The 232,211-nt window shown below is 48.2% G+C and overlaps 5 protein-coding genes and 1 pseudogene across 24 annotated transcripts; 3 read left to right on the forward strand and 3 right to left on the reverse strand.

The window, feature by feature from the left end:
* The first annotated feature begins 7,281 nt into the window (after positions 1 to 7,281).
* Positions 7,282 to 35,056, forward strand: LOC105467802 (methyltransferase 22, Kin17 lysine). Of its 8 annotated transcripts, XR_011616297.1 has the most exons (13): positions 7,282 to 7,386; positions 11,421 to 11,723; positions 14,372 to 14,752; positions 20,949 to 20,989; positions 21,077 to 21,221; positions 25,314 to 25,385; positions 27,390 to 27,443; positions 28,379 to 28,459; positions 29,043 to 29,145; positions 31,128 to 31,296; positions 32,682 to 32,734; positions 33,296 to 33,376; positions 33,828 to 34,908. XR_011616297.1 is itself a non-coding variant. In XM_071084092.1 (12 exons), the coding sequence occupies exons 2-11, from the start codon at positions 11,591 to 11,593 to the stop codon at positions 32,715 to 32,717; spliced, it is 1,215 nt and encodes a 404-aa protein (XP_070940193.1). In that variant the 5' UTR covers positions 7,282 to 7,386; positions 11,421 to 11,590; the 3' UTR covers positions 32,718 to 32,734; positions 33,296 to 35,049. The 8 variants fall into 8 exon arrangements, 7 of the variants coding, with proteins under 7 accessions (XP_070940193.1, XP_070940198.1, XP_070940192.1 ...); XM_071084092.1 differs by having other exon boundaries at positions 33,296 to 35,049; XM_071084093.1 differs by lacking the exons at positions 33,296 to 33,376; positions 33,828 to 34,908 and adding an exon at positions 7,537 to 7,874 and having other exon boundaries at positions 7,333 to 7,386; positions 32,682 to 32,796.
* A 16,106-nt stretch (positions 35,057 to 51,162) lies between these two features.
* Positions 51,163 to 153,863, forward strand: LOC105467801 (4-aminobutyrate aminotransferase). Of its 6 annotated transcripts, none has more exons than XM_071084104.1 (16): positions 51,163 to 51,310; positions 108,524 to 108,634; positions 119,037 to 119,134; positions 120,985 to 121,014; positions 123,312 to 123,429; positions 129,215 to 129,264; positions 135,809 to 135,889; positions 136,477 to 136,569; positions 137,572 to 137,634; positions 142,047 to 142,110; positions 142,713 to 142,861; positions 144,923 to 145,060; positions 147,378 to 147,545; positions 148,804 to 148,950; positions 151,497 to 151,608; positions 153,640 to 153,863. In XM_071084104.1, exons 2-16 carry the CDS (start codon positions 108,565 to 108,567, stop codon positions 153,759 to 153,761), a joined length of 1,503 nt encoding a protein of 500 aa, XP_070940205.1. In that variant the 5' UTR covers positions 51,163 to 51,310; positions 108,524 to 108,564; the 3' UTR covers positions 153,762 to 153,863. The 6 variants fall into 6 exon arrangements, with proteins under 6 accessions (XP_070940205.1, XP_070940204.1, XP_070940201.1 ...); XM_071084100.1 differs by lacking the exon at positions 51,163 to 51,310 and adding an exon at positions 85,866 to 86,385; XM_071084102.1 differs by lacking the exon at positions 51,163 to 51,310 and adding an exon at positions 90,784 to 90,802.
* LOC112424286 (U7 small nuclear RNA) lies at positions 77,796 to 77,848 on the reverse strand (annotated as a pseudogene).
* A 4,043-nt stretch (positions 153,864 to 157,906) lies between the features above and the next one.
* LOC105467799 (phosphomannomutase 2) lies at positions 157,907 to 203,305 on the forward strand. 6 transcript variants are annotated; one of them, XM_011717521.2, is made up of 9 exons: positions 167,610 to 167,761; positions 169,034 to 169,148; positions 171,878 to 171,989; positions 174,805 to 174,881; positions 176,674 to 176,765; positions 181,676 to 181,775; positions 182,231 to 182,306; positions 183,573 to 183,688; positions 201,802 to 203,305. In XM_011717521.2, exons 3-9 carry the CDS (start codon positions 171,893 to 171,895, stop codon positions 201,901 to 201,903), a joined length of 660 nt encoding a protein of 219 aa, XP_011715823.1. In that variant the 5' UTR covers positions 167,610 to 167,761; positions 169,034 to 169,148; positions 171,878 to 171,892; the 3' UTR covers positions 201,904 to 203,305. The 6 variants fall into 6 exon arrangements, with proteins under 6 accessions (XP_011715825.1, XP_011715823.1, XP_011715821.1 ...); XM_011717519.2 differs by lacking the exon at positions 169,034 to 169,148 and having other exon boundaries at positions 167,612 to 167,761; positions 201,802 to 201,918; positions 202,030 to 203,305; XM_011717522.3 differs by lacking the exon at positions 167,610 to 167,761 and adding an exon at positions 168,172 to 168,320.
* On the reverse strand, positions 164,993 to 167,552 carry LOC105467798 (transmembrane protein 186). Its single transcript, XM_011717517.2, has 2 exons — positions 167,425 to 167,552; positions 164,993 to 166,398 (listed from the first exon to the last, which is right to left on the reverse strand). The coding sequence occupies exons 1-2, from the start codon at positions 167,425 to 167,427 to the stop codon at positions 165,760 to 165,762; spliced, it is 642 nt and encodes a 213-aa protein (XP_011715819.2). The 5' UTR covers positions 167,428 to 167,552; the 3' UTR covers positions 164,993 to 165,759.
* A 4,081-nt stretch (positions 203,306 to 207,386) lies between the features above and the next one.
* On the reverse strand, positions 207,387 to 223,639 carry LOC105467796 (calcium regulated heat stable protein 1). 3 transcript variants are annotated; one of them, XM_011717514.3, is made up of 4 exons: positions 223,574 to 223,639; positions 213,568 to 213,732; positions 212,737 to 212,859; positions 207,387 to 209,854 (listed from the first exon to the last, which is right to left on the reverse strand). In XM_011717514.3, exons 2-4 carry the CDS (start codon positions 213,723 to 213,725, stop codon positions 209,692 to 209,694), a joined length of 444 nt encoding a protein of 147 aa, XP_011715816.1. In that variant the 5' UTR covers positions 213,726 to 213,732; positions 223,574 to 223,639; the 3' UTR covers positions 207,387 to 209,691. The 3 variants fall into 3 exon arrangements, with proteins under 3 accessions (XP_011715816.1, XP_011715818.1, XP_011715815.1); XM_011717516.3 differs by lacking the exon at positions 223,574 to 223,639 and adding an exon at positions 222,653 to 222,873; XM_011717513.3 differs by lacking the exon at positions 223,574 to 223,639 and adding an exon at positions 216,071 to 216,220.
* Between the last annotated feature and the right edge of the window lie 8,572 nt (positions 223,640 to 232,211).

The raw sequence follows: 232,211 nt of genomic DNA on the forward strand, positions 1-232,211 counted from the left end.
ACCTACAGAAGGTACAACACCAAGAGTGAGCCCTAATGTAAACTATGGACTTGGGTGATAGATGATTGACATGGTTTGGCTGCATCCCCAACCAACTCTTACCCTGAATTATAATAATCCCCATGTGTCAAAAGCAGGGTCAGGTAGAGATAATTGAATCATGGGGGCAGTTTCTCCCATACTGTTCTCGTGGTAGTGAGTAAGTCTCATGAGATCTGATGGTTTTATAAATGGGAGTTCCCTTGCACAAGCTCTCTTGCCTGCCGCCATGTAAGATGTGACTTTGCTCCTCATGTGCCTTCCACCATGATCATGAGGCCTCCCCAGCCATGTGGAACTGAGTCAACTAAACCTCTTTCCTTTATAAACTACCCAGTCTCAGGTATGTCTTTATTCACAGTGTGAGAACAGACCACTACAATGATCATGTATTAATGTAGGTTCACAGATTGTAACCCATGCACCACTTTTGGGGGGTAGGGAGGAAGGATGTTGCTAGTGAGGGAGGTTAAGGGCAGGGGTCAGGGAGAATATGGTCCACGCACAAGGAATCTCTGTATTTTCCACTCAGTTTTGCTGTGAACGTAAAACTACTCTAAAAATAAGGTTTATTATTATTTTTAAGTTTTAAGAAATAAAGAAAAGGCAAAGGAAGTAAAGAAAAGGGAAAGGGATCTTGGGCACATAACTTACTCTCGGCACCTCGTCTATAAAATAGGAAAAAACAACACCTCACTCACAGACTTGTGAGGACAAAAAGTGAGAAAATGTGTAAGCTGTCGAGCGTATCTTCCATTCATCTGGGAGTTACTGACCAGGACACGAGTTCATATTCCTGAGCCACTGCCCCCTTACCAGCTAGAAAAAAACCAACTGGCCAGGAGCAGTGGCTCAGGCCTATAATCCTAGCACTTTGGAAGGCCACAGCAGGAGGATCACTTGAGCCCAGGAATTTGAGATCAACCTTGGGAACATAGTAAGACCTCATTTCAGTGGCACATGCCTTTAATCCAGCTACTCAGGAGGCTGAGGCGGGAGGATGGCTTGAGCCCTGGAGATCCAGACTGCAGTGAGCTATGATCTTGCCATGCAATCCAGCCTGGGTGATGGGATCTAACCAAATGCCCACTAACTTGAAGGAAACAGATGTAGTTTGTTCATTCGTTCGTTCGTTCGTTTGTTTATTTATTTATTGAGACAGGGTCTCACTCTGTCACCCAGGCTGGAGTGCAGTGGCATAATTGCAGCTCACTACGCATTTATCTCCCAGGCTCAAGTGATCCTCCCACTTCACCCTCCCCAGTAGCTAGGACTACAGGTGCACGCCACCACGCTCAGCTAATTTTTTTAATTTTTGTAGAGAGAGGATCTCACTATGTTGCCCAGGCTGGTCTCAAACTCCTGGCCTCATGAAATCCTCCCACCTTGGCTTTCCAAAGTGCTGGGATTGCAGGAGTGAGCCACTGCGCCTGGACAAGATGTAGTTTAAATAAAATAGGATAAATAATTAATTAAATAGAAACAGAAATAAAATGACAGACCCAAAGGCTGTCGGACAGTGACATGTTGAAAAGTGGCTAGTCCTTCCCTGGGGGCAAAGGTGCCTGAGCCTCCCCACCCCTCATCTCACACTCTGGTTGCTCTGTATATTTGAGGCTGAGGACTGCAGTCTGCTGGGATTCTACAGTCAGTGCTAGGTATCGGGGAGGAGAGACTGGTCAGGAACAGACACTGCCCACAATCCTCTACCACATTTGTGGCCTCCCCAGGGTCCTGGGGGTAACCTAGAAAGAAGATAAACAGAGCGGGCTTGTAACAATTGAAAATATCTATTTTTCTCCCAAAGCCAGACACAAGAAGGAACAGGGTGACTTCTTCAGCTCATCTCAAGGGAACACTTTGATCCGGGTCTAATGGATCACTAAACTCTCCTCTCCCTGCTGAGTGGGTGGAATGTCAACAGCCCAGAGCAACAGTGCCCCCAGCAGTGTTCCAAATGTCTTCAGTCTCTCATTCATTCTGCAAATAACCCCAACCTCCAGCTCCAGCCCCTGTGATGTGCCAGGTGCTGGCATTATAGCAGCCAGGCAAGGCTCTGCTCTCAAGCAGCTAACATCGTAGCTCAAATAAAATACAACAAATAGGCCAGGCGCGGTGGCTCACGTCTGTAATCCCAGCACTTTGGGAAGCCGAGGCAGGTGGATCATGAGGTCAGGAGATCAAGACCATCCTGGCTAACATGGTGAAACCCTGTCTCTACTAAAAACGAAAAAAATTAACCAGGCATGGTAGCATGCACCTGTAATCCCAGCTACTCGGGAGGCTGAGGCAGGAGAATCGCTTGAACCCAGGAGGCAGAGGTTGCAGTGAGCTGAGATCACACCACTGCACTCCAGCCTGGGCGACAGAGAGACACCATCTCTAAATAAATAAATAAATAAATAAATAATAGGTCATTCCAGAGAGTGACAGACCTAAAAAGAAAATATAAGTTGCCAGTTGCAGTGGCTCATGCCTGTCATCCCAGAAACTTGGGAGGCCAAGGTGGGAGGATTGACTGAACCCAGGAGTTCGAGACCAGCTTGGACAACACAGCAAGACTTCATTTCTACTTTAAAAAAAAAAAAAGGAAATAAGAAAGAAAATTAAAGGGTGTGTAAAGGAGAGCTACTTGGGCAGATAGTAGGGGGCAACACATGATGGGATGGGCAGGGAAGGGCCAACTGAGCAGATAATATTTAAGCTATGGGTCGGGCACAGTGGCTCACGCCTGTAATCCCAGTACTCTGGGAGGCCAAGGTAGGTGGATCACCTGAGGTCAGGAGTCAGAGACCACCCTGGCCAACATAGCGAAACCCCATTTCTACTAAAAATACAAAAATTAGCCAGGCATGGTGGCGGGCACCTGTAATCCCAGCTACTTGGGAGGCTGAGGCAGGAGAATTGTTTGAATCCAGGAGGGAGAGGTTGCAGTAAGCCACGATCGTGTCACTGCACTCCAGCCTGGGTGACAGTGAGACTCTCACAAAATTAAAAAAAAAAAAAAAATTATAAAATTAAAAATAAAAATAATTTAAGCTATGTTGGACGAGAAGGAGCCAGTTGTAACGATGGAAACTGGGCTGAGGGTGGGCTTTCTGAGCCAAGGGAAAGGCAAATAAAAAGACCTTAGGCACAAATTAGCCAAAACCTTGTATTAGTCTCTCAACTATATACAAACGGGGTGACTTCAACTAATAGACCTGCATTCCCGCACAGTTCTGGAGGCCATGAGTCCAAAATCAAAGTGCCAGCATGGCTGGGTCCTTCTGGAGGCTCTGAGGGAGAATCTGTTCTGCGCCTGGGTCCTGCCACCTGGAGACTGCCGGCAATCCTGGGCGATCCTTGGCTCTTACATGCCTCACCCCAATCTCTGCCTGTCTCCACATTGTCTTCTTTCTGAGTCCTCTCCTCTTCTGATAAGGACAGCCATCACTGGACTGAGGGCCTGCCCTAAATCCAGGATGATTTCATTTCAAGATCCTTAACTACTTGCATCTACAATGGCCCTATTTCTTTTCCTTTTTTCTTTTCTTTTTTTTTTTTTTAAATACAGGGTCTCTCTGTCGCCCAGGCTGGAGTGCAGTGACGCAAACACCACTCAGTGCAACCTCAACCTCCTGGGCTCAAGTGATCTTCCCTCCTCTGTCTCCCAAGTAACTGGGAACACAGGCACGCACTACCATCCCCAGCTAATTTTTTAAAGCTTTTTTGTTTATTTTGCTTCATTCCTTTTATGGCTGAATAACAATACAATGGTATGGATAGACCACATTCTGTCTAGCTTGAGAAAACATATAATTGTGAGGGTTTTTTTAAATTCATAATTGATCTCATACAATATGAATGGCACTGTAATTTACTTCGTTTTTTGTTGGTTTTTTTTTTTTTTCATCTATCAGTGCGACTTGGTGAAGTGAGTAAAATTGGTGGGTTCTTTAAAATATAACAGACGCTGTCAGATCATGTCAAGAAATGGAAGCGAGTTATTGTGCGGAACGCTCCACGGGTGATACGCCACTCATTCTCACAACACGCCAGGAAAGGTATTATCAGTATTCGAGACACTAGGAAATTAAGTTTCAAAGAAGTAAAGCAATTGGCTGAGTACCAAGCATATGAAAAGCTCTTCAAAATTAGGTATTGAATGGATGAATATAATTATCAGTGGCCAAGCTGGGGATTTGAATTCAGCTCTGTGCACTTACTTGAAGGTCAACCTCCTGCCTCTGCACACAGAACCAGGAAACAGACCACTGTGCATTTAAAGCAGTTGCTGTTATATGCTGATGGGAGGCGGGGGCAGAATTATAATCACCCACTTTCAGTAGTCCTGGAGGACAAGCTCTCTCTCCAGGAGGACAAAATTTTCTAGGGCTGACTGAGAAAACACATCAAACATTTGGTAAATGCACGACCTTTGGAGAAAGGACTGTTCTGAATAACTAAGCTAATAATAATCACCCGACAGCAATTTCCTGCAAGCTGGTTTCTTAACACACATCTGGCAGTTCATCCGCCTTCCCCTCTGCTGCACACGTGGTTTGTCATCAGTCCAGGTGGCGGGAGTGATGGACACTCCAGCGTGTGTGAGCATGCACTTTAACCCTTGCTTCGCTAAGTCTGGGGGAGATTCTCACAGCAAAAGACCTGCCTGGGACACCAGGAAGGGCATTTAACCCTAAGGCTCCACTCAACGGGCTCACTGGGACATTTTGAAAATGTGATTCTGAGGCCGGGTGCGGTGGCTCATACCTGTAATCCCAGCACTTTGGGAGGCCAAAGAGGGCAGATCACGTGAGGTCAGGAGTTTGAGACCAGCCTGGCCAACACGGTGAAACTCCGTCTCTACTAAAAATACAAAAATTAGCTGGGTGTGGTGGCGGGTGCCTGTAATCCCAGCTACTCAGGAGGCTGAGGCAGGAGAATTGCTTGAACCCGGGAGGCAGAGGTAGCAGTGAGCTGAGATGATGTCACTGCACTTCAGCCTCGGTGCCAAAGGGAGACTCTGTCAAAAGAAGGAAGGAAGGAAGGGAGGGAGGGAGGGAGGCAGGGAGGCAGGGAGGGAAAGAAAATGTGAGTCTGCATCTCACTAGCTAGGTAACGCTGAGCAAGGCATTTCGCCTCTCTGAGCTTCGGAGTGGGTGTGAGAATGAAGGAAAACCACAAGATGAATGGGCCAGCAGTGTGCCTTGTTCATAACTGAGGCTTAGGAACAGAGGGCCCCCTCCCACACTCCCCCAGCTACCATCTCTTTGCAGCCCTGCCAAGAAGGGCTGGCTTTCTTTCCCCTTATCTAGTGACCTATTACTGTGTTGCAAACCACCTCAAAATTTGTGGCACAAATAATAACCCTTTGGGGCCATCTGGGCTGCTATAACAGAATACCATAGGGTGGCTGATAAACAAACACATTCATTTCTCATGGTTCTAGGGGCTGGAAAGTCCAAAATCAAGGCACTGGCAGGTTCTGTGTCCAATTCTTGGTCATAGATGGCTGTCTTTCTGCTCTGTCCTCACGTGATAGAAGGGGTGAGGCAGCTCTTTGGGGCCTGTTCTGTAGGGGCACTAATGCCCTATAAAATATTATAGGTTTGACAAGAGAAGGGATGCAATCTGACTTTTTATTTTAAAGGGTCATTCCCCCTGGTTTAAATTTGAAGACAAAACTCCCAAGGGTGAGAACAATGCCTTCCTAGTGCCCTCCCCACCACCCAACATCCTCTGGGCATAACTGAGAGAACCCTCAGTGAACTAGAGAGAAAACTATGAATAGAATCTGGTCCCAAGACACCCAACTGACTCTCTGTATACTGTCCTGGGGGATTGCAGGAAACATAATCTGTGTCTTAAAAGAAAAAAAAAAAAGTCTTATTTGTGTTGCTTAGTCACCCTATCAACTCTCCACGTTTTATTATCAGTAACCGTGAAATTGATGTTGATTTAATTCTGTTTTGCAAAGACAAAAAAAAAGTAATTTAGACAAAGGTTGCCAGCTGAGGCCATGTGTGTGCATGTGTGTACACATGAGCACACAGGGATATAGATTTTACATATGTGGACTTTACACACGTTCCTGTGTATTTGTGTGCTCACTGACATGTCTGAGAATGGACACCACTGTGTGTGTCTGGGCACGTCTGTGAACACATCAGTGTGGTGTATACCCCTGGCAGCTCCCCATCTCACGCACAATAAAATCCGAAGTTCTTACAATGTCACAAAAGTTCTAACCCTGGCTACCTATGTATCGTTTCCTACGGCCCATCCCCTGGCTTACTCCATTGTGGCCAGGCTGACTTCCATGATGTCACTGAACACACAGGTTGAGAAAAGGGCCAATATCACTGACTGTACTTTTTCTAAAAATGCAGTGACTCAGGCAAGAGATGTGAGAACCTGTGCTCTCTCCTGCTCATCCTCTTCAGGGCATTCTTCGGAGAGCTGTGCTCAGTCACCAACTCAGAGGCTTTGTGAAATTCTGCAGGCAAGAAAAAACGAGCAAACATGGATTCTTATGTTTGCCACTTTGTCCCACCCCCTTGGTGTTGGAAACTTGATAAGCGTATGAATTAATGAAATCACTACCACCTATTAATAACAACGAGTACTGGCTGGGCGTGGTGGCTCATGCCTGTAATTTATGAGCTTTGGGAGGCCGATGCAGGAGGACTGCTTGAAGCCAGGAGTTCGAGGCCAGCTTGGGCAACATAACAAGACACAGTCTCTACCAGAAAAAAAAAAAAAAGGTGCCACGCAACTGTAGTCCCAGCTACTAGAGAGGCTGAAACAGAAGGATTCCTTGAGCCCAGGCGTTCAAGGCCGCAGTGAGCTAAAACTGCGCCACTGCACTCCAGCCTGGGTGACAGAGCAAGACCATCTTAGAAAAATAAACAAACAAACAAACAAATGGGTACTAAGAGCATGGATAACGATTACACTCGTGATAATAAATGCAGTAGCATGCTGGTTAAATAGCACAGGCTCTGGATCCCACACCCCGGGTGAATCCAGGCTTTACCATTTAGTAGCTGGGCGAGTTATTTAACTCCTATTTAACTCCTTTAGAGGAATGAGTTTGGCCACACATGTGAGGAGATGTTCCCACCTAGGCGGGTCCCCTCAGCAAACACGTCTCACCTGCGACCAGAGTGAAGCCTACACTGCCGGCAACCCCCGCACGCATGCGCGGCCCGGGCAGGTAGGTGGAGCCACGGTGCGCTGCGGTCAGATGGTTGCACGCGGGGGCGGGGCTGCGCCTGCGCAGACCGCCTGTTATGGCGGCCGCCTGAGTCCCACCGACCGACAGCAGGGTCGGATGGGACCCCAGGCTGAGCCCCGCGGCGGGTAAGTGACTGGGAGAAGAGGCGGGACAGGGTAGGGTGCAGGGAACCTCCTGGCGCCGAGCCTACTTTGAAATCCGAGCTCCCACGAATCTGAGGCCCAGATCCCTGAGGCCCGACCCCACTCTTAGCCTGTTTCCCCTTCTGAACACAGGTGTTGGGGGAAGAAGTCCACGTCCTCACCTGAGTTTCCGTCCTGGGTCCAGGCACCTCTCCTTCGGTTCAAGATTAGGAAGGGAGGGCAGTGCCCGACCTGTGACTGTCTTTTGAGAGGGCAATAGTTAACCCACAAGGGTGGCGTTAGGACGGCGACAAGACAAAGAGGACGAGGAGCCCCACGAGGGACGTCCCCGGAGCCCCTCACTACGACTCTGCGCGCCGTGGCCAGGCTACGTTTTACCCACCCCCAACACAGGCGTTCACACCCTACCCTCCGTTGTCCAGCTCCTGGCCTAAATCGTTATGGGATCGCGCCAAATTCCTGATTGTTGAGTGAGTTGCACTTATCAGAAAGAAAGAGGAGGGAAGTTATTTCAACACCGTGATCCCAGCAAACTGCTTATTTGGGACAACTGACTGGGGACCTATAGGAGAGGAAGGCTGACAGCGTCTCAGTCTAGGCAGCGTCTCAGTCCAGTCCCCAGAGCCTTAGAAGAGCCAAGAACACGTTAGCTCCTGCTGCAGGGATGAGCTTGCAGCCCTATGGAGAGGTGGCGGGGCGGGTCCCCATCTGCAACCTGGGGCTCCTTTCTCAGCTCTGCCCAGTGAAGAGAGGAGCCCCAAATGCATACAGACCCTGCATTCCTGGAGGGAGACTTTTCCTGACTAGAGAAACTGTTACCTTTTTTCTTTCTTCCCAGCATTCACTTTAATCATCATATTGCTATAATGATAGTACTTACTATTGTTGCTTATTGAACGTTTACTATATGTCGTGAGCCCTAAAAGTGATCATTGTCTCATTTACTCCTCACACAGGCCCTGAGGTAGGTTCAAGAGGGCCTTCTTATTCCCACAGAGCTGATTCTAGGGAAAACCACTTAAAGGGAGTCTCCTTCACCTGGGACTTACATTGCAGTGTGCATTTCTTGGGAAGCCCGGTTGGATTGAATTTAAAAATGGAAAATTCAATTAGAGATTAAGAATTTGAGTTTCTTTTTTGTCTATACTTAAAATTTAGTGTGTAGGCCGGGCGCGGTGGCTCACGCCTGTAATCCCAGCACTTTGGGAGGCCGAGGCGGGCGGATCACAAGGTCAGGAGATCGAGACCACGGTGAAACCCCGTCTCTACTAAAAATACAAAAAATTAGCCAGGCGCGGTTGTGGGCGCCTGTAGTCCCAGCTACTGGGGAGGCTGAGGCAGGAGAATGGCGTGAACCCGGGAGGCGGAGCTTGCAGTGAGCCGAGATCGCGCCACTGCACTCCAGCCTGGGCGACAGAGCGAGACTCCGTCTCAAAAAAAAAAAAAAAAAAAAAAAAAAAATTTAGTGTGTAATGTTATGCTCACTTTTGGAAAAAGCAAAGAACAGTGATTTTTCTGGGATGTAAGTTTTCCAACAAAATTGCACTATAGGCCATGTGTGGTGGCTCATGCCTGTGATCCCAGCACTTTGGGAGGCCAAGGTAGATAGATCACCTGAGGTCAGGAGTTCAAGACTAGCCTGGCCAACGTGGCAAAACCCTATCTCTACTAAAAATACAAAAATTAGCTGGGCATGGTGATGTGTGCCTGTAGTCCCAGTTACTCGGGACACTGAGGTAGGATCACTTGAGCCCAGGGGGCGGAGGTTGTAGTGAGCTGAGATGGCACCACTGCACTCTAACGTGAGCAACAGAGTGAGACTCTGTCTCGGGAAAAAAAAAATGCACTGTGGCGAAAAAAGAAATAGCATCCTTTGGTTCCATTTTCAAAGAAATGGCTTTTGATTTTTTATTTTTACAGCAATATTAAAAACAGAAACTATATGTGAAAGTTCTCAGTTTTCCCCCAGGACATCTCTAAGTCCTGAGAGAGCTTGATCTGCCTTTGAAATAAGTGGTAGGTATAAGCTGTATTTTCTCTTCCGGAATCTGATCTAATTTTGCCAGTCCCATTGATTAACAGTGTTTGCCTGAAGGTCCAGCACTTTCAATGACACCATGAAATTCTGCATTGATTTGCCAGATTCACAGACTTTCTTCACAACCCACTTGCATTTTGATGGCTTTATAGTGTTGAGTGGGAAAGCTAGCATGGAGACCAATAAGGAATCATCTTTTTCCTAAAACATTTTTTGTTGGTACAGCTTTTGCTACTCCACAGCAAGCACTTAAATGTAGGAACTCCGGCAGTGTACTGGGATAGTCAGGACACCCTGAGTCATGATGACCTCTTTTTGCAGTTGAAGAAACGGGGGCCTGGCGAGATTTCATGACATGCCTAGGGAACACATCTACCCAGGTAGGAACAGCTTCTGTAGGCAGTCAGGGGTTACAGGCAGGTTTGGGTCAAATACCTGAAACCAACCCCAGGACAAGGAGGTTGCTGGTGTTTTATTAACACCTACTGTGAGCCCAGGACTCTGCTCAGCACTTTACCCACCCAGTAACACTGCATGAGATTGTGGCTGAAGAAACAGATGCAGAGAGGTGAAGTAGTTTCTTGAGATCACATGGCTAGGAGGTGAGAGACCAGGGATCCCCACCTGGTCTGTCCAATTTGAAAGCCCATCAGACTACTGCTGTTTGATGATACTTTTCCACGAGATGAAACATGTGTTTGGAGGGAGATCCCCCCTGTTTTTGACAACTTTGCCTCAACCATGGTTTTCCAAGTTTTAGTTATTAATGTATCACCTGCATAATTTTTCTGTATCTGTGTATCACCTGTGTAGTGATTCCCTTAATTACTTTTCCTTTAAATCCTCTCACTTTTTTTTTTTTTTTTTTAGTTTGTTTTTGAGAGAGGGTCTTGCTCTGTCACCCTGGCTGGACTACAGACTGCAGTGGCGCATTCTCGGCTCACTGCAACGCCCGCCTTTTGGACTCAGGTGATCCTCCCACCTCAGCCCACCAAGTAGCTGGGACTACCGGCGTTCTCCACTGCACCCAGCTAATTCTATTCACCTTTTTAAATTCAGTAGCAGAGCTTTAGGCCAGACATGATAGCTCACGCCTGTAACCCCAGGACTTTGGGAAGCTGAGGTGAGAGGATTGCTTGAGTCCAAGGATTTGAGACCAGCCTGGGAAACATAGTGAGACCCTCGTCTCTCCAAAAAAAAAAAATTTAATGCCAAGCATGGTGGCATAGCTGCCATCCTAACTACTGGGGAGGTTGAGGTAGGAGGATCGTGTGAACCCAGAAGTTTGAGACTGCAGTGAGCCGCGATTGCACACCGTGCTCCAGCCTGGGCAACAGAGCAAGCCCCCGTCTCTAAAAAGAAATGTTTAAAAATAAAACATAGTTTAAAATAGGAAAGCTTTATAACAACAAATGATATGGGGACAGAAGATAACAGCTTCTAGAATTAAAAAGAAAGAGTAAAGGGCCATAACAACTAAATGCAAAGTGTAAATTGTGATTGGATACTAGTTTGGGGGTGGGGAAAGCCTCAAAGACCTTTGGGAGACAGGTGGAGGAAATTGACTTTAAATGCTATTAGGGAATTATTAATTAGATTTGTTAATGGTCTTATGGTTATATAGGGAAATGCTCTTAGGGGACAGACATTAAAGAATTTAGGGAGAAAATGTCATGATGTCTGCAGTGTACTCTCAGCTCAAGGAGAAGAAACCAGAGAGGGCAGGCACATGTGGCAAAATGGTGACGATCACTGAATCTAAGCAGTAGTTCTATGGTTATGATATTCCCCTATATCTTTACTGTTTGAAATTTTTTGTAAAAGTTGAAAAAAATAAGAAGGGAAAGGAAACTTTATAAATGGAAATGCATGTCCCTTGCTGTAAATAAAAGGTTACTATGAAAATGAATATATGAATGAATATAATGAGTGAAATGAATATAATGAATATAAACAAAATAACACAATTAATTTCCAGCTGGATTCTCTTCCCTGGCCAAGCCTCTGAGACCTTCTCCCAGGGTGATGTAAAACTGCTAGCTGCCAGCTTGAGCCTGTCTGCAGTATCTTCTCTGGGACCTGCCATGCTAAGGACCCGTTCTCACCTCTGAGGGGCTCCTGTCCTAGGACTAAGGTGGAGCCTGGGCCATGGTGCAGCTGGCTCCTGCTGTAGCCATGGACGAGGTCACCTTTAGAAGCGACACTGTACTGTCAGACGTCCACCTCTACACCCCAAATCATAGACACCTCATGGTACGGCTGAACAGCGTGGGGCAGCCAGGTAAGGTCCTGGGCCCAGGTGCCCTGCGGATCCTATTTTGTTTTCTGCTTTCTCATACTCATCTTTTTGGGGAAAACACTGGGAAGACTGGATTATGTAACTGTTAGACCACTTCTTAAGTGCCTTTTTTTTCTTTATTATAATTTTTTTTTAAACCTTGTACTCTGCAATTTTTGTGGGGGGGGGTTGTTTTGCTTTGTTTTGTTTGTTTTTTTTTAAAGACGGTCTCACTCTGTCACCCAGTCTGGAGTGCAGTGGCACAGTCATGGCTCACTGCAGCCTCAAACTCCTGTACTCAAGTGATCCTCCTTCCCCTGTCTCTGGAGTAGCTGGGACTACAGGCTCACATCACCACACCTGGCTGATTTTTATTTTGTAGAGATGGAGTCTTGCTATGTTGCCCAGGCTGGTTTTGAGCTCCAGGCCTGAAGCAACCCTTCCACCTTAGCCTCTTGAGTCCCTGGGATTACAGGCAAGCTGCTGCCCCCCCACTTTCATTAAGCAAACTGCTGTGCTTTCCTGAGCACCTATTGTGCGCCTGGCCCAGGACTTGATGCTACGAATGCAGATAGGATGAGCCAAACTTTGCCGTCAGCAAGCCCAGGGTCCAGTGGGGGGACAGAGTGCTGGGGCTCCATCTGTCCCCTCTGCTCTTTTTTTTTGAGATGGAATCTCGCTCTGTCGCCCAGTGGGGAGTGCAGGGGTGCGACCTCGGCTCACTACAACCTCCATCTCCTGGATTCGAGCAACTCTCCTGCCTCGGCCTCCCAAGTAGCTGGGATTACAGGCACCTGCCACCACACCCAGCGAATTCTTGTATTTTTAGTACAGACAGGGTTTCACCATGTTGGTCAGGCTGGTCTCTAACTTCTAACCTCAGGTGATCCTCCCACCCCGGCCTCCCAGAGTGCTGGGATTACAGGTGTGAGCCACTGCATCCAGCCCTGTCCTCTACTTTTTATCCCCACTCCCTTTACCCTAGTCCAGCCACCTCTGTTGCTTGCCTGGCTGCCTCTGTCTTCTCTCACTGAGTTCACTGCTGCACACCCTCCCCACTTAATCTCTGCAGCAGCCAAGGACATCTTTTGAAAATGCAGATCAAATCACAGCGCTTCCTGAGTTAGACCTCCAGTGGCTTTGCATTGCTCTCAGAATAATATCCAGGCTCCTCAACTTGGTCTGAGAGGTCAGCCTGGCCCAGCCTCTGCTTGTGTGCCTACCCTTATGTCACTCTCCCTTGCTCTTCTGTAGCCACTGTCAGTTTCTTTCTGTCCCTCAAACACAGGGAGGGGAGGGAAGCAACCATAAGATACAAGGCCAGGGAGGAAACACCTGCTTTCCTCCCCTCCCTGGCTCCTCAAGTATCATCTCCTCCGACAACCCATCCCTGGCCACCATCCCTAACTCCAACTACCCTGTATTAGCTTGCTAAGGTGTGATTATTAATAATTCTCATTGCCCTCCTGCCCTAATTTGGATGGTACATTATACCAGAGGTATACAAACTGCAGCCTGTGAGCCAAATCTGGCCTGCAGCTATTTTTATAAATAGTTTTATGAAGCCACAGCTATGCCCATTCATTTACGTGTTTTTACAGCTGCTTTTGTGCTATAAGGGCAGAGTTGAGGAGTTGCAACAAAGATCATGGGGCCCACAAAGCTTGAAAATAGATACATTTTATGAGACAGGGTCTCATTCTGTCACCCAAGCTGGAGTGCAGTGGTGCAGTCTTGACTCACTATAGCCTCGACCTCCCCAGGCTCAGGTGATCCTCCCACCTCAGCCTCCTAAGTAGCTGGGACTATAGGCACATGCCACCACACCCAGATCATTTTTTTGTAGAGAAGGGGTTTTACCATGTTGCCCAGGCTGGTCTTGAATTCCTAGGCTCAAGAAATCTGCCTGTCTCGGCCTCCCAAAGTGCTGGAATTACAGGTGTGAGCCACCATGCCCAGCCGAAAAACTTTTTCATCTAACCTGTTACGGGCAAAGTGTGCTCACCCCTGCCTTATATGTTTGCCACATCTGTGTCACACAGAATTCACTCTTACTATATCCCTGGTAATTAACACAGCCTGTAATTATCTTGTTTACTTGCTTAATGTTTGCTCCCCGACTTCACTCCTAAAATGTAAGGCCCTAACATATCAAATTCTGCTTTGTACCCCCAGCACCTAGCATGGTACTTGGCACATAGTGAGTGTTCAGTGATGAATGGATGGATGATGGAACAGATCCAAAAACTGGCATAAGCCCGGGCCGCTGTGGGAGCTTAGAGGAGAGGCCCCTGAGCTCATTCCTGAAAGTTGTGTGCCCTGGGTCAGCTCACTCCTCTAAGCCTCAGTTTCTGGGTCTGTAAGATGAAGCTGATCATGCTGTCTTCACAGCGACTGTGGAGATAGAATGAGATGATACGAGCCGAGTGCCTCATAGGTTCTCAGGAAATGGGGGCTGCTCTTGGTGGTGGCCCCCGCCTCCCAGCTAGTGGTGGTCCCATCTGAATCAAGTGGCCCTTTTCTGCTGGCATTAGTATATCTCTACCTGGCCTTTACAAATCTTTCCTGTTGGTAAACTGCTATTCTCGAAGAAGAAGGTAGAAAAGAAAACATCTTGGAATTCTCATTTTGCGTTTTGTCTTGCCTTTCAGTTTTCCTGTCCCAATTCAAGCTTCTATGGAGCCAAGACTCTTGGACAGATTCAGGGGCCAAGGGTGGCGATCACGGAGATGTTCACACCAAGGAGCCTCCTTCTGCCGAGACAGGCAGCACAGGGTCCCCTCCAGGAAGTGGCCACAGTAATGAGGGTTTCTCCCTCCAGGCCGGGGCTGACACCACCGGCCGGGAAGAGGCTGAAGCTCAGCTGGATGAGGATGGGGATTTAGACGTGGTGAGAAGACCACGAGCCGCCTCTGATCCCAACCCAGCAGGGCCTCCGAGAGACAAGGTACATCCCATGATTCTAGCACAGGAAGAAGACGACATCCTGGGAGAGGAAGCACAAGGCAGCCCCCACGATATCATCAGAATAGGTAAATAGAGGTGTGGTGTGGCCCACCTGTCACCAAGGTGACTCCACAGTGTCGCTGCTCAGGGCTCAGTATGATCTGCGTGTTGACTCTGCAGGGCCAGGCAGCACAGGTTATGAGAACCAGCTCGGGTGAGACTGGGGAAGCTCTCTACAACCCCAGTCACTCCTACGGCTCACACCCCCACAGCCTCACCCTGTGCGCTTTCTCCTCTGTACTGTGCCTCCTTCCTAGAGTGCTTGCCCCCAGCCTCTGCTCCCTTAACATGTTCCCCATTGCCGTACAGTTTCCAGCTCAGCCACACCTTCTCCAGGAAGCCTCCCTGCTGCTGCCTCCCGCATCTGTGCTCCGCTCTAACTCAGCATGTTGAGGGTGTGGGACAGGCTTGGCCTGGCTGGGCTGGCAGTAGGGAGCTATGGGAGGTTCTGGAGCTGGAGTGTGGCAGAGGGAGAGGGATGTAAATGAAAATGAATGGGGCATGGACCAGTCAGATGGACTGGGAGCTGGGAGCTAGAAGCCAGGCAAGAAAGAGGAGGTGATGAAGTGGCGGGAAAAGTGGGACAGGGGAGAGGTTTGGACAGATACTCAGAGGTGGGATGAAAGAGGAACTGCTACCCAGGTATTGGGGCAGAGCAGAGGGGTTTGGTGACTCTAGGATTTGAAATCTAGGGACCTGGCACTATAGAAACACCAGGACCGGTAGGGAACTAGGCCAGGAATCGGTGCTGGTTAAGCACCTATTGTGTTTTGGATATCTTCACTAGTTTCGAGTGGCTTAGTCTGTACAGCCCCGCCTGAGCGGGTGCACGGATGAGGAAGTGACAGGCCTAGTGCCATGCAGCTTGGTGGTGGTGAGCGAGCTTCAGATCCATGCCGTGTCCACACCAGGGCTTTGCCTCCCCCTGGTGCTGCTCATTTGGGGAGCAGATCTGTGATTTGAAGCTGTTCATTGAGATCCAGAGTCCCTGGTGGTGTCTGAGTTCCCAGGGAAGGGCCTCCCCCAGCACTGGCCTTGGTCAGAGAATGGGGGTCAGTGGGTCACTCTGAAAAACAGACAGAACAGCAGCTCTGTATCTATCTGCTCAGCAAACGTTACTGAGCGCCTGCACAGTGGTACCAGGCAGCCTCTGTTCTAGACTGTCCCACAGAGGGCAACATGGAACTCACGCCAGAACCCTGCTCCATGTATCCCATGGGTGACCTCTGCCCTCATGGCCTCTGCAGGTAGGGATAAGTATTCCCATTTCACAGAGGAAGAGACTGAGGCTCAGCAAGGTTGAGGAACTTGCCTAGGGTCACACAGCTCGTCAGTGGCAGAGCTGAGACTTGTACCCAGGTCTGTCTGACGCCACAGCCTGTGCTCTCATTCCACACCATTAGGACGGAGCATTCGAAAGAGGCTTGGAAAGTCCTGCTTCTCAGGGCGGCCGATGATGGCTCATTTCCCTCTGAGCGCTCACTGTTATTAGCCTCCCCGAGCTGGGGAGCAAACCTGTCAGTTACTCCACAGTCAATGTTGTGTCTCTAGTGAATGTTCTGGAAATTTACCATCATGTGAGCTAAGAACAAAGTCCCTCAAGAAGGGGCCAGCCTATGACCAGCTTCCCCGCCTGCCCTGTTCCGGTGACCTCATGGTGAGGCCCCCTTGTCTGTACACCTGGATGTTCACATTTTCAGCTGTCAGTAGCTCCCTACCTGCCCTGAGGGAGGAGAGTGGAAAGGTAGCTAACGCATGAACGTAGGTGGTAACTCGTGATTATTTCAAACTGGCTAGATCGCTTTCATCTGCAAAACTCGATCTAATCCTGCAGGGCTGGATTTTGAGCCCAGCTCCATCTTCACAAGCCAGGTGACCAGAGACAAGTGTCTTACCCACTCAGAACCACATGGGGTCAGGGGGACCACTCTCCCTGGATTTTAGTGATAATTTAGTCAAACATGCCCCGTGAGCGCCAGGAGCAGGGCCTGGGCAGAGCAGATGGTAAACAGACGTCGTTCTCCTCACTACCCTCTTCCTCTGACCCATAAATCAGCCCATTTTCTTCACGTTAGAGACCCATTTGAGGAACTGGTTTTTCTTTTTTTTTTTTTTTTTTTTTTTTTTGAGACAGAGTCTCACGCTGTTGCCCAGGCTGGAGTGCAGTGGCGCGATCTCGGCTTACTGCAAGCTCCACCTCCCGGGTTCCTGCCATTCTCCTGCCTCAGCCTCCTGAGTAGCTGGGACTACAGGCGCCCGCCACCGCGCCCGGCTAATTTTTTGTATTTTTAGTAGAGACGGGGTTTCACTGTGGTCTCGATCTCCTGACCTTGTGATCCGCCCGCCTCGGCCTCCCAAAGTGCTGGGATTACAGGCTTGAGCCACCGCGCCCGGCCAGAGGAACTGGTTTTTCTAAAGAAAAAGAAAAACGTGTTTTCTTAACTATTCCAAGGGATTGACAAAACCTTAAAAAGTTTATCCAGGGATCTGGTAGGAATCCACAGACCCCGGATTCTAAGGAAATTATGTTCACTTCCCCCATTGTAGAGATAAACTGAGACCCCAAGAGAACTCGAGAGAGGCAGGGCTAGAACTCAGGCCATCAGATTCTGAGTCCCATGCCTTCCTGCTGGAGAATTGGGCAAGTCGCTTAGCCTCTCTGAGCTCAGTTTTCTTGTCTGTACAACGGGTACAACCTCCTTGAGTTGTGAGGAATTAAGAGATGGCACATACAAAGCTCTTGGCATAGTGCCTAGCACGGATTCAGTGTTCCATAAATGTGAGCCTCGTCCTGGGGATTGGCCCAAGCTGGGAGGAGGAAGACTGGCTGATGAAGAGTCTAGGTTCCTGCAGGTCTCAGGACCCAGTTTGCAAATGAGGTAAAGTGTAATTCTAGAATCTGATAAGGACAGGTGAGATTCTAACACTGTCTCATCCCATTGCTAGCCCTAGAGTTTCTCATGGGGATAGTTCCTCAGGCTGGCCTTTTATGTTCTCATGATACCTTTGGAATTATTTAAATATATATAAACTCTGACTTTTCATGGGAGTGGGAGCCACAAGATGGCCCTGGATAGGGAGGTCCCTAAGTCACCTGGGCTTCCACCCCTGGACTGAATCCTCCTTCCTTACCCCTACGCAGCTGCCTGGACTGGACTGGGCCCAGCCCAGGGCAGGCGTACTGGGTATTTGTTGTGATCTCTGACTATCCAGTGAGTCATGAAGAAGCGTATTTACCCGTTCAAACACTAGCAATAGCCTGAAACAGGGCAGGGGTCAGGTAGACCTCGGAATCGCTGCACTCCAGACTCGAGGATGTCAGACACAAGAAAGGAGAGTGCCCTTGAGGATGACCACACTCGGCTTCCTGGGGAATTCATTCTGGCTTTTTACTTCTGGTCCCGGGGAATCACACGGCATCCGCTTCTTCCTTTGATCCGTCCCTGAGCCTTTCGTTCTCCCCCTTGTTAATTTGCCCTGGTGTTTTCTCGTGTCATCAACATCAGCAGAAAGCACATCTTAGGTCAGTTTTTGGTCAGACTCCCAAATGACTTCATTTTAAATCCTCTTTTATTTCTATTTGGCTTTAGAAAAACATGGGTCTCACTTTGTTACCCAGGCTGGTCTCAAACTCCTGGCTTCAGGCGATCTCCCACCTTAGCCTCCCAAAGTATTGGGATTATAGATGTGAGCCACTGTACCCAGCCATCTCGACACATTTTGATCTAATTAGATGTTTTTTTCTCGGACTATGACCTTGGGCTGGTCATGTCCGCCTCTGGGCTTCAGTGACCTCCACCTGTGCAAGGGCTAGGGGCCTTGACCGCCTCAGTGGTTTTCAGATGTTTGCCGAGCCTGCGCTCTCTCAGAAGCGCTATCTGGTTAAACCCTGTTACAGCCTTAGAAATGAGGGATGAGGCTACTTGTACATTTCGCAGAAGAGGAAACTGGCTCTGTCTCCAAGAAGTTAAGTGACTCGTCACCTAACTAGGAGATGACAAAACTGTCTTCTCATGCAGGTCTCTGACCTCAGAGTCCTCATTCTCCCTCAAGGGAAGCTGGCCACCCCTTGAGGACAGCTGGGAGGCAGAACTTATGTCCACGAGACCCCTGGGAGGAAGTGACCAATCACGTAGGACCGAGATCGCTCTGGGAGGGTTCCCCTGGCAGCAGGAACCCTTAGGACAGCTGGGGTTAGGGAGCAGACGGCGAGGAGGAAGCTTTTCCAGGCCAATGGAGGGAGAGGAGAGGAGAGGAGGCTACGAGCCACACCCAGGAGATGGCATGGGTGGGACTGGGGAAGAGGAACTGGGCAGGTGTGCTGACACAGAGAGCCTGGGGCGGGGGTGTAGACCACAGACACCCCTTCCCCTCCACGCACAAGCACACAAGCCTTCAGCCTGCCTAGCAAGTCCCTGTGCCTTTCATCCTGGAGGCTCTGCCCCGAGCTTTTAAACCACGTCCCTAGCATGGTTCAGATTCTACGTCTCCCTTCCCCAAGCAAGCTGAAGAGCCAGAAAAGGCCAGGCACGGTGGCTCACACCTATGATCCCCCTTCGGGAGGCCAAAGCAGTGGATCCCTTGAGCCCAGGGGTTTGAGACCAGCCATGGCAACATGATGAGACCCTACCTCTACAAAAACTACAAAAACTAAAAGAATTTAGCCTGGCATGGAGGCACGCACCTGTAGCCCCAGCTACTCAACAGGCTTAGGTGGCAGGGTCACTTGAGCCTGGGAGGTGGAGGCTGCAGTAAGCCTTGGCCGTGCCGCCACACTTCAGCCTAGGTGACAGAGCGAGACTCTGTCTCAAAACAGAGAGAGCCAGAAAACTGCAGACGACCTGACTTGGAACCCTGCATCTGCCACTCACCCCCTCTGTGACCTACACAGCCTGCTAACCTCCTCCAGCCACCTTTTCTTCATCTTTAAGATAACACTCGAACCTGTCATTGGGCGATTTTGAGGATTAATTGAGAAAGCATTTAGCCCAGTGCCTCATGCAGAGAAGGTGCTTTTTTTTTCTATTAACTTTACAAACAGTAATGCTGAGCCTCAGTCGGTGTCTTTCTCTGTAAAATAGGTGTGAGCCAATCAAGTAGAATCTCAATGGCCCCAGGGCTGGCTCACAGAACGTATCTGTCTAATGAACGTTGGTTCAGTGAAGGAACTTGGCATCAGGTGGCTCGGCAGGTATATTTCTGTTCCAGTTTCAAACCAGGGGACTCCATGTTAGGCCATAGCAATCTGAAGCCATTCTGAAAGGAACATGTTTTATTAAAAGTGCCTTATAAGCCACTATGTCAAATCTAGCCAAGATGCTGGTGGACGATCCATTAGTCACTTTATTCAGAGTTGAGATTCTAACTGTACATAGGACCGAAATCTTTGGCCAGATTTTCCCAGGAGGAACCCTCAGAGAACAGTGGTCCGGGTGCCCAAGAGGACCCTACACAGTAGGTTTCTCTGCTGGTTTGGGGACAGACAGAGCAATTGGCGATAGCCATTACCATCTCACTTAAAAATACTTGAAGCAAGTTCTTACTTAACAACAAAAAATGTTTTGCTTCATTCCTTTTCTTCTTGATCTTATATTTCCATTCTCTTCACCCATCCACCAGAATTTGATCCTGTTAGGATGTATTATAAATACAAAATATATTGTATTTTGCACTTGAGAATACTTATACTAACTTATACTTCTTTTCAACTTTTTTAAAAAGGATGTAAATTTAAACTTATTTTGTTAACTTCTAATGTAGAAGTATATTTCTAAGTATAGGAAAAAAATGAAGTATGTTTCTCAGTATAAGAAATTACTTTTGAATGAGTTGTGATTATTAGTAGTATATAAATAAATATATTATGAGTGTAAATTTGCAATTATTGGTCATTAAAAAAGTAGTGCACTGCATGTGTGTGTGATTAAATTGGGTGAAAACCTAATTGTGACCCTCCCTAGCCTTGAGCTGTAGGGCAGAGATACCCAGTTACATGAAAGAGTGTGAGCCCCATTGCAAAAAGCTCCTGGCCTCTGAGTGGTGCTCAAAAGTCGCCTCTCAACCAGTAGCACAGCCTGTGTTTCTGCTGCTCTCTAGAACCCCTGATTTCAACCTCTGGCGCACGTCTGACCATGCTGGCGGTTGCCGTGCAGTCCTGTCTTGTGGTTTTCTGTCCATCCCCATTTCACAGTGGGCATTTCTCTTGGTTTCTGTCCCATCCAGAGCACACCATGGCCACGCCCCTGGAGGATGTTGGCAAGCAGGTGGGTAGGTCCTGTCCGCTTCCCGTAATCCTGACGGTCTCTACAGAGCCTCACGCTGTGTGTTGCTCTTTGTCCTCTTCCCTCCAGGTATGGCGGGGCGCCCTGCTCCTGGCGGACTACATCCTGTTCCGACAGGACCTCTTCCGAGGATGCACGGCGCTGGAGCTCGGGGCCGGCACGGGGCTTGCTAGCATCATCGCAGCCACTGCGGCACGGACCGTTTATTGTACAGGTAATGAGGTGACATCTCAGGCTGCAGGGAAGTAGTCACCTTCACAAAGCATGCACTGAGTGTATAAAAAAAGAGGCAGAGGCACTGGAAATTGGATGTTAGCTGCTGTTGATTTTGCCATTTTGGTCCCCTGGCCCTCTCCACTCTCCGTTTTTTCTCAGTGATATCAGAATGACCCAGCAATACCGACTCCGTGGCAGCAGCATCACCCAATGGCTATCAGGCTGATGGCACCTTCAGGAGGTGCCTAGTGCCTCTGCTAGTACCTCTCTCCCCACCCCTGAGAAAGAGCAAATATCTCCAAAAACAGGAGGAATATACCCTGTTAGAAGGCTTTGAAAACAAGTTTATTATTTTGTTCCTGGTTATAGAAGCCTTGCCCATTCTTTGTAGGAGATTTTTAAAACAGCAAATAAAAATTACTCATCATTTTACAGTGCCTAGATTGAATCAACAATATGCAACTTATGGGGCACCTGCCGTGTGCCACTCATTTCTAGATGCAGGAGGCCCTGCAGTGAGTGGAGCTGACTAGGCACTGCCCGCAGGGAGCTTACGTTGTAAGAATCTCCTCCAAATGATAGCTGAAATCAAGCTGCAGCAGCACTGTATTCTGCTGAAAATGTTGAAAAACATTTTTTAAGGGCATTTTCTTTTTTAAATTTGTATATATTTAGGGGGTACAAATGCAAATTTCTGTATTACACAGCGATGACATCTGGGCTTTTAGTGGACCCACCACTCAAATAGCAAACATTGTACCCAATAGGGAAGTTTTAATCCCCAACCCCTCCCACCCTGTCACCTTCTGGAGTCCCCAGTGTCTGTGATTCCACTCAGTATGTCCATGTTTACCCATTGTTTAGCTCCCACTCATAAGTGAGAACATTTTAACAGCATTTTCTCATGGCATTAAAAAATGATTATATAGGCCAGGTATGGTGGCTCACGTCTGTAATCCCAGCACTTTGGGAGACTGAGGCAGGCAGATCACCTGCGGTCAGGAGTTTGAGAACAGCCAGGCCAACATGGTGAAACCCTGTCTGCACTAAAAATACAAAAATCAACCGGGCGTGGTGGTGGCGGGTGCCTGTAATCCCAGATACTCGGGAGGCTTGAACCTGGGAGGCAGAGGTTGCAATGAGCTGAGATTGCACCACTGCACTCTAGCCTGGGCAACAGAGTGAGACTCCATCTCAAAAACAAACAAAAAAAATTGTATATGACTTGTAATGACCAGGTAATGTTTCATCTTTTTTATAACCCTTCTCCTGCTGCTGAGCATTTTGGCCATTCCTATGGGGATTTTTGTTTTGTTTTTTTGTATTTGTCAAAGATGTGATGAACATCTTTGTATATTGTCTAATGATCTGTCACCTAGGTTCCTAGGAGTGGGCGGTGTTAGTTACATTGCAATGAACATCTTTGTGTATCATTGTCTAATAACCTGTCACTGGGTTCCTAGAAGTGGGTGAGACTATTCTTAATGAACGTTGCCAACTAATTTCTTTTTTAGTATTTAATTTTGAAATAATTTCAGATTCATAAAGGAGTTGTTAAAATAATCCAGCAAGTGCCATGTGCCCTTCCTCCAGCTCCCCAATGGTGATGTCACACACGACCATAGTACAGTGATCAAAACCGGCCAGTGAAGTTAACCAGACTCCTGACGTGCCGGAGTGCTTTCTTTAGAGCTAATATACCGGTTTACAAGAGAGTAGTGATCTCATCAAGTGAGCATTGTTGTTATATTTTAAATCTTTAATATCTGCTGGACAGAAAGAGGTATCCGCTGATGTGGTTTACATGTCATTGCTTCCTAGTGAACGTTTCCTGGCACACGCTGTTGTTTCTGAGATAGGAAGGAAGAAGCTAGAGATCACCAGTCCCTGAGGCACAGTTTTCAAATATGCTGAGTTAACCACTGGTCAGGAGTCCACAGTGCAGCCACGCTATTGGCTGCTTCTTGACAATGTCATGTAAATTATCAGTGAGCGCTTCTCAGAGACAAGGCGTCCAAGAGCTTTGCTTTGTGCCTGGTGCCTAATAGCAGGATATAAAGAAGTCTTATCCCCGAGAGAGATTTACCAGCATGGGGAAGAAAGCTTGCATTTAGATGCCACGTTCCAGTTGGAAAAGTCCTTTCAGATGCATCAGTGCCTAGCTGTAACTTCACAGTGATGCTGGGCAGAGCCCAGGGTTCCTATCTTTGTTGTCCACATGGGCAGATTGAGGCTGGCCCAAGGTCACCCAGAGCTGCTGACGAGACCCAAGGCCCGTGGACCTGCTGGCTCACAGGGCAACGCCCTTGTCACATGGTGGGGTTTCAGATTGTGTTGCATGGAGCAGAGCTCGCAGGAGCTGGCCGAGGGATGCTGGGGAGAACGCACTCAGGGCACCAGGGCTCCTTCCCCACTCACACAGAGCTGCTTCTCTCTTACCTGTTTTATGGGTTAAAAGCTTTTGACAGAAACTATCATAAAAGTTTAAAAACTGCTGAGCCTGGCCAGGCGTGGTGGCTAATGCGTGTAATCCCAGCACTTTGAGAGGCCGAGGCAGGTGGATCACCTGAGGTCAGGAGTTTGAGACCAGTTTGGCCAACATGGTGAAACCCCCGTCTGTACTAAAAATACCAAAAAAAAAAAAAAAAAAAAAATTAGCCAGGCATGGTGGCATGAGCCTATAATCCCAGCTACTTGGGAGGCTGAGGCAGGAGAATTGCTTAAACCCAGGAGGTGGAGGTTGCAGTGAGCCAAGATTGCACCACAGTACTTCAGCTTGGGCAACAAGTGTGAAACTCTGTTTAAAAAAAAAAAAACACACACACACACACAAAAAAGGCTAAGCCCATCATGTGCTGTCAGGCACGTGTCAGTATTCTCTTGGCCCAGGAGACAGGGCAGATCCCTCCCTTCTGCGAGCAGGGAGTTCCTCCCTGTGACCCCTGGGGTGCAGATGCCAGTCCCGGCGAGTTTGCAGTTGATGGGGGAGTCCACGCCCACAGGGGACCAAGCAAATGTCATTAACAAGACATCCTGTACTTTCTACACGCACTTTCTTCTAATCAGAAATTTATTTTTGGTAAAACACTACTTCCCCCAGTGAGGATTCACTGTACCACAAGTCAGTTCTTGAAATGATGAGAAATCCCACTTGTCAGAGTAGCAGGAGTCTGGGAGGGAGATCTGGGTAGGAGCAAAGTGAATCGCGCCTGAGAGAGTGGGCTCAGCCTGTTTGAATCTGTTCTGTGTTCTGACGAATCGTAAGAAAACCTTTCTGACCGGAAAACTGGTCCAGTCGGTTTTCCTAGGGTGTCAAAGAACAAGCCTAAATTTGGAGTTAGAAAAATCTGGATTCAGGCCGGGCGTGGTGGCTCAAGCCTGTAATCCCAGCACTTTGGGAGGCCGAGACGGGCGGATCACGAGGTCAGGAGTTCGAGACCATCCTGGCTAACACGGTGAAACCCTGTCTCTACTAAAAAATACAAAAAAACTAGCCGGGCGAGGTGGCGGGCGCCTTTAGTCCCAGCTACTTGGGAGGCTGAGGCAGGAGAATGGCCTGAACTCGGGAGGCGGAGCTTGCAGTGAGCTGAGATCGGGCCACTGCACTCCAGCCTGGGCGACAGAGCAAGACTCCATCTCAAAAATAAAAAGAAAAAAGAAAAAAAGAAAAATCTGGATTCAAATCCCAACTCTTGCTCTCACTAGCTACGTGACGTTGCTCAAGTCACTTAATTCGTGCAATGGGATTCATGATCCCGGCTCCTGGATGGTTATAAACATGAAAAGGATGATCTAAGGAAGTGCGTGCGTGGTCCATATGCTCGGATGATGTTGGGAGCTCATACTCCTTCCCTCTGGAATGCACACTGTCTCTCCCCATCAGGATGAGAATCTCTTATTTAGGGAACAAGACAATGAAAAGAGCCTTAAGGTGAGCGTATTTAATTTTGGCAGTAAGACACACAGGAGAAATGTTTCTCTAATTTCTGCAGTTGTGCTGCTGATAACAAACGGCTCTCTCTAGGCAAAAACGTGGAGATAAAAGCGTCGTAACGGCCGCCGCTTTATGGCTTGCCCTCTGTCATTCCAGATGTCGGTGCAGATCTCTTGGCCATGTGCCAGCGAAACATTGCCCTCAACAGCCACCTGGCTGCCGTTGGAGGTGAGGCCCAGAGTGTCTTCTGCCAGGGAGGGAGGTTTCTCTGTTTAGCAGGTAGGACAGACACCCAAGACCATGACATTGGGAGGCAGGGCTCCGCCTGTGTCCCTTGCAACAGGTGAGTAAAGGGAGCAGGCATCTTATGGGCATCAGAGAGCTTCAGAGCACTGAGGACGCTCCTTGGGTCACCTCCTCATTCCCAGATCCACCGCCTCATCCTACTCCAGCTCTTTCTCTCCCGGACACTGGCAGCGGCCCCCGAGCTGGTCTCCCCAGCTCCTTAGTTGACCAGTCCAGGCTGTCCTCATGAAACATCCGGAGTGCCCTTTCTTAGATGCAGGCCTGTCCCCTTCACCTGCTGCTGAAAACCTTCCAGGGGCATCATCACCTGAGGGGTGAAGTCTCAGCTCCTTGAATGGCCAGGCCTCCCTGGCCCAGCCCCGGCCTGCTCTCCCTGCCTCCGCCTGACAGTCTCGTTTTCAGCCCTGCATCCAGCACACCAGGACTCACTCACAGGCCAGTCCCTCTGCCCGGATGGGCCCCACCCCCATCTGCCTGGCTGTCTGTTCCCTGCACAGCCTGCAGGGATGGGTGTGTGTGATGGGTGACACAATTACGTCCTAACGGGGCTGTCTGTCAGTGCAGCCTTTCCTCCTCCGGTGCAGCCCCCCAGGCTTCAGGCCCTTCAGTGGTTTCCTGTTGCTTGTCTCATCTTCTGGGGGATCTGGCCCCTGCCTGTCTGCAGTCCCCACCCCGCCAGCCCAGCCGTCCTCATTTTCAAATCACTTTCCCTTGAGTCCTTTGCCCTTGCTCTTCCCTCCGCCTGAGTGCTCTGCCCTCCCTCCTCCCGGCAAGTCCTCATCACGCTCAGGGCTCCAGACCTCCAGATTTGAGGCTAGAGCCCCCAACAGACTCCAGGAACACCTTGCACGATTGCATTTTACCATCTGCTGGTGTGACTAGTTATTGGTGTTTTCCATTCCCCCCTGGACTACAAGCTCTGTGGGTGCAGGTAGCCTGTCTGCATTTGCTCTCCACTGTCACAATATTTGTTGAGTGCTCAGGGTACAGTAGGCAGTCAGCAGAGCTGGGAGGAAGGAGGGAGCTCGCTGGTGGAAGCCCTTGCCGGAAAACCGCCATCTGACATGAGTTCCTCTCTCTCCTCCTGTGCATTTGCCTCATCCTTCTGAACCACTCAGCCACAGTCTTGCCGTTGTCGGTTAACCTGCCAGTCTCCTCTGGGGGCTGGTCTGCAAGGATGGGGAGATGACTCTTAAATCTTTATTTTCCCTATGTCTGGCACAGTCCCTGACACGTAGCACTCAAAAAATGCTGGAAGAATGGACGGATGGATGGAGGGAAGGGACAGAGGGTGGATGATGGATGAGAAGGAGGATAACAAGGATGGGTGGGTGGATGGGTGGGAGGGTAGAAGGATGGATAGATGGGTCAGATGAATGGAGGGAAGGGACAGAGGGTGGATGATGGATGAGAAGGAGGGAAGGAGGATAACAAGGATGGGTGGGTGGATGGGTGGGAGGGTAGAAGAATGGATAGATGGGCAGATGAGAGGATGGATGGATGGGAGGGAGGGAGGGAAGGAAAATGGGTAGGTGGATGGATGGAAGGATAGATGGAAGGGCTGGAAGGTGGGTGGGTGGGTGGATGGAGGGATGGATGGGTAGAAGGAAGGGCAAGAAGATGGGTGGGCGGATGTATGGATGGATGGATGGATAGAAGGAAGGATGAGAAGATGGATGGGAGAGGGAGGGAAGGAAGATGGGTGGGTGGGTGGATGGATGGATGGATAGAAGGAAGGGCTGGAAGATGGGCGGGTGGGTGGATGGATGGATGGATGGATGGCTGTAAAGATGGAAGGGCTGTAAAGATGGATGGGTGAGAGGAAGGGTGGATGGGTGGATAGATGGATCTTGGTATATAGTGTAAAAGTTTATCTTTTTTTCCTGATTAGAGTTTGGAAGGTTCTCTTTTTGTTTGTTTTTGCAGGTGGTGTAGTTAAGGTCAAAGAACTGGACTGGCTGAAGGACGACCTCTGCACAGGTGTGTGTTTCTCTCAGACGTCCCCCAGAATGATTCAGTGATTTGTTTGTAGTACCTCAGTGCCAGGGTACAGTAGCCTTGATGGAGCTGTAGCCCCAGCTGCTGCCACTGTCCCACCCACACATGGCAGGTTCTCTGCATTGGCCGATGAGCATCAGCGGTCATTCTCCAAGCGCCTGCTGCCTGCTGGGCACATGTTCATTTTGTTCTTCAGGTGTTGTGGTTTCCCTGTGTGGTAGCATGATAATCCCTGAATTGTGAGTGCAGACTGTCTGTGGGCACAGCTGGTACACAGCAGGGTAGGGGCATGGACCCAAGTCTGCCAGACTCCTGGGCACAAACCATTTCCCAACAAACAGTGGTGCCAGGAAGCCCTCCGGGTAGGACAGTTTCCCGTATTTCTTACACAGACTACTTCAGACCTGGGTGCTTGCTCCTTCTTTGTATAAAGATGTCTTTTTTTTCCCGTCACATGGCAGATGGGGAAAGTCATTCCTTAAGTACCGGTCACCTGCCTAGCACTTTGCGCACTGTAGGCCTTTCGACCCTCCCCGTAGTCCTGTGAGGAAGTAGTACTGTACCCTTTCTGTGAGTGCGAAACTGAAGCCGTTTTCCTGGGCCACCCAGCAGGCAGATGAGGCACATCACGTCCTGTACTGGGCCACAGGCTAAGGCGGCGGGTGAGGCTGAAATCCGCCTGCTACTCGCTGGCTAGAGCAGACGCTCAGCAGAAAAGGCACCTCTTCCACCGTGACTCTGCACGTGGGCAGCAGTGGGCCTGAAGCAGGGAATCTGGTCTGCCTGGCGGTGCCCACTGCACCCAGCTACCCCCAGCCCTGTTTCTTCTCCTGAAGTGCCTTTCAGTGAGTCCCAGTGAGAGTTGGTAGCCAGGAGAGAAGGCAATGGGCACAAAGCATGCTTTTGTTCTTTCTTAGATCCCGAGGTCCCCTTCAGTTGGTCACAAGAGGAAATTTCTGACTTGTACAATCACACCACCATCCTGTTTGCAGCCGAAGGTAAGAAAATTTCTCCTTCACCATACACATCCTTTGTCACAGCATGAAGTCAAGTGCAGTCTCTCCTCACCTCCCCCCGGAGTTCAGTTTTAGAGGTGACTTTCCGGGATGTGCCACCACGTCTGCAGTTTTCTTTTTTTTTTTTTTTTTTTTTTTTTTTTTTTGAGACGGAGTCTTGCTCTGTCACCCAGGCTGGAGTGCAGTGGCCGGATCTCAGTTCACTGCAAGCTCCGCCTCCCAGGTTCACGCCATTCTCCTGCCTCAGCCTCCCGAGTAGCTGGGACTACAGGCGCCCGCCACCTCACCTGGCTAGTTTTTTGTATTTTTTAGTAGAGACGGGGTTTCACCGTGTTAGCCAGGATGGTCTCGAACTCCTGACCTCATGATCCGCCCATGTCGGCCTCCCAAAGTTCTGGGATTACAGGCTTGAGCCACCGCGCCCGGCCACGTCTGCAGTTTTCATTCTGGGAGCTGCTGCTTTTCCGTGGTGATAAGCATTCTCTCTGTGCGGATTGCTCTGAAAAGTCGATTTCTCTAATATTTGCGTGTTTTCCCCTAATGCCAGCCTTTTTGCTTCCCACAGTGTTTTACGACGACGACTTGACGGATGCTGTATTTAAAACCCTCTCCCGACTCGCCCACAGATTGAAAAATGCCTGCACGGCCATTCTGTCAGTGGAGAAGAGGTGAGCTTTGCATCACGGGGACCATGCTGGTGTCCCGAGTGTGGGCAGAAGTCTCACCTCCTAATTGTGTCCTTGTCAGTGTCATCATGACTGTTACTCAGCACCACTTATTGAGCACCTGCTGTGTGCCAGGCGTGTGCTCATCCGTTGTGTATGTTACTGCACTGAGTCCGCATGCGAGCTCCATGTGCAGGCACTGCTGTCCCATCTTACCAATGAAGAGGGGAAGGCTGGGAAACACCAGGGGCCTTGCCCAGGGCACAGCTAGCTAGTGATAGACAAGGCCTTGAATGTCCGCTGTACTGGAGCCTCAACGCTTGTCCAGCACACACTGTCGAGAGCTTCTCTTCCTGAATGTTCTCTCTGTGGTGCGGTCTGGTCTGTCTCTTCAGTTCCCCCAGGTCTCTTTCTCTTGCTGAATCGGACAGCTCCTCACCCAACAGCCTCTCCCAGACATTTCCACTTGAATATCCTAAAATGTTAGGTTCCACGTATTGAGTGCCCACCTTGTGATAGCTACACACATTCTCCTGCAATACTTAACAATATGCCACAGTTTTCTGAAGATCATTTGGAATCCACAGCAAAAGCTATAAAACTGAACAGACTTCCTCACCCCGCAATTCAGCATCTGGAAATTCACGCTCATGGTTGTGTACAAAGCTCTATGTATCTGCGAATTGACTGCAGCGTTACCGATACCAGTAATCCTGAGGCTTGCTTTGAGGCACACACTGAGCAATAGCAGTGTACAGACCTCATTTGGATCGTGATTTCATCAACTGTAAAGGAAAAACATCAGGACAGTTGAGAAAAGTTGAATACTGAATATTTGACGTTAAAGGGTGATTGTTAAACTTTAGTTGAAAAGGTCTCCATCTTTTGAGACACACACTGACATTTTCAGCTTCACAGAGGAGGTTGGGGGCCCCAGGAAGAGCCAAGGTGGCAGAGTGGCTGAAAGTGGACAGTGGCTGAAGCTGGTAATGGGTTCATTAGACTGTTTTGTTTTGTTTTTTGAGGCGGAGTCTCACCCTGTCGCCCAGGCTGGAGTGCGGTGGTGCAATCTCGGCTCAGCACAAGCTCCGCCTCCCAAGTTCAAGCAATTCTCCTGTCTCAGCCTCCCAAGTAGCTGGGATTACAGGTGCCCACCACCACGCCTGGCTAATTTTTGTATTTTTAGTAGAAACAGGGTTTCACCATGTTGGCCAGGCTGGTCTCAAACCCCTGACCTCGTGATCTGCCCACCTCGGCCTCCCAAAGTGCTGGGATTACAGGCAGGAGCCACCATGCCCAGCATAGACTGTTCTTACTCCTTTTGCGTGTCTGGAATTTTTCTTAATAAAAAAAAATTGGAAAGAAAAGGGAAAAAGGCAAAGAGCTTGAATTTCAAGTGAAACCATCTTGTAGACTGAGTTTTTGAAAGGCAAGTGGCAGGGCTGGGAGACCTGTTTCTGAAGGCGCTCACTCTCTGAAATCTCTCAGACCCCCGCTTCCCAGCAGTTTTCTGTCTGTCCTCTGCGCTCTCAGAGTCCTCTGCACCGCCCCCTGCCACTGCCTCTTGTTCATTCATTTCACAGATAGTTACGCGCAGCTCCAGCCACCAGAGTCTGTGCTGGGTGCAGGCAGGACCTGCAGGGCCATCCTCAAGTGTTGATCTGCATCTGCCTCTTATACCAGTTCTAGCTTCTCAGAGGCAAGGACTGTCTTGATCTTTCCAGCGGTGTCATTGTGGGCACGTGACTTCAGCTTTCTGAGCCTCAGTTTCCACATCTGTAAAGTGCTAGCTGTTTCCACCCCCCAGGCTATTGTGCAGATGTAGGAAGGAATTGCGCTCAGACACTCAGCATGAGACAGGTGCTCCGTAAAAGCCCATCCAGGGGATATGAGATCAGTGAGGGGCAGGAAAGCAAGATGGGCGGAAACAGCAAAACCCTTCCCAGTGATGATGGCCATGTGTGTGTCGGCTGGCTGGTTTGCAGGCTCAACTTCACACTGAGACACTTGGACGTCACATGTGAAGCCTACGATCATTTCCGCTCCTGCCTGCGTGCGCTGGAGCAGCTCGCAGATGGCAAGCTGCGCTTCGTGGTGGAGCCCGTGGAGGCCTCCTTCCCGCAGCTCCTGGTTTACGAGCGCATCCAGCAGCTGGTAGGTCCAGGCCCCGAAGTGGGCCGTTAGTTGCTTTATTGTGAAGTGGGTGACTCCGGGGCAAAGAAGTGATGAAGCAAGCCCTCCAGGCACAGGCTCCACCCTAGGTCCTGCAGGGGGTGAAGCCTGCGTGCCGGGCACCATCTGTAGTGGAACCTGTTGGGGGAGCTACATCATGGGGGAACCTGTTGGGGGAGCAGCCACCATGTCTGGAGAGGGGCCTTCGGGTGAACCTTATCTTCTACTTTAGAGCACGTTTTTCCCGCATGGACAGTTCAGACTCCAGAGGAGGCAAGACTGAGGCAGACGTTGTTTGGGGAACAGGAAGTCAGTGGAGGGAAGTTTGTGGGTAGCAGACCTTGGTGCAGGGGCCCCGCTGTGGTGGCCGCTGGTCACGTCTTCACTGTGGAAGTGCACCGGCTTCTCGGACTGAACAGGCTTTTCTGTGAACTGGAGTCCAAAGACTGAGAATTAACTTCTTTTGTTCTGTTTGCCTTTTGGCTGTGGCCTCCCTTTCTCTGTGTCTTCGGAGACCCGGGCCTAGTTCTAAGGAATAAGGGAGGAAGAGGGAGTCATGAGGAGCTGCCGCCCTCGCGCTTTCTCTCGTGTCCTCAGCAAGGGCAGCGTGGAATTCGTGTGGTTTTGTGTGCGAGGAGGATCTTGTATTTATTGCTCTGCCACTTCTGGGCAACATTAAGAGTAGTGTCACGTGACCAAGAACACGCACTTCTTACTAATCAGTAGACCCAGTACATGATGCCTAAGACGTCCCAAAAAGGCCAAGTGTGGTGGCTCCCACCTGTAATTCCAGCACTCTGAGAGGCCAAGGTCGGAGGGTTGCTTGAGGCTAGGAGTTCGAGACCAGCCTGAGCAACATAGACCCGATCTCTACAAAAATTTTTAAAAAAAAATTAGCCACGCATGGTGGTGCACACCTGTGGTCCCAGCTACTCTGGAGGCTGAGGTGGGAGGATTGCTTGAGCCCAGAAGTTCAAGGGTGCAGCGAGCTGTGATGGTGCCACTGCACTCCAGCCTGGGCAACAGCGTGAGATCCTGTCTCTAAAATAAAACTGTATATAAAGCTCTTCCCAAAAATGGAGAGATTGTGGCGACTCACTGCTATTCTGGTCTCTTCTGATTGTGTGACATCCTCTGATGCCCCTTCCGTTAATGCTGGGACTTCATCCATCCAGCCTCTGCCACAGTAAACAGAACAAGCCAGAGCAACAAAGAGAGGAGGAAGCCGCCCGCCCGCTCCTGCCCCAGCTCGCCTGCTCCATGGCTGGCGTGTTGTTTAACTGCTCTCCTTGGCGAATCACTTTCCTTCATGAAATTGTGATGCTCTTGTATGTGCGCTTCAGAAACCTTTTCTCTGTTTGCTGCAGGAGCTCTGGAAGATCATCGCAGAACCAGTAACATGACCCATCGCCTCCACAAGGCGCGGCGTCTCGACTGTTCTTAGAGTATATTTCTAATAAAATCAGAAGCTCACCAAAGCAACGTGCTCGAGATTTTGTCATTTTAAAAGTATGGTTGCATGTACCTTAGACGACCCAAGATGGTTTTCTGGGGTCTGTCCCTGCCGCCCAGTTGCAGCCAGAGAAGGTTGTTGGCGTGGGCTGGGGGCCACTTTAGTGACCTGTTTCTCATGGTTGTGATACGTGCTCCAGGGTCAAGGCAAGTCACGTTCCTTCTCAGCTCAGTTCCACCCAGGTCAGTCATTTCAGCTGTGCGCTTCACTTGGGGTTGCAGCCCTGGCTGTGAGGTGGATTCTTGTACTGCCCTGTGTCAGCTGTTCACGGATGGGTTGACTACCATTGCCACTATTGCCATCGTATCTCCGCTCGGCACAAAAGCCTCATTTCCTCGCAGGGTTGGGTATGCTCCACCCCGTCCCTCTGGCGAGGGCCCCCTGAGAAGGAAGGGGCAGGAGCTGGCGCCAGGAATGGCCTGGCAGCGGCCTTTGTATTTAATTTTAACTCTTTCTCACCCCAATCAGGTACGTTTGGAATAAACCTAAGAGCCACTCTTCGGGGTCACATGCAGCCGACCGGGGTTTGTGCAGTGATCTTCCTCGGAGGTATTCCCTTCAGCCTGGGCTCATTTTCCCTCCGCCCCTTGTTCTCTCCATCTTATCACGTGTGCTCGTGTCTGTCTATCTGGTTTTTTTTATCTTCTCCATCTGTGCCTCTCCTCCCATCTCTACCACCCCTTCCTGTCATTCTCTATGTCCCACTGTCTCTCCTTCTCTCTAGTTTCGGTCCCATCTTCCTGCTACCCTTGGCCCTCCCTGCAGCCCCTTCCCCTGTCTTGCTACTGCTGCACACTTTGCACCAGGGCCTGGCATGGCCCCTTTCTGCCTCCCTCGCAGCTCAGGTTTGCTGGCTTCTCCATGCACTGTCCCTGCCCACACTCGCTTCTCCCCAAGCACCCAGGTTCCATCCCCAGGCCCATCATACCCCTGGCACTGGCTAATCCCTGATGCCAGGGGCCAGGCACTTCCAAGTCTAACTTCATTTCATCTTCCCAAGAAATTTAGGAGGTCCACAGCCTTGTGATACCCACATTACAGCAGAGAAGACTGAGGTCCAAAAAGGAAAAAGTCTCCATGAGGTCAGGGACCTTGTTTGTCTTAAATATCACTACATCCCTGGTGTATGGTCTGGCAAACAGATGCTCAACATGTATTGTTGAATGATTTGCTAATATAAGTTACTAATTAGGGCATTGTTTCTTATTTGTGAGTGATTTTTCCTCCAGGAACATTTGGCAGTGTGGGGAGACATTTTTGGTGGTCACAGGTAGAGGAGACGTGCCACCAGTATCCAGTGGGTGAGGCCAGGGATGCTGCTGAACATCCTATAATGTGCTAATGCACAGAACAGCCCCCACGACACAAAAGGATCAGCCCAAAATGTGAGTCGCACCGAGGCAGAGAAATCCTGACTTGGAAGAAGAAAGCCGAGTACTTTAGGGAAGAACACATGGGTCTCGGCTGAACCTGTAGTGCAGAGCATGCAGGAGAGTGACCTCGTCCTGCCCCTCTGGGAGCAAGAAGAAAACCTACGCATGTATGTTATTACACATCTTCAAAGAACCTAAAAGGCAGAAGTGATGCCTATTTTACATATGAGAAATCCAAAATTCAGAGAGGTTAAGCAACTTGCCCAACATCACACAGCCACCCAGGGCAGAGTCAGGTTTAGAGCTCATGTCCACCCATGTCCATCTGACTCCCGAGCCTTTGCTCTTCCCATGTTCCCACTGTGTAGTCCCTAGACCAGTAGCAGCATCTGTGGCATCACCTGGATGCTGGTTAGAAATGCAATATCAGGCTAAGTGTATTGGCTCGCTCCTGCAATCCCAGTAATTTGGGAGGCCAAGCCAAGAGGATCAGTTGAGGCCAGGAGTTCAACCAGACTGGATAACACAGCAAGACTCCATCTCTACTAAAAATTAAACAGCCAATTAGCCTGGCGTGGTGGTGTGTACCTGCGATTTCAGCTACTTGGGAGGCCAAGGCAGGAGAATCATTTGAACCCAGGAGGCGAAGATTGCAGTGAGCCAAGATCATGCCACTGCCCTCCAGCCTGGATAACAGAGCGAGCCTCTGTCTCAAAAAAAAAAATTAGGCCGGGCGCGGTGGCTCAAGCCTGTAATCCCAGCACTTTGGGAGGCCGAGACGGGCGGATCACGAGGTCAGGAGATTGAGACCATCCTGGGTAACACAGTGAAACCCCGTCTCTACTAAAAATACAAAAACTTAGCCGGGCGAGGTGGCAGGCGCCTGTAGTCCCAGCTACTTGGGAGGCTGAGGCAGGAGAATGGTGTGAATCCGGGAGGCGGAGCTTGCAGTGAGCTGAGATCCGGCCACTGCACTCCAGCCTGGGTGACAGAGCGAGACTCTGTCTCAAAAAAAAAAAAAAAAAAAAAAAAATAACCAGGCAAGAGACCAGGCGTGGTGGCTCACACCTCTCATCCCAGCACTTTGGGAGGCCAAGGCAGGTGGATCACCTGAAGTCAGGAGTTCAAGACTAGCCTGGCCAACATGGTGAAACCCTGCCTCTACTAAAAATACAAAATTAGCCGGGTGTGGCAGCTCATGCCTGTAATCCCAGCTACTTGGGAGGCTAAGGCAGGAGAATCACTTGAACCCGGGAGGCAGAGGTTGCAGGAGCCGAGATCACGCCATTGCACTCCAGCCTGGGCAAAAAGAGCAAAACTCTGTCTCAAAAAAAAAAAAAAGCCGGGCGTAGTGGCTCACACCTGTAGTCCCAGCTGCTTGGGAGGCAAGGGGAAAGGATTGCTTGAGCCTAAGAACTTCAGGCTGCAGTGAGCCGTGACTGCACCATTGCACTCTGGCCTGGGCAACAGAGAGAGATCCTATCTCCAAAAAAGAAAAAAAGTATCAGGCCTCAGCTCAGGACCTGATTCTGAATCTGCATCTCGACAAGACACCAGGTGATTTGTGTGCACAGTAGTTGAAGCTCTGGGGCCTACCGCATAGCCCTCAACCTATTGCTGTTTTCTAAAATGCCTGCACACACTCCTTTCCTGACAAACTTGCCATCATGGAGCAGAGTTGCAGATCACGACGGGGAATATTAATAATGAGTCTTCAAATCAGAACCCCACTAGACGGAGCCACCAGCTGGCAATACGTCAGCACTAACGGTGACAATTTCCTAGCACTCCTGGGGACAAGCCCATAAATGTAATTGGCACCAAGCAATAGAGTTGTCACGGCTTTCACCTGCCGTATTAGGGCAAACTGCTTTTATGTCTAAACCACTCGGCCTGAAAGCTTCCTCTAAGTAGAGCCTGGAATTAATCTTGATCCACTGTAATTCAGAGTATCATCAGATTTTCATTTCCCAGAGTGCAAGCACGCCCCCATTGCCATGTTTTATGGCCTTGTTTGCGCCTCTACAAGTGTTTGTTTGGCAGCGATACTTCAGAATCACCAAACCATGGGGATGTTCTGCTAGGTAATTAGCCCAGGCCAGTGGACTCAATTTTTTTTTTTTTTTTTTTTGACACATTCTAACATTTTCAGAAAAATATATGGCACGAGGAGGGGACTTGGCTGTTCAGCTGCAGCCTGCTTGGGAAAGAACTGTTAAAACCAACAAGGCCAGCACGGTGGCTCACACCTGTAATCCCAGCCTTTGGGAGGCCGAGGTGGGCCGATCACTTGAGGTCAGGAATTTGAGACCAGCCTGGCCAACATGGTGAAACCCTGTCTCTACTAAAAATGCAACAATTAGCTGGGCACAGTGGTGCGCCCCTGTAGTCCCAGCTACTTGGGAGGCTGAGACAGGAGAATCGCTTGAACCTGGGAGGCGGAGGAGGTTGCAGTGAGCCAAGATCACACCACTGCACTCCAGCCTGGGCAACAGACTGAGGGAGAAAAAAAAAAACTTGGTACGATAATTATCCATCCTTCACCAGATCATGAGTTCCGGGATGACAGGGCTGGCATCATATTCATTGCCCAGCCTGACCCTCTCAGCCATTCTGCAAATAACTACCAAGCACTTTCCATATGCTGGATATTTATAAGGTATTAGGGAGGCAGCAGGGAGCCAGGCATTCCACCTGTCTGCCCTCAAAGAGCCTACATTCTAGAGGAGGCAACCTGCAATAAACAAATAAACGCAAAATATAATGTCAGGTAGTGTAAAGAACCACAGTCCAAAAGCTAGAAGTGAGGCAAAAAGGTGACTGTGTGCTACAGCCCTTAGGACAGTGCAGCACTTGTGAACACAGTTGATTAGGGTGCAAGGATTTTTTTTTTCTTTTTTTTTTTTTGGTTTTTTGTTTTTGTTTTTTGGGGGTTTTTTTTTGTTTGTTTTTGTTTTTTTAAGACAGCGTCTTACCTTGTTACCCAGGCTGTGGAGTGCAGTGGCGTGATCTTGGCTCACTGCAGCCTTGACCTCCTGGGCTCAAGCGATCCTCCCACCTCAGCCCCCCAGGTAGCTGGGATTACAGGCACATGACACCATACCTAGCCAACTTTTTGGTATTTTTTTTTGTAGAGACAGGGTCTCACTATGTTGCCCAGGCTGGTCTCGAACTCCTGAGCACAAGCCATCCTCCCACCTCAGCCTCCCAAAGTGCTAGGATTATAAGTGTGAGCCACCACACCTGGCCACATTTTTCATTTCTATCGAACTGAAACCATGTGATGCTATTCTTTTCTATCTAGTAGGAAGATCACCCCCAGGGGTACAGTGATTTTGCCCTGTAGCACATTAACCGACTTTACATGTAACATGGCTTGTTTGTTTGTTTGTTTGTTTTGAGATGGAGTCTCGCTCTGTTGCCCAGGCTGGAGTGCATTGGCGCTATCTTGGCTCACTGCAACCTCTGCCATCTGGATTCAAGCAATTCTCGTGCCTCACCCTCCCAAGCTGGGACTACAAGCTCACACCACCACACCTGGCTAATTTTTGTGTTTTTTTAGTAGAGATGGAGTTTCACCATGTTGGCCAGGCTGGTCTCAAACTCCAGACCTCAAGTGATCCACCTGCTTCGGCCTCCCAAAGTGCTTGGATTACAGGTGTGACCCACCGCACCCAGCATAATATGGCAATTTTATCTCCTCATTTTTCCTGCTTCCTAGAAGAATCCCAGTTTTTCGAATTCTCGTTGGAGCCAGCTTTGTCATTCTGCCTAGGCCCTCATTAGTAAAGTAAATATGAATTTTAATACATAGTCACTATTGACTTTAAGGTAATTATGTTTTAATGGTTTGAAAATTATAGCCTTGGCAGTGTTGGTAAGTACTAGAAAGAACAATAGAGCCATCGGGGGCTGGAAGAGCATGAATGAGGTCAGTAGCTGCTTCAGGTGGAGTGACTGGGCCAGCAAGTGGGCAAGTCGTGGAGGAGGAGAAGGAAGAGCTGTGCTGAGTGGCTGAGCAGATGAGTGAATGGAAACCCAGAGCTACCAGGGCTCTGGACTCTGGCCCAACCAGTGGGGAAGACAGGTGCAGAGTTTGGTCTTGGCTTCAAGTCTCCCAAAGAGTCTGGAGGTCACGTTCTCCTCACCCAAGTTCCACGGCTTGAGGGGAGCAGGGTCCTCAGGCACCTTGCGTCCCTGCTGGCTCCCCGGCAGGATTCTCACCACAAGGTGGTGCCCCAGCCTCATGAATCCAGGGCCAGATGTGCCAGAAAGGAATCTAAGGTAACCATCAGTCCTGGCAGCCATGCCAAAGTGTGGGTGACTTTCAGGGGACCCTAATTAACCTGCTATACAATATACAGCAGCACATGAGTTCTGACGGCCGCCAGTACCCAGCTAGCCCCAAACCCGAATTCAGACAAAATCCACCTTTATTAAGCCCTTACCATTGATCTCATTTATCTGCCCAACAACTTTGTACTCATTTTATTCTACTTTATTTTATCATTATTGTATTTTTGTAGAGACAGGGTCTCACTATATTGACCAGGATGATTTTGAACTCCTGGCCTCAAGCAATCCTTCCACTTCGGCCTCTCAAAATGCTGGAATTACAGGCTTGAGTCACTGTACCCAGCCTCCTGTACCCATTTTAGAGACAAGTAAGTTAAGGCTCGAATCTTTACAGAGGCTGTCCAAGGTCACAGGACTCATAAGTAGCAAGAATGGGCTGGGCATGGTGGCTCACACCTGTAATCCCAACCGTTTGAGAGACAGAGGTGGGAAGATCGCTTGAATCCAGGAGTTCAACACCAGCATGGACAACATACCAAGACTGTCTCTACCAAAAGAAAAACAATCAGCTGGGCATGGTGACAAGTTCCTGTAGTCCCAGCTACTCAGGAGGCCAAGGCAAGAGAATCGTTTGAACCCAAGAGTTTGAGGTTACAGTGAACTATAACCGCACCACTACACTCCAGCCTGGGCAATAGAGCGAGACTCTCTAAAGATAAAAATAGCAAAGAAGTAACAAGAGTGGGATCTAACACCAGTTCTGTCTTTCCATTGGAAACCCAGAGCTCTTTCCATGACCCCCTGCCCAGGGTGAGTATTGTTTGTCTGAAGGAATCCAGGAGCCCTGTGGATTGGAGCTTATGCTGTACCATTGTCTTGGGATGGATCAAAGGGTTTGACGTGCCAGGGCTGGGACACGATCACAGTCTTATTCTGCCTGCCTCAGGCTTCAGGAACCAACTGCTAATAGAGCCATGTGGGAGCATTCCTTGGGGGTGTTTCTGTGGAGCGTTTCTTCTAGACCAGGAAGGTGACAACCTTCACATTGGGAGGCATGGACTGGTGGTGGAGTTTCCAGCTTCAGAGCTCACCAAGAAACAGCGAGAAGCTGATGGTTTGGGTGCTGGAGACAGGGACAAAAGGAACAGAGCCTTCGTCCGGCACCTCTTTCCACTGGAGGTTCCTCAGAGGCGATAAAGCTTGATGGTTAGAACGTGGCGCCTGGCATCTGAACTAAAACCAGCCCCAACACTCACCTCTCTGAGCCTCAGAATCCTGGTCTGTAAAATGCACACACTACTAGTACTTACTTCTCAAAGTTGGACTTGGTAACGTCTATCAAGCACCTAGCATATAACCAGGCAAGGGAGAAAGGTTCAAAAAATGTAGCCATTGCCAGGCGCAGTGGCTCACGCCTGTAACCCCAGCACTTTGGGAAGCTGAGGCAGGTGGATCACCTGAGGTCAGGAGCTCGAGACCAGCCTGGCCAAACATGGTGAAACCCCGTCTCTACTAAAAATACAAAATTTAGCAGGGTGTGGTGGCAAGCGCCTGTAATCAGCTACTTGGGAGGCTGAGGCGGGAGAAGCACTTGAACCTGGGAGGCAGAGGTTACAGTGAGCCAAGATTGTACCACTGCACTCCACCCTGGGCGACAAGAGCAAAACTCTGTCTCAAAAAACAAAACAAAACAAAACAAACATCATCATCATCTCCTTATTATTATTAATCTCTGTTGCATTTCTATTAACTGTCTGTCTCGGGAGAGTGGAAACTCCCCAAGTAGGCGGCCTGCTCAACGTTAATGATGGTAAAACAGTCTCACTTGCCTTACCACTTCGCCTAAGTGTTACTTGACTGACAGGGTGGGTTATTTTAGGGAGAAAAAAAATCAGTCAGGCTCTCGAGTGCACCGTCCCTGAAAGGTTTCTATGACAACACATACCTGGATGTTCCAGGGGGAGGGTCACCTGGGGAAGAGTTCAGAGCTAAAATCAAGAGGCGGCCCCACCAGGGGGCTGAGGGAGGTCCTCCCGCTCCTCCTGTTTTTCTGCTTGCATTTTCCCAGCTCTGACTCTGTATCCCCTTTAAACCTCTTCACAGCCCTGTGGGGTAAGTACTATTATTCTTACATCCATTTTACAGATGAAGCAACTGAGGCTAGGAGAAATTAAAGCTTGCCCACAGTCAGTCTGCTAATCACACCTTGGATCATCTTAGACCTTTCTGGGTTTCATTTGTCAGATTAGAGGAGTTCTACTAGAGTGAGGTTTCTCAACCTCATCACTGCCAACGTGTTGGGCTCAGTAATCCCATGTCATAGGAGACTGTCCTGTGCATTTTAGAGCATTCAGCAGCCCCCTCGGCCTCCACCCACCAGATGCCAGGAGCACCTTCTCATCCCCCATCCCCCACCACAGTCATGACAACCAAAACTGTCTCAGATGTGGCCAGATGGCCCCAGTTAATAAGCATTGGGCTAGGCAATAATCTTTCCTCTCCTTATACTTGTGCATTCTAAGTTTTTTAATTTTTTTTTTTTTTTTTTAAGATGGAGTCTTGCTCTGTTTCCCAGGCTGAAGTGCAGTGGCGTGATCTCGGCCCACTGCATCCTCTGGTTCCTGGACTCAAGCGATTCTCCTGCCTCAGCCTCCCAAGTATCCGAGACCACAGGCATTTTCTATTTCTTTGCAAGTTCACCTGTCTGTTCACCTGCGCCACCATGCCCAGATAATTTTTGTATTTTTAGTAGAGACAGAGTTTCACCATGTTGGCCAGGCTGGTCTCAAACTCCTGACCTCAGGTGATCCACCCGTCTCAGCCTCCCAAAGTGTTGGGATTACAGGCGTGAACCACCACACCCGGCCTAAATTTTATTTATGTATTTATTTTTTTGAGATGGGGTCTTGCTCTGCCACCCAACCTGGAGTACAGTGATGCTATCATGGCTCGCTGCAGCCTCAGCCTCTCAGACTCAAGCAGTGCTCCTCCCTTGGCCTCCCAAGTAGCTAGGACCTAGGCACACACCACCTCACCAGGCTAATTTATTTATTTTTTGTTTTTTTGTGAAGATGGGGTCCCTTATGTTGCCTGGGCTGGTGTCGAACTCCTGGGCTCAAGTGATCTTCCCACCTCAGCCTTCCAAAGTGCTGGGATGACAGGTGTGAGCCACCACGTGTGGTCCACTCTAAAGCTTTTTCCCAGGACCCATCTCACGTGATCCATGTGTGGTCATGTGACACTGAGGTCTTTCCTGCAAAGATCCTTATCCAGGGCCCTAGAGTAGCCCAGCGCCTGAGCCAGGTGCTCAGGAAGTCAGAATGAAAATCATCTCACCTGCTTCGTTGTCCGGCACATCTCGCTGTGTCACCCTGTTTTAAAGGCACAGAAACTGAGGGTCCCTGGGGAGGAGGGACCCCCTAGGGGTCCCACAGCCTGTGAGTGAGAAAGCTGAGTGGGAGCCCTGATGGGCCTGACTCTAGGGCAGAAGTTTCCACGGTAGCCTCTAAGGAGTTTAAGACCAGCATGGGCAACATGGTGAAACCCCGTATCTACTAAAAATACCAAAAAAAAAAAAAAAAAATTCACCAGGCATAGTGGTGCACATCTCTAGACCCAGCTGCTCAAGAGACTGAAGTGGGAGAATCACCTGAGTCAAGGAGATTGAGGCTGCAGTGAGCCAAGATCGAACTCCAGCCTGGGTGATGAGACTGAGGCCCTCTCTCAAAACAACAAAATAAAACAAAAATAGCTGAGGCTCAGAGGCAAATGCCTGAGAAGGAACGGTGGGCCTGATCTTGAACCTTCGTGACTCCAAGTCAGGAGCTGCCTCCAGGACCCAGCATACAGCCTGGCATCTTCCAGGCAAAGCCCCTCCCTCTGCTGCCTCCGAATTCAGCAGGAGAGTGAGCGTTTGCATATACTTCAGGTTTGAAAACTTCCAGGACTCCCAAGATTCATTTCACAAAGACTGTTCCCATAGGACAAGTATTTGAAACATCAGGTTAACAAGTACCCAGCTTGGACGAAGCCTGGATCTTCATAGCATGCTCAGTTTGTAAAAGAGGAAAACCCCACTCTGGGCTCTCATTTACTTCAGCTCCATTAAACACATCCTGAGCCCTGCTGTGTGCCAGATGCTGTGCTGAATACCTGGCACCAAAAGACCAATCGGGCCCAGGACTTCTCCCCAAGGAGCTTCCTGGCCAGGAAGAGGCACCCCTGGAATAGACCATTTAAGAGCCTGAGGCCTGCATGTAGCATTTAGTGAGCAGTTAAGTGTAGAAGTATACGTGAGTGAGGAAATGGATGAATACAGGAAGGTGTGAGTCAGCTAGTGAATTAATGACTGAATGAATCAATGAAGTTGACAAGTGCTATTACAGAAGTGAGCACAGACTATGGTGTGGGGAAAAGAAAGAGAGGTCAGACTGTTACTGTGTCTATATAGAAAGAAGTAGACATAAGAGACTCCATTTTGTTCTGTATTTGAGATGCTGTTAACCTGTGACCCTATCCTTGCAGGAGACATGTGCTGTGGTGACTCAAGGTTTAACGGATTTGAGGCTGTGCAGGGTGTGCTTTGTTAAACAAGTGCCTGAAGGCAGCTTGCTGGTTAAAAGTCATCACCGGCCGGCCTGAGCGGTGGCTCAAGCCTGTAATCCCAGCACTTTGGGAGGCCGAGACGGGCGGATCACGAGGTCAGGAGATCGAGACCATCCTGGCTAACCTGGTGAAACCCCGTCTCTACTAAAAAATACAAAAAACTAGCCGGGCGAAGTGGCGGGCGCCTGTAGTCCCAGCTACTCAGGAGGCTGAGGTAGGAGAATGGCGTAAACCCGGGAGGCAGAGCTTGCAGTGAGCTGAGATCCGGCCATCACCATTCTCTTAATCTCAAGTAACCAGGGACACATACAATGCCAAAGGTCACAGGGACCTCTGCCTAGGAAAGCTAGGTATTGTCCAAGGTTTCTCCCCATGTGATAGTCTGAAATATGGCCTCGTGGGAAGGGAAAGACCTAATCATCCCCCAGCCTGACACCTGTGAAGGATCTGTGCTGAGGAGGACTAGCATAAGAGGAAAGAAGGCCTCTTGGCAGTTGAGATAGAGAAAAGCATCTGTCTCCTGCCCATCCCTGGGCAATGGAACGTCTCAGTGTAAAACCTGATTGTATGTTCTATTTACTGAGATGGGAGAAAACCGCCTTAGGGCTGAAGGTGGGATGTGCTATGCTGCTCTTTATGCACTAAAAAGGTTTATGGAGATGTTTGCATATGCATATCAAGGCACAGCACTTTTCCTTAAACTTGTTCATGTCACAGAGATCTTTATTCATATGTCTTACTGCTGACCTTCTCCCTACGATGATCCTATTATCCTGCCACTTCCCCTTTTCCAAGATGGTCAAGATAATGATCAATAAATACTGAGGAAACTCAGAGACGGGTGCCGGAGTGGGTCCTCTGTATGCTGAGCGCTGGTCCCTGGACCCACTTTTTCTTTCTCTATACTTTGTGTCTCATTTCTTTTCTCAAGTCTCTCGTTCCACCTAACGAGAAACGTCCACAAGTGTGGAGGGGCAGGTCACCCCTTCACTATGATAGCCCAGCAGAGGCATTTAGAACATTAGCTGTGGCCACAGGTGATGGTGCTGGAGGAGAAGCCAATATCTGTGCAGCATTTTCTATTTCTTTGCAAGTTCACCTGTCTCTGTCATCATCTGAGACTTACCCTGAGGGTGTTCCTTGGTCACCTGAGTCTGCTCAACCTGAAAGGGACAGGTGGCCAGAAGTGCTGGGGAGTTGACATCCTGAGCAAGCAGTTCTTGGCCAATGTCAGGGAGTAGTTGGTGTATAAATATCCCAGCTCCCTTGTTCCATGGTGGGATAGTCCTAAAGTGACTGTTCTGTGCCAGCTCCCAGTGTTCCCAAATGGAATGGAGCTCCAGTCACCCACAGTGATTATTTGCTAGATAACCCACCCTTTATTATCGACCCACCAATATCTCTTGGAATCATCCTGAGATCACCTCCCAAATAAAGCACTCAAATATTTGTCTCTGAGTCTATTTCTAGGAGAACCCAAACTACAAGAGTGATGATTATGAAAACGTTTATGGTCATAGCTAATATTTGTTGAGTGCTTACTACATGCCAACCACTCCACTGCCTGCTACGTGCTCTAAGGCACTTCTCCCACTTAACATTCATGAAATCGCTGAGACGCAGGCATTGTGATCATCATCCCCATTTTACAGATGGGACTGAGGTTCAGAACTGAAGTCATCTATGTAAAGTCACATAATTCTTCATTGTCACAGTCAGAATATGAGCCCAACTCTCTTTAACTCCAGAGTTTGAGGATATAACCATTCTGCCATGCTTTTCTCCTGATTTTCTTTTCTTTCTTTCTTTTTTTTTTTTTTTTTTTTTTTGAGATGGAGTTTTGCTCTTGTTGCCTAGGCTGTAATACAATGGCACAATCTCAGCTCACTGCAACCTCTGCCTCCCAGATTCAAGCAACTCTCCTGCCTCCGCCTCCCTAGTAGCTGGGATTACAGGCACCTGCTACCATGCCCAGCTAATTTTTTTTTTTTTTTTTTTTTTTTGTAGTTTTAGTAGAGACAGGGTTTCACTGTGTTGGCCAGGCTGGTCTCAAACTCCTGACCTCAGTTGATCCACCCACCTCAGCCTCCCAAAGTGCTGGGATTACAGGTGTGAGCCACTGCGCCCAAGTCTGTCTCCTGATTTTCATCTTCCATTGTCTGTAGGGAGGAAAGATGAGGATGAGAGGGAGAAAGGATGCCTGGGCTTGCTTTCTCAGTGGGGAGGAGTTCAATCTTAGTTCGGGTTTTCTTTTTTGTTTGTTTTCATCTTAATAAAATTAATAAAGTTGTTTATTTATTTTAAATTTTTATTTTCTTTATTATTTTATTTTAAGTTCTGGGATACATATGCAGAACGTGCAGGCTTGTTACTTAGGTACACATGTGCCATAGTGGTTTGCTGCACCTATCAACCCGTCATCTAAGTCTTAAGCCCCACATGCATTAGATATTTGTCCTAATGCTCTCCCTCCCCTTGCCCCCCACCCCCCGACAGGCCCTGGTGTGTGATGTTTCCCTCCCTGTGTCCATGTATTCTCACTGTTCAACTCCCACTTATGAGTAAGAACACATGGTGTTTGGCTTTCTCTTCCTGTGTTAGTTTGCTGAGAATGATGGCTTCCAGTTTCATCCACGTCCCTGAAAAGGACATGGTCTCATTCTTTTTTATGGCTGCATAGTATTCCGTGGTATATATGTGCCACATTTTTTGAGTTTTCTCCTCCTCTGTGAAGTTTCAGCAGAGAGTTCCTGGACAGCGCCTCAGGGCCAAGAGCTCCCCAAGAGAGCACTGAGATGTCCTCCCTCAGCATCCTGCTGTTCTTTTCATGCAGTGAAATTGATACGTATTGCCAGAACACCTACTGCATGCCAAGCACTGTCAGAAGTCAGGTCATCAAAGATCTCAGAAAAGACGTACATGTTTAGCTATTTTCTCCATCAGTCTCGATGAGGGAGCTACACTCCAACTGACCCTTGGAGATGCCACAGCCATGTATTGTCAAGAAGAATTGGGGTGAATAGGCAGGGCATCTCTAGCCACAGGAGGAAGGGACCCAGGATGTACTAAGCTCCTTCTGTATTCTTGGAACTATATACACATTAACTCAGGCAGGGTTTCTCAAGCTTGGCACCACTGACATCTTGAGCATGAGAATTGTCTGTTGTTCACTTTCTGCCTTTAGGAAGTCCTGCAGAGCATGGGGGTGGCAGTATGTCCCAGCTCCTCTGTCATTTCACTGTGTCTTGAGCCAGAAGGGGGACTGCACTGCCGCGCATCCTTTCAGCTGGCAGTGCTGATGGTCCCAGTCATCACAATGACAGTAGAACAAAGCCCTGACATGTGTGTTACATGTCAGATGCCGCAGCTGCCTGTTGGGCCTGGTTCACTTTCTCATGCTTTCCTCATATTACCTGAGGTGTTCAGAGGAGGAAAGCTGGAGGCAGCCCTTGGGTCTTCTAGGAGCCTAGCACAAGGGTCAAAATGCATGAGAACGAGCACAAGATAATCCCATAGAAGCCTTCCTCTTAGCATTCAGGCCTCAGATTAAATGTCACAGCCTTGCGGACAACTCCCTGAGCTTCATGGCTGGTGTACCCACCCTGATCCCAGGAACATCACCTTATTTTGCATTTCCTTAGAGCACTTGTTACCAGAAATTAGCTTCCTAGGCTGGGCACAGTGGCTCATGCCAGCACTTTGGGAGGCCAAGGTGGGAAGATCACTTGAGACCAGGAGTTCGAGACCAGCCTAGCCAACATGGCAAAACCCCATTTGTACTTAAAATACAAAAACTAGCTGGGCATGGTGGCACACGTCTGTAATCCCACCTTCTCAGGAGGCTGAGGCACAAGAATCGCTTGAACTGGGGAGGCAGAGGTTGCAGTGAGCCGAGATAGTGCCACTGCACTCCAGCCTGGGTGACAGAGCAAGACTCTGTCTCAAAAAGAAAGAAAAAAAAGAAAGAATGAAAGAGAGAGAAAAAGAGAAAGAGAGAGAGAAAGAAAGGAAGAAAGAAAAGAAAGGAAGGAAGGAAAGAAGGAAGGAAGGAAAGAAGGAAGGAAGGAAGGAAGGAAGGAAGGAAGGAAGGAAGGAAGGAAGGAAGGAAGGAAGGAAGGGAGGAAGGAAGGAAGGAGAAAAGAAAAGAAAAAAGAAAAGAGCTTTCTTAGTTACACATTCACCTTCTTATACACTGTCTCCCAGCTGCAGAATGGAAGCTCCGTGGGGGCAGGACCACAATCCCCAATGCCTAGAACAGTTTAGCACCTGGCATACAGTAGGTGCTAAGTGTGTATTTGATGACTGAACAAATTGATGGAAAAATTACTAAATGAATGAATGAGCTCTGGCCCACCTCTCACAATCAAGCAGATAGTCTGGTAAAACCAGTACAGCTACGTACAGCGCCAGTGGACACTGCCCACCAGGGACCAGGAGCAAACTTCCCTTACTTACCCCACCCAATGACCTACTATGGTACATACTTTTTTCCTTATTATGGTAAAATACACATTGCACAAAATTAGCCGGTTTTTTACCATTTTAGAGTGTAAAATTCAATGGCATTAAGTATAATCACAATGCTTTTTTGTTGCTGTTGTTTTTAAGATGGGGTCTTGCTCTGTCACCCAGGCTAGATGGAGTGCAATGGCACAATCTTGGCTCACTGCAACCTCTGCCTCCCAGGCTCAGGCAATCCTCCCACCTCTGCCTCTTAAGTAACTGAGACCACAGTCACACACCACCACAGCTGGTTAATTTTTGTATTTTTTGTAACAGTGGGGTTTTGCCAGGTTTCCCAGACTGATCTCAAATTCCTGGGCTCAAGTGATCTGGCAGCCTTGGCCTCCCAAAGTGCTAGGAATACAGGTGTGAGCCATTGCATCTCTCCCCCCTCCCATATTTTCTTCTAAGAATTTTATAGTGTTAGGTCTTATATTTATTTCGATCTTTAATCCATTGTTTAGTTTTTTATGTGGTGTGAGGTAAGGGTCTATCTTCATTCTTTTACATGTGAAAATGTCGTAGATACTTTATTCAATTTACAGATAAGAGCATAGAGACTGAGAGGAAGTAAATGACATGTCCAGAGTAACATAGCCATTGGGAGTTGGAACTAGAATTCAATATTAGGTCTGACTCCCAAGTTGATCCCCTTTCCACCACATCAAAATGCCCTTTATAGTTTTGGATAGATGATATCTCTTTATTATTTTGTGACCAGGGATGTGGAAATCACAGGCCTAGCCAATAAAATATGTGCTTTAATCTGGCTCTGGACAAGTTCTTCCTCCTCTCTGGGCCTCAGTCTCCTCTTCTGTACAATGGGCTGCTGATCTCTAAGAGTTTCCTGTGCAGGCCACTGGTACCCTTGGAGCCTCATTCACCATTGCCTTCGTTTTCATTTCTCCTCTCCAGAGTGCAGTGGGGGCCCTCCCAGCTAGAGCTGCTCTTCTGGAAGGAGCTTATTGATAGGCACAGAGCATGGGTGAGTCTTCATCCCAGGCCTCAGCCAAACTCTGGGAAACATTCTGCATTCCCCAGCAGACACCTGCAACCCCAAGCAGCTCCATAGGAAAACTGCAGAACGGCAGAAAATGCAAGGGAAGCCAATGTGGAAAGGGCTTTTTCCACACGCTGACAGTTTTCTTCACAAGTATCACAATGAAGCTATTTGAGAATCAGCTTGCGAAGCACCTGGCTCTAAATAGCCTTCTCTCCCCGGTCCTTAAGTAGAGACAAAGCAGCTCCTTTCATCCCCTAGAAATGTTCTTTCCCAGGGCCTGACCTACAAATGGGTGCTCAATACCTAGTTGAATGAATGAATGAACAGATGAATGAAGATGGCTGCACACACCTCTTATTTCCCTTGATTGCCTTAGACTAGGACATGGCAGATTTTTCTGCAAAGAGCCAGAAGGTAAATATTGTTGGCTTTTCAGGCCACACAGTCTCTGTCACAACTACTCAGCTCTGCTGTTGTAGCTCACAGACAATGAATAAATAAATGGGCCTGGCTGTGTTCCCATAAAATTTTATTTATGCACAGTAAAATTTGAATTTTATATAGTTTCTATGTGTCACATAACATTATTATTCTTTTGAATTTTTTTTAACCATCTAATATGTAAAACCAATTCTTAGCTCATGGTCACAGGAAAACAGATGATGAACTACATTTGGTCTATGGGCTATAGTTTGTCAACCTTTGGCTTAGACTCTTAAAAAATATATATTTATAAATAGAAATGGGGTTTCACCATGTTGGCCAGACTGGTCTCGAACTCCTGGCCTCAAGTGATCCACCTGCCTCATCCTCCCAGAGTACTGGCTCCAGGCCCTTTGGTTTAGAATATTCCTTTTTGTTTTTCATTTTAAATATTTTCTTCTTATTACCAGAGTAATATATATTCATTATAGAATAATTAGAAATTAGTGACATTGTAGAGTTTATCCTCTATTAAAAATAAACCAAAGGGGATAAAAAAATTACTGACATGGACATGCAAATAAAGTAATATTAGAATAATCCATAATTTCAATACACAAAAACAACCATTTCTCCTACTGAACATGTAGTTTTTCACTCAGCATTACTAGCTGGCTATATCAGTGCTTTTAATATGATAGCCACTAGCTTCCTGTTACTATTACACCCTAAATTAAAATCAGATACAGGCTGGGTGTGGTGGTTCACACCTGTAATCCCGGCACTTCAGGAGGCCGAGGCAGGCAGATCACTGGAGGCCAGGAGTTTGAGACCAGCCTGGCCAACATGACAAAACCCTGTCTCTACTAAAAATTAAAAAATTAAACAATTAGCCAGGTGTAGTGGCGCACGCTTGTAATCCCAACTATTCAGGAGGCTTAGGCAGGAGAATCACTTGAACCTGGGAGGCGGAGGTTGCAGCGAGCTGAGATCGCACCACTGCACTCCAGCCCGGGTGACAGAGCAAGACTCCGTCTCTAAAAAAATAAATAAATAGATACAGTTAAAATACAGTTATTCGGTTGACTAGTCATTGCTTTTTTAAAAAATTGAAATTTATTTTTCTCTTTTCCTTTTTTACTTATTTTTTCCTTTTTTTTTTTTTTTTTTTTTTTGTAACATCTTGGATACCAAGTGATCAGTGATCAGGCTGAGTGGAGAGAACCAAGCTGAACTCTTTCTCTGCCTTTTAAGGTCTGTAATCTCCATCCATCCATTCATTCATTATGAGCACTTGGTCATCGCCTGTGGTCTTGATGAGCAGTTCTTTGTGTCTTTGATTTTGTCACTGAAAGATTGCATCCTCTTTCCAAATACCTCTAGAAAGCTGTGGGGGCTATCTGTCCGTCACAGCTGAGTATTACCTAGCTTCCACACAGCATTTTATACAATGGTAGAAAGGGACCTTCATCACATCTAGGGTCTCGTTTATACCCACGAAGGAGGTACAATCTCTGTTGTCCCAATTTCAGGAAATTGAGAATCAGGAGGCGCAGTGACCGGCTCCAGGTCATGCAGAAGGAACCCCCTCTGACTCCCAGTGACCTGTTTGTCTTCCGGAGTGCTGGGGCCCGGCGGAGGAAAGTCGCTGGGAGCAAGAAGGGCTGGCAGGGCCCTGAGGGCCGAGATGGGGGTTGAGGTGGGGAGGGCGGGATGCTCCTTCCCTCCTCCGCAAAGGGAACCCTTCTGATTCTGACTCTAGAGCTCCAGAGACCGGATCCGAGACGCGAGTGGAGGTGGAGCTACACTAGCCTGCAGCCCTGAGGGTGTAAAAGGCCCATTAAGATCCAGGTCAAATCAACCTATGGAGTTGCCCCCCAGAGGGTCCAGTGTCCCCACAACTTGACGGGGATACTCAGCCGTCTCCTCCCCAGCTCCAGCACTTCCTCCCAGCCCTCGCGGTCCCTCTTCCCAGCCCCCGGGTCGGTCCCGCCCCAGCCCTCGTCTCCCCCGCCCCCGGAGGCTGGACTCTGCCCCCGCCCCGCCTGCCCCTCCCTCCCGGGGGCGGTGGCCCGTGGCGGGCGCAACCATTGGCTGCGGCGAGAGCGAGGGCCGGGGCTGGCGGCGCTGATTGGCCAGGACGCTCGGCGGAGCCAGGGAGTCCAGCGAGTCGCTGGGGGAAGCCGAGCAGACACACAGCGCGGCCGGAACTCGGGGCGCGCATCCCGCAAGTCGGAACCCGGCGGTTCGGATTCCGCGGAACGGAGCCGGGGCCTGGAGGTGAGCGCGAGGCGCCGGGTGGCTTGGGACGGGCCCTTCCGAGGAGAGCCGAGAGGAGGTCCTTCTGCCCTGCCCCCAGGGAGCAAAACCTGGGCATCTTCTCCTAAGAAACGGAGCCCGCATCTTCCCAAGGCGCGAGGCCCCTCCCCCCAAAAGACAGGAACTCCTACCACCCAGAGAGCAAAATACCTTCCTTTCTCCTTCAGAAATGGGCCCTTCCTCCTGGCTCCAGCTCTAGACAGAAGTCCTCTCCCTCTTACCCCTTGAAATAGAATGTGGCCCCTAAAAGTGGTCCCCAGGTCTCTAGAGCCCCCTCACCTCTTGGGAGACTGATGCCCCTTCCCCTTCCCCATCCTTAAAATACTAAGTTTGGGTGTCTTGCTTCTCCCCTCTCTTTCGGAATAATGGGAGTCTTCTCAGCTCATAAATGACAGTGACCTCCCCCTCCATGAAAAATGGAAGCTCTCCCCCCATCATAAGACAAGGAAATCCCGGAGCAGAGACCTGCAAGTCACCCTCCCACCCCAGATACTGAGCTCTGGAGAGATAGATGATTCACCCTTAGCCCTGCCGGAGACCCCTCCCTACCCGTCAGAGAGGCAGGGTGGCCTCTGATACCACCACATTAAAGGCTTTTGGGGATTTCCCCTGTCCTCCCCAGTAAAGATGTAAAATGAGGGATCTTCATACTCAGGAGCAGGGCAAAGGTCTGGCCACCCCTCCAAGTCATCCACCTCCCTCCACTCCTCCCAAGCCCTTTCACACAAACCCCAGCCTAGTAACGCCCTGCGCCATCTTCCCACTGCTCCCAATCCCATCCTTCTCTACCTCACCCCAGCTCCACTCCCACACCTGGCTGCCCCACCTATTTCACATCCTCTCACCTTTCCTCACCCACCCTGGCCAAGGTAAGACCAGGGCGGGATTCAGTGAGATTTAGTAAGACTGGAGCTCTTGAAACTGGGATCCGGGGCCTAGAGGCCCTTCCAGGAGTCTTCAAACTCTGACAGCAGAGATGGCCTCTGAGGCAGTAGGACCAGCAGAGACCACCCGACACCTCTCCCCCACCCCCCACCCCAACACACACACAAAGGGCTGTGTTCAGTGCATCCTCTCTTACAGTCTGAGAGGACTACTGGCCCTCTTCCAAGAGGACCCCCATTTTCCCCCTAAACTCCTGTGCACCCCCTCAAGCTCCTGTGGGCATTGCCTGGTGGAATTCCTTGGGCATTCAGCCAAGAGAGATGGGTGCTACTGGGCCCATCCAATGGGGAGGAGACAGTGTTGGCTTTGCTGCTTTGATGAAGCTAGACTAAGGGACAGGATGTTGGTGACCTGGGGGTGGGGAGGGGGTGGGAAGAGCTCTTCTCTGGTGGGTCAGGTTGGGGGGTAGAAGAGAGGGAGGCAGTGAGTCGTGTCTTGCTCTTTGGAGCCTGTGCTGCGGCGTGGAGTCATAGAGAAATGTGTTTCCTCGAGGCCCAAAGAGATCAGCCCCAGGGAGAGGTAAATGGTCCAGTCTGGAGTCCTAAGACCTAAAAGGGCTTCTACATTGAAGACGTGGCCCCTTCCTTTGACAGTTAAACACACAGAGGCACAAAAGGGGAAGAGACTTGCTCAAGGTCACCCAGCCTGTGGGTGACAACTGGCCCCAACCCCTCCAGAACCCTTAGGGTGCTAGGATCCCTGACACAAGCCCCAGTCCTCACATTTACAATGGGGACTTGGGGACTGCTGGGTCCCAAGTCCCCACTTGTCAGAGGAAGCGCCAAGGCTCTGCGAAGGTCATGAAGCCAGGAAGGGGCAGAGCTGGAACTCAACGTCTGTTCCCTAGCAGGTTGCCTCGGGGAAAGCATTCCTGGGTGTCGGTGCATCCCTGCTTCCCCGTGTAATCTTTGTATTGAGGCCATTGCCAAATCTAGGCTTGCCAAAATCCAAATTGACCCAGGAGAGCTAATAAGATCAGTTGCGGCTAATGAGAATCAGATACTGGAGTGGAGGCTACTGCAGGAACCTCAGTTGCCTAGCTGGCTTTGCTACAAGAACTTTGGACAGGACCTAAGGATGTCACATCCCTTCCCTCCAAGGTCCCCTCCCTCTTAGCCCCTGCCCATGCCCTCTGGCTTTGAGTTCCCTGCACATTGTCTCATCTCTATTCAGAGCCCTGTGTCTTTTCTCCTGGGGCATTGCATGGGAAAAGAGCTGAAATTCTGGCAGATTCTCTAGGACCGTCCCCCTAGGCAGCAGGGACTGGGTCCCTACAAATGAGAGAGTCTGAAGTAGGGGCTCTCTCTGTTTCTGCCCCCACCCAGTTCCCAGCTAAAGGATTGGTTGTTGTACCCCAACTTTGCCAAGGCGAAGTTCAAAGCATGAGGGGAACCACGGTAGAGAGGCGGAGAGGTTGGTCCCTGGAGACCTTTTATCTGGGTCTGGAGCACAAATCTGCCACTTAGTGTCTGATCTTAACCTCTCTGTGACATATCCTTGGGGTAAAATGAGTTAATTCTCATAAAATGTTTAGCACACAGCAAATGAGCAGAAACAATGATTACACGTGCAAAGTCATAAAATCTCTAATCATGAAGTGGGGAGGTGCTTTTGCCTGAAGGCAAAACTTGTAACCCTTGCTGTAGATAATCTGCCAGGGCTAAGGCGCCTGGGGACTAGGCGATGCCTTCCCAGAGTGACAGTGTAGTATATGGAATGGACCACAGACCCTGAAGCCAGATGGAGCAGAGAGTTGGTCACTGGTAGTGTCTGTCTGTGGAACCTTAGGCAAGTCATTCATGTCTGCGAGCCTCCGTTCCTCATCTTTGAATGAGATTTGTTGGAGTTGGACATCAGAAAAGAGACAGGTCTAGATGACAGGTTCTCATCTCGGGCACTGTTGACATTTGGGTCGGAGGATTCTTTGTTGTGGGACCCCCCTGTGTATTGTAGGATATTCAGCAGCACCTCTGGTCCGTACCCACTAGATGCCAGTGACACTCCCCACCCCATGAGTCATGTCCATCAGAAATGTCTGTAGACATTGCCAGATGTGCCCTGGGGAGCAGAATCATCCTTTTCCTTCCTTATTGAAAACTGCTGGTCTAATACATGGCCTTAAACATAGTTAATACTTAATATAAAACAGCTTCCTAGCTGAGGCGGGTGGTAGGCTTGAGCCCAGGAGTTTGAGACCAGCGTGGGCAACATGGCAAAACCCCATCTCTGTAAAGTACAGGAAAAAAAATTAGCTGGGCAAGGTGACATGCCCCTGTAGTCCTAGCAACCTGGGAGGCTGAGGTGGGGGGATTGCGTGAGCCCGGGGAGGTCGAAGCTGCAGTGAGCCGTGATCACACCACTGCACTCCAGCCTGGGTGACAGAGTGAGACCCTGTCTCCAAAAACATAAAAAACAAAATAAAACCAAAAACAGCTTCTTTCTTGCACAGACTCCTTGTTTTGGTTTCCATGTAATGAGGAGAAGGAGATGTGTCTAGCTGCGGAGCCTTCCAATGTTAATAACAGTTTTTAATGTCTCACATTTACACAGGATTTTCTTGTTTGGTTTTTGTCTTCCTTTTCAGTAGAGACAGAGTCGGGTGGTCTCCAACTCCTAGGCTTAAGTGATCCTCCCACCTTGGCTTCCCAAAGCGCTGGGGTTACAGGTGTGAGTTACAGGAATAAACCACAGTGTCCAGCCTACATAGGACCTTATCATCTCCAAAGCACTCTTGTGTCTATGACACTGTTTCTCACTCTACAGATAAGCAAACTAAGCCTCCCAGAGGTTAAAAGACTTGCCTAAGACCGTCACCCGCTTCTCCACCAAGGATCAAAGAAACATCCATGCCAGAAATTGTTTGAGAAACAACTGAGTTCTGGGACCTGTTCAGATTAGTTATCAGGGTCTTTCGAAACTTCAATGGCATGCCCTTCGGTCCAGCAATCCCACTTTGAAAAATCTCGCATAGAAATGCTCACACTTGCACTGACATAACATAAAAATGTCTATGGCAGAGCCTGCATAGGAATACTGCACCAGTATAGGAATGGGTTACAGCATATGCATTCATGTGGGAGAATGAGCAGTCTTTAGAAGAATGAGGTGGATCCACATTCCTGACCTGGAAAGGTTCCTGAGGCATATGATTTAATGAAAAAGATAAAGTCACAGAATCAATATAGCCAGTATGATCCTATTTTTTTTTTTAAAGTAAATATGCATGAACATAGATAGTTAGGGAAGTGGAGAATTAAAGGGACCTAGATAGTATATATGTATGAGAACATATTCATGGGGGAAGAAGAAGAAAATAAATCTCCACCCGCTTCCCATGCATTAAAAATGAGCAAAGTGAGCTGGCCACCTTGGCTCACATTTGTGATCCCAGCACTTTGGGAGGCTGAGGCAGGAGAATCACTTGAGCCCAGGAGTTTGAGGCTGCAGTGAGTTGTGAACGAGCCACTGCACTCCAGCCTGGGCAACAAAGGGAGACTCTAAATAATTAATCACAAAATAAAAATTAAAATGAGTAGAGCACAACCCACAGAAGTTGAGAGACTTGGTCACACCAGAAGTTGCCAGTGGTGAAATTTAGCTTTGAGTTTGCCAATAGTTTTTGGGGCCAAGAGACAGGAATCTGAGGCTCATCTCAGCAGGCCAGGCCTCCTTCCTTACCATGGGAGAATTCCTTTTCTGAGCACCTAGAGGGATCCTGGTATCAGACTGACCTCACCTGAATCCAGCTTTCACCCACGTGATGACCTCAGGCCAGCCACTTTAACTCTCAGTGCCTCATTTCTCTATCTTTAAAATAGCTAAAAGACAAAGGAAAAAACATGAAAGCCAAAAAAAAAAAAAATGGTAGGAGGAGGAGGCAATAGTAGAACCTCCCTCATTGGGCTGCTGTGAGGATTACATAAAACCATGTGTTCCAACCCCTGGTACTTAGTAGGTGCTTAATTAATACAAGCCCTGGTCTCTCGCACCTTTTTTTTTGGTTTTGGTTTTGGTTTTGGTTTTGTTTTTTTTGAGACGGAGTCTCGCTCTGTCGCCCGGGTTGGAGTGCAGTGGCCGGATCTCAGCTCACTGCAAGCTCCGCCTCCCGGGTTTACGCCATTCTCCTGCCTCAGCCTCCTGAGTAGCTGGGACTACAGGCGCCCGCCACCTCGCCTGGCTAGTTTTTTGTATTTTTTTAGTAGAGACGGGGTTTCACCGTATTAGCCAGGATGGTCTTGATCTCCTGACCTCGTGATCCGCCCGTCTCAGCCTCCCAGAGTGCTGGGATTACAGGCTTGAGCCACCGCGCCCGGCCTCTCGCACCTTTTTGTCTGCTTGCCTGGTCCTTGCCAGGAGGCAGAAGACAAAAGCCTCAGAAAGGACAGTGGGGGCTCCTGAGGCCCCAAGAATGCTTAGCAGGCTAAATCAGTTGTCCTCACTTCTTCACTCTGCCCTCAGATCCACCATGACCACTGCGCTGCAGGAGCTTTTCACAGAAAGCCTGAGGGAGCTCTCTGAGGGGGTCTGTGTTCTAGCTCCTCCTTCCTGGGGTCTAACCATCCTTGCTTTCTCTAGACACTCCACACATTAAACTGTCTTACCCATTGCAGGGATGGGATGCCATCATGTGACCTCTAATTACACATCCCTTCAATAATAAGATTAACTCTCCAAGGGCAAGTTTTCCTCCTCCTTCAAAAGCTATCTCACATTGCTTTTATAGGTAGACTCCCCCGACCCTCCCCCCACCTCCAGCCAGGGAAAACCATTTCTCCTCCCAACTCCTGTCATCTACATCCTAGACTTCCTGGGTCCATCACACCCTAGATTTCTTGGGTCCATCACTGTTTGCTGGATTTCCTCCCAATCTGTAACTGCCTGGAAGCAGCCATCACATCCATCACATCCATCACATTTATTCTTGTGTCTCAAATGCATAGCACACTTCCCTATACACACAGTAGATACTCAAGGAGCATTGATTGAATGCAGAAATGTATTTTTTAAATTGGGGTAAAATACACATAACATGAAATTGACCATTTTCACCATTTTATTTTTATTTACTTTTGGGGGGCCCAGGGGAGTCTTGCTCTGTCACCCAGGCTGGAGTGCAGTGGTGTGATCTCGGTTCACTGCAACCTCCACCTCCTGGGTTCAGGCAATTCTGACTCAGCCTCCCAAGTAACTGGGATTACACGCATGGGCCACCACCACGCCTGGCTACTGTTTTTGTATTTTTAGTAGAGACAGGGTTTCAGCTTGTTGGCCAGGCTGGTCTTGAACTACTGACCTCAAGTGATCCGCCCGCCTTGGCTTCCCAAAGTGCTGGGATGACAGGCATGAGCCACTGCGCCCGACCTCCACTTTTTTTTTTTTTTTTTTTTGAGACGGAGTCTCGCTCTGTCCCCCAGGCTGGAGCATAGTGGCCGGATCTCAGCTCACTGCAAGCTCCGCCTCCCGGGTTTACGCCATGCTCCTGCCTCAGCCTCCCGAGTAGCTGGGACTACAGGCGCCCGCCACCTCGCCCGGCTAGTTTTTGTATTTTTTTTTAGTAGAGACGGGGTTTCACCGTGTTAGCCAGGATGGTCTTGATCTCCTGACCTCGTGATCCACCCGTCTCGGCCTCCCAAAGTGCTGGGATTACAGGCTTGAGCCACCGCGCCCAGCCTGACCTCCACTTTTTGATTATTATTATTGGGGTCATTGTGGCGAGTGTGAAGCAGTACCACATTGTGGTTTTGTTTTGCATTTCCCCAATGACTGATGGCATTGAGCATCTTGTGTGTTTGCTGGTTATTTTTATGTTATCTTTGGGGAAATGTCTACTCAAGTTCTCTGCCCATTTTTGAATTCAGTTGTCTTTTTGTTCTTGAGCTGTAAGAGTTCTTTTTTCTTTTTCTTTTGCTTACTTTCTTTTTTTTTTTTTGAGACAGAGTCTCACCCTGTCACCCAAGCTGGAGTGCAGTGGCATGATCATAGCTTACTGCAGCCTTGACTTCCCAAGTTCAAACGATCCTTCTGCCTCAGTCTTCCAAGCACCTGGAACAACGGGTGCCACCACACCTGGCTAATTTTTTTAAAAGCATTTTTTTGTTGAGATGGAGTCTCCCTATGTAGCCCAGGCTGGTTTTGAACTCCTAGGATCAAGCGATTCTCCCATCTCAGCCTCCCAAAGTGCTGGGATTACAAGTGTGAACCGCCTCGCCTGGCCCAGAGTTCTTTATATAAATGAATGTTTGTTTGTGTCACTATTTCTTCATCCACTTAAATAGTTGCTCAGCTCCTGTAGGTCACACACTGTCTTGTGATCCTGGGAATACCACCAGTTCCTGCCCATCAGGAACTCACAGTCTACTGCAAAGTTTCTCAGCCTCAACACATTTTTTTTTTTTTTTGAGAGGGAGTCTTGTTCTGTTGCCCAGGCTGGAGTGCAGTAGTATGATCATGTTTACCCGGACCTATAAATAGGACCTAGTTTGGAAATAGAGCCTTTGCAGAAATAATTAATTAGGTTAAAATGAGGTCTTCCTGCATTAGAGTGGCCCCTAATCCAATGACTGGTATCTCTCTCTCTCTCTCTTTTTTTTTTTTTTTTTTTTTTGAGATGGAGTCTCGCTCTGTTGCCCAGGCTGGAGTGCAGTGGCACAATCTCAGCTCACTGCAACCTCTGTCTCCCAGGTTCAAGCGATTCTCCTGCCTCACCCTCCCGAGTAGCTAGGATTACAGGCGCCCGCTACCACGCCTGGCTAAATTTTGTATTTTTAGTAGAGATGGGGTTTCACCATGTTGGCCAGGCTGGTCTTGAACTTGTGACCTCGGATGATCCGCCCGCCGCGGCCTTCCAAAGTGCTGGGATTACAGGCGTGAGCCACTGCTCCTGGTCCACCTCTATACTACTGACGTGGAAGCAAGGCCGTCCTGTGCCGGATGTTTAGCAGCATTCTTGGCCTCCACCCACAAGATGCTGGCAACATACTTTCCTCCATGTTGTGACAGCTGGAAATGTCTCCAGGCATTGTGAAGTGTCCCCTGGGGAATCAGATTGCCCCTGGTTGAGAATCACTGGTTAGAGGCTAAGACAGGCGTGTATATCTACAATTTCAATCAGATTGCTTGTGCCTAACAGGATACACACAGACACACACAGACACACACACACACACACACACACACACACACACACGAGGCATTCAGCATGTATTTGTTGGATGTTGGATGGCTGGGGGTGTGGATGGATGCATGGATGGACAGACACAACCCCTTTGTTGGTTGGCTAGATTGATGGATGCATGTGTGAATGAATGGATGAATAAATGAACCCAATTTACAAACTCTACCGTGGGAAAACAGAATGCTGTTCTTCAACCAGAGTAGCCTACCCCTTTATCTCTGTCTAGCACAGTATTTTTCAAACGGCAGCATCAGAATGCCCTCAAGAGCTTGTTAAAACACAGATTGATGCCCCTGCCCACCAGAATTATGATTTAGTAGAATCACTGGCGGGAAGAATGCTCCCAACTCTATTTCCATGTTCTCTAGGAATCCTGGACCAGCCCCCGACCCCTGCCAACCTTGTCCATTCTCAGAGGTCCCGTAACCTTCACTGCCAGCATCTCCCATTTAGGTGCTAACATCTATTACCTTGGACATCGGCAACTTGCCGGCACTCTGTCCCTGGGCTGCACTGAGAATTCCTTCAAAGGTGGGAACCACCGTGTTCTAGTACCTTACTACTAAAAGTGTGGTCCGGCAGCCAGCAGCATTGCATCATCTAGGAGCTAGCTAGAAATGCAGAATCTTGGGCCCCACCCAAAGCTACAGAATGTGAATCTGCATTTTAACAATATCCCCTGGGGTGGTTTATGTGCACTTTTAAGTTTGAGAAGCTATTTTAGACAGATCTGTAACCCCCACACTCAGAGCTAAGCTAGGGATAACTTTGCTGATAAGTTACATTGACAGCATCTGTTACGATGTAAGTGGTGCCTGAGCTGAAGCATCTTTCAGGCATTATTGGCCATTTGTATCTTTGCCTTATGTTATCTGTTGAAATGTCTACACTGGCCTCGCTTTATCTGTGGGAAAACGGAAGCCCGGAGGAGCAGTGCCTTGCCCAAGGTCACACGATGGCCATGAAGCAGAGTGGAGATCACCCTCCACTCCTTAAAGGGAATGGGATCAAGAGCATTGAAATGTTGTATCCACTGAGCAGGGTGGCACATGCCTGTAGTCCCAGCTACTCGGGAGGCTGAGGCAGGAGGATTGCTTGAGCCCAGGAGTTCTGGGCCGTAGTGTACTATGCTAATCAGGGGTCTGCACTAGTTTGGCATCAATATGGTGACCTCCTGGGAGTGGAGGACCACCAGGTTGCCCAAGAAGGGGTGAACCAGCCCAGGTCAGAAACAGAGCGGGTGAAAACGCCTGTGCTGATCGGTAGTGGAATTATGCCTGTAAATAGCTACTGCACACTCCAGCCCTAACATATTATAACTAACCCTGTTTCTAAAGAAAGAGAGAGAGAGAAAAAAAGAACTGAAATGCTGCAATGATAATGAAAATATGGGGTGGAGGGGGAGCATTCTGAAGCTACTTAGGTCTGTCCTCTGAAAGTGGAGAAAGGAGAGATGACTTAAAAGTGATGCAAGAACAGGAACTTAAGTTGTATTTTTTGGTTCATTCAACCAGTGTTTATTGGGTACTTACTAGACTCCAGGCATGGTTGTCTGGTATCTATAGTATTGAACAAGGAAAGCCAGGCCTCCCTTTTGGTGGCTTATCTGGAGTGGACAGATGTAGCCATCTGGCATTCATTCATTTGTCAATGAGTGTGTTCATTTATTGTATGATTTCCATGTGCAGTACAGTAGTAGGGGTATGTGTGTGTGTCTATGTGTCTGTGTGTGTGAGAGAGACAGAGAGAGACGGAGGGAGAGACAAAGACTCAGCTACCACACCAGCGTCTCTTCTAGACTAGCCATGCGGAAACAGGCCCCAAAACAAGGAACGCACAGTGAGGAGAGTGCCAAAGGTGTGTGGGAGTGACTACAGGTTCAAGCTCGAAGCAGAAAGAGGTTACCACTCCCCGTTCCTGGGGATTCTGAGGAAGAAATTTCAGGAGGAAAAGGCAGAGAAGAAGAAAAAGAGACTCTGGGCAGGGAGAGCATCATGAACAGGCCCAGAGAGTTCATAGGAAGCCGTTCCAAGAAAATCGCAGGGAAAAAAAGAATAGGCCGGGCATGGTGGCTCACACCTGCAATCCCAGTGCTTTGGGAGGCTGAGGCAGGCGGATCACTTGAACTCAGGAGTTCAAGACCAGCCTGGCCAACATGGCCAAACCCCGCCTCTACAAAAAATACTAAAATTAGCTAGGCGTGGTGATGCATGCTTGTGGTCCCAGCTACTCACACCTGCAATCCCAGTGCTTTGGGAGGCTGAGGCAGGTGGATCACCTGAACTCAGGAGTTCAAGACCAGCCCAGCCAACATGGCCAAACCCTGCCTCTACAAAAAATACTAAAATTAGCTGGGCATGGTGATGCATGCTTGTAGTCCCAGCTACTCAGGAAGCTGAGGCAGGAGGATTACTTGAGCCCAGGAGTTTGAGACCAGCCTGGGCAACACAGCAAGACCCCTCAAGACCCCTTCTCTACAAAAACTTTTAAAAATTAGCCAGGTGTGGTAACGTGCACCTGTAGTCCCAGCTACTCAGGAGGCTGAGGCAGGAGGGTCACTTGAGTCAAGGAGGCCGAGGCTGCATTGAGCCATAATCATGCCACTGCATTCCAGCCTGGGCAGCAGAGCCAGATCCTGTCTCAAAAAAAAAAAAAAAAAAAAAAGTCAGGGGTAAAATCATGAATCTCATACAGATATAAAAACAAACACTCAACGATTTTATTAGGCTCATTCGGTGAGGGAACCAGGCAGACATTAGAACCAGTTCAAAGGAGCAGCCAAATAAAGTACAAATATGTAAAGAGTAAAGTGACGTCTAAATAGATTCCAAACAGAGGCAAACATGGTTGGACAAGGCAGAATTTGCTTGTCTACCAGTTTTCTACAACTTACAAAGGAGTCAACGAAATAGTTTGAAAATAATGAACAAGGCCAGGCACGTCAGCTCATGCCTGCAATCCTAGCACTTTGGGAGGCCGAGGTGGACAGATTGTTTCAGCTCAGGAGTTCAAGACCACCTTAGGCAACATGGTAAAACCCTGTCTCTACCAAAAATACAAAAAATTAGTCAAGCGTGCCTATAGTCCCAACTACTCGGGAGGCTGAGGCACAAGAATTGCTTGAGCCTAGGAGGTGTAGTTTGCAGTGAGCCAAGATTGCGACCCTGCACTCCAGCTTGGGCAATGGAGACCCTGTCTCAAAATAATAATAATAATAAATAATAATAATAATAATGAACAAGGCTAGAATCAGATAATCCAAAAATTTGTGTTGTAAGCAGGTAGCGCATAACTCTTTTTTCTATAAAACCAATGTTCGGCCGGGTGCGGTGGCTCACGCCTGTAGTCCAGCACTTTGGGAGACTGAGGCAGGTGGATTGCCTGAGCCAGGAGTTCGTGACCAGCCTGGGCAACACAGTGAAACCCTGTCTCTACTAAAAGTACAAAAAAAATTAGCCGGACCTGGCAGTGTGCGCCTGTAGTCCCAGCTACTTGGGAGGCTGAGACAAGAGAATCGCTTGAACCCAGGAGGCGGAGATTGCAGTGAGCCAAGATTGCACCACTGCACTCCAGCCTGAGCAACAGAGCAAAACTGTGTTTCAAAACAACAACAACAAAAAAAGCAAACAAACAACAACAACAACAAAACAGTGTTCAAATGAGGGAGAGGCATGAGTGGATGAGGAGTGGCAAGTGAAGGCTGTAGGAAGAGTAGATCATGTCCCGCCAGGTGACCCATGGTCATGAATTTGGACTTGACTCAGAGACTCATAGGGAACCATGGAAGAGAGTTAAGCAAGGCAGTGATGTGATTTTATTAGCACTTGAGAAAGATCCTCCTGGAAGCTGAATGAAGAGTAGACAGACACCTTCTCCCACTAGCCTTTGAGCTCAGGTTTCATTAGGGAAACAGCCAATCCCAGGGGCAGATTACTGGCCTTCCTGCAAAACGTTTTAGAACCTGGAAGCTCCTTCAGGGCAAGGCTGGCCGAACACCAGCCAAAAGAGCAAGGCACCACCCAAGCAGGACAGGGCTGTTTTGTGCATGGGAACAAAGCCTGCCTCCTCTCTCTGCCCAGAGCTGTAAATAGCACTCTGCTGGCTTCGCAGGCTGAGCGCAGGTCTGGGGACAGTCTGGAAATGCACACACCAAGGAGCATTTGTGCGAATGAATGCCTGCATGCAGATTTGCATGCCTGGCGTCCTGCCCCAGCCCCAAGTGTCCAGTCCTGCAAGGGGCTGGAAGCAGGGCTCAAAGAAGAGCCACACACAGAAGAGTGTGGACATTCTGATCGAGGGACAGGTTCCAGGAGGGATTCAGAGGCAGACTGGCAGGGTGAACGGGAGAAAACATGCAGAGGACCCTGGACAGAGTTTTGGCTCCAGCTTTACCCGTGATAATGACAATGAGCCATGAGTAGTGGCCACTCACATTGGCTGTGTTTGTGTGTACTTGCTCACCTTGTTGCTCACAACAGCCCTATGAGGAAAGGCTGATCAGATTTCAGAGACAGGAAATGGAAGCTCAAAAAGGATGACTGACTCGCCCAGGGTCTCCTACTAAAAGCAGCATTTCTAGTGAGAAACTGAGGCTTGAAGACTGTGGAGCCCTGGTGTCTAGGACTGACCCACAGGGACACTTCTGCATATGCCCACTGTTCTCTCTGGCCTCAGTTTACTCATCCATCAATGGGTACAATAATGTCTTTTCACCTAATGATCACAGCAGAGTTTGGGAAGACCAACTACCACTGCAGATGAGAAAGGCTTGAAAAGTCATAAATGCTCAATATGAACTGGTGGTATATGGAGAAAGTCTGAAAGTGCTTTCCTTAGCCCCCAGAGACAGGGTATGGAGTGCAAGACCAACCTTGTTTGTACTCAGGGGCTTTGGAAGTGCAGAGTGGCCTTGGATAGGTGGAGGTGAAGGCATGCTGAAGCTTGCTGAACCACTCCCAGATCACGGGTGAGCCAGGTTGGGTCTAATCTGTTTTTTTCCCTTGAGAAGGAAGAGATGGTGGGTGCACTGGGGAAAGAGTGGGAAACAGTGACTCTGAGGTGGGGACGCACATCTGGATGCAAAGTGTTTGTTGAGAGCACTTGGTCACCTGCCCTCCCACGGAGCAGGTGCTAGTCTTCAGTCCCGTTCTTCCGGGTTCTTCAGAAGCTGAGCTTTGGTCTGTAATCCCAGCACTTTGGGAGGCCGAGGCGGATGGATCATGAGGTCAGGAGATCGAGACCATCCTGGTTAACATAGTGAAACCCCATCTCTACTAAAAATACAAAAAAAAAAAAAAAAAAAAATAGCTGGGTGTTGTGGCACGTGCCTGTAGTCCCAGCTACTGGGGAGGCTGAGGCAGGAGAATAGCTTGAACCAGGGAGTTGGAGGTTGCAGTGAGCTGAGATCATGCCACTACACTCCAGCCTGGTGACAGAGCTAGACTCTGTTTCAAAAAACAAAAACAAAACAAAAAAAGAAGCTTAGCAGCTTGCTGTTTGTTTGGACTGAGCACTCCTTCCAGCAGCAGCCACCTGCCAACAACTCGGATCATTTGCGGGTCATCCGTCAGGTCCCACACGGTGCATCTCCTGAAAGGCCTGCGGTGGGGCGTGGGGTGAGGCCTGTGTCTTAGACCTGTGAGATCAGGGAAAAGTCCTGCATCTGGAAAGCAGCTGTGCTGCTGGCTCCCTGAGTGCCCGGGAGCCAGTGACTTCTGTCCAGACCTCAGTTTCCTCATCTGTAAAATGGCAACAACAAAACTACCTTTTGAAACATTATATGAATGGTTGTTAAATTGGAAAACCGGATGATAAGATTTGAATGCTTTTTTTTCTTTTCTTTTTTTTTTTTTAGGAGACAGGCGTCTCACTCTGTTGCCCAAGCTGGAGTGCACTGGCACCATTGTGGCTTACTGCAGCCTCGACCTCTGGGCTCAAGGGATCCTCCTGCCTCAGCCTTCTCAGTAGCTGGAACTATAGGCACATTCCCCACCCCGCTATTTTACTTATTTTTTATTTTTTTATAGAGGTGAGGTCTTGCAATGTTGCCAAGGTTGGACTCAAACTCCTGGCCTCAAGCAATCCTCCCACCTTGGGCTCCCAAAGTGCTGGGATAAGAGGCATGAGCCACCGCACCCGGCCCCAAGTTAAATGCTTCCTACCTACAAGACACTGAGTACTACTTGGACTATCTCATTTTTAACCTCTCAATAAGGTGGGAAAGGTCCTCTTCCTTTAAGCTTCTTCACCAAGGTCACAGAGGTAGCAAGAACTTGAAAGAGGACTTGAACTAGGATCTACCTGGCTCCAAAACCTAAGTCTTCAAACATGGGATTATTGGAGGACCTCCAAGAGCCAGGGACTTAGAAGCCTGCCTGCTTCCCTTCCTGTGCCTTTATTCCTCAAGTCTATATAGACTTTGTTTTTTGAATAGGCAATCATGGCACGTGATAAAACATTCAAACAGTGCAACTCAATCTACAGAAAAAAATAAAATTTTCTCCCTCATCCCCATCCTGTGGACCCCTTTGCCTCATGAGAGGCAAATAGTCACCAAGGCCAGGGTCTTACTATGTTGACCAGGCTGGTCTCAAAGTCTTGGCCTCAAGCAATCCTCCTGCCTCAGCCTCCTGAAGTGCTAGGATTACAGGCATGAGCCACCAACCTGGTCTTTTATGGTTAATGCTTTTTGTATCCTATTTAAGAAGTCCGGCTGGATGTGGTGGCTCACGCCTGTAATCCCAGCACTTTGGGAGGCCAAGGCAGGTGGATCACGAGGTCAGGAGTCCGAAACCAACCTGGCCAACATAGTGAAACTTCGTCTCTACTCAAAATACAAAAAAAATTACCCAGGTGTGGCAGGCACCTGTAGTCCCAGCTACTTGGGAGGCTGAAGGAGGAGAATCACTTGAACCCGAGAGGCGGAGGTCGCAGTGAGCGGAGATTGCACCACTGCACTCCAACCTGAGTGACAGAGTGAGACTCTGTCTCAAAAAAAAAAGAAAAAAGTCCAAGGTCAGTTGTATTGTTTCTTCTATTATCTTCTGGAAGCTTTCATGTCTTGCCTTTCATATTTATCTCTAGCATCCACCTGGGGTTGATTTTTATATATTGTATTAGGTAGAATCATGATTAATTTTTTCACATATAGGTAGTTCATTTGGCCCAGTATCACTGCCTCCATTGTCAAAAATCAAGTGTCCATATATGCATGTATGTGTTTCTATTCTCTGTTCAGTTCTGTTAATCAGTGTGTTTAATCTTTGCCCCCATACCACCTCTTGACTGCTGTAGCCTTAGAATACGATAGGCAATTTCTCCTTGCCCTCTAAAGAGACTGCACCAATCAAGACTTACTAACAATTCGACAAAAATGTACTGGGCTTCCAACACAGTACCAGATGGTATCATGATGGGAATTCAAGTTTAATCATATACATAGCTCCTACCTTGAAGTTTATGGTCATGTAAGTGACGAGACATGAACCAAATAATTACACAAATAGAGGTAACATGTGAATGTGATGGGGCCACAAAGGGGAGCCATGTAGGATTCGGTGCTAAGAGAAAGATTTGATCGGTAGGGGAGGTTCAGGGAAGTCTTGTCTGAGAAAGTGAGTCATGAACTGATATCAAAAGTGTGAGTAGAAATGAAGGAATCAGAAGCAAGGGAAAAGCATCTTGGGCGGTGGGAACAGCATCTGCAAAGACTGAGTAGAAGCCTTCCCGGGACAAACACTAGATCCTCGTGGTAAAACCCAGAGTCAGGAAGGTGGTGTGCACAGAAATTGGAACAGTGATAGGGACCAGCCTCAAGGCCTTTAAATTACATTCAAGGGCTGGTTTTTATACCTAGAACAACTATCCTAAGAACAATAACAAAAGTCACCTTGAATATTCCAGATTTAGGGTAGTTCCAAGAGCCTTTTCAGCACAACTAGGGTTGCTTCTTGGCAGGAGAAGAATGTGTATGGCAACCCCTGGAGTGACGCATCAGTTTTATTTAGCTTCATCCCCCAGTTCCTGAATATTTCATTTTTGCTAGCAGTGGAAGCATCAGTTTTACTGTGCAGTCAGCCCGAGTTCTGCCAGCAGCAGCATCTGCCTGGCACCCTCTCAGGTCTAGAACTCTTTTCTCCCCAGCCTGGTGAGGGTCTTGCCTGCCGGAGTGTCCCTTAAGGTGGACCACAGTGTCGTGAACTTGAACCGTTTCTCCTCATTCACCATCATCTCTACTCCTCACCCGTGGAGGCATGATTCTCACTCTGTGGATAAGAACACAGAAGCTTAGAGAGCTTCAGTCACTTGCCTAAGACCACACAGCTTCCAAAGGACAAATATAAAATTCTCCAACTCTATAATTTCCTACATTTTTTGTGGTACTTCTTTCCTTTTCAAAATATAGAGTGAGTCATACTCATCAGGGATTTTACCTACACAATGACAACATTTCTGGGGAGTAGGACAGGATTCTGAGATGTTTCCAATCTGTGCCTCGAGCCGATCCGATGACTTATCCAGACCTAAGACCCTCATCTCATTCTTGGCAGTGCCTTTTAAATTTGGCAGCCAACATGGGGTTTTGGTTCTTTCTGCACCAAGTGGAGTAATTAAGAAGGTTTTCATCAAGGTAAACATCTGCTGGATTTCTATAGAATTGTGGGGAGGGAGTTGAATATACACCAGCACTCAGAATCTCATTAAATGGGTCTGCCCCTTGTTCCAGGACAGGAGAGCCAAACATAGCAGACAGGATTGATGTTGTTTTCATGAATGTAGGTGGCCACTGTGTTCTTTATCGGTTTTCAAGGTGGGAATTTGTTGGCAAAGGAACGAATGAAGAAGCCGGGAGTAACGCTGCTTCAGGAAGGTTTTAGAGCCTGGGGGAAATAATGTAGTTTTAGAATAAGTATTGGCAGTGTGTTAGGGAAAAAAAAAAACAAACCCTGAAAAATAGAATACAGATTTCAGGTAAGCACTCCCTTTGTCAAACCACACTTGCCCATATTGGCACACAGCTTGCTGCTACAGCCACACCTCCTCTGTTTATTGAGTATCTACTTAGTGCTTGGTAATATACTGTGTACTATGAGTACCCTCTCTGGAAACCCCACAATAACCCTTTGATGTGATTTCAAACCCATTTTACAGACGAGGGGCTATTACATAGCTTGCACCAGGTCCTCAGAAACCAAATGAGGGAGTTGGGATTTGAACCCCTTCACCTGAAGGCTTGCACCTGCCTGTGGTTAATACATCGCCTTGGAGCAGATAACCTGCCACATTTCCTGGAGAGCAGGGTTCTCAACTGCTGCAACTGTGCTCCCCAGGGAATTTTTTTTTTCCAAAACAATCTCTCGCTCTGTCACCTAGGCTGGAGGGCAGTGGCGCAATCTCGGCTCACTGCAATCTCTGCCTCCTGGGTTCAGGCGATTCTCCTGCCTCAGCCTCCAGAGTAGCTAGAATTACAGGCGTGCACCACCACATTTGGCTAATTTTTGTATTCTTAATAAAGATGGGGTTTCACCATGTTAGCCAGGCAGATCTCTAAGTCCTGATCCTGCTCTGTCACCCAGACTGGAGTGCAGTGGTGCAATCAACAGCTCACAATGGCCTTGAGCTCCTAGGCTTAAGCAATCCTCCTGAGCAGCTGGGACCACAGGCACCTGCCACCATGCCTGGCTACCTTTTTTATTTTTTGTAGCGATGGGGTCTCACTATATTGCCCAAGCTGGTCTGGAACTCCTGGGCTTAAGCCAACCTCCCACCTCAACCTCCCAAAGTGCCGGGATTACAGGCATGAGCCACCGCGCCTGGGGCCGGCTTAGAAAGATTTTAATTTGAGGTTCGCAGTTGCCATTGCCACTTTTCTGAAAAAGGGCTCAAGTTCCAGTGGAATGTGGAGTTGGTCGTGATGGGTGCATTCCCAAGGCTGAGACATCCCTGGAGTAACTTTAGGCGTCTGTCCTGGGCTGCATCCTGGTGGAGAAGGAAGCACAGGAGAAGGAAGGCAGGCCGCCACATCCTAACACCTGAGTTCCGGTTTGGGACATACAGAGAGCTCTGTGCTCCCGCCTACACTCTGCCTTCCCCAACTTCCTCCCCATTCCCAACGTTTCACTTGATTGTCAGGCCCAGCTGGCAGCATTCAGCTGGAGCCACTGGGCCAGCAAGCCTGAGAGGTGATGACCCATTAGTAACTGGGGACAAGGGTGTTTGTCCTTATCTGACCATTGACTGCGTCCCCATGAGCTCAGTTCTTTGTTCTGGGTCTCGAGTCTGGAGAACCCCAGCTTTGCTTGGGGACGTCCTTTGGAAGTAAGAGCAGCATGTGAAAACTACACAATTTGGGAATAAAGTGCTGAGTCTACAAGACATCTCCCCACTGGAGTTGGCATTGTGGGAGAGAGAGGCGAACTCTTCGGAGATTTCTGTTAAAAGACTGGAATGAGTAGCAGATGGTTCATACTGGTTGAGATAAGAGGCCAGCGCCTTGCTGTAGTTTTAATTTTCCGCAGGAGCCAAATGATTGTAAAGATTGTGTTTCTCCACCTCTGCAGAATCACCCCTAAGCACTGCATTCATGATTCTGCAGAAAAACGAGGCAGCCAGACAGACCTGGTTCAAATCCCAACTGCCACTTACTTGTGGCAAGAATAGAATGAGTTTTGCTGAACCTTATCTCAGCCTCAGCTTCTCAGTCTGCAAACTGGCACTACTCCACTGCCTCACAAGATGTTTAAGAGCATCAGTGATGTCTGGAAATCAGTTAGCATGGCGTGAGTATAGATAAAGCCTGATCCACCAAAGGGCCTTTTGGCTTTCTTTGCCTCCGTGTTCTCATCTGCTAAGTGGAAAGAAATTTTCCTTGCATTGGAGTGATGTTAAGTCTCAAAATGCGTAGCACTCGAAGTCAGTAGAGATACAGAGCAGTTTTCAGTGGTAACTGAACGAGTGGTTTGACTCCAGTACACCAGCTCAATGCCAGTTCTTGGGGTTCAGCAGTTGACCCGAGGGAGTGGACAATTAAACAATGCACAGAACCTTAGAACCTGGGACCATGAGGGATCTCTGAGCAGATCGGGTCCAAACCAAGTCCCTTTGCCGGATGCTTAAAGCCTGTCTCCTGCATCTTAGACAAGAAGGCGTCCAGCCTCCAGAGTGGATCCCACTCCAAGGCAAGGAGCTGTCCTAGTTATTGAGCCAAAATCCGCCTTCCATTTTGTAACTTATTGAAGATTGCAACCATAGTACAGGACAGAGCTGGGACTCAAACCCAGGTCTGAGTGCACAGCCCATGACCCTAACACGTGGGCCTCATTGCCTCTGTAATCCAAGGTTCCTATGGTTGCATTCCATTCTGTCCAGGACTCAGCACAGCACTGGGAACCCAGCAGGATTAAAGAAGGGCTAGGGTGACCGTGCAGGGGGATCTTGGGGAAGAAGGCTGCCCTCTGCTCGGGAGCTCTCAAAAAGTTTGGGATCAGGCCGGGCGTGGTGGCTCACTCCTCTAATCCCAACACTTTGGGAGGCTGAGGCAGACAGATCACTTAAGGTCAGGAGTTCAAGACCAGCATGGCCAACATGGGGAAACCCCGTCTGTACTAAAAATACAAAAATTAGCCGTGTGTGGTGCACGCCTGTAATCCCAGCTACTCAGGAGGCAGAGGTTGCTGTGAGCCGAGATCATGCCACTGTACTCCAGCCTGGGTGACATAGCGAGACTGTCTCAAAAAAATAAACAAAGAGAGAAGTTTGGTATCGACAACTTGACTGTGGTCCCTGAGCTCTGGCCAGCCCTTCTTCTGGCCTATAGATGCTGATGGACCCATGGGACCATCACAGGAGTGAATAGGAAGTGTTCCCAGCAGCCAGGTGCTCTGGGGGCAGATCGGACAAGCCTGGTCTTAGACAGGCCTCTTCAAGCTGACCCCAGGGTGTCCACTTCCCCTGTGGAGGAAGTTCCTCAGGTTGAGCCATCATTCGTTGATTTCAGTTTTTCCTCCTGGAAAACTGGCCTGCTGCTCCCATCCCCAGAGGCGTCCGTGTCCCAGGGAATTACCAACACCCAACATGTAACTTACATTGCGCATTGACTGTGAAATCAAGGAAAACAAGAGACGAGGAGCTTGCGGGCTGGCAGAGAGAGACCGATGAATCATGAACAAATGAGAAAGAGACAGATAAGGGTGACAAAAATAAAATGTGTTGATCTGAAAGCAGTGGGGCTACTTTAAGTTTGGGTCAAGGAAGGCTGTTCTGAGCAGGTGGTATTTGGGCTGAAGAATGAGACAGCCGTTTCGGGCCTGGGGGAAGCTCATTCCAGGCAGGGACACAGCAGATGCATGGCAGGTCCCACGTTGGGAGGCCTTGAGGTCATCATTAGAAGGTTGGGTTTTATTATCTCTGCAATTAGAGATCTTTGGTAGGTTATTAACTAGGGAGTGACATGATGTGTTTCACTTTAAAATAATCCCTCTGGCTGCTCCGTGCAAAGTGGATTGAACAAGACCTCGATGAGATCAGAGCGACCACTTAGGCGGCTGCCACAGCCAATTACAAGTGGAAGTGGCTTGGATTCAGGTGGAGACAGGAAGAGAGGATGACTTGGAAATGCCTGGAACAGTCCAGACACAAGCAATTGAGTCAGTGCCTGGGTTCAGATCCGAGCCCTTGTAATAATGTATGAATTTGAACCTCCCTTTCCTCCTGTGCAAGCTTCTTTTGTTGTTGTTTTTTGTTTTTTTGAGACAGGATCTTGCTCTGTCACCCAGGTTGGAGTACAGTGGGGTGATTGCAGCTCACTGCAACCTCCGCCTCCCAGGTTCAAGCGATTCTCCTGCCTCAGCCTCCCAAGTAGCTGGGATTACAGGTACAAGTGACCACGCCCCGCTAATTTTTTGTAGTTTTAGTAGAGATGGGGTTTCACCATGTTGGCCAGGCTGGTCTCAAACTCCTGACCTCAGGTGATCCACCTGCCTCGGCCTCCCAAAGTGCTGGGATTACAGGCGTGAGCCACCACACCTGCCCTGTGCAAGTTTTAAATCACAGGAGGTGATCCTGTGTAAATTGGAGGTGGTAATAGTAATAACTGACATGATTGGTAAAAATATTCATTGAGATCATACATTCACCTCCTGGAGCTGCTGCAAAAAAAATTGCCACAAACTAAGTGACTCAAAACAATGAAAATTTATTCTCTTATAGTTCTAGAGGCCAGAAGTCCAAAATCCAGAGATCAGTAGGACTGTACTCTCTCTGATGACCCTAGGGTTCCAACCTGGTCTGCTGCCAGAGGAGTGGTTGAGAGTAGCTGAGCGCATGGCCCTCCTTCAGCAATTGCTCTGTTCTGTTGTGTGGAGAAATCACATTTTGTTTATCTCCTCATCTGCTCATGGACCCTTGGGTTAGTTTCCACCGTCTAGCCCTTTTTTTTTTTTTTTTTTGAGATGGAGTTTCACTCTTGTCCCCCAGGCTGGAGAGGAATGGCGCGATCTCAGCTCACCGCAACCTCCAACTCCCGGGTTCAAGCGATTCTCCTGCTTCAGCCTCCTAAGTAGCTGGGATTACAGGCACCTGCCACCATGCCTGGCTAATTTTTGTATTTTTAGTAGAGATGAGGTTTCACCATGTTGTCCAGGCTGGTCTCAAACTCCTGACCTCAAGTGATCCGCCCGCCTCGGCCTCCCAAAGTATTAGGATTACAGGTGTGAGCCCCTGCGCCCGGCCTTCTGGCTCTTATGAATAGTGCCACAATTGGCAGGGCACAGTGGCTCGTGCCTGTAATCCCAGCACTTTGGGAGGCTGAGGTGGGCAGATCACCTTAGGTCAGGAGTTCAAGACCAACCTGGCCAACATGGTGAAACCCCATCTCTACTAAAAAAAATCTGAAAATTAACCAGGCGTGGTGGCACACACCTGTAATCCCAGCTACTGGGGAGGCTGACGCACATGAATCACTTGAACCAAGGAGATGGAGGTTGCAGTGAGCCAAGATTATACCACTGCACTTCAGCCTGAGCAACAGAGGGAAACTCTGTCTCAAAAAGAAAAAACAAACAAACAAACAAAAAACAAGTAGTGCTGCAATGAACAACAGCAGATAAGGATCTGTTTGAGTCCTTGCTCTCAGTCTTTGGGGTATGTACCTAGCAGTGGAATTCCTGGGTCATATGGTGATTCTGTATCTAACTTTTTGAGGAACTGCCTGTTTTCCACTGTGTGCCATATAGTTTTTGTTGAAGTAGTTATAGAACTGCCCCAGATCCAATGTAGGGAGAGATAGATGCCACCTCCCAGTGAGGGGTGACTAGGTCACAGAGGGAAGAGACTGGGGAGGGGAGGTGCTGTTGCAGCCATCTTTGGAATGTGCAAACGGCCCCTTAAGTAGTGATTACTTCATTTATTTATTTTTGCAGCGAACTTTTTTTTAAACAGCCTTGGATCACTTAAGGTCAGGAGTTCAAGACCAGCCTGGCCAACATGGTGAAACCCTATCTCTACAAAAATACAAAAATTAGCCAGGCATGATAGCAGGTGCCCGTAATCCCAGCTACTTAGGAGGCTGAAGTAGGAGAATCACTTGAACTCGGGAATTGGAGGTTGCACTGAGCTGAGATCATGACACTGCACTCCAGCCTGGGCAACTAAGTGAGACTCTGTCTCAAAAATAATAATAATAAAATAAAATAAAACAGGACCTCACTCTGTCACCCAGGCTGGAGTGCAGTGGTGTGATCTCGGCTCACTGCAACTTTGGTCTCCTGGGCTTAAACGATCCTCCCACCTCATCCTCCTGAGTAGCTGGGACTACAGGTGTGCACCAACACACCTGGCTAATATTTTTTATAGAGACAGGGTTTTGCCATGTTGCCCAGGCTGGTGCAGTGAATATTTCCTCTTCTCTTCTCTTCTCTTCTCCTTCTCCTCCTTCTTCTTCTTCTGGCTCTTCTTCTTCTCTCTCTCTCTTTCTTTCTCTCAAGACAGAGCCTCACTCTGTTACCCAGGCTGGAGTGCAGTGGCATGATCTGGCTCACTGCAACCTTGACCTTCTGGGCCCAAGTGATCCTCCCACCTCAGCCTTCCAAGTAGCTGGGACTATAGGTGTGTGCCACCTGGCTAATTTTAGTATTTTTTTGTAATTTTTCTAGAGACTGAGTTACACCATGTTGCCCAGACTGGTCTCAAACTCCTGGGCTCAAGTGATCCACCCACTTCTGCCTCCCAAAGTGCTGGGATTACAGGCATGAACCTCCGCGCCCAGCCTGCAGTGAATACTTCTCCATGCTTGCCCTGTATGTACACTGTGCTGGGTGTAGGATACTGACATGAGTATTGCACGTGTGGTTTTTGCCCTCTCACAGCTTGCAATTACTTGGACAAGAACCATTAACTAAAATTGCAAAATTAATTTTGGGGCAAGGGGGCTGGACTTTCCTGATATTCTCTTCCTCCTTTTATCTTTAAGTTGATGAATAACTTAACACAGCAAACTGCACTGAACTTATATACACACCTCCATGAATTTTCACCTGTGACTACAACCATGTAACAAGCACCTAGATAAAGATCTAGACCATCCCCAGCCCCCAGGAAAGTTCCCTCATGCCCCAGTGGGTAACTGCTATTTAACATGTTCACCATAGATTAGCTGTGCCTATTTTAGAACTTTATACATGGAATCGTACAGTAGATACTCCTTGGTGTCAGGCGTCTCCCTCTACACTGTTTGTGAAATCCCACAATTCGTTTTTTGAAGAGACGTTGACTTGCTGTCACCCAGGCTGGAGTGCAGTGGCTTGATCATAGCTCCCCTGCAGCCTTGAACTCCTGGGATCAAGCAGTCTTCCCACCTCAGTTTCCCAAGTAACTGGAACTACAGGTGTGCACCACTACACCTGGCTAATTTAAAAACTTTTTTTTTTTTTTTTTGTAGAAATGAGGTCTACTGTATTGCTCAGGCTGGTCTTGAACTCCCTGGCTCAAGCAGTCATCCTGCCTCAGCCTCCCAAGTAGCTAGGACTACAGCTGGGATTACAGGCGTGCACCACCATGCCCAGCTAATTTTTATATGTTTCGTAGAGACGGGATTTCACCCTGTTGACCAAGCTGGTCTCGAACTCCAGACCTTAGGTGATCCTCCCACCTTGGCCTCCGAAAGTGCTGGGATTACAGGCGGGAGTCACCACACCTGGCTACACTCTTGTAAACAACCAGATCTCATGAGAACTCAATCACAAGAACAGCACCAAAGGGATGGTGCTAAACTATTCATGAGAAGCATGGGAAGCCCACCCCCATGATCCAGTTCCCTCCCACCAGGCCCCTCCTCCAACATTGGGGATTACATTTCAATGTGAGATTTGGGTGGGGACACAGATCCAAACCATATCAGGGGGCCATTGGAAGGTTGATAAATAATAGAACATTTAGGTGGACGGCAAATGGTGACTTAGGAAAAGCATGCACTTTTTGTGTTGCTGGTATGTTAGCAGAAAAAGGAGACAGTGTCTGAGGGCAAGGTGTGTGTCCGTTCTCTAAAATCTGAACTCTGCTTGAAATTAAGTGAAATGGATCACCAGTTTGATATTAAGAAGATAGGAAAGACCTATAGTTTGAAGGCTCGGAATGCCTACAAGAGGGGTTAGCAAACTGTTCCTGTGAAGAGCCAGACAGTAAATATTTTTGGCATGTGGGCCATGTGGTTTCTCTCGCCAGTATTCAACTCTGCCATTGTAGCCCAAAGCAGCCATGAATGAATGGGTGTAGCTGTGTTTCAATAAAGCTTTATTTAAAAAAGCAGGCCAGTGGCCATAGTTGTGGATCCTTAGGCTACAGTCTGCATCCCACAGCACAGAGCCTCAAGAACATCCTCTTTCCTGGCCTTCCAGAAATTTGAGACTTCTTAACTCCAAGCTTTCCTTTCTTCCACTATCTTGGGATGAGTCGAGAAGTTTCCCTTTGTGTCAACTGCAAGTGCGCTAAACGCCCTGAATGGGTTGACCTACTTTCAACTTTAAGTATTTCCACCTGGGAACTAGAATCCAATTTGGCTGATGCAATGCCAGAAAGCTAATGTCCTTTTTATAGTCTGTTTGGAAGCTCATCTCCTCTTTCCACACCTTCAGAAACCAAACCGAACACAGATCAATTTCCAAGTGCCTCTGGGGCTGTCTGTTAATGCCATGTCGAGTTACTCAATAGTTGTTTTCCTGTAATTAAATATCTGGACACATTGGACTGCCATCCACTGAAGTTACTCTCATGCTCTGGTGAAGTATCTCTGTGGATATTATTTGAAAATGCTAGAGAGGCTTCTTTTCTCCAAACATTTGATAAAATGAATAATACAGGTTGTTAATGAAGAATCAGAAATTACAAAAAGGTGGAAACAAGTAGATGGCCACGCCATAGCCTCATATCCAAAATGCAGTGGTGTTAAACAGAAAACACATTTCTTTCCAGTCTTCCTTTATTGTGTAGGAGTTTATGATTTTTTTTGTGTGCCTGTAAAAAATTATAGCCAAACTGCATATAAAATTTTATGTTCTTTTTTTCTCTCATTACATGGCTTCAAAAATCACTTCCCTGTCTTTTTACACAGTTTTCAGTAAATGTCACATAATCAAGTTGTTCTACCACAACTTATTTGAGCAATCCTCTACCATTGGTCGTTTACATTGTTTTCATCTGAGCACGCTTCTTTTTTTTTTTTTTAAATTTTTTAAATTTTTGTATAAATGGGGTCTCACTATGTTGCCCAGGCTGGTCTCGAACTCTTGGCCTCAAGCAATCCTCCCACCTCAGCCTCCCAAAGTGCTGGGATTATAGGCATAAGACACTGTGCCTGGCTCTTTAAATTACACTGCTCTGAACATCTCTGAGCATAGAACTATTCCTTCATGTAGTATTGCTTGCATTAGCTAAATTTCTAGAGTTGGGATTTTTTTTTTTTTGATAGGGTGCTGTATTAGTCAGTTTTCACACTACTATAAAGATACTACCTGAGACTGGGTAATTTATAAACAAAAGAGGCTTAACTGACTCACAGTTCCACATGCCTGGGGAGGCCTCAGGAAATTTACAATCATGGCAGAAAGTGAAGGGGAAGCAGGCACCTTCTTCACAAGGCGGCAGGAGAGAGAGAGAGCACGCAGGGAAAACTGCCACTTTAAAACCATCAGATCTCGTGAGAACTCACTAGCACGAGAACAGCATGGGGGAAACTGCCCCCATGATCCAGTCACCTCCCACTGGATCCCTCCCTCAACACATGGAGATTACAATTCAAGAAGAGATTTGGGTGGGGACACAGAGCCAAACCATATCAGGGGCTTTCCAGTAAAGACTGCTAGACAAATTCTAAAAGAGCTGTAACACTGAGATGGGATTTCTTGAGGTCAAAATATTTAATATCTCTTTATGTTGTTTTCCAAAAGGGCTGGATTCAGATACTCTCCAGCAGTGTCTGTTGGAAGAGAGAGAGAGCCAGGGGTGATGGTCTGGCTTTCAGACCTGAGATCAGACAGAAGGATAGCTGAACTCCCAGGCGGTGGGTTGGTTTGTGGTTGGTTTGTTGGTTGGTTGGTTGTTTTTTTGTTCTGGATCTCATTTCAAAGAGAACAGATTTGACTCCACACCTGACGCATCTCCTCAGTTTCACAAAGCAGCTAAGAGGGAAGTCAGGTTTCATAGCCCAAATGATGCTATTGCTTGAGTATAATTGTGCACCAGCCATTAGCCCACGTTTCTTGGTAGAGCCTCGGTGTGCTTGGATTATGAATTTGCACACAGTGGAATCGCAATAATTTGTTTTATAGTTCTGTCCTTTTGGGGAATGACGTTTCTTCCAAGGCCTCAGCTCCCTTAATCTGTAAAACGGGAATAACAAGAATTCACTGGACAAATATTCAGTGTGCCTGTTGGGTGTGTTGGGCACTGTGCAGTCCATCTCCAGGGCTAGCATGGAAGGCACACATTGAAAAGATACTCATGCTGGCTGCAGTGGCTCACGCCTGTAATCCCAACACCCTGAAAGGCTGAGGCAGGTGGATCACTTGAGAACAGTCTGGGCAACATGGCTCTGTCAACCCTGTCAATCAGTGATCAGACTTAGCCTGAGTAGGAGGAGAAAGCTGGAACCAGTGGTCTTCCTCAGATGTGATCTCATGAAAGAATGAAGTCCGCCTACGGGTAGCTGCTCTGGAGGGTGGAAGCCTGAACTTGATCATTCCCTCTAATTCTCATCCCATCTAGGCAGAAGGAGACTTGCTGGGAGAGAGAAATTAATTGTTCAGTTTATTATCAGTTCTTAAAAAAAATTATCAACTCAAAAAAAAAAATACACAAAAAATTAGCCAGGCATGGTGGTGCAACACACCAGTCGTCCTAGCCAAGAGGCTGAGGTGGGAGGATCACCTGAACCCTGAATGAAAAGCTGCAGTGAGCTGTGATTGCACCACTGCACTCCAGCCTGGGCAACAGAGTGAGACCCTGTTTCAAAAAAAAAAGAGGCCAGGCATGGTGGCTCATGCCTGTAATCCCAGCACTTTGGGAAGCCGAGGTGGGTGGATCACTTCAGGCCATGAACCTGCCTGGCCAACATGGTAAAACCTCGTCTCTACTAAAAATACAAAAATTAGCTGAGCATGGTGGCATGCTCCTGTAATCCAGCTACTCGGGAGGCTGAGGCACGAGAATCACTTGAACCTGGGAGGTGGAGGCTGCAGTGAGTCATGATCGTGCCACTGCACTCTAGCCTGGGAGACAGAGCAAGACACTGTCTCAAAAAACAAAGATACTCATGCAAACAAATATGTAAGTACTAACTGATGAATGGAAAGAATTACACAAGGAGCTCTAAGAAATTACAGCAAGACAATTGTATTTCCACAAGAAGGTTTATAAATGCTTCTCCGAAGAGATAACATGGAGTGTTTGAGACCTCAGTGATTCCTAGGTTTTGGCTAAGGAGGAGTGAGGGAAGCAGACTTGGCTGCAAGAATGGCGGGAGCAAAGGCCCTGAGGCTGCAGAGCTCTGTGCCCTCCAGGAATCAGAAGGTGGAATGGGTGGGGTGGCATGTCAGGACTCAGGAAAGAGAGGCAGGCAGAAGTGGGTTAGGCAACGTCCCAGATGCTTCATGAAAGGCTGGGTGCCACCGCTGAGCTGAGAAGTGACAGGCTAGGGCAGTGGAGGCTGGAAGATGACTCTCTCCCCATGCTAGTGAGCAATGCCCATGGTGGTCTAGCAGGATAATCACTTTTTTGTTGTTTTTTTTGAGACCAGGTCTCCCTCTGTCACCCAGGCTGGAGTACAGTGGTGCAATCATGGCTCACTGCAGCCTCGACCTCCCAGACTCAAGCCATCCTCCCACCTCAGCCTCCCTAGTAGCTGGGACTACAGGCACACACTACCATGCCAGACTATTTTTTTTATTTTTATTTTTAGTGGAGACGGGGTTTCATTATGTTGCGCAGGTCTCCAGCTCCTAGGCCCAGCAATCCTACCATCTCAGCCTCCCAAAGTGCTGGGATTACAGGCATGAGCCAATGTGCCCAGCCCAGAGTTAGAGACATTTTAGAGGCAAATGAGAGTCCCTTTTCTTCCTCCCTTCCCTAATTTCACCCTCAAGCTGATGACTATGTAATTGTGGTTATGTTCAAGAAGTGAGAGCTAAAATGTGATTTACCTTTATGTCAGTTTGCAAGAGGCAAGAGAGAAGTTTACCTTTCTAAAACAGCAGCCACACTGTGGAACCTAAAAGCTAGCTAGACTTAACTCCAGTGCATCCTAGCCAGGAATTAGGGAACTTTTTTTAAACTTTACTTATTTATTTTGTAGAGACAGGGGCTTTGCTGTGTTGCCCAGGCTGGTCTTGAACTCCTCAGCTCAAGCAAACCTCCAGCCTTGGCCTCCCAAAGTGCCGAGATTATAGGAGTGAGCTACTGCACCCGGGCAGGAGTTAGGGATATTGGCAACCCCAGGTTATCATCCCAGAACCAGTCATGAAACTCACGATCATCACCGCCATCCTCATCTCCAAGAGAATTTTGCCAGTACTTGCATGTCATAATTAAAATCGGTGGTCAAACTTGGCCTGAGTAGGAGGAGAAAGCTGGAACCAGTGGACTTCCTGAGATGTGACCCCATGAAAGAATGAAGTCCGCCTTGTGTTCCTACGGGTAGCTGCTCTGGAGGGTGGAAGCCTGAACTTGATCATTCCCTCTAATTCTCATCCCATCTAGACAAAAGGAGACTTGCTGGGAGAGAGAAATTAATTGTTTGGTTTATTATCAGTTCTTAAGGTCTCACGCTGGTCAGAAGTTCAGAATTAGTTGCATACTTTTTAACTCAAGAGACAGGGTCTTGCCATGTTGCCCAGGCTGGAGTGCAGTGGTATGATCGTAGCTCACTGCAGCCTCAAACTCCCGGGCTCAAAGGATCTTCCTGCCTCAGCCTCCCGTGTAACTGTGACCACAGGTGCACACCACCACACCTAGCTAATGGTTTTTTATTTTCTGTAGAGACAGGGATGGTGGTGGTGGGGTGGCGGAGGTGGGGGGACTCAGGGACAGGGCTGTGTCTCACTTTGTTGCCCAGACTGGTCTTGAACTCCTGGGCTCAAGCAATCTCCCTGCCTCTGCCTCCCAAGGTGCTGGAATTACAAGTGTGAGCCAGTGCACCTGGCCAATCAAATTCTTTAAAATTAACTCCCACAGATTAAATTCTTTTCTTAGGGATTTAAATTTTACAGACACATGACTGACATGTAATAAATATTCGGCATTCATTGGCAAGAACAGGAGAAGCCAGGTTGCTGGATGAGCTTTGGGCTTTGGTTCAAACTGCAGTTCCCCAGGTAAATAGCTCCGAGATCTGGGGCATGTTCTAAACTACCTGCGCTTTATTTTCTCCCTCTGTAGCTTGTAAGAGCACCTACTCCACAGACTCATGAGAATAAACAGAGGTGCTCAATAAACGGTGGCCAGTATTGTTATTTAAGGTTTAGTCTCACTTTAGGTGTATGTCAGTCCCACCTTAGCTACATTTTCCAGTGAGTCACACCTGGCTACCAAGTGCCTGAAATGGGGTTCGTCTGAACGGGGATGTGCTGTAAGCGTAAAACACACATCTAATTCTGAAGACTTGGTGTGCCAAAAAGGATATCAAAATACTAACATTTCACTAATTTGTTTTCATAGTAATTAGTTTTATGCTAATTTATGACATGGTGAAATGATGAGATTTTGAGGACATATCAGGTTAAATAGAATTAATATTAATTTCTTTATTTTTAGTGATTTATTTTTTAATGTATTATTTATCTTTTTTCGATTTTTGCCTTTTTCCATGTGTTCTAAAAAATGAATTTTATCTGTTTCTTTTCTTTTTTGATGTGACCACTAGAAAATTTTAATTGACACACGTGACTCACATTTATATTCTTTTTTTTTTTTTTTTTTTTTTTTGAGATGGAGTCTCACTCTGTCGCCCAGGCTGGAGTGCAGTGGCATGATCTCAGCTCACTGCAACCTCCGCCTCCTGGGTTCAAGCGATTCTCCTGCTTCAACCTCCAGAGTAGCAAGGATTACAGGTGCCTGCCACCGCACCCAGCTAATTTTTGTGTTTTTAGTAGAGACAGGGTTTCACCATGTTAGCCAAGCTGGTCTCGAACCCCTGGCCTCAAATGATCCGCCTGCCTTGGCCTCCCAAAGCGCTGGGATTACAGGCGTGAGCCACCACGCCAGGCCTATATTTATTTTCAATCGTACAGGTCTAAAGGCATGATATAGAAAGTAGCAATGGTTAAGGAATGAGAAAAGCGTGGACGTGGCAATCAGAAAGATGTAGGGGCTTATCAGGGTAGCAGTACTCTCTGTATGCTATTAGAACAGTCAGTTAACCTTTTTTTTGAGACAGGGTCTCACTTTATCACCCAGGCTGGAGCGCAGTGGCACAATCTCAGTTCACTGCAACCTCTGCCTCCTAAGCTCAAGCCATCCTCTCTCCACCACCTGAGTAGCTGGGACTACAGACGTGTGCCGCCACTCTTAGCTGATTTTTGTATGTTTGTATTTTTTTGGTAGACACCTGCTTTCACTATATTGCCCAGGCTGGTCTTGAATTCCTGAGCTCAAGGAATCCGCCCACTTTGGCCTCCGGAAGTGCTGGGATAACAGGGGTGAACCACCAAGCCCAGCCAGTTAACCTCTGTGTGCCTCCACTAATATCTGTGAAATGGAAGCAAAAATCCCTAGCACAAAAGCACTGTTTCAATCAATGAGATAATATATAGAAAGTACTTAGCTCAGTCCTAGCACAAAACAGGTGCTCAAACACAAATAAAGGTTATAGCTTTTGTTACATGTGTTAGGGATGTTTAGTATTCAGAAGGGGGCTAAGTAAACTCTGAAGACAAATGAATAACAGTAACTCTCATTTGTTTAGCAAGATAGACTTTCGCGTGCCATTTTTACCTCCATGTCGACATTTGATCTTCAGAATGACCGTGGGAGGTATGGTCAGCCCCTTAGGGAGATGAGAGGCTGGGCACAGTGGCTCACACCTTTAATCCCAGCACTTTGGGAGGCGAGGTGGGAGGATTGCTTGAGCCCAGGAGTTCATAACCAACCTAGGCAACATAGCGAGACCCCGTCTCTACAAAAATAAAAATAAAAACATTACTCAGGGGTGGTAGTGCATGCCTGTAGTCTCCAAGCTACTCAGGAGGCTGAGATGGAAAGATTGCTTGAGCCCAGGAGGTTGAGGCTGCTGAGAGAGAGAGAGAGAGAGAGAAGGCTGCTCAGAGAGAGAGAGAGAGGGAGAGAGAGAGAAAGAGGGAGAGAGAGAGAGAGAGAGAAAGGAAGTAGGCTCAGGAGCAAGCACCTTTGCATCTGAGCAGGAACTAGAACTAGGCCTTCTTGTACCAACCTTCTGGATTTTCTCAACTTTCCAAGCCTCCAAAGTGTGTTTCTGTGTTTACCTCACTCTCTGGTTAGGTGGTTTCTACAGGAGTCTTTAGAACAAGAGAGAAGACCAACATTTATTACAACCAGCAACCAACATTAATCACTTTCCCACATCAGTATGGAAAGCGCCATCGCATTCTTTTTGTCGAATACAGGTTATTCTGCGTGATGGATGTACCCCAGTTTATTTTAACCAGTTCCCACTGATGGACAATTAGGTGATTTTCAGTTTATATAAATGAGGCAAATTCCTTCAAGTAGAATTATGCTAGGGATAAATGGTCTGTGCACTTACAATTTTACAGATTTTGACAAATTGCTCTCCAAGCCATTTGTATGAATTTCCTCTCCTGCCAGCAATGAATGAAGTGCCAGTTCTCCTGCATCATGAATATGGCCAAATATTTCATGATAAAAAGTCAGTGTGGAGAAAGCAGAGGAAAGGTGAGATGGCAGCTGGGGGGCCGTCAGGAGGTGGGGGCAGCTGTCCAGGTAGGAAACAATGGGTACCCGAACAAGGACAAAGGAAAGAGGGAAAGGGTGGGGCCCAGAGCTACTGCGGAAGTCAAATTCTGTGGTGTGGTGAAGGAAGATAACAGGAAGGAGGAATCAGATTTCTTGAGTTTCTGGTTTAAACAAATGAGTAGGCAGTGGGTCTGTTAATGGAGATGCTCAACATAGGAAATAGGTGTAGTGAGGAGAAGATGATGATAACTGTGAGAACATATTGCACTTGATATGAAGGACATCCTACTGAACCAGGGAGAGAATTTGGGGATAGTGAATCATTTGTGGGAACCATGAGTGTGCATGAGTTCTCCCAGCGATGGGTGGGTGGGTAGATAGATGGATGGATGGATGGATGGGAAGATGGATGGATGGATGGATGGAAAAATGGATGGGTAGGAAGAGAAGATGGTTGGAGAGATGGAGGGAGGGAAGGCTAGATGGATGAAAGATTAGACAGACAAAAAAACAGAAACCTAGACTTTATTGTCTTTAGATTGAACCATATGAAATTATTATTTTTGGCCAGGTGCAGTGGCTCATGCCTGTAATCCCAACACTTTGGGAGGCCGGCGGGGAAGGGTGGATCACTCGAGGTCAGGAGTTCGAGACCAGCCTGGCCAACATGGTGAAACCCCCATCTCTACTGAAAATACAAAAATTAGCTGGGTGTAGTCGCTTGTACCTGTAGTCCCAGCTACTCAGGAGGCTGAGGCAGGAGAATCACTTGAACCCGGGAGACTGAGGTTGCAGTGAGCCACGATGGTGCCACCGCACCCCAGCCTGGATGACAGAGCAAGGCTCCGTCTCATAAAAAAAAAAAGAAAAGAAAGAAATTACTATTTTTGTTTTAAAAATTACCAAGTGCTTAATTTTATACAGGTTGAAATATTTTGGGGGGAAGGATACTGATGTCTACAGTTTACTTTGAAATGCATCAAAAATAGGATGTGATAAAGCACAGGTGGTAATCATGTGAATGGTGGAGGCTAGTGGTGGGTATATAGGGATTTAGTGTAAAATTCTTTTGGCTTTGCTGTGCATTGGAAAGTTTCATTTAAAATCATGGGAAATGGGCCAGGCGCGGTGGCTCACTGGTGAATATTGTCAATTTCATGTGGTTCCCCTCAATTTATGTTTTATTTGGCCAAAAAGATCCTTCCAGTTCCCAATCTGCAGCATCAACAGATCTGCTCTGTGGAGTCCCCTCTGGTCCTTGTTCTGCCCCGATTTGGGGGCTGGGGGCTGACGTTCCTCCCTCTCAGAGCTCAGGTTGAATTGCCCTAACGTGCTGATTACTGCACCGAGGATGCCGGTATCTGGCTTGTAATAATTATAGATTTCCTCTGCGATTTGATCCCATTGGTTGCCTCGGCAACGGCGTAATAGCTCAACCGAAGCGCTGTCACGGTGATTTAGAACCAGTGTGTCTCTCCTGCAGCCTCCATTCTGGGTGCCTCCACCCCCTTGCCGTCGTCATGGTAACTGATGAGCAGCATGTGACCGAGGGCTCTCTGCCCCCCCTCATGCCCCCTCCCCATCTTGTGACCATCCTCGTTTCCTCTTCTGGACCCCCTGTGGACCCGCGTTGACCCAGCATGGGCTACAATGGGGGAGTTGGGTAATTGCTCCCCTAGGTTCCTCCCCAACCCCCCAGACAGGGTCAGGTGGAGCATGGGAGCCAGAGCAGCCCCTCTGCCTTGGGTGTCCTGGAGATGACTTGACGCCCCCCCACCGGAGCCCCGTCATGGCTGTGGCTGCATCTGCAACACCGCAACAGCAGACTTCTGGGAAAACCATTTAGGCATCTGAAGCCCTGGATTTCTGCTTTGTCCCTTCAGGGCTTCCTGAGCCTGTTTAAAAAAAAAAAAAAAAAATCTAGGAAGAGGCCCCTGGAAGGAAAAAGGGGAGGGAGATAGCCTATTTTACAAGGTCTGAAATGATGTGGCTTTTCCTTCTGGCTTAAACCTAGCTGGGTTTAAAACATCTTTTTAAAAATCTGTATTCTATTTTTTTCTCTCTGTTTATCTCTCTCTTGCTGCCTCTGTTAATCTTTGTTTCTGTGTTGTATTTTCTCTGTTTCTGTCTGAAAACCCTTCTCTTTCTGAATCCATCTTTCAGTCCCTCACGTTCTGTCTCTCCCCTCCTCCTTCACCTTCCCTCCATTCCTCTCCCTTGCGCATTTACCGGGTTCCAGCTGAGCGCATCCTTTTCCCAAACCTGCTTTGCTTCCAAGGGGCCCTTTTCTGTCTCCTCTACCTGTGCCCATGTTTTGGGACTGCCTGGAAATCCAGGACACCCTCCTGAGGAGGGAGCTGGTGCCCAACAGCACCTCTTAGGATGAACCCAGCCAGCTGCATTCCTGGCCTCTGCAGAATGACATAGAGAAGGCATTTTAAGCAGGCGAGCTGAGCTCGCCACAGGACTCCGACTACCAGGCACCGTGAGTGCAAATGTATATGTGTGTCTGCGTGTGCATGTGCACATGTGTGCGTGCGTGTGCACGTGTGCACGTGTGCATCCTTACGTGTGTATGTTATGTATCTTCTGGCATGGGGAGGTGGTGGCAGTGTCTGTCAGTGCCTGTTATCTGTGGTGTTGGGGTGTGCAACTGTGTGGGCACACACCCTTGTGCACCTGTGTACCTGTGTGCACATGTGCCTGGCTCTCTGTGTGGACACACAAATGTACATCACAGATTTTTCAAGGACGCTTTGTGAACACAGCAGGAGGAGACCCTTTAAAGTGGGGACAAAATAATGAAAGATGGATATAGAAATGATGAGATAAGGAATTGCTCTCATCAGTAGGCTCGCAACACCACAGTCTTCCTGCATCTGGTCTTAGGAGATGAAGTGAGAGTCACCTTGAAAAGGCATTTTTGTTCAAGCCCCAAAACAAATCCTTTCCCTTCATTCTAAGGACAAGAACAGCACAAACACACACACCCCTTTCTCTTTGAAACTCAGGGGAATGGAAGGCTCAGGGGGCGCTGTCACTGGGCATTTCAGACAGAGTTTGCAGTGAGAATCTCAGTTGACAGCCTGGGCGGCTCACGCCAAGAGTAGATATCAGGAAGCTCTGGACAGCCGCTCTCTTCACATCTTGTGGCTGATTAGAAGTTCATTTTGAATTTTTTTCCCAGAAGCAGCCTATGCCCCAAGAGGCAACCAGAAGAAAGCAATTTTAGAAAATGCAATTTCATTTGCAGGGCAAGATATGGAATCCTGACAGGTTGCCGTTGAAGCTCCTGCGGTTGGTGTGTGCAAGCTGGTAGCCAGGCCGCTGGTGGACGAAGGGGGTCCTCTGTGCTTTGCATGTCCCTGGGTATTTGGGAAACTTGGCAGCCAGTTGCTCTAAGTGAACCCTGACTCTGGGCACCCTGGCAGAGAGGACAGAGCTGGAGACAAGGACTGGCCTCAGGAAGTTTCCAGTTCAAGTAGGAACAGACCTGATCACACGTGATACTCTCACACTCAGACACACTGCTGCTGCCTGCATTTCCTCCGGGCTGCCATCCCCCTTCCCCTGCCCTGGCCTCTGTCTGCCACGACCGCACCTGCTAAGTGCTAATCATCGTTAAACATCCCCTGTCACTGCTTCCCGGAAATCTTTAATTTCCACCCAAGAACAGCTAACACTATACGCCCTCCTCTACCTGCTGAAATCACTTGGAGCCTCTGACATCAAGTGTCCAACCGACCTCTTTCCCCACATTTGCCCGTGAGCTGCACTTCATTTTGCAAGGACATAAAGAAAACTATGCACGCAACTACATGCAAAATGACTGGCTGGGATTCTTAAAATGCCAATGTCTTTTTTTTTTTTTTTTTTTTTTTTTTTGAGACGGAGTCTCGCTCTGTCACCCAGGCTGGAGTGCAGTGGCCGGATCTCAGCTCACTGCAAGCTCCGCCTCCCGGGTTCACGCCATTCTCCTGCCTCAGCCTCCCGAGTAGCTGGGACTACAGGCGCTGCCACCTCGCCCGGCTAGTTTTTTTGTATTTTTTAGTAGAGACGGGGTTTCACCGTGTTAGCCAGGATGGTCTCGATCTCCTGACCTCGTGATCCGCCCGTCTCGGCCTCCCAAAGTGCTGGGATTACAGGCTTGAGCCACCGCGCCCGGCCAAAATGCCAATGTCTTTTAAAAGGCAAAAGGGCTGAGAAATGGTTCCAGGTTAAAAGAAATAAAAGAGCCATGAGCCCAAATGCAATGTCTGATCCTAGGATGAAGCCTGGATCAAGGGAACAGAAAACATTTGTGGGCTGGGCTCAGTGGCTCACACCTGTAATCCCAGTGCTTTGGGAGGCCGAGGAAGGAGGATCACTTGAGGTCAAGAGTTAGAGACTAGCCTCAGGAATATAGCGAGACCCCATCTCTACAAAAAATAAATATAAAAATAAACTAGCCGGACATAGTGGTGTGTGCCTGTGGTCTCAGCTACTCAGGAGGCTGAGGCAAGAGGATTACCTGAGCCCAAGAGTTCGAGGCTGCAGTGAGCCATGAGCCATGATCATGCCACTGCACTCCAGCCTAGGTGATAGAGCGAGACCCTGTCTCAAAAAAAACCAAAAAAAACATTTGAAGACATTTTAGGGATAAGTGGGAATATCTGAATATAGATTATATATTAGATAATAACATTTTAATGTGAATAGGCCAATAATAAATAAAAGACAATAGTATTTTATTAATGATACCTTCATGAGAGTGACTTTGTATCTCAGATCGTTTGTACTAGGTTATATAAGAGAATATTCTCGTTCTTAGAAGGTACAGGCTGAAGGATTTAAGGATGAAATATCACAACATCCACAACTAACTCTCAAATAATTCAGAAGATAGATAATAGAGTGGGTACAAGTGTGGCAAAATGTTAACAGTTTCTAGGATTACAGGCAGTTGTGGAACTACGTTCATAACTCTTATGTGGGTTTGAAGATTTTCCAGTGCCCAGGCTGGACACTGTGCTTAGCTTTGTGCGTGGATTATCTCATTTCATCCTCAGGGCAGCTTGGGGATGGGACAGCTCTATCACACCCACTTTCCAGTGGAGAAAACAGAGGCAGAGCCAGATGTAAGTCCAGGCCACATTATGCCCCAACCCCCTGTTTTGTGAAATTTAGTACTAAAGATACTACATGGCTGTGTGATGTTGGGCAAATCACTTAACCTCTCTGTGATCTGTTTCCTTTTTTTTTTTTTGCTACGAGTGGATAATTATAATATCAGAAGGTTGTTCTGATGGGTATTATGATATCTAAAGAACTTAGAACAGGGTTTGGCCGAAAGTAAGTGTCTGCTGTTGCTGCTGCTAATTGTATTTGTTGCTGCAAATGTGATCCCAGCACCCTCGCCTTGGTCAGTGATGGGTAAACCTGGAGGGTTTTTTTTTTCTTCTGTACCCAAGGCCTGCTTCATGGGTTTGTGATCTATGTGGTCACACAGGGTCCTGTGTTCAGAAGATCCCCCCATGTCACTGGCTTGCAATTTGTAACCATTTTCTAACAAGGGACCTCGAATATTTATTTGATGCACTGGGTCCCACACGTCATGTAGCCAGCCATGTCTGCACTCCCTTTTTATTGGATCCCATTGAGAGCCTCTCCTAGACTAAACTACTTGTTCCTGAGTCATTGCAGCAGACAGGCCCAGGCAGGCCGTGGCATTTCAGCAGATCAGATTGTGTGTTCCTGTGACCACACTCCAATCCTGATGCAATGTCTCAGCCCACACAGGCCAGTACAGTAGCCGTTCATCAGATCTGGTCATTGAACATCTGACACGTGGCTCTTCTAAACTCTGATGTGCTGTGAGTGTGAAATTCACACCAGATTTTGAAGACTTAGCATACACACGAAAAATAAATGCACAAGATCTTATTAATAACTATATTGATAGCCGGGCATGGTAGCTCACGTCTATAAACCCAGTACTTTTGGGAGGCCGAGGCGGGTGGATCACTTGAGGTCAGGAGTTTGAGACCAGCCTGACCAACATGGTGAAACTTTGTCTCTACTAAAAATACAAAAATTAGCCAGGGGTGGTGGCGCACACTTGTAATCCCAGCTACTCGGGAGGCTGAGGCAGAAGAATCGCTTGAACCTGGGAGGTGGAGGTTGCAGTGAGTCGAGATCGTGCCACTGCACTCCAGCCTGGCAACAACAGCAAAACTCCATCCCAATAATAATAATAATAATAATAATAACTATATTGATTATGTATCAAAATTATTACATTTTAGATACAATGGGTTAAATAAGATACATGAATAAAATTGGTTGCCGCTGTTTTTGCTTTTTTCACATGGCTACCAGAAAATGTCAAATTACCTATGTGGTTTGCATTGAAAGCTTGTGTTATATTTCTGTTGGGCAGGACTGCCTTAGATCAAACTACCTGTGCCTTCATTGTGACTCCAAACCAAACCAGACCAGCAGGTGACAGCCCAGTGAATTGATTTCTACGTTACATTAACTACACTCTGACCTGGTGCTCTAGCTTAGACCAAAGTCTCCCAATCAATCCATCAGGCACCTCTTTCTGTCCCTTTTCTATTCCTTTCCCTCTTGGGATAGTCCAAGACACTGATTTTTATACCCAGTGAGTTTGTCAAGTAGCCTAAAGATATTTTTGAGGCAATGTATTGGGTAAAAAGAAACTGAAGTTGGAATCAGAAGAACTAATTTAAGAATTAAATTAAAATCCCAAATCACCTATTTTTTTTTTTTCTTTTAGAGATGGGGTCTCGCTCTGTCACCCAGGCTGATCTCAATCTCCTGGGCTCAAGCGATCCTCTCACCTTGGCCTCCCAAAGTGCTAGGATTACACGTCTGGTCCCGGATCACCTCTTCTCCACGAGGTGAGCTTGGGCGTGTTATTTCTCTGTGCAAGGAAACAGAACAGCACTAGCTTTAAAGCCTCACAGACCCGAGTTTGAAGACTGGCTCTGCCATTGACAAGCTGTGTGACACAGGATAAGCCACAACCCTCTCTGAACCTCAGACTCATCTTCAGTCTTATAGGGTTGGTGATGCATAGTGTGTAATATGGTTGCAAGAATGGAATAAGATGAAGGAGAACAAATGTCCAACCCAGCAACTGGCACATGGCAGGTGTGCGCTTAATCCCTGCATTCTTAGTGGGATCAGTATTCCCAAGAGAGTAAACATTGGTTTATGGGGAAGAAAATAAATCTTACTCTTTATGAATAAAGTACAGGTATAAAATACAATACATAAGCAGATGTACAATTTATCTGTGGAATTAAAATTTCATGGGGTATGTAGCTAATAAAGAATCTTTAGGGGAATGACAATGAAAAAAAGTTTGAGAAACATTGCCTTAATCTGACAGATGGGCCTCAGAGGTTGCTTTTCAGTTCCGTTCCTGCGGTTGTCGGAGTATAGGGCTGAAACTCCATGATTGAATTCAGCAAGTATTTTTGAGCGCCTACAATGGCCAGGCACTATTCTGGACCCTGGAAACGGACGGCACCCTCCAGGTACATGCTTCCCAGAGCTGGTCTCTGAGGTCCCCTGAGCCAGCCCCTGCCTCTGGGAAGATGACCTTAAATGGCAGCCTCAGTCAGGGGGGCAGGGTTTTAGAGGCCTCCTTATACCACCTTGAACAATGGGAATAGAAGTATCTGTCTCCTCAGGAGGAGATAAGATGGTGTATGTGAAACCTTGACATGGTTGGCATTCATTCATAAAATCAGAGCAGATACCTACACACACAGGCATAAATGAAAGATACTTTGAAGGCCGGGCGCGGTGGCTCAAGCCTGTAATCCCAGCACTTTGGGAGGCCGAGACAGGCGGATCACGAGGTCGGGAGATCGAGACCATCCTGGTTAACACGGTGAAACCCCGTCTCTACTAAAAAATACAAAAAACTAGCCGGGCGAGGTGGCGGGCGCCTGTAGTCCCAGCTACTCGGGAGGCTGAGGCAGGAGAATGGCATAAACCCGGGAGGCGGAGCTTGCAGTGAGCTGAGATCCGGCCACTGCACTCCAGCCTGGGTGACAGAGCGAGACTCCGTCTCAAAAAAAAAAAAAAAAAAAAAAAAAAAAAAGAAAGATACTTTGAATTACAGAAAAGTTAAGGTCTTTGCAAGTGAATGTAGGAATGCTGCCAGGCACACAGCGTGACTCTAGCCACAAACAAAGTGTTTCCAAGTCTGGAACTGTGTGGTCCTTGAAGGAGATATAAATGTTTCACTTGTTATATGCTGTGATTTTTGCGTACTTAGCAGTTTCTGGAGTCCATGAAAGTGGTTTGTTTTCTCTGAACGGGAAGTGCGTTTCCTCCAATCAAGTCGACCCGATTTGTTTGTTGCTTGTTGGACTCCCCACGGGAACACAAGGTCCCACAGAACACAGCAGGACGTGTCCTTGTTTTTTGTTTGTTTTGTTTTGTTTTGTTTTTGTTTTTGTTTTTTGTTGAGACAGAGTCTCGCTTTGTCGCCCAGACTGGAGTGCAGTGGCCGGATCTCAGCTCACTGCAAGCTCCGCCTCCCGGGTTCACGCCATTCTCCTGCCTCAGCCTCCCGAGTAGCTGGGACTACAGACGCCTGCCACCTCGCCCGGCTAGGTTTTTGTATTTTTTAGTAGAGACGGGGTTTCACCGTGTTAGCCAGGATGGTCTCGATCTCCTGACCTTGTGATCCGCCCGTCTCGGCCTCCCAAAGTGCTGGGATTATAGGTTTGAGCCACCGCGCCCGGCCGACGTGTCCTTGTTTACTGAGGAATCTCTGGGGCTCAGCACAGGTGTGCAGAAAGCATTTATTGAACTGAACAAACAGATTTTATAAGCCGGACCTTCTGTGGCGTTGGCCCGGGTAGCTACTTCAGCATGGGTACAAGCATCCTTTCTAAGCCAATTCCATTCTTTCACTCCTTCTCCCTTGTAGGATCAGAAATCCAAAACTAGCTTATCCTTTTGCAGATATTTCTTTCCATATTATTTCCTACACCAGAACAAAGGCTCTCTGTGTCTCACATTCGGAGGCTTGGATTTGAAGCCCTGTCTGTTCATTTTTCTCTCCAATTTTGTCACAGGTTGGGTAACTATCTGCTTGCTAGCAATGATGTGTTCATGCTCCCTGGATTCCTGATTGAGGTGGACAGAGAGGACAGGGGCAAGAGGATGAAAGAGGTTGAGGCAGACCAGCTTCTTTCTTATGAAATCTGGATGTTCAGGCTGGTAGCAGGGCCACCGCATGTGCCAATAGTCTTTAGCAGCTCATCAGGCTATAGAAGAAGTGCCTTTACTAACTTCAAGTCCAGCCTGGGAAACACAGTGAGACCTTGTCTCTCTCTGTCTAAAAAGAAGAAGAAGAGGAAGAAGAAGGAAGAGGAGAAGGAGGAGAAGGAGAAGGAGGAGGAGGAGGAGGAAGAGGAGGAGAAGAAGTTGTTCACAATTTTTGTTTATTCATTTACTTATTTTTGAGATGGAGTTTCACTCTTGTTGCCAGATGGGAGTGCAGTGGCATGATCTCGACTCACTGCAACATTTGCTTCCCAGGTTTAAGCAATTCTTCTGCCTCAGCCTCCCGAGTAGCTGGGACTACAGGCACCTGCCACCTCGCTCAGCTGATTTCTGTATTTTTAGTAGAGTTGGGATTTCACCATATTGGCCAGGCTGGTCTCGAACTTTTGACCTCAGGTGATCCGCCTGCCTCGGCCTCCCAAAGTGCTGGGATTACAGGCATGAGCCGTCGCACCCAGCCAAAATGCACAATTTTAAAGAGCTCTTTGGAAACAGAAAATGGCCTGCAACAGGCATCTTTTCTACATCCTATGTACTTTCTTCAATTGACCTTAAGCCAGTTAAGTGCCTCCTGACTTCACAAATAGATTTCATTCTTCGCGTTTTACAGATGCAGAAACTAAGGCCCTGATGAGTTCAGCAACTTGCCTAGATAACATATCCGGCCCAGCCACACTTTAGACCCAATTTCTGGCTCATGTTACTTTCCCAACATCATTCTCAGTCTTTCTCAGGAATAGACACTTGCCTGTTTCCAAGAGCAGTATTCCTGTCTCCCTATACAAGTCACTGATGATTTTATGATGCCCAAGAGGCAGATGATAGGAAGTCATGCCTGCAGGGAGAGAGGGCTGGGGCCCATGCCGAGGGGAAAGTCAGAAGAGGCTGTTGCAGCTGAAGTCTGAGGAGAAAGCTGGATGTGAGATAAAGCGTCTGTCCCTGTGCCACCGCCCCTGAATGGGGCCCTGTTAGCCCCGTCTGCTGAGGCCCAGGGCTCCGGCTTTATGGGTTGCCATGGCGACCCCTGGCCTTGACAACAGAAGTGCACTTGGCTGAGTGTGTCTTTGTGTCCCGGTTGAGTCTGCAGAGAAGCCAGCAGCTGGGGCTGCAGATGGGAAAGAAATGTCCCCAGCATCTGCCAGCACTTTTGTGTTGGTCCTAACGGCTGATAGGAAAATGAGAGGCAGGGTCTTTTCTAGAGAGATCTAGGGGGTCCGTTTCTAACCAATGATGCATGCAAAGAGTTCCTGTTCACAGGACCTGGGAAGCTGCGGAGTAGAAAGGTGAGTCAGACGCCATCTTCGTAGGCTGCTTGTTGAGTATTTACTGTTTATTCAATGATTGTTTGCAGCCAGGCACTGCTGTGGGGCTGGGTAAACAGCAAGGACCTCTGCCAGCCCACGAAATAGTTCCAATTGGTATTACTCCCATTTTACAGATCAGGAAACTGAGGCACAGAAAGGTTAATGTGCCTGAGGTTATATGGCAGGTCAGTGAGAGGCCAGGGATGGCTAGTCTGAGGGTAAGATCATTTTGAAGGATGCAAGATTGGGGAGACGCCGGGAAGAAGCAGTTTCTTTCTTTTTTTTTTTTTTTTTGAGACGGAGTCTCGCTCTGTCGCCCAGGCTGGAGTGCAGTGGCCGGATCTCAGCTCACTGCAAGCTCCGCCTCCCGGGTTTATGCCATTCTCCTGCCTCAGCCTCCCGAGTAGCTGGGACTACAGGCGGCCGCCCCCTCGCCCGGCTAGTTTTTTTTGTATTTTTTAGTAGAGACGGAGTTTCACCATGTTAGCCAGGATGGTCTCGAGCTCCTGACCTCGTGATCCGCCCGTCTCGGCCTCCCAAAGTGCTGGGATTACAGGCTTGAGCCACCGCGCCCAGCCAGAAGCAGTTTCATATCCAGCACCTCGCACTCCGCCTCCACCAGTGGCCACCACAGCCTTTTTTCTCCCTGTATCCCTGGGATGTTTGACCTCCAACTCCAAGGATTTGAGGATCACGCCGACCTGTGGTCGTATGCAGGACCCACCGTCCACCCTTTAAGGTAATTAACAGTAGTTCTCAGCCTCCGAGCCTCCAGAGCTCCCCCAATGCCCAGGTAACACCTGTGAGACTCAGACCTGCTTGGTCTGGGTGGAGCTTTGACACAAGGCTTAGCTTCTGGTGAGCGAGCATCAGGCGCAGTGAAGACTAGAAATTTCTGGCTTTTGAGCTCTAAGACCTTGAACAAGCCTTTTAGGCTTCTGAACCGGTTTTACAAGGCCAATCCTGCAGATCACCCGAAGGACCTATGGAAGGTCTATTGCGTGTAGTAGGTGAACAGTAAGTAAATAAACAGGAGCTGGTACTTTTACTATGATTATTCTTTCTCCAGAGCTAATTGCAAGAATTTGTTTCCACTTTCACCTGAATTCCTCTCACTTTACTGATTTTGACATTGAATTCGGCCTCTTAGCTCATTTAGCCCCTCCCCACAATGCACCAGACACATGAAGGAAGCAGAGAGAGCTAATTAGCATTTTAATCAAAAGAAAAGGGACGAGGAGAAGTGGGTGGGACTGAAGAGCTCACTATCTGGCTAGACCAGGGTTTTGACTTGTTTTGACTGAGACACACAGTAAAGAATAGAACTTACTTCAGGCCCACTGCACGGCTGAAACAAAAATTAGCAGCGTTTGCTACGTACCCTGACAATTCCTATTCTGTTTGATTTACTGATTGATTTAAATTTCTCTTTCAGTTCTGACCATGTCAAGGAAAGGGTCCCCATGCGATACCAGTCTGCCTTTAACACCTGTCTGCTCTCTCCCAGTCTCTAGAGAAAGGAGAGAGACAGGCCTGGGGCTGTAGCCTTGGGCAGTCAACTCTGTCTGGCTTTTAATTGAATAACTTGCTTTAATTTTATTATGTTCTTTTCCCAGTTGCCTTTGTAGCAAATAAAATTTGAGGGGGGAAGGTAGCAATTAGGTTTTTTTAATCTGTTACATTTTTCTTCATAGAGATGGAGTTTCACCATGTTAGCCAGGCTAGTCTCAAACGCCTGGCCTCAGCTGATCCACCTGCCTCGGCCTCCCAAAATTCTGGGATTACAGGCATGAGCCACTGCACCTGGCCAGAAGGTAGCAATTGGAAAGAATTCTAGGAAAATTACTTTTCTAAATTGAAAAAGCAAGTTGATTTCAAGAAAAATGTTAAGTATACACAAGTCATATGAGAAATAAGAGCTCAAAGGAAGGGTAGTGCATGGTTTGGGAAATGCACGGAGGAGATTGGGGGTCTCAGAGACCAGGAGGGCCAGCAGCCAACCTGCTGTCACTTCAGATTTTCAGCTTTCTCCAACCTCCTTGGTCACAACTTCATGGCATGCCAGTGCTCTGAAAGCACCTCCCTTCTCAATCAAGACTCCTTCGCCCGCTTGTTTCCCCAGATGTGCATATCCAGGGTCCAGCGGATTGCAAAGGGCCCGGTAGAATCAAACAGGGAGATATTAATGCCACTTCCAGGTAGGAGCAAGGCTTGGGAAAATGTTGTGGCAAATTCTCAGTAATGTAGAACTCTTAGCACGCTTGTCAGGTTTTTCTCAGAGTCCGAACGGGCCTTAGAAACAATGTGATCCAGCCAGGCAAGGTGGCTCATGCCTGTAATCCCAGCACTCTGGGAGACCAAAGCCAGCAGATCACTTGAGGTCAGGAGTTCAAGACCAGCCTAGCCAACATGGTGAAACCCCGTCTCTACAAAACATACAAAAATTAGCCAGGTGTGGTGGTGTGCACCTGTAATCCCCGCTACTCAGGAAACTGAGGCAGGAGAATCACTTGAACCAGGGAGGCAGAGCTTGCAGTGAGCCAAGATCACACCACTGCACTCCAGCCTGGGCAGCAGAGTAAGACCCCGTCTCTCAAAAAAATAAAATAAGAGCAAGAAAGGAAGCCAAGAGGCCATTTAGGATATCATTGCCTTCATCCAGGAGAAGGATGATGGCAAGAGTGTGTTGGAGACTTGCCCACAAGCAGGGATATACTGGAACCCTGGGCACCCAGCGCCCTTCTATCATCATTGATGCTTCAGACATCTATACTGAGAAGGAGAGCCTTCCCTTGTGGCAGCCTGCATCTGGGGTTTGCAGTGCAAGCCTGCAGGGAAAGTCTGCCTATCTGTGGGGCCTCTTTCCTTGGCAACTCCTGAAATCTCCAGGAATCTCAGACCATGGGGCTCTAGAATCAATGATTACATCTTCAGCAGAAAGTGTAAGACAGGAGCAAGTCAGGGACAGAGTAAATGCAAATGACTTGTGTGCCTATGATTGTCCAGGATGTGTTCATCCGTCTTCCCTAATTCCCAGCACAACCCTGCAGTGAGAGAGGCGCCACTGTCTCCAATCTACGAATCAGGAAACTGAGGCTCAGAGCGTTTTGTTTTTGTTAAACAAGTACCTAAGATAGGGCGGTGGTTTGGACCCAAGCTTTATATTATTATTATTATTTATTTATTTATTTATTTATTTATTTATTTATTTTGAGACAGAGTCTTGCTCTGTCACCCAGGCTGGAGTACAATCGCACAATCTCGGCTCACTGCAACCTCCACCTTGTGGGTTCAAGCAGTTCTCCTGCCTCAGCCTCCCAGTAGCTGGGATTACAGGCACCTGCCACCACGCCCGGCTAATTTTTGTGTTTTTAGTAGAGGCAGGATTTCACTATTTTGGCCAGGCTGGTCTTGAACTCCTGACCTCAGGTGATCCATCCGCCTCAGCCTCCCAAAGTGCTGGGAATCCAGGTGTGAGTCACCGTGCCCAGCCCCTAGCTTTATATTCTAAAACCCAAGCTCAAATGCCACCTCCATGCACAACCCACATATCCTCATTATCTCTTATGGTGCACATAACAGACATCACTAATCTATCACATTTTTTCCCCCTAAAAACCTGAAAGAGTGCTTCCTGCTAACAGGTCAAAAAATAATGAAAAATAAAAAATAAATTAAGTAAACCTAAAAGAGGCTGTAAAGTCTTTTTGTTGACTGCTCCAAATAGGCAATACTCATTGGCCAGCACTGGCATGTGTTGTAACATTTGTTTGCCATTTTAATACTGCACAGAAAATTAACTTCTCTTGACCAGGCATGGTGGTTCACACCTGTCATCCCAGCACTTTGGGAGGCCAAGGTGGGAGGATTGCTTGACCCCAGGAGTTTGAGATCAGCCTGGGCAACATAGGGAAACCCCATCTCTCCAAAAAAGAAATACAAAAATTAGCCAGGTGTGGTGGCATGTGTCTACAGTCCCAGCTACTCAGTAGGCTGAAATGGGAGGATCACTTGAGCCTGGGAGCCAGAGGTTGCCGAGATGGCACCACTGCACTCCAGCTTGGGCAACAGAGCCACACCTTGTCTCAGGAAAAAAAAAAAAAAAAAAAAGGTTGCAAGCTTGGGGTCCCACAACCTGTAGCAGGTGGAAATTCAAGAATAAGTCTGTGTGATCGGAGTGTGTCATTACTCTATGTGCACTTTTTTGCTCCTCTCTCTTCCCATCTATAAAAGAGAGCCAACTCCATAATAATCTTTTTCTTTTTCTTTCTTCCTTTTTTTTTTTTTTTTTTTTTTTTGAGATAGAGTCTTACTCTGTTGCCCAAGCTGGAGTGCAGTGGCACAGTCTCGGCTCACTGCAATCTCCTCCTCCCAGGTCCAAGCGATTCTCCTGTCTCAGCCTCCCAAGTATCTGGGATTACAGGCGCCTGCCACTGCACCCGGCTGATTTTGTATTTTTAGTAAAAATGGGGTTTCTCCACTTTGGTCAGGCTGGTCTCGAACTCCCGACCTCAGGTGATCTGCCCATCTCGGCCTCCCAAAGTGCTAGGATTATAGGTGTGAGCCACTGCACCTGCCTCTTTTTCATTTTTATTAAGATAAACATAATATTAACCTTTTTAAGTGAAAATTCTGACCCTTTTAGATCATTCCCAATGCTAAGCAGCCACCACCATCATCTAATTCCAGATGTTTTTCATCACCCCAGAGACCCTGGTAACCATTAAGCAGTCACCTCTTATTCCTCCCAGGCCCCTGGCAACCACTAATTTATTTTCTGTCTTTATGGATTTACCTACTCTTGAAGGTTCCTATAAATGGATTCATAGACTATAGGGCCTTTTACCTCTGCATTCATTCATATAGCATAAAAAATATTTTGAGATTTATCCATGTTGTAGCATGTGTCAGAACATCATTCCTTTTTATGACTGAATAATAGTCCATTGTAAGGATAGACCACGTTTTGCTTGTTCATTCATCCGTTGAGGGACATCTGGGTTTTTTCCACCGTTCAGTGATTGCGAATAGTGCTGCTATGCCTATTTGTTTGAGTCTCTATTTTTTTTTTTTTTTTTTTGAGACAGAGTCTCGCTCTGCCGCCCAGGCTGGAGTGCAGTGGCGTGATCTTGGCTCACTGCAAGCTCCGCCTCCCGGGTTCACGCCATTCTCCTGCCTCAGCCTCCCGAGTAGCTGGGACTACAGGCGCCCGCCACCTCGCCCGGCTAGTTTTTTTGTATTTTTTAGTAGAGACGGGGTTTCACTGTGTCAGCCAGGATGGTCTCGATCTCCTGACCTCGTGATCCGCCCGTCTCGGCCTCCCAAAGTGCTGGGATTACAGGCTTGAGCCACCGCGCCCGGCCTAGTCTCTATTTTCAATTCTTTGGGTTGATGCAAAGTCATTTACTTTTGCACCAACCTAATACTTAGGGGTGGATTTGCTGGGTCATGTAGTAGTAATTATATGCTTAACTTTTTGAGGAACTCGTAATTCTTAAAAGGCCATGACAACTCTAGGACTGAGGGTTTAGGAGCTAATCCCTGCCTTCTTCTCATCAACTCCCAACCCAGTAGGTGCTCTCCAATATACCTGCCTCGAGAGCCCCTCCCCAGCTCAATGACCCCAGCATCTCATTGACATGCTGAGTGCATGCTTCCTGCCCTCCCTGGGAGCCTGCCTAAACACAGACCCTTCTGTGTATTCTTTCTATTTTCTTTTATCTACCTGGGAGCCTGCCTAAACACAGACCCTTCTATTTATTCTATTTTCTTTTGTCTATCTCCCATTCAACCCCCAACTACCCTTCCCAGCCTCTGGTACCCATCCTTCTACTCTCTATGCCCATGAATTCAATTGATTTGATTTTTAGATCCCACAAATAAGTGAGAATATGCGCTGCTTGTCTTTGAGTGCCCGGCTTTTTTTAACATGATGATCTCCAGTTCCATCCATGTTGTTGCAAATGACTAGATCTCATTCTTCTTTTTTTTTCTTTTCTTTTCTTTTGCTTTTCTTTCTTTCTTCTTTCTTTCTTTCTTTCTTTCCTTTCTTTCTTTTCTTTCTTTCTTTTCTTTCTTTTCCTGAGACGGAGTCTCAATCTGTCACCCAGGCTGGAGTGCAGTGGCGCCATCTCTGCTCACTGCAATCTCTGCCTCCCAGGTTCAAGCAATTCTCCTGCCTCAGCCTCCCTAGTAGCTGGGACTACAGGCATGGGCTACCACACCCAGCTGATTTTTGTTTTTTGTAGAGATGGGGTTTCACCTTATTAGCCAGGCTGGTCTCAAACTCCCGGCCTCAGGTGATCCACCTGCCTCAACCTCCCAAAGTGCTGGGATTACAGGCGTGAACCACCACGCCCAGCCTGGATCTTATTCTTTTTATGGCTGAATCGTACTCTGTTGCGTGTATGAACCACATCTTCTTTATCCATTCATGTGTTATTGGACACTCAAGTTGCTTCCAAATCTTAGCTATTGTAAGCAGTGCTGCAACAAACATAGAAGTGCAGATATCCCTTCAATATACTGAGTTCCTTTCTTTTGTGTATTTACCCAGCATTGGGATTCCTGGATCATATGGTAGCTCAATTTTTAGTTTTTTGAGGAACCTCCAACTGTTCTCCATAGTGGTGGTACTAGTTTACATTCCCACTAACAATGTACAAGGGTGCCCTTTGCTCCACATCCTCCCCAGCATGTGTTATTGCCTGTCTTTTGGATATAAGCCATTTTAACTGGGGTGAGATGATAGCTCTTTGTAGTTTTGATTTGCCTTCTCTGATGATCCGTGATGTCAAGCACCTTTTCATATGCTTGTTTGCCGTTTGTATGTCTTCTTTTGAGAAATGTCTATTCAGATCTTTTGTCCATTTTTTGATCGAATTATGAGGTTTTTTTTTTTCTATAGAGTTGTTTGAGCTCCTTTGTATATTCTGGTTATTAGTCCCTTGTCAGGGGAGAAGTTTGTAAAAATTTTCTCTTGTTCTATGGGTTGCCTCTTCACTTTGTTGACTGTATCCTTTGCTGGAGCACAGACCCTTCTCGATGCACCTAGAGCAGCTGGGCTCCCTCCTCCCTTTGAGAAGGTCTCCAGAGGGTCCTATCAATCAAGATCAGCCTAGAAATTGTTGCCCGCGGTTGGCTCCAGCTGACCGCACCCTCACCTTCCCTCCCAGCGCTCTATGATTTCATACCACAACCACCCTTGCTATGCACCAGGATCCTTAGCTACTCCGTGTCGTCATACACCTCTGAGCACTTGCCTTATCCCTGTTTTCTTCTTTGCCTTCTGAAGTCTCCTAACTTTTGAAGGTGAGCTCAGGCAACAACTCCCTGACATTGTCATCCCAGCCAGAATGAATCTCCCCATGTTCCCTCAGCAGGTCACTCACACCAGCAAACTAGTCATGATTCTGTTCTATCTTACGCAGAATTTGTTGTTGACAGTGAACTGGAAAATTTTTATGTACATATCATGCTGGGTTATTTTAAGAAATTATTCACATGATGGGTAAAGCAGCGTAGTACATTAAATTCTTCCTTTTTTTTCCGCTCATAGTTCTCTGCCTCTAAATTATGAGCTTCAGAAAGAAAGCAATTTATCCATCTTAGTTTCTCCTAAGAGAAGTGATGCATTGGCCGGGAGCAGTGGCTCATGCCTGTAATCCCAACCTATTGGGAGAGTCCAAGATGGGAGGATCACTTGAGCTCAGGAGTTCGAGACCAGCCTGGGCAACATAGCAAGACCTCATCTCTACTAAAAATTTTTAAAATTAGCCAGGCATGATGGCAAATGCCTGTAGTCCCTGCTACTTGGATGGCCGAGATGGGAAGAATTCTAGAGCCCAGGAGATAGAGGCTGCAGTGAGCCCTGATCACCCCACTGCACTCCAGCCTGGGCGACAGAGAGAGACCCTGTCTGAGACAGAGAGAGAGAGATTGATTATATCTAAACGATGTAGTGCCTTGCTGATAACAGGTGCCTAATTAACTTTTGCTGATTGAATTAGTGGGCGGGAGGGAGTGAATGAATGACATTAACTCTTCCAATTGTTTGAAATATATTGTGCTAAGAATTAATGTCTAACAGAGATTAGATTTTGTTATAAGGTCAATTTTCAACTGCAGGCCACCAAAATGTCACCACGGTATACTTTCCAATGTGACATTTTGTGGTTGAAAGCGTGTGGGTTTGGCTCTCACTTTTGCAGAATATTCAAATGTTGAGTTATCTGAGATACTTGGATTTTCAAAAACATGTTTAATGGAAATTGAATTGTGTGTCGCCTCTGTGCTCCCTGTTTGAGACAAGTGGTTTTAAAGGAAAGACATCAACTGCACTTTCTACATAGTTACTGTGTTGCTAAATTAATAGGCTTGCATTGAGTCCTATACGCTGGGATAGAAAAAAAAATTACATAGTTACTGTGTTGCTAAATTAATAGGCTTGCATTGAGTCAGATATCCTAGAATAGAAAAAAAAAAAAATCCATTGAGTTATTAAGAAAAGAGTTCGGGCCATGCGCAGTGGCTCACTCCTGTAATTCCAGCACTTTGGGAGGCTGAGGCGGGTGGATCGCAAGGTCAGGAGACTGAGAACCTCCTGGCCAACATGGTGAAACCCCATTTCTACTAAAAATACAAAAATTAGCTGGGTGTGGTGGTGCGTGCCTGTAATCCCAGCTACTAGGGAGGCTGAGGCAGGAGAATTGCTTGAACCAGGGAGTCAGAGGTTGCAGTGAGCTGACATCACGCCACTGCACTCCAGCCTGGCAACAGAGTGAGACTTCGTCTCAAAAAAAGAGTTTGGTTTCTCAGTTAATTCATGACCACACTTTCCAAGCCCATACTTTCTCAAAAAGTTTCCTCTGATGAAAAGCAATAACATTTATTCTGTGAACTAGGTCATTTTTATTCATGAAGCCTCATATCAACAATAGCTAGGGGCCGGGCACGGTGGATCATGCCTCTAATCTCAGCACCTTGGGAGGCCAAGGCAGGCGGATCACTTGAGCTCAGAAGTTCGAGACCAGCCTGCACAACGTGACAAAAACCTGGCCCTACTGAAAATACCAAAACTAGCTGGGCATGGTGGCTTTTGCCTGTAGTTCCAGGTACTTGGGAGGTGGGAGGATGGCCTGAGCCTGGGAGAGACAGAGGTTGCAGTGAGCCAAGATTACACCACAGCACTCCAGCCTGGGTGACAGAGGCAGACCCTGTCTCAAAAACAAGAACAAAAACAGCTAGGTGTTTTTTTTATTATCTGTATTAACTGATGTTACAATGCATGGAGGCAGGAGCTTTGGGGTCAGACAGTCTCAGGTAAGCCTATGACTGAGGCCACATGGCATAACCTCTCAGAGCCTCCCTTTTATCATCTCTGAACAGGGAGATACCCTACTTCAATAGATGGTTGAGCAAAGTGAGGGGAGTAATGTACCCTTCAGAACGTCTCACACAGACTGGGCACCGTGGCTTATGCCTATAACCCCAGTACTTTAGGAGGCCAAGGTGGGAGGATCACTTGAGCCCAGGCGTTTGAGACCAGCCTGGGCAACATAGCAAGACCCCGTCTCTAAAAAAATATATTTAAAAATTAACTGGGCATGGTGGTGCATGCCTGTAGTCCCAGCTACTTTGCGGGGCTAAGGTGGGAGGATCTCTCGAGCCCAGGAGTTCAAGGCTGCAGTGAGCCATGATCACACCACTGCATCCTAGTCTTTTTTTGGTCTAGCCCTTTTTTGTCTAAAAAAAAAAAAAAAAAAAAAAAGACCCTGTTTGAATGCTGGCTCATCTCAGTGGGTAGAGAGGGTGTTGTCAGGACTCTGGCCCAGCCCCGTCTAGTCACCCACGGCCAGTAGGGCCAGGTCTACACCCCTGTAGAGGAATGGGGAAGTGTCTGAGAATGGGGAGAATGGTGTGCCGAGCAGACACCCCAGAAGATACTTCCAACCCCACCCCACCCGTGATAGCACCTCAGTTGTCTGAAGACAGGATAATGACCTGTCTCTGTCTCCTAGGAGCTACCTCCTAGGGCTCTGCGCATGAAATGAGATGGTCCTACAGCACTAGCTGAGAGCCTGCACATAGCAAGTGCCCAGTACTTGATAATGCTTGGAGGGCAAGGGTGGCCTCTAACTGATCTTTGTGTGCCCTTGTACCCAGTGGAGGGTCCGGCACATGGTAGGTGTACCATGAATGTTCGTAACACAAATGCATCAATGGTAACTACCTCCCTCCTTCATTTACTCTTTCCTTCTAATAATACAGGCAACATTCTATTAGCTCTGTGGGCAGCCAGAGCATGCTGCCAACTCGCCATCCTGGGCTCAGTGCCTGATTCTCCACACTATTCCTGCCCTGTGCTGCTCAGCCCATGCGTTTCCCAGCACCTGCACCTCTACTCTGAATCCAGCCTGTCGTTCCTCCTTGCCCTGTTCTGTCTCCTTGGATTCAGGCCTCCCCTCCAGCTGTGGGATCTCTCTAGGTCTGTATTTATCACCTCTGGTTGGCGCTTCCTGTATGCTGTCATCACAGGAGCATAAGGGTGGGAGAAGCCTCTTGATCTTCATCTGGGTCCAGGATGGAATTTCTGTCCACTGTGGGGCTGGGTAGAGTCGGGCAGCCCAAGCCAGGGCTGCATGAGGAGAGGGCTGTGTCCCCAGGGTCTATCACAGAGTAAGTTTCAGGTCTCATAATTTGCAATAAATCCATGCATTAGGCACAAGCCAGGATTCCTGAGCCAGATATCTCTCAATCCCAATGCTCACTCCACCACCAACTTGCCGTGTCCTGGGTAAATCATATGGCTTCTTTTTAAAAAATAAATTATTTTAATTTGTTTACTATCCAAAGTACTCATTCATTATTTATTTATCAAGAGAAACTATTTGTAATTTTTTTTTGTGTGTGAGATGGAGTCTCACTCTATCGCCCAGGCTGGAGTGCAGTGGTGCGATCTCAGCTCACTGCCATCTCTGCCTCCCAGCTTCAAGTGATTCTTGTGCCTAATTTTTGTATTTTTAGTAAAGACAGGGTTTTACCATGTTGGCCAGGCTGATCTCGAACTCCTGACGTCAAGTGATCCACCTGCCTTGGCCTCCCAAAATTCTGGGATTACAGGAGTGAACCACTTACCGGTCCAAAGAGAAGCTATTTCTTAGCCCACATATTCATGTTTCATAGTTCAGGAACACAGGTCAGTGATAAACTTCTAGGTAATTCAACCCAAAGAAATTCTTTATATTCCAAAATCACTTCGCACTCTGAACAATAACAGTTGTCCTCATCGCCTCTGCATATGCCTTCTTTCTTGGTTCAGCCACAGCAAACTTAGAGAGCTGCAACACTCCAACTCTCTATAAGTCAATAGACTGCTCTGACAATGTGAAATCGCAGATACTGGGCCAGAAGGCCACACACCTGAGTTTTGTCAAAGCACTGGAAATCGAGGTAGTTGTCCTTGATAGGTATGTCAACCTCAACACCAATGTCTTTCCTGGATCACTTTTTTTTTTTAACTGTGATTTAAAAAATCACACACATGGCCGGGCGCGGCAGCTCACGCCTGTAATCCCAGCACTATGGGAGGCCGAGGCGGGTGGATCATGAGGTCAGGAGATCCAGACCATCCTGGCTAACACAGTGAAACCGCGTCTCTACTAAAAATATAAAAAAATTAGCCGGGCGTGGTGGCGGGTGCCTGTAGTCCCAGCTACTCGGGAGGCTGAGGCAGGTGAATGGCGTGAACCCGGGAGGCAGAGCTTGCAGTGAGCCGAGATCGCGCCACTGAACTCCAGCCTGGGCGACAGAGCGAGACTCCGTCTCAAATAAATAAATAAATAAATAAATAAATAAATATCACACACATAACATAAAATTTACCATCTTCACCATTTTTAAGTATCCAGTACGGTAATATAAGCACTTTTTTTTTTTTTTTGAGACGGAGTCTCGCTCTGTCACCCAGGCTGGGGTGCAGTGGTGCAATCTCGGCTCACTGCAAGCTCCACCTCCCGGGTTCACGCTGTTCTCCTGCCTCAGCCTCCCGAGTAGCTGGGACTACAGGCGCCAGCCACCACGCCTGGCTAATTTTTTGTATTTTTAGTAGAGACGGGGTTTCACCATGTTAGCCAGGGTGGTCTCCATCTCCTGACCTTGTGATCTGCCCACCTTCTGTTTCTAGGAGGTTGACTACTTTAGATGTTTCACATGAGAGGAATCATGCAGTATCTGATCTTTTGCAACTGGCTTATTTCACTTAGCATAGTATCTTCCAGGCTCATCCATATTGCAGCATGTGACAGGATTTCCTCCTTTTTTAAGGCTGCATAATATTCCACTGTGTGGATATGGCATATTTTTTCCCATTCATCTGTCAATGGACGTCTAGGTTGCTTCCATCTCTTGGCTATTGTGAATAATGCTACAGTGAACATGGGTTAAAATGCATCACTTCTGGAGCCTCAGTTTCCTCATCCATAAAATGGGGATAATCATGCCTGCCCCATTGTTGCTGGCACATGAAGAAAGCCTGATAAATCATGCTCCTAGCACCTTTCACTTTTCCTTCAAGATGCTTCTCCCCACCATAATGATGCCCTTTTAATGTTATGATTCATTTCACTCTCTTTGTTCCTCATGAGGATGTAAGCTCCAGGCCTGCCTCATTCACCCCTGTATGTCCAGCCTGAGAAACAGTACTTGTTACAAAGTTAGCACTCAATGGACTACTTGTTGCAAAATAAATAGAGGGATTTTGATGGAGTGTTTGGGCTAAGTGTTGTGTAACCGTGAGGTTTGCTGACTCTGGGGTCACACACAACTGAGTTCTGCTTTCAGATCCACCACTTAACCTCTCTGTGCCTCAATTCCCTCCTCTGTAAAAAGACCATGGAGCATAGTTGTGCATGTTAATAATAGTAATAAATATTAATCATACTGTATATAAAGCGTTTTGTGCCGCATGCATCACACAGAAAGGACTCAGGAAACAGGGTCCATGAAGAGGAATGACACATGAATGGTGCTATCGCTGTTCTGAGATACAAGTTTTGTTCTGAGATTCAATACCGTTTATGTAAAAAATACACATGCCAATTAACAAAACAGGTTTTTAGCAGAAAGATCTACAAACAGAAGGATGCACAGAAAACACATTTAAATGATGTTCTGGAGAGAGGGAACAGGGAGCAAGGAGAGATGATAAAAGGAAACAAACTAGGGGATAGGGGGTGCTCCAGGTTCCCAGTAAGAATAGCAATCAGGGCTGGACATGGTGGTTCATACCTGTAATCCCAGCACTTTGGGAGGCCGAGACAGGCAGATTACTTGAGGTCAGAAGTTCGAGACCAACCTAGCCAACATAGTGAAACCCAGTCTCTATTGGAAAAAAAAAAAAAAAAGCTAGGCATGGTGGCATGCTCCTGTAATCCCAGTTACTCAGGAGGCTGAGGTTGCAGTGAACCGAGATTGAGCCACTGCACTCCAGCCTGGGCGATAGAATGAGACTCCATCTCAAAAAAAAAAAAAAGTGAATTAAAGTATGTATTCAGTGTTACATAGTTTTGGGTTTTTTTTTGAAACAGGGTCTCACTTTGTCACCCAGGCCGGAGAGCAGTGGCATGATTATGGCTCACTGCAGCCTCAAATTCCTGGGCTTAGGCGATCCTCCCACCTCAGCCTCCTGAGTAGCTGGGACTATAGGCACGCACCACCACACCCAGCTAATTTTTAAAGTTTTTGTGAAGATGGGATCTTGCTATGCTGCCCAGACTGGTCTAGAACTCCTGGACTCAAGAAATCCTTGGTCTCCCAATGTGCTGAGATGACAGGTGTGAGCCACCATGCCTGGCCTAATATATAAAGTGCATGTTCAGTATAAAACCCAAGCATTTGACAATGTCAGAAGAACCTTCTCCACTAGGTGGGAAGTGGTGGGGATGGGATCTTTGACTGAGAGAGAAGTGGTCTTCGTGGGACTAAGTCTGCATTTCTGGTTTCTTTCAGGGTGGCAGCACGCAAAGAGCATCCCTGTCCCTCAAGGGGTCATGGCCTCCATGTTGCTCGCCCGGCACCTGGCCTGCAGCTTCCAGCACAGCTACCGCCTGCTGGTGCCCGGTAAGCCCCAGGGGTCTTGACAAGAACTGGTCCTAATGGAAGACACCATCCAGACTAGGGATTCCTGGGCTGGAAGAGCCCTTGGGGATAAAGGGACCAGCCAGTGAGTGTTCCTGGGACTGTCCCACTGTATTAGTCTGTTCTCATGCTGCTAACAAAGACATACCCGAGACTGGGTATTTTATAAAGAAAAAGAGGTTTAATGGTCTCACAGTTTCACATGGCTGGGGAGGCCTCACAATCATGACGGAAGGTGAAGGAGGAATAAAGGCACGTCTTACATGGAGACAGGCAAGAGAACGTGTGCAGGGGAACTGCCCTTTATAAAACCATCAGATCGTGTGAGACTTACTCAATTAACTCTCATGAGAACAGCATGGGAAAGACCCAATCTCATGATTCAGTTACCTCGCACTGGGTCCCTCCCACAACACGTGGGAATTATGGGAGCTACAATTCAAGATGAGATTTGAACGAGGACACAGCCAAACCATATCACCCACTATCCATAAAACTATCACCATCGCCACCTCCTTTCCCTCTCCCATCTCTGTCATATGATCCTGTCCCACGTGCCTCAGTGGGACGGGAATGGATCCACCCTGGAGCCACTCTGCCTGCAGATAGGCGATGGCCTCCACAGCCAGACGGTCCCAGGCCATCTCTGCAGGGTCCGCTGGGGAAATCACGCATCTGGGGTTGCTGCTAAGGAACAAAGAAAGCCATAAACAACTCCGAAATTGACCTAAAGGCCAACTGTGTTTCAAAGTCACTGGATCACTGGACGGGAGGCATCATCTTAGGAATGTGTCACCCCCACTCCACCCCACACCCACGGCCACCTGCACAGGCTCCTTCTTCCTTCTGTTTGAACTCTTCGAGACCTCCCTCCCAATAGTCCCACGAGGCAGACCCGAGTGAATCCCATTTTATAGGTAAGAGAACTGAGGCTCAGAGAAGCAAAGCTAGTTGCCCAAGGTCACACAGCCACTCGCATGCAACTCTGTCCAGCTCCGATGCTAAGTACTCCTCCAGGTGCCTCCGTGTGGCTCTGGAGACAGAGCCGCCAGCAGGTGTGAGCCACTGTGCCCAGCTAGTCAGCTAGTTTCTTTCTTTCCCTCCCTTCCTCCCTTCCTCCCCTCCTCCCCTGCTACTCTCCTTCCCTCCTTATCTTTCTCTTTCTTTCTCTCTTTCCCTCTCTCTCTGTCTCTCTCTTTCTTTTCTTGGTCTGTCACCCAGGCTGAAGCACAGTGGCTCAATCTCAGCTTACTGCAACCTCTGCCTTCTGGGTTCAAGTGCTTCTTCTGCCTCAGCCTCCCAAGTAGCTGGGATTACAGGCACCCACCACCACACCCGGCTAATTTTTTTTTGTACTTTTAGTAGAGACGAGGTTTCACCATGTTGGCCAGGCTGGTCTCCAACTCCTGACCTCAAGTGATCCGCCCATCTTGGCCTCCCAAAGTCTTTGGATTACAGGCATGAGCCACTGCACCCAGCCGACATTTTGCTTTATTTATTTATTGATTGATTGATTTATAAGAGAAGCATATTAATGTTTACTCATAATTATGCTAAAATAAATCAGAAAGATGTAGTTTTGGAGGGCTCCAAGTCAGAAAGAGAGTCTGGCACAGATGATCCATTCATTCCATAACTAAGGCTGTTGAGCACCTACTGCATGCCAAGTGCTGTCCTGGGTACTGAGGATGTGGCAGTGAAGAAAGAGATGTGGCTTTTTGGAGCTCTAGCCTGGTGGCACATGTGGCACCATCTTTAAAGGTCATTCTCAAGGACATCTGAGCCTTCTTAAGGAGACACCATGGGAAAAGTACTAGATCAAGATTCATATGATTGGGTTACCGGCTTCACCACACATTAACCAAGTGAGCCTAACCGATAGAGCTTATCCAAGACTCGGTTTTCTCATCAGGACAATGGGTCTAATAATCGTATCCTTCCTATTTCACAAATTTCTTGCATTAGAAGAAATAGTTCATATGAGCCAGGCACAGTGGCTCATGCCTATAATACCAACACTTTGGGAGGCTGAGGCGGGTGGATCACCTGAGGTCAGGAGGTCAGGACCAGCCTGGCCAACATGATGAAACCCCGTCTCTACTAAAAATACAAAAATTAGCTGGGCATGGTGGTGCACACCTGCAATCCCAGCTACTTGGGAGGCTGAGGCAGGAGAATCGCTTAGAACCCAGGAGGCGGAGGTTGCAGTGAGCCGAGATTATACCACTGCACTCCAGCTTGGGCAACAGAGCAAGACTCCGTCCAAAAAAAAAAAAATGGTTCATGTGAAAGCACTTTATTTGTATTTACAGTAAGGTGGGAAGTGTCCTAACTCACATTTTACAAGCATGGAAATACAGGCACAATGCCAAAAAAAAAAAAAAAATAGAAATGGCTAAATCACAGAGTTCCTTACCTTTACCTCTTCTGCATTTACTTGGCTGGAGCTGAATCCTTTTTGGCACATTTATGATTTAGAAAACCATATGGTGAGATTTTGTCTTTTCTTTTGACTTATTGATTTGGGATATCTAGTAAGCCAGAATATGGCTTTTTAAGAATACTAAAACACAGTGTTGGCAAAGATACAGGAATATGTGCACTCTCCTACACTGCTATTAGGCAAGTAGCAACCAGGGGAAGGGTTAAAAAATGATAGGAATTACAGCTTACTTTTAATCCAGTTAGCCTTCACCACCACTCCTTAAGGTAAAAGAAACTGCAAGTCAGGGAAATTAAGTTGCCAGAGTCACAGAGCTGATTAGCAGCTGAGCCATTCTTTTGAGCTAAGCCCAGTTGGCTCCAGGACCCAAGCCACTGTATTAGTTGTCTGCTGCCACATAACTCATACCCCCAAATTTAGCAGCTTGGGATCCTATGTTTATTATCTCACAGTTTCTGTGGTTTGGGAATCCAGGGGTGACTTAGCCAGATCCTCTGGCTCAAGGTCTGTGATGAGGGTGTAGTGAAGCTGTCAGCTGGGGCTGTGGTCTCATCTGATGGCTCAACGTGGCGGTTGGAGGATCCACTGGTAGTCCCACTTATGGGGTTGTGGCTGGATTCAGTTCCTTGGAAGCTGCCAGCCAGAAGCCACTCTCTCAGTTCCTTGATATGTGGACATCTTCACAGAGCTGCTTACAAAGCGGCAGTTGCTCCCTCAAAGCAAGAGAGGGTGCCAAAAATGGAAGCCTCAGCCTGCAACCATACCCACAGTGTTTTCCTGCTTCTCCATGGTATCTCCACCCATCAGGTCACTGTGAGGCCATTAAACATGATGATAGTTAACAATCTGAGGTGGTGTTCCCAATGGCACCATTTTATGCCTCCTCAAAACTAATAATCTTTTATTTTTTTTTTTTGAAGTGGAGTCTCGCTCTGGCGCCCAGGCTGGAGTGCAGTGGCGCGATCTCGGCTTACTGCAAGCTCCGCCTCCCGGGTTCAAGTGATTCTCCTGCCTCAGCCTCCCGAGGAGCTGGGACTACAGGCACCAACCACCACGCCCAGCTAATTTTTTTGTATTTTTAGTAGAGATGGGGTTTCACCGTGTTAGCCAGGATGGTCTCGATCTCCTGACCTCATGATCCACCTGCCTCAGACTCCCAATGTGCTGGGATTACAGGCGTGAGCCACCGCGCCCGGCCAAAACTAATAATCTTTTTTTTTTTTTTTTTTTTTTTTTGAGGCGGAGTCTCACTTTGTCGCCCAGGCTGGAGTGCAGTGGCACCATCTCAGCTCACTGCAAGCTCCACCTCCTAGGTTCACGCCATTCTCCTGCCTCAGCCTCCGAGTAGCTGGGACTACAGGCGCCCGCCACCTCGCCCGGCTAGTTTTTTTGTATTTTTGTAGTAGAGACGGGGTTTCACCGTGTCAACCAGGATAGTCTCGATCTCCTGACCTCGTGATCCGCCCATCTCGGCCTCCCAAAGTGCTGGGATCACAGGTGTGAGCCACTGCGCCCAGCCAAAACTAATAATCTTATGTTGGTAAATAGGATACAGAGAGTGGGAGACCACATCAAAATTGTTATCGCTGGGTAGAAAATTAAATGTGTTTTCTTTTTTCCATGTTGCTTCTTGGTATCTTCCTCAATAAGCATTTTATCACAAAATAAGTCGGGTGGATAGTTGCAGGAGCAGATAAAAAATTTTTTAACAGAAAAGCAGAGCAAATAACTCCAGTAGGGCTTGACCTTCATTCTGGCCAGGCTCACGTACAGAACTTTGGCCGTTTGGGAACATGACATTCGTTTATCACTCTCAGTCTAAAGATCAAGAGAACATTAGAAATGTTTGCTGCCTGCTTTATAGTTTGGAGCTAAAAATGGACTCTGGCTTGGCATGGCCACTGAGGGCTGTGAGCCCCAGAGGGCCGGGCTGGATGGACCGTTCACCCACTGTGTCTAGTCGTGTGTGTTATACTCTTGCCTTCTGGATGTTATTTTATTCATGAATGAAAATGCTTGATCATTCAGTATTAATTCAAACTGGTTTTTTGCATCTTTGTGATCATGATCAAAATTTGCCTTTGGGAGAAGTGTGTTGTTTTGCTGTAAATGTTTCATTCAGAGGCTAGCACTAGATGAAATCAAAGATGGCCTCAGTTCTATTCATAGCATCTAGGAAAGAGGTCAGATGGGCAAATTTCCTGCTAACCACTTGCTAGCTGTGTGATCTTGGGCAAATTAATTAACCTCTCTGAGCCTCAGTGTCTTCTTCTGTAATGTAAGAATAATAACACAAACTCCTCATAGGAGTTTGTGATAATTAAATGAGATAAGCCATGTAAATTGCTCCGGATGATTCCTGGTTTGTTCACCCTAAGTGCTCAATACACACTTGAATCTGCTTTTGTGTCTTCATAGATGAGATCCAAGAAAAGATTTACTTGTCCCTTCAATTTTTGTTCTGTTCTTTTGTGGTGTGTGGTGTTATATGTCATCATTAAGAGAATATTCAATGTAGTAGTATTTGGTTGTTTTCCTCTTTTAAAAATGCCAACATCGAGATATAGAAGGAAACGCAGAAGTATTGGAATTGCAAGAACCTGGGTTCCAGTACTGACTCTGCAACTCACTAGCTGTGTGACATCAGGAAAGTCACTTAACATCTCTGATCCTCATTTGTAAACTGTGAACAACAATACCCATCTATATTGTTGTATTTACTTGTGGATTACTTAAAATAGATGGGAGTTTGCCTAAATAGGGCCAGCCTAGCATTTTAGTAAAGACTGAATATGTGCTAATTTCCCCATTCCCCCACTTTCTGATAGCACAGTTGCAAACAAACTTATGGAAAACATGATAGGAACTGATACAGTTCTTGGAACAGACCCATCTGCCTTGCAGCTGTCCTCAGCATTCCTGGCTTGTGCCCCATAGCTCCCAGTTGGCCATTTCTCACCCTTTCTTCACTACCTCTCCCAGTTCCTGTTTCCCCATGGCCTTGACATCCTCATTATTGCGGCTCCATTTGATCCCACGCTCTCCAGTCATTTCTCTCTGGATCCATTCAGCCGCAGTTCCCCCTGTGAACTGCTCCCATTTCCAGTGTTTCCACACTCCAGTTCCCAAGAAATCTGATTGCTACAATGCAATGTCAAGACACTTTCTGGAGAAAAGAAAGGAGGATGTGTGTGTCCTCATTTAAGAACAGCTTGCTAATTTCTAATTTTTCATTTTCCTCCTTTGCTGGAAACAAAGCAAGATTTGCACCGGTGAAGAGCTATTTTTATCAAAATATGCATCCCTGAAGATCTAGTTGGAATCAATGCTGTCCTGTAATCCTGAGTTCTGGCCAAGGAAAAGATAAATAGTGTAAAAAAGTAGGACTGGGCACGGTGGCTCACACCTGTAATCCCAGCACTTTGCGGGGCCGAGGCAGGTGGATCGCCTGAGCTCAGGAGTTCGAGACCAGTCTGGGAAACATGGCAAAACCCCTTCTCTGCCAAAAATGCAAAAAATTAGCCAGGCATGGTGGCGCATGCCTGTGATCCCAGCTACTCAGGGGTCTAAGGTGAGAGGATTGCTTTAAACTGGGATGCAGAGGTTGCAGTGAGCCAAGATCGCACCACTGCATTCCAGCCTGGGCGACAGAGTGAGACCCTGTCTCAAAAAGTAGCCAGGCACAGTGTTGTGTGCCTGTAGTCCTAGCTATGTGGGAGGCTCAGGCAGGAGGATCACTTGAGCCCAGGAGTTCAAAGCCAGGCTGGGCAACATAGCGAGACCTCATTTCTTTAAAAAAAAAAAAAAAAAAAAAAGGCCGGGCGCGGTGGCTCACGCCTGTAATCCCAGCACTTTGGGAGGCCGAGGCGGGCGGACCACAAGGTCAGGAGATCGAGACCATGGTGAAACCCCGTCTCTACTAAAAATAGAAAAAATTAGCCGGGCACAGTGGCGGGCGCCTGTAGTCCCAGCTAATCGGGAGGCTGAGGCCGGAGAATGGCGTGAACCCGGGAGTCGGAGCTTCCAGTGAGCCGAGATTGTGCCACTGCACTCTAGCCTGGGCGACAGAGCGAGACTCCGTCTCAAAAAAAAAAAAAAAAAAAAAAAAAGGCATCGATATGTTCTAGGACCTTTAACTCTCTTCTAATGGAATACTCTTTAGGAATTCCCTTTTTCAGATCAAAGAGAAGAAAATAAAAGCTGGTTTTTTTCATCCTTATGTAAGTGTACTGCTGTATTTTAACTGTGCTTTTTGTTCAAAAGACAGCATGATGTTACATAATTAATTCAGAAACCTTTGATAACCAAAGCAATTATGGAAAATTAAGAGTGAATTTAAATATATTTCTAAATCTCATAGCTTTGTATAGTTCAACAAGCTATCTGAGTGTGTGTCTGTGTGTGTGTGTGTGTGTGTGTGTGTGTGTCACGGGAGATCTTAGCACATTTCTTAACTTCTCTGAGCTTTAGAGTCCTCTCTTATGTAATGGAAACAGTTTTATAGTACATTTTTTATAATATGTTATATAGCCGGGCGCAGTGGCTCATGCCTGTAATCCCAGCACTTTGGGAGGCCGAGACGGGTGGATCACAAGGTCAGGAGATCGAGACCATCCTGGCTAACTTGGTGAAACCCTGTCTGTACTAAAAATACAAAAAATTAGCCGGGTTTGGTGGCGGGTGCCTGTAGTCCCAGCTACTGGGGAGGCTGAGGCAGGAGAATGGCGTGAACCTGGGAGGCGGAGCTTGCAGTGAGCCGAGATCGCGCCACTGTACTCCAGCCTGGGCAACAGAGCGAGACTCCGTCTCAAAAAAATAAAATATATATATATATAAAATATATATATATTTTTAGTTATCTTATATAATATATATTTTAGCTACCATGTATTATATATGTTTTAGTTATAATATATTATATAATATATATTTTAGTTATAATGTATTATACAATACATATTTTTGTTATAACATTATATATGTTATAGTATATTATATATATTTTGTTATATAATATATTTTAGTTATATTTATGTTTTTGTTACAATAATATATAATATATATTTTAGTTATATATTTTTGTTATATTATATATGTATATTTGTTTATTATATATATGAAGACGAAATTCGATTATTTATGTAATTTATATAAAGTGTCCACTGATTCCTTAGTTTGGTACAATTATGGCAACCCCAGTAAGAGGAAGTAACATTTCCCAACCATCAGATAGTACCGGGAAGGTGAAAGATCAACAGTAACACTAAAGGGATTTCTAGGGGTTCCTGACGGTAAACCCTCATACACTTGTCTTGGATTCACTGCACCTGTCTTCCACTCAGGGATCAGCAAGGTTTGGGCTTGAGCTACCCTTTGTGTTTCAGCAACATACGGAGCTAAAAAGATTTGTGGGATTAACCCGCGAAATCAAACACTCTCTGTAAATTCATTATACGTTACGTGGAAAATGTGAAATGTGTTTCAAACAAATGATGCGTGACCATGTATTAGTCTGTTCTCGCAATGCTACAGAAAAATACCTGGGATTGGGTAATTTTTAAAGAAAAGAGGTTTAATTGGCTCATGGTTCTGCAGGCTGTACAGGAAGTATGATGCTGGCATCTGCTCAGCTTCTGGGGAGGCCTCAGGAAACTTCCAATCATGGTGGAAGGAAAAGGGGAAACAAGGTGTCTCACATGGTAGGAATAGGAGCAAGAAAGCAAGCAGGGAGGAGCCACACTTTTTTTTTTTTTTTTTTGAGAGGGAGTCTCACTTTGTCACCCAATCTGAAGTGCAGTGGCACGATCTTGGCTCACTGCAGCCTCTGCCTCCTAGGTTCAAGCAATTCTCATGCCTCAGCCTACCTAATAGCTGGGATTACAGGTGCCTGCCACCACACCCAGCTAGTTTTTATATTTTTGGTAGAGATGGGATTTCGCCATGTTGGCCAGGCTGGTCTTGAACTCCTGACTTGAGGTGATCCACCTGCCTCAACCTCCCAAAGTGCTGGGATTACAGGCATGAGCCAGTGTGCCCGACCAGCCACACACTTTTAAACAACCAGATCTCAACCGGCCTAAAAAGACACAAATTAGCCGGGCGTGGTGGCGGACACCTGTAATCTCAGCTACTTGGGAGGCTGAGGCAGGAGAATCACTTGAACCTGGGAGGCAGAGGTTGCAGTGAGCCAAGATTGTGTCTCTGCACTCCAGCCTGGGCAACTGAGTGACACTCTGTTTCAAAAAATAAAAATAAAAATAAATAAATAAATAAACAACCAGATCTCATGAGAACTCACTTTCTCCATGACAGCACAAAGCAGGATGGTGTTACACCATGAGAAACTGTCCCCATAATCCTATCACCTCCCACAAGACCTCACCTCCAGCATTAGGGATTACATTTCAACATGAGATGTGGGCGGCGACATAGATCCCAACCATGTCAGACCCAAAGCTTGATTTTTAAAACAGAAACCATTTATTAAATGGGACCATCTGAATTTAGAAATGGGATGAATGCTTCCTAGGTAATTTTGATAGGCACAACTGGGTTTGGGTGCTCCTGACTTTTGGTAGGTAGAAGCCAGGGATGCTGCAAAGCATTCTATAATACACAGGACAGCCCCCCACAACAGAGGATTACCCAACCCCAAAATGTTAATATTGTCAAGGTTGAGAAACTTTGGTCTATATACATTTGGATGTAGATTACATTTTTACAAACTTTGGATACTTTTTGGAATCTGACCTTTCAGGTGCTAATGCCACGGGCATCTTTCCATGTACGTGAATATTCCAAATGTCAACCTCAAAACAATTAACGGGTACATAATATTCCATGAAATGGTTGACTATGCCACATTCTACTTAGCCGACTTCCGGTGCTGGACATTTAGGTTGTTTTCTCTTTGTTTTTTGTTCGTTTGTTGAGACAGCGGCTCACTCTTTTGCCCAAGCTGAAGTGCTGCGGTCATGGATCACGGCAGCCTCAACCTCCCAGGCGAAAGCAATCCTCCCAACTCAGCCTCCCAAGTAGCTGGAAGTAAAGGCATTCACCACCATGCCTGGCTAATTTTTGTTCTCTGGAGTTTTTTTGGTAGAGTTGGAGTTTCACCATGTTGAAGCTGGTCGTGAGCTCAAGGAATCCACCCACCTTGGACCCCCAGAGTGCTGGGATTACTGGCATGAGCTACCACATCTGGCCCTCTTTGCTGTTCTTATAGACAATATATGATGAATATTGTTTACCTCCATCTTTGTGTACTGGTCCCATTCTTTTCTTAGGATGAATCATCAAAAATGAGATTGCTCAGTTGAAAGCAATAGAAAGCGGGCATCAGATCAGGCATGGTGGCTCACACCTATAATCCCAGCACTTTGGGAGGTCAAAGCAGGTGCATTGCTTGAGCCCAGGAGTTTGACGCCAGCCCGGGCAACATGGCGAAACCCCATCTCTACTAAAAATACCAAAATTATCCGGGCGTGGTGGTGCGTGCCTGTAATCCCAGATACTCAGGAGGCTGAGGTAGAAGGATCACCTGAGCCTTGGGAGGTCAGGGCTGCAGTGAGCCATGTTGGTGTCAATGCACTCCAGCCTGGGCAATAGAGCAAGACCTTGTCTCAAATAAATAAATAAATAAATAAATAAATAAATAAATAAATAAATAGCTGGCACTAGCTTATACTCCTGCCAGTAAAACCGGATCATGCCTACTTGCCTACAACTTTGCTGACACTGGGTTTTCCCGTGTTTAAAATCTACAGTGTCCTCGTGGTGCCCCAGTTGATCTGTCCAGACACAGTGTTCCGGGGTGGTCTGGCTGGGATGGGGCTAAGGTCCTGGCACTACCTCTGTTAGGGACATTGGGCATCAGTCAGGGCAGAATCCTCATGATCTCAACTGTCACCAGGGATTTCTCATTGTCTTTGTTTACTGCAGGATCCAGACACATTAGTCAACCCGCAGCCAAAGTCGACGTTGAATTTGATTATGATGGGCCTCTGATGAAGACGGAAGTCCCAGGGCCTAGATCTCGGGTGAGTTGAGCACACCTGAGTGGGGTATTTTGGAAAAGGGAGAAAGGGGCCTAAGAAGCAAGAGCACAGCCAAGCTTAGGGACCTGTATTGATTGTCAGCTGCTTTTAGAGAGTTCATCACCAGAGATCCGAGATATTCAATTAGGCCATTTTGCCGTAAGACACCAAAGAAGGGCTGGGAGCGGTGGCTCATGCCTGTAATCCCAGCACTTTGGGAGGTCGAGGCGGGAGGATCACTTGAGGTCAGGAGTTCAAGACCAGCCTGGCCAACATAGTGAAACCCTGTCTCTACTCAAAATACAAAAATTGGCTAGGAGTGGTGGCGCACGCCTGTAGTCCCAGCTACTCGGGAGGCTGAGGCAAGGCAATCACTTGAATCCGGGAGGCAGAGTTTGCAGTGAGCTGAGATGGTGCCTCTGCACTCTAACCTGGGCGACAGAGCAAGACTCCATCTCAAAAAAAAAAAAAAGAAGCCAACGAAGGCATAACAGAGGAGATGTATCAGTTTTCTGTTACCACAGTAATGCTTCATAACAAACAGCCACAAAAATCCCACTAGCCTAGAGCAAGCCAATTGCTCATGCACTTAAGGTTCGTTGGGAGTTGGGTAGGCAACTCTGTTGGGCTCACCTGTATGCCTGGGGGATGGCTGGCTGTTGGTTGATCTAGGTTAGGTATGGCTTGAATCACTGCAGTGATTTGGTTCTCTTCCATGTGTCTGCCATGTTCCAGAAGGCTAGACAGGGCTTGTTCTCATGGCAATGACAAAGGTGTACAAAAGCAAGAGGAGAACATGCTACAGTTCTACTGAGGCCTGGGTGCTGTATGGGTCTGCCATCACTGCTGCCTCCTTTTGCTGGCCGAAGCAAGTCATAGCTTGTCTTAAGTCCAGAGTCAAGGGCTGGGGTACAACATCCAACCAACAGTGGAAGAACATGGCAGTGTTACATGGCACAGGGCTCAGAGATCAAATGCCCTTGAACTTGGTCTTGAAACCTTTCTAATACAAATTTATTTTTTCTTTGCATATTTTGCATATTTCATCCGTAATGTCTTTTTTTTTTTTTTTACTGTCAAAACATACTTCTTTTGTCATTGCAACTATTTTATAAATCCAGAAATCTTTGTACTAATATAAGTGATTGTAGTTATTTTGGATAGTGTTTTGCTAACAAATGGGAGAGATTTTAAATGCATATTTCTATTGGGGAGATAGATTTTAATCTAGTAGTAGTAAAATTCTTGGAACACCTCTTCATGTTTTTTTCATGAATATTATCCTGTGTTTTTATGTGGAAATATATAATTTTATGACACTAACTGGTAACATCTATTTTATGTTGAATTACTTTTGGAGTTGAAATCTTTGTAATATCAAAGCAGCTAGTTTCTAATTCCCTGTTTCTGTATAGAATAAAGTACAAGTGGTTTATGGAGTGTTTGGATTATAATTATAAATGGTTCTTTGATATGCAAGTTAATATTTTCAGTTATTTATATTCTTAATGAGGTGTTAACACCATTTTTTCCCCAAATAACAGAGAATCTGTGTTTTTATGGACACTAGATAAACACCTTCAGCTTGAGATTTTCTTGCTAAATATTTTAGTTTATTTTATCTTTCAGGTGTCTGAATTTCAGCCTGTCTATTGTACTAGTAATTTAAGTGTGTAATGGAATAGTTTCCTGTCAACTATTTATATCAAGTAATTTTTAAAGTAATATTATTGACTAATAAAATATTAAGTTATAGAAAATGTCAAGACTTGGGAAAACATGAAAGACTTTAAGCTATTTTGGCAAAAAAGAGTGTGGACTTGCTATAATGCTTTTTTTCTTCTTGCCTGCAGGCGTTAATGAAACAGCTGAATATAATTCAGGTAAGTGAGGATGAGGTAACGTTCCTTGTGTTGCTTCTTTATCACAACTGAGTTAAAAGACAGATGCTTAATCTGTTCTGGCTCTTGTTTTAAAATAATGTAGTTGGCTTTTGTTCTAAATGTTTTTTCTCATTTCCTTTGTGATTTCTTCTTTGACCCGTTGGTTATTTACCTGATGTTTAATTTCCACACTTTGGTAAATTTCCCAAATTTCTTTCTGTTATTGATTTGTGGTTTCATTCCATTATGGTTGGAAAGCACATTTTTGTGATTTCAATCCTGTTAAATTTATTGAGCCTTTTTTTATGGTCTAGCATATGGTCTATCCTGGAGAATATTCCCTCTGTACTTGAGAAGAATCTGTATTCCTCTGTTGTTGGGCAGAGTGTTCTATAGATGTTTGTTAGGTCGGTTGCTTTTAGAATATTGTTCAAATCTTCTATTTCCTTGCTCACCTTCTGCTTAGTTGTGCTATCCATTATGGAATGCCAGATGTTGACATCTTCAACTATTATTATCAAACTATTTTTCTGTCTAACTATTTTTCTATCAAACTACTTTGATTCTGTTTTTGCTCTATGTATTCAGGGCTCTGATGTTAGGTGCAAATATGTTTATAATTGTCATATCTTCTTAGTGGATTGACCCTTTATAATATTAATATTATAATATTCTCTCTTTAGTAACATTTTTATAGCCTATTTTTTCTGATATGAGTACAACCGCTTCTAGCTTTCTTACGGTTGCTGTGTGCATCAGATACCTTTCTCCATCGTTTTACTTTCAAACTATTTGTGTTCTTGAATCTAAAGTGTCTTCTGTAAACAGCATAGAGTTGGTTCTTTTTATCCAGTCTGACAGTCTCTGCCTTTTGATTGGATTGTTGAATCCATTCACAGTTAATGTTATTATTCATATGGTTGTATTTACAGCTGCCATTTATTGTTGTTCTCTATATGTCTTCTGTCTTTTGTTCCTCTTTTTTTTTTTTTTTTTTTTTTGAGACGGAGTCTCGCTCTGTCGCCCAGGCTGGAGTGCAGTGGTGTGATCTCGGCTCACTGCAAGCTCCGCCTCCCGGGTTCACGCCATTCTCCTGCCTCAGCCTCCCGAGTAGCTGGGACTACAAGCGCCCGCCACCACGCCCAGCTAATTTTTTTTTTTTGTATTTTAGTAGAGACGGGGTTTCACCGTGTTAGCCAGGATGGTCTTGATCTCCTGACCTCGTGATCCGCCCATCTCGGCCTCCCAAAGTGCTGAGATTACAGGCGTGAGCCACCGCGCCCAGCCTTTTTTTTGTATTTTAATGGAGTTTTTCTCTTATTGCCCAGGCTAGAGTGCAGTGGTGCAATCTTGGCTCACTGCAACCTCCGCCTTCCAGTTTCAAGAGATTCTCCTGCCTCAGCCTCCCAAGTCTCTGGGACTACAGGCGCCTGCCACCAGGCCCAGCTAATCTTTTTGTATTTTTAGTAGAGACGGGGTTTCACCATGTTGGTCAGGCTGGTCTCGAACTGCTGACCTCGTGATCCACCTGCCTCGGCCTCCCAAAGTGCTGGGATTACAGGCGTGAGCCACCCCACCCAACCCTTTTTTGTTTTTTGTTTTTTGTTTTTTTGAGATGAAGTCTCACTCTGTCACCCAGGCTGATGTGCAGTGGTACAATCTCAGCTCACTGCAACCTCCACCTCCTGGGTTCAAGCAATTCTCCTGCCTCAGTCTCCCAAGTAGCTGGGATTACAGGTGCCCGCTACCACACCTGGCTAATTTTTGTATTTTTAGTAGAGATGAGGTTTCACCATGTTGCCCAAGCTGGTCTTGAACTCCTGACTTCAAATAATCCACCTGCCTTGGCCTCCCAAAGTGCTGGGATTACAGGCATGAGCCACTGTGCTCAGCTCTCTTGTAATGTTTTTTATTTTGCATTAAGTGAGTACTTTCCAGTGTAACATTTTTATTTCTTTAATGATTACTGTATATTTTTAGTTTTTTTTGAGGTTGCTCTAAGGTTTACCATACATTACAGAATCGACTTCAGATTTGTATCCCTTTTTGTGTTCTGATGTATAAAACGCATACAGAAAAATTCATGAAATATAAAATCACAGCTTACTGAACTATTATAAAGCAAACCACCCATGCCCTTAGCCAAAGCAAGAAATACATTGCCGGCACCCACAGATGCCCCTATGTATCCACAGATAGTCACAATATGGTGTACTTCACTGATTCAAGCTTAATCCTGAAAGACCAAGAATCTAGGGAGTGGCAGTGAGCCTGAGTTAGTCTCTTTTTTCTCCAAGAATGCAGAGGCTGTGCATTTTTTCTGCAATTACAAAGAGAGCCGAGGCAATTACCTGGTTGATGTGGACGGCAACCGAATGCTGGATCTTTATTCCCAGATCTCCTCTGTCCCCATAGGTAAGAGCTGGGAAATCATGCCTTGGAGATAACCTCTGTTTCTGTCTCTCCTAGTTGTGGCTATCCAGGTATTAGGATGTGGCTTCCAGCAGGCACATCCCAGGGTGTTGCCTGACACTTTGCTCAGGGGTAGGAAAAAAATAAGTAATGTGTAAAGGGCATATTATTAGACATATTATATGTCCTCTCTCATCTACTCCTTCCCCAAATTCTACAAGGTAAGTATGTATTAATATCCCCATTTTGCAGACAGGTAAACAAAGCGTAGAAAGGTTTGATACCTTGCATAGGAATCATAGATAGAACGCGAACCCATCGGTGTGACGACAGTGGCCCCTAGGTAGGTGTCTTAGGTTGAGGGTCCTCGAAGAAGAGCCTGAGGTGAGGATTTCCTTTTTCCCCTGCTTTTTTTTTTTTTTTTTTTTTCAGACGGAGTCTTGCTATGTCGACCAGGTTCGAGTGAAGTGGCACAATCTTGGTTCACTGCAACCTCTACCTCCCGGGTTCAAGCGATTCTCGTGCCTCAGCCTCCCAAGTAGCTGGGATTACAGGCTCGCGCCACCATGCCTATCTAATTTTTGTATTTTTAGTAGAGACGGACTTTTACCACGTTGGCCAGGATAGTCTAGAACTCCTGAGTGCAAGTGATCTGCCTGCCTCAGCCTCCCACAGTGCTAGGATTATAGGTGTGAGCCACTACGCCCAGCCTAATTTTTTTTTTTTTAGAGACAGGGTCTCACTATGCTGTCCAGGCTGGTCTCAAACTCCTGGAGTCAAGTGATCCTCCCACCTCGGCCTCCCAAAGTGCTAGGATTACAGATGTGAGCCACTGAAACCAGCCAAAGGTAGGGATTCTTGGGCAGGTTGTTGATTGAGGGAGAGCTCTCAGGAGAAAGGGGAGGAAAGGAAAGAGCCTAGGGCAGGGGGAAGAAGCTAAGAAGGAAGGTCTCAGCTGGAACTATCCACAGCCTGACCCCACTTGGGGCTCTGGAGCATGCACCACACCCCACAGTTGGTCTCAGAATGAAGGAAAGGGTCTGGCTTTTTATGCCCCTTCACCAGCCAGTCATCACCCATCAGCTGCCAGAGGGGAGAACTTGTGTAATCTCCTGGGCAAAGCGGCTTCCATTTGCCAAGGGCCGTTTTCCAGGCAAGGAGGCAGCTGGAGTTATCAACCAACACACAGAGCAGCTGGGAAACAGCGACCTGCCCAGTAAAAGTGACCTTGGTGGGAAGCCCACAGCCTCTGCCTCCCAGGGTCACCTCCCAGCCCCCAATCAGCATTCCCTCTGGACCCTGCTCAGCAGCCTGGAGCCTTTCCTTGAGACCCAGCCTTGGCTGTCCACACCGCTTCTTCTTACCCTGCTCATTTCCTCACACCTATTAATTTCCCACTAAGATGCTATTAGACAATAAGTGGACTCATTCTTTTGGGGAAGTCCATCATTCAGGAATGCCTCAGCCATGGAAGGCATTTTGGAGACAAAGATTTACAAAACCCCATCTCCCATTTGTGTGGGAGTGAAAGGGATGGGCTCTTGACTTGTCCTGGGTTCAAATCCTGGCTCCACTATATATTAGCTGTGGGATTGTGACCCACCCCCCAGGAGTCCCTCAGTCTGAATGCCCAGCTAGCCACTGTGTGCATGAAGGTCAGGGAATCAGATTAGCAGCGTTTGTTAAAAAAAACTAGAAGTTTGGTCAGGCACGGTGGCGCATGCTGGTAATCCCAGCACTTTGGGAGGCCAAAGGAAGAGGATTGCTTGAGGCCAGGAGTTTAAGACCAATCTGGGCATTATAGTGAGACCCAACCCCAATCTCTACAAAAAATTTTTAAAAATTAGCTAGGCATGCCTACAGGTGCATGCCTGTAGTCCCAGCTACTCTGGAGGCTCAGTCAGGAGGATCGCTGGAGCCCAGGAGTTTGAGGCTGCAGTGGGCTTTGATCACACCACTGCACTTCAGCCTGGGCAACAGTGCAAGACCCTGTCTCAGTAAAAAACAAAAACGGAAACATTCTAGAAGTTCTAAAAGTTCTCTCTCTGGCCACCTGTCCTCCCATATCTGTAGTCTTCAAAAAGATTTTTTTAAGTTGATATTTATTGAGAATTTACTATGCATCTGGCATATTGCCAAGTGCCTTATATGTTATCTCATTAAATGGCTACAACTGCCTTAGAGTAGGGTCTTTTAACATCACCTCCAGTTGACTGATGGGCGCAAGTTTCAGGAGCTTACAGGGTTTTCCCGGCATACACAGGGAATCCAAGGCTAAGCCAGTGTGTGAACGAATGACTCTCTGCCTCCCAAGCGTATTTCTATGGTAGCTGCCTTGCAGACACCTGCCCCTGCCCTGCCGTGAAATGTGGGAGTCCCACAGCATCAAAAGCCCAAGGCAGGATTTCCCTGATCAGAGGGACCAGCTCTGCTCTCATCTCTTCTTCAGAAGCCAGTAAGGCACACCGCATCTGAGGCTAAATGAGGTTTACCTGGAACGGGCTTATCTCTCCAGAGGCAAAAAAAGGTCATGAACACACAAGCAGTGTTGATAAGGAGCCAGGGCTTAAAGACCTTTGGCCCGGAAACAGTTGGAGAAACCCAGAGTGTTCCTTTTTTGAGTAAGGCGCACTTTTCAGTCTTGGGCCCAGCATGTGTTGGAGTAGGATGGGGGAGTGCCAGGGATGAATGTTAATAGTCCTCCCCACCTTTGTCCCCCTTCGTGACTCTCCCATCTATCTTCTCGACCAGGCAGCATGGAACCCCAAGGCATTTCAAATCACTTTCACTTTTCTACTCTATTAGGAGAAAGTCTGCCCTGGGTGATGCCAGGTCTTTAATACCTGTTTCCACTGGCTGATCTCTTACTGTAGAGGAGCGCGTGGCCCAGGCTCAGAGGCTTGGGCAGGCAAGAGAAAGATTGTGCCCATGGCATTCAACCTCTGGCCACACTGATATAAAGTCTCCTTTCAAAGTAAATGTATTTGGCCGGGCACAGTGGTTCATACCTGTAATCCCAACATTTTGGGAGGCTAAGACAGGAAGATAGCTTGAGCTCAGGAGTTTGAGACCAGCCTGGCCAGCATGGTGAAACCCTGTCTATAAAAATAAAAAACAAAAAGTAGCCGGGCATGGTGGTGCACACCTGTAATCCCAGCTATTCAGGAGGCTGAAGTGGGAGGATTACTTAAGCTGGGGAGGTTGAGGCCGCAGTGAGCCATGATTACACCACTGCACTCCAGCCTGGGCAACAGAGTGAGACCCTGTCTCAAACAAACAAACAAACAAACAAAGAAAACAATAAAAAAAAGAAAAGCTTCAAGGGGTGAATTCTGAGATTAGCTGGTGATGTTCAAATTCAGCAGGAGTTAGTATGAACCTTATGGTGGAAATTCAGGCCATGACATCAGCAAGCTCATTTTGCACAAACTCCAGTTGACCATCTTGGTCCCCCTATGGCTTCCAGACACATGAAAGTGAGGATGCATTCATCAGGGTGAGAGCTGTGATTTTTGGAAACTCAAGTCAAACACATGAGGTCAGCTGCTGAGTTCTTTTCGCAGAGGGAGACACTGCTGCCCTCTTGTTCTCCAACCTTATGTGTAATTGTCTCCCAGGACTGACTGGGAGATGATCTGCAGGGCAGGTGCATTAATTACCAGGAGATAGAAAGTGGCTTGACTTCAGGCCGGGTGCGGTGGCTCACACCTGTAATCCTAGCACTTTGGAAGGCTGAGGTGGGCGGATCACTTGAGGACAGGAGTTCAAGACCAACCTGGCCAACATGGTGAAACCTCGTATCTACTAAAAATACAAAAAAATTAGCCAGGCATGGTGGCACACACCTGTGAACCCAGCTACTCCGGAGGCTGAGGCACGAGAATCGCGTGAACCTGGGAGGCAGAGGTCGCAATGAGCCAAGATTGTGCCACTGCACTCCAGCCTGGGCAACAAGGCAAGACTGCTGAAAAGAAGAGGGGGGTGGGGAGGGGAGGGGAGCTTGACTTGTTAGGGGAGGCCAACATGCAATAGAATGGTTAAGAATGTCTTTCAAAAAGCCCTGGAAGATGACAACAATCTCGCTTGAGTCTAACATAACTACAGAATAATCCTTATTAATTAACTTCAAATATTTTAATTTTAATTTTTTTTCTTTTTTTATTTCTTCTTTTTTAAAAAAATGGGATACATGTGTAGAACCTGCAGGTTTGTTACATAGGTATATGTGTGCCGTGGTGGTGTGCTGCACCTATTGTCTCGTTATTTTAATTTTTAATAGAGTGGGGACCCGTGTCTTTCCCAAGCCTGAGCCCCATCTCAGTTCCTCTCCCAGAAGCAACCATTATTATCAGCTTCTTCTAGAGAGAGATTCAGTGAGTGTGTAAGCACCCACATATCCTGTGTCTCTCCTTCTTCACTTAGCAGATCTCAGAGATTATTCTAACTCAGCACAAATAAATCTCTCTCACCCTTTTCTACAGCTGATTCGTTACATTAGAAGGCTTATTTCCCTGACCCACTACTGATGGATGGTAGGTTGCTTTCAAGTCTTGAGATATGAGTGTCACAGTAAGATCCATGCTCATAGATCTTTATACACACTGTAGGATAAATTCATAGAAGAGCAATTGCTGAATCTGAGTGTGCTAAGCCTTGTCGTGCAATGTCAGGCCCAGTCTGGACGGTAAATGCCGTGGGACTCTGGGAATAAGCAGATGTATGAAGGCAGGACGAGGCCTGTGGGTCACAGATTGCAGGTGGCATCACTACTCACTCAGTCCCTGAGCAAACATTCGTCGAGATTTGACTCAGCCAGTGGGCGCTGGGAAGGAAGGTGAGGATCTTCTCTGCAATTCGGCACTCAGGACTGTTGAACCACACTCCCCAGTCAGCCCCAGGCTTGAAATTTTCTTACATTTATCTCCTTTTTAATATTTTATTTTATTTATTTTATATTTTATTTTATTTTATTTTATTTATTTTATATTTTATTTTATATATTCTATTCTGTTCTATTTTATTCTATTTTATTCTATTTTATTTTATTTTATTTTATTTTATTTTATTTTATTTTATTTTATTTTGAAATGGAGTCTCACTGTCACCCAGGCTGGAGTGCAGTGGCACAATCTCAACTCACTGCAACCTCCACCTCTCGGGTTCAAGCGATTCTCCTGCCTCAGCCTCCCGAGTAGCTGGGATTACAGGAACACAGCATCACACCCAGCTAATTTTTGTATGTTTAGTAGAGACGGGGATTCACTATGTTGGCCAGGCTTGTCTGGAACTCCTGACCTCAGTTGATTTGCCTGCCTCAGCCTCCCGAGTAGCTGGGACTATAGGCGCGTGCCACCACGCCCGGCTAATTTTTGTATTTTTAGTAGAGATGGAGTTTCGCCATGTTGGCCAGGCTGCTCTGGAACTCCTGACCTCAGGTGATCTGCCTGCCTCAGCCTCCCGAAGGGCTGGGATGACAGGCGTGAGCCACCATGCCCGGTGCATTTATTTCGCCTTATGTTTATGTAGTCCAGTAGGTCTCAAACCTGAACAAGCATCAAAATCTCCTAGAGAATTTGTTGGATTTCTAGGCTGCCCCCTGAGAGATTCTGAGTCAGGGGTGTTAGGTGGGGCGCCAGTAATCTCTTTTTGTCAACAAAGGATAAAAGCCCCTTTGGTGTTTAAAGAGAGTTGCGGGGTTGGAAAGGAAGGGAGAGGGAAGGAGAGGAGGGAGGGGCATGGAGAACCCGTGGATGCAATGAGATCTCTAACAATACTCTCCTGCCCTCAGGTTACAGCCACCCCGCCCTGCTGAAACTCATCCAACAGCCTCAAAATGCGGTAGGTCTTGGGGTTACACAGAATAAAGACAAAATGTGTTCATGGCCATTCACAGAATCACTGGGCAGACTTTGGCAATAGTCCTTGCATTCATTCATTCCATAAATATTTATCAAGCCTGTACTATGTGCCAGGTATGTGGAATGCCTTGATGAACGAAAACGCAGTGCCCACATTCCCACGGAGGCAGTCAATTAACCACACACATGAATAGAGGATTGCAACCATACTAAGTGCTACAGAGTAAGATAGGCAGTGCTTCGTGGGCATAAAAGAATGATGCTAACAGTTAATGTTTATGGAGAGCATAATTTGTACCCAACACTGTGTTCAGCGCTTTCTAGCTATAATATTGACAAGTCTGTGAAGCAGGTACTCTTGTTATCCCCATTTTACAGATACAGAAACTGAGGCACAGAGTGGTTAAGTATTTGCCCAAGGTCACACAGCTAGTGGAGGCGCTGAGAAGAAACCCACAGGAGCTGAGTTATTTGCGGATGGAGAGGGTGGGTGTCAGGGAGGCTTCCCAGGGAAAAGACTTTTCAGCTGAGATCTGAAGGAAAGGAAGGTCTGGCAGGTCATGAGTCGGGAGGAACGGTCCCAGCAGGGAGAAGAGGGCAGCGGCAAGGGCAGCCGCGTGGCTGGAGCAGAGAGAGTGGGGAGGGATCCAAGGAGGACTAGAGTAGCAGCAGGGCACATGGTTTTCCGACGCCCCCTAGACCGGGGTTCTGAACTCTCACACTGTTGACATCTGTAGCCAGATAATTCTGTGTTGCGAGGGGCTGTCCTGTGCATTGAGACACTGAGCGGCATCCCTGGACTCTAGCCACTAAATGCCAGTAGCAACTCCCTCCTGAGGCTGTGACACCCAAAAAATGTCTGCAGACATGGCCAGATGTCCCCTGGTGCATACAGTCACCCCACGTGAGAACCCCTGCAATAGAAGACATTCATCTCTATCCTGAGAGAGGTAGAAAGCCATTGCACATTTACACTAAAGTATATGGCCGGTCACGGTGGCTCACACCTGTAATCCCAGCACTTTGGGAGGCTGAGGCGGGCGGATCACTTGAGGTCAGGAGTTCGAGACCAGCCTGGCCAGCATGGTGAAACCCCGTCTCTACTAAAAATATGAAAATTAGCCAGGTGTGGTGGTGCAAGCCTGTAATCCCAGCTACTTGGGAGGCTGAGGCAGGAGAATCGCTTGAACCCAGGAGGTGGAGGTTGCAGTGAGCTGAGATGGTGCCACTGCACTCCAGCTTAGGAGACAGAGGGAGACTTTATCTCCAAATAATAATAATAATAATAAAAAGTATAACGCCCATGCAGGCATGCATACAGCCTAAATGCACAACTCAATGAATTTCCCACGTAACCAGTGTTTCACAATTTTTTTTTGTTATTGGAACATCCCATTAAGGAGCATTTTTAGACATTATTTTCCCTGTTGTTCCCTATCATGAAATTGTAATACAAAAATACAGTACATATGGAGTGTATCTATGTGTTGTATTTATGTCTGTGCTTTATATGGAACAGAGTAAGATTTTTTTTTTTTTACTCCCATTGAGAATGAATGAGTTGTAATGAGGAATCAGAACATGCCCCCACCTAGTTATTATTCCTTCCAGACAAATTAAGTAGACCTCTCCGCTTACTTTTAACAGATTGCTGCATTTCTCCAGTTTTGTTTGCTTGTTTTTTTCTTGAGACAGAGTCTTGCTCTGCTGCCCAGGCTAGAGTGCAGGGGTGCAATCATGGCTCACTGCACCCCAGGCTCAAGCGATCCTCCCACCTCAGCCTCCTGAGTTCCTGGGACTACAGGTGCCCACCGCCACACCCAGCTAATTTTTGTTTTTTGTGGGTTGTTTTTTGTTTTTTTTTTTTTTGGTAGAGATGGGGTTTTACCATGTTGCCCAGGCTGGTCTCGAACTCCTGGGCTCAAGTGATCCTCCTGCCTCGGTCTCCCAAATTCCTGGGATTATAGGTGTGAGCCACCACACCCAGTTATATTTCTCCAGTTCTTTATTGCATGTAAGGGGAGCTTTGCAGTGTGTATCTTTACCTTGTCTGGCTTATTTCATTCAAAATGATGTCTGGGTGATTCATCCTGCTGTGTAATCGCAGACCATCTATCCTCACGGCTTTAGAGCGCTCCCCTCTGCAGATATCCTGCAATCCTATTGTCCATGGGTATTTGCATAGCTCCAGTTCAGGGCTCTTATGAAGACCGCTGCTGTGGACGGTCGTGTATGTGTCTTCTGCTGTACACATTTATGTGTTTCTGTAGCTGGGAGTGGAACTGCTGGCCATGTACAGCTCCTGCAGATCCTGCCAGACAGTTCTCCAAACTGATCGCACCAACTCCACTCCCACAGCTGGGGGAGGGTTCCAGTCTCGCCACATCCTCGCCAACTCGGGGTATCACTGGAGGGTTTTTCTTTGACTCAGAGAGGAACATACTTATCCACACACGACAAGGAACTTGATCCCAAAAAGAAATCTAAGAAAGGCAGACGGAATAAAGACCCAATCCTGGTCAGAAGCAGGATCCCTAGCCCTAAAACGTTCTTCCCTTTAAATGAAGAGTGGCAGCTAATAGGAAAGAACCACATTTTCTTCTTTCTGAATGGGTGTGCCCTGCCTGGGAGGGGCCAGGGGACACTCTTGCCTCCAGTTAGTTGACAGGTTTAGGGGCTGCTGTAGAGGGAACTGGCATCCTCCTGAAGGTGTCTGATGAGGCCCACTGCGGCCGGAGCCTCCCGAATGTGTTTACATCCAAAGCTTGGCTTTGTTTTGAAACGTTGTGCAAATCCCAGATGCCTTGGCAGTTGGTGCTGAAAAAAAATGTGTCAACAAACATGTCAGACACATTTGCAATGTCAACCGCCTCCAGAGGCAGAACCGTCCTCAACAACACATGACGTCAAGGCCCAGAGATTCCGGCTGGGTGTGGTGGCTCATGCCTACAATCTCAGCACTCTGGGAGGCTGAGGCGGAAGAATCCCTGAGGCCAAGAGTTGGAGACCAGCCTGGGCAACATATCGAGAGCCTGTCTCTACAAAAACCGTTTTTAAAAAAATTAGCCAGGTGTGGTGGTGCATACCTGTAGTCCCAGCTACTCAGGAGGCTGAGGTGGGAGGATTGCTTGAGCCCAGGAAGTCACTGCAGTGGGTTGTGATCTCGCCACTGCACTCCAGCCTGGGTGACAGAGTGAGACCTTGCCTCTAAAACAAAACAAAACAAAAATATATCCCAAAAAACAAAGGCCCAGGGATTCTGATTTCAGGGGACAGTACTATCCTTTCCCTGCCGGGAGCTCCCCCAACTTTCCCTATTCCCCGCTAACCTTTCACCTCTCTCTCCCCTCTCACCTAGTCGGGGACTGGTTCTAACCCTCAAGTCTCCCACTTGGCTTTCTGCCAGCAACCTCTCCCCATCGATCCCTCCCACCTCCCTTCTCACCTCCTCCAAACCATCCTCCAAACTGCACTGCACGTGGAACCCTTCCCCGGTACTCACTGCCTTCCGGCTGTGTCCCAGTCTTCTCCACCTCAAATGCCAAGCCCTTGGAGAGCTGCCTCCCACTTTCTTCTTTAGCCTTATTGCTTGACCTTTGCTCATTAATTGGTTATTGACTGAATGTTTCCAATGTGTCAAGCACTGTTTTCCGCGCTGGGATTTGATGGTGAATCCACATTCTCCATCCCAGTCTGGGCTGAGTTGTTCTGCAGAGGAACTGGGTTTGGGGCTTGATGAAAAGAGCACCCTGACGCAGTCTTAGAGAGGGGACAGCTGACCTCCACGGGCTAAAGGTTTTCAGCAGGACACGCCCAGGGCAGTAGGCTGGGCCACCATTGGCTGACATCTTGGGTCTTCCAAATTTTTGGCTAGAGATGCACTCAGGTGGTGGCGATGGTATTCTACTTGTACAGGGTAGGTTCCTGCCAGGTCACCAAAGTCCCGAGAAGGGGTTTATCAACCCTTTTGCACCCAAACCAAACCACCCTGAAACTCCACCATCATTACTTCCTGTGACTCCCTAAAAATGAAACCACGTCCCTTAGATCTAATATCTGGATTCCAATTGTGATTTCTTTTTTCTTCTTCTTTCTTCCTTCTTCTTCCTTCTCCTTCTTCTTCTTCTCCTTTCTTCTTTCTTCTTTCTCTCTGTCACCCAGGCTAGAATGGAGTGGCTGGATCATAGTTTATTGCAGCCTCGAGCTTGGACTCAAAAGATCCTCCCACCTCAGCCTCCTAAGTGACTGTGATTATAGGCGTGAGCCACTGTGCGCAACCTCCAGTTACTATTTCTTATGTCACCAGGACCCTCTCATTACATTGCTCACAAGTTATACAATAATCATGGATATTGCATGTACACAGTCACATTGCAATGAATGCACATAGCACAGCGGGCTTGACCAAGTAAGACACCTGCCATCTTGTGACCTCTGGGTCTTTGCCTCTGCATCACTCTTCCTTTGAGACTGAACTCCTGCATCCTCTGTATGCCATATCATCTCACTGGCTCCTTACAAGCACCTAGTGAAGAGTCTCCAGTTTGGCAGATGAGAAGCCCAAAGCTCAGAGAGGTTAAGTGAGTTGCCCAAGGTTGCACAGCCACTTAAGCCAAAGCCAATTCTCTTCATGCTGCACCCTAAGCCTACTGAGCTGACTGCAAGGGTTTAGAAACCTATCCTCATTTGATCCTGATACCCGATGTCCCAGATATCTTCTGTTCTTAACGTCACGCCTTCTCGAGCAAGAACATCACCCCCACATCATTCCTAGATCCAGATAGGCTGTCAAGCTGCCAGCCAGCCCTGCTGTCCCCTTCTGGGAGCCATTTCCCTGCTGCCACTGAGGGCCAGCTTGCTTCCACCCTGTTCTCATGACGTGATTTCTTTTTTTTTTTTTTTTTTTTTTTTTTTGAGACGGAGTCTTGCTCTGTCACCCAGGCTGGAGTGCAGTGGCCAGATCTCAGCTCACTGCAAGCTCCGCCTCCCGGGTTTACGCCGTTCTCCTGCCTCAGCCTCCCGAGTAGCTGGGACTACAGGCGCCCGCCACCTCGCCCGGCTAGTTTTTTTGTATTTTTTAGTAGAGATGGGGTTTCACCGTGTTAGCCGGGATCGTCTCTCGATCTCCTGGCCTCGTGATCCGCCCGTCTCGGCCTCCCAAAGTGCTGGGATTACAGGCTTGAGCCACCGCGCCCGGCCTCATGACGTGATTTCTTAGGAGCCCTGCTAACAGGTCAGAGCCAGAAGGAAATGCTCCTTAAAGTCCCCTCCAAGGTTGGGCACAGTGGCTCACACTTGTAATCCCAGCACTTTGGGAGGCTGAGGCAGGAAGGTTCCTTGAGTCCAAGAGTTCAAGACCACCCTGGGCAACATGGCGAAACCCCATCTCTATAAAAAATACAAAAAATTAGCTGGGCATGGTGGCGCATGCCTGTAGTCCCAGCTACTTGGAAGGCTGAGGTGGGAGGATCACTTGAGCCTGCGAGGTCGAGGCTACAGTAAGCTGATATCATACTACTGCATTCCAACCTGAGAGACAGAGCAAGACCTTGTTTAAAAAAAAAAAAAAAAAAAAAGCCCTTCCAGGCAAGCCAAGGTCTCTGGGTTGTGCCAAACATGAGCATTTTCAGGTGGAGGCTACCTGGAGTATCTGACAGAGAGTGGCATCTGAAGTCAGTAAACCTAGATTCGAGTTGCGGTTTTTCTCCTTCTTGGCTGTGTGACTTGGGGCAAGTTGTTTGACCTCTCTGGTCCTCAGTCTCCCCAACTCTACAATGAGGACAGTTAACTTCTTTTACTACTTATCCTATACCCAACTGAGTGATCGCAAAGCAGAAAAAGCAAGAGGTAGGAATCTGCCAGTTTCTAGCAGCACAAGCCAAGTCCTAAAGCCCCTGGGAGAATCATCTCTGGGGACCCCTCTGCCCTTGGGTCTCCTCCTATACAGTGATGCTGCTTTTTGGATTTGCACTGAGTGCATTACACTGATTTTGCCCAAGAAACTCTTTCTCTACCCCAAAAGTCCCTTTCTGTATTTTTAGTAGAGAAAAGGTTTCACCATGTTGGCCAGGCTGGTCTTGAACTCCTGGCCTCAAGCAATCCACCCACCTCGGCCTCCCAAAATGCAGGGATTATAGGCGTGAGGCATTGCACCCTGCCTGTTTTTTAGCCATTCTAATGGTTAAATATATAAAGAAAGAGACTTACAGGAAGTTGCAAAAACCAGTACAAAGAGCCCCATGTACCCTTCCCTCAGTTTTCCCCGGCGGCAGCAGCATCCTCGATAATGCCAATGCAACACTGCGACCAGGACACTGACCCTTTTTTAAAACATCCACAGCAATCCTAGCGGATTTCTCTAAAAGTCTGAGGAAACCTGCCATGCTCCACCCCGACAGAACGTCATCATCCTGCAACCCCATTCGGAGGCTTTTTGAACACAGGGACTATGAAAAGCACCGTTTGTAGGCAGGGAGCTGGGTCAGGCCCCCAGAAGTCACCGTTTGTCTCTTGCCCTTTTGCAGAGCATGTTCGTCAACAGACCCGCCCTCGGAATCCTGCCTCCGGAGAACTTTGTGGAGAAGCTCCGGGAGTCCTTGCTCTCGGTCAGTTCTAGAGAAGCAATCCCACTGTCTTCAGACATGGTACTGGCAGGGGAAGGGAAAAGTGGAGATGCCAGCAATGAAGAATAAGGTGTTGCTATGGAAATCCTTCTCTCTGAGCTTATTCTTCCATGCAGAGTATTTTACATTTTTCTTTTAAAGGACAGAAGGGATTCTTTGTGTGCAGGACAAAAGGAGCTGGGGAAATAAATATGAATATATGATAGGAGCCTTGCATATGTCATTCAATCCTGCCCTCACTTCTTGGTTTTAGTTACTACAAACAATTAAAGCCTTTGGGAACCTCCATGTCCCTCCTGGAACGTGTAGGTGTCTTAGACAGTGGCAGGTGCATCCGGCGAGGGCTTTTGCCCCCCTTCTTTCCTCTCTGCCAGCCTCAGGGCCTCCCTAGGCTTCTCCGCCACCCTTGGAAAATCCTGAGTCCACCCTCCCAGTCCGACACCTTCCAGGACAGCCCTGGTTCCGTCTATCCCTGGTATGGCCCCTGCGAAGATTCAGCTCCAGCCAGGGGAAGCCAGAGTACAGGAGTCGTGATGAGCCTGGGCTCACGGCTGTTTCCCTCCCCACAGGTGGCTCCCAAAGGGATGTCCCAGCTCATCACCATGGCCTGCGGCTCCTGCTCCAATGAAAATGCCTTCAAGACCATCTTCATGTGGTACCGGGTGAGGTTTGGGGCTCGCACACACACAGGCTCCCCAGCACCTCGCCACACCTTCACTCCTTGTCTGACTGTTCTTTACAATGGGCTGGAATATTAGACGTCAGTACCAGGGTTAAAATACAGGGAGGGCCACTGCTGGATGGCACTTTCCAGACAGCCCAGTGGGGTATGGTGCAAAGGGCTGAGGCTTTGGCATCAAAACTATGCAATGTGGGCTGGGCCCAGTGGTTCATGCATGTAATCCCAACACTCTGAGAGGCAAAGGTGGGCGGATCACTTGAGTCCAGGAGCTTGAGACCAGCCTGGGCAACAGGACGAAACCCCATCTCTACCAAAAAAAAAAAAATTCAAAAATTGGCCAGGCATGGTGGTGCATGCCTGTAGTCTCAACTATTCTGGAGGCTGAGGTGGAAGGATTGCTTGAGCCTGGGAGGTCAAGGCTGCAGTGAGCCATGGTTGTGCCACTGCATTTCAGCCTGGGTGACAGAGTGAGACCCTGTCTCAAAAAACAAACAAACAAACAAAAAAACTATGCAGTGTGACTACTTTATTTTATATTATTTAAACATTTATATTTAATCTTGTTTAAATATTCTAAACTGCAGAGACAGAGCCCCACTTTCTTGCCCAGCCTGGTCTCAAACTCTTGGCCTCAAGCAATCCTCCTGTCTTAGCCACCCAAAGTACTAGGATTACAGATTTGAGCCCGCACACCTGGCCTCCATTCTTCCTGGCAGAACATATACACTCTCAGCAGATCTTAATCCAACGGATCTAAATCGTTGCTGATGGTGCTTAATGCATTATGCATGTTAGTTTCTTTTGTTGCAAGCACAGCTGGTAGCCTCATGTTTCAGTACAGACCTGTAACAATTAATACGTGAGATCCACTCCTGAGAAAGCACTTTCTACTTATCTGGACTGGATATTGGTTTGGTTGGAAAGTTGAAGCCCCGACTACCCCAGAGCATCTCTGAGATTTTGTTCTGTTCTATTGTTTCAGAGCAAGGAAAGAGGGCAGAGGGGCTTCTCCCAGGAGGAGCTGGAGACGTGCATGATTAACCAGGTGAGTGCAGCTGGGCTTGTACCACATACATCTGGGGAAGCTGCACAGCCCCTCCCGGGCTGTTGCCGGCTGGCTGGCACTGTCTTTCTCAATTAGGAAGGGCCAGGCTGGGCACCGTGGCTCATGCCTGTAATCCCAGCACTTTGGGAGGCCGAGGCAGGTGGATCACCTGAGGTCAGGAGTTCGAGACCAGCCTGGCCAACATGGTGAAACCCCATCTCTACTAAAAAGACAAAAATTACCTGGGCATGGTGGCGCACGCATGTAATCCCAGCTACTTGGGAGGCTGAGACAGGAGAATCACTTGAACCCGGGAGGTGGAGGTTGCAGTGAGCCGAGATCACACCACTACACTCCAGCCTGGGTGACAGAATGAGACTCCTCTCAAAACAAAAAACCAAACAAGCGAAAACAAAAGGCTGGCTGCTGTGGTTCATGCCTGTAATACCTGCACTTTGGGAGGCGAAGGCAGGAGGATCACCTGAGGTCAGGAGTTCCAGACCAGCCTGGCCAACATGGCGAAACCCTGTCTCTACTAAAAATACAAAAATTAGCCAGGTGTGGTGGCAGGTGCTTGTAATCCCAGCCACTCAGGAGGCTGAGGCAGGAGAATTGCTTGAACCCAGGAGGCAGAGTTTGTAGTGAGCTCAGATCACACCACTGCACTCCAGCCTGGGCGACAGAGCAAGACTCCATCTCAAAACAAAACAAAACACAACAACAACAACAAAGGAAGGGCCCCCAAGGTGTTCCCAGTCTCAAGTCCATTCCCTGGGTATCAAGGCTGAGTGGAGGTTGGGCGCAGTGGCTCACACCTGTAATCCCGGCACTTTGGGAGTCCAAGGCAGGTGGATCACTTGAGGTCAGGAGTTCAAGACCAACCTGGCCAACATGGTGAAACCCTGTCGCTACTGAAAATACAAAAATTAGCCGAGCATGATGACACAGGCTTTTAGTCCCAGCTACTCGGGAGGCTGAGGCAGGAGAATCGCTTGAACCTGGGAGGCGGAGGTTGCAGTGAGCAGAGACTGAGCCACTGTACTTCCAGCCTGAGTGACAGAATGAGACCCCGTCTCAAAAAAAAAAAAAGCTGAGTGGAGATCTCCTTGACCAGCCTTCACCAGTTTCTTAGGATGACTGTCTGAATTTGACAGGTCTCCAAAGGCCATTAACATATTTTCTAGAATAATCCAAATTGTCAGCAGGAATGTATACGCATGGGTGTTCACCCCCTTGGTGTTTACAGTAATAATAGTCAGAAAAGACTAGAAACCACCAATATTGGGGAAAGACTAATTAAATGTAGGGATTCGAAGTGGAACCAAGGAGACCACTGCTGGGGGTCAGAGGTGACCAGGGGCCACAGGGAAAACCAGGTGGGTGAGATTCCAAGCTCCCCACCCAGCTTTGCCCAGAACAGGCCTGGCCTCCTCTGTTTTGTGTATGAGGTCCCATTAAGATTTAGACCGAACGGTCTGCTGCTTTAGAAAAAAAACAAAAAGAAAATACTGTGTTATGATCACCTACAAACAAAAACAAAACAAAATAAGGCTGGGCATAGTGGCTTATGCACTTTTTAGTCCCAGCACTTTGGAAGGCCGAGGCAGGAGGATTGCTTGAGCCCAGGAGTTGGAGACCAACCTGGGCAACAAAGTGAGACTTTGGCTCAAAAAATAAAAAATTAAAAAAAAAACAGGAGCCGCTGAACTTAATTACCCTCTGCTAACATTCTAATATTCTGCAGTAAAAATAGTTACTTAGGGTTTCTTTTGGCCTGGACGTGTTTGGTATAATTTTGTAAAAACAGTAGAATGTAAATTATATGGTCACTGGGCTCTCAAACATGTAAATGAATATACAGGAAAATACTAGATGGAATCCTCCCGGCATATTTACAATGGCTTGCCTCTGGGTGGTGAGACAGGGTTTTTTTTTTTTTAATGCTTTCTTAATATATATTTTTTCCTAACCACACCTCTTGCTAGCAAATGTATCTATACCTTTCTCCATATTCAAATAAACTTACATAAATTTACACTAAAATTTTTTCTTGTTTTTTTTCCTGGCCCCTTTTTTTTTTTTTTATGGACCTTATCCTATCTCTCATTCTCTTTCTCTTATTTATTTTTTTTCCTGAGACAGGGTCTCACTCTGGTCCCCAGACTGCAGTGCCGTGGTGCGATCACGGCTCAATGCAGCCTCGACCTCCAAGGCTCAAGCAGTCCTCCTGCCTCAGTGTCCTGAGTAGCTGGGACTACAGGCACCTGCCACCATACCCAGCTAATTGTTTTAAAATTTTTATAGAGGCAGAGTCTCACTATGTTGCCCAGGCTGGTCTCGAACTTCTGAGCTCAAGTAATCCTCCCACCTCGGCTTCCCAAAGTGCTGAGATTAGAGGTGTGAGCCACCGTGCCCAGCCTCCTACATCTTTCTCTAACTCTGCTTTTCCCACTCGATATCCATGGGCATCCTAGACCATCGACATTTTTGGATCTCACTCCTCATCATTCATGGCTGAATCCAAATATGCAAAATGATGTGTATATATTAATTACATGTACAATCAGAAGACAAATTAAAAAATGACAAGAGGCCAGGCACGGTGGCTTACACCTGTAATCCCAGCACTTTGGGAGGCCAAGGTGGGTGGATCACCTGAGGTCAGGAGTTCCAGACCAGCCTGGCCAACATGGCGAAACCCTGTCTCTACTAAAGATACAAAAATTAGCCGGACGTGGTGGCGGGTGCCTATAATCCCAGCTATTTGGGAGGCTGAGGCAGCAGAATCACTTGAACCCAGGGGGAGCTGTGGTTGTAGTGAGCCAATATCACACCACTGCACTCCAGCCTGGTGACAGAGGAAGACTCCATCTTAAAAAAAACAAAACAAACAAACAAAAAAAACCACAAGAGGGTTTCTGGAAATTGTGGGAGGAGGAGGTCTTAGGGTTTTTTCCTGAGGTCTCAGGGAATTGGTGCTCAACCAACCTGAGATGATGCCAACCTCCTAGAGACTTGGGGGCCCCCACAGTTGCCTCTGAGGCACCTCCAGCAGTTCTGCCTGAGTCAGCGGGAAACATGTTGGGATTTCCTTGCTGGGTGGAGAGTCAGAAAACAATGCGAGGACTGGCAGCTGTGCCATTTGCTTGGGGCTGGGAAGGGATGGGGTGTCCATGCACCCCTCCTGAACCCAAGGCGCAGCTACCATAGGAGAGCACCCGGTGGGGGCTTCCCCTCGACCGCTTTCTAGCACACAGACCCCTTCCAAAGGCCTGGGGGGACGGTTCCTGCAAGGTGCCTGGCTCAGCCCCTTGCCTCAGGTCACCCTGGGAAGCCCCTGACACCTGCAGAGGCCTGAGTAGCAGGCAGCCAGGGGATGGGGAGGAAGTTGAAGAGCCTGTAGAACAGGGGCTGAAAACCCAGGAGTCCCCAGTGGCCAGAGGAAGGTAGGTAGTGGGTGCTGCTTGGTCACCTACAGTTACCACAGCAGGAAAATGGATCCAAACGGTGCAGCACTGGTGAGAAGCCAGAAGTTCAGGTCTTTATGTGAAATTTCTTGATTTTAAATTTTGCAACTTTTTTTTGAGACAGAGTCTTGCTCTTGTTGACCAGGCTGGGGTGGAGTGGCGCGAACTCGGCTCACTGCAACCTCTGCCTCCCGGGTTCAAGCGATTCTCCTGTCTCAGCCTCCCAAGTAGCTGGGATTACAGGCCCCCACCATCATGCCTGGCTAATTTTTGTATTTTTAATAGAGACAGGGTTTCACCATGTTGGCCAGGCTGATCCCAAACTCCTGACCTCCAATGATCAGCCTGCCTCAGCCTCCCAAAGTGCTGGGATTATAGGCATGAGCCACTGCGCCCAGCCTAAATTTTGTGACTTAAAAAAAAAAAAAAAATGGGCCGGGCGCGGTGGCTCAAGCCTGTAATCCCAGCACTTTGGGAGCCCGAGGTGGGCGGATCATGAGGTCAGGAGATCAAGACCATCCCAGCTAACACAGTGAAACCCCGTCTCTACTAAAAAATACAAAAAAAAAAAAAAAAACCCAAAAAACTAGCTGGGCGAGGTGGCGGGCACCTGTAGTCCCAGCTACTCAGGAGGCTGAGGCAGGAGAATGGCGTAAACCCGGGAGGCGGAGCTTGCAGTGAGCTGAGATCCGGCCACTGCACTCCAGCCTGGGCGACAGAGCAAGACTCCGTCTCAAAAAAAAAAAAAAAAAATGTAAGTATGTATGCAAAATAAAACATGTGTTTCTTGGATATAGACCCCAGTGGTCCCATGTGTAACTTCCACCTGTGAAGGATTCCTGGTTCTTCTGATAGATTTCTGTGTCCCTCTGGACTTGCAGAGGCAACAATACAGTTCCCCCATCCTTACAACTGTGACTAATGACTGATATTTCTTGGTTTTAGGCCCCCGGCTGCCCTGACTACAGCATCCTCTCCTTCATGGGCGCGTTCCATGGGAGGACCATGGGTAAGGAGGGGACCAGTACGCTCCCAAGGTGGTGTTTAGAATAATAATAATAAGAGCAACAATCGCGGCGGCTGACATTGGCATTTTACACATATTGTCTCACCGATTCCACACAGTCCCCTGCAGAGTGGGGATTATTATTCCTGCGTTGCAGATGTGGGAATCAGGGTTTGGGAAGAGGAAGGATTGCCAAGGCTATTCAGTGACAGATCCGGGATTTGAACTATTGACTCTGTCTTCAAAGCCTGCGCTGCATCTGTGATTAATCGCAGTGCAAACACATACCCACTCACGCATGCCAATTAAGGGTTCAAGAGTTCCTCCTTCAGCTTCTGGATGAGAACTGGGGTTCAGTATCAAAACATCTCATGTACTCCCCTACTATGTAGGGAGTACTACTGAGTAGTAGGTACTCATCTCATGTACCTACTATGCACCCAGAAAAACTAAAATTTAAACGATAAAAAGAACTGGGGTTTCACAGGCAACAGGCCCCCCTGCTCATCTACAGCCGCACGCTGAAATGCGTATCATCTCCTTTGCAAAGAGTACTGCCTGCTTCCCCAAGCCAAGTGTTTGCTTTTCTGTTTTGCTCAACTCAGGTTGCTTAGCGACCACGCACTCCAAAGCCATTCACAAGATTGACATCCCTTCCTTTGACTGGCCCATCGCGCCGTTCCCACGGCTGAAATACCCTCTGGAAGAGTTCGTGAAAGAGAACCAACAGGAGGAGGCCCGCTGTCTGGAAGAGGTAACGCTCATACCCTCCGGATCCTCCCTAACCACCAGTCCCGTTGCTCTTGCCGCCCCAAGACTTGGCCCAGGAGAAGAGAAACAGATGAAGCATTTATCTGGGGACCTGTGCAGAGCTCCCCCAGGGGGGAAGTAGGGACACAGAGGCCTTGCGTCCCAAATATTCCATATTGGGAGAGTTCATGAGACTCTGTCACAGCATCCATCACCCGACTCTGATACCAATTTCTGTATCACTTAAGTTTCTTGGAAGACAAGCATCAATGACTCTAAAGTAAGAGAAAATAGATCTGTTGAAAGAATATGAGGGCCGGGCGCAGTGGCTCTGCCTGTAATCCCAGCACTTTGGGAGGCTGAGATGGGCGGATCACCTGAGGTCGGGAGTTCGAGACCAGCCTGGCTAACATGGAGAAACCCCATCTCTACTAAAAATACAAAATTAGGCAGGCATGGTGGTGCATGCCTGTAATCCCAGCTACTCCAGAGGCCAAAGCAGGAGAATCACTTGAACCCGGGAGGTGATGGCTGCCGTAAGCTGAGATCACACTATTGCACTCCAGCCTGGGCAACAAGAGTGAAACTCCATCTAAAAAAAAAAAAGGAAAGAAAAAGAAAACAAAGAAAAGTATCTCAGAGCTTCCTTGGGGTGACTGGTGGAGACCTAGGTCAAAATCATATCACCCAAACAGAGGCTTTTCCTTAGCTGTACATAACAAAGAAATATTTCACTTGTTAGTCTATCTAGGTGTACGGTTTGGGGTTTTTCTTTTCTTTTTTTTTTTTTTGAGACAGAGTTTCACTCTGTCACCCAGGCTGGAGTGCAGTGGCACGAGATCTCGGCTCACTGCAACCTCTGCCTCCTGGGTTCAAGTGATTCGCGTGCCTCAGCCACTGGAGTAGCTGGGATTACAGGCATGCGCCACCATGCCCAACTAATCTTTGTATTTTTAGTAGAGATGAGGTTTCATGGTAGCCAGGCTGGTCTGGAACTCCTGACCTCAAGAGATCTGCCCGCCTTAGCTTCTCAAAGTGCTGGGATTACAGGTGTGAGCCACCGTGCCCGGCCTCTTTCTTTTTAATGAAGACACGATCTTGCTCTGTTGCACAGGCTGGAATGCAGTGATGTGGTCATAGCTCACTGTGATCTCACAGTCCTGGTTCAAGGGGTCCTCCCACCTCAGCCTCTCAGATAGCTGAGACTACAGGCACGCAGCCACCATGCCCAGCTAATTTTTAAATGTTTTGCAGAGATGAATCACACTATGTTGCACAGGCTGGTCTCAAACTCCTGGCCTCAAGCTATCCTTCCTGCCTCAACCTCCGAGAGTGCTGGGATTGCAGGTGTGAACCAACACACCTGGCCTTTAGAACAGTTTTTTAACCAAGGATACATTTCCGATTCTGCTCCAAAAGGATTCTCACACCAATAATAGCAATGATACTATAAGAATAGGAACAATATTAATCAATAATAATATAGTCATGCTAATCGTAATAGTAGCGGCCACCACTTTTTGTGTGCCAGACTCTGCTGTATTTTCTCTGTGTGTGTGTGTGTGTGTGTGTGTGTGTGTGTGTGTGAGTGCTCTCACCTTTATTTCTCTCAATATACCCGTGATATAGCTATTTCCCACATAACAAGGTTAAGTGACAGGTGCATGTTCCATGTAAAACAGAGGCAGAACCACAGCTAAAACATCTAGCTCAGCAATCGACTCATAGTGCTACATTTTCTCATTCAGTCCTCTCCACAACCCTGGAAGGTGGATTCTGTCTGTGTGCCCATACAATACATCAGGAAAGTGAGGCTTCTGAAGGCTAAATTACTTGCCCCAAGTTATTAGTTTGTATCCACCCAGGTGCTAGCACCAATCTCAAGGAGGATACATTCCCATCCACACACATAGCTTCTAACAGAGGCTTCACTGGTCTTAGGAGATGCACACACACTCACATTTCCAATAAAACTGCACGGGGCTCATTGGACCCCAGATTCCCACCCACGGATACTGGTCACAAGCCTCTGCCAGCGGTGGTGACTTGCCCCTTTGGGATCCAGGTGGAGGATCTGATTGTGAAATATCGGAAAAAGAAGAAGACGGTGGCCGGGATCATCGTGGAGCCCATCCAGTCTGAGGGTGGAGACAACCATGCGTCCGATGACTTCTTTCGGAAGCTGAGAGACATTGCCAGGAAGGTCAGTGGACGGGGCTGAGGTTGGATGGAGCCATAGGGCTTTCTGGGTTGAGTTCCCAGATTAAAGGGCTAGCAGCACCTCTGCTTTGGAGTTCCTGTCAACCTCCAGACTTGCAGAGGCTGTCTGTCAGCACCAGGGGTGGAGAAGTTGGGGTTGGCGGAAGAATGGGGATTCTTCCCTGAAACTACACACACACACATATATACACACACACACACACACACATACATATATATAATTTTTTTTTTTTTTTTTTTTTGAGACAGAGTCTTACTCTGTCACCCAGGCTGGAGTGCAGTGGTGCGATCTCAGCTCACTGCAACCTCCACCTCCCAGGTTCAAGCGATTCTCCCACCTCAGCCTTCCAAGTAGCCGGGACTACAGGTGCACGCCACCATACCCAACTAATTTTTGTATTTCTAGTAGAGATGAGGTTTCACCATGTTGGCCAGGCTGGTCTGGAACTCCTGACCTTAGGTGATCTGCCCACCTCGGCCTCCCAAAGTGTTGGGATTACAGGCCTGAGCCACCACACTTGGCCTTAAAATCTTTTTAAAATATCTTTATGGATATATAATAGTTGCAATGCATAATGATCAAATCTGGGTAATTGGATATCCATCACCTAAAACATTTATCATCTCTTTGTATTGGGAATATTCCAAATCCACTCCTAGTTATTTTGAAATATACAATAAATTATTAACTATAATCACCCTATTGTGCTACTGGACACTAGATCTTATTCTTCTATCTAACTGTACTTTTGTATCCATTAACCAACCCCTATTTATCTCTACCTCCCCATTAGCCTTGCCAGCCTCTGATAGCCATCATTCTACTCTCTTTCTTCATAAGGGAAATGTTTTTAGTCCCACATAAGTGAGAACCTGCAACATTTGCCAATGTCTGGCTTATGTCTCTTAACATAATGTCCTGTAGTTCCATCCATGTCATTGCTAATGACATAATTTCATTCTTTGTACGGCTGAATAGTATTCCATTGTGTATATGTACCCTATTTTCTTTTTCTTTCTTTTTTTTTTTTGAGATAGTCTCACTCTGTTGCCCAGGCTGGAGTGCAGCGGCACGATTTTGGCTCACTGTAACCTCCGCCTCCTGGGTCCAAGCGATTCTTCTGCCTCAGCCTCATGAGTAGCTGGGATTTCAGGTGTGCGCCACCATGCCCGGCTAATTTTTTTTTTTTTTTTTTTTTTTTTTTTTTTTTTTTTTTTTTTTTTGAGACGGAGTCTGGCTCTGTCGCCCAGGCTGGAGTGCAGTGGCCAGATCTCGGCTCACTGCAAGCTCCGCCTCCCGGGTTTACGCCATTCTCCTGCCTCAGCCTCCCGAGTAGCTGGGACTACAGGCGCCCGCCACCTCGCCCGGCTAATTTTTTTGTATTTTTAGTAGAGACGGGGTTTCATTGTGTTAGCCAGGATGGTCTCGATCTCCTGACCTCGTGATCCGCCCGTCTCGGCCTCCCAAAGTGCTGGGATTACAGGCTTGAGCCACCGCGCCCGGCCAATTTTTGTATTTTTAATAGAGACGGGGTTTGTCATGTTGGCCAGGCTGGTCTCAAACTCCTGACCTCAGGTGATCTGCCTGCCTCAGCCTCCCAAAGTGCTGGAATTACAGGCGTGAGCCACTGCACCTGGCCGATTGTGTATATGTACCATATTTACTTTATCCATTCATCTGTTGATGGACAGATTGATTCTGTATCTTGGCTATTGTGAACAGTGCTGCAGTAAACATGGGGGTGCAGGTATCTCTTTGATACACTGATTTCCTTTCTTTACGTTTTGTGTTTGTTTTAATGTCTTGTGCATACATAACTGGCAATCAAACCGATAAGTTCACAGATAAAAGTTGTAAGACATGAGTTGACTTACCACAGACGCCGAGTTAGAAATAGCCCTGGTGACAAGCAGACACGGCAGCTGAATTCTGAGAAGCACAGTCAAGGCCTCCCTGTTGGACACAGCTCCCTCTGACGAGGTTGAGACCCGAGACCGAAGCCAGATGGCATACCGCTCTGTGTTGGTGCAGGGAGTATTTAATGTTCTGGATTTTTTTTTTTGGTCCAGCTTAGCAGTTTTAGGAAACACTCAGATACAGCTCTTGTTGGAACTGCTCAGCTTAAGTGTTTCGATTAGTTTTTCTGTGCACAGCGCAAGACCATGGGGCTGGTTTGCTGTTCAGAAAACAAGCACGACATGTGTGGACCCAGGGTTTGGCAGGTGGTTGGCTATAGAGGGCATGAGTTTCTGGCCTCCCACGGGTGTTTATTTCTCCCTCCTGTCTCTTCTCCGGCCAGCATGGCTGCGCCTTCTTGGTGGATGAGGTCCAGACCGGAGGTGGCTGCACAGGCAAGTTCTGGGCCCATGAGCACTGGGGCTTGGATGACCCAGCAGACGTGATGACCTTCAGCAAGAAGATGATGATTGGGGGCTTCTTCCACAAGGAGGAGTTCAGGCCCAATGCTGTGAGTTGGATTCAGCCTTCTCTCTACATCAAGGGCAGAGAAGGGAGCATCCTCTTCTCCTAACTGTTCCTTTCTCACCATCGAGGAGCTGGGCGGGCACCTACTGGGTCGCAGGTTTTCTAAGGCCCAGTTCTTATCAATGCAATTAGCAGTGGTGTGCCCTCCCAGCTCTCTCTGTAAGGCTGACTCTGGAACAGTCCACCATCAGCCTTCTCCTGATTTCTCTCTGTGTGCACACACAATAATATCATTGACAGCTGCCGCAGCAGACTGAGCATTTGCTGTGTGCCTAGTTCTAAGTATTTCTCATACACTTTTAATCCTGAGAACAACCTAACCAAGTAGGTGTTATTTTTATCCTCATTTTAGTAATGAGGAATCAGGCACAGAGAGGTTAAGTCATTTGTCAAAGGTCACACAGCCTGTTAAGTGACAAAGCCAGGACTCCAACCCAGAGTCCATACTCTTACCCACTACACTGTGTACTGCCATGTGTGCATACAGAGTCACACACACACACACACACACACACACACACACACACACACAGCCATCAGGGGCCAATGTCCTTTCACCATTCCTACATGTAGTTTCCACCCTCAAGGTTGCCTCGTGGTCCAAAATGGCTTCTGGTGCTCCAGCCGTCACATCTCAATTCTAGACAGTAGGAAAGTAAAGGAAGGGAAGGACAAAGTGGCCCCCTTCTTTCTTTAGCAGCCTTCCTAGAAATCTCACATAACACGTCTATTTCCAATACTTGACTAAAACCCAGTCACGTGGCCACTTCTAGCCATAAGGGACGCTGGGAAGGGTGTTTTGGTTGGCTACATGGCCACCCTGAATCGTTCATGGAGGGGCCAAGTGGGTGATCTTTGAGGGTCACTGCCGGCAGTCCAGTCCCAACTCCACCTATAAGTCACATTTGCCTCGGACAAATCACTTAGCCTCCCAGAACCTCTGCTTCCTCCTCTATAAAATGAGGGTTATAGGAGTTAAGGAACCAACTGTCTTGGTTTCCTGGGACTGAGGGATTTCCCAGGGCATGGGACGATTTGATCTCCCCTTAGCAGTTCCTACCTGCAGGGCTGCTGTTGGAAGAATTCCGTGAGATTGGGTGTGTTCTCCCGCTAGCCTCTGGCAGACGCCCACTAGGTTAGTTTCTCTCCTGTTCGAGAGAGGAGGAGGGGTGCCTGGGGGAAGTGACCCCTGCAGGGTGTGCATATGCATGAACCCTTCCAACACCCCTTCCTCGTTCCAGCCTTACCGGATCTTCAACACCTGGCTGGGGGACCCGTCCAAGAACCTACTGCTGGCTGAGGTCATCAACATCATCAAGCGGGAGGACCTGCTAAATAACGCAGCCCATGCCGGGAAGGTCCTGCTCACGGGATTGCTGGACCTCCAGGTACCACCCCCTCCCCTGCCTAGCCCCCACCACCCACGGCTCCCTGCAGCCTCCAGGGCAACACTGGAGCTCTTCAGCATGGCGTTGCACCTGCTGTTCCAGCAATTCACAATGGGCTGTGCTGCTCCTAGCCTCCGGGGCTTTGCACGTGCTGTGTCCTCTGCAGGGAATGCCTCTCCATCCCTCCATCCCATTCCAACCCGTTCCTGAACTCCTAGTTTTGTTTTTTTGATTTTTTTAATATTGAGACATGGTCTAGCTATGTTGGCCAGTCTGGCCTTGAACTCCTGGCCTCAAGCAATCCTCCCACCTCAGCCTCCCAAAGTGCTGGGCAGCGCCTGCCGGCACTGGTTATCTTTTTTATTTATTTAATTTATTTGTTTTTTAATTTATTTTTCAAGACCAAGTCTTGTTCTGTCACCCAGGCTGGAGTGCAGTGGAGCAATCTCAGCTCACTGCAACCGCCGCCTCCTGGGTTCAAGAGATTCTCTGGCCTCAACCTCCCGAGTAGCTGGGATTACAGGCATGTGCCATTATGCCCTAATTTTGTTGTATTTTGAGTAGAGATGGGGTTTCACCATGTTGGCCAGGCTGGTCTCAAACTCCTGACCTCAGGTAATCTGCTCGCCTCAGCCTCCCAAAGTGTTGGGATTACAAGAATGGGCCACTGCGCCCGGCCCTGGTTATCTTTTGACACCAAATTCAGACATCCCCCCTTTATGAAGCCCCCAAGCACTCCTTCTCTCACCCCCTCTGATGTGTTCATTATTCCCTCCTCTGTGCAACCTGTTGCATACTTACCACTCATCAGCACTGCTATCCACTGCTGGGACTGGATTACTCTCCACCCTCAAGGTTTCATCATGGGCCAAAATGGCTCCTGGAGCTCCAGCCATCACATCTCAATTCCAGGCAATAGGAAGGAAAAAGAAGGGAAGGACAGAGTGGCCCCCTTCTTGTCTTTAGCAGCCTTCCCAGAAATCTCACATAACACCTCCAACACTTGACAAAGAGCTGGTCACGTGGTCACTCCTAACCGCAAGGAGGTGTGTGGATGTGTGTGTGTGTCAGTGTGGCACACAGGCCTGAAGGGGTGTCTAAATGGAAGAGACATTATTCTGAACCTCCCCAGGGCCACACTGTGATGGGAGAGGGAGGGGTGTGTTCAAACTGCCGGCTCCCCAGCAATCGACAAGTGCAGGGCACATGCTAGAATAAGTGCTGGAAGGACTTCTGAGCCTCAGTTTCCTCATCTGTGTAGACCAAAGTGGGCCCTTCTTCACTGGCAGGGGATTCAAGGGTGTGCCCACTACCAGGCACAGGGGTTCATGCCTGTAACCCCAGCACTTAGGGGGGCAAAAGCAGGAGGATTGCCTTCAGCCCTACTGAGTTCAAGACCAGCCTGGGCAACATAGTGAGACCCCGTCCTCCACAAAAAGAAAGAAAAAAATTGTGTATGTGTCTAACACAGTGCCTGGCCCTGTCACCCCTAGAACAGGACCGTGTCTCCAGTTTCTACTAAGGAGCTGCTGTGAAATAAGACTTGCTCCCCCAACTCAGCCCCCAGTACCCTGAAATTATTTGGGGTTTTCCAAGCCCTTGTTTGCTGTCCTTCACATGGACAGTGGAGAGTAAGGTGAAATCAAGGTCCTCCAGACTAGGCATCTGCATTTGCCTCCTTGTCTGCTATAAGAAATCACCACAAACTGCGTGGGTTAAAACAAGAATTTATGCTCTCACAGTTCGGAGGGCAGGGTCTGAAATCAAGGTTTCAGCAGAGTTGGCTCCTTCTGGAGGCTCTGGGGAAGAATCTGATCCATGCCCCTCTCCACCTTCTCATGGCTGCCAGGAATCCTTCATGATCCTTGACCTATGGAGGCTTCACTCTGCTTCCGGGATCACTTGGCTTTCTCCCCACTGTGCCTGTGTCTGTCTCCAAATTGTCTTCTTTTTATAAAGATACCAGTCATTGAGCTGGGCGCAGTGGCTCACGCCTGTAATCCCAGCACTTTGGGAGGCCAAGGCAGGTAGATCACTTGAGATCAGGAGTTCGAGACCAGCCTGGCCAACATTGTGAAACCCCGTCTCTACTAAAAAAAAAAAATCAGCCAGAGGTAGTGGCAGGTGCCTGTAATCCCAGCTACTCAGGAGGCTGAGGCACAAGAATCTTCGGACCCGGGAGGTGGAGGTTGCAGTGAGCCGAGATCGTGCCACTGCACGATCAACAGCATTTAAATCCTTCAGTTTACAGCAGGGGAAACAGAGGTACTTGAGTCGCCCAAGGTTATGCAGTGAGAAAGAGACAACGCTGGGCTTCATTATTGTTGTTGGTGTTTTTTTTTCCCTCGACACAACACAGATGTGAACAGCTGGGCTTTGAACCCAGGCCTGAATGTCACCAGAGCTCTTAACCCCCTGGAGGTCCTGCCAGTCCATGCAGAGGCCAAGGCTGGACCATGGAAGGCCTTTGACGAAGCACAGCCATTAAGCCCAGCTGGTACACGGGTGATGGGCTTTGATGCTGGCCTTGTCTCCCCCCACTGCAGGCCCGGTACCCCCAGTTCATCAGCAGGGTGAGAGGACGAGGCACCTTTTGCTCCTTCGATACTCCTGATGATTCCGTACGGAATAAGCTCATTTTAACTGCCAGAAACAAAGGTAAGGGGCCAGGAGTGGCTGCTCAGTTTCATCAGCGTCCAGTATATCCTGCTGTAGCTGCAAAATGTTGCTAGGTACTCAGCAATATTTTGCGTGGGGGGCAGGTGGTATACAGGTCTGAAAATAGCCTGAATGCTGCTTCTCCAGAGAACATTATGAATGGGATTTCTTTTTTTTTTTTTTTTTTTTTTTTTTTTGAGACGGAGTCTCGCTCTGTCGCCCAGCCCAGGCTGGAGTGCAGTGGCGCGATCTCGGCTCACTGCAAGCTCCGCCTCCCGGGTTCACGCCATTCTCCTGCCTCAGCCTCCCGAGTAGCTGGGACTACAGGCGCCCACAACCGCGCCCGGCTAACTTTTTGTATTTTTAGTAGAGACGGGGTTTCACCGTGGTCTCGATCTCCTGACCTTGTGATCCGCCCGCCTCGGCCTCCCAAAGTGCTGGGATTACAGGCGTGAGCCACCGTGCCCGGCCATGAATGGGATTTCTTTATCCATTTATTTATTCAACAAGTGTTCGCTGAGGTGGTTAGTTGTAAGTGGACACTAGAGACAGTTACAGTGATGATGAAGACCATCAGAGCCCCTCCCTTCAGGAAGCATGCAGTCTAGCAGGAAGGCGTGGCTTTACACATGGCATTTCACAAACAATCCATTGCAATTTTAAGTCCTGGGAAGGGGAAAACGCGGCTAAGAGAGCAAATAGCTGCAGCAGTTGGTGAGGCTAGGAAATCAGGGAAGGCTTCCTTGAGGAAGTAGCATTTTACCCTGAGTCTTGATGAACAGGGATTGGCCGGGTGAAGGTAAGGAAGAGCATTCTGGGCAGAGGGAAGGGTGCATGCCATGGCCTGAGGTGGGATGGAGCTTACAGAGGTGGTAAAAGGGAAAGAAGGGGGCATGAAGGTGAACGGATGGGAGGGGACGAAGCTGGGGGAGGAGAGGCAAGGCCTGGGTCACATGGGCCTGCAGATCCGGCTTAGCACTTGAGATTTCACCCTAGGAGCTATGGGAAGCCACTGAGGACAGTGTGGCAGGGGTAAGGGCAGATGCTGTGGTGAGATCAGAGCACGTACTCTATGTCAGGCACATTGTCAGGTCTTCTTCCTGTGCCATCTTATGGAATCGTTGCAGCAGCCTCGGAAGGGCAGGGATAATCAACCTCCATTTTAAAAATGAGAAAACGTGGTGTCAAAGGCATAAACAGGCTGGGTGCAGTGGCTCACGCCTGTAATCCCAGCACTTTGGAAGGCCAAGGTGGGCAGATCAGCTGAAGTCAGGAGTTCGAGACCAATCTGGCCAACATGGCAAAACCTCATCTCTACTAAAAATACAAAAATTAGTTGGCCATGGTGGCAGGCGCCTGTAATCCCAGCAACTTGGGAGACTGAGGCAGGAGAATTGCTTGAACCTGGGAGGTGCAGGTTGCAGTGAGCGAGATCGTGCCACTGCACCCCAACCTGGGTGACACAGCGAGACTCCATCTCTTAAAAAAAAAAAAAAGCATACACAACCTCGACAAGGATAGGACACCAGCTGTAACTGGTGAAGTCACCCTTTAAAATAAGCAGAGCCTGTTCCTCCTCCGTGATAGCTCAGCACCCCGCATGTGCTTCCGACTCAGCCTGTGCTTTTGCAACTTATCTGCTTATTTTCTTTCCCCACCCCTCCATGACTTTCTAGAAGGCAAGGACTTTATCTTGGGATCTCTCTATCACCAGACCTAGTCCAGGGGCAGCAAAGCAGGCACTCAAAGGAGAGAGGGAGGGTGGAGGGAAGGAAAGGAAGAAGAGAATGATGGATGAGATGAATGAAGGGAGAGAGAAAGGAAATGAAGGCTGGATCGGTGGGTGGTAGGAAGGATAAATGGAAGCCTGGGCTTCCACGATGGATGATGATGGATGGATGGATGGATGGATGGATGGATGGATGGATGGATGGATGAGCATCGCCAACGGGCATCACTTTCCTCCCAGCTCTCCCAGCACTCGACTTTGAGAAACCATGCTCCTCACCTACCTCCTGCCTCTTCTTTCAGGTGTGGTGTTGGGGGGCTGCGGTGACAAATCTATTCGTTTCCGTCCCACGCTGGTCTTCAGGGATCACCACGCTCACCTGTTCCTCAATATTTTCAGTGACATCTTAGCAGACTTCAAGTAAAGAAGCCATTTCCACTACAGTGAGAAAGCCCCGATCTCAACAGTTGTCAAATTGATTAGTTTTGCCTAATTCATGTTTTCACTTAAAAGTATCAGAGGTGAATGCACAGTGAAGGGTGATTTGTGGGGAGGGAATGTTTTTGGTGGTCTTGGGGGAGGTGGGGGAGGGAAGGGCTGGTGTTGATTTTCCTCCCTGCAGAGCCAATGGTGCACATTGGTTTAAGCCCAGAGATCCTGCTTGAGCCCTGGACTCATCTTGGGAAGGGCCATGGGAGGTCCTGGCTAGAGTTCTGCCCAACCTTGACCAACCCCAGCAATTTTTCCAAAAACCAGTCAAGGGCATTACATTTGCTCCTGGGACTGGCAGCTGGGCCTCCTGGGTGCCAGTGCATCTCAAGTGCCATATTCTGTGATCACGGATGCTGGCTCCCCCTCACCCTATGCAAGCAAACACGTTCTCACCTCCTCTCCCAGCCCCTGGAGCTCTGAGCACACCCCAAGCACGGTGCAGGGAGGGACTGGACAGATCTGAGGAAGGCCGTAAAGTGGGGAGAAGAGGATTCAGCTCAGGGGTAAGGGAAGCGGTCCTGTGGCCCCCTGAAGATGAGAATCACTCCTCTCGGTGCACCTGGGGAGCCCCTAAACTGTGAATTCTGCCCTGGACAGGGCTTTGCCCTTGGAGGATCCCCAGGTGGCATTACCCGTGGTTCTTACTTGGCATCCACCATTCCCCAAACTCCCTCCTCCCTGTTAAATGTCAACCTAGACCTGGACCTGGGTGGGAGGAAACTGTAGCCTGAGTGTCCACAAGGACACACGTGAGCCCCAGGGCTTGAAGCACAGGCCCGTCACCCCAGGGTCTGGGGCCGCAGAGCCATTGCATCATGTTTCCTAGGGCACCTTGGGGTCTGACTTTTGGCCCCCTCAGCCTGAGAGGCTCTTGCTGTCTTTTGCTCATCCACTTTCACACCGCTTCTGAGCAGACCCCCAGGAACAGCTTGGCTGTCCCACCAGAGGGAATCGTTGCTGGACTGGATTTCTGCTTGAGGGAAGCACCATGAATTAAAGGCGCTAGAGCTCCACGCATGGAAAAGTGGCCTGTTGGTTCAACGTGGTTTCCTTATACTTGATCCTCCTGAAATTAGAGATTTTCCTGAGATGACTGAGTATGGAGATTACCAGGCAGATGATACCGAAATGCTTAACGGGGCTGTGGCTGAGTCTCTAGTATCTCTGCTGGAGGTGAGACACTCTGGGAACTGATTTGACCTCAAATGCTCCTAAAAGAGAACTTGATAGCCTGACAGCAATGAAGTATTATTTGGTGGGGAGACTGAGAAAGCCTGGCTTGTATTATCTGTCCGAAAGGAAGCCTCTTCATCTCCGGGTGCCTTGGTTGACTATTTTGGAAATAGGCATATCAAGGTTCCTGATTCAGCACTTTGCTCTTTTAATAACAAATCGTCCAAAGATCTCAAAGTAGGGTTTTTTCCTTTTTTTTTTTTTTTTTTTTAGCTTCCAGTCTTCCGCAGACTTGGTCATCGACCTATTTTTGTTGAGGAATGAAAGGCAATGACAAGTTTAACATATACAAATTTGTGAGTTCTTGTTCATTTTGCATTCCTGCAGTCAGTGCTAATCTGTCGTTCTTAATCAGTTCTGTCACCTGCACTCCCAGCGAAGTGGTGACGTATGCCTCCCACTCTCTGCAAGGTTTTACTCATTTTTATATTCATTTATGCATCATTCATTCATTCACCATGTATTCATTCACCTAACTTTCATGAAATACCTGCACCATCCCAGGCCCTGTACCGAGCAGCAGGAATACAAAGATGAGACAAAACATTGTCCCTGCTCCCGGGGGCTCACATCCCACTGGGAACAACCAGACTCATAAACTAACAATTCAAGCAGGCACCAAGGGCTATGACAGAGGTGCGAGTAAGAGCATGAGGAAGTCGGAGGGAGCACCACCATTCATCCAAGGGTCAGAGGAGGTTTCAAGGAAAAGGTGTCACTGGAGCAGTGTTTTGCAGAATGAGCCAGAGTTTACCAAGCAGACAAGGCAAGGAAGGGTGTTGCAGAGACGGAACAGCATACGCAAAGGCATATCAGCTCATGACTTCACATCTTTCACTGGGGAGCCAGATTCCACAGGCAGTATCCCAAGGTTCAATAAGGCCTTATTTAACAAGCAAGCAAAATGCAAACCAAACCATTATTCATTTATTGGCTTAAGTATGCTTTCTCCTGAAAACTTTAGCACTGGGTGCAAATATTCAGTATGGTTCTCGGAGTCCAAAGGGTTTTAAGCCAGGGCACAACCAGAAAATTGGCTCTCGCTGGTAGGGAGAGGGGCTCCAATATTTCGTTCTCTCCCCGTGGGGCACTGACAGAGAAATGAAATTGTTTTATCTGGAAAATTCCAGATTTATTATTTACCCCTTACCAAGGGAAGTTACTTCTTGTAAAAACTTTTAAGCCATTTATCAACAAGTTCTTGTTGACTCAGGGCATAATGAGTTCCTGAGACATCCTCTTTCGGGGGGTGGGGGTTTAGCTGGAAGAATTTCAAGGAAAAGAATTCTCAGCACAGCTCAAGATTGTAGAAACTCAGCAGAAGCTGGTAAAAACATGGGGAGCCCGGAGGACAGGCTGCTGTCCAGGGCAGGGGCCATGAAGAAGGGCTTCCGTGGCCGACAGTCTGGAAATGAATCCATCATACATTAGTGCCATTGAGTTTAGTAACCGTCCAGCAAGTGGCGTCACTTTTACAGAAAACAAGGTCCAGTAATAGCAAGTCTTAGTACATCCTCACTTTTATTATAAATGGGTGTTTTTTTATAATTTTTACTGACGCTCAGTAACCATGCAAAATTGTGCATAGCATTAATGTATCTATATACCTATCTATATCTATATATGAGCTCATGGTAGAAAACCATAGCTAGGTAGCATCGCAGACTTACGCATACAAAGTGATCTTGTTTACAGGTAATCTGTTGACAGTGCCAATAAATGATAAAAAAAAAAATTAACATGTCACAATGTAACTGTTGACCATATGCATAATTCCATGAATTAAATCTGTTTCCTGTGTTAGTATTCTTAAATAAAAGAAATTTATAATTGAAACAGGAATGAATGTGGACTTTTTTGGTGGAAATGGTTTTGTTAAATAATTAGGTGCCGGTACGTATTAAATGCCTGTTATATACCTCTTAGGGATGTCTTGGGAAACACTCTACATGCATAATTCTGCCTTGGATCGGGAAGCACTGTAAGGCCATGCATTTCATTAAGTAAATCGAGGACATGCTATGTGACAGGGACACAGAGATGGACAAGATGTGGTCCCTACTCGCAGCTCACATTCTCTTTTTTTTTTTTGAGACAGAGTCTAGTTCTTTCACCCAGGCTAGAGTGCAGTGGCATGATCTTGGCTCACAGCAACCTCCATCTCCCGGGTTCAAGTGATTTTCCTGCCTCAGTCTCCCCAGTGGCTGGGATTACAGGCATGCACCACCCCCACCCAGCTAATTTTTGTATTTCTAGTAGAGATGGGGTTTCGCCATGTTGCACAGGCCGGTCTCGAACTCCTGAGCTCAGGTGATCCACCTGCCTCAGCCTCCCAAAGTGCTGGGATTACAGGCATGAACCACTGGGGGCCTGTTTTCTATATTCCGTCCTTCCCCTGAGGAGGCAGTGGAACGACCCAGCACTACTGTTTTCTACACGGGTGATCGTGGGCAAGTTACTTCAGTTCTCTGAACCTTATTCTGCAAAATAAGAATGATTAGAGTATTGCCAGCTAATGTTTATTGAGTGCTTGCCTGGACTAAGCACTATTTTAAGTGCTTTTCATGTAGTAAGTCATTTAATCTTCCCAGCAATCCTGGATAGGTGGTGTTACTATCTTCACTTCACAGAGGAAGAAACCGAGGCAGAGAAAGAGGTTACACAGCTGGGAATTGGCAGGGCTGGAATCCAAGCAGGCAAGATGTTTTGCTTCAGAAGCTGTATGCTTCCCCCAAACACTCTATGACCTGTCTGGGGTTCTCTAACTCAAAGTGTTGCTGGCAGATTCAATGAAATCACATAATAACTGCCTGGCACACAGTAGGCGTTTAATACATGCTGGTGTCTTTTACTGCTTCTTCTCCATGAATAGCTGAGCGTGTCTCACATATAGTTCTAAAAGGCAATATTATATTTCTGTCAGAGTTAACTTTCCACTGATAACTATTAAAACTACTTCACACCATAGGTGCAAGCCCATCTGAATCTGAGAGTGAATTTCAACTGTTCGTCAGTAAAATGAATGTTTTTGTCCTTAGAGTTGGTATAAACATGGCCAGATGGTATCGGCCTTGCCTGATGGACTCTAATCAGGCAAGATTTTACAGTTGAACAGCGCAGGATCAAAACAAGGCCATTAAAAGTTGGACTCTGCCTGGAGTTCAAAGGGACCCTGTTGCTTTCTATTTAGGAACTCACGAGTCTTGCAGTCATAAAGCAACAACATAAAGCAAGCTCCCAACTCTAGTTCTTCGGGCAATTCATCCAGGCTGCCCCCTGCAAGCTGCTCAGCCCACCAGATCTGCATTGGGGAGTGCATTAAACACGGCTGTGGAATGATGGGGTGGAGGACGCCATAGACACCTGGCCCTGTGACAAGGTAAGTCTCATTTTTGGTAACCAGCATAGGAAGGAGGACAACAGCTACCAATGGGCTGTGCTTCCCACGTGCACACTGGGAGCATCGTCACCAGGTCCCCAGTTGGTGCAGACTTCACGTGTGGATGGTGGCCATATGAAAACTGACATGTGGCCGGGCGCAGTGGCTCATGCCTGTAATCCCCACCCTTTGGGAGGCCAAGGTGGGCGGATCACTTGAGGCCAGGAGTTTGAAACCATCCTGGCCAACATGGTGAAACCCGTCTCTCCTAAAAATACAAAAATTAGCTGAGTGTGGTGGCACGTGTCTGTAATCCCAGCTACTCAGGAGGCTGAGGCAAGAGAATCACTTGAAACCAGGAGGCAGAGGTTGCAGGGAGCCGAGATTGCACCACTGCACTGCAGACTGGGTGACAGAGCGAGGCTCCATCTTAAAAAAAAAAAAAAAAGAAAAAAAAAAAGAAAAAAACAGGCCAGGCCCAGTGACTCAGGCCTGTAATCCCAGAACTTTGGGAGGCTAAGGCAGGTGGATCATGAGGTCAGGAGTCCAAAACCAGCCTGGCCAACATGGTGAAACCTCGTCTCCACTAAAAATACAAAAATTAGCCGGCGTGGTAGTGGCTGCCTGTAACCCCAGCTACTCTGGAGGCTGAGGCAGGAAATGGCTTGATCCCCAGGAGGCAGAGGTTTCAGGGAGCCAAGATCACACCTCTGCACTCCAGCCTGGGCGACAGAGCGAGACTCCATCTTGAAAAACAAAAAAATGTAAAACTGGCATGCTACAGACAATCCTATGCATCTAAATTATTTACATGGCCACAGCATGGCAGGGAGACGGGGCAAAATCCAGACAGGAAGGAAAGCCACTTGACAAGGGACAAACATGGTTACATCACAGATGCTTTAACCGAGTTTTCAAAGACTGCATGTTTCCTTCCATCTACTCAGCTTCCGAGTCCAGAACTGGAATTCATGGTTGAGAAACTTTCCTTTGCCTAGAAAGCCGGTGGGAGGAGGAGGGAACGGAAGAAGAGACTGTTTATTATAGCATTTTTCTTCATTTGTTAGGATGAATGACGTGCCCATTATAAAATTTTTAAACACTTACTACTAGAAGGTTAATGTTGAAAGTGAAATACTTACTGTCTCATCTGCCCCTCTGACTGCCAATGCTCTCCCAGGGGTAACCACTCTTCACAATTTGCAATGTATGTATGTATGTATGTATGTATGTATTTGAGATGGAGTCTCGCACTGTAGCCCACCAGGTTGGAGTGCCATGTTGCAATCTGTGCTCACTGCAATCTCTGTCTCCTGGGTTCAAGCAGTTCTCCTGCCTCAGCCTCCTGAGTAGCTGAGATTACAGGCATCTGCCACCACCCCCAGCTAATTTTTGTATTTTGAGTAGAAATGGGATTTCACCACATTGACCAGGCTGGTCTTGAACTCCTGATCTCAAGTGATCCGCCTGCCTCAGCCTCCCAAAGTGCTGGGATTACAGGCGTTGAGCCATTGCGCCCAGCCAACGTGTACTTTTTAAAAACACAAATAAGATCACACAGAACTACACTGTTCTGTGACTTGCTTTTTATTTATTTATTTTTTTACCTACCTATCTCGTGGTCTTTTCCACAGATATAGCACAATCTCATTCTTTTTAAAGGCTGCATGTATACTACAATACGAATCTACCAACATTTACTTAACCATGTGGCCTACTAACGGAAACTTAGATTATTCCCACTTTACTTTTCTTTTCTATTTATTTATTTATTTATTTATTGAGACAGGGTCTCACTCTGTCACCCAGGCTAGAGTGCAGTGGCACGGTCATGGCTCACTGCAGCCTTGAACTTCTGGGCTCAAACAATCCTCCTGCCTCAGCCTCCCAAGTAGCTAGGACTACAGGCATGCACCACCATATCCAGTTAATTTTTTAATTTTTCTTTTGTAGAGACAGGATTTCACGATGTTGACCAGGCTGGTTTTGAACTCCTGGCCTCAAGCAATCCTGCCACTTCAGCTTCCCAAAGTGCTGGGATTACTGGCATGAGCCATCACGCCCGGACTAGTATTTTTGCTGTTGGAAATATTTCAGTGAACATCCTTATATGTATACTTCAGTATTTCTGTTAGATTTTTGCTATATTCTGAATGTTTATGTCACCCCCAAATTCATATGTTGAAACCTAATTTCCAATGTGATGATATCTGGAGGTGGGAACTTTGGAAGCTGATTAGGTCATGAGGGTGGATCCTTCACGAATGGGATTAGTGCCCTATAAAAGAATTTCAGAGAGCTCCCTCACCTCTTTTGCCATGTGAGACCACAGCAAGAACAAGCCTGTCTATGAATCAGGAAACAGGTCCTCCTAGACAGTGAACCCGCTGACGCATTAATCTTGGATTTTCAGCCTCCAGAACTGTGAAAAACAAATGTTGCTTCAGCCATCCAGCCTATGGTATTTTTGTTAGAGCAGCCCAAGTGAACTAAGACAATCATGTTTAGAATTGTTGTTAAAGGGGGGAACTGCCAATATATCCACCATGCAAATCTAAAGACAACTCCCATTTTCTGAGAAGCTGCTTTGCCTTCTATTGCATGGCTATGGGTGATTCTCGAAGCTTGGGTACCGTGGAATAACCTGGGAAGCATAAACAAACAGATGCCCAGGTTGTACCAGATTCAACAAGCGCTGGGCACACTTAAATTTTTTTTTTGTTTGTTTTTTGAGACAGGATCCCGCTCTGTCACCCAAGCTGCAGTGCAGTGGCGCAGTCTCAGCTCACTGCAACCTCTGCCCCTCGGGCTCAAGTGATCCTCTCACCTCAGCCTCCCCAGTAGCTCGGACTACAGGCATGTACCCTACACCCAGCTAATTTTTCACATTTTTAGTAGAAATGGGGTTTCACCATGTTGCCCAAGCTGGTCTCGAACTTCTGGTTTCAAGCAATCTGTCCGCCTTGGCCGCCCAAAGAGTTGGGATTACAGATGTGAGCCACTGTGCCTGGCCTTTTATTGCTTTTGTTGTTGACTTTGGTTTTTTGGGGGCAGCTCTCAGGTACTACCCTACTGGTGCAGGACGGAAGCCGTAACACATTTCCTGCTGTCTGGTGGAGATCTGTGATTTCAGCTTAGGGATAAAGGGTTAGAATAATGCATTTGCTCTGTGTGCCCTCTGCTGGTACTGCGTGAGCAGACCACACATTGAATGCCTGCATGGGTGAGAATCTGTGGTCTCACCTCCCAGGACAAGCCCCTTGCAGACTTAACAGAGTGGTGATACTTCAAGGGCAGCGATGGTCAATCACGTTAGAATCACCCAGGGAACCCTGAAAATAAAAATGCCTGGTCATGGGCTTTGACAATGGGGTTTTAAAAACACTCTCCAGGAGATTCTACACATAAAGCCAGTGTTAAGAACCTATTCTTTGGGCAGAAAATTGGCCCAGGAACACAAAGTCCACAGAACCATGTGTCACTCTGGTGTCTTCTGTTCTAGTAGTCTATTTCAGAAATTCCCAGCCTGCCTGAAGCTCAGAATTGGCTTCAAGACGGTCAAAAAGACAGATCCTGGGGACCCACCCCAGACATAATCAGAATATCCCAGGGCGAAGTTCACTCAGGTCATTACTTACAACCCAACAAAGAGAGAATTTTTGGTTTTAATGAGGTTAAGGTCAAATCATTATGACTTCTTAAGACATTTTTTAGCCACAGGCTTTATGTCTTCATGGGGAAGGGAGTCACAATCACTGAAGAACTGATAGGCAGGTGAAGGCAAGGTACAGAAGGAATGAATAGCCACGTGTAACTGCTATGCACATTTCTCTTGTATATAATTGAATATTCACTACACTTCTTGAGCATAAATAGTGAAACTCCGTTATACAGAGAGGACACTGAAGGGGAGGCGGTTAGTTCTCTTTGCAGGTATCTAGGGAGAAAGCCTTCCAGGCAGAGGAAACTGTCAATGCAAAGGCCTTAAGGCTGGAATATTCTTGATGACTGGAGAAGAGCAAGGCAATCGTGACCTGGGGGAATGATCTCCACAGAGTTGCGGATGAGGGAGGAAAGGGGAGGGTGGATTAGGCCATCAGCTTTCACAGCAGAGTGATGTGATTCTGTTTTTAAGCATCACTTTGACAGCTGCGAAAATGGACTCCAGTAAAGCAAGGATGGAAGCACAGGATAGAAGCATCGAAGTGAAGGCCGGGCACGGTGGCTCATACCTGTAATCCCAGCACTTTAGGAGGCCGAGGTAGGTGGATCCCTTGAGTTCAGGAGTTCGGGACCAGACTGGCCAACATGGCAAAACCACGTCTCTTCTAAAAAGAGAAAAATTAGCTGGGTGTGGTGGTGGGTGTCTGTAATCCCAGCTACTCGGGAGGCTGACGCAGGAGAATCGCTTGAACCTGAGAGGCGGAGTCTGCAGTAAGCCAAGATCGCACCACTGCAACCCAGCCTAGGTGACAGAGCGAGACTCCATCTCAAATTAAAAAAAAAAAAAAAGGAAAAATAACCACTGTTGACAAGAATGTTGAGAAACAGGAACCCTTGTCCATTGCTGGTGAGCGTAGAAAATGGTACAGCCGCTGTGGAAAAGTGGCAGGTCCTCAAAAATAAACAGAATTACCACAGGATCCAGTAAATCCACTTCTCAGTACGTACCCAAAACAACTGAAAGCAGGGACTCGAACAGATTCTTGTATACCAGTGTTCATAGCCATAGCCAAATGTTCATTCATTAACAGTCAAAAGGTGACGACAACTCAAACGTCCAACAGATGAATGGACAAACAAAATGTGGTATATACAGACAATATACACTGCACCCATCAATGTATTTAACCATAAAAAAGAAATAGCAATGACACGCGCTACAACATGGATGCACCTTGAAAACACTACACCAAGTCAAAGAAGCCAGATACAGGCCAGCTGTGCTGGCTCACGCCTATAATCCCAGCACTGTGGGAGGCCGAGGTGGGTGGGATCACTTGAGGTCAGGAATTTGAGACCAGCCTGGCCAACATGGTGAAACCCCCATCTCTACTAAAAATACAAAAATTAGCCAGGCGTGGTGTCAGGCACTTATGATCCCAGCTACTTGGGAGGCTGAGGCAGGAGAATCATTTGAACCGGGGAGGCGGAGGTTGCAGTGAGCAGAGATTGCGCCACCGCTCTCGAGTCTGGGAAACATAGGGAGATTCCATCTCAAAAAAAAGGCCAGATACAAAAGGTCACATATTATATGATTCCATTTATATGAAATATCCAGAATAGGCGGATCCAGAGGGACAGAAAGCAGATTAGTGGTGGCCAAGGGCTGGAAAAAGAAGGAAATTATTGTTCAATAGGTATCTTAGTTCTATTTGGGTTAATGACAACATTCTGGAAATGGATGGTGGTGACGGTTGTACAACATGTTCTGTTCTGTTTGTTTTTGAGATAGTCTTGCTCTGTCGCCCAGGCTGGAATGCAGTGGCGTGATCTCAGTTCACTGCAACCTCTGCCTCCCGGGTTCAAGCTTCTCTAGTCGCTGGGAATACAAGTGCCCACCACCATGCCCAGGTAATTTTTGTACTTTTAGTAGAGACAGGGTTTCGCCATGTTGGCCAGACTGGTCTTGAACTCTTGACTTCAAGTGATCCACACGCCTCAGCCTCCCAAAGTGCTGGCATTACAGGCTTGAGGCACTGCGCCCAGCCTGTACAACACTGTTAATATACTTAATGTCCCTGAATTACACTCTTAAATATGAGTAAAAGGATAAATTTGTTAGGTGTATCTTGGTACGGTTAAGAAAAATGGAAGGCGTGGCTCCAAGAAAAAGAGGAAATTCTCCAAAGAGGAGCCAGTCAGCAGTGGGCCTGAAGAGGCAGCTGGCAAGAGCAGCTCCAAGAAGAAGAAAAAGTTCCATAAAGCATCCCAGGAAGATTAGAATGCAAATGGACATTCTCTGGGAGGTGGGACACACCATAGCCCAAGGTGACATCTTCCACCCTGTGCCCTGTTCCCCAATAAAAACAAATTCACAAAAAAAAAAAAAAAAAAAGAAAAATGGAAGGCTACACAATAAAACATTATTATTTTTTGTTTTGTTTTGTTTTGAGAGGGAGTCTCGCTCTGTCGCCCAGGATGAAGTGCAGTGGCGCGATCTCGGCTCATTGCAAGCTCCGCCTCCCAGGTTCATGCCATTCTCCGGCCTCAGCCTCCCGAGTAGCTGGGACTACAGGTGCCTGCCACTACACTCGGCTAATTTTTTTTTGTATTTTTTAGTGGAGACGGGGTTTCACCATTAGCCAGGATGGTCTCGATCTCCTGACCTTGTGATCCACCTGCCTCAGCCTCCCAAAGTGCTGGGATTACAGGTGTGAGCCACCGCCCCCGGCAATAAAACATTCTTATTGACTTTCGAGTGGCAAAATAATAAAGATCATGCCTTCCTTCCTCTTTACTGTGTTACAAATTGCATAATGAACATGTATTATTAATTATGCAGGGCAATGCATATAACTGGCTTTAGTTTATAAAACAACGTACCAGCATATGGTCCATTAGGCTTTATTACACTGCAGGGCCATCCAAAGCAAGAGCCTCTAGATCTCAGGGTGGTGAACAAATCTCAAATGGGGTTTCGTGCTCACTTGGACGACATCGCTGCTCATCGATGTGTAGTTAACATCCTGGCAGACCTTTCTGCTGCTGGATGTGTGAGGGGCACAGCACAGGGCTCTGGAAGTCCCTGCTGACTGCTCGAAGCCTTTCTCCGTGCCAAAACCTCTGACCAAATGCTTAATGCTATCTGCTCTAGGCTGCTGAGTCTGCCACACGTTTGACATTTATTCCCACATCCATCCCACGAAACAAGCAGGGCTTTCCATTTTACAGATGTGAAAACCAAGGTTCAAAGAGACTCAATAACCCACCCCAGGACAAGTGACAGAACTGAGACTTCTGACTCCAAATCCTATGCTCCCCCACCACACCTCTTTGCCTTTCAATTTCACACCAATGGACTGTCTAGGTGACCCTGGCATAGGTTCTTCTAAGAACTGGCTCTTAACAAAAACTTCTGGCCATTATCTGACTGAATGTCACAAACGAGTGCTGTAAGAACTTGCTTAGAGCCTTTTTCCTAAACCTGGACACCAGCTCTTGCCTTGTGAATTTCTTCATCACAAAACACATGTTCCCAGGGGCCCAGGCAAAGTCTCCAAGTACCCAATCCCCTTTCTTCAGCTGTGCCCACACCCTCAGCCTTCCTGTCAATCCAGGTGACCCAGGGTTACCCAGAGGTCCAGGCCCCAGTTGTTTACTTGAACATCTGATGTCTCCCAAACACCTGCGTGAAACGCTCTCTGTCCAGGATGTGTCCATAGCGCAGGGTGACGTAGAAGGTCTGTTTCCCGCTGTACCGCTGGATACGCATGAACATCTCCTGAGGCTGGTCCTTGGTTTCCGTCAGGGGAATCACATCTGCCAGGGGACAGTATGTGTCCTGCCGCCAGCCCCAGAAGCTCAGATGGGCCACCCGCAGCATGGTGCCAGACTCATTCAGATACAGGATACCAACCAGTCTCCGAAAGAAATAGCTCATCCAGCACAGCATGGTCAGGGCAAAGCCCGATATCCCACTCATCAGGCACACGGTGTTGAAAGTCAGGAGGCCCTGGGAATACCAGTAACAGGCTGGTGGCAAAACTACCACTGTCAGGGCAGTCTGTGCCAACTTCAGTCGAGACAGGAACCCAAAGATTCTGATGGCATCAAAACGGTAAAACATCCAAAATTTCTCAGTCTCTTGGTTTGGTGGTTTCTCCTTCGAGGTGGGTGACCTGCTCCCCACCCACCTCTTAGGATCCTCCTGCCCACTGCAGCACCACAGCCCATGGAGAGGCCTTTCCCACGCAGCTTTTCCCCGAAATCTAGGCACAACTCGGAGAAGGGCAGCCTGAAAGGGAGACAGTAGACGATTTCTCTCATGGAATTCAACCACATTAATCACACGGTGAACATCTGCAAAGCACCATACTCCAAGGCTTCTGCCAATCCTGCAAGGTCACCATTATTGCCAGAGGAGGGAAGGGTAAAGCCAGATGTTATCTCATGTGGGCATCACAACAGCTATCTAAGATAGTTATCACTATTTCCACTTTACCACTAGGGAAACTAAGCCCAGAGAGGGTAAGATATTTACCAAAGAATACACAGTCAGTGAGTGCAGCAGAGTCCTCCTTCCATCAGGCAATTCCAAAGAAATACAAGAAAGGAGGTGCGGCCATCAATAATTCAAAACATATCTAGGGAGTCCCAACTCTGGGCTGGACAATGGATCCACAAGGGGGTGTGAACATTTCCCCAAGCAGGAAACTGAATAATCAATGTCTTAGTGGGGAACTCAAGCAACAAATCTGTGAGATAGTTATCCCAACAAACTTTCTAATTCTGTTTACGTTATCTTGGGTGCTGGAGGGAACTGCTGCTTTCCCTTAACCTAGTCAGGGGAAGGGGAAACAACGAGGAGGAGGAGGAGCGAGGCAGGGAGGCCCCAACACGTAGCACAAACATATTATTAGGTGGGTAGTGAAGCAGTAAAAGCTCTGGTTCCAATTCTGGCTCCATCAGTCACTACCTGTGGATTCTTGAGCAAATCACTCCACACCCCTGAGCTTCGGTTTCTTCGGCTTTCAAAATGGGGACTCAGAACACAGTGAACGAGAAGATGGTTTCAAAGCCCTCAACTTAGTACCTGATGCGCTGTGAGAGCTCGGCGAGTTTTAGCTATTACTACTGTGAGCACGTGACGCAAGGAGGGCAGAGAAAGCCCGGGAATGGCGAATGGTAACCCACGCCAGAGCTTCCTCCCACGGATTCTTCAGGTCCGAAACTCAGGCGTCGTGCCTGCCTGCCCCAGCTCTGACCCCGACCGACCCCCAAAGAGCATCACCCCCTCAAGGATCGCCACCAGCCTCCTTACCATGGCTCCACAGCCTGCTGCCGGAAGTAAATCCCACCGGCCCCCGGAACCTCTAAGAGCGCATGCTCGAATGTACAAGGCGGGCTTGATCCGCGTTGCACCCTGGGATTTGCGGTCCAGGAATCGTGGCTGGCGCTAGTCCCAGGCGTTGTGGGAACGGAGTCTCCTCCTCTTCCCGACGTGCCCTGCGGCTCGGGGGCCGAACTCGGAAGTTCCGGGCCGAGTTCCTGATGCCAACGTGTCTTGCGAGGTGCGGTTAGACGCTGGGGACATGGCAGCGCCTGGCCCAGCGCTCTGCCTCTTCGACGTGGATGGGACCCTCACCGCCCCGCGGCAGGTAAGTGGCGCCCGGCGGGCTGGTGGCAGCCGACTCAGAGTCCGTGCTGTTCCCAGTTGGAGCTATCGACTACCCAGGGTCGGCGCCAAGGGCTGGCTAAGGACCGCCTGCGTCCTCACGGGGGCTGGACCCTATTCTAGGTGCCCTGGAGGGATGAGAGGGAGGCCCTAACCAGCTCTTCAAGAGCTCTGATGCTTGGAAAGATGAGACGGGGCTGAAGAACTCTTAAGAGAAGGAAACTTATGCTTTTTGGAAAATGCAATCTGGACTCACCGCTAGTCCTCGGGACGGATGGACCAGGATTTGAACCCGACATCAGCTGTGTGCCCCTTATCAGCTGTTTGCCGGCCTCAATCCTGTAACCAATGGGCTGTGCCGTGAGTCATTATATTAAAAACAGGTTTTCAGGTGAAATCGACCTAGTGGAGTCTCATCTTCACCTCTTCACAGCTGTGTGACCTTGAGCAAGTCATTAACCTTTCTGAGCCTCAGCATCTACAGCTTTAAATGGGGATATTACGTGTTCCATATGGTGACTGTGAGGATCAAATGAGATTGTGTAAGTTCTTGAAAGTATGTTGCACACAGCACACTAGGCCTCAGTAAATAGTAACCACCTCCACCACACCCATCTCCAGCCCCTGCAGTGGACTAGGAAGATGGAGGAGCCCTAGGTTATTACAGGCTGCCCGCTGAGAGCCTCTTTGGGCCTTTGGAAACTTGCTTTCCACTTCCAGATTTTGCTGCTACAGGCACAGATAAGTTTCAGTCACTATCAGCCTTGAGATGAGGCTTTCCTGTCCCCTTTTCAGAAATTGGCCACTGACAACCGGCCATTTCAACTTGAGACTGGACCCCAATGGTCTCACTATCCTCAACTAATATCCTCACCCCTCGTAGTCTTCGCTTGGTGGTAACAATGGTGTGCTCCAGAAAGCCACGTCAAATGCGTGTGACCTTAGACGTATCATTTTGCCCTTCTCAGCCACAGGTTTGATCTACCTAGTGATGACACTCAACTCCCAAGTTCTTCAAAGGCTTTTTCTGATTCTGAAATTCAGCTATCACACACTTGGGGTTGTTAAAAGCCCATAGTGGTCTAATACTCCGGTCCCCAATTCATTTTTTGTAAAGGGCCATATAGCATATACTTTTGTCTTTGCAGACCACATGGTCTATAGTAGCCACTGAACTTTAGTACAAAACCAGCCATAAACCCTATGTAAACACAGAGTGGCTGTGTACCGGTAAAACTGTATTTATTTGTTACAGAAACAAACAGCTGCCCAGTGTGGTCTGTGGGCCATAGCGGTCTAGGGTTTACATTGCCAACCCTTTTTCATGATTTCGCTGGACCCTCTCAACCTTCCTTCATCTTTCTTTCCAGGTAGGATAGTTGTTATTACCTTTTTAAACATAAGGAAACACACTCAGTGAAGAACTAACCTCCTCAGTTTCACACAGTCGACCTGGTACAAGCCCCTGAGCCTCAGGACATTGGTTCCTGTCAAGTTTGCCATTTCCTATCTGTGCTAAGGTGGAAGCTGTCCTAGTTACTAGGTATGCCATTCAGGAAAGTGCTTCTGATCTGATTTTCACAGTTCTGACTCTTTTTTTTTTTTTTTTTTTTTTTTTTTTTTGAGACAGAGTCTCACTCTGTCGCCAGGCTAGAGTGTAGTGGTGCAATCTCAGTTCACTGCAACCTCCGCCTCCCAGGTTCAAGCGATTCTCCTGCCTCAGGCACCTGAGTAGCTGGGACTTAAGGCGCCCGCCACAATGCCTGGCTAATTTTTGTATTTTTAGTAGAGACAGGGTTTCACCATGTTGGCCAGGATGGTCTCCATCTCTGGACTTTGTGATCCACCTGCCTCAGCCTCCCAAAGTTCCGGGATTACAGGCATGAGCCACTGCGTTCTGACTCTTAAGGGCCACTCCTGCAGTTCTAGATTTTGTCTAATAGGTTCAAATTCCACTGTGAGAGTAGAAAAGATTGCACTCTATTACAAGCCCTTCTATGCAGTTTTATTTTAATCAGATTCATGTGTTACTCTAAAAAAATTTTTTAAAGAAAAATCATTGAACTCCAAGTGTTTATATACTGACGGTGAATTAAATGGTTTTTTGTATTTTCTAAATTTCTAGTAACTTTTAAAAAAAGATATTCAGGGGCAGGCGCGGTGGCTCACGCCTGTAATCCCAGCACTTTGGAAGGCCGCGGGCGGATCACGAGGTCAGGAGATCGAGACCATCCTGGCTCATGCTGTGAAACCCCATCTCTACTAAAAATACAAAAAATTATCCTGTAGTCCCAGCTACACGGGATGCTGAGGCAGGAGAATGACGTGAACCCGGGGGGCGGAGCTTGCAGTGAGTGGAGATGGCGCCACTGCACTCCAGCCTGGGAGACACAGCGAGACTCTGTCTCAAAAAAAAAGACATTCAGCCGGGCGCCGTAGCTAACGCCTATAATCCCAGCACTTTGGGAGGCTGAGGCGGGCGGATCACTTGAGGTCAGGAGTTCGAGACCAGCCTGGCCAACATGGTGAAACCCTGTCTCTAATAAAAATACAAAAAATTAGCTGAGCGTGATGGCGGGCGCCTGTAGTCCTGGCTACCTGGGAGACTGAGACAGGAGAATTGCTTGAACCCAGGAAATGGAGGTTGCAGTGAGCCAAGACCACAACACTGCACTCCAGCCTGGGCGACAGAGCGCAACTTCGTGTCACAAAAAAAAAATAGACATTCAGTGTAAATGTTCAACTAAGATTGCTCAAAGTACTGAGTTACAAGACTTGTAAAAATACATTGTGATGTGTCTTAATGTAGGGCTGTTTTTCATCTTAGTTTATAACTTTTTAAAAATTATCACACAGTTTGGAATTTACCATAAAGTCATACCACTAAGACCACTCTTTCTAGATAGGAGCTTTGCTTTTAGAAGAGACTAAAAAAATCTAGTCATCTTACTCTTTTCCAATTTTTTTTGTTTTGAGTAATTGCAATAAATCAGTTCTAAGCTTCTCCTATTTATTTATTTATTTATCAAGACGAGGTCTCGCTCTATCACCCAGGCTGGAGTGCAGGGGCACGATCTCGGCTCACTGCAGCCTCCGCCTGCCAGGTTCAAGTGATTCTCCTGCATCAACCTCCCGAGTACCTGGGACTACAGGCGCGTGCCACCACACCCGGCTAATTTTTGTATTTTTAGTAGAGATGGGGTTTCGCCATGTGGGCCAGGCTGGTCTCGAACTCTGACCTCAGGTGATCCACCGGCCTCGGCCTCCCAAAGTGCTGGGATTACAGGCGTGAGCCGCCATGCCTGGCCCTGAGCTTCCTCTTTAATTTCATTATGTTATTTTGTTTTAAAATCAACAACTTAAATCCATAGATGGAGTATAGTGTAGCATTTAAAAGGAATACATCATGCTGAAAAAGCGAAGTTGCTGAGAAAGTGAAGTTGCTGCAAAGGGCATAGAATGATTCCATTTATGTTTCAAAAATAAGACCTATTTGTATATGTGCCCATAGATGGGTATATAAATGCGTAAAAAATTAGCTAGCACAGTGCACAACAGCTACTAACATATTACCTGTGTTTAAAATGTGGTAAAAATAACACAAGTTTATTCTGGTAAAGATGCCTCCCTCCCAATTACAACGAAAATATTTGAACTGTGTAGAGAGCTGGTAACTTCATTGGCATGTATGAAAATAAGGCTTATAGGCCTGGCTTATGCCTGTAATGTCAGCACTTTAGGAGACCAAGGCTGGTGGATCTCCTGAACCCAGGAGTTCCAGACTGGCCTCAAAACTTCATCTCTACAGAATATAAAAAAATTAGCCAGGTGTGCTGGCGCATAACTGTGGTTCCATCTACTCAGGAGGCTGAGGTAGGAGGATCACCAGAGCCCTGGTCGAGGTCGAGGCTGCGGTGAGCTATGACCATGCCACTGCACTCCAGCTTGGGTGACAAGTGAGACCCTATGTCAAAAACAATTTTTTTCTTTAATTTTTAAATAAGAAAATAAGATTTGTGTACTTGTGTTACCCTTAGAGTTTTAGTCTCCTGATTATTTTTTGGCTTATGAGTGTTGTATTTTCCTTCTTGAAATTTAGAAAATTACCAAAGAAATGGATGACTTCCTGCAAAAATTGAGGCAGAAGATCAAAATCGGAGTGGTAGGCGGTTCGGACTTTGAGAAAGTGCAGGAGCAACTGGGAAATGATGGTAAATGAGAGGTTGCTAATTACATCTAGTAAAAGATTAACTTCTTATGAGGATATTATTGCCAAGTATCATAGGCTGCCCTAAAACCTTATCCCCATATGGCAGACTTTCTGCTTCCTTGTTTGGGAAACATTTTCTTGGCCCTTATTTTTCCTCTGCTTTTAATCCAGTAAATTTCTGGAGTTACTGATGGAGAACTGGGTACTCAGATTTGTGAGTAGATTCACCTAGAAAGGTCAGTGGCTGTGTCTTTGCACATAGTAATCTCTCTGCCTGGAATACTTCTTGCTTGTACCCGTTCACTGCCCTTCTAGCCCCAGTCAGGCTGGTCTTCAAATTGTCCCTCTGACAGCCCCCCTCACCTCCCCATCACTGGAACAGAATCTCCAGCACAGGACCCCAAAAAACCAGAGAGGTTTTTGACCCCTTCACTGGAGATTCTGACTTGATAGGTCTGTGGAGCCTGGGAATCCTATTTTAGTAAGTACCTCCGAGAGATTCTAGTGTATAACCCTGGTAATGTAGCATTCTGTAATTATTGTAAACTATCCGATTATATGTTTTTGAAGAGCAGGAGTATGAGTTATTCATCTGCATAGCCCCAGGGCTTCCTGGCCTGTAAGAAATTGTAAGTGGATGCCAGGCGTGGTGGCTCACGCCTGTAATCCCAGTACTTGGGGAGGCTGAGGCGGGTGGGTCACCTGAAGTCAGGAGTTTGACACCCGCCTGGCCAACATGATCAAACCCCGTCTCTACTAAAAATACAAAAAATTAGCTGGGCGTGGTGGTGGGTGCCTGTGCCTAGCTACTCGGGAGGCCAAGGCAGGAGAACTGCTTGAACCCAGGAGGCAGAGGTTGCAGTGAGCCGAGATCGCACCATTGCACTCCAGCCTGGGCAATAAGAGCGAAACTCCGTCTTGGGAAAAAAAAGAAAAAAGAAATGTAAGTGGAGAGGTGGATGAACTGATTGTTCTTTTAACCCCTATTGTCCCCAGAGTCCTCACATCTTGAAACCAGCTCCTCTAGAGCAAGATTTCTCAACCTTCACACTATTGATATTTTGGACCAGTTAGTTCTCCATTATGAAGGCCGTCCTGTGCATTGTAGGGTATTTAGCGACATCCCAGGCCTCTACCCACTAGATGCCCACAGCATACACACACGCACACATACGGCTCTGACAACCAGAAGTGTCTCCAGACATTGCCAAATGACCTGTGTGTAAAATCACCCCCATTTGAGAACTACTGTTCTCAGAGATGTAATATCTTACAGTCCAAATCTGTGTAGCCTGTATTTATTGGATCCCCATTACTAGAAGAGTAATCTCCGCAATGCCTTTAAAAACTCTTGCACTTCCACTTCATTTTCCTGGTTGGTCTCCTACTTAGAAATGCTATAAACCACATACTGGGGATCATGAAGCCCTGAAAATCCTGTTACCTCCTCATGATCACCCTTTCTGCGTCTAGTTGTGTATTTAACCACTTGCTCAGGGAAGTTTTGTGTAGGGTAGCGTAGTGTCTGCACCTTTCAGAGAGATGCAACAATAGAATCAAAACATTCACCAGCTAAAAGACAGGTGAAGGCCCACCTGTATCAGAATCTCCTGGAAAGCTTATTAGAATAGGAGTGTGGGGGCCCCACCCAACACATAGGGGATCTGCATTTTAACAGGTACCTGAAGTTTGAGAATCCCTCCATTAAGGTTGACAGCATGGATAGTTTCCAAACCAGACTGATTATAAGAATCACCAAAGAGTGCTTTGTTTTGTTGTGAGTCAGAGTCTTGTTCTCCGGCCCAGGCTGGAGTGCAGTGGTGCAATCTTGGATCACTGTAACCTCTGCCTCCTGCGTTCAAGTGATTCTTGTGCCTCAGCCTCAGCCTCCCAAGTAGCTGGGACTACAGGCGCCCACCAGCACGCCCAGCTAAGTTTTGTATTTTTAGTAGAGATGGGGTTTCACCCTGTTGGCCAGGCTGGTCTTGAACTCCCGGCCTCAGGTGGTCTGCCCACCTCGGCCTCCCAAAGTGCTGGGATTACAGGCGTGAATCACTGTGCCTGGCCACCAGAGGTCTTTTAGGGCCTTTTTTTTTTTTTTTTGACATTAGATGGAGTCTTGCACTGTCGCCCAGGCTGGAGTTTAGTGGCACGATCTTAGCTCACTGCAACCTCCGCTTCCCAGGGTCAAGCAATTCTCCTACCTCAGCCTCCCGAGTAGCTGCGATTACAGGCATCTGCCACCATGCCCGGCTAATTTTTTGTATTTTTAGTAGAGATGGGATTTCACTATGTTGGCCAGACTGGTCTGGAACTCCTGACCTCATGATCCACCCGCTTCAGTCTCCCAAAGTCCTGGGATTACAGGCGTGAGCCACACGGCACCCAGCCCAAAGAGCTTTTTAAAAATATATTTAGCCTGTCCCTCAGCAATTCTGATTCAGGAAGCCGGAGAGCGTAGCTTGGAAATCTGCACTTTCACTCACTGCCCTGGTTGCTGCTGGCAAACCATCAGCATCGTGGACCAGCATCTTCCTTTACAGACAGTCAGGCTGAAGTCAGGGACGTAAGATAACCTGTCACCAAGTCTCTAATCTCCTGCCCAGTCATCGTTTAAATATGTAACCAAAAAGAGTCATTAAAAAAAAAAATAAGGAAGGTTTTTCCATACTCTTCTCTTAGTCTGTAAGATGAGATGGTCTCTCACAGTCCTTGCTGGAGTTTAGCGGTTTTATTAGTGGTCATTGTTAATCAAGGAATAGAAACACGGGTTTTGATCCTTTGCATTCTAAGTGTTTTTTTGGTTTTGATTGTAGTGGTTGAAAAATATGATTATGTGTTTCCAGAAAATGGCTTGGTAGCATACAAAGATGGGAAGCTCTTGTGTAAACAGGTAGGTTCTTGAGTATCCGAATTACTATATACTATTAAAAGTGTTTTCTAAAAGGGCATTTCACATTGAATGCCTCTGGGAAGATGAGGAACAGGGGTAGAAATGAATCTTTACTCTGTATTCTTTTTGTTTTGAATTTTGAACCATGTGACTATTCCTATTCTAAATAACTAAATTTTTATACTTTTTAAATATAGTATTTCTTTTCTTGTTTTGTTCTGTTTGTTTGTTTTTGAGACGGAGTCTTGCTCATCACCCAGACTGGAGCTGGAGTGCAGTGGCACGATCTCAGCTCACTGCAACCTCTGCCTCCCTGGTTCAAGCAATTCTTATGCCTCAGCCTCCCCCGTAGCTGGGATTACAGGCACACGCCACCACACCCAGCTAATATTTGTATATTTTTAGTAGAGACAGGGTTTCACCATGTTGACCAGGCTGATCTCCAACTCCTGACCTCAAGTGATCCTCCCACGTCAGCCTCCCAAAGTGCTGGGATTACAGGCATGAGCCACCACACCCAACCTTTTCTTTCTTTTTTTTTTTTTTAAGAAGATGGGGTCATGCTGTGTTAACCAGGCTGGAGTGCAGTGGTGCAATCCTAGTAGCCTAGACTTCCTGGGCACAGGTGATCCTCTGCCTTAGCCTCCCAAGTAGCAGGAACTACAGGGACATGCCACCATGCCTGGCTTTAAATCTATTAATAACATTTCTGTGATGATAAACCTAGAGCAGGTTGCCTCATTATAAGCGTTGGGTTTTTTTTTTTTTTTGAGACGGAGTCTTGCTCTGTCGCCCAGGCTGGAGTTTAGTGGCCGGATCTCAGCTCACTGCAAGCTCCGCCTCCCAGGTTTACGCCATTCTCCTGCCTCAGCCTCCCGAGTAGCTGGGACTACAGGCGCCCACCACCGCGCCCGGCTAATTTTTTGTATTTTTTAGTAGAGACGGGGTTTCACCGTGTTAGCCAGGATGGTCTCGATCTCCTGACCTCGTGATCCGCCCGTCTTGGCCTCCCAAAGTGCTGGGATTACAGGCTTAAGCCACCGTGCCCGGCCTGTTTTTTTTTTTTTTTTTTTTCTTTTTTTCTTTTTTTGTGACAGAATCTCACTCTGTTGCCCAGGCTGGAGTGCAGTGACTCAGTCCTGGCTCCCTGTAACTTCTTGGGTTCAAATGATTCTTCAGCCTCAGCTTCCCAAGTAGCTGGGATTAAAGGCATCCACCAGCATGGCTGGCTCATTTTTGTATTTTTAGTAGAGACAGAGTTTCACCATGTTTGCCAGGCTTGTCTCAAGCTCATGACTTAAAGTGATCCACCTGCGTCAGCCTCCCAACGTGCTGGGATTACAGGTGTGAGCTGCCACACCTGGCCACTATTAGCATTTTTAAGAGGTACTATGTGGCTCTTAGTAGTAGTAAGATCATTCTGTTCAGACGTAAGAGAATGCTGGAGTGAAACAAATATATTTTCTGTCAATATCTGGCGATATTTTAATTGAATAAACGTGGCAGCAGTAAGCTCTTTGGGCCTTACAGGAAGCATTTGAACAATAATGAGTACAAAAATCTTGGGTAATGAAGCAGCAAATGCTTTTGACTAAATTCTTTCTGGCTTGCCTAATGTTTTTGACCAGAGAAATAAGAGAAGAAATTAAACAGGCAGTGAGGCATGTCACCATCACTGCTATATCAGCCTACTGATTTTCAACAATAGTGGCTGAAGACCCTGGGTTTGCTATAAAGCTGTTTTGAAAATGCTCCTGCTGAATCAAATAACTCAAGTATTTTCTTCATCTAGAATATTCAAAGTCATCTGGGTGAGGCCCTAATCCAAGATTTGATCAACTACTGTCTGAGCTACATTGCGAAAGTTAAACTCCCGAAGAAGAGGTGGGTTTGCTTGTGACAAAGAGGCATTGCTGGAACATAACGTAGTGTCATATGGTGGGTTAATGTGGGCATTCTCCAAATAGGATTATAAAATCATCTAAAGAGTTGTAAAAACAAAGTCTGATATTTAGCCTGCCCCTTGACAGATGTGATTCAGAAAGCCTGAGAGTCGAGCTTGGAAATCCACGTTTGCTCTGACTGCCCTGGTGCTGCTGGTTCACAGCAGGGTTCAGTAGCCACCATGGGCCAGCGAATTTAAATCCGAATCCCAGCACTTAGTAAGGAATAATTGGAAACAGTCCACAAAGCCAACAGTACAAGAGTGATTATGTAAATGATGGCTTGTCCACATGATGGAAATTTATACAGCCATTGAAGCCCATATGCTTTCAAAGGCTGTCAGTGAGAGGAAACAGCAGTGAAGCAGCGTGTACAAAAAGCAACAGAAACCCTGGATTGGGAAGTCTCAGACAGGAAGCCTTCGGGCCAGATCCATGTAAAACCCAAATCTGGTTGGCCTGCAGTGTTAAAGAAAATCTGGATTAATTGCCATCATGTAAAAGTCTGATTTTACTTTTTAAAATTTATGTATTTATTTTTGAGACAGAGTCTCACTCTGTGGCCCAGGCTGGAGTGCAGTGGTAGGATCTCGGCTCACTGCAACCTCCGCCTCCCAGGTTCAAGCAATTCTGCCTCAGCCTCTGGAGTAGCTGGGATTACGGGCACGTACCACCATGCCCAGCTAATTTTTTTTTTTTTTTTTTTTTTGCATTTTTAGTAGAGATGGTGTTTCATTGTGTTGGCCAGGCTGGTATTGAACTCCTGACCTCAACTGATCCATCTGCCTCAGCCTCCCAAATTGCTGGTATCACAGGCGTGAGCCACTACACCCAGCCTAATTTTATGTTTTACACATCTGGATTTCTGGCTTCTGTTGGCAAATGTGAGACCTGGCTATTCCAGCTCCCAGTTCCCCCCCGGCGGGTGCCACCTGAGCAACTGCCACCTGACCCACGGACCTTTGTTCCAGTCTTTCACAGACTGCTTCTCTCATTTTCTGACTCTATAGGCTTTCTTTTTGTTTTTTGTTTGTTTTTGAGAGAGAGCATCTCGCACTGTTGCCCAGGCTGGAGTGCAGTGGCATGATCATAGCTCACTGCAGCCTCAACCTCCTTGGCTCAAGTGATCCTCCTACCTCAGCCTCCTGAGTAGCTGGGACTACAGGCACATGCTACCATGCCTGGCTAATTTTTTAATTTTCTGTAGAGACAGGGTCTTGCCACATTGTCCAGGCTGGTCTGCAACTCCTGGCCTCAGGCGATCCTTCCACCTCAGTCTCCCAAAATGTTGGGATTACAGGCATTAGCCACCGCCCCTGGCTTTCATAAATGTTTGGTTTGGGGACCTACCTTCTGCCATGGGTACAGTTGTCTCAATTCCATTTTTAAAATAATAGTAATACTAATAACGATGAACATAAATGCCCACAGTGAAAAGACTGGCAGGAAATAGACCCAAATGTTAACCGTGGGTATTTCTTGATGGTGAGGTTGCAGGTGATTTCTTTGAAATCCTTCTCATTTTTACCCCCGGTTTTCTTTCTTGCTCTGTTGCCCAGGCTGGGGTGCAATGGCGCGATCTTGGCTCACTACAACCTTCGCCTCCCGGGTTCAAGCTATTCTCATGTCTCAGCCTCCCGAGTAGCTGGGATTACAGGCGCCCACCACCAGGCCTGGCTAATTTTTATATTTTTAGTAGAGACAGGTTTTCACCGTGTTGGTCAGGTTGGTCTTGAACTCCTGACCTCAGGTGATCCAGCCACCTCGGCCTCCCAAAGTGCTGGGATTACAGGCGTGAGCCACTGGGCCCGGCCTTCCCAGTTTTCAGTGCTTACTGTGTAACACCTTAATCATCAGGGTCGAAACACGGTTGAAGTGGCAATCCGATGTCAGTGCAGGCTGTGCGCCAGAGGCTGCTCCACACTCTTAGGATTCGTAACCTGAGCGCCTCCTGCTCAGCACCTCCTTCCAGAGTGCAGGAATGTCCCTTAGCCCAAGAGGAGACCTGCATGAGACAGGCTGGACCCGGACTTTGTTATTGTTGCAGCTGGGTAATGGGCATGTGAGGACTCGTCCTATTCTGTTTAGTTTTGTGTGTGTTAGAAATTTTCCTTGGCAAAAAGATAAAATAGACAAATATCCCAGGTCAGTTCCGTTTTTACTCTGGACCGAGTGCTAAGGGAGGATTAAAATTAATAAAAGGCATAATCCTGTCCTCAAAGAGTATATCATTTAGCAAGGGAGAGGCATGTGGAGAGCCATAATTCCAGAATAGTAGAAGAGATTTGGTGAATCCAGGAGGCAGAGCTGAGACCCACCTTGACCCACATTTGTCCACATTTGCCTGACAACACTAACTACATATCCCACGATGGCCAGGCAGATGCAGTGAGACTTCAGAGAGCCCAGGTCTTTAGGGAGGAACTGATTGCTTGGTAATCCACCTTCATCCTTGTTTTGGGGAAGGCTTTCTAAACTGCATCAGCTTCTCTCTGTGCCTTGAAAATGAGAAGAAGAATGTCCTTGAGTAGGAGGGAAATAATGGAGCTGTTTTTCTGATCATTAGGACCCATAGCCCTAGGGTCACCCGGGGCATGGTCACCAGTCCCCTAGTGCCTCAGTGCTCATACAGAAGTGGTAGAGGACAGGCTGGGCCTCCACCAACTCCGGGACGGCCTGGACATGGGATTTTTGAGAGAGATGTTTAGGCTTGCATATTTTGTTACATAATTTGCCTGTTTCTCTGAAAGTTGAGCACAACAGGGGAGAGGATCCAGCTGATGGAGGTTTTGCTGTTTTTACTTTGATAAGTATTCATTGCTTCCCAGTTTACAGAGTACCTTTACATAACTGGCACGTTGATTTTAACAAGGCCCTTTGGAGGTGACCAGAGCACGTGCTATTAGCCTTTCTGTAGGTGAGTAAGAGGAGGCTTGGAGAGGTGCCCAGAGCCACACTGACATGGGATTAGGTCGTCAACCCTGCACGTGGCATGCGGCCTCTCGGTATTTCCGATGGCCAGTGCCTGGAGAACAGATCTGTGAGATTAAAATAGTAAAAAAAAGATCAGGGAAAATGTTTCGTAGGATTCCCAGGCATCAGCGTTTAGAACTGGAAGTCACTTTTCACTGCGTAGTTTGTCAGAGAATGCTTAAATTTCGTTGGTCAGAATGATGTCTCCTTTACAAGTTATCTGAACTTTTAAGAAACTGGGTGGTTTTCTTTTTTTGGTTGTGGGGTTTTTTGTTTGTTTGTTTGTTTTGTTTTTTTGAGACAGAGTCTTTGTCACCAGGCTGGAGTGCAGTGGTGCGCTTTCAGCTCACTGCAGCCTCCACCTCCCGGGTTCAAGTGATCCTCCTGTCTCAGCCTCTCAAGTAGCTGGGACTACAGGCATGCACCACCAGGTCCAGCTAATTTTTGTATTTTTAGTGGAGACAGGGTTTCATCATGTTGGCCAGGCTGGTCTTGAACTCCTGGCCTCAAGGAATCCACCCACCTCAGCCTCCCAAAGTGCTAGGATTACAGGCGTGAGCCAGAGAAACTGTTTTCAGACTCATAGTGGAAACAGTGGAAAAAATCATCTTTTTGTTTTTTGTTTTTTATTTTGTATGTGTGTGTTTGTGTTTTGAGACGGGGTCTCCCTCTGTTGCCCAGGCTGTAGTGCAATGGTGTGATCTTGGCTCACTGCAACCTCCACTGCCCAGGCTCAAGCAATCCTCCTACCTCAGTCTCTCAAGTAGCTGGGAATACAGGGGTGCGCCACCATGCCCAGCTAATTTTTGTATTTTTTGTAGAAACGGAGTTTCGCCATGTTGCCCAGGCTGGTCTGAAACTCCTGAGCTCAAGCCATCCACCCACCTTGGCCTCCCAAAGTACTGGGGTTATAGGCATGAGCTACCGCACCCAGCCAAAAGAACATTGTTAAACATCTTCATTTGAAGTGACTAAACTAATGTTACTTTCTCATTTTATGTGATCAAATCAAACATTTAGGAGCTGTCTGCTAATGGGTAAATTGAATTTCCTCAGTTATTACTGAGGCTCGTTGGACAATTCTCAGAGCCTTTTTTTGTGTAGCTTTGCTTGGTACTATCAGTCTGTTCAGAAGCTCAGTAGCAAGATAGATGTCTGGTACATGTATTTTCAGACTCCTCAGGGAAACGACTGCTGTTGCCAGTGCTGGAAATCATTTTCATAGCTCTGTATTAACCATAAAATTATCTGCCCTATAGCAGCACTGTGCAGCAGAAACAGAAAGTGAGCTATGTATAATTTTAAATTTTCTGTAGCCACATTTTGAAAGAATGAAAAGGAAAAGGTGAGATGCCTGATATATCTAAAATATGACCCTTTTTTTTTTTTTTTTTTTTGAGACAGGGTCTCACTCTGTCACCCAGACTGGAGTGCAGTGACGTGATCTCAGCTCACTACAACCCCTACCTCCCAGGCTCATGGAATCCTCCTGCCTCAGCCTCCTGAGTAGCGGGATTATAGGCACGCATCACCATGCCTGGCTGATTTTTGTATTTTTTGTAGAGACAGAGTTTCGCCGTGTCATCCAGGCTCAAAATATGACCATTTTGACACAAAGTCAGTATACAGCATGACTGATGTGACTCCATTCCTTTTTCATACTAAGTCTTTCAAATCTAATCTCAATTCATGTTAGCCACATTTCAGGTCTCAGTAGTCACAGTAGTTCATGGCTACCGTATTACACAGCACAGAGCTGAGAAACATTGACCGCACTGGCCTCTGCTTTTTAGAATTTCCCAAGATTTTAGGCTGTTTATGATGTTTCCCAAATAAATAATGTGTTTTGGGGAACCTCTGTCACTCTTTCATTCCCAGGGGTACTTTCATTGAATTCCGGAATGGGATGTTAAACGTGTCGCCAATTGGAAGAAGCTGCAGCCAAGAAGAACGCATTGAGTTCTATGAACTCGATAAAGTAAGTCTTTCTGAAATATCTTTGGTGAATGGCTGGGTTTATGGAAATAAGATATGGCCCCGTGTGGTGGTTCATGCCTGTAATCCTAACACTTTGGGAGGCCAAGGCAGGAGGATCACTTGAGCCCAGGAATTCAAGACCAGCCTGGGCAACATAGTGAGACCTCATCTCTACAAATAATAAAAAAAAAAAATTAGCCGGGCATGGTGGCACACACCTGTGGTCCCGGCTATTTGTTTGGCTGAGGTGAGAGGATCACTCGAGCCTGGGAGGTTGAAGCTGCTGTGAGCTGTGATCATGCCACTGCACTCCAGCCTGGGCAACAGAGTGAGACCCCCATCTCAAAAACTAAACAAATAAATAAGATATTCATACCTTGGTGGCTAGTAGTTAAAAGTGTGCTTTCTAAACTGCAATACAAGAGACAATTGGCATCTTTTTTTTTTTTTTCTCAGAAGGAAAATATAAGACAAAAGTTTGTAGCAGATCTACGGAAAGAGTTTGCAGGAAAAGGCCTCACGTTTTCCATAGGTATTGTATATATTGTTTGTGTTACAAACTTGGATCCCCATTTCCTGGAATTTGTTGTGGGCCAGTGAGCTATTGATAATGGAGTATGTGCAGTTTTAGGTGGGCAGGAAGATTAAATGAGCAGTCCAGTCTGTAGACAAAAAGCGGCCGCTCTCTTTTCTGCATAGTTAGCCATAATAGGACTTGCCTAGTCAAGAAACAGCTTCCAGACTGTTGGGCTTGCTTCTAAATTCTTACACAACAGGATTCTTCCTACCTGCACTTCTCTCGTCAGAAGAGGAGCACTTCGATTACTAATGAGTAGGAACTTCTCACACCTTTGGGCGGAAGAGAAGCACTATAGTGAACTCCGTAAGGGAGACATGGAATTGAACCCCTTAGGTAAACGAGACCGACGTCTTGGAATCATACAATGTTTCAACAGCAGGAACCTTAGGAGCCAATTGGGTGGCTTTTACAGATTAAGAAACTGAGGCCCAAAAAGGAGAAGAGACTTGTCCGAGTTCACAAAGCTGTTGTTTACACAGCCAGTGTGTGAACACTTCTGGTGTCCAATGCAGAGTTCTTCCTGCAGCATGGATGTCTCAGGCTTGTCTTTTGTTAGAGTATGCCTGTCAAATGCTTTGCACACCGATTTCTCTTGTCAGGGCCAATGAGTCATTGCTCAAAGCCTCCTCATTGTACTAGCTTTCATAAAGGTAGAGGTTGTAGGAAAACTGGAATGGCAAAGGGATTATATTTAACAGATGAGTGGGTGGGTTTTTTGTATTCCTGAACTGTGAGATGGACATCTTTCTGACAAAGCTTTGAAAGGTTTCTTGTTGCCCACGAGCGCTGCCTATAAATCACCTTCAGTGAGGATTCTCATTTTTCCTGCAAATATGCTGGATGCAGCCTGCTTCCAGGCATTTTCCACTGAGGGTGTGTTAAAGCCCGAGACGAGCACAGCAGAATGAGTTTTCATAAGCATGCTTCCTTTAAACCACATGCTTGACAGGGCGCTTAAATGCAAATGCATTTCTCACTCTGAGTTGGCATTCTGTGCCTCAATTTTAGACCTACGTGAAATAATGCTGGAACAGAAAACATGATGTAGAATTAATTTCTAGAACCTATCCATGCAATAGTCTAAGTAGCAAACTAGAGTACTGAAAATCAACCTTGGCACCCCACTAACTGACAAAGAGTAAATTGTTTTTTTTCAGTGACATATCATTAGCCCCTTTTTCACCTTTTGCTTGTATGTGCCCCATCCCCACCCGGCAGGAGGCCAGATCAGCTTCGATGTCTTTCCTGATGGATGGGACAAGAGGTATTGCCTGCGACATGTGGAAAATGACGGTTATAAGACCATTTATTTCTTTGGAGACAAAACCATGCCAGTAAGTAGAGAAATGTTTGTGCAGCTTCATTGTTGCGTTTGAGCTTGAGGGGGAGAATTGACAACGGGGCTGTTTTTCCTGTATCTACACTTTACCCACAGGCCCTGCTCAAACTGGGCAGTGGCTTCTGTCCTGGAGAGGGGCGTGATTGAGCCTCCTTCCCCTCTGAGCTCAGACCCGCGACACCTCTGTAGAGGCGAGGATCACACTGCGTGTTAGTTGATCCTTTTCAGTTTGGCTTTGGAATTAAACGTTGGCCACCCCATGTGCCTTCCAGAACGCCAGTCCCCGTGCCACTGTCAAGCCCTGTGCGTTTCAAAGCTCTGCCTGTTTCAATCTTACCTTTCCACTGTATTTGTCCCCCTGAGGCATTCATTCTAAGTTGAACACGAGGGGTCATGTTTGATGGGAGGACAGGGAATGATCTCATGAGCCTGAAACTCAGGAAAGGGCACCAGCGACGGTGAAGAGGCCAAGTGAGTCCCAGGCATCACACATGGTGGGTACTTGGAGCTGCCCCGAAGGGATGTCAGAAATCTCAAGTCCAGGACCACCAAATCTAAACTGAGAACTGAGAGCAGAGCCCGTGTTACAGGCCAGGGCCAGCAGGAGGAATACACAGAATTGTCCCCAGGCGTCCTCCACCCAGCTTTGGGCCAGCTCCTTTTCTTTCTCCTCTTTATTTTTATTTTTATTTTTTTGAGACCAAGTCTCGCTCTGTTGCCCAGCCTGGAGTGCAGTGGTACAATCTTGGCTCACCGCAACCTCTGCCTCCCAGGTTCAAGCAATCCTTGTGCCTCAGCCTCCTGAGTAGCTGATATTATGGGCATGCGCCACCATGCCCGGCTAATTTTTGTATTTTTAGTAGAGATGGGGTTTCACCACATTGGCCAGGCTGGTCTCAAACTTCTGGGCTCAAGTGATCCACCCACCTCGGCTTCTCAAAGTTCTGGGATGACAGGTGTGATTTTTAGTAGAGACAGGGTTTCATCACGTTGGCCAGGCTGGTCTTGACTCCTTGCCTCAAGGAATCCACCTGCCTCAGCGATCCACCCACCTCGACCTCTCAGTTCTGGGATGACAGGCCGCGCCCGGCCCCATCACCTTTTCAGTTCCTCTCATCCTCTGGGCCCCTCTGCCTCCCTCCCACATGCAGCTTGGGGGTGTTGGTTACCTTACCATCAGCAGGCCCCTGTCAGGCTTTCTCGCCATCCTGCACCCAGCAGGTGCATCATAACTGCTGCATATTCAGAGTTTCTCATCCCTCTGATCTCTGGTCCACTCCAAAATCCTTGCTGCATTGCTAAGACCTACCCATGAAAGGTTTGCTTTTCAGCAGGGCCCCCACGCCGCAGTCTTCCAGCAGGAGGGGTACTCGGGGATAGCAGAGGCTTGTTTCTTCTTGTCAGAAGGATAAAACTGGAACCCGTAAAGGGTAAGGGACTTGCCCAAGGTCACACAGCTAATGACAGAGCTGGTGGCACCAGAAGAAATCTACCTCTTCTTTGTATGTTTTAAATAGCTTTATTGAGGTATCATTGATCAGCAAAAGCTGCACATGTTTAACACGCACAGGTTCATGAGTTTAATCATTGTGCCCCTTTGGTTTTGGGGGCCGTTTGGGATTTTTTGTTGCGATTGTTATAAGACCACTTCTCATGAGATATTCCCTCTTAACAAGTTTCTAAGTGTACAATACAGTCTTGTTACCTATAGGCACTTCTGTTTGTCCAACAGATCTGTAGAACTTACACATCTTACCTAACTGAAAGTTTATACCCATTGAACAACTCTCCATCTCCCTCCTCCACCAACCCGTCCCTGGCAACCACCGTTCTTTTCTTTGCTTATATGACTTTAGCACCTTTAGATACCTGATACAAGCGGAATCATGCAGTATTCATCCTTCTGTAAGGGGCTTATTTCACTCAGCATGTCTTCTCAGTTTACTCCTGCTGTCACAAATGGCAAGTTTCCTTCTTTTTTAAGGCGGAATAATGTTTCGTGATAGGAATATAGTACACTTTTTTTTTTCTTGAGGCAGAGTCTCGCTCTGTCGCCCAGGCTGGAGTGCAGTGGCACCATCTTGGCTCACTGCAACCTCCACCTCCCTGGTTCAAGTGATTCTCGTGCCTCAGTCTCCTGATTAGTAGCTGGGATGACAGGCGCCTGCCACCACATGCAGCTAATTTTTGTATTTTTAGTAGAGACAGGGTTTTGCCATGTTGGCCAGGCTGGACCTGCCTTGGCCTCCTAAATTGCTGGGATTACAGGTGTGAACCACTGCGCCCAGCCAGAATGTACTCCATTTTCTTGATCCATTCTTCTGTCACTAGACACACAAGTGGTTTCCATATCTTGGCCATTATGAATAATGCTTCAGTGAACATGGGGGTGCAGATATCTCTTTGGGATCCTGACTTTGTCCTTTTGGCCATCTACCATGGATTAAAGACTTAAACACAGGACCTGAAACTGTAAAACTCCTAGAAAAAAAACACAGGGAAAAAGCAATGATCTTTTGCATGTGACACCAAAAGCACAGGCAACAAAGGCAAAACCAGTTGGACAATATCAGACTAAAAAGCTTCTGCACAGTAAGGGAAATAATCAGAATGAAAAAGCAACCTACAGAGGGGAAGAGAATATCTGCAAACCATATATCTGATAAAAGGACTAGTATCCAAAATGTATAAGAAACTCCAACAACTCAATGGCAAAAAAAAAAAAATTTTTTTTAATGAACAAAGGACTTGAATAGACAATTCTCCAAAGAAGACATGCGGATGGCCAGTGGGTATATGAAAAAAGGCTCAACGTCACCATTTAGGGAAATGCAAATCAAAACCACGATGAGGTAAACCTCACACCTGCCAGGATGGCTATTTTATTTTATTTTATTTTGAGACGGAGTTTTGCTCTGTCACCCAGGCTGGAGTGCAGTGATGCGATCTTGGCTCACTGCAACCTCTGCCTCCTGGGTTCAAGCTATTATCGTACCTCAGCCTCCCAAGTAGCTAGGATGACAGGCGCCCACCACCATGCCTGGCTAATTTTGTATTTTTAGTAGAGGCAGGGTTTCACCATGTTGGCCAGCCTGGTCTTGAACTCATGACCTCAAGTGATCCACCCACCTCAACCTCCCAAAGTGCTAGTATTATAGGCGTGAGCCACCACACTGGGCCAGGATGGCTAATTTTTTTTTTTTTTTTTTTTTTTTTTTTAATGTTGGCGGCCTGGTGTAGTGGCTCACGCCTGTAATCCCAGCACTTTGGGAGGCTGAGGTGGGTGGGTCACCTGAGGTCAGGAGTTCGAGACCAGCCTGACCAACATGGAGAAACCCCATCTCTACTAAAAATACAAAATTAGCCGGGCATGGTGGCGCGCACCTGTCATCCCAGCTACTTGGGAGGCTGAGGCAGGGGAAGCTCTTGAACCCGGGAGGCGGAGGTTGCAGTGAGCTGAGATCGTACCATTGTACTCCATCCTGGTCAACAAGAGCGAAACTCCGTCTCCAAAAGATAAAATAAAATAAATGTTGGTAAGGGTGTGGAGAAATTAGAACCCTTGTACACCGTTGTGGGAAATGTTAAATGGCATAGCTATGATGGAAAACTATATAGTGGTTCCTCAAATTAAAAATAGAACTGCCATATGATCCAGCAGTCCCACTTACAGATCTGTATCTAAAATAATTGAAATTAGGATCTCAAAGAGATACCTGCTGTTTAAAGTAAAATAAAATAATATAAAATAAAGACAGGGTCTTGCTGTGTTGCCCAGGCTGTACTCGAACTCCTGAGTTCAAGCAGTCGTCCCGCCTCAGCCTCCCAAGTAGCTGGAATTACAGGTGTGCCATACCACGACTGGTGATGCCTGCTGTTTAAATGAGTGTGCTTACCACTACAATAAGCTCTCTCTCAGTGGCGTAGAAAGATCTTGTTCTAAATCCCAGATGAAATGGGTACTTTGAAGGAGGTGTAGCATTCAGGTTTGTTCTTAATGACAGTTAGAAATGGTTTTATAACCACATCCTTTTGTGGAAATGCTTTTGATGCAGAAATGCTTTCAGTGCAGGCTTTGAAAAAGATCACTGTCTGACTCCATGTCTTTAAAAAAAATTAAGCTAATGAAATGACACTCAGGATCTAAGAGATGCCTGGAAGCTTCCTCAGTCCTCCTCTAGCTTGGTGCCATTTCTTACAGACAGAGAGGAGAGGTATTAAGACACACTACAGCAGATTATTCTGTAATGACGACATTCTTGCTTCACATAAATCGCCATCTAGAAGCCTCAGTTGGGAATTTGCAGAATGGAATGCATTTCTTAGATAATCAGAAAATGACTTCCTTTGGGAATTCTTCATTTGGGAATTAGAGGGTTTTCTATTCTGTTTAACCATTGCATTACCATGCCTGGATTCTATTTTAAAAATCTTACCTAGTTTTTAAAAAATGAGTATTATTTAATGGAAACTTTCCCCCTGATTGTAAATGAACCTGTGCATTCATTATAGAAAATTAGAGGAAGTATGAAGAAGAAAAGGAAAGTCACCTGTCATCATCCAGCGATGTCCCAGCCTTTCTATGTATATGATCCCAAAAGTGGGATCCTTACATGTTGTTTTAGTTTTAGTCTTCTTTCTCTTAACGTATTTTACTTTTCTCATATTCGTGAATATTCTTTGCAAAGAAGATTTTTAATGGCTGTATAACATTCTCTCATTAGGCATCATTTACCCACCTCCCTCGTAGAGGCACCTTGGGTGGCTTAAGCGTTTTTGCCGTTATAACTGATGCTGTGGTGAACATTCTTGCACGATTCTTTGCCCCCATCTCTGATCCTTTTCATCAGCAGTTTTCTAGAAATGGGAATTAGCAGTCCAGTGAACTATCTTCAGACAACATATCAGTTCTTGAAACTTTAGGCACAGAGCAATCCAAATACTAGCCTTACACTTTGCATTTTCAGTGATAGACATTTAGAAAGCTGGGGTTTTTTGCTTTCCTAATGAAGGTTAATGTTTTCGCTGGCATCCAGGGAAGTGATCTTGAGCTGAGAGCTGTCAGTAAAAAAGCCATTTCTCAGCCAGGCCCTGAGGCTTGGCAGCCTCTTCCGGCGACACAACCTCCAGGAGGCAGGGTCTGGTGTTATGTAAAGGGTGCCCTCTGCTTGGAGCAACTTGAGAGCAGAGTGAAGAAGTGAGGCGTTGGCCGTTGCTTTTCAAAATACTTGCCATCTTCAGAAACCCTGTCATTCTTCCCATCAGCCACAAAAGCCAGCGTTTCTTAAAACCTGGCTCTGAGTTCAGCATGGAGGCCCTGGGCCTGGCGTGGCGTACCTTGGTTTGCTGCAGAGAGAGAGATGGCAAGGGCAGAGAGCACACACCGCGCATGGCTCTGCATGGCTTTCCAGGAACCGCACTGGCTGGATCACCCTCAGCCACTCTGAATCCGCAGTCCAGAGAGCCTCTACTTAACCATGCTTTCTATAAAAGTCATCTTGGCCGTAAGGCGGTTGCAACATGAAAACTTTCTAACACTTCATGAACATTAGCAGCTGGTTCGGTTTTTGACTTGATGCTTCCATTTGGGGTAATGTGGCCATCAGTGCACTCAAGCATGTGTGAAAGACTCACGCAGAGGGTTCAGGGTTGGGGACAGCCCTGCCGCTCCTCAGGAGGCTGGCCACATGACAGTGGTCTGTCTCTGCACTGGGATGCCATGTAGCTGTAAAAAGAGTCCATGTGGACCCATCTCTAGGGCTTTTTGTTAGGTGCACAAAGTGCAGGACAATATAAGTAATGTGCTAGCTACATTCTTGTCTAAAGAGGGGAAAGGAATTTCTCTTTGTGTTGGCTTATAAATGCATAAAAGGAGTCTGAATGGATGAAAGTTACAGAGGTTACTGTGGGGGTGGGGATGCGGATGGGAGAAAGAATCGCCGTCTAGTTCTTACTCTTTCTTAGTATGTTTGAACTATATGAATGTGCTATCTATTGAAAAATAAAGGCCGGGCGCGGTGGCTCAAGCCTGTAATCCCAGCACTTTGGGAGGCCGAGACGGGCGGATCACGAGGTCAGGAGTTCGAGACCATCCTGGCTAACACGGTGAAACCCCGTCTCTACTAAAAAATACAAAAAACTAGCCAGGCGAGGTGGTGGGCGCCTGTAGTCCCGGCTACTCGGGAGGCTGAGGCAGGAGAATGGCATAAAAACCCGGGAGGCGGAGCTTGCAGTGAGCCGAGATCCGGCCACTGCACTCCACCCTGGGCGACAGAGCGAGACTCCGTCTCAAAAAAAAAAAAAAAAGAAAAAGAAAATATTTCAATCAACTTGAGAAAAGGAGCTGGGTAATCACTGTAATCCCGGCTACTAGAGAGGCTGAAGTGAGAGGATACTTGCGCCAAGGAGTTCAAGATTACAGTGAGCCAAGATTGTGCCACTGCATTCCAGCCTAGGCGACAGAGCAAGACCTTGTCTCTTTAAAAAAAAAAACAGTAAAAATTAAAAATTTTTAAAAATTGAAAAAAGGAAATGTAAATCTTCCAGCCCTTCCTCACTGTCAGACCCTGAGCTGGACACTTACGTTGTACATGCTCCCGGGTGAGATAGCAGCGTCCTCCCTCTTACAAAGGAGGCACAATGGAAAGTCCAGGCTCTCAGCTAGTCAGAGACTAAGCTGGGATCTGAAAGCTTGGGATCTGAAAGCCTCACGTCTGTCATTCTCCTACATCACATCTAAAATGCTACCTGCCGTCCTTTTAACTAAATTGTGCAACATTTTTTTTTCCAGAAATGTTAATAAGGAAGATCTGCCTTTAAAATTAGCTTTAAAAAAATAAAAAAAATTAGCTAGGCGTGGCGGCACACGCCTGTGATCCCAGCTACTCAGGAGGCTGAGGCAGGAGAATCGCTTGAACCCAGGAGGCAGAGGTTGCAGTGAGCTGAGATTGTGCCACTGTACTCCAGCCTGGGCAACAGAGTGAGATTCTGTCTCAAAAAAATGAAAACAAAACTAGCTTAGAAGAGGTTTGTGTCCGTGTGGACCAAGTAGACCCAGATCTGACCCCACCGTTCACCAGTGACCTTGTGACAGTGAGGACGGTAAGAGTGACCTCGTCAGTCCGGTGAGGACACAATTCTTTTTTTTTTTTTTTTGGAGACAGGGTCTCACTCTGTCACCCAGACTGGAGTATAGTGCAGTGGCGCAATGTTGGCTCACCGTAATCTTGAATTCCTGGGCTCAAGTGATCCTCCCACTTCAGCCTCCTGAGTAGCTGGGATTACAGGCGCCCACCACCATGCCTGGCTAATTTTTGTATTTTTAGTAGAGACGGGGTTTCACCATCTTGGCCAGGCTGGTCTTGAACTCCTGACCTCAAGCGATCCGCCCACCTTGGCCTCCCAGAGTTTTATTATTCCTCAAATCAGTATCTCCAAGAATTTGGGGATCAGAGGTTTTAAGGATAACTTGGTGGGTAGGGGCTCAGGAAGTGGAGATTGGTGATTGGTCGGCTTGGAGATGAAATCATAGGGGGTGGAAGTGAGTTTTTCTTGCTATCTTCTGTTCTTGATGGGATCAAAGAGCTGGTTGAGCCAGATTACCTGTCATTGTGGCGTCAACTACTGCATTAGAACACAGGGTCTGCAAAATATCTCAGGCACAATCTTAGGTTTTATGACAGTGATGTTATTTGTGGGGAGCAATTTGGGGAGGATCAGACTCTTGTAGCTAATTGGTTTGTTCTACAAAGGCAGACTGGTCCCCAGGCAAGAAGGGGGTTTATTTCAGAGAAAGGGCTGTTACCGTCTTTGTTGCAAAGTTGAACTATAAACTGAACTCCTCCCAAGGTTAGTTCGGTCTGCATCCAGGAATGAACAAGGACAGCTTGGAGGTTAGAAGCAAGGTGGAGTCATTCAGGTCACCATCAGGTCACCATTTTCTCAGCTAAAATTTTTGCAGAGACAGTTTCAGTTCCTCCTGTTGGGTTTTATAATACCTTATTCCTAAGGTGTGGGGCATGAAGATGGGAAAAGAGTGACAACCGCTGTAGCTTCTTTCTGCTGACAGGGAGCATAGTCAGGGTAGGTGTTGACCCAAAGGTAAGAGGAGTGAAACCACTTTGCAGCTGTCTGCTTATACTCAGAGGTTCCTGGTTGGGGTTTGAAGGCCTGCATGACAAAGCCATTAGTATTCTCATCTATAGTTTCAACAAATGAGTCCTAGGATAAAGAGTGAAAGTCCTGGCTTCAGAAGCTTTTGTAGAATTGACTCTAAGCTCTGAGTGACTCAGGTAAATAGCTCCAAGAACCAATCAGACATGGGGTTATTAGCAGAGAGAGATTTGGGTCAGAGGTTGTTAGACGGACAGATTGGGGTAGACAGAAAGGAGGAAATGTAAATACACTCTTCCTTATCTTTTTAGTCAGTTTTCCTAGTCCTGAGACCAGATCAGTTCAGTTAAACAGCTGTTTCCTGTATCAAGAGATGGCACTGCAGATGGGCTAGGCTTCTTTAGTTATAGAGGAGGAAGGCAGTGGCAATTTGACATGTTTTTGTCATCTGTATTACAAAGAATAAGCTTCCGCTTGCAGGGCCTCAGGAAAAAGGTAGTAACAATTTAATTGAGTCCAAGTCAGAAAAGCGGAAGAAAAAATTGAAAGCATTAGTTTGGGAATTGTAGAATTCAGGATTTAGTCCAAATTGCAGAAAATAACAAAAACTCAAGAACAAAGGACAAGACTAGAATCTAACAGCAGGTGTACCATAGTTTTTTGAAACACTTTTTTCTCTCTCCCATCCTTATTTTTATTAAAGACAAATCATAGTAGGACAAGTTTACTTGTAAAATATGTCATGGTCTTATTATGCTTGGCCTGATTATTTGTATAAAGTACAGCAAGAATAATTATTTGCCATATAGGCTGTTTTTAAAATTGGCTTTGCTGAAACTTTGTTCCATAAGAAATCTCAGGTTAGACTTTTTTAAAGGCTCGAGCCCAGCCATGGATTTATCTACTATACCTGCAAAGGTAAACCGGTATGAGTTGGGTGAAATTTTTTCCTCTCATGATCCTAAGATAATTTGCGGCTCCTGGGCCTGTCAGAAAGTGACATTCTTTATTTACCACAGTTCGGGAACCCTGCACAGGGACCCTGTAGACAAGGTATGAGGCCAGCTTTTCCAAGGGACTTCTATTGGCTCTGTTAGTCAACTTTGTTCCTTAAAGCAGTCTGTTTATATTTGAAAATACGTCATTCCAGTTAAAGCCTTGGTAAAGTAACCAGCATCTCTTAATTGTATCCTATTGCAAAAGAAAACAAATTGTTACTGCCCTTGTGCAAATAATTATACTGCCATAAGTTGATAATACTCACAAATAGTTTCCAAATTCTGGAGAAATCAGAGAGAAAACAATACGCTCTAAATTTTGCTCACAGAAGTATACTTTAATTCAATTGCTAAAAGTTGTAAACAGCTCAAAAGAAAAATCGTTTTCTTGACTCTCAAAAACAAAAGGATTAACAATGTTTAACACATCAGCTGTCCATGAGGATCCTAGAGGTTTTTTTTCCTCCATTCCGGTGGCACAATTTCTAAAGTTATCACAGACCTGCATTCAAGAGTACCCATTAGAGTACTATATCTGATTATAAACTGCCTTTTGAAAAGGATAAAACCAAGACAACAATTGTCTGTGGGTAACAAAAGTCTCAGGACAGCCATAGTTAAAGATGCAGTCAACAAGGAAATCTGGTCATCTCTGTGACACACAGTTTAACGTAACAATTATAATTATTACTGATAACATATACTGAGACATAGCAGAATTATAGGAATCTTACACAATTTTGTAACACATACTAATAACATATTTATATGACTATAAACCCAAAGAAAGTTAAACACTTTTTTATATTTGACAGTGCTTCTCCTGCATAATTTTAATATACCAAATAAGCCAAATATGTCTCTTTTGGACTTTAGGGAACTTGTTTTTTAACTTAGAATTTGATCTTGGAAAGTTTGTTAAATATCAAAGGTTTAAAACACTAGATATCACAAAGTAGAATCCCAGGTCACCATAAGTAATTCATTTAGCCAAAATGATAACTGAAACATTTTGTAAAGGGAAAAACCTTTACTCTAATAGAGAGAAGACTCAGCTTTCTAAACAACAAAACCCAATGAAGATAGCATGAGGCCAACTGAATCTGTCTCTCTTTTTTTTAATAGTTTACTCCAAAGCCAAACAAAAATCTTTCATTGTCTCTGTCTCTCTCTCAATATTACATAAAAATATTCTTCAACAGAGAAAACCAAATTTTATCTTGCATTAGTGCATCTTTAATGCTAAAGCTAGTTTTGTTGTTGTTGTTGTTGTTGTTGTTTTGAGATGGAGTTTCACTCTTGTCACCCAGGCTGGAGTGCAGTGGCATGATCTTGCTTCACTGCACCCTCCTCCTCCCAAGTTCAAGCGATTCTCCTGCCTCCCAAGTAGCTGAGATTACAGGCACCCACCACCATTCCCAGCTAATGTTTGTATTTTTAGTAGGGATGGGGTTTCACCACGTTGGCCAGGCTGGTCTTGAACTCCTGACCCCACATGATCCACCCACCTCAGCCTCCCAAAATGCTGGGATTACAGGTGTGAGCCACCACTCCCAGCCGAAGTTAGTTTTTAATAAAATTTTACAAACAAATCTATTCAATTTTAGTTTGACTATAGGGTAACATTTTCATAAACCTTTTATATAACCATTTATAATTGTTTGTTAAAAGAACAAATCAGTGTTCAAAAATAAAACCCTATTTTTATTTATTTATATATTTTTTGAGATGGGAGTCTTTGCTCCATTGCTCAGGCTGGAGTGCAGTGGCACATTCTCAGCTCACTGCAACTTCTGCCTCCCAAGTTCAAGCAATTCTTCTGCCTCAACCTCCCAAGTAGCTGGGACTACAGGCGTGTGCCACCATGTCTGGCTAATTCTTGTATTTTTAGTAGAGACAGGATTTCACCATATTGACCAGGCTGGTTTTGAACTCCCGACCTCCTGAACTGCCTGCCTCGGCCTCCCAAAGTGCTAGGATTACAGGCATGAGCCACCACGCCTGGCATAAAACCCTATTATTTTGATATATGGGCCCAGATTCTGGCCCTGCATCAGTATGCTTTTAATATTTAATTTACGGAAAAATTAAATAATACCCTTTCAATTTTAGCCAGCTTGTTCACACACAGAGTTCTTCACAAAGTTAATTTTTCACAAACCTACAATTTGCTTAAACTTTCAGTTTTATTTTGTCTTTCAACCAAAAATAATCCTTAAACTCTCTAAATTAGACAAGATTCTTTTTTAAAAAACCATATTCCCATGTCTTTAAGCAATTTTAATTACATACCAGATGCAGAGCCTAGAATACAGGACAGAACTGCAGATAAAGTCTGACTCTTTCTGGCATAGCTAGGAGTCATGGCTAACTCCATATGTCCCCAGGCCTTATCTAGAATCTAATGGCCCTAAAGTAGGTAAATTGAACAATTACAAAAGTCATAGAAGCCATTTATGACCTTAAAGCATCCAGCAAAAACCGTATCTGATCTGCCTAATTCAGACCAAATGTCTGAGTTTTGAAGACAATTTTATTTTATTTCATCAATAATCTTTAAAACTATCTTTATTTACCAAAGATTACTAACGTCACATGAACTAAAATGCATTAGAGTTGCTATTTCTTTGACAAAATGTTTAAGTGCTTGTTTTTTAAGCCAATTAATTACAGCTCCTAAACATCACACACACGACATTATAAATATACAGACTGAAGAAGATGCATTAGTAGGTAAGATTTTTCATTTGCCAGTTTTTTAGGGTTTTTTTTCCCCCATTTTACAAATCTTGTCACAACTCACAGAGACCATCTATGACATGCTTGGACTTTCTGGCTTGTCCTATATGCCCCTCTTTCCTGAATAATCAGTCATTCAATTTTAGGACAAGAATTTACCATACAACTCATATAAATTCCTTTTATATGAGAATTCCTTTCTCATATAAATTTCTTTTTTTATAATCATCCTTACCAAAAATACATCTTAATATCCCTAACTTTTTTCACATATCTCTGTCCCCTACTAAAGTAATTCAAAGGATGATCTCTGAACCAGATGGAAGAGTGGATGGAAGAGCCTGAGGCAGCTCTGTCTAACTTCCAAGCTTCTGCTGACAAGTCCTTCAGAGTTCAGTGAATGTGACCAACCAGACAAACTAGGAGAGCCTGATGGACTTCCTTCAGCAATTCCTTTAGACATCTCCTCCACATATACAAACACATACAGCAAAATAAACATGCAAAACACCTTCCAGACAGAGATTCCATACCAAATCACAAACCAAGAGTATTCCTCCAAACAAGTCCCCTATTATCTGTACAATTAGGGCAGATACCCCATGCTGGGGCTACAAACAGATACCATATAATAGAACTAGAGATGCCCCACGATGGGGCTATAGGCAGACACCCCACTATGGGGCTATAGTTACAGGAAGTCTCCCCAGGACTGTTCCTCTATCGCAGTTAAATCCATACACCATGGGTTGGCAGCACCCTACCAGTAGAGATGGCACCAGTGTCAGCCCACAGTCCAAGAGAACTAGGTGGCCGCCTGGGCTGGCCTCTGGATCCATCACCAGTGAGGGGGGTTGGGGAGGCTACTGAATCGCTGGCAGATAGCCACAAGAGAGATCACAGATGAGTCCCCAAATTTGTAACCCCCCCCAACAGGTTCTTCTTGCCTGCAGCCTGGACAACCAATTTATCCAGACAGGAGAATTGCAATAGAGAAAGAGTAATTCACAGAGAGCCAGCTGTGCAGGAGACTGGAGTTTTGTTATTAGTCAAATCAGTCTCTCCAAGAATTTGGGGATTGGAGTTTTTAAGGATAACTTGGTGGGCAGGGGCTCTGGAGGTATGGATGGCTGATTGGTCAGCATGGAGATGAAATCATAGCAGGTGGAAGTGAGTTTTTCTTGCTGTCTTCTGTCCCTGAGTGGGTTCAAAGAACTGGTTGAATCAGATTACCTGTCTGAGTGGGTCAACTGCTACATTGGAAGGCAGGGTCTGCAAAATATCTCAGGCACTGATCTTAGCTTTTACAAGTGATGTTATTCCCAGGAGCAATGTGGGGAGGTTCAGACTCTTGCAGCCAGAGGCTCCATGGCTCCTAAACCATAATTTCCAGTCTTGTAGCTAATTTGTTTATCCTACAAAGACAGACTGGTCCCCAGGCAAGAAGGGGTTTATTTCAGGGAAAGAGCTGTTATCTTTGTTTCAAACTTGAACTATAGGCCAGGCATGATGGCTCACACCTGTAATCCCAGCACTTTGGGAAGCTGAGGCAAGCGGATCACTTGAGGCCAGGAGTTTGAGACCAGCCTGGCCAATGTGGTGAAACCCCACCTCTACTAAAAATACAAAAATTAGCCAGGTGTGGTGGCATACACCTGTAATCCCAGCTACTTGGGAGGCTGAGGCAGGAGAATCACTTGAACCTGGGAGGCAGAGATTCCAGTGAGCCGAGATTGCACTACTGCACTCCAACCTTGGTGACAGAGTGAGACTCCATCTCCAAAAACAAAAAACAAAAAAAAACCAAAGTTGAACTATAAATTCCTCCCAAGGTTAGTTCAGCCTGTGCCCAGGAATGAACGAGGACAGCTTGGAGGTTAGAAGCAAGATGGAGTCAGGCCAGATCTCTTTCACTGTCACCGTTTTCTGTTATAATTTTAGCAAATGTGTCTTCAATCCCTGTATCCATAATACCTAGAAATTTGATAAATACTTGTTTTTTTTTTTTTTTTTTGAGACGGAGTCTTGCTCTGTCGCCCAGGCTGGAGTGCAGTGGCCGGATCTCAGCTCACTGCAAGCTCCGCCTCCCGGGTTTACGCCATTCTCCTGCCTCAGCCTCCCGAGTAGCTGGGACTACAGGCGCCCGCCGCCTCGCCCGGCTAGTTTTTTGTATTTTTTTAAGTAGAGACGGGGTTTCACCGTGTTAGCCAGGATGGTCTCGATCTCCTGACCTCGTGATCCACCCGTCTCGGCCTCCCAAAGTGCTGGGATTACAGGCTTGAGCCACCGCGCCCGGCCACTGATAAATACTTGTTAAACAGCCAAAATGAATGTCCACGGCAAGAATCGACTATTAGGCATGGTGGTGCACACCTGTAGTCCCAGCTACTCAGGAGGCTGAGGTGGGAGGATCACTTGAGCCCAGGAGGTGGAGGCTGCAGCAAGACATGATTGCACCACTGCACTCCAGCCTGGGCAAGAGTGGGACCCTGTCTCAAAAATAAGTAAGAGTCCTGACTGCGAGCTACACAGAGTCCATCTGTGCTATAGGAGGCATCCACACAGCACACACCCACTGCTACCAGCTAAGCAGTTCATGCAGGCTGTGATAGATGACACTGTTCCTCTCTTTGGATGATTGGGGTTCACTACTACACTGCACAGGTCAGCAACAGCATGTACAGAAATGGGCTGAGGCGGGAGACTCGTCAGTCCCCTGGCATCTGAAGGTGGCCCACACTATGCCTTCTGTTTCATCCTCAGACTTTGGAGCTGTTAGGGATTTAAATATTAATGTGCTGATTTCACTGAGCCCTGGCCTTTCTTTGGTGCCTGACAGGTACACTGTAACGAGAAATTAGATCGTTCATTCATCCCTCCCCCCTTCCCTCCCCTCTCCAGGGAACAGGGTTTTTGTTCTCGGAGCTTGGGGGGGGTGGCAGAGTTCCCCAGCTAGAATCAAGTAACCTTTAGTGCATATGCAAATCCAGCATTTGAAATTTCCGGTTCTCTGTAGCCTTATTATTCTAGAGGGCAGCCAGCTTTCCTTTTGTTTCATTTGGGGTCCGCTTTGCCTGCTTTGCACCTACTCTGGTGTGCAAGCTCGACACAGCCCCAAGAAGGCTGCGCCCCAGGAAGGAGCCCACCATGCTCTGAGAGTCATAAAGAAGGAAGCAGACCCTTGGCAGGAGAGAAAGGAAGGCCTGAGGCGGGTTGTGTTTGTGATGCAGATGCTCTTGCCAGCCGTGCAGCTCTCTGAAAGGGGGTGGAGCTGAGAAGCGACCCAGCGAGGCTCCTACAACCAGGGTCGGGAGGATTTCGCCTTCCTGGATGGGTATTGGTTCTCCAGACCTAACTTTATTAAGTGCCAGCGAGTTACATGCACACAGATCACTCAGATTCCACAGACACCTCCCCACCAGCCCCTAGCAGGACCATGGGAGGAGACTCATGCCGTTAGGCCTCTGTCCCCTGCGTGTGACATCTGCAGGGAAGGACACTCCTAGCAACTGTCAGGGGACTAGCATAAACCCTTTTTGCTTCAGGGGTCTCTTCCCAGGTAATGGCCTCGGTCCTCTTTGCACCCTGGCCGGCTGTAGGAGCCTCCTAACTGCTCCCCTCTGTTGCATCCTCACCCCCCACCCATTCTCCAGAAAGACCACGGCCTGAGCTTGCAGCCTTCTGGTGGCTTCCCGTGAAATCCCAGGTCCTTACTACAATCTGTGCTCTGTGGCCTGGCCCGGTCCTTGCCCATCCTTCCTCTTCAGTCGCTTCTCTGATGGCCACATGGCCTGTCCCCTCACTTCCCTCAGATGCCAGGGTTCTCTCACCCTCCAGTCCTGGCAGCCCTTCCCTCCCTTCGCTCAACAAGGCGCCCAAGAGCTGTCTGCTCATGGCTGGTCTCCCCGACCAGACCACGGGCTCCCAAGGCAGCTGTGATATCGTTTTGGTTTGCGCCGTATCCCTAGCTGCTAAAGCAATGCCTGGCAAGTAGTAGGTGTTCTAGAAAGGTGTATTGTGTTAATGTGTGAATATTGACTCCCCCTCCTCAGTCACTGAGGCTGGGAGGATGTTTGGCTCTTCTGAGGCATGTGAGAGTTGGTTGTGCCTTTGGTTTTTGTTTTTTGAGTCTCGCTCTGTTGCCCAGGCTGAAGTATAGTGGTCCATTCTTGGCTCACTGCAACCTCCGCCTCCCATGTTTAAGTGATTCTCCTGCCTCAGCCTCCCAAGTAGCTGGGATTACAGGCGTGCGCCACCATGCCCAGCTAGATTGTGCCTTTGTTAGGTTCTCTGTGACTTTTGTCCACCAGGCCATTCCTGAAAGAAATCTTTTTTTTAAATTATAAGAATTACTAGAACTAGCTCGGCACTGTGGTGCGCAGTCTTTGTCTCAGCTAATTGAGAGGCTGAGGCTGGAGGTTCACTCGAGCCCAGCCTGGGCAACATAGCAAGACCCTGTGTCCAAAGGAAAAAAAAAAGGCAAAATCAGAATTAGCAGAACTGGTTTCACATGTGTAGGTAGCAGATGGTGGCCATGAAATTCAGGTCTGTCTGAAGGCTGCCAGGCCTGGTACAAAACTGCGTAAGGCCAGCGCAAGGCCCGGGCAGGCTTCCGAGTGGCTGGACTGGAAGAGATGCCAAGTTCATGGGCTACTGACTCCACCCAGCACTCCCTGGGCCCAGCGACATTCCTTCCTGAAGCCTGAAACTTCACCTCCACCTCAGGAAGCCATCTGCCTGGGGATAGGTTCTTGCAAAAACGAAAACACTCATTTCCAGAGGCAATTAATTCTTTAAAAGTATGTCGGATTTTTGGTACAAAATCATGGTTTCCATGTTGGCTTCATGCTCGGTGCTTTATGAGAAAAATCCGTTTTCTCTGCGGTTGTGTTCATTGTATTGTAAACCAATCATAGATTATTTTAAGGTTTTGAGTTACAGTGTTTATCCAGTTTTATGAGGGAAATAAAGGAATTCCACGATGAGAAAAACGGGGGATTTCCTGCAGGGCTCGGGGTTGCGGGAGCGGCAGGTAACCTGATTCATTAACCTGAGCCCAGCGGGATTGGTGGGGGTGATGGGGACACAGATTAGGGCACTCGACTCAGGCACAGGACCCCGGCAGAACATACCCAGGTGCTCCTAGACATGGGCCCTTGCAGACTTTCTGAGGCCTCGGTTTCCTCATCTTACCAAGGTGTGACCCCAACCATCATCTCCTGAGCTTTTGGCCACAGAGCTCTGGGCAGGCTTCCACCAGGACCCCATTTTGGAGATGGGGAGTTGCCGCAGCCACACTGCTGCTCAGTGGTAGAACCAGCATCTGACCCAGGCCACCTGGGGCCTCCAGAGGCCCTGCTCTTAGCCAGCAGCTCAGACCCCAGTTATGTGGGGCCATTTATTTATTTTTAAGATAGTCTGCCAGGCTCTATCTAAGATAGAGCACTCTCAGAGTGCAGTGGCGCGATCTCGGCTCACTGCAACCTCCACCTCCTGAGTTCAAGCAATTCTCCTGCCTCAGCCTCCCGAGCAGCTGGGATTACAGACGTGCACCACCACGCCCAGCTAATTTTTGTATTTTAAGTAGAAATGGAGTTTTGCCATGTTGGCCAGGCTGGTCTCGAACTCCTGACCTCAGGTGATCCACCCCTCTCAGCCTCCCAAGTGCTGGGATTACAGGTATGAGCCACCACACCTGGCCCACGTGGGGCCGTTTAAATTAAAATCAGATCAACTGAGTTCCTCCATTGCACTGGCCACGTTTCAAGTGTGCAGTGACACATGGCCAGTGGCTGCCATCACCACTGATGTCGCCACGTCCTTCATCACAGGAAGATCCCTGGCAGCCCTGCTCCCCACCCTCTGCCCTCCTGATGCTCCCTTGTGACTTGTTAGAAAAGTGTGGGCACAGCTATAAAAAAAAAAAAAACTGATGGCTGTGAGAATACTGTCACTCGCTGATGCCTTCTGTATAGAAAAATAAGCCTTAGACAGATCTTCACAAGAACGTCGTGATACTTCTCCTAGGCATAATTACGTGTTCCAAGCCAAATTGCAGTTCAAGAGAAGGTTATAAATCTCTTCTCAATAACAATTGTACTCATGTTCCTCTCCTGGAAACTAAGAGGAAGGTAGCTGAAGAAATTCTCCCTGCCCAGTTAAATCTTGTTTTTCGGGTGCTTTTGGGTTCCAGGGTCACATCAGCAATGACCCCGGACAAATGAGGTGGAGCCTTCATCTGTACTTTGTGTCTTTCCAGGGTGGCAATGACCATGAGATCTTCACAGACCCCAGGACCGTGGGCTACTCCGTGACAGCGCCTGAGGACACACGCAGGATCTGTGAAGAGCTCTTCTCCTAACGCGGGAGCAGGAGGGTAGGGTCCTGGCTGACAAGCCAGCATGGGGCATTTGGTGGCCAGAGCCGAGGGTCCTCCCACACGTGCTCACCCACCCGCAGCCCAGCCAGGCTCTGCATCCTTTGCCAGGCACATGCAGTCTGGACCTCCACCCCTGGCATGCCTTGCCTCCATCTCCAGTGCCAGAAGCTTCCAGAAGGAAGGCGAAAACTATTGTCAAGAATGGTTCAGAGGAATACCTCCCACAAAAGGTCTTCCCCACCCACCCTCAGCCCCCTAATCTAATACCCTGATACGTGCAATCATGTGGTTTTGGCGGAAATTTCCCCATAATTCTAGGATGATACAGAAAGAAAAAATGTGCCTGGGCCCTCCCTCTTGGTGGGTCTGTGGAATCGTAAGCGGGTTTTTTAATGGACCCCTGCATCAGCACCAACAGTGGGGGTTTGGTAATGAGAAACAATGACAGGCCATCTGCGGTGACCCACCCCAGGACGAAATTTACAAACACCTGGAACGAAGCTCCCGCCTGCATGTCACCTTGATGGGGACTGTGAGCAGGGCAGTGTTATGCCCAGTGACTAGACGCACTCTGCGTTTTCCCGTGTGAGGCTGAGGCCTGCTGGACAGATGGCTGGCCGAGTGGGAGCAGACCCTAGGGAGTTTGCACCTCAGCTGGGCCGGAGAGTTGATGCTGGCAAAACAGTCACCCAGGTCCAGAGAAACCAATGTGGGATGTCAGACTTCATCAAAACGACCTTCTGGTTGGCCCTGGCTGGCTTCCCAGAGGCGTTCGCCTCTAGTTTCTCAGGGATCGAGCAAGAGCCTGGCCAGGGAACAGGAAGAGGAGCCGCTCTCCTATCTGCGCCCACCCAGGCCCTCACCCAGACTTTACAACTGAGGGGGCCGAGTGCAGCTGCAGCCAGGTCCGCGTCCCTCATTCTTTCCACCTTCTGCACGTTCTTTGTGAAACTGGAAGGATCCCAGGCTTCAGCCAGAACACGGTGGAAGAGAACTTTCCTAGGAAAACGGTTCATGTGTCACTTTTCAGGATGTGAAAACGCTGGGACCCATAGACCCTCCATTGCTTGGTGCTGGGGCTGTGTGGCCTCACTGGGCACTGAATCTGGGGCCAGGGGGGCCCCGACTGCCCTGCACTCCTGCCTCCCAGCCCACAGCCAGGCGCTTTCATCACAGCTCAACCTGGTTCCCTCCAAACCTCCCAGCCACTCGGGCTTGCAGCTCTCTTGAGCCCCGAATCCGGTGGGGTGAAAGCAGCCAGCTCCTCATCTCGGTGACTTGCAGGACACGGCCATCCAGTGGCATCTTTCCTTGTTGAATGTTGCAAATGATACGGTAATGACCTTCTAAAACGGTTAGTACATTAAAGTGATTTTGTTTCCTATTTCTCATTTTGATTCCTTTTTCCTCCTGTTTGCAGATTCTGGAAGGGAACCCCAGCCCTTCTAGGTCTGAGAGCCACTCTTTCATTGCTCCAGATTTCTGTCCCGTCGGGGCCCCTCCCTCTGTGGAGTTGCATGTTCCTGTTCCTGACACACAGACTCCTCCCCCGCTGCTTTTCTGCCCACTGGGTATTCCTTACAAGCCTGCCATTCCTTACAAGTTTCCTTAACATAGTGCGACAAAGCGAGACAACTGAGTCTCACTCAAACTTGTTTTAACCGGAAATGGAGGGTCGCTGCTGTGTCCCCCGACACAGGGCTGCTGCCCTCAGGTGGGTACCCTGAGTCCACCAAGCTGGGCCCTAATGCGCAGAGGCCTGGGCCGCTCCTGCCCCAGTTCCCACAGTGGCTGCTTCAGACCCTCCCCAGGCCCCTGGAGCCCCTCCTGCACTGCCTGCTGCCTCCCTCTGCAGTCAGAATTGACACTCCCCTCCAAACTCAAAAGGACTTGGAACTTCCCCTTTCCTTCCACCTTGTCATCGCATTGCAGCCCAGGCCAGCTTCCAGGGGTTACTCCAAGGGTGTCCGCTTGTCAGGCACTGTGGTGGGATGTCAAGTGTTAACAACTAAATGATGCCTACACAGCGCGTCCTGGTGCCTTCCACGTGTCCCCAGAGCAGCAGGTTCTGCACGTGGCAGGTAAGAGCACGGCTGCCAAGGCTCCAAGCCTAGTTCTGCTGGTACAAGCTGCTGCGTGACTTACGGTGAGTTCATCTTCGCCTCAGTTAGTTCATGTGTCAAATGGTATAGTCCTTACCGTGTATGGAATTTAAAGCACTTTGAACAGTGAGTGTGAGCCATTACTAACTCAAATAATACCCCTGCCCCCTGCAACCCAGAACCCTATAAGGCAGGGACAGTCCCCTCTCTCTGCCTTAGGGGGTTAGCAGGATAAAGACACCATCACAAGAAATTTAAACACAGTAGGTAAGTTTTAAGCCAGAGCAAAGCACAGAGGTTGCACCTAGGCCAGCCTAGCACTATTGAAAGTCACCATCCCCAGCACTGCAGAAGCTGACCCTGAACTCAAGGTCAGGGCTTAAGCCTCAGGGAAAAGGCCCGCGTTGAACCTGAGCAGCCAGTGAGTGCAGGGCAGGCCTCTGGCTCCCTGGAGGGAGAGGCTAGCTGGGAAGTTGAGCTTGAACCTGATCCCAAGGGAAGGGCGTGGGGCCCGCTCATGATCTGTCCGGGAAGGGCCCTCCAGCTACTGGAAGGGGAGTGCCCACAGGGGCCAGAAGAAGAACCAGTTGGGCAGTTGGGCAGATGTTGCTGTAATCCGGACACATTCAGGCATACGTGGCTTTGAATCACTTCCTCTCCTCTCCCGCCTATCCCAAGTGTTCTGGCTGTGGGCCCCAGCTGGCCACCTCAGCCCAGGCAGGCTCCTCCAACCCGAACGACAGGTAACCTCCACACTGCCCGCCGCGGCACGCTGCCTGCCACTCCACGCTGCCCGCCACGGCACACTCCCAGCCACTCCACACTGCCTGCCACTCCACGCTGCCCGCCACGGCACACTCCCAGCCACTCCACACTGCCTGCCACTCCACGCTGCCCGCCACGGCACACTCCCAGCCACTCCACACTGCCCGCCACTCCACGATGCCCGCCACGGCACACTGCCCGCCACTCCACGCTCCCAGCCACTCCACGCTGCCCGCCACTCCACACTCCCAGCCACTCCACACTCCCCGCCACGGCACACTGCCCGCCACGGCACACTGCCCGCCACTCCACACTGCCCGCCACGGCACCCCAGAAGTCAAGACCTAGAACTCATTCCACCTCCCTCACCGGAGGCTGCTTTCCCAAATGTCTTCAGTTTTGGTTTTCATTGTTGTTGTTATTGTTTTTGAGACGGAGTCACTGTTGTTGCCCACGCTGGAATGCAATGGCGCGGTCTCCGCTCACTGCAACCTCCGCCTCCCCACTTAAAACCATTCTGCCTCAGCTTCCTGAGTAGCTGAGATTACAGGTGCCCGCCACCACGCCCAGCTAATTTTTGTCTTTTTAGTAGAGACCAGGTTTCACCATGTTAGCCAGGCTGGTCTCAAACTCCTGATCTCAGGTGATCCACCTACCTTGGCCTCTCAAAGTGCTGGGATTACAGGCATGAGCCACCACGCCCGGCCTTTTTTTTTTTTTTTTTTTTTTGAGACGGAGTCTCGCTGTTATCCAGGCTGGAGTACAGTGGCACAATCTCAGCTTGCTGCAACTTCTGTCTCCAGGTTCAAGCGATTCTCCTGCCTCAGCCTCCCAAGTAGCAGGGATTACAGGTGTGCGCCACCACACCCAGCTAATCTTTGTATTTTTAGTAGAGATGGGGTTTCACTATGTTGCCTAGGCTGGTCTTGAACTCCTGAACCTCAAGTGATCTGCTCACCTTGGCCTCCCAAAGTGCTGAGATTAGAGGCGTGAGCCACTGCACCCGGCTGTAATTTTTGCATTTTTAGTAGAGATAGCATTTCACCATGTTGGCCAGGCTGATCTCGAACTCCTGACCTCAAGTGATCTGCCCACCTCGGCCTCCCAAAGTGCTGGGATTACAGGCGTGAGCCACCACGCCCAGCCCCCACCTTCAGCTTTTGCTGAACCCTTCCTTGTGCCACCTTGTGCCATGTAGTACTCCGTATAGTAAGTCAGCAAATCTCATTGTTTTGAGCTAAGTGCCTACGTTAGCCTCTCCCTAAATAGGTTTGATGGGCTGGTTTTTCCCCAATATGCTTTGGAAATCATTGTATAATATTCACAAGAAAAATGCCCATCTCTGCACCACCCAAAATCACTGCCTTCCCTTGGGAGATACCGGCCAGAGCAAATTCCCAGCAGAGCACAGCAACCCCGCAGAGTGGCCCCTGCCCGTCACTGCTCTCCTGGAAACCAAGAACAGGAGTTCTCACACCTGCCCACCTTCTGTCCTCACTCCCACTGCTCCAACAGCAAACAAACCCTTCCTCCCCTGCTATGGACCTTGAAAAGCTATATCCATCCTAGGACTCTCATGCCAGCCCCGGGCCCTCAAGCCTCATCTGCTTCCAGCCCCTGACTTCATGCCTGAAGAACAGCAAGTTTTTTTTTTTTTTTTTTGAGACTGGGTGTCACTGTCACCCAGGCCGGAATGCAGTGGTACAATCACAGCTCACTGCAGCCTCAAATTCCTGGACTCCAGCAATCCTCCCACCTCAGCCTCTAGAGTAACTGGGACCACAGGCTCACACCACCATGCCCAGCTAATTGTATATATATTTTTTTTTGGTAAGACCAGGTTTCACCATGATGCCCAGGCTGGTCTCAAACTCAGCTCAAGCCATCCACCTGCCTCGGCCTCTCAAAATGCTGGGATTACAGGTGTGAGCCACCGTGCCCAGCCTAGCAAACATTCATCAAATGTCTATAGCAGTGGCCGGGCGCTGTGGCTCACACCTGTAGTCCCAGCACTGCGGGAGGCTGAGGCAGGAGGATGGTCTGAGTACAGGAGTTCGAAACCAACTTGGACAATGTAGCAAGATGCTCTCTACAAAAAATTTAAAAATTAGCCAGGCATGGTGGCATATGCCTGTAGTCCCAGCTACTCAGGAGGCTGAAGGAGGATCGCTTGAGCCCATGAGGTTAAAGCTGCAGGGCAGCCTTGTCTCAAAAACAAACACCACCTCTACAGCAGGAATGAGCCAGGGACTGTGGACAGCGCACCCCCAGGCCGGTCCCCTCTTCCCACAGGTGTATCACGGGAGTAAGGTGTAACTCACACAACATCCTAAAAGCTTCAACAGGGCACTGGACAGCTGCTGACCAAGTTAGTGACATTTTCTGTTGCCAGGAAGCTGCATTCTCCTTCCTGCTAAGCTTTCTCATGCTACAGAATGATGACTAAAGAAAAACAGATGATCCCATATTCTTATTCATCACCCCCTAAAAAAACAGACTGCCAAGTGGAATGTGTCAGCCTCACCCGGGGGAGACACCCTCACCTGACGACTTAAAAGGAAAAACCTGGTGAGCCAACCTCCACACAAACACACGCACTGCCTTACACAAAACAAAACTTTATTGGGAGAAAGACGGCTGATGGGAGGCAAGATCTGGATTCAGGAATCCTCAGTTCTAGCTATTCCTTGGTCAGCAACAACCTCCGTCCCTCCCAGAGCCTCCAGGAGTTTCCCCTTCTGAAAACTGGTATCGCATCCCTTCCAGCTGTGACATCCTGCAGTTCTAGAATACCCACTGACTGAAAGAGCTGTGGCCAAACAGGAAGGACAGAGCAAGAGCCGATGACAAAGGATTCTGCCGAGACAGAATCCAAAGGTCACCCCTGAATAGCAGAATGCAATCCCCCAGCTCACTGCCGGCCACAGCCTGCCAGAGCGCCAGCACACAGGGTCACAGCAATGCCACCCATGCCAAGGCGAGGACAGAGTGAGAGAGAGGCTTGGGGCAGCAAAGGAGCCCTCTCGGGTCTTGGCTTTGGAAGTGTGGACTGTACCAGCAGATGGGCCCAGGTAACAATTCAAGGTTGGAGAGAAAAAGGCCACCTTTGACTCAGCAGAGGACAGAGGCAGGAGAGGAGGGTGAGGACAAAGAGCATCGCAGGCGAGGAAACATGGCCAGGACCTAACTGCGGTGGGAACTGCCTTTTTCTCCACACGCTCGCAATCAACACGTGTATTTGCCTATTTTAAAACAACTCCCTTCCACCCCCTTTCAAAGGCAGCAGTTCTTAGGGTGAAAGGACAAACTCATCAGAGATGAGAAGTACCTGATGAAGCTATCTGTGCTTCCAGCATCAAACGACCTCTTTTCTGGACATTTACTGTCCGCCCAAAAGCCAGTTTCCAAAAGTTTGCTTCCCTGCGTTGACGAGTGGATTCTTAGACTACATATAGGTCATGAATTTCAAAACATAATACCCAGCTATTTCTACTTTTAAATCATGACTAAAGCCAAACCAAAACCACAGCAAAGATAATCTAAGGATGTGTTTACCAGAAATACCTACAGAAAAGTTTGCAGGCCGGGCGCGATGGCTCACACCTGTAATCCCAGCATTTGAGAGGCCGAGATGGGCAGATCACCTGAGGTCAGGGGTTCGAGACCATCCCGCCCAGCATGATGAAACCCGGTCTCTACTAAAAATACAAAAATTAACCGGGTGTGGTGGTGCACGCCTGTAATCCCAGCTACACAGGAGGCTGAGGCAGAATTGCTGGAACCCTGGAGGCAGAGGTTGCAGTGAGCCGAGATCAGGCCACTTCACTCCAGCCTGGGCAACAGAGCAAGACTGTCTCCCACCCCACAAAAAAAAAAAAAAGTTTGCAATGTTGGCAGCAAGGTACAAACAGAGCCAGCTCTGGGTGCAAACTTTAGTTACGAAAAATAAGAAAAAAAAAATCCCTAAGCATTTCTTAACACTAGTTTTAAAGAAAACCCTCTTTCCAAAAAAGGTATGTTTCTCCTTCAACTTTCTTGACTTTGCCAGGCTGTCAGGATGCAAGCTACCCACTCTTTTCTGGGTGGATCGGGACAAAGTTTTTAAACAAAGACCTGCCCTCTCCACAGGCCCTTCCCACCACCCCCACCCTGCCGCCATAATGACAGGGGCTGTGAAATGGCTGTTGAATGATGGTCACACGACCAGAAGGCAGATGAAAAGGTCAGGCTCTAAGAGGGGTTCAGCCTCCCAGTACCAGCCTGCTGTGCCGGATAAACTGTCTTCCCCAGACAGGCAGCTATGCCGCCTCCCACTGCAAAGGCACCAAAAGGCAAAACCCATCCCATCCAAAGACCGCCCCCCCGTTTCCCCTCGCTTTAAGCCAGCTCCCCTAGAACCAAGCCAAGAATTAGAAAACTGCTTTGCCCAGGCCCAAGGAGAGGTGCAAGGGGCACTTAGGTGGAAATTTGCCTTGGGGAAGTCACGCAAGGTCCACGTCAGCTGCCAGTGGGCCAGATCCGGGAATCTGGAGCCTCTAGCTCCAGGAGGAAGAGGGTCTGTGGGTTGAGCCCCTGTGTCTGAGCAGCTGGAGAAATATCACCCTTGATCCACTCCCTGGGCTGGGGTTGGAATCTCCACTCAGCCACCAGTGGGCACCTCTCCTTTTTAAATGCTTTTAATGCACTTCAGATGGTGAGAGGTTGTTGTGATGGTCAGAGGCTGTGCTGGTGGCCGGAACACCCCACGCCTGCCCCCCAAACCCCTTCCTCCAGGAGATACTTGAAAGGGACCATGCCCTGCCGAAGCCCCGTCTCGTATGGAAGAATGTCATCTCCAGTGTCTGCCGCCGCCTCCCCGCAAAGTCTCCCACAAGCACAGGAGAAGGGGTGCTTCCAGCATCTCCTAGGAACTGACGACGTGTCCGGACCAGGTCTCATGCTTGGTGCCTGGTGCCAGGTGGGTGATAACGACTTCCACAGCCTGCAGCTTCTCATTCTTGGGCGGGATGGAGCACATCTTATAGGTGACCTCGTCGCCTTCCACTGGGACATACTCCCCTTCCACACTACAGGGGCACAAATAAAGCAGTCAGTGCTCACACCGGGACAAGGCTCCCTTTCCCAAGATGCCACACCCAAGACACCAGCACCCTTCTGGTCATAGGGCCACCAAAGCGGACACCATCCGACCAACCACCGGGAACCTCTTTCCAGAGAACTGCCTCTGTCCTAGCCAAGGAGGCCCTGGCCCAATCAGCTCCTTCCCTGGGACTTTTGATGTTGCAACTGAAAGAGCTCAGCCACCTGTGGGTGCTCACATGGTGACATGAAACGTGGGAGAGAGACTGGGCTTGCGGATGAAGAGTAAAGACGGCCAGTCCAAGCCAGAGAGAAACGAGGCCATCGTGGAGTAAGAATCGGAGTTGAGGGGTGGCCTGGGCAGGGCTTTTCTGAGGTCCTCAGCATAGCAGCCCTTGGTTCCAGGAGTCTCAGAAACCACATTGTGTCTTTGTTCTCAATTTTCCCGGTTTCCCAGCAAGCCTTATTTATTTATTTTGGGGGGGACAGTCTCGTTCTGTCACCCAAGCTAGAATGCAGTGGTGTGATTTCGGCTCACTGCATCCACCTCCCGAGTTCAAGTGATTCTCCTGCCTCAGCCAAGTATCTGGGACTATCGGCAGGTGCCACCACACCCAACTAATTTTTGTATTTTTAGTAAAGTCGGGGTTTCACCATGTTAGCCAGGCTGGTCTCGAACTCCTGACCTTAAGTGATCCACCTGCCTCGGCCTCCCGAAGTGCTGGGATAACAAGCGTGAGCTGCCACACCCGGCCTCCAGGGAGCCTTCGAGAAGGTCCCTTTGGTGCTTGAAGCTAGTTCCTGGAGGGGCCTCTCCCTGTGACCACTCCCAGGAAGTTTCCTTTCTTTCTTTCTTTTTTTTTGAGACGGAGTCTCGCTCTGTTGCCCAGGCTGGAGCACAGTGGTGCGATCTCAGCTCACTGCAACCTCCGCCTCCCAGGTTCAAGCGATTCTCCTGCCTCAGCCTCCGGAGTAGCTGGGACTATAGGCACACATCACCACGCCCGGCTAATTTTTGTATTTTTAGTAGAGACGGGGTTTCACGTGTTGGCCATGCTGGTCTCGAACACCTGACCTCAGGTGATCCGCCCACCTCGGCCTCCCAAAGTGCTGGGATTACAGGTGTGAGCCACAGCACCCAGCCTGGTTCCCTTACTTTCTAGGGGACACAAGTCACCCTCTCACATGAGACTGGCATCTTGATGTCCCATTGATGAGAATCCCCCCAGAGGAAAACCCCCTTCATATGCTAAATGCCAGGGCCAGCCAGCTCCCCTAGTAACTGGTTTGTTTTGATTGGAGAATCGTATGGTGAAGAGTGTTTCCCTCTTTGGTTTGGTCACCAGGGAGCTCAGAAATAAATCTGCAGCCCACTTCTAGCAGCAGAACTAGACATCACAGTATTTCCATCTTCTTTTTTCCATCTTTCTAAGTATTTCTTTGTCCCAACCTCTATGTTTTCCTTACTGATTCAAAACATTTTCTGGGACGAGGCAGTATGAAAATACATTTACACATCCATGCGTGCGTTCATCTGCGAAATGCGTCGCCTTGGCCTTTTTTTCCTGCCTGCCAATCTGATATGTAAGCATGGGGCAGAGGGTGGGCCCCATCACAGCGGGCCCCTCTTTTCAGAAATGTGGTTTCTGTGTTTGTGGGTGTGCTGTGCGGAGTAGGACTCTGTCTGCGACTGCCTGAAGTAAAAGACTTGGGGGTGCTTAGGCCAAAGCAGCACGTAGGAAGGGGGTACAGATCGAGGGTCCTCGTCTGTCTAAAGGCTGCCCAGAGGATCAGAGGTGAAGCATGGGGGGCTGGGTGCCTTCCAGTCCAGCCCTAGGATGTGTGCGCCCCGCCCCAGGCTCCCCAAGGGCTTCAAGACACTCAGGAAGGAAGGACGTCAGTGAGCATGCAGCAGGAGAAAGGGGTCCGCCCCAAACTTCCTTCCTGGAGCAAAGGAGCAGGACAGCCCCCAGCCTCACCAGTCCACCTCCCGCAAAGGAGGGCAGGAAGCCGGCCTGGTCCCCAGGCTAAACAGGGCTCCCCAGGCTCACAGGGTATCCTTCCCCATTGGCCAGATACAATGGGCACTCGGACTCACCCTAGCAGTCCTTGCTGCTCTCACACACACACACACACACACACACACAAACCATACACGCACACACATGCACCATGCACAGCTGCCACCACCCTGTCTCCCACAAGCATAGCTGGGCACCCCCAAACCCATTTCCATCACTTTCTGGCTATGTGATCTTGAGCAGATCTCTCTGTATTTTTTCTTTTTTTTTTTTTTGAGATGTAGTTTCAATCTTGTTGCCCAGGCTGGAGTGCAATGGCGAGATCTCGGCTCACCACAGCCTCTGCCTCCCGGGTTCAAGCGATTCTCCTGCCTTAGCATCCCAAGTAGCTGGGATTACAGGCACCCGCCATCATGCCCGGCTACTTTTTTTTTTTTGGTATTTTTGTAGAGACAGGATTTCACCATGTTGGTCAGGCTGGTCTTGAACTCCTGACCTCAGGTGATCTGCCCACCTTGGTATCCCAAAGTGCGGGGATTACAGGCATGAGCCACCACGCCCGGCACACACAAAACCTTACCCATTCATAAAGACACACCCAGGCACAATCACAGGTACCGTGTCGCCCCCAGCCTCACATCCCCTGACACAGCTCTGTACAGTCTCACAACCCCAACCCAACACAACCACAGGAGCACAACTGGAGCACCAGCCAAAGGCAGACTCACACAGGCCTGGCCATTCGTCCTCACACCCAGCGCCCATCACAGTCACACGCCATCCCCACCTCCACAGGGCCAAGGAAGCGCCTGCCCCAGTCAGGCCACCCAGACCGGCCGCTCACTCACTCAGAGATGTGCAGGAAGATGTCGGGGCCACCATCAGCTGGGGTAATGAAGCCGTGGCCCTTGGATCGGCAGAAGCATTTGCAGACTCCTTTGTAGACGGGGCCCTGTGAAGCCCGCACCGTCCTGACAGAGAGAGGGAAGTGTGAGGGGCCCCATCAGCGCTCTAGGACAGCCACCAGCTCTCCTGGGCACACGAAGCTCATTCCAGCCCCTGCCCACAGCTGTGCCCCATCAAGCCCTGGCCAGGACCGCCATGTACAGTCACACAGGTTGAGGACTGCACAACTCTGGGAGCCGCTCACATAGACTCTGGTGAAAATGACTCTTTGGATGACCCTGGCAAATTTTCTCGGGCCTGTTTTCCCACCTGGAAAGAGGGAGTTGAACTAAAAGATCACTGAGCATCCCTCCAGAAACTAATGATTAATTATTAATAACAGGAGCATCCTCCACTCACAGGGCCTAAGACCTGCATCTGCCAGACATTGTTGGGTCCTTTGCAGCCCTGGTACTGCGCCCATTTTGCAGCTGCAGATTTCAGTCTTACAGGGAAACAGACACTCATGTGTGGTCAGAGCCCAGTGATTCTGACCCCAGCAACTGCCCACCCATTGCCACTCCCAACAGGTTCTTCTGGGCTGGGCAGTACCCTGAATTTAGAAGGCGCCTTCCTAGTTTCTCACCATCAGCCCACAGCCCAGCCCACCCCCAGGTCTGCCTATTGGACAGCCTGGAACACTGGCGCCCAAAAATGGCCAGAGACACAGTGAATCTCTGGCCTCAAGCAAGAGACCCATCTGAGAAAGTGTCCCCAGCCCACTCCAGACTCACGCTGAGAAGGTCCTCGTCCGGCGAGTGGGCAGTGGGCTTGGGACCACGTTGCCCCGCAGAGGGGAAGGCGAGCGCTCGCGGGTCCGAGGGGTGTCCAGCAGCCCGACTGAAGCTTGATGGGTGGGGGGCTGTGGTGGTGGGGGAGGCTCAGATGACATGGCTGACCTGGAAGGAGAAGAGGCTCTCGGGGCTCATGCCTTTAGAGGTAGGAGCCCAGTGCTTACCCCCATGTCCAGGTCTGAGAGTCCAGTATCTGAGGCTCATTCCTCTCCATCACCTCAGCACTGCTGCCACCTTGCCTGGGAGCATGCCGGCGGGCTCAGGTGCCTCCTCTGGGCTCCTGAAGCAGTCGTGGGCCCCCCTTGATCATAGTTCTTCATGAAAATGCCACATCCTCCCCCATGACCAGGATGGCATCAGTCCCCAGCGTGTCCCCAGCACAAGGCAAGGATCCCGGCACACTCGGGACACACAGGGAATATTTGTGGGAGGGAAGGAGGCAGGTCAGGAAGGTGAGCCGAAAACCCAAAGCCAGGGGCCCGGCGCAGTGGTTCACGCCTGCAATCCCATCACTTTGGGAGGCTGAGGCAGGCAGATCACTTGAGGTCAGGAGTTCGAGACTAGCCTGGCCAACGTGGCAAAACCCCGTCTCTAATACGAATACAAAAATTAGCTGGGCGTGGTGGCAGGCACCTGTAATCCCATCTACTTGGAGGCTGAAGCACGAGAATTGCTTGAACCCGGGAGGCGGAGGTTCCAGTGAGCTGAGATTGCACCACTGCACTGCAGCCTGGGCGACAGAGCAAGACTGTCTCAAAAAAAAAAGAAAACCCAAAGCCAAGGAGATTTTAATGCCAACCACCTAGATCCAAACTCAGCCACTGCACAGACCCTCCCTGACGCTGCTGTGAGCCAGACACTACAGGGAGGCAGAGGCAAAAACACGACCCTCTCGCAGCGTCCACCTTCAGGAAACTGCGGAACACATCGCAGAAGGAGCTCAGGCACCCTGTTTGCATCCCTGAGCAGCTGTCACAAGCCTGCACCCAGGACAGGGGGGCCTGCTGGGGGAGCCCAAAGGACCCAAAGGGAAAGAGAAGATTTCCAAGGCTGCGTCCGTCTCCATCCAGCTCCATCAGGCCCAGTGAATTTCCATGCAGCCCAAGTCACCGCTGCCGTTATGAAATCAAATTCCTTCCGTGACCCCTAGTATGCACCCATAAACCCGGCGGGAGGGCTGGAGGGAGGGAATTCCTTAACTACTGCTGTGCTTTTGACAATGTGTCAAGAGCAGGACACTCGCTGTACACAGTGAACACTGAATATTGAATGCAAAGGCGTCGGCTCTAACGTGGCCTCAGCTCAAGGTTCAGAGGGAAGAGTGACACCCTTTGGTAAGTCCTTTCCCCTCTCTGGGCTCAGTTTCCAAATCTGCAAAGTTGGGCAGCTGGGTGGGCATCACTTGGCACCCGCACAGGGCTGGTGATGGGGGTACGAGATGAAGTAGGTCGAAGCCTAACTCAGGAAGCCACTCAACGCCACACAGCCAGGAGGGACAGCAGCAGCCCTGAATAGGTTTGACTCAGGTCCCACGGGGTTTTCAAATTTACATTTGAAGAATGGGCCAGGCGCCGTGGCTCACGCCTGTAATCCCAGCAGTTTGGAAGGCCGAGGCAGGTGGATCATCTGAGGTCAGGGGTTTGAGACCAGCCTGGCCGACATGGAGAAAACCAGTCCCTACTAAAAATACAAAATTAGCTGGGTGTGGTGGCGGGTGCCTGTAATCCCAGCTACTCGGGAGGCTGAGGCTGGAGAATTGCTTGAACCAGGGAGGTGTGAGTTGCAATGAGCCGAGATCATGCCACAGCACTCCAGCCAGGGTGACAGAGTGAGACTCTGTCTCAAAAACAATAAATAATTTTTTTTTTTGAGAGAGAGTGTCTCACTGTCACCCAGGCTGGAGTGCAGGGGCATAATCACAGTGCGCTCTAGCCTCAACCTGTATGCCTAATTTTTCTTTTTTTTTTTTTTAATTTATAGAGACAGGGTATTGCTATGTTGCCCATGCTGATCTCAAACTCCTGGGCTCAAGGGATTCTCCCACCTCTTCCTCCCAAAGTGCTAGGATTATAGGCATGAGCCACCACGCCCGGCCTGAACTATCTTCAACATCCCAGGGGGTTTCCTCAAAATCCAGGTTTCCAGCTGCTCGTGGAAAAGAACTGAAGCTCTCACAACCCTCAACCTCAGTTTGCCACCCCGGTCCCCTCATTTATAGCAGTCTTCGACCTACATCACCCAGAAATCCCCCCACACCCCCCGAACCGCCTTCAACAACAGCCACCCAAGAACCAGGCCCGACTGCTCAGAGGAAAAGGGCTGCCCCCTCCCTGAGATGTCAAAACTCCTCCCCGACATTGCTCCACCCTCCCCTGTCCGGCCTCAGCTCTGTGGGCTGGGAAGGAGGTAGCTGGCTGGCCTTCTGGAGGAGGTGGCATCCTACCTCCTGTCCCTTCTCTCAGCTGCAGCCACGGCCAGGGAGGACCCTGAGTCCAGGGAGCCCCCACCTCAAAAAAAGCCCCAGCTGCTGGCCTAGGGGCCAGGACCCCCGCATGACCCACCAGCACAGGTCATAGAGTCCCAGAATGTTCAATGCCCAGAGTTCCAGGAAACAGGCTGGCCCTGGGAGGGGAGGGCCCTGTCCAGGCCTCCCAGGACAGCACATGGGAACAGTGGCCTGGCAACTCCACGGTGAGAGGCACTGCTCTGCCTTGTTCTATCCAAAGTCTCCCTCCCTCCTTTCTCCTGGAGTCAAGCATAGCTGACTTCCTTTTTTTTTGTTGTTAATTTGAGACGGAGTCCAGCTCTGTTGCCCAGGCTGGAGTGCAACGGCACAATCTCAGCTCACTGCATCCTCTGCCTTCTGGGTTCAAGCGATTCTCCTGCCTCAGCCTCCCAAGTAGCAGGGGTTCCAGGTGCCCGCCACCACGCTCAGCTAATGAAGCACAGCTGACTTCTAATCCTACCCCTTGCCTGCTGTGTGGTCTCGGACAAGTTACTTAATCTCTCTGGGCCTCAGTTTCCACATCCGGAAAATGGGAATTATAATAGTCCCGACTTCACACCATCTGGCTGAAGTGAAAACAAAATAATACACACTAAGCACTAGGCACACTGTCCACCCAGGTTCAGTGAGCAATAAAGTCAGCTATGACCGCTGTTATAATTGTCATCATAAAGTCACTCAACAGATACATGCCCAATACTGAGCCCTGTTCACTGTTCAAGTCCACAGAGACAAAGGGCTGAACCTGAAGGCAGGGAATAAACAGTTAAATAAACATAAACCAGCTCATTACAGATCCCAAAAGGGCTGTAAAGAAACAGAAGGGGATGGGGCAGAAGGGTGGGAGTACACACGCTAATCAGGGTACCCGCAGCACGCTGAACAGCAAGAAAGGGGTAGCCATTTGAAAACCAGAGGGAGGCTGTTCCAGGTGTGGGGGAACAGCCTGTGCAAAGGCCCTGTGCTGGCAGGGCCTGGGTGGGACTGAGGTCAGTGGGGACACCATGTGGTAGGTGGGGGACTAGGAACGGGAGGCAGGAGAGGCGGTGGAAAGGGCACGGCCCGCTCAGGAACCATGCTGCGTCATCCTCCTTGCGTCTTCCACTTGTCACACCCATTTGCCTGTCTGCACACCCCTAACTATGCCCACCTTCCCCTGGGTGAATGGCACAAATCCAAAATGGGGGGTCCCCTTCTTTCTCCACCCTAGCCCCCTCAACACCCCAAGTGCACCCAATCCTTGGGAGATGCCAAGGGAAGCCCATGGCCTGTAGCAGTGAGGAGTCTGAGGGCAGCCCAGGGCCCTCTATGTCCCAAGGGCCCAGGACAGGCGCTGGCACAGAGCAGGGTCTCTGGACGGTCCAGGAATAGCCCCAAGGCTGGCTCTTTTTTTTTTTTTTTTTTTTTTTTCCCAGATAGGATCTCACTTGGTCACCCAGGCTGGAATGCAGTGGCATGATCATGGTTCACTGAACCCTCTCAACCTCCTGGGCTCAGGTGATTCGCCCACCCCAGCCTCCTGGACTGTGGGACTACAGTCATGTGCCACACACCCAGCTCATTTTTTGTATTTTATGTAGAGACAGGGTTTCAATACGTTGCCCAGGCTGGTCTTGAACTCCTGGGCTCAAGCGACTGGCCCACCTTGGCCTCCCAAAGTGCTGGGATTCCAGGTGTGAGCCACCGCACCCGGCTTCCAAGGCTCATTCTTAGCCAGCATTAGGATCCAAAGCCCCAGCTGGCGGCCACTGCACTGGTGTGTGTGCTCAGCACCATGCCCAGCACAGCAGGAGGTGGCTACATTCCTGCTCACCTGATAGTGGAAGAAACTGAGGCACAGGGAGCAGACGTGACTAGGGGTAGGGGCGGTGCCACCTGGGAGTCCCAGGAGCTTTATCCAGCATCTTATGGCCCATCTGGGCTGGAGTCCAGCTGGGGAGGCCAGAAGAGGCCTGGCCAAGGGCCACCCACTCCCCAGTAGGCCCAGTAGAGAAGAGTGAGTGACCTCAGTGCGGGGGAGGGCCGGGCAAAGTCCAGCTGGAAAGAAAACCGCTAGGGGTGGGTAGCCAGGCACCCAGAAGCCGGCTCTGAGGCTCTGGCCGGCCACTGCTGTGTCCCCTCTACAATACACACATACACCACCAGCACGGTCCCAGCTGCCAGCCAGCCACTGCTCTCCCAGCAATACCAGGCATGGCCTTGGAGTGTCCCCAGCAGAAGACAGGGCCCGCCCTCTGTGACTAGCCTTCAGCTCCCCACAGCTGGGGGAGGGAGGAAGGCTGCAAACAGACCCGCTGCTCAGGCTGGCTGGAAGCTTCGGGCCAGACCAAGGATGAGCGTCTGGCCTGCAACAAACTCAGACGAAATGTCACGCCCAAGGTACGTCATGACTGCCAGGCTGTGTGTACATGTGTGCTTCTGTGTGCACACGTATGTAGGTGTATGCATATGGGTATGTGTGTTGTGTGTAGGCACGTGTACACATATATATGCACCCACACATGGCTGGATCTGCATCTGAGCGCACACACACGTGTACGCATGCACGAACTTGTTGCCGTCCGTATGCACACGTACATGGACCAGGGGAGCCTCACCTCACAGCACGCTGGGCACCTGTGCTGCCATAGGGGACCTTGATGAATGCTGCCACTTCCTATTCAATCAACAGATAAAGGAGTGGAACAGACCATGACTGCCACCACCACAGCAGTGTCCTGGGGCCAGACTGCTTACTACTAACAACACTTCACACAGCTCAGCTCATTCCATTCCCAGTTCACTAATGCGAGAACCGAGACACAAAGAGTCCAGTAACTTGCCCAGGGTCGCCCGGCTAATGAAGACCGTGGTGAAATAGAGAGTAGGTCAGACAGCGGAAATGCTTCGGAGAAAAAGCCAGCAGGGTAAGGGGGAGAGGCTGCACCAGGAGGTACCCAGCTGGCCAAGCAACCCCTTCGCCAGTCAGCCCCCAGGCTCTGATGAGTGCCCGGCCAAGGGAGGGAGCCCAGGGTGGTGGGGGCAGGAAGCCACGCCCAACCTGACTGCCCCAGGGACGGGTGTGTCATCAGGGAGAAGGGGCCTCCGCCCAAAATAGCCTGGGAATTTTCCGTAGGCTCTGCAGCTCCTCCTGGAAGGTTCTGGAGTTCAGCTGGGTACCAAGACTCTGGCTTTCCCAGCTCCTGCTCAGCCTAGCCCCATGTCTGGAGACTTATGACCCAATCATGCAGCACCCCTGTAACCTACTCCCCAACTTCCTGCCCTCCTGGCCTGAAAACCCACCACCCACATCAACGGGAGCCAAGCAGCCAGGTGCTTAGTGCAAGTAGGGCTTTAGCAGCACTATCAGCCATTTACACTCTAGTGAGAGGGAGCTCACTGAAGGAGACTCCATTCATTTTTGTTTTTGTGAGACAGAGTCTCCCGTTGTTGCCCAGGATGGAGTACAGTGGCGCGATCTCAGCTCAAGATCCGTCCCCCAGGTTCAAGCAGTTCTCCTGCCTTAGCGTCCCCCAAGTTCAAGCAGTTCTCCTGCCTTAGCGTTCCCCAGGTTCAAGCAGTTCTCCTGCCTTAGCGTTCCCAGGTTCAAGCAGTTCTCCTGCCTTAGCGTTCCCCAGGTTCAAGCAGTTCTCCTGCCTTAGCGTCTCCCAGGTTCAAGCAGTTCTCCTGCCTTAGCGTCTCCCAGGTTCAAGCAGTTCTCCTGCCTTAGCGTCCCCAAGGTTCAAGCAGTTCTCCTGCCTTAGCCTCCCGAGTAGCTGGGACTACCCGCGTGCACCACCTCACCCAGCTGATTTTTGTATTTTTAATAGAGATGGGGTTTCACCATTTTAGCCAAGCTGGTCTCGGACTCCTGATCTCAGGTGATTTACCCGCTTCAGCCTCCCAAAGTGCTGGGATTACAGGCTTGAACCACCGTGCCTGGCCAGAGACTCCATTCTTAATAGCTTCAGCCCCTTTATTGAAGACAGGATGATAGAGGGCAGGGGAACAAAAGTTCAGTTCAAGTCAGACACCTCATTCTTGGCAAAGCAAGAACCTCTCCAAGCCTGCTCTGCAAAATGAGGGTGTCTTGAGTCTTCCAAGCGTTGCTGGCTGGGGAATGCCAGGGTTGGGCATGGTGTTGGGACAGCTTCCAGCCCGGGGACAGCCCACTGCTGACAGGTGTAGTGGGTGGATAGTGGCCTGCACTATAGGGACAGGGCAGGCTATAGTGCTTTCATACACCCTACAGCCACTGTCCACAGACTTCCACGACAGGCCCTGTTGGGGGTTTACAAACATCAAATACATGCATCTAAACATCAACCCAACAGGGGAGGCACTTTTAGCACCCCTGTTTTACAGATGAGGAAACTAAGGCACAGAAGTTTAAGCCAGTGATTCTACTTGCTACTTTAGTGCAGTCAGGAATCTCTGGGGATCTTGTTCAAATGCAGATTGCCACTCAGCAGGTGTGGGGTGGGGCCTGAGATTCCTTTCTTTTTTTTTTTTTTTTTTTTGAGACAGGGTCTTGCTTTGTCACCCATGCTGGAGTTTGGTGGCGCACTCATGGCTCACTGCAGCCTCAACCGCCTGGGCTCAAGGGATCCTCTCACCTCAGCCTCCCATGTAGCTGGGACTACAGGCGTGTGCCACCACACGCAGCTAATTTTTTAATTTTTTGTAGAGACAAGGTCTCATTATGTTGTCCAGGTGGGTCTCGCCCTCTCATGCTCAAGCAACCCTCCCACCTCGGCTTCCCAAAGTGCTGGGATTACAAGCTCGAGATTCCTGGCCAAGACTCTGCATTTCTAAGGCGCTCCCAGTGAGGCAGCTGTCCCTGGCCCAGGGAACACCGCAGTAGTCCTGCTACACTGGTCCATCTCACAGCCCAAGGCTTACCAGTGCAAGAGGTGGAAGGGAAATTGCGCAGGGATGGAGGTGAGACTAGAAGAATAGCAAAGTTACCTCAGTGCACCTGGGTTCCTTCTCTGTAAACAGAGACACTGAGCTGATCCATCCCAGTCCCCAGCGCAGCTGAGCCCCAGCCTGGCAGAACTGCCGGCACGTGGGCCGAGAGGCGGGGCGGGTCAGCTGAGCCCAGGTAGAAGGGTCCCTGGAAGCCACGGAGGCCGAGAACGAGCCAGAGGTTGACGCAGCAGCGCCAGGCTGGCCTACCCACATTCCCCTCCATTGTTCCGGGGAGAGCGGGGGTCTGGCGAGGGAGGAGCAAAGAGTGAGAAGGGGAGGAGGGACAGGAAGGGATGGGGGTTGGAGAGTCCAGGGGGAGGGATGGGAGGCAAAGCGGGGGGGGGGAGCCAGGCCGGAGCCAGTCCACCGCGGGCCAAGGACCTGAATCCAGCTGCCATAGATAAGTGCAAACAGGCGGGTGGGGAAGGTGCAGCCCGGCGCACACGTCCGCCCGGAGCCCCCTCCCAGGCCCAGCCAAGCTGGGAATAGCTCTTCCGCCCTCAGGAGCCCCTGAGTGCTGGGAAGAGGCCGGAAACCCGAGGAGTGTACCGGGAACCCAAGGGGGCCTCCAACATTGCCGCTGCCTGGGTCCCCATTAGCACCCCTGTCACCCCACCGCCACCACCCACCTGGGACCCTGCACCCGCCCCAGCTCTCAGTCTGGACTGCCCCTCGGGGGGAAGCCCAAGCCCTCCTCAACAAGAACCCTACTCTACACTCCTCCCCCACTCAATTCTTCCATCCTTCCCTCCATTCTCGGGGGGCTTTGGCTCAGACCTGAGATTCAGCCCTGCCTTCTCCCCACTCCCTCAGTGACCCCTGCCAAGCGACTTCACCGCCCCACCCGAGTTTCCTCATCTGTCAAAGGGGACAGGAACGGTGCTGCGTCGCAGGGCTCGGACGCTGTGCAGACGCCGCCGCGAAAATGCCAAGCGCACGGCGGGTTCAGTCAACAATAGTTGTGCGGCTGATGGTGGAACTATCAGGCACGGGCCCATCTGAAATCACCTTCCCTCCCATTCCTGTCCCTGCTGTTGGAACACAAACCAAATGCACTGGCTTTGCCACTCCGTGGAACAAAGGCCTTTCACCTACCTAGGGCACTCACCATCAACCACCCTCAACTCCACCCCAGGGCCCCACGCTGGGCCTAGCGCAGCTCATTCAAAGCATCTACTCCGAGCCGGGCTCTGCCACTCTTTCTTGCCCTGAAGGGACCAGCATCGAGAACCCATGGTCATCACCGAGGCCACCCAGGGAGTGCAAAGGGCGGCGGGGTCTCCAAGGAGGATCCCGAGCTCAGAGGAGGGCCAAAGGCCCGAAGGGAGGGAGAACAGAGGCAGAGAGCGGCTGGAGAAGGTAGTGGCGGAAGATAACAGGAAGGCCTGCTGAGAAGTCGGGGACTTAGACGACAATGGGACTTCGGTGGACGATTTTCAGCGGGGGGTTGATCTGATTGCTTTTACAAGTTCCCTCTAGCTTCAGAGTGGGGAGCAGATGAGAGGGGCAAGACTGGGCACAGAGAGACTGAGAAATATCAAAACAGCAAGTTAAAAAACAGTAGCTTACGTGTCTCCCGGTACGGGGCTAGCCGTCTCCTTTTACTCTCACACACCCTCTTAAGCCAGAAGTCAGAGGCCAGTCTGCAGATGGGGACACTGAGGCTCCGAAAGGCCTCCTGTTTGGCAGTGAGATTTCCCCACCTATGAGACCCGAGGCCCTGCCTGGAGCGGGACGTCTCCGCCTCCCCCCGCACACACATCCACCCCAACCCCAGAAAACCGTAGGGCCGGAGGCTTCCTTTTTAAAAATCAAAAAAGAACGTTTCACTTCCGGCCTGCAAACCTGGGCCGCCAGCGCAGCCTGCGGAAAGGGGGCCTGTGGGCGCGGATGAAGTTTTTCTCCAGCGCCTAGGGCCCCCCACCCCCATCCGGGCGCAAACACCCGGGGCGAGCGCGCCCGGCGGCTCCTCCTCCTCCCAGATGCGGCTAATCGCGCGGCGCCAGGACGGCTCCCCACCTCCCCCGCCGGGCCTGGCCGCCGTCCCAACCTCGAGCCACAGCTGGCGCGGCCAGGCCCGGCGGGGGGTGGCTCCGCTTCCCGCGTGCGAAGCCCCCCGCGCCTCGCCCCACCGCCCCGCGAGTCCCCCCTCCAGGGCTCCCTCCCAAAGGCAAAAGCGGTGAGGAGGGCGGGGAGAGCTTCCCCTGCACGCAGAGAACAGGTGGCCAGGCGGGAAGTGCTACCCGACGTCCGCCAAGAATCCCTGCCGCTGTTGCCACACCCACCCCTTGCCCCGGGGAGGAGCAACCCGCGTTCCCCAAACAGGCCCGGAGAAACCAAGCCGGGAGCCCTCCGTTGCCGAGCTAGAAGTCCCTGTAGGAGGGGGACGATGGGGACACAGGAGACCGAGGCCCTATCTGCCGCTCCCGGGGACTCGGGCCAGGGGCGGCCACCTTGTCCCTCCTTGGGTCCCCGAGAAGAGCTCCCTACCTCGCGATCCGTACTGCTCCGCCAGTCGCTTAGCTCGGACTGGGAGCTCGGAGCTGGGGAGGGGGCGTGGCCCGCGGGGTGGGGCGCCGAGCCCCGCCCCCAGGAGGCCCCAGCCAATGGGGCTGCAGGAGGGAGTCCAGGACGGAAGGGGTGGGGCGGGCAGGAGTGGCCCGGACAGGACCTTTGTGTCCGCGCCTGGGACTGGCGGGAGAGTGGGGCGCAGAGCGCGGGGCGTAGGGGCCAGGGCGGGGCTGGGCTGCACCCACCGGCAGAAACGCCCCTGCAAAGTGGGGGAACTGTGTCTCTGCTTCTTTGCCGTTCCTTCCCTTCACCACGCGCGCCAGGTGCGGCTCCCACCTGCTTTTGGCTCCAAAATCCGTATAAGCCCGGGGGGCGTCACTTTTTGCAGAAAGGAGATAAAGGAATGAAAAGAGAGAAAGAAGAAAACAAACAAAAACACACATGACGAAAAGAGAAAGAAAAAATACACACATACACACACCAGAAAAACAGGGTTTTATTTTCCCGTTTGGGATTCTGGTTTTGTTCTCTTTTCTTGTTTCATTTCCAGCCTTCCTTGAGTCCTGTTTTTGGAGGTAAAAAATGTTACCTCTGTTTTGCAGGAGAGGAAACTGAGGCACAGAGAGGCGACCAGCCCATGGGCACGACCAGTCGAGAGCAGCCCCTGAAAGCGAGCCCAAACCCCAGGACCAGGTTTTGAGGGACGCGGGGACGGAGAGAGGTCCCCGGAGCTCGCCTGGGACCACCGTGCCCCCGGAGGGCGCGGTGACGACTGTGCCGGACTCACTCTGCAGCCCCTACTGGGGCCACTACGGAAAAGGCCCAGCAGCGAAACCAACTGGTCCATGCCAGGCAAGGAACCGTCCTAGACGGTTGGTGGGAACAACCGCGCAGCTGCTGTGGAAAGAGCCCGGCGGTTCCTCAAACCACGAACCCTGGAGTCTCCACAAGACCCAGCAACTCCAGTCCTAGGTGTCTGCGCGCCCAAGAGAAATGAAAATGTTTGTCCATAAAAAAATTTACTTGAGGCCGGGCGCGGTGGCTCACGCCTGTAATCCCAGCTCTTTTGGGAGGCCGAGGCGGGCGGATCACTTGAGCTCAGGAGTTGGAGACCAGCCTGGCCAACATGGCGAAACCCCATGTCTACGAAAAATACAAAAATTAGGCGGGCTTGGTGGTGGGTGCCTGTAATCCCAGTTACTTGGGAGTCTGAGGCAGGAGAATCACTTGAACCCGGGAGGTGGAGGTTGCAGTGAACCAGGTTCATGCCACTGCACTCCAGCCTGGGCAACAGCGAGTCTCTGTCTCCGGGAGAAAAAAAAAAAAAAAAAAGTTAAAAATAAATAAATAAATACTTTACTTGTTGGTCTGGGCGAGGTGGCTCATGGCTGTAATCCCAGCACTTTGGGAGACCAAGACAGGAGGATCTCTTAAGCCCAGGAGTTCAAGACCAGCCTGGACAACATAGTAAGCCCCCTTCTCTACAAAAAAAAAAAAAAAAAAGTATTTTAACTGCCAGGAGTAGTAGCACCCACCTGTAGTCCCAGCTACTGGGGAGGCTGAGGTGGGAGGATCCCTTGAACCTAGGAGATCGAGACTGCAGTGATTGGTGATTGCACGGCTGCACTCCAGCCTGGGTGACAGAGTAAGGTTTATAGCAGTATTACTCCTAATAGCCAAAAGGTAGCAACAGCTCAGATGTCCATCGAGTGATGAAAGGATGAACAAAATGTTGTGTATCTATACAGTAGACAGCTATTCACTCATTAACAGGAATTAAATCTTGATGCATGCTACAACACAGAGGAACCTTGAAAACATGCTAAGAGAAAGAAGCCAAGACAAAGGCCGCATGTTGTGTGATTCCAGCTGTATGAAATGTTCTGAATGGGCAAATCTCTAGAGACAGGAAGTAGATTAGGGGTTGCTTGGGGGTGGCGGTGGGGATGGGGGCTAGACTGTTGACACTTAAAAGGTACAAGGGTTTCTTTTTGAGATGATGAAAATGTGCTGAAATTGATGGTGGCGATAGTTGCACAGGTCTGTGAATATACTAAAAATCATTGCATTGTGTGCTTTCAATGGGTGAACTGTATGGTGTATGAATTATGACTCAGTTAAACTGTTTATTAAAAAGTCAAGGCCAGGCACAGTGGCTCATGCCTATAACTCCAGCACTTTGGGAGGCCGGGGCGGGTGGATCACTTGAGCTCAGGAGTTCACAACCAGCCTGGCCAACATGGTGAAACCCTGTCTCTACTAAAAATACAAAACTTATCCTGGCATGGTGGTACACGCCTGTAATCCCAGCTACTCTGGAGGCTGAAGCATGAAAATTGCTTGAATCTGAGCGGTGGAGGTTGCAGTGAGCTGAGATTATGCCACTGCAGTCCAGCCCGGGCGACAGAACCAGACTCCATCTCAATAAATAAATAGTCAAACAAGTGGGGACTGTGGGGTGGGGTAGGGGGAGGCCATGACCAGGAGGGGCACAAGGTGGGAATCTAGGATCTGGTAAACTTCTGTCCCTCAGTCTGGGTACATGGGTGGGTTCACTTTATGAAAATTCATCCACAGCCAGGCGCTGTGGCTCACGCCCATAATCCCAGCTACTTGGAAGCCCAAGACAGGAGGATGACTAGAAGCCTGGAGTTCGAGACAAGGCTGGGCAACATAGCAAGATCCCATCTCTAAAAAAAAAAAAAAGGGAGGGAGGAGAGAGAGAGAGAGAGAAAGAAAGAGGAAAGAAAGACAGACAGACAGACGGAAAAAAGAAAAGAAGAAAAGAAAGAGGCCCGGGCATAGTGGTTCATGCCTATAATCCCAACACTTTGGGAGTCTGAGGCAGGCACATCACTTGAGCACAGGTGTCAGAGGTTACAGTGAGCTATGACCATGCCACTGCACTTCTGGGCAACAGAGGGAGGCCCTGTTTGTAAAAACACAAACACGGACTTTGCTTTTTAGGGCAGTTTAGGTTTACAGCAAAATTGAGCAGAAAAGGCTGGGCCTAGTGGCTCAAACCTGTAATCCCGGCACTTTGGGAGGATCACCTGAGGTCAGGGGTTTGAGACTACCCTGGCCAGCATGGTGAAACCCCATCTACTAAAAATACAAAAATTAGCTGGGCGTGGTGGTGGCACCTGTAATCCCAGCTACTCGGGAGGCTGAGGCTGGAGAATTGCTTGAACCCGGGAGACAGAGGTTGCAGTGAGCTGAGATCGTGCCACTGCACTCCAGCCTGGGTGCCACAGTGAGACTCCCATCTAAAAAAAAAAAAAATTAGCTGGATGTGGTGGCACATGCATCTGGTCCCAACTACTTGGGAGGCTGAGGCAGAATAAATTGAGCTTAGTAGGTTGAGGCTGCAATGAGCCATGATTGTACCACTGCACTCCAGTCTGGAAATAGAGCGAGATCCTCTCTCAAAAAAAAAAACAAAAAACAAAAAACTGGCCAGGTGCAGTAGCTCACACCTGTAATCCCAGCACTTTGGGAGGCCGAGGCGGGCAGATTACCTGAGGTCAGGAGTTTGAGACCAGCCTGACCAACATGGAGAAACCCCATCTCTACTAAAACTACAAAATTGGCTGGGCGTGCTGGCAGGTGCCTGTAATCCCAGCTACACGGGAGGCTGAGGCAGGAGAATCACTTGAACCCGGGAGGCGGAGGTTGCCATGAGCTGAGATCGCACCATCGCACCATTGCACTCCAGCCTGGGCAATAAGAGCGAAACTCCATAAAAAAAAAAAAGCTGAGCGGAAAATACAGGGATTTTCCGGAAACTCCTGACCAGCACACATGCACAGCCCCCCCGGCTATCCACATCACACGCCCGAGTGGTGCATTTGTTACAGTGGGTGAATCTACACTCACACGTCATCGCCCAGAATCCATGGTTTAAATGCGGGTCACTCCTGGTGCGGGTCACTCCTGTTCTGTTTGTTTGAACAAATGTAGAATGACATGGATCTCCATTACAGTGTCATGCAGAGTAGTTTCACTCCCTGAAAAATCCTGTTTTTCAACAGCTTTATTGAGATATAACTGACATCCAATTAAATACACACATTTAAAGTGTATGGTCTTTTGTTGTTGTTGTTGAGACAAAGTCTCACTCTGTCACCCAGGTTGGAGTGCAGTAGTATGTCCTTGGCTCACTGCAACCTCCACCTCCTAGGGCTCAAGCCATCCTCCCACCTCAGCCTTCCCAGTAGCTGGGACCACAGGTGCGCAACACCAAGCCTGGCTAATTTTTTAAATTTATTTTTAGTAGAAACGGGTCTTTCTATGTTGCCCAGGCTGGTCTCGAACTCCTGAGCTCAAGCAATCCACCTGCCTCTCCGCCTCCCAAAAGTGCTGGGATTACAGGCCTGCGCCACCGCGCCCAGCCTCACGTACAAGTCTTTGTAGGGACATGTTTTCATTTCTCTTGGATCAATGTTAGGATTGGAGTGGCATTTATGACAGCTAGGGGCAGTAGAATCCATATGAAGTTGTGAAATATGTATTCATGTGTGGTGTGTAAAGATTTTACTATAAATTGCTTTTTTATTTTTCTTTTATGTTACCATTAGGGCATTACATTGAACTTTTTTTTTTCCCCCAGAGATGGAGTCTCTCGCTCTTGTCACCCAGGCTGGAGTGCAGTGGTGCAATCTCGGCTCACTGCAACCTTCACTTCCTGGGTCCAAGTGGTTCTCCTGCCTCAGCCTCCCGTGTAGCTGGGATTACAGGCGCCCGCCACCACACCCGGCTAATTTTTGTGTTTTTAGTACAGACAGGAGAGTTTTACCATGTTGGCCAGGCTGGTCTCAAACTCTTGAGCTCAAGTGATCTGCCCACCCCAGCCTCCTCCCAAAGTGCTGGGATTACAGGTGTGAGCCACTGTGCCTGGCCTTGACTTTTTTTTTTTTTTTTTTTTTTTTGAGACAAAGTCTCACTCTGTTGCCCAAGCTGGAGTGCAGTGGCATGATCTCAGCTCACTGCAAACTTCACCTCCCGGGTTCAAGTGATTCTCCCGCCTCAGCCTTCCAAGTAGCTGGGATTACAGGCACAATGCCACCACGCCCAGATAATTTTTGTATTTTTAGTAGAGAGGGGGTTTCACCATGTTGGCCAGGTTGGTCTCAAACTCCTGACCTCAAGTGATCTGCCCGCCTCAGCCTCCCAAAGTGCTGGGATTACAGGCATGAGGCACTGCGCCCAGCCTGAACTTTGTCTTAACATGTGTGTTAAGAAACATATATTTCTATGGATTTCATCCCGGGATGGCAAAGGGCCCACTGCAAATGTTTCTTAGAGAATGGGGATCTGGTGGCTGGTAGGATGAGATGTCAAGCTCAGGGTTTATACCAGAAAACACCTGAGAGGCCCAGGCTCGGCTGGAGCTCTTCCTGTTGCAGAAGGTGGGGAGCAGGCATAGGCAATGGGTGGGATGGGGCTGGGGGGCACTGCCTCTCTCTGCTTCCATGTGGTGAAATCTGACCCTCTTTCCCTTTGCGGCTTCTGGGGTTTTCACCTCACCCTGCTGATAAGGTCAGACATATATTCTGCAGCGTTTCCTGTTTTTCTCTCTCTCTGTCTCTCTCTCTCTCTCTCTTTTCTTTTTTGAGATAGGGTCTTGCTCCATTGCCCAGGCTGGAGTGCAGTGGAGTGATCACCACTCGCTGCAGCCTCTACCTCCAGGATTAAGCAGTCCTCCTGCTCAGCCTCCCAAGTAGCTGGGACCACAGGCACGCACCACCACACCTGGCTAATTATTTGTATTTTTATTATTTGTAGAAACAGGGTTTCACATTGTTGCCCAGGCTGGTCTGGAACCCCTGGGCTCAAGCAATCCTCCTGCCTCAGCTTCCCAAAGTGCTAGAATTACAGGCAGGAGCCACCATGCCCAGCCTCCTGTTTCTATCTTATTCTCTTATTCTTTGATCCCTTTTTTTTTTTGAGGCAGAGTCTCACTCTGTCGCCCAGGCTGGAGTGCAATGGCGCAATCTCGGCTCACTGCACCCTCTACCTCCCTGGTTCAATTGATTCTCCCACGATTTTTTGTATTTTTAGTAGAGATGGGCTTTCTCCATGTTGGCCAGGCTGGTCTCAAACTCCTGACCTCAGGTGATCCGCCTGCCTCAGCCTCCCAAAGTGCTGGGATTACAGGCATAAGCCACCAATTACAGGCCCGGCCAAGGATCTCATTCTTCTATGGCTGAATAATCTTCCATCATGTTTAGGTACCTCATTTTCTCTATCCATTCATCCACTGATCAATGACATTTAAGTTTCTTCCTTTTTTTTTTTTTTTTTTTTTTTTTTTTTTGAGACAGAGTTTCACTGTTGTTGTCCAGGCTGGAGTGCAGTGGCATGATCTCAGCTCTCTGCAACCTCCGCCTCCCAAGCTCAAGTGATTCTCCTGCCTCAGCCTCCCAAGTAGCTGGGATTACAGGCATCTGCCACCACGCCTGGCTAATTTTTGTATTTTTAGTAGAGACGAGGTTTCACCATGTTGGCCAGGCTGGTCTCGAACTCCTGACCTCAGGTGATCCACCCGCCTCAGCCTCCCAAAGTGCTGGGATTACAGGTGTGAGCCACCGCACCCAGCCTTAGATTGCTTCTAAATCTTGGCTATTGTGAATGGTGCTGTGGGGAACGTGGGCAGGAGAGTTATTGTCCCATTCCACAGATGGGAAATGAGGCTCGGATCACCTCGCCCCGAACCATGCAGCAATTGCAGGCCAGGCTAGGACTGGAAACTGGGCCCCTGTGCTGCCCCAGTGCGCCCCCCGTGTAGGATGAAGTCCCTTCCCCAGGAAGCATCCCTCTGCTGGGGGTCTCAGAGAAGAGGGGCTGGGACCTCAGGCTCTGGGCACATTTGCTTCCTCTGTGCAGCGTCCATGCTCTCAGTTAGGGCTGCTTCCTTCTGGACAGTCACCTCCTGTCTTTGGCCCACTCCCTGCCACTGTTCCTCTGCACAGTAGGCTCGGGGATCCTCTCAGAACAGGAAGTGGATCTTGGCACTTTTTTTTTTTTCCCAAGATGGAGCCTTACAGAGATCGCGCCACTGCAGTGCAGCCTGGGTGACAGAGCAAGACTCCATCTCAAGGAAAAAAAAAGGACATGTCTGGCATCTGCTTCCTCCACTAAAATGTGGGCTCCTTGGGGTAAGTAAGCACCTCATCTGCCTTGCTCAGTTTTGTGTGCCTAGCATATATTAGGTGCTCAATAAATGCACGTTAAAGAATTAGGGCGGGCTGGGCACAGTGGCTCACACCTGTAATCCCAGCATATTGGGAGGCCAAGACACGAGGATCACTTGAGGTCAGGAGTTTGAGACCAGCCTGGCCGACATGGTGAAACCCCATCTCTACCAAAATACACAAATTTAGCCAGGCATGATGGTGTGTGGCTATAGTCCCAGCTACTCAGGGGGCTGAGGCAGGAGAATCACTTGAACCTGGGAGGCAGAGGTTGCAGTGAGCTGAGATCACCCCACTGCACTCCAACCTGGGTGACAAGAGCAAGACTCTTTCTAACAAAGAAAAAAGTTGCTGCTTGACACACAGACACTCCACACACCTGACACACACATCTCCCATCACATCCACACCCCAAGGCTTTCTCAGTCTGGAGATGGCCCTTCCTCCTCCACCAGGCAGGCCTCCAGGCTCTGAGGGAAGGGGACGGAGGGATGGATAGATGGACAGATGGCAGCTGCTGGGGAAGAAGTGGCCCTGAAACCCCCCATCCCTTCAGTTGGGGGGCCTCCATCAGTTCCTCGGAACGAGAATTCCTCTTCCTCCTTTTCTCTCCCTGAGTAAGCATTGTGACTGGAGTAGGCAGGGTGGTGCCTACAGCAGCCTCTATACCTCATTCACCCCCATCCCGCCCGACCCATCCACTCCCCACCGCAAGCTGGAAGACAAGGCAGTGAAGATGGTTCACAGAGCCGGAAATTCAACCCAGAGAGGTTAGGGGGACGCCCCGGTATGACCCAGCAAGTCCCCACCCCAGGGCTCCAGGGTCCCCAGGCAGATGAGATATATGGGACCCAACTGCTGAGCCAGAGTGAGGAAGGCAGGGCTCTGGGGGCAGCCAGCTCCTCCCCAGGCAGGAGCAAGCCACTGCCCCATCTCCAGGCCCCTCTGTAATCCAACCCCCACATGGCTTGTGCAATAATTACAGGTACAGCTCATTCTTCCCATTCCTTCTTCCTTATTATCTCATCGTCTCAGCTCAAGCTGGGCCCTTCTAGTAAGAGAAGATGAGTAGGAAGGAAAAAAATGTCCCATCTCCTTTTCCCATAAACAGCCCTGGCCAGAGTCTTCCTGATGGCATGCAAAGAAAGCGTAGCCCAGAGGGCAAGTCCGGTGCCGTAGATCACGTAGCAGGAAAGGTCCCACAGGGGCCTCCCCAGGTCCCCAGCTGCCAAAACTCCAGACTCATTGCATTCCTGGGTGGCCTACCCCCTGCCCTGGCCTTTGTGACACTGCTAATTGAATTAATTGTCATGGTTCTTTTTAATATGTTAATATTAATTGCCAACTTACTGCAAGCTTTCCATGTGCCAAGTATGGAGCTAAGTGCTTCATGTGGATATCTTTTTTTTTTTTTTTTTTTTTTT

Source organism: Macaca nemestrina, chromosome 18, assembly GCF_043159975.1.
Source record: "Macaca nemestrina isolate mMacNem1 chromosome 18, mMacNem.hap1, whole genome shotgun sequence".
Taxonomy (NCBI): Eukaryota; Metazoa; Chordata; class Mammalia; order Primates; family Cercopithecidae; genus Macaca; species Macaca nemestrina.

Coding starts and splice junctions, on each gene's coding strand:
- LOC105467802 (XM_071084092.1), top strand. CDS start 11,591: ATGGTGCAGCTGGCTCCTGCTGTAGCCATGGACGAGGTCACCTTTAGA. Junction 14,753..20,948: donor CCACGATATCATCAGAATAG/GTAAATAGAGGT, acceptor TGTCCCATCCAG/AGCACACCATGGCCACGCCC. Junction 28,460..29,042: donor CATCCTGTTTGCAGCCGAAG/GTAAGAAAATTT, acceptor TGCTTCCCACAG/TGTTTTACGACGACGACTTG.
- LOC105467801 (XM_071084104.1), top strand. CDS start 108,565: ATGGCCTCCATGTTGCTCGCCCGGCACCTGGCCTGCAGCTTCCAGCAC. Junction 129,265..135,808: donor TCCAACAGCCTCAAAATGCG/GTAGGTCTTGGG, acceptor GCCCTTTTGCAG/AGCATGTTCGTCAACAGACC. Junction 145,061..147,377: donor TGAGAGACATTGCCAGGAAG/GTCAGTGGACGG, acceptor TTCTCCGGCCAG/CATGGCTGCGCCTTCTTGGT.
- LOC105467799 (XM_011717519.2), top strand. CDS start 167,696: ATGGCAGCGCCTGGCCCAGCGCTCTGCCTCTTCGACGTGGATGGGACC. Junction 176,766..181,675: donor GTTAAACTCCCGAAGAAGAG/GTGGGTTTGCTT, acceptor TTTCATTCCCAG/GGGTACTTTCATTGAATTCC. Junction 182,307..183,572: donor AGGCCTCACGTTTTCCATAG/GTATTGTATATA, acceptor CCCACCCGGCAG/GAGGCCAGATCAGCTTCGAT.
- LOC105467796 (XM_011717514.3), bottom strand. CDS start 213,725: ATGTCATCTGAGCCTCCCCCACCACCACAGCCCCCCACCCATCAAGCT. Junction 212,860..213,567: donor CGGACGAGGACCTTCTCAGC/GTGAGTCTGGAG, acceptor TCTCTCTGTCAG/GACGGTGCGGGCTTCACAGG. Junction 209,855..212,736: donor ATCTTCCTGCACATCTCTGA/GTGAGTGAGCGG, acceptor GTGCCCCTGTAG/TGTGGAAGGGGAGTATGTCC.